Here is a 229,827-nt window from a genome sequence, read left to right on the forward strand (position 1 = left end):
CTGCAACTCACCCTCAGTTGCACACTGCTTTAGAGAGGCTCCAAAAAAGAACACTCAGTCAAATAACCAATCAAATGCTGATTAATGGTAAACAAGTATTTAAAGCATTTGTTGATTTCAACTATGATAAAGAATACTGTATTTACTGGAATCCAAGACTAGGTTTCCCCCAAGTTTTTTGATGTTGGAAATTGGGAGATCGCCTTAAATTTAGAGTTCTCTTCCTTTTGGGTAAATAAAGGTTTAACCTGTACTTAATTTGTATTTTTTAAAGGGGGTCATCTTAAATTCAGAGTCGTCTTCTATTCGGGTAAATACAGTATAATATGCTAGGCGGAAATATGACTCATTTAGGAAGCTCTAAAGATTATTCCCTGTCCAGAAAGCTTTAGAGAGGGTAAAAGGAAAAACTGCAGTGAGCCTGCCATTTGTCCACAGCAAAAGGAATGGACTTGGTGGGGTTCCTGAGACTCCCGGACACTTGGGACCCAGCTATCACTCCCCACTTGTTGCTTCTAAGAATTGGACTCCCCACAAGCCGAGCGCCTCGAAGCTCTCAGCCTCTGGACTGGCCTGCTATGACATCTTGCAGCCCTAAGAGCAACTGATACAAATGGGGTCTTCCAAGACCCTTACCTCACCCAGGCTGTTCCATGCAAAATTATTCCATGCATGATCCACCCCCTACCTCAGAAGGATGCACACTATTTTTTTCCACTCCAGGCAGTTCTGCTGCCTGTGAAAGAGAAAAAGCTGATGGGGAGATTTGTATCCATCACACCCAAGCATGTAGTATTTCTCCTGGCTTGTATACGCTGCTTTTGTCGTCCTGTCTGCTTCAAGGCACTGCTTCTGTTCTGGAAACGTCTTTTCTATTCTATCACCACACAGGGCCTTCCATCTGGTCATCTCCTTCCTTTCCTTGAAATGTCTCATCCAGACATTCCTAGCCCACCAAAAGAGTCACTTTCTCTGCTGTAATTTCCACCTTAAACCAATCCCACCCTCCCCGCTCCATTCCCCCTAGTGATTTTTTTTAATCAAGGCCAATCTGCAAAATATATGTTCATCACCAGGCAAGACAGGCCCTTGAAGGCTGCAACCTGCAGGTAGCATTGTTGGTGAAATTTGGAAATGATCATCCACACAATTTGGGAGAGCTTGGAGTCAAAAGTCAAGAGTACCACTTGTGAACGGTGATCTTGCCTGGAATTGAAATAGCAGAAGATTCTTGAGTAATAATTAGAAAGGTTTAAAATGCACCTCTTCTTCTTCTTTTACCTGTCATACAAGGAAAATTCTTGTCAGTAGCCAACATGACCCACAGTCTTCTGATGAGAGAAGGAGATCCATGGAGGGCTGTGGATCACATACAAACATAGGAAGCCGCCTTATACCAAGTCAGACCATTGGTCCATCTAGCTCAGTATCATCTTCAGTGACTGGCAGCGGCTCTCCAAAGTCACAGGCGGAAGTCTCTTCCAGTCCTACCTGGAGATGCCAGGGAGTGGACCTTGGACCAACTGCATCCAAGCAATCAGATGCTCTTCTGCTGGGCTATGGGCCCATCCCCTAAGCTGAATCTCCTACTGCACTCATATGTAGTATCCCATCCAAATGCAAACCAAGGTGGACTCTCCTTAGCAAAGGAGACTATTCATGCTGACTACCCCAAGACCAGCTCTCCTCTCCAATATGCACTCTCAGCTTTCCTGCACTGAAGACTGCTTTGCTCAATGGACCAGGTGTGGAGGAGGATGGGGAGCCATTTTTGTCTTTCAGTGTGTATAAAAGCCTTTCAGTGTGTATAAATCTGTGCCACTCCCCGCCACCCCGCACCCTGTGCTATATAAAGCCGCCTTGAGTGCAGGGGTACCGAATGCTAGAGGAGAGCTGGGGAGGACTGCTGGTCTTGTGGTAGCAAGCATGAATTGTACCCTTTGCTAAGCAGGGTCTACTCTGGTTTGCATTTAAATGAGAGACATGTATGCACTGTAAAATATTATTCCCCTTATGGGATGGGGCTGCTCTGGGAAGAGCACCTGCATGCTTTCATACAGAAGGTTCCAAGTTCCCTCCCTGGCAGGATCTCCAAGATAGAGCTGAGAGAGATTCCTGCCTGCAACCTTGGAGAAGCCGCTGCCCGTCTGGGTAGACAATACTGAGCTAGGTGGACCAATGATCCGTCTTGGTATAAGGCAGATTCCTATATCCCTAGATCCACTGTCCTCCACAGCGCTCCTTCTGTCATCAGAGGGTTGTGGGCCACTGGTGCCACTAACATCTTGCTGGTTTTTAAAAATAACAAAGAGATTGCTGGCCAAAACGTTATGGTCATACGAACATAGGAAGCTGCCATATACAGAGCCCGACCAATGGCCCATCTAGCTCAGTACTGCCCACACAGACTGGCAGTGGCTTCTCTAAGGTCCCTCTCAGCCATATCCGGAGATGCCAGAGAGGGAACTTGGAATCGTCTGCTTGCAAGCCTGCAGATACTCTTCCCCGGAGCTACAGCCCCATCCCCTAAGGGGGATATCTTACAGCACTCCCATGTAGTCTCCCATTCAAATGCAAACCAGGGCAGACCCTGCTTAGCAAAAGGGACAGTTCATGCTTGCTACCCCAAGACCAGCTCTCCTCCCAGTGCAAAATGACACTGCAGTAGTGCCACAGAGGAACCTTGATTCTGCTAGGCTGGGAGCCCACTCTACCCACTTGTGTTTCCATTTCAGCCGCTGCAACAGGGCAAGGAATAAGCCAGCACCATCACGGAACTAACACGACCTTCACTTGTGCAAGAGCAGTTAGCGGTCCAGGCTGCCTTTGTGCAAGAAAAGTTGTGCAGTTGTGCAGCTTGTGCATTATGGACACAACACAGCTAAGATATCTTCGTGTGCAAATCCCTGGCTTCTGCCAGCATAACACTGCTCTGCATGTTAGCCAGCATGTTCACTAGGGCTGGTGTGTATCCCTGTGCACTTCTAGGGAGAGAGAGCTGATCTTGCGGTAGCAAACATGAATTGTCCCTTTGCTAAGCAGGGTCTGCCCTGATCTGCATTTGAATAGGAGACAACATGTGAACACTGTAAGATATGGGACCACTTTGAGAAGAGTGGTCCATTAATCTATATATATATATATATTTCTCCTAGGTGTGCCTTCCAAAATGCGTCCCGGCAGCTCAGCTGATTAGCTGGGCTGCAGAGGCGCCTGATTGGCTGGCGCACCCAGGAGAGAGGACAATTGGCCGGCGGGCCTGGCCGCGACGGGTGGTGCGAAGGGGCGAGGCGAGGAGGAGGACAGGCTGAGGAGGCGGCAGCGTGGCGGGCCCCAATACTGGGGTGGGGGAGAGGTGGCCGGCCCCCAAAGAGGCCGGCCACAAAGACTGGCAAGTGGCTCTCGGCAGGCAGTGGAGGCAGCTCTCGGAGGCCACTGGCGGCGGCGGCGGCACTCGGCCCCGCTGGAGATGGTGGGGGGGGAGGTAGCTGGCCCCAAAGAGCAAACAGGGCCGCTGGCGGCCTGGCCTGGCAGCGACGGGTTGGGCGAGGAGGAGGACCGGGCGAGGAGACGGCAGCGGGCCTCGATACTGGGGGTGGGCGGCTGGCTGCAAAGACTGGGAAGTGGTTCTCTGCGGCTGCCGAGGCGGCTCTCGGGCCCGACAGGCGGCGGCACTCGGCCCCGCCGGAGACTGGGGGGTGAGAGGTAGCCAGCCCCAAGGGGGTAGCCAGCCCCCTTGGCGGTGGGCCAAGCCGCGGCACTGGCGGGAGAATTGGCTAGCCGGGCAGCTGCAGGCCCGGCGCGGCTAAAGTAATGGGCCAGGCAGTGGGTTTGGCCTGGCCGCTGAGGCGAGGAGGCAGCGGGCCCGGATGCCAGGTGGCGCCTGGCCGCGGCGGTGGCACTCGGCCGGGCCGGAGACTGGGGCGGGGGGTGAGAGGCGGCGGATCCGGCCCAGCACGGAGGCAAGGCGAAGAGGCAGCGGCAGCCCAGCCGGAGACTGCAGCGCGCAGTGGCGGGGGGGGGAGGCTGCCAGCCCAAAAAAACGCACAGATGCTCTGTGCGGAGGTCGGCTTGTCTATGGAATTCTTTGCCATGGGATGTGGTGATGGACACCAGCTTGGATGGCTTTAAAAGGGGGTTAGACAGGTTCATGGTAGACAGGTCTATCAAGGGCTACTAGTCTGGTGGCTGTGGGCCATCTCCAGCCTCAGAGGCACGATGCCTCTCAATACCAGTTGCAGGGGAGCAACAGCAGGAGAAAGGGCATGCACATACTTCTTGCCTGTGGGCTCCCTAGAGGCATCTGGTGGGCCACTGTGTGAAACAGGATGCTGGACTAGATGGACCTTGGTGGGCCTGATCCAGCAGGGCTGTTCTTATGTTCTTAAGAGCATCTGCACGTTCCAAGTTCCTTCCCTGGCATCCCCGAGATAGGGGTGGGAGAGACTCCCACATGTAACCTTGGAGAAGCCACTGCGAGTCATGTAGACAATACTGAGCTAGATGGACCAATGGTCTGACTCAGTCTAAAGCAGCTCCCTATATCATGCATGACCTTTTAAAGGAGAAGAAGAAAAGAAAAAGAAACTGAGCACTGAAATTGATTAAGGGTCCCCTTGATTGTCTGTTTCACTGGAGACTCCTGTTCAGACATTATGCTGCACACCCATACAAGTGTACTTGACTACAGATCTGCGCCCAGGTACCGTTATTCACACATCATGTTGAACACAGGTACAGCAGTACATTTCCTATCTGTATCCTGCATATCAAGGAGCCGGTGTCCAGGTTCACTTTAAAAATGAACACAAACACAGACATTTGCACAAAAACCATGCACAAGCGTACAGGCAATCTGCACACCTGTACAACATCATGTCCAGGGGCAGATTATGTTCTTTGCCACCGGTAGGCAGACAAAAATTTGCTCTCCCAGCAGAAAGCGTCCTCCTTCCCTTTGCAAGTAAATGGGAGGGGTAGTTAAATCTATTTTTTAACCTTTAAAACTGCCCCCGCACAGCAGCAGTGTGTCGTGCAGCCCCCCCGCCCGCCTCCCAAATGATGCCGGTGCAGCGGGTGCATGTGGGATGGCAATGGCATTGCTGGTGGAGAGAGAGGCAGTACCTCCTAACCTAAGCCCACCTGCCTCCCCAATGACAGAGATGCCCCATTTCTGGCCTGGGTTAAAAATATGGCCTTGCCACAGATGAAGACGGAGGCAGAATTGCCCATAGCGTCTAGCAGTTGGTAGCTAACGAACCCGCTTCTAGACAGAAAGAAAAGGCTGGCATCTGAAAAAGGCAGTCCTGGGTAACCTCTTGTTTGGGGATAACATTTTTGGTCTTGGACTACCACTCCCATCATTCCCCGTCTTCGGCCACTGTGGCCAGGAATTATGGGAGTTGTATTCCAAAAACAAGAAGAAGCGGAGAAAGGCCATTCCCAAATGCGTACAACTTTCGCGGGGGGGTGGAGGGTGGGGAGATGGTGCGGGCAGGGCTTGAAATGCTCTGGAGATGACAGCGTCTGCTCCGTTTCCGAAGGCACAAAGCCCCGCGCTCTTCCTCTGCCTCCATTGAAGCTGCCTTCACGCAGCCTTCGTTTTGCGCAGCAGCAGGGACAAAGGGGCAACGCCGCTGTTCCCGGAGAGGGGGGGGGGGCTCTGCCAACTGCGCTCCCCACAGGACAGCCAGAGGGGTCCTCAGCCGGGCCTGCGCTGTCTTCTGCTTGCCCCCCAGTCAGTGGCCCCAAGCAACTCCAGCTGCTCCTCCCCCCCCCTTCTCCCGCCCCCCCTTCTTTGCACCTTTGATGTCTTGAGTCCTCCTGCCACAGAGGTCATTCCCCAGCATCCAAGAGATCACGGAGAATACATAGAGACATAGACTTCCGGTTCCCGCTTACACCCCGTGTCCAGTGCGGGTAAAAGAGCAGTTCCTGCCCCTCAAAGGACGGTATTCAAGTGGGAACCGGGAGTCAGAGCTGAGTGTCTTTTCACGATCTCTTGAGCATGAGGGAAGTAGCTCCTCTTTTCGTCATCACCATAATCAATTTTCTTACGGCCATTGGCCAGCAGAGATAGGAGTAACAAATATACTCAACACAACGATTAATAAACAATGCTGTAACACAATAAAACTCCTGCCTCACATTGCATGGTGCTCAAACGGGATCCGGGAGGCAGACTAGATGTCTCCCCCCCCCCCCCCAATCTTTTTGGTGCTGGAGTTTCGAGGAAGAGGAATTGCCGCCTGATGTGGGCGGGCAGCCTGGGAGGGAAAGAGAGGAAGGTGCGAATGAATGGATGGAAGCTGTGCCAGGTGGGCAGGGGGGTGAGTGGAAGAGGGCCGGAGGGAGCAGCTGCTGCTTGGGAACAGTTCCTAGGCAAGGGCGGAGAAGGGAGAAGCCTTTCGATTCCCCCCCACCCCCAACCGTAGATCAGGTCGGGCTTCTTCAGGCGCTTTCCTGGCGCCGATGCCTGCCCTAAGTGGCTCTTTCCATTGCTGCTGCTGCAGGATCCTTCTGGTTTTGATTCTGCTGCCTAAAAGGGTGCATAGATTTGTCTGTACTTCATTTGTAGGTATTCAGTTCTTGAATGTATTCATTGCCTTCCACAGTGTCCCAAAGGGATCTACGGAAAAAGCTACTAATAAAAATAAAGACAGGTAAGATTGAACACAGGGGAACAATTAAAAATGCCCCTGAGCCATTAGGCAGCCCTCCCCTCCTGCAAATAACAATAACAACAACAACCCGCTACTCCCTCTCTCACTTCCTTCCTCCCTGACTCATTGGCAAGCTGATTGGAGTGTGTGTGGAGTAGGGTTGCCAGCACTGCCTGAATATGAGACACAAGGCAGGCGGTGCAGGCAGGATCACCCCAGGGCAATCAGAAGTCTGATTAGCCATGCACTTGTCAAAACTGTTGGAAGTTAAAGGACTTTGCGCTGTCTCTTTGCCTCAGACAGTGGAGGACAGACTAGTAAGTCAGAGGGCTAGAGGGTCAAGACATTTGCCATCACTTCTCCACTGCTCTGATGCTATCCCTTTGAAATGTAGATTGCTAATCTCAGGGACTTCCTTCCTCTCTTTCTTCCTACCTGGCTGCCTACCTTGCAACATGGCAAGCTTCTCTCCCTGCACCATATGTGCAGAGAGGATGCAGAATCCATCTGCATCCAGCTAGATAGATAGATTAGAGATCCTAACTCCTCACTTTCCTATCTAGAATGGAGTTCCTTAATAAATGCCTTTTATATTGATTTGAAACTATGAATTGGCTCCAAGTTACTTTACTCTCAGCACACACGCACGCTTAACTAATCCGCTGTGAATATCAGAATGACCTTTGTCTTATTTCTGACTATATCAGAAGGAGACTTGATTTTCCTTTTTAGGGTTCGTCTTCTTATTTACAAACTTTAATTTACTCCCACCATCAAAGGACATTTTTCAGGGTGAGACACAATGTACTGCCATCTGCAGTGCTTTCTGGGAGATATTTGAAGCTCCCCGAAGAGTGACAGACGTTGTTCTTGTGGTCTGGGGGATGTTGAAAATGTACATGTTCTATTGAGTTGCTTATTCTACAAGGACATACGACAGACTCTATTAACTCCAATTGTACTATCCAATCTTGTCCAATCTTTACCTGGTCGTTCAGAAGAATTTTATGTTGCTTTTTTGCTTGCAGACAAAATCTCCTCTATTACGTATAAGGTGGCTAAGTTTTGCTCTATTGCTATTAGGACTCGACAGCAACTAACTTCCTGTCTTGTCTTTTAGATTCTTGGTTCAGTTAGGATGTTGGATAACAGCTATTTTTATACCCAAATAGGACTTGTTCTCCTTTTGATTATTACCATTGTTATTTTCTGTATTTTTTTATCTGTACTTTTCTGTAAAGTTTTAAATTGCATTTGCTGATCTTTGATCATTGATAGTAATAAACTAAACAAACTAAATGCTTTTCCTGTTGATCTATAACTCTGTGAAGCTAGGCACCCTTGCCTTGAGTCAGGGGTCTCCAGGTTAAATTTTACATTCTGAAATACAACACTGTGAATGTAAAGTCTAGAAAGGGAGGGAAGAGAGAGCCTAGGCTGGAAAGTAGTGACTGTGAGCAAACGCAGTTACACAGTCTCCCATCCAGGGGCGTATCTAGGGTGGGGCAGGCAGGGCACGTGCCCCGGGCGCCACTTGAAGGGGGTGCCAATTCTTAAAATTAATTTAAAAAAAAAAAAAAAGCCTGCCAAAAACAAAATGGCCACCGCGCATGCTCAAATGGCCTCTGTGAGGCCCTAGGGCATACCAGGCCTCACAGAGGCCACTTGAGCATGCATGGTGGCCATTTTATTTTCAGCTGCCATTTCTTTAAAAAATAAATAATTTTTTTAAAATGGCCACTCATGCTCAAATGGTCCTTGTGAGGTCCTAGAGGCCAGCAGGGGGGACCTTTGCAGACCCCCAGCCACGGCCGTTAGGAAGCCCCCCGAAGGGGCTACAGGTAATTATTTTTTTTAAAAAAAATATATATATATACAAGTCACTGTACACATATTCAGATATGTGACTTGTATGTGACCTTCAGCCTTGTATTTTTCAGCTGATATTATGGTAAAGTTATCTGAAAGATGGGTGTCAGATGTTTGGACAGGGGGCAAAATTTCAATGCTTGCCCTAGGCGCTATTTTCCCTAGATACGCCTCTGCTCCCGTCCACTGAAGTAGTGAATATACAGGATTCTTCACAATAGGCCTTAACCCAGGCCACTCTCTGAAGTCTCCTGAGGAAGGCCTTCTGCCTCTGAGTCCTCTCAGAATTATTTCACAATGTATGTTCACATAAAAAAAAGTCACCAGTACAGCAACAAGCTATTGAAATAACATAATTATTAGATTTAGAACCCCACCTAAAACAACCATCAGGTGGAAACCCCTCATATCTACATAGGAAGCTACCATATACCGAGTCAAACCATTGGTCTATCTACTTCAGTATTGTCTTCGCAGACTGGGAGCGGTTTCTCCAAGGTTGCAGGCAGGAATCTCTCTCAGCCCTATCTTGGAGAAGCCAGGGAGGGAACTTAGAACCTTCTGCTCTTCCCAGAGCGGCTTCATCCCCTGAGGGGAATATCTTACAGTGCTCACACTTCTAGTCTCCCATTCATATGCAACCAGGGCAGACCCTGCTTAGCTAAGGGGACTGAAAATGTATTAGCTGATCGGTGGGACATGTGGGGGGACAGGAGGAGGGAAGAGCATGGGCAGTGTGTCCATTTAAAGGATTTAAAATCACTTTTCCCTCCAATGTCCAACTGACAGTTTTGCAAAAACAAAAGTGAAACCAGAGAAACACAACTGAACCTTATACAGAGACCGGCTATCATACAAAACATTTTTACAAGGGAGAAGGGGTTTGTACCTCGTTCCTTCACAGTGAGTTCCCCCCAAATGCTACCACAGAAGGTTAGATGGGAACAAATGATTAGACTGTGGATTGAAAGATGGGACAAAGACTGAAGTGACATCCAGATGACCTTTGGGGGTTACACTTCTATATGTTATGTTCTAAAGACAATTAGGGGACTTTTTTGTTGGGAAATAAAATAAAATTGGATTATTTAAACCAATAGTTACATTTTCCATCTTCTAGATTGCCATCTGGCTCCATAAGAGGGAAACCGTCTGCCATGTTATCATTCCTGTGGCACCTACCCAGTAGAGGAGGCTTAAGAGTGAGAGAGGCTCTTCTCACAAGCAGCCTTGCCCAGGTTAGGGCAGCCTAGCCGGGCCTAGCATGCTCATGTGGAGCACCAGGATCTCCGTGGATCCCGGGGCCTTCACCCAGCCTAACCTGGCTCTTAAGCCCACCTCTTAGCCAAGGTTAAGGGAGCAAGCACTCCCTTAACCCGGCTGCCTGGCATGTATGTCTCCTCGGACTCCCCGGAGCCCAAGGGGACACAGAGAGAGGTGCCTAGAGCGTCCATCTGATGGGGGAATCTCCCAAGGCACCGCCATTGTCACGCAGTGCCTTGTGGGATATGCAGAGGTCAGGAAAACGAGCCCCGGCCTCTGTTGCTCCATGCTCCTGGGAGCAGTAGCGGATAGTCATCCATACTGCTCCCAGCAGCATGCACCATATGGGCACACAGCTTGCACACCACAGGGGCAAAGAGGGCATACCATCCTTCCCCCCAACCCTTCCTGCCTTTCCTCCAACTGGCCTGCATGCGTGTGCAGTTGTGCGAATAGCCCCATAAAGCACTAAATCACGGAATATATAGCTATCACGGGCGTAACTATAATTGGGCAAGGGGAAACAGTTGTCTCGGGGCCCGCTGCCTCCAGGGGCCCCCTGGAGACATTGCACTTGACTTCCCATTGCCTGCCCACCCAGCCCCAAGGCCCCTCAGCCAGTCCCCCTTGCCTTGTTCGCCCTCTCTCCTGCTTGCACTCCTGGCTGGCAATCCAATCAGCCTGCAGGCTGCTAGAGCTCCTTCTCTCTCCGCCTCTCAGCTGATCGGCGGGGCTTCCAGAGAGGCCTCTGTGTAGGCCTCACTGAAGCCTGAAGCTCTCCAGGCAGCAAGCAAGCAATGAAGGAAGGAAGCAGGCAGAGCGGCCTGCGCTGGCTGCCCTTATCCACCACAGTTCTCTGCGTACCCTCTGCCCAGCCCAGCCTTTGCCGGTAATGGAGGTCGAATGTGAATTCCTTTTTGTGGTTACACCCCCACCCCAGATATAGAGATCTGCTTGCCGTAGGGCTTTGATATGTGGAGGGGGGGAGACTGAGAAGGCTCTGAATATTTAATTTGAAACAAGTTGGAAAAATTGCTGGCTTTTTAAAAATAAAAAACACTGTCTAAAAAGTCCTATAAGTGACTTGTTTCATGGCAGAAAATTACAAAAACTTCTGGAACAAACAATATTATTTATTTATTTATTTATTTATTTATTTATTCATCCATTCATTTATAAATGCACTTACGTTCAAGCTGTTTTGCAACCCAGAAGGTCTGTGAAGCATGTGTTGTGCTTTTATTTTATTTCTCTTTAGAAATGCCAAGCTGGTTGTGTTGTGTTTAGAAAACCAAAGAAACTCCATTTTACTTAGAAAACCTCATCTGAACTTAAAGTAACCCCAGCCCAGCTCAGGGACATCACTGCCTCTCATGATCAACGTCATTATCTCTCTCCACTAAATTGTACCTATGAAACTTGGTTCTCACAAGGTTCTCACTGTTTTTCGCTGACAGTTAAGAAAACAGGATTTAACCAAATAAGGAGTAATCACCAGATGAACAATGAATCATTCACATGCATACTAGATACTTAGACCACCATTTTATTGCCACGTATACTGTGTCTAGGGTGTCAGCATCATTCAGATTGTTTGTATAAATGTAAGATGCACCTGTAACCAAACTGTAATCGGTTTGAGAGCGTGAGCCTATTGATTACCTATTGCTAAACTGCAGTAGCAATAAAGCCTCTAAATGATTCCCACTGAGTCTGTTTGATTGACTAAGGGGCGGACCCAGGGACGAACCATGTTCACATCAGTTGGACATCCCAAAACCTCACTCACACTATTTACACTGTATGTCATCAGTCAGTATGATTTTGTAATGATATGAAATGTTAAGGAAGCTCTGCACATGCTGATTTGCCCCCCAGCTCCGCACCCCACTAGGGACAACCCTGCTTCTGAGCACCTGCAGAGAGTGTCTCATCTATCTTAAAATTTTACCTTTTTCTCCTGAGGAACGGTGCTAATTCTTGCTCTTTTCTCTCTTTCTCCCCACCTATCTTCCTTGCTTCAGTGGGACTTACTGGTCTCCTATAGTGAGCAAAATATGCTGGGAGCACAAATTAGCTTGGTTTGCTTTACATCCCTGAGCATGTGCAATCCTATATGCACTTACCAGGGAAGGATCTCAGACACGGTTGAATGCAATGGAGTTGAATGCTTTCCTTGCTAGTAAGTCCTTTAGGTTTCAATTAAATGTACTTCCAGCTAAATGTGATTAGATTTGCTGCCTGAGGCTGCAATTCTCCACACACTTCAGGGTAAATCTGGTCAACATGTGAATGCAGCACCTCCATTCCAGAGGAGATGTGTGTTAAAGGGCTTTAAAAGCCCTGTGTGAAAAACCTTTACTAAATCAAACTTTACTGAATTTGTTCAGAATTCTGAGAAAACATACATAGGCTTACACTGCATGGTTGAAAGTCTCCTTTACTAATCTGGAGCAAGGGGCCCATTTTAATAATTAGTGTTTCTAGTGTGTGTTAAGCATTAAAAGTAGCACAAATATATAGTATTCAATGTATATCACTATATATTGTGAAGTGTGCATGTATGTATTCAGTGAAATGTATTTCCAGGCAGCATACTTAATTTGAAATATCAGACTTAAATCCTTGGAGGCCTGGGGTGTGGAGGCCCTGGACTTTGCGGGGGGGGGGGGTGGCATTTTAAAATCTCTTCTCTGGGCCCACTCCAACCTTGCTATGCCCCGATAGCTCTGTCGAATTAAACACAAGAGATAGCTACAGTGCATACAATCCTAGATGGGATAAGAGGTGTTTGCTCTAAAGGAAATGTTTCATAAATGCCAGGTGTTAGGAAGGGTTCTGTCCTGTGTGAACTCTTTGATGTCTTAAAGTTTCCCTTCAGGATGAAGCTCTTTCCACATTCCAGAAAGTTAAAAGGTTTCTCACCTGTGTGGATTTTTTGATGCCCACTAAGGTATTCATTGCAACTGAAGCTTTTTCCACACTCCAGACATTTATATGATTTCTCCCCTATGTGCACTCTTAAATGTTTAGTAACGTCTCCATTTTCATGGAACTGCTTTCCACACTACAGGCATTTAACTGGTTTCTCCCCCGTGTGGATTCTGTGATGGGTACTAAGGCCTGAACCTTGACTGAAGCTCTTTCAACACTCCAGGCATTCAAATGGTTTCTCTCCTGTGTGGATCCTGTGATGCTTAATAAGTTCGAAGCTCTCACTGTAGCGCTTTCCACATTCCAGGCATTAAAAAGGTTTCTCCCTTGCATGGATTCTGTTATGGTTCTTAAGCCCTGAGCTTTGTCTGAAGCTCTTCCCACACTCCAGGCACTTATATGGTTTCGTCCCAGTGTGGAGTCTTTGATGGACAGAAAGACCTGAACTTTGACTGAAGCTCTTTCCACACTCCAGGCATTTATATGGTTTCTCCCCTGTGTGGATTCTGTGATGGCTACTAAGGCCTGAGCTTTGACTGAAGCTCTTTCCACACTCTGGGCACTTATACGGTTTCTTCCCAGTGTGGAATCTTTGATGGGAAGAAAGGGCTGAGTTATGACTGAAGCTCTTTCCACACTCCGGGCATTTATATGGTTTCTCCCCTGTGTGCACTCTTAGATGTTTAGTAAGCTCTGAGCTTTCACTGAAGCTCTTTCCACACACCTGGCACTCAAATGGTTTGTCCCCTGTGTGGATTTTATAATGGGTACTAAGGTGTCCACTACGACTGAAGCTCTTTCCACACTCCAGACATTTATATGGTTTCTCTCCTGTGTGCACTCTTAAATGTTTAGTAAAGGCTCCACTTTCACGAAACTGCTTTCCACACTCCAGGCATTTAAGTGGTTTCTCCCCTGTGTGGATTCTATGATGGGTACTAAGGCCTGAACTTTGACTAAAGCTCTTGCCACACTCCAGGCATTTATATGGTTTCTCCCCTGTGTGCATTCTTTGATGGGTAGTAAGGTGATCACTACGACTAAAGCTCTTTCCACACTCCAGACACTTAAAAGGTTTTACCCCTGTGTGGATTCTTTGATGGGAAGTAAGGTCTGACTTCCAAAAGAAACTCTTTCCACACTCCAGGCATTCAAATCGTTTCTCTCCTGTGTGCACTCTTAGATGTTTACTAAGCTCTGAGCTTTCACTGTAGCTCTTTCCACACTCCAGACATTTAAAAGGTTTCACCCCTGTGTGCATTTTTTGATGGGAAGTAAAGTTTGACTTCCAAAAGAAACTCTTTCCACACTCCATGCATTTAAATGCTTTCTCCCCTGTGTGGATTCTTTGATGGGAAGAAAGGTGAGCATTCCGGCTGAAGCTCTTTCCACACAACGCACACTGATACAGTTTCCCCCTTGTGTGGATTTTTTGGTGGGTAGTGAGGGTGCCCTTTTGCGTGAAACTTTTTCCACACTCCTGGCATTTAAATGGTTTTTCTCCTGTGTGGATTCTTTGATGGGTAGTAAGGTGAGCACTACGACTAAAGCTCTTTCCACACTCCATACATTTAAATGGTTTCACCCCTGTGTGGATTCTTTGATGGAAAGTAAAGTTTGACTTCCAAAAGAAACTCTTTCCACACTCCAGGCATTTAAATGGTTTCTCCCCTGTGTGGATTCTTTGATGGGAAGAAAGGTAGGCATTCTGGCTGAAGCTCTTTCCACACAACACACATTGATACGGTTTCCCTCTTGTGTGGATTTTTTTATGGCTAGTGAGGGCGACCTTTTGAGTGAAGCTTTTTCCACACTCCTGGCATTTAAATGGTTTTTCTCCTGTGTGGATTCTTTCATGGATAATAAGGTGCGAATTGTGCATGAAACTCTTCCCACACACCTGGCATTTATATCTTTTCTCTCTGTTGTGGATTTTTCTATGAGCAATCAAGGTTGAACTGTTCTTGAAGCTTTTATCACAAACTGAACATGTATATGGCTTCTCTCCTGCATGAATTATTTGATGGGTCAAATGGTCTGAGCTCTGACTATAGGTCTTTCCACACTCCAAGCATTTGTGCAATGTGTGGATTTCAGGCTGTGTCTTAGCACTTGAGCTATTACTCAAGATCTTTGGCCATACAGGGCACTTTTTCTTTCTCTTTCTTTTCTTTTTTCCTGGTATAGTTGGGATGAAATGGGGATCTCCACTCCGAGAAGCATCCGATCCACCTATTGAAGTCTCCTTTTGGTTTCTGTCCAGCATATTTGATCCTTCTCCATTCACAGCATTCTCCCCTGTCTGTGAGATCAGCTGTGAATTCTCACTGAAGCTCTTCCCATGAGCTATGCATGAATTTGCCTTCTCCTCCATGTGTGTTCCACAGTGTGCACCAAGGCTTGATTTACAACTGAGTGTTTTCTCGCATGCAGAAGGTGCCTTCATTCCCTTTCCATTGCAAACTTCTTGTTGGGCTAGAATCCCTTGGAAATCCACTTGGTTTGGCTCCTACCTCCTTGGCCCCTCTTGATCCCCCAAATTGCTCTCCTTCCATCTCATGGCTGGTTTTTCCCAATTACGCCCTTTGTTTCCCCAGAGGATCTCCCATGTTCCAACCACCTGTTGAGATAAAGGGAGAACCCAGATTATTAGTGCAAAGGAGGACGTTAGTCCTTATTCTTGGTTTTTAAAATATATTTTAAAATTTGATTTCTAACTGATTTTTTTTTTTTTGCATTTTAAATTTGTATTGGCTTTTACAATTTCTAACTGATTTTTAAAGAGTTTTAAAATGGCTTTGTATTGTAATTTGTATTTTCTTTTTCCCTCTTTTGATCTGTTATGATTTAATGTGTTGTGTCCTTTTATTTCATGTTTTAATATTGTGTTGTGAGCAACCCAGAGAACAATTAAGATCAAAGAAGGTCACAGAGCAGCTTTTAAAATGACACCTGGGAGATTGCTGACAGGAACAAGGTGGTATCTGCTTCGGCCAGTAAAATCCCCTATGGTGTGAGGGTGAACATGTTTCGGATGAACCAGAAGGGGACAGAGTAGAGCCAGGAGTTGAGCAGTACGAAACACAGGACAGCTTGCCAAATAGGTCAAATGATGGGAAAGGGGATAGCACACACCAACACCAGGTGAGGGACCGGGCATATAGGTGTCTGTATACCAATGCCAGAAGCGTCTGAGCCAAGATGGGTGAGCTGGAGTACTTGGTTACTAATGAAAACATAGATATAGTGGGTGTAACAGAAACCTGGTGGGATGGTGAGAACCAGTGGGATGCGATTATTCCTGATATAAACTCTATAGAAGGGAGGATAGGGTTGGGGGAGGAGTGACGCTGTATATCAAAGAAGGGATAGACTCCAATAAGCTAGAAAACCTAGCTGGACCACAGTCCTCCACAGAATCATTATGGGTAACATTACAAGGACTGATAGGAAATGTGTTACTAGGGACAAGCTATCGCCCTCTGCATCAAAGCCCTGAGAGTGACCTGGAGTTGGAGAAACAAATAAGAGAGATGTCAAAGAGAGACAGGGCAGTAATAATGAGTGACTACCCACACATAGACTGGGTAAATTCACATTCAGATAATGACAGAGAGTCCTAATTTCTAGATGTGCTAAATGACTGTGCCTTAGAACTGTTAACTGCGGAACCAAACTTTGGATCTAATCCAAAGGACCTGGTGCAAGATGTCACAGTTGCAGAAACATTGGGTAGCAGTGACCATAGTGTGAGCCAATTAAGCATATATGTGACTGGAGAATTGTCAAGGAAGTCCAACACAGAAGAGCAAACTTCTCAAAAATGAGGGGCTGGTATGGAAGAAGTTGAAAGGGAAAGTCAGGAGTGTCAAATCACTCCAGGAAGCATGGAACTTATTTAAAAACACTGTGCTAGAAGCACAGTTGGAATATATACCAAGAAGGAGGAAAGGTATCACCAAGTCCAGGAGGATTCCAGTGTGGCTAACAAGTAGAGTCAGGGACGCTATAAAAGGGAAGAAAACTTCCTTCCGAAAATGGAAGTCCTGCCCAAATGAAGAGAACAGGAGGGAACAGAAACTCTCACAAAATAAATGCAAGGAGATAATAAGGGATGCAAGAGAGAGTTTGAGGAGCATATAGCTACAAGTGTCAAGGGGAATAACAAAAGCTTCTTTCAATATATCAGAAGTAGAAAACCTGCCAGGGAGGTGGTTGGCCCCTTAAATGATGAGGGTGTGAAAGGGATTATTAAGGAGGATAAGGAGATTGCAGAGAAGCTGAATGAGTTCTTTGCATCTGTCTTCATGGTGGAGGATACTGACAATATACCATCTCCAGAAATGATTTTTTCAGGTTTAGCCACTGAGGAACAGGGCTAATCTGAGGTGACAAGGGGAGATGTTCTAAACTGTCTTGAAAAGCTAAAAATTAACAAATTGCCAGGCTAGATGGAATCCACCCAAGAGTTCTGAAGGAATTCAAATGTGAAATAGCCAATCTCCTAGCAAAAATATATAACTTGTCCCTACAGACTCTGTACCAGAAGACTGGAAAGTAGCCAATGTGACTTCGATTTTCAAGAAGGAATCCAGGGGAGATCTGGGAAATTACAGGCTGGACAGCCGGGTAAATTGATGGAAAGCATATTTACGGACAAAATTGTTAAGCATATAGAAGAAAAGGCCTTGTTGAAGGAGAAACTGCATGGCTTCTGCAAGTCTTGCCTCACTAACCTTTTGGAGTTCCTTGAGTGTGTCAACAGTGTGTCAACAGCCATTTACACTTAGTTGGGATGGAGTTATTGGTAATGTGGAGATTGCAAGTCAAGCTGAGTGGGAACGTTTACTAAAATCTAACTGCAGTGCATTTCTGTTCTCTGGAATGTCAAGATTCCTTGCTCAGATGTTACTTGACAGACTGGTTGCTATGAACATCTCAGAATGTCAGTTAATGATATTTCCCGACCTTGTGCATGCATTGCCAACTGTTGTATGAGTGGCAAATCTAGATGCACATAAAAGTTTTTTACACCTGTCTCTAGAGATGCCAACTGAGACAGCGATCATTCTGAGCCTAATTGGAGTGCATTCCATTATAGTCAACCAGTGGTACTGTTTCCTGGAATTGAATGCAACAAGACTGCAAAGCTTGTGTGAGAATTTGATAAGAGGAGGAAAAACAACTGGACAGGCTATTCGTATTCTTCAGAGGAGTAAGACCGCAGTGGAGGAATTGCCCAAAGTGCAGCTGGATCATGCAGATTCTCCTGAAGCCAAGAAATAGGAAGAGGCAGAAAAAAGCCCTGTTGGACTAAGCCATTCTGTAATTCAGCCATCAGCTCTTAATACAGTTTTATATGGGCTGCCCAACTTGATGTTTACATATTGCACAACAGATTGCTTTATGTGAAATGGAAACTGGTTATAATGTGAAGTGATGATGTTTTTTTGTTGGAATTTGGTTTTAATGCTATTTTAAAATATTATTTAAAAAATTCTAAATTGTTGCAATGTGTTAATTTTTTCATTTTTGTCTTAACTAATGTTTTACTTTATTTTTATTCTGTTGTAAACCGCCCAGAGACGTAAGTTTTGGGCAGTATAAAAATGTTTTAATAAACAAACAAACAGGCATATGGATAAAGGTGATCTGGTTAACATAGTATACTTGGACTTCCAAAAGGTTTTCGACAAAGTTCCCCACCAAAGCTCTTGAGTAAACTTAGCAGTCATGGGATAGGGGACAGGTTCATGTGAGAATCGGTAACTGGTTAAGGACAGGAAACAGAAGGTAGAAATAAATGGACAGTTTTCACAATGGAGGTAGGTAGGAAGTGGGGTCCTCCAAGGATCAGTAATGGGACCAGTGCTCTTTAACTTGTTCATAAACTAGAAGTTGGGATGACCAGCGAAGTGGTCAAATTTGCAGATGACACTAATGTCTTTTGGGTAGTGAAATTCACAACAGATTGGGAGGAACTTTAAAAGATCTCTCCAAACTGGCGGTCTGGGCGACACAATGGCAAATGCGGTTCAGTGTAAGCAAGTGTAAAGTGGTGCACATTGGGGCAAAAAACACCAGCTTAACATATATGCTGATGAGGTCTGAGCTGTCAGTGACTGACCAGGAGAGAGATCTTGGGGTCATAGTGGACAGCTCATTGAAAGTGTTGTCTCAGTGTGTGGCAGCTGTAAAAAAAGGCTAACTCCATGCTAGGAATCATTAGGAAGGGGATTGAAAATAAAAATGCTAATATTATAATGCAGATCTGCGCCTAGGCACTGTTATTCACACATCATGTTGAACACAGGTACATAGGTACACTTCCTATCTGTAGCCTGCATATCAGGGAGCTGGTGTCCAGGTTCACTTTTAAAATGAACACAAGTGCAGACACTTGCACAAAAACATGCACAAGTGTACAGGCATCTGCACACCTGTACAACATCATGTCCAGGGGCAGATTATGCTCTTTGCCAAATATTTGTCGCCCCAGTGGCGAGGGTTCCCCTTCCCTTTGCAAGTAAATTGTTATGTTGTTTTTTAATTTGTTTTAGCTCTTTACTGTTTTAGTGGTGTGTTTTAATTGTAAACCGCCCTGAGCCATTTTGGAGCGGCGGTACACAAATGAAATAAATAAATAAATGGGCAGGGGGAGGGCGTTTAGTTAAATATATATTTTTAAAACTGCCACTGCACAGCAGCAGTGTATCGGAGAGAGCTCCTCCTGCAGCCCCCCGCCCGCCTCCCAAATGATTCCGGTGCAGCGGGTGCATGTGGGATGGCAATGGCATTGCTGGTGGAGAGAGAGGCAGTACCTCCTAACCTAAGCCCACCTGCCTCCCCAATGACAGAGATGCCCCATTTCTGGCCTGGGTTAAAAATATGGCCTTGCCACAGATGAAGACGGAGGCAGAATTGCCCATAGCGTCTAGCAGTTGGTAGCTAACGAACCCGCTTCTAGACAGAAAGAAAAGGCTGGCATCTGAAAAAGGCAGTCCTGGGTAACCTCTTGTTTGGGGATAACATTTTTGGTCTTGGACTACCACTCCCATCATTCCCCGTCTTCGGCCACTGTGGCCAGGAATTATGGGAGTTGTATTCCAAAAACAAGAAGAAGCGGAGAAAGGCCATTCCCAAATGCGTACAACTTTCGCGGGGGGGTGGAGGGTGGGGAGATGGTGCGGGCAGGGCTTGAAATGCTCTGGAGATGACAGCGTCTGCTCCGTTTCCGAAGACACAAATCCCCGCGCTCTCCCTCTGCCTCCATCCAAGCAGGCAGCCTTCGTTTTGCGCAGCAGCAGCCCCCGCCCCGCTTCCAGACAAAGGGGCAACGCCGCTGTTCCGGGTGGGGGGGCTCTGCCAACTGCGCTCCCCACAGGACAGCCAGAGGGGTCCTCAGCCGGGCCTGCGCTGTCTTCTGCTTGCCCCCCAGTCTATCAGTGGCCCCAAGCAACTCCAGCTTCCCCTCCCCGCCGCTCCTCCCGCGGCCCCCCCCCCCCGCGACCACTTCTTTGCACCTTTGATGTCTTGCGTCCTCCTGCCGCAGAGATCACTTCCCAGAGACATTCGCCGGCATCCAGGACAAGAGATCATAGAGAATACACAGAGACATAGACTTCCGGTTTCCTCTTGCACCCCGCCGTGTCCAAATGCGAGGCAGCAACAGGAGCATGAGGCTGAAAGAGCAGTTCCTCCCCCTCAATGGACGGTATTCGAGTGGGAACCGGGAGTCAAGAGCTGAGTGTCTTTTCACGCTCTCTTGAGCATGAGGGAAGTAGCCCCTCTTTTCATCACCCTCCTCCTGTCCTGTCCTGCCCCTCATTGCATGGTGCTCAAACAGGTGGTTTCGGGAGGCAGACTAGATGTCTTCCCCCCCCCCGCCCCCGCCCTCTTTTGTGCTGGAGTTTGGTGGGAGAGGAATTGCCGCCTGATGTGGGCCGGCCGGGAGGGGCAGAGGAGGAAGGAACGAATGAATGGATGGAAGCTGTGCCAGGTGGGCAGGAGGGTGAGTGGAAGAGGGCCGGAGGGAGCAGCTGCTGCTTGGGAACAGTTCCTAGGCAAGGGCGGAGAAGGGAGAAGCCCCTCGACGACTCCCCCGTAGATCAGGTCCGGCTTCTCCAGGCGCACTCCTGGCGCCGATGCCTGCCCTAAGTGGCTCTTTCCATCGCTGCTGCTGCAGGATCCTTCTGGTTTTTATTCTGCTGCCTAAAAGTGTGCATAGATTTGTCTGTACTTCATTTGTAGGCAGACGTGCACCGAGTTAATTTTGGAGCCTGGATCTAGAGGGCTTTGTAACCCTGCCTCCCCGCCCCCCTGCAAATTAAGCATCTTTTAAAAACCGCACTACCCAGGACAGACTAAAGAGGTGTGGAGGCCCAAGTCTGTCTGTGGAGCACCTATGTTTGTAGAGTAACAAAGAAAGCTGCCATATACTGAGTCCGACCATTGGTCCATCTATCACAGTGTTGTCTACACAGACTAGTACGGACTTCTCCAAGGTTGCAGGCAGGAATCTCTCTCAGCCCTATCTTGGAGATTTATGATAAAGGGTATTTATGAGAAATAAATAAATTTACTTTAAAAAAAAACAAACCTTTTATTATTTTTCAACAAAATAACAGAAATAAACAAGAAACAGTAAATAACAGAAAAGGAAGAGAAAGAAAATAAAACTAATTTACAATTACAATTAGCAGTTCTTAAAGTGCCTTTGAGTTGGTGTCGATTCCTGGCACCCACAGAGCCCTGTGGTTTTCTTTGGTAGAATACAGGAGGGGTTTACCATTGCCTCCTCCCGCACAGTGTGAGATGATGCCTTTCAACATCTTCCTGTATCACTGCTGCCTGATGTAGGTGTTTCTCACAGTCTGGGAAACCGATCAGTGGCTGGCATCTCATAATTACATATATCAGTTGGGAGGTCCAGCAGCCCTCTGTTCTCCACCTTCCAAAAAAAGACACCCACCCACACAAATCCACCCTTGCCAAGAATTATTAGGAAAAAAGAGAAAAAGAAAAAACACCAAAATAGCTACAGGTGAAACTCGGAAAATTAGAATATTGTGCAAAAGTCCATTAATTTCAGTAATGCAAATTAAAAGGTGAAACTGATATATGAGACAGACGCATTACATGCAAAGTGAGATAAGTCAAGCCTTAATTTGTTATAATTGTGATGATCATGGCGTACAGCTCATGAAAACCCCAAATCCACAATCCCAGAAAATTAGAATATTACATGGAACCAAGAAGATAAGGATTGTAGAATAGAACAATATCGGACCTCTGAAAAGTATACAGTGTACTGTGCTTGATTGGCCAGCAAACTCGCCTGACCTGACCCCATAGAGAATCTATGGGGCATTGCCAAGAGAAGGATGAGAGACATGAGACCAAACAATGCAGAATTGCTGAAGGCCGCTAATGAAGCATCCTGGTCTTCCATAATACATCATCAGTGCCACAGGCTGATAGCATCCATGCCACGCCGCATCGAGGCAGTAATTGCTGCAAAAGGGGCCCAAACCAAGTACTGAATACATATGCATGCTTATACTTTTCAGAGTCATCCAAGGTATAAATTGCCTGAATAGGGATGGGAGGGTGTCTTGTGGGTGGAGTCATCCAAGAGTCATCCAGAAGCTGAGTAGCAATGCATTTTTAAAAACAACAAAAGTCCCATGGTTTCACAAAGCAAAAGAGCATGTGTCCGGTGAAAAATTAAGATAATCCCTTACACACACACAGCCAGAAGTGAGTCAATTAGAAGGAGTCTGTGGGTCCATTTGCATTTGATAAGAAAAGGATTAGCAATTTGCAAGATGGCAATTGCTCCTGCAAGTTGGCAGAACAATTAGGGCTTCTTCTGTCAACTTTGTTGTTTCTTTTACACTATAATATCAACTTCAACCAGACTTCAGAGGGCCTCAGGCTCTGCCAGGAATCTTGTCCAGACCATAGGGGACTTCCTCTATAACGAGGGACTGTAGGGAATATTAGTGGGATGCCTATAATATAACTTGCATAGGAGGGAGAAAAGGGGCATGCTGAGAATGTTTTGTTTTTCACCATGACCATCTAGTTTTTCTGAAGCAATGACATGGGGTGGGGGGAGGCAGTGGCATGGGGCCCAGGGGCCCACCCTCTTTTCTTGTCCCAGGGCCCATTTCAACCTTGCTATACCGCGCTCTGAACAAAAATATAAAATGCTCAGTATACAATAAAACAAGAATAAATGCATCTGTAATATTTATTACAAACAATAAATATTGTCATTGTTATTTGTAATTACAAATATTAATATCAAGTAACATTGTAATTTGTTATTACAAGCAAATGAATCCTAGAACAAATCGATCCAGAATTTTCACTCGAGGCACAAATGACCAGGCTCAAACTATCATACTTCAGACACATTATGCGAAAACCCAGCTCCCTTGAGAAGTGCATAATGCTGGGGAAAGTTTAAGGAAAGAGAAGAGGATGACCAGCAGCAAAGTGGTTGGACTTGATCACGACAGCAGTGAATGCACCACTGAGAGACCTTAAAGGCCAAGATGAAGACAGATCATCCTGGAGAAAATCTATCTCTGTGGTCGCTAAGAGTCAACACCAACTTGACGGCACTTAATCAATCAATTAATATTTATTTATTTATTAAAACAAAAAGCATGTGATCCCAAGTGCTACTAGTGTGAAGGAGAGAGAGAGAGAGAGAGAGAGAGAGAGAGAAAGAAGGACCAGGCTGCTCTTTGGAGTCCAGAGCTCCAGTCTGAAGGGGTACAAGGAGTGGGGGAAAGGCCCCTTGGGTGACCCACTGCTGCTTCCTGGGGGGAACTTGACCAGGGGACATTCCTTTGAGAGCCTGGCTGAACTCTCCTGCAGAAGTCAAAGCAGGCTTTTCACTTCCCTTGCAGGACTTTAAGTTTCTGCACCCTTGAGATGGAGAACGGGTGGTGGTCTTTACCACGAGGACCCTACATTCTAAAATTTAACATTGTGAAAGTCTACAAAGGGAGGGAAGACAGAGGCTAGGCTAGAAAGTAGTGACTGTGAGCAAATGCAGTTATGTAGTCTCCTGTCTGATGTAGTAAATACAGTCATCTCTCACCAACCATTAGGGTTCCATTCTGGCAAAACCTCTCCATTGGCCAATTCGCAATTCGTGAGGCATTAAAGACTACTAGCTTAACCCGCGCAGCACATCTGCGCACTAGTACTTGATTGTTCCCCTCACCCCCTGCCACAGCCCCGCTCACCTCAGAGATCTCTCCACCCTCACTCCTGCTCCTCCTTCTCCATCCGGTTGCTTCAATTCCCATCACCCTTCTTGGTCCTTCCTTCATCCCTTTACTCCATCCCTCTCACCCCTCTTGGTCACCCTCACCCCTCTTGGTCTGCAGCGTTGCTGGTACCTGTTGGCCTCCATACTGCTCAGGCCACCATACTCCACCACATTTAGACAAAACCTTTCAATTTAATGCGTATGGTACTTGCTGAACAGCAAGTATTATATATTTGTTAATTTGCCCATGTAATAAATTATATGTAGGCCAAATGACTGGCCTATTGAAAATAAGAATACATGAACACAGGAGGACTTTTAAAGTTGGCAAAGGTGAAACAACATAAAACAAACACTTTCAAAATCACCACCATTTTACAGTAATGATCATTGACAAAGATGAATCACGTAAATATTTATAGAGTAGACAATTTCGGTCACCAGCATTCACAGCTATTGTTCTCCTGTTGCAGCTTCATAGCTATCTTATCGTGTGGAATACTGTGTTTTCAGCCAACACAACTGGACAAACCATTATTTATGAACATTTATCATTTGCTCTTCGGAGATATACAAAAATTGTTTTAAATTTATCAATATACACTGGTTGTTCACCACTATAATATTTTATTATATTGTGTGATAAAGCATTTCATAAGAATGAAAGATGTTGTAACGAAACATAACTAGTTTGATTGTAATATTTGCATTCCCATAGCAGTAGCGAGTTATTCCAATTTTTGCACTGTATCTCATTATACTTCTCCCCTTTCTAGTTGATTCTGCAAGTGCTGTGGGCCCAGGTTGTGAATCTTTGAAGCACCTAGAAGCAAGTCTAGTGGTCTGGTTTGCACAATCATTTGAATCTAGGTTTCATGTGGGTTTCTGATATTAGCATGACTGAGTAAACTGGTTTATGGCCCCCAATGAATCTGACATTGCTGCCTTGGTGGGCACACACAGTCACAATAAAGACAGTCGGCAAGCCACATTAAAGCTAGATTGGAATGGCTGTGTGAACTAGGCCAAATGGTTCAACTGATTTACTGCCAGATGACAGTCCATAAAATAGCAGACTTTAGATCTTGCTCAAAACAAATTTGGGACTTCCCCTACATCTTTCATCTACATGGACTATTAATTGGTTGGAACATTCTAAAAAACTGATACCCAACGTTCCTCAGGGTTGGCCCATCCGCACCATGGGAAATTGAAAAGACTATGCCCTTATAGTTTCTCTCACTTGTGGAATTTTTTTAAGGAGAAATGAGGTAGGGAAACTCTCAGCAAAACTTTCCACATTTCATTCATTAGTGTGGTTTCTCCCTGAATGGGTTTGGTGATGTGTGGTAAGGGTATCCTTCCGACTGAAGTTCTTCCCACACTCTGGGCATTTAAATGGTTTCTCCTCTGTGTGGATATTTTGATGAGAAGTAGGGATATGCATGGATGGGTTTAAGGAACGGGTGGTGCTGCTTTCCCCCCGCCGGCGCTGTCTCCAGAAACACTGGCATGGGGCTATTGTGTACCTCCTTGCAGCCCTGGTCAGTGTCATACCGTAAGTGGCTGGTGCGCATGTGCAACGTGTGCACGTGCACTGGCCACTTCCGGCATGACGCTGACCAGGGCTGCAAGAGGTATGCAGCAGCCCCATGCCAGCATTTTTGGAGACAGTGCCAGTGGGGGGGGGAGCAGGGTGGGGAGCACCCTCCCTGCCCCTTAAAAGGTAACCCCCCCACCTACAAACCAGTCCAAATCCCGGACCTCCAGACCAGTTTGGCAGTTTGTAAAAGGACTGCTGAACAGGTTCATGCACATCTCTAATGAGAAGTAAGGGCAGAGCTGTTTCTGAAGCTACCGTACTTCCACACTCCAGGCATTTCAGTGGTTTATCTCCTGTGTGGATTCTTTCTTGAGACGAAGGTGATGACTATGGCTGAAGCTCTTTCCATGCACCTGGCATTTATTTCATTTGTCACCTTTGTGGGTTTTTTGATGGGTAACCAGATCTGAATTATATCTGAAGCTTTTCCCACACTCTGAGCATGTATATGGTTTTTCCCCTGTGTGGATTCTTTGATGGCTAATAAGGCTTGACTTTCGAGTGAAGCTCTTCCCACACTCCAAGCATGTATATGGTTTCTCCCCTGTGTGGATTCTGTTATGCGTAGTAATCTGTGAACTTTGCTTGAACCTCTTTCCACACTCTTGGCACTCATATGGTTTCTCTCCTGTGTGAATTTTCTGATGTATGTTGAGGGTTGACTTCCGACTGAAGCTCTTTTCACACTCCAAGCACTTAAATGGTTTCTCTCCTGTATGCACTCGTAAATGTTTAATAAGATCTGAGCTGCCACTGAAGCTCTTTCCACATTCCAGGCATGGATATGGTTTCTCTCCTGTGTGGATTCTTTGATGGGAAGTAAGGGCTGAGCTCCGATTAAAGCTCTTTCCACAGTCCAGGCACAGAAATGGTTTCTCCCCTGTATGTATCCTGTGGTGGTTAATAAGTTGATCACGACGACCAAAGCTCTTTCCACACTCCTGGCATTTATATGGTTTCTGTCCTGTGTGGATTTTCCGATGGGTAGTGAGGATTGAACTGTTTATAAAGCTCTTTCCACACTCGTGGCAATTATATGGTTTCTCCCCCGTATGGATTTTACAGTGGGTAGTGAGGTGTGAGCTCCGCCTGAAGCTTTTTCCACACTCCAGGCACTGAAATGGTTTCTCTCCCGAGTGAATTCTATTATGAACAGTAAGGAGACTTTTGTGTGTAAAGCATTTCCCACATTCCTGGCATTTAAATAATTTCTCTCCTTTGTGGATTTTTTCATGTGAATTGAGGGTTGACCACTGAGCGAAGCTCTTTCCACACTCTGAACATTTAAATGGTTTCTCCCCTGTGTGGATTCTTTGATGGGCAGTAAGATATGCACCACGCTTAAAGCTCTTTCCGCATTCAAAGCATTGATATGGTGTTTCCCCTGTGTGTGTTTTTGTGTGTGTGGTGAGGTTGGAAAGCTGACTGAATCTTTTCCCACACTCTGAGCATGTGTACGGTTTCTCTCCTGTGTGAACCCTTCTATGACAAACAAGGTGTGCTCTGCAACTGAAGCTCTTCCCACATTCCAAACATTCAAATGGCTTCTCCCCAGTGTGCATTCTTTGATACCAAGTGAGGTTGGCCCTCTGCCTGAATCTTTTTCCACATCCAAGAAACTTAAAGGGTTTGCCTCCTCTGTGATTTCTCTGGTACAAAACAAGTGAATTTTTGTGAACAAATCTTTTCCCACATACCAAGCATTTGTACACTCTCTCCTCTGTGCAGATTCTTGGATGTGTCTTCAGGCTTAAACTACTACCGACAGTCTTTCCATGTGGAGAATGCTTTTTCTGTCTCTTTCCACTCCTTTCTTCTTCTACAGATGGGATGAGGAGGAAATCTCTACTCTGATGAGCACTGGACTCATCCTTCAAATTGCTGATTTGGATTCTGTCCTCAATATTTGATCTATTTTCACTCCCAACATTCTCCCTTGTCTGGGTACATTGATGGGAGATCGACTGTGAGTTCTTACCAGAGCTACTTTCATGCTCCAGACATGTATTTTGCTTCTCCTCCATTTGGGCTCTGCAGCATGTACTGAGGCTCAATTTACAACTGATTAGTTTCCCACTCACAGGCCTTTTCTTTGGCAATATCCTTGTTGGTCTGGAAATCTCTTTGGCTTGCCTCCTTCCTCCCTGATCCCTCTTGCTTCCACAGGCGTCTTCCTCCATTTCATGGTGGTTCACTTGTCCTGTCCTGGCTCTGCATAATTCTTCCCATGACCTGCTGGAATAAAGGGAGAATCCTGATGATGAGCACAGTTGAGAAATGTAGTCCCTGCTCAAGGACAGTTTCTCACCCCATTCCAGTCTGGTGCTTGGTCTGGTTATGGAATGGAGAGCATTTTGCTAAGCCTGATAAATTTCCAACAGTTGTCAAGGGGCATGGCTTCTTATTGATACTCTTACACCTATCAGCTTCTTTCCACATTGTGGACCATGAATAGAAACCTGGGATTTTATTCATGGTTTATCTGTGTGATCTTCCACTGAGTTACAGCCAGAAGCAGCTCAGTAACAAGGTATGGTCAGGTGACCACCTCTGGTGTAGATGCTCCAAGAGGTAGCAAGTGGGGTATGCCAACCCATCCTCTGACTAGCTGACGTATTCCTCTTCTCCATCATTGCACAGAGTGACTTTAAACTGAGAAAACAAGAAAGGAGCTTCTTCACTGAACACAGGAAGCTGTCATATACCGAGTCAGACCATTGATCTATCTAGCTCAGTATTGTCTTTGCAGACTGGCAGCGGCTTCTCCAAGGTTGCAGGCAGGACTCTCTCTCAGCCCTATCTTGGCAACGTACTGTATGCTTTGGTAGTTTGTTGGTTCAATAAAAAAAAATCTTGTCCTATTAAAAAAATAATAATCTTGTCCTATCTTGGAGATGCTGCCAGGGAGGGAACTTGGAACCTAGATGCTCTTCCCAGAGCAGCTCCATCCCCTGAGGGGAATATCTTACAGTGCTCACTCTTCTAGTCTCCCTTTCATATGCAACCAGGGCAGACCCTGCTTAGCTAAGGGGACAAGTCATACTTGCTACCACAAGACCAGCTCCATCTTCCTTCAGCTCCTCCTACCTGCTGCTGGAGCTACTTCTCTCTAGGACTGACCCATCCGCTAGGCAGACTAGGTGGTCGGCTAGGGTGCCAAATCTTGGGCATGAGAAGAAGTGGTCTTCAGGTGTTGTCCCTTTAAGAACTCAGGGACTTGGCAACTCTGCCCCCGCCACCTCCAGCTAGGGGCTCCTGTTACCTCACATGGACACCTTCTGACTGCCTGAGTCCACCCACTGCTGCTTGCCAGGACTTTTTTCTTCTTACCAAATTTCTATGTAAAGCCTTTAGAAGCCTACTTTGTAAGGTTATGGTGAGGAACCTTTTAATAGGTCTAACTGAACATTCAAGTCTTAAATTTCTGCTGAAAAGAAAAACGCCAGAGAAACAACAAAAACACAGTTTCTCCCGATCCAAAAGGATTGTTCCCAAAAAGGCTTCGAGGGGAATGCCAATTTAGTCTTTTACTACTGGCTGGCTCTTCCCAGCTTAGCACGGGTGCCCTGGTATCCCTTTGTTTCCTTGCCCCCATCCCTCCTCCTCTACCTGGCAAAGTTTCAAGTTTTTCACTATGCTGTCAACAGCTGAGCAGTTTCACTCAGCTAAATTCAGAAACCACAGAGAGAGAGAGAGAGAGAGGGAGAGAAGAGAGCTGGTCTTGTCCCCTTAGTTTATGTGAGTAAAGAACACACAGAGAGAGGAAAAGAACTCAAGACGAGTCCGCTAGAAGCAGTGGAAGTTGGCCTCTGACACACACAGGGGACAAGCTGTGATGATGAGGCTGGGCTTGCATGGGCTGGATGGGGGCGGGGAGAGAGGCCCAGTTCAGATGTCACAAGGAACCATAGGTCCAATTGACCCACAGTTCCACAGCCCCCCCCCCACTTTCAGAAGTTTGGGAGAGGGGCCTCTCTGCAGTCAGCGAGACTACAGAGAGGTGGGGGGAATTGCTGTGACAGGAGGTCACAGCAATTTCACAAAAAAGGTCACAAATTACCAGACAGAAGGTCAGCCTGCACAGCCAATTGGGCTGGAGTGAGGAAGGAGCTTCCTTGCTCAACTCCAGTTCCGTGAGGCCCAAACTGCAGTAACAGCATCCAGGTCTAACACTGGCACCACAGAACCGGAGGAAAGGGTGCCAAAATTCACTCCACTCTGACCGAAAGTTCAGAGTGGAGTTTGAGAAGGGAAACCACATGTACCTTTTCACTCTTAACTCCAGTTTCTGGAATTCGGACATGCAGTTTGGGAAACAGAGGGGGGAGGGAGGGAGGGAGGGAGGGAGAGAGAGAGTGTGTGTGTGTTACTCACTCCTCTTTACCATGCATGGTCAGGATGGGTTGGAAATTGCATTGTTTTGGTTGGAAATTGATAAAATTGTTAATATGACTATGCAATGATGTTTGGATGTCAAAGATGCTCATGTCCTTTTTGGATATGTCCCCAAAGTGTGGAGCTTATCTATATATATCAAGAACAATGGATTCTGAGAGCATGGGGGATTGCCAAAAGGGTTGTGATACAACATTGGAAGGACAAGTTTACTCCTGATAAAGGGTGGACTATGGATATGTGTTTCCTAGTACAATTTGAATAAGTCCCTCCCCCCCGCTGTGAAATGGAAAAGAGGAATTTGTTGCAATTTTGTCCTTTTTTAATGAATGATATTGATTTTGAAGATTATACTTTTAAAGGGGGCTTTAAAAACCCCTTTTTTGTTGTTCTCTCCATTTCTTTTTATGGTAATGAGATAAATATTATATTTTAAAATATGAAGATCAGGAGGGAGGGGTGTTGTGTGTGTATCTTTGTGTTTCTTTTTCTTTAAATTGTGATTACATATGAATTTGTTGTATTACTTATTATTTGAAATAAAGAATAATGTTTTTAAAGAAAGGACGGGGGCATGATGCAAGTGCCTCTTCCTTCCCTGGCTGTCAGGGGAACCACTGTCCACAGCCATGAGCCCCTCACTCGTGGACGGATTGGATTGTTCTGTAAGTTGCTCTGCTGAAAGTCCTTCGGGCTATACAAAGTGAAATGTTAAGTAAGACAAAGTCTTCACAAGCACACAGCCCCACACACATACCCATGTATATGTTGCCTGATATTGTAAGTTTTCTTTTACTCCCTTGGCTGCTAAGCACTCTGCTGACTGCTAGAGAGCCTAATGGAGGATGAAAGGTGAAATCAGTGTTTATCTCTGCTTAGATGTCTCACAATGTCTCACAATGCTTCTCTCGCCTCACTCCCTCTCTCCACTCAGCCCCCTTCCTTTTCGAAGTACAACAACCTGTATCAAGGCATGTGGAACCACCTAGGAGAGGTGGGCCAGCAGTCAGGAATAACACCACAGCAACACAAGGGGGAGATACAGATAGAGGTAGCAACTACTAGGAAGTGTTTGTTATTACAGCATAGAGTAGGAGCAAGAGCAGCTCAGATGGATGCTGAAGCGGACTTCTCATATAAAATGCTTTTGTTATGCACTCCTGCTTGATCCTTTAATGAATGCACTGCAAACCCCTCTTGAAACACCACCATCCCCAACCACAATGGCCAGGGCTGGGATTATGGGAATTGGAGCTTTCTGTCCAACTTCATCTGGCGGCCTAAGGTTGGGGAACCCCTGCATTATAGAATTCCATTTATAAATTTTTGCAAGCTACTCATATATACTTTTAAAATCAGCTTTATTATAAGAGAGGAGCCACGCTATCTCTGTAGCTTCCCTCTTTCCCTGGAGGGAGGGAGGAAGACCAGTGCAGTGGCGGCAGCAGCAGTGGCAGGATTGAGCACAGTGGGAAGAGATGAGCAAGCACACACCCCCTCTGGCATGCACAGCGCTGCCACATTGCCCCATGCTCTCTTTCTTGCTCCCCTCCTCCTGTCCCCCCCCCATGTTTTCTCTCCCCACCCTTGCCGCTGAGGCCAGGGCCACTGCCCCCTCCCTCCCCACTCTGTGTGCCACAGGCCCTCTCCGTGGCTGTGGCCCCTGCTGCAAAAACAATGAAGATCACTGCTTTATATTGTTCATTTAGGTTGCCAATGCCAAGTAAATACTCCTAAAAGTTCATTCTAGTCATCTTGTTTTTCTCCATACTGAAGCAGGAGGGCAAATCATGCTTTGCCCAGGGCACCAAAAAACTAGGGATGGCTGTAGCTACCTCTTTCCCATGACTGGCCAGAAAAGGTACTGATCAAGCTATCCTGTCTTCTTATTGTTTAGGGGCTTCCCTAAGGATTGCCCACCCACCTAACCTGAAGGAAAAATTCAAGGTCTGATTGCAACAGTCTATTCCCCCCCCCTTGGGGAAGTGAGTGATGCTTAGGAGAGGCCCCGAACAATCAGAAGACATGACAGCTTGAAAGGCACCTTTTCTGGCCAATCAGGAGGCTCAAGCAGCAGGGAGGAGGGGTTGAAGAAAGCTCCCTTCTCTTCAGAGGAAATGGCTCTCTTTTTCTTCCAATTAAGGTGCAAGATTTGCTTTTTAACAAGTACATTTGCTTGCTTCCCTCTTGCCCTTACTAACTTCCTGCCCAGTGGGTTTTCTTTTCTTTGGGTTTACATCCCTCCTCCCACTCTAGCCATTGGCATCTGGGGGTGGGGTCAAGAGGGGGCAGTTGTCCCTCTGGAGTGAGCCAGTTCCCACTGACTTCAGTGGGACATACTCCCAAGAAGGGGGGGGGGTTATTGGATTGCTGACTTTACCACCCCCACCCCTGAAAAAATCCTGCAGATGTCCTTGACTCTAGCTATCCCTTTTCCATTCTGTTTTCCAGTGGGGAAACTTTTATTGTCCAGTAAAAGTGAAGTAATGCTGCCTGATATAGTCTGGGAAACATACCAGCGGGGATTCGAACCGGCAGCCTCTTCCTCCGTAGGCAAGTTACTTCCCCACTGTGCTATTAGGTGGCTAAGGTTATATTAGACAACAAGAATATACTTTTACTAAAAATGATTAAAGAGAATCTTCCTGACTTAGTGAGTTAAATAATTAAAATTGAAGCGGTTTTTTTGTGAAGCGGTTTAAATCAAGTCACCCCTGGTTCCTAAACCACAGCAAAACATCCCACCATGCCCCTAAACAGATAGTTGCAGAACAGAGGTTTTTGGCACCCTAGACGAAGTATGATTTTGCCACCCGCTTCCTCCCCAATTCAATACAGCATGGAGAAATAGTATTCTGTTTATATATATTCCTTGCAACAATCAGACCTGAATGCACTTCAAACTTAAAAGAGTTTGAGTTTAACACCTACATTATTTGGAATGTAATATTAACGTGTTTCTGGACAATGACAGGGCTGTAAAAGATTTATATCAGTCTTTTAAGTATTTATAGTTTAGAAGTTTCACATTATAGGAATAAAGTGGCTGACAAAATAACTCCAGTTAGTGACTGGACAAGTACAGTTCAGTTTTTGTTAGAACAATTAAAGAGGAAATTATGTGGGGTAGCGCCAAAAATAGTATTTAGAAAATATTCTTTAGAACAGCGCTTCCCAACCTGGGTTCCTCCAGATGTTGCTGAACTGCAACTCCCATCACTCCAATTTATTGTGGCTGGGGATGATGGGAATTGTAGTTCAACAACATCTGGAGAAACCCGGGGTTGGGAACTACTGCTTTAGAATAACCAAAAGCAGCGACACCAACCAAGCTACAAAAGCCACTCAAGTGATTCAAGAAATACTGGATAAACTGGACCCAGTTCAAACAGGCTTTCGGGTGGGATATGGGGTTGAGACTACCTTGGTGGGTCTGACGGGTGATCTCCAATTAGCAACTGAAAGGGGGAGTGTGCCTCTTTTGGTCATCTTGGATCCAGTGCTCCCTCTAACAGGGATTCCCAGATATTGTTGACTACAACTCTCATAATCCCCAGTCAAAGCCCATTGCATGGGATGCTGGGAACTGTAGTGAACAACATCTGGGAGTCCCTGTTAGAGGGAACAGTGCTTGGCTCTCCCTGTGGCTTTCGATACCATCGGCCATGGTATCCTGCTGGAGCACCTAAGGGAGTTGGGAGTGGGAGACCCTGCTTTGCAGTTATTCCACTTCTACCTCTTATGGCAGATTCCAGATGGTGTCACATGGAGACTGTTGCTCTTCAAAGGGAGAGCTACTGCATGGTCCTACAGGGCTCCATTCTATCTCCAGTACTTTAAAAAAAATATTTATTTATTTATCAATCATATTTTTATACCGCCTGCTATGTAAATCTCTAGGCGGTGTACAAATCCCAACATTAAAATCACAGGTTAAAATACACAAAACACAATAAAAACAATATAAAACAAATTATTAAAATTCTAATTAAAAGCTTGCGGGGACAGGAAAGTCTTGAGGGTCTTCCTGAAAACAAAAAGAGAAGGAGATGGACTTAGTTCAGCAGGAAGCATATTCCAAAGCCCTGTGGCAGACACAGAAAAGGCCCGGTCCCGAGTTGCCAGCAGAGGAGCTGGTAGCAACCGCAACCGGTCCTCTCCAGAAGATCGTAAAAGGCAGGCAAGTTCATGACAGAGAAGGAGCTCTCTTAAATAGCCTGGTCCCAAGCCATTAAGGATTTTATAGATTAATAACCAGCACTTTGTATTTCAGGTAAATATACACGAAACCACTGAGAAAGACGAACAGGAGATTTGGTGCAGGGTGTTACCAAGTTACTGACTACCCCCAAATCTATTTCTCCATATCAGCTTCATCAGAAAATGGTTTTACTTCCCTAAATGCCTGCATGGAATTAATAACATACAGGCTGGATGAAGGAGAACAAACCAAAGTTGGATACAAACAAGACAGAAGTACTCATTGTGGGAGGTCGGAACTTAGGAAACGATTTAGAACTGCCTGTTCTTATCCCCCCGAAGAAAAACAACAACCAGATACATAATCTTGGAGTACTTCTGGATCCAAACTTCTCTCAAGTCGAGGCAGTGACCAGAAGTGCTTTTTAATCGGCTTAAGCTGATATGCCAGCTATGTCCATTTCTTGAGATAAACAACCTTAAAACAGTGGTGCATTTGCTGGGAACGTCCAGGCTACTGCAAGACATTCTCCATTGAGCTGCCTTTGTATGTAGTATGGAAACTGCAACTGGTGCTACCAGAAGAGACCACATTACTTTTATTTTAAAAGAACTACACTGGCTGCCAAGAAGTTTGTGGGCAAAAAGCCAGCCTGGTGTAGTGGTTAGAGTGCTAGACTAGGACTGGGGAGACCCAAGTTCAAATCCCCATTCAGCCATGATACTTGCTGGGTGACTGTGGGCCAGTCACTTCTCTCTCAGCCTAACCTACTTCACAGGGTTGTTGTGAGGAGAAACTGAAGTATGTAGTACACTGCTTTTGTCTCCTTGGAGGAAGAGCAGGATATAAAATGTGTAAATAAATAAATAAATACAAAGTGCTGGTTATTACCTATAAAGCCCTGAACAGCTTAGGTCTGAGTTATCTGAGAGAGCATTGCCTTCTTCATGAACCCTGCTACCTATTCAGATCATTGAGGGAGGTCCAGTTGCAATTACCACTGGCTCATTTGGTGGTGACCCAAAACTGGGTCTTCTCTAGGGTTGCCTCAGGGCTCTGGAACAACCTCCCAAATGAAATCAGAAGCTCCCCATCTGTGGCTGTTTTTAAGCAGCTCTTGAAAAGACACCTATTGCATCAGGCTTTTAGTTTATAAAGTTTTAATGATGTTATTTTAATCTGTTTTATATGAGATTAGGTTTTAATTGTTGAAGGGTTTTAACTGTAAGCTGCCCAGAGATTCTATATGGGGTCGTATATAAATGTGATAAATATATAAATTAGCTGGACAGAATGACAGAGGCACAGGGATGCAAGAACTATTGGGCCTCTTGTAGCTGGTTCAGCCTTGATCAGAATGAACTGACAAGATTCACAACACAAGCATCATAGCTCACCTTGCCAACACCTGAACATTGTCATAGTGACTCCCTCTATGTACCACACATCAGAATAAACTACTGGTGGAGCAACAGAGTCCTAGACTCCAAAACCAGGATGAAAACAAGTATTCATTTGCATTACAGGCAGGGAAAAGTATACAGGGCAATCTCTCATTACAGGGCAATCTCTCATAGCATAAGCCCACCCCCCACTTTAAGGTTTTTTAACAGCAGAAAGGAAAAATCCCAATTAGAGCAGTTTAGAATTATTATTATTATTACATTTTATATCCCACTCTTCCTCCAAGGAGCCCAGAGCGGTGTACTACATACTCAAGTTTCTCCTCACAACAACCCTGTGAAGAAGGTTAGGCTGAGAGAGAAGTGACTGGCCCAGAGTCACCCAGCAAGTACCATGGCTGAATGGGGATTTGAACTCGGGTCTCCCAGGTCCTAGACCAGCACTCTAACCACTACACCACATTCCAGATTTCTCCTCTCCACCACCCTCCCCCTACTACATACAATGAATAGTGAGCAAACATGGATTTTAAAAAATCTATGCTAAGGAATTTCTTTTCTGCGGGGCTTTTTATATGTTGTAGTCACTGATTTCCTTCCTCACACAAAGACATGCTGGGGGCGGTCTTGAAAGTTTGTGCTATCACAGCTTTGCAATATGCCTGCTGGCATCTTGTACTGTTTTTTGAAGATAACCCAGAGCATGGAAGAAGAGCATTAACCCAGGACTCATAGGAACATAGGATGCTGCCATATACTGAGTCAGACCACTGGTCTATCTAGCTCAGTATTGTCTTCACAGACTGGCAGCGGCTTCTCCAAGGTTGCAAGCAGGAATCTCTCTCAGCCCTATCTTGGAGAAGCCAGGAGGGAACTTGAAACTTTCTGCTCTTCCCAGAGCGGCTTCATCCCCGAGGGGAATATCTTATAGTGCTCACACATCAAGTCTCCCATTCAAATGCAACCAGGGCAGACCCTGCTTAGCTAAGGGGACAGGTCATGCTTGCTACCACAAGACCAGCTCTCCTCTCCAACTCCCCCCACCCCCCGTTTTTTTTTTTTTTAAACTAAGCCAGAACATACACATAAAGGGTGACTTCTAATCATTGTGTGAGGAATGGACCCCAACCCACCACCCACCCACCCACCGTTCGGGGCGGTGAATACACAGCGGCTTCCAAGCAGCAAGGGAAGAAGCACAACCACCACAGGCACCCACCAAGACAGAAAGAGACCCTTTTCATAATGCTTGGTTTACTTGAGGGGGGCAAGCCCAGCAGGCAGGTTCTCCCTCCACTCCAGCGGCTGAAAGGTTTCCTCCCGGCCTCTGCTGGGTCTCTCTCCCTCGGCTCTTCGCTTCAGCTGCTCCCTCCCAGGGGCACCAGAGGGGCAGGCCAGCCCTCGAGGCTGCAAACAAAGGCAGCTGCAAGCTCAGCGGCGGGGCGGCGATTCAAGCCCCGAGGAGGCTCTCCTGCCCCGCCGCCACCTCTTCCCACCTTTGCTTCCTTGCGTCCTGCTGCTGCCCTCCAGGGAAACTCCTCCCGGGGTCGGTTTTCCGGAAAGATTCGAAGGGAATGGCATACCGGGGGGAGACCCGCAGCTTAGACTTCCGGTTCCCGCTTGAACACACCACCGTCCAATGCGGCGGGGCAAAGGCATACGGGCGACAGAGCAGCAGCCGGGGGCAGCATCCTGAGGGCTGGCAAAGAAACAGCGCGCAAGACGCGGAACGCCTCGCAGCCTGCATCGGGTGGGGTGGGGTGGATCTTCTTTCCCCCCTGCCTCTTCCTTACCTCGTGAAACGGTGGCTGTCAGCGCCTGGCCTCTTCCTTCCTGGCGCTGCGGAAGCAGAGATCATGATCCTGGTGGTGGCGATGGGTGGGTAGGTGGGGCTCCATAGCGCGCAAGGCGGGGAGACGTGGAGGGGGGAGGAAAGGGCAAGCGCCAAACAGCAGAGGGGACCTATGTTCCCTGACCCTGTAACAGGGATGCCCAGATGTTGCCGACTACAACTCCCATCATTCCCAGCTGCAATGGCCTTTGGCTAGGGATTATGGGAGTTGCCGTTAGACATATGGGAATTCCTGTTTCAAGGAACACCCCCGGGGTCCACAGGGATGCTCAGCCTCAGCCCTCCAGCTGTTTTTGGACTACAACTCCCATAAGCCCCAACCACATTGGCCAATAGTTAGGGGAGTTGTAGGCCAACATCTGCAGGAGGGCCAAAGTTGAGCAGCCCTGAGACAAACAGATGAAGCATTGAATTAAGTGAGGCCATCCAAAGTATGGGTCTGTGTTTGAAATGATCAGATTCAAATCAATTCTTTTCATTCCAGGCAGTAAATACAATCTGTTAAAATCAGGGCCGGATTATGACATGCTGAGCCAGGAGTCTCTAAGCTTAGCAGGTCCTGTAGGATTGCCAAATACATATATTCTTCACACACACTTAACATAAAGGACAATGGAACTAGAAACTAGAAAGAATATTACAGTTTTATTTTTACTTGGCAAAGATGCAGCAAAAAACTAATCGTCTAACAAAAAATATCTTGCAAATTGCCCATTTGCATTAGAAATACCTTCAAATGAGAAAACATTATGTAAAACTTCAAATTTATCATTTTATGAATACGAATACGACAAATGTTTATATACTGCTTTTCAACAAAAGTCCCCAAAGTGGTTTACAAAGATATTATTAAATAAATAAAATGCCTCCCTGCCCCGCAAAGGGCTCACAATCTTAAAAAGAAACATAAGATAGACCCCAGCAACAGCCGCTGCTGGAGGGATACTGTGCTGGGAATGGATAGGGCCAGGTGCTCTCCCCCTGCTAAATAAAAAGAATCACCGCTTTTAAAAGGTGCCTTTTTGCTCTTTTAACAGGGGTTTTGTATTCAGAGGCCCCTCATAAAGTGAGGCCCTAAGCAACAGCTTACCTATCTTGTGCCTAAATCTGGTACATGTTAAAACATAAGCTCAGGATCAAAGTTATTTCAGTATTTGGGGTTTTTGCATTGACACAGGATGCAGTGGAATGTAACGTTTGCACGGTTATGCTAGAGCAGTGATGCACGTGTGCAAAAATGGTGCATATGGAGTTGTGTGACACATGCAGCTATTTTATAGAATGGCCACACTGTTGTGCAACTCTGCAGTTTTTGCACTTGTGCAACAGTGCTTTATTACAAATAACCGTCTTGCCTACTTTAACTGGTGCAGCAGGGAAATGCTCAACTAACAAGCAGAAGGTTGCCAGTTCGAATCCCCGCTGGTACTGTATCGGGCAGCAGCAATATAGGAAGATGCTGAAAGGCATCATCTCATACTCTGCGGGAGGAGGCAATGGTAAATCCTTCCTGTATTAAGAAAAACACAGGGCTCCGTGGGTGCCAGGAGTCAAAATCAACTTGACAGCACGCTTTACTTAGTTTTACTGCCTTGAATGAAGGTAGTTATCCCCAGGCTTCCATGTAGTGTATAACATTGTGTGGTATACTTTGGCTTGGTTGGCAGGAGAAGCCCAGTAAACTGAGTGGGGACCTCATCGAGTCCTTTGGGGTGGGGGCGATCAGCACCTCTGGAAAGTACTAGGGAGTAACCTTGAAGGGGCTTCTCCCCCTCTCTGCCTCCCTTGAGCTCCAGTTCAGACAGTGAAGAGGACCCTGGCTGATTTCTCTCTTTGACTCTCCCTCTCACTAGTGGCACTTCGAATCATCTGCTTTTCAGCTGGTTCTTTTCAGTTTTTAGCCTACTTTCCAGTAGGCTTATGAGATCACCCGACATTTTGTGTTTGTGTGTCCATTCGTGTGCCCCCCCCCCATCAACTTCACAACGCCTGGACCAATATGAACCCAATCAGGTACAGTTATAGGGACACCTCAGTGATGTAGCTTGTGATGATGTCATCCACCCCAAATCCAAGGTGGTGGATGCATAAACTTTTGAAGTGCAAGTGGGCTAACTTGTGAACCACCTAACTGATTTGAACCAAATTTGTTAGAGCTGTAGGTACACATAGAGATGCCCAAATGGTGTGGAGTGTGATGATGTCATCCACTCCAAGATGGCAGCTGTGTGAACATCTGAGGCACAAGTGGGCTAATCTGTGGACTGCCTAACCCATTTGAATCAAATTGGATACAATTGCAGTAAGTGACACACACAGACACCTCAATGGCATAGTTTGTGATGATGTCATCCACACTGACATGTAAATTAGTTTGCATCAGAAACTTATCTTTCTTTCCTGTGCTCTGCTTTTCCTTGATATTGTTCTATCAGTAATGCAACCAAGCTAAGAAACAAAAGACTATACCCAACTCTGCAACTAGGGCATTGCAAAAGTCTCTGTCTGTAAACTCTTAAAGTTTTCTTACATCTATGTTCTTTGCAACTGGGTAACCACGATTTTTAAAGTGTGCCACCCCAATATCAACTGAGGGTGCTTTCTGAAGTATTCTTGCAACTGCTGAGTGTTTCTTTTTGATTGATTGAGTGCCGTCAAGTCGGTGTCAACTCTTAGCGACCACATAGATAGATTCTCTCCAGGATGATCTGTCTTCAACTTGGCCTTTAAGGTCTCTCAGTGGTGCATTCATTGCTGTTGTAATCGAGTCCATGAACATTGCTGCTGGTCGTCTTCTTCTCTTTTCTTCAGCTTTTCCCAGCATTATGGACTTCTCAAGGGAGCTGGATCTTCGCATAATGTATCCAAAGTATGATAGTTTGAGCCTGGTCATTTGTGCCTCCAGTGAAAATTCTGGATTGATTTGTTCTATGATCCATTTGTTTGTTTTCCTGGCTGTCCATGATATCCTTAAAAGTCTTCTCCAGCACCAAAGTTCAAAAGCGTCATTACTTATCTATCTTGCTTATTCAAAGTCCAGCTTTTGCATCCATAGAGTGTCACGGCAAAAACTACTGTCCAAACAATTCTAATCTTTGTAGGTGTAGACACGTCACGTGCAAGAGCACCATTAACCTCGGCTAAAAGCCAGGGTTATTAGGGGGGTTAGTGGGGGGGGGGAGAGGAGGGGAGGGATCCGAGAGGATCCCACTGCTTCTCACGACCAGCCTAACCCTGCTTGGGGCAGCCAGGAAGGTTTAGGCTGGTCATGAGAAAAGCCTCATAGTTTCTCTCACTTGTGGAATTTTTGATGTGAAATGAGGCTTCTCCTGTCGGCAAAACCCGTTCCACACTCCTGACATTGATATGACTTCTTCTGTATGTGAATTCTGTAACGCGTAGTAAGGCTATCTTTCCGACTGAAGCTCCTCTCACACTTCAGACATTTAAATGGTTCTTATCTTGTGTGGATTCTTTGATGTGTAATAAGTTTAGACCTCTGAGTGAAGCTTTTTCCACACTCCTGGCATTTAAATGGTTTCTCTTCTGTGTGGATTCTACTATGGACAGAAAAGTTTGCACTATTTGTGAAGCTTTTTCCACATTCCATACATTTAAATGGTTTCTGTCCTGTATGGATTCTGTTATGGGTAGCAAGCTGTGTACTATCTCTGAAGCTTTTCCCACACTCTGTACATTTAAATGGTTTATCTCCTGTGTGTATTCTTTGGTGGGTACGAAGATGGTCATGACGACTGAAGCTCTTTCCACACACCTGGCATTTATGTGGTTTCTCACCTTTGTGGGTTTTCTGATGGGTAAAGAGGTGAGAATTGTGTCTGAAGCTTTTCCCACACTCTGAGCATTTATAAGGTTTCTCTCCTGTATGGATTCTTTCATGGTTTTTAAGGCCTGATCTATGGCTGAAACTTTTTCCACACTTCAGGCATGTATATGGTTTCTCCCCTGTGTGGATTCTGTTATGGCTGGAAAGTTGGGCATTGTGTATGAAACCCTTTCCACACTTCTGGCATGTATATAGTTTCTCTCCTTTGTGGATTTTTTGATGTTTGTTGAGGTTCGTTCGCCTACTGAAGCTCTTTCCACACTCCAAGCACTTAAATGGTTTCTCTCCTGTATGCACTCGTAGATGTTTAGTAAGATCTGAGCTGTCATGGAAGCTTTTTCCACACTCCAGGCATTGATATGGTTTCTCTCCTGTGTGGATTCTTTGATGGGAGGTAAGGGCTGAGCTCCGATTAAAGCTCTTTCCACACTCCTGGCAGTGAAATGGCTTCTCCCCTGTATGGATCCTTTGATGATTAGTGAGGTGTTCCCTATGACCAAAGCTTTTTCCACACTCCTGGCATTTATATGGTTTCTCTTCTCTGTGGATTTTCTGATGACTAGTAAGGGCTGAGTTGCTTATGAAGTTCTTCCCACATTCAAGGCAATTATATGGTTTCTCTCCTGTATGGATTCTGTGATGTTTTCTAAGGCTATCTTTCCAACTGAAGTTCTTACCACACTCCAGGCATTGAAATGGTTTCTCTCCTGTGTGAGTTATAATATGGGAAGAAAGGCATGTTTTATGCTTAAAGCATTTCCCACATTCCTCACATTTAAATAGTCTCTCTCCTTTGTGGATTTTTTCATGTGAATTGAGGTTTGACAACTGAGCGAAGCTCCTCCCACACTCCGAGCATTTAAATGGCTTCTCTCCTGTGTGGATTCTTTGATGGGTAACAAGCTGTGCACTACTTGTGAAGCTCTTCCCACACTCCATACATTTAAATGGTTTTTCTCCTGTGTGGATCTTATAATGGGAAGTAAGAGTAGACCTATGACAAAAGCTCTTTCCACACTCCTGGCATATAAATGGTTTCACCCCTGTGTGGGTTCTGTGATGTGAAGTAAGGATCCATTTCCTACTGAAGCTCTTCCCACATTCCATACATTTATAGGGTTTCTCTACTGTATGGATTCTAGTATGGGTAGCAAGGTGTAAACTACTTGTGAAGCTATTCCCACACTCTGTACATTTAAATGGTTTCTCTCTTGTGTGTATTCTTTGGTGGCTATGAAGATGGTCACTATGACTGAAGCGCTTTCCACACACCTGGCATTTATATGGTTTCTCCCCTGTGTGGATTCTTTGATGAGAAGTCAAGGCTGAGTGGTTGCTGAAGTTATTACTATCCTCCAGACATTTTAATGGTTTCTCCCTTGTGTGAATCCTTTCATGTTCCTTAAGGCTAGATTTAGCGAAAAAGCTCTTTCCACACTCCACACAGGCATGTGGCTTCTCCCCTGTATGGATTCTTTGATGTGAAGTAAGGGTTGAGCTCCGAGTGAAACTCTTCCCACACTCTGTGCATTTAAATGGTTTCTCCCCTGTGTGAATTCTTAGATGGGCAGTAAGACATGCACCATGCTTAAAGCTCTTTCCACACTCCAAGCATTTATATGGTCTTTCACCTGTGTGTGTTTTCTGGTGTTTAGTGAGGTTGGCTAGCTGACTGAAATTCTTTCCACACTCTGAGCATGTATACGGTTTCTCTCCTGTGTGAACCCTTTTATGGCAAATAAGATGTGCTTTAAAATGGAAGCTCTTTCCACATTCCAAGCATTTAAATGGCTTCTCCCCGGTGTGCATTCTTTGATGCCACACAAGGTTGGCCCTCTGTCTGAATCTTTTCCCACACTCCTGGCACTCTAAGCATTTCTCCCCTCTGTGGGTTCTCTGATGCACAGCAAGTGAATCTTTGGACGTGAATCTTTTCCCACACTCTAAACATTTGTACACTCTCTCCCCTTTGCATATGCTTGGATGTGTCTTAAGGCTTAAACTACTACTGACAGTCTTTCCCTGTACAGGATGCGTTTTCTGTCTCTTTCCGCTCCATTCTTCCGGTACGATTCGGATGAGGCGTATGACTGGGATGAGGCGGAACTCTGCACTCCTAGAAGCATCGGATTCATCCCTGCAAGTGTCCATTTGCTTTCTGTCCTCAATATTTGATCCATCTCCATGCCCAGCATTCTCCTCTTCCTCGGTACACTGATGGGAGAGCAGCTGTGAGCTCCGACTGAAGCTATTTCCATGCTCCAAAGATGTTTTTCTCTGCTCCTCCATTTTGGCCCTTCAGTGTGTACTGACACTTGCTTTACAACTGACTGGTTTCCCATTCATGGGTCTTTTCCTCCTTCGTTCCTTTTCTTTGGTGATCTTCTTGTTGGGCTGGAATTTCTTGGCAATCTCTTTGGCTCTCCTTCTGCCTCCCTAATCCCTCTTGAGTCTCTTTCTCCACTTCAGGGTGGTTCATTTCAATTGACAATCCACATAATCCTTCCCGCCAGCTGTTGGAATAGAGGGAGAATGCTGTTGATGCAGACTGTTGAGCTTGTTCTGCCCACTCCCAGAAGCCTCCCTGGTTGCAGCTGCATCTTCAGGCTTGGAGATTGCACTTTTGCTATGCACTCTTCCCCTCACCCTTCCAACACCCCCATATAGCCACAATCCAATTCCGCCAGCCGCCAGGGCTGCCCAGATTTGGTCGGAAATCAAGCTCTTGCCTCTTAGTGGGAAAGCAATGCAGCCAGCATTCCAACCAGTGAAGCTGAGGTAGCAAATCTGGGACTTACACCCGTTACCTCTAAGCTTCCCATCCCTAAAAAACCTCTTAACAAGGAGCCTCAAACCCTGTCGCTATATGCAGCAGTCAACGTAAAACAGTCAGAGGACAAATCCCCAATTGGGACTTGAGCACCCTACAAGAAGGGGACTCGGAAACTGAAGCTTTGCAGAAAATAGTCAAAGCAGATGGAAAAGATGAAGCTGAGCACCTCTCTGTCACTCTCATGGCACTGAGAGGTTCTAATGCAATACACGGGTATAGCCCACATGAAGTTATGACTGGACGCACCATGCGCACACCTGATTCATCGCAGCTAAAAGTCTGGAAGGGAGCCCTGCCTGTGCCAGAGGATGCAGTTCCTCCAGACAAAGTTCCCTCAGATAAAGCTGGAGCTGCCTTTTGCTTTTCTTGGTATCTATATTTGCCCGAATTTTTGTCAGTCAGATGTTATTTTTAGCCTTCATAATTAAGTTTTCTTTTAGGTTTGTAACAAGTTCTAAACACCCGTTGAGCATCTAGGCATGGGGGGTGACAGCAGTAAAGTCAAAGTTAGCTATGTTCCAGCAAATGGATCCAGAAAGAGATGGAGCGTCCAACTGGGAGACTACACCACCCCACAACGAGCTGGTTGCTTACTGCTGCTCCAGCAATGCCTGTGCCAGCCATAAGCAGAGGTGACCACCATGGAAGACCATTCCCCGCTCTCTAGGATCGACTTCGCTGTTGCTACGGGAACCCGGATGCCTGTGTGCTGGCTGTCGGTGACATCACCGCTCTGCCTGGCGGAGAAGATGAACTGTTCATGCCGCATCTCTAGAAGCCTGCCATTTTGCTCCAGTAAATGTGCCATTTTGTTCAGATGCTGCTAGCCAAGCAAGCACAACCACCTCAAGGAGTAGGCCTGGACTATTTGTTACTTAGCTGCCACTCCAGAAGACAGCCACAAGCCATTTTGTTTTTCCCCTTTTGGCAGCCCCTCATGAACAGCTTGTTGGACTATTTCCAAAACTGCCATGACAGTTGGAACCTTCTGCCACTAGAGCTCCCCGACCATGGACAATCAGTGTTACCTACCATTTTGTCTAGCTGACCAACCCCCATTTTCATCTATATATTTACATTACCTGTTTTTCCTGGCTGCATTGGCGATTTAGCTTTAGATTATTAGTAGCCAACCCCGCACAGATCATCTGTGCACTATTTGGGTCGGGGGCCCCCCATATCGGCATTTCCGGCTTTCTGGCTGGCCCGGCAGCTGGCGGGGCCATGGTCCCGTCCGCCGCCTGTTTTCTCCACCTGACTTGCCTCCAGCGTCCTCCTCCGCTTGGCCTCCACCACGCTCTTCAGGAGCCCACCACATCGCCACCGTGGCCAGCCCGAAACTGCCGCCGCCTCCCTACCGGAGCCAAGTGTGCTGCCTCCCTGCCCGTTCCCTCCTGCTGCCGCCTCCTGACTCCTTGGAGTGGCTGGGCCTGCTCCTGCCTCCTCAACGCCACCATTTCCCCCGGCAGCAGCCAACAGCCTCCTGCGAGCCTCTGCCACCCAGCCAATCAGGAGAGCCTCTGACGCCCAGCGAATCCGCATCCCCATGGGTACGAGGATTAATATAATAGATTGATTATTATCGATTAGTAGTTCATTGTTATGCCTGCATATTTTAACCCTATTTCTTAGCTTTAAAAATTGATTGCTTTGAGGTAACAAATATTGTTTAAAGTATAAGACTTACCACTTTTTGTTTGCTAGTTTTCATCCATGCCTGCATAGAATTTCTCTAAATATTAGTAATTATTAGAAGTGTTTTACTATTTGTTAGTTAACTCATATATTCCTTCAAACTCTGTTAGTAGATGGACCGCAATGTGATCTCCCAGTTTATGTTATACATGGGGACAAGTCACTTAGTTGGCCCCTAGATTTGGGCTGTCAGTAACACAAACTGCAAAAGAGATTAGCTTCACACCCCCTCCTTCTATGAGGGGGCCCCAGCTAAGCAGGCTTCAGAACTAGCTACTACAAGTGTCTGGCATTCAGCATCATTTCGGAATTGGAATGAAATCTAAACTCCCCTCATCCTCTGGCAAGAGAGATAACACCTGTTGCTAACGAAAAAATTAGGCCAGGAAGGGAAGTGACGTAATTTTGAAGAGGTGCCCATCAAAACTTTTGATAGAATTATTAGGAGAGTCAGTTCCAGCACAGGATACTCTTTTGACACACCTGCGTACTCTAGTTTTCATTACAATCAGCCTTGAACACAACAGGCGATTCACATACCTTATCACCCAGGAAGGGAAATCAGACACAATGCATTCCGAAAGAGCCTGCCTGGACTCCCCTATTCAGCAAAGCATCACAACAGCAAAGCGCCCTCAAGGCACCTTTTGAGATACAGTATAAGTATCAGGGATGTAGCTATAATTGAGCGAAAGGGTTCAAAGAACCCAGGCCCTCAGCTCCACCCATCCCTATTTTTTTCGTTATCTCACTCACTCTGAGGGCACACCAGAGAGAGGGGTGAACACAGGCCCCCTCTCCCCTAGCTATGCCCCTGATAAGTATCCATGACTCAGTGTGCTTCCTCCTGTATTATAACTGGGACTCCCAATGCGAAACATCTCAAGAGTTCCCTTGTGCCTCTCACTCGGGACCCCATCAGACTGCAACAAGAACTCCAGCAGACCACCTTGGTGTTCCCCTCTTCATTGGGGCTACCCGAGCTGATATCACTAGCTGCCTGGCCAATTCGCTGCCCTCACCCCAATGCTCAGCTTATTGTGCCTGGTTATAGATCAATCCCCTTGCCTATCTATCCAGCTGGCCTCACACTGGAACTTTCCTCGTGAGTAACCCCAATAACTCCTTCAACTCTCCTGCTTTGCACTTCAGCTCTCTGGATGGGCGCTAGTCTCCAGCTGCACAAGCCGAATCTTCCTGAGGACAGATGATATAGCCTCTTGCTCGGCTCCTTCAGGGCTCAATCTACCCCATTCTCTTATTTCTGAAACCTTGCCCCTCTATCGTAAAGTACCTCTCTCTAGCCCACCTGGGAATTTACACACAATCAGAAACTTTAAGCATAATGTACCAAGTAAGAGTCTGTTTTTTAAACACATTTGTATTGCTGTTACGTTAGGTCCACCTAGTAACTTAATCTATTGCTCTTTTAATTTCTCTGTCAATAAACTCCTTTTTGTTAATTAAAATCTCTCTCTCAAGCCAGTTTTCTTGAGTTCATACGCTTGCACAAATTAAGGCTGATTGGAACTGTCTCCCCTTTTGAGCTAAATTAAACACATTTGCCTGAACTGGGGGTGCCAATCAATCATCCCCGAGGCAGTTTCATCAACAATACTGTCAAGATGAGACTCTTTCAAGTAAGAGGTCAAACCTGCCAGGAACATATTTTAGCCCAATCAAAGCCTATTATCTCAAGTTTGAACATTAAACAGCACCAATACAGCTAAGACCTAACTTGCTAATAAACTATCTCCAAATACTGTGAACATCCAACAAAACCAGTTATGAAGATAGAAAGCCAGCAGGAGAGGGGGCACTTCCCAGTGTATTCCACATGTATGACTATTTGCTCCATGGGCAGAAGTCATGGGTGTGTGCTCGGTGCAAGGAGCTCCTGGCTCTCAGGGGACAAATTCGTTCCCTCAAGACCAAGGATGTGGATCTGGAGAAGCTCAGAGAGGCATGCAGACCAGACCTTCAGGGACGTGGTAGAGGCATCCCACTCCAAGGCTGATAGCTCCTCTGCTGTCAGACTAGATGGGCTTAGGGCCTGATCCAGCAGGGCTATTCTTATGTATGCAAGAATACAAAAGAGGTATATCCATGCAAATCCACACCAGCAGAAATATTTCAACACGCAACACAACACACTCCTGTCCCACACAGTCCAGAAGATCTGAGTGAGGACTGTGAAGCAAGGGACATGTGTTGTGCTTTTAGCTTTCCCCCTTACAAATGCACTATATGTCCAAGCTGGTTGGACATGTCCAAAACCCTCACTCACTCACTCACCCTTTCCTCAGTATTTTTTTTTTTTTGGCATCAGTCAGTATGATTGATGCAAAGAAAGATTGATGCCAAGAAAACAAGAAGGGAAGGAGAAGCTAGGTCTGCTAGGGCTGGGAATCTCCTAGGGTTGGATTGCTGGCTGGCTGGCAGTGTTTGTGTCTTTGCCAGAGGAGAAGCCTGAGAGGGGGATTCATTCATTTCAGGTGGGGGATCCAGCTTGTGGGAGGCCCCACATTCCTGAGCTGGGTCAATTTGGCTGCTGGTGTTGAATACAAGTCTCGGGACCAGAGGAGCTCTGCTAACAGATAATGAAGGAGTTTGCAGGAGGCAGAAAAAGCTGTGGGGAGACACACAAGGCAAGAATAAGGTGAGTACTACCCAACCTTTGTAATTTTCTTGGAGGACAAAACTAAAACCCATTAATTAGCTGACAACTGTACCCAGTACCTAGCTTCAAACCCCATATACTCTAAATATTATTATTATTATTATTATTATTATTATTATTATTATTATTATTATTAAAACTTTTATACCGCCCTTCCAAAAGGCTCAGGGCGGTTTACATTAAAACACCTTAAAATAGTCAATAAAATAGTCAAAATAAAAATAAAAATAGTCAATAAAACTAGTTATGAAGGTAGAATGCCAGCAGGGGAGGGGCTACTTCCTAGTGTATTACACAGAATGTTGCATGTATGACTATCTGCCTGAGGGGCAAAAGTTGTGGGTGTGCGCTTGGTGCAAAGAACTCTTAGGTCTCAGGGAACAAGTTCGTTCCCTTGAAGCCAAGGTGGCTGACCTGGAGAAGCTCAGGGAGGCAGAGAGGTGTATGGATAAGACCCTGAGGGATGTGGTAGAGGCATCCCACTCCCAGGTTGATGGTGCTTCTGCTGTCATGGAGAATGTGGGTCTCAGGGAAAGAGGACATTGGTCTGAGGAAGAGGGAAACACTCCCTTAGCAGGGACTCCTTCCTTGGGTGATGCACCCATATCCTTTCGCACAGAGGATACCCCTCCAGAGGGTGGGGGCCTCTTAGTAGTGGGTAATTCGATCATTAGGGGCATAGAGATATGGGACTGTGACCCGCGTGTAGGCCACATGGTTACTTGCCTGCCTGGTGTGAAGATTGCGGATATCACACTGCATCTAGGTAGGTTGTTGGGCAGTGTTGGGGAGGAGTCAGCTGTCGTGGTGCACGTTGGCACCAACGATGTTGGGAAATGAAGTTGGGAGGTCCTGGAAGCCAAATTTAGGCTGCTAGGTAGAATACTGAAGTCTAGGACCCCCAGGGTAGTGTTCACTGAAGTGCTACCTGTTTCACATGCAGGTATAGTGAGACAGGGGGAGCTGAGGGGTCTCAATGCATGGATGAGACGGTGGTCCCAGGAGGAGGTGTTTAGATTAGTTAGTCACTGGGATACGTTTTGGGGAAAGCAAAGCCTGTACAAAAGGGACGGGCTCCACTTGAGCCAAAATGGAACCAGACTGCTCGTGCAAAAAAATCAAGAAGGTCGCAGAGCAGCTTTTAAAATGATGCCTGGGGGATTGCTGGCAGGAAGAAGGTGGTATCTGCTTTGGCTGGCAAAATCCCCTAAGGTGTGAGGGTGAACATGTTTCGGATAAACCAGAAGGGGACAGAGTAGAGCCAGGAGTTGAGCAGAAGGAAACACAGAAAGAGATAGATTCCAATAAGCTAGAAAACCTAGGTGGACCAGAGTCCTACACAGAATCATGATGGGTAACATTACAAGGACTGAAAGGAAATGTGTTATTAGGGACATGCAATCGCCCTCCGGATCAAAGCCCTGAGAGTGACCTGGAGTTGGAGAAACAAATAAGAGAGATGTCAAGAGAGACAGGGCAGTAATAATGGGTGACTACCCACACACAGACTGGCTAAATTCACATTCAGGTAATGTCCAAATTCTAGTTGTGCTAAAAGACTGAGCCTTAGAAAAGTTAGTCAAATCACTCCAGAAAGTATGGAACTTATTTAAAACCACATTACTGGAAGCACAGTTGGAATATATACCAAGAAGGAGGAAAGGTACCACCAAGTTCAGGAAGATGCCAGTGTGGCTAACAAGTAGAGTAAGGGGAAGCTATAAAAGGGAAGAAGACTTCCTTCAGAAAATGGAAGTCCTGTCCAAATGAAGAGAATAGGAAGGAACAGAAACTCTGGCAAAAGAAATGCAAGGAGACAATAAGGGATGCAAAAAGAGACTGTGAGGAGCTAGCTAGAAGTGTCAAGGGGAATAACAAAAACTGCTTTAAATATATCAGTAGTAGAAAACCTGCCAGGGAGGCGGTTGGCCCCTTAAATGATGAGCGTGTGAAAGGGATTATTGAGGAGGATAAGGAGATTGCAGAGAAGCTGAATGAATTCTTTGCATCTGTCTTCACAGCGGAGGATACTAACCCTATACCCTCTCCAGAATTGAGTTTTTCAGGTTTAGCGGCTGAGGAACTGGGTGAATTTGAGGTGACAAAGGGAGATGTTCTAAACTGTCTTGAAAAGTGAAAAATTAACAAATCGCCAGGGCCAGATGGCATCCACTCTGAAGGAACTCAAATGTGAAATTGCCAAGCTCCTCGCAAAAATATATAACTTGTCCCTACAATCAGGCTCTGTACCAATGGACTGGAAAGTATCCAATGTGACTCCCATTTTCAAGAAGGGATCCAGGAGGGATCTGGGAAATTACAGGCCGGTCAGCTTAACTTTGGTGCCTGGTAAATTGATGGAAAGAATATTTAAGGACAAAATTGTTAAGCATATAGAACAGGCCTTGTTGAAGGAGAACCAGCATGGCTTCTGCAAGGGAAAGTCTTGCCTCACTAACCTTTTGGAGTTCTTTGAGAGTATCTGCAGGCATGTGGATAAAGGTGAACCGGTTGACATAGTATACTTGGACTTCCAAAAGGCTTTTGACAAAGTTCCCCACCAAAAGTTCTTGAGCAGGGGCGTAGCTATAATTGGGCGAACGGGTTCAAACAACCCGAGCCGTGCCCAATCAGGAGCCGCCATTTGCGGCCCTGACACGCCCCCCCCCGCGTCTGACGGGGGCGGTAGTTTTGCTCCCGAGCGGGGGCCACGCGGCCCCTTCGGGAGCTAAACAAAGGCTGGCGCTTTGTTCGCAACGTCAGCCAGGAGCAGCTCTTCCCTGCAAAGGCAGGGAAGAGTTGCTCCTGGCTGGCGCTGGGAACACAGCGCCAGCCTAACTAGCTCCTGCGTTCGCAACGCAGCCCAGAAGCGGCTCTTCCCTGCAGGGAAGAGCTGCTCCTGGGCTGTGCTGCGAATGTAGCACTAGCCTTTGTCTTACTGCCAAAGGGGCTGCACGGCCCCTTCAGCAGTTAAGCTGCTTCTCTCGCAAACGGAGCCTCAAGGCTCTATTCGGGAGCCAGACCACGCCCCCCGCGTCCGATGTCAGATGCGGGGGCATGGCTATCCCCTGCGTCTGACATCAGACGCAGGGGGCGGGGCTATCGGGGCACTCGCCGCAGCCGCACACGGGCCGCTGGCGGGCTAGCTACGCACCTGCTCTTGAGTAAACTTAGCAGTCATGGAATAGGAGACAGGTTCTTGTGTGGATTGGTAACTGGTTGAAGGACAGGAAACAGAGAGTAGGAATATATGGACAGTTTTCACAACGGAGGTGGGTAGGAAGTGGGGTCCCCCATGGATCAGTACTGGGACCAGTGCTCTTTAACTTGTTCATAAACGATCTAGAAGTCTGGGTGACCAGCAAAGTGGCCAAATTTGCAGATGACACTAAACTATTTTGGGTAGTGAAATCCACAATGGATTGTGAGGAACTTCCAAAAGATCTCTCCAAACTGGGGGACTAGGCAACAAAATTCTAATTTGAATTGAAATGTGCCCAGTTTAAGGGGGGTACAGATCGGCTCATGCCCGGTCCAGTTCTAATCTGGTTCGGATTCGAACAGGGCAAAACAGTTTTGTGCACATCCTTACTCTTCACTAACCGTGAAGTTCTGAACACAAGGCTTTGCTTTTGAGACAGTACTGAAATAGTGATGTGCAAGGATGGGTTCGCTGGGGGGGGGCAGTTTGTGATTCAGCACCGGGGGGGGGTGGCTCTTGAAAGGAGGGGAAAAATGCACGTACCCCTCCCATCGCTTTCCCCACGCCAGTGCTCCTTTTTTGAAAAGCATTTTGAAAAGCATTACCTCCCTGCCGCCCCTTCCCCCGTTCCTCAGCAAAAGGCTTCAGAATATTCGATTGCGCTTGCACACGGCACACAGGAGTTACGTGTGTGCGTCACGTGCATCAGGCATACGTGAGCAATCGCATATTCTGAAGCCTTTTGCCAAGGTACAAGGGGGAGGGGCGGCAGGGAGGTATGCTGCCGCCCCAAATGCTTTTCGAAAAAGGAGCATCGGCGGGGGGGGAGTGGCAGGAGGGGTAAGTGCACCCTCCCCCACCCTTAAAGAGCACCCCCTGCTATACTGGAACCCTATATTCCATTATATGGTATAATGTTACATTGTTGTTTCATTTTATAATTTAATTACAAACAATGCAATTCCTTTTTAAAATTTCGTTCGACATTCCATGATTGAGTCTCTGTGGTCACCAGAAGAGCAGCCTCCTGTTTGCCTGTGGCAGAGCATTTTTGAAAGACAACAGGCTGCTGCTCTTCTGGTGACCACAGAGACTCAATCCTGCAATTTTTTTTAAAAAAGGGATTACATTATTATTTTATGTTATAAATTAATTACAATGTAACATTATGCTACATTACTTGAATAATACAATACAAGGTTCCAGTATTGAAATTAGAAGTAAAAGTATCTCGTTATATCAGCACAGCTAAAAACTCAATAAAACCAAGGGGCAACTCGAAATTGTGCCATGCAAGGTAAAGCTTAGGAGTTTCTGGCAGATTTGTCTTCAGGGCAAGGGCACTGGCTACAAGGGGAGAGACCGAGCATGCTCTCTTCTTGCCCACTCTCCATTTTTGGGGGGGCAACATTTATATACCACTTTTCCTCCCAGGCGCTCAGAGCTGTGTACATGCTTATTTTAATCCTCACAACAACCCTGTGAGGCATTGTGAAGTAGGTTAGGCTGAGAGAGAAGTGACTGGACCAGAGTCACCCAGTGAGTTTCATTATTGAATGGGGATTAGAACTCCGGTCTTCCCAGTCCTAGTCCAACGTTCTAACCACTATGCTATGCTGGCTATGCACAGCACTTCACCGTTGCCTTTTGAGACACTCGTGCAGCCATTCCCTTTTTATGCCTCAGAGTTATTTCGGGGCAAAACAACACAAACAACATCTGAGTCTTTCCTGCAGAATTTAGATTTCCTTTCTTCGATAGTTTAAGAAAGTATTAGAATATCCTATAGGATTGGTGGGCAGAAAACAGAAAAGAGCTTCCTCTGGCGATACTGAGCATGCTCACACGGGCACCGGATAAGAAGCGGAGACAAATAGGAGGAACGCTTACTATACCGCCCCCGCCCCCGGTCCGTCCCGCGCTTCATTTGTTTCTAGCAGCCACAATGGCACCGCTGAGTTCTCGCTGCTTGCCCTGCACGAGGCGCACAACTTTCGGGCAGAGACCACCACTGGCCGGCTGCTCAACGTAACTTTCCTTGCAAGTGCTCCGCCGGCGGTCTGCTCGCTTCCTCCCTCCCCCTTCCTCCTCCTTTCCCGCCTCCATCTCGCAGCCCCGCCACTTCCACCCAGAGGCATCGCAGCTTCTTTGGGGAAGGGGTGTGTGTGTGTGTGTTGTGGTGGGGAGCTCTGCAAACTCTCCTCGGCCCCGGAAAAACACAGTCGCCCCTCCCTGCCTGCCGCCCCTGCCTTCTCGCAGCTTCTCCTCGTGCCCTGCTGACTGCCACCTCTTTTCACCTTTGCTTCCTTGCATCCTCCTCCTCCAGGGAAACTCCCGAAGGTCAGTTTCGAGAAAGATTCGAAGGGATGGGGGGAAAAGACCCGCAGCTTAGACTTCCGGTTCCCGCTTGAACAACACCGCCGTCCAATGCGGGGCAAAATCATAAAGGCGACAGAGCTGCAGGCGAATCATTAGCGCTGCCCCTACAGAGGGGCACACCTGCGCAGACATAGGGCGGGCTCAGCCAGAGCGCCATCATCTGTCAATCCCCGTCGTCACTGGCTGCATTCGGTGGGTCAGGATTAAGAGGGAATCGCTTGAATCTCCTTTCCCAACCTCACATTCCCTCCACTTCCCACGCTGCGTTGCCATGGGGGGTGGGGGGGTGGAGAGCGGCCGCAGAAACAGAGAGAAGATCCGCCTGCCTGGGACCACAGCAGTCCCTTGTTTAACTCGGGGTTTTATTCTACGCTGACTTCTCAAGTCGCCCAAACCCTTGAGCCCTTTTCCAGACTTTTTCTAGTTGAAAAGCACTGCAGCGAACAAGATTGATTGATTGATTTTATTTGTATACCGCCCTTCCAGAATGGCTCTCTCCAATATAAAGGGAGAGAGGAGGCACTGACATATTGGAGGCTTTTTAAAAAAAATCCTATGTAATGTAGGAGGAGCTACCTGTTGGTACAGCGGGAAAGTAACTTGCCTAGGGGGCAAGAGATTGCCGGTTTGAATCTCCACTGGTATGTTTCCCAGACTATGAGAAACATCTCTATCGGGCAGCAGCGATACAGGAAGATACTGAAAGGCATCATCTCCTACTGCGTGGGAGATGGCAAGGGTAAACCCACCCCCCACCCCTGTATTCTGCCAAGAAAACCACAGGGCTCTGTGGTTGCCAGCAGTCGACACCGACTCGGCACAACTTTACCTTTATGTAATGTCACGGCTGTATACCCGTCTAAGCATGCTTTTGACTACTCAAGTAGTTGGTCGAGAAACAACCATATAAAATCCTCAGTATACAATGAGCCGACAAGAAAAACAGAAGCAGCAATCGATCTTCAAAACCAAAAGAAGCAGCTGAGAAGCAGATGACCCAAAGCACCACGAGGGAGAGGGAGAGTCAGAGAGAGAAATCAGTCAGAGGGTCCCCTTCAGTGTCTGGGCTGCAGCTCCAGTCTCAAGGGATGCAGAGAGGGCAGGGAGGCCCTTCAAGGGGAACTCCCTCCTCGGTGCTCCCCAGGGGTGCTGATCTCCCCCAAGCACTTGACGAGGTCCTCCCTCAATTTTCCACACCTCCCCTGCCAACTACTCCAAAGTGCCTTTCTTCTCCCCCAGCAAAATTTAAGTGAGGAGTTGCTCTCAAGCTTCTCAGGTAGTGTGATCCGTGTCCCTTATCAGGGTTTTCTATCAAACAAAGAGCTGCCCAGAGATGTCACATGCAGTGTACCCTCTAATCTTTTCCATCTCTGTGCGGAATGAGTTTTGTTCTGGGTGGAAGTATCAAGGTCAATTCCTCAGGAACCACAAACTCCAGAATCTCTGAGCAACACACACAAGAGGTGAGATTGTTCTCTCTAAAAGATGACTTTATTAGTCTACAGGAACCAAGGTGGGAAGGGGAGCAGTTAGGCATTAGGAAAATAAAGCAAAAGTCATTTCTAACTCCTAACACATCTATATATTTGGCTGCCGAGAGGCAGGGGGCAGAAGTGACAGGCTGGTGAATGGCTGCTGGTGGGGGAGAAGCGGAGAGAAGCAGCGGCCGCTTTGCCAGGGGAGGACGAAATGGGGCTGAAGGGAGGGACACAAACTGGGGCTGAAAATGGGGCATTAAAAGAAGATGAGGGAGACAGGGAGAACTAGGGGCACAGATGCTCTGCACCAGTTCAGCTGCTAGTATATTGCTCTAAGGTGTACCTGTCGCTAATCCCATGTGTGGCAGCTCTCAGGACGAGTTCATGAGCGAACTGCAGGGAGGGGGAGAGAAATGGCCCGGGGGGTGGTTGAAAATGGCAGCAATGGTGGCGGTGGGAGGGGGGAGAAGGTGGTGGGTAGGGGAGGGAAAAGGTGGCAGGGGGAAGAAAATTGTGGTGGCGGGTAGACCAGGGAGAAAATGGCAGCAGGGTGTGGAGAAGAATGCTCGTTAGTCAAGCATTTCAATACATCAGTAGCATGTAAGAAATTCCACAGGGCTCTTATCACAAGATCCCAATGTTTCCAATTCTGGAAAGCCACCTCTTAGCTCAAACCAGAAAACCCTGTGTTCAAAGTCACACCTTTTAGACATATAACTTACGCTGTTCTACAGGTCCCTAGTGAGCAAGCCCCCAGATTCTTAGCTTTAGAACTCTTGAAGTACTTGGCTGGGGGGTGGGATTTTCCATGAGTCTGCTGCTTCTTCTTCCTCTTTCTCTCAGGATTTGTGGGTTTTAAGCAGGCCTTGGGAATTGGAGTAAGGCTTGCTCCACAGTTCTCACAGACAAGAGCTTTCCCCTCAGGAGCTGATAGTCTGAGCTCTTCTGACCTGGTCTCTCTCCATTTCTTCTAATACAGTTGTGCCATGTTTTAATGACTCTTACTGACATCTGTCACTTTTTCTTTCCCCGCTGTCTAAAAACCAGTGCATTTCAACATTTACGGGCCTTCTCCATTGCTGCCCCGAGGCTTTGGAACACACTTCCTGCTGAAATAAGAGCCTCCCCATCTCTTACAACTTTAAAAAGGGCAATCAAGACACATTTGTTCACCCAGGCTTTTAATTAGATACTGTTTTAATTGTGTTTTAATTGTTATTTAATGGTTTTAACTTTTTAAATGTTAATTGTTGAAATGTTTTAATCTTTTATCGCCTGTTTTTATTGTGTTGTAAACCGCCCAGATGTGGGACCTTTATTTACTCTAAGTCCTTTTAGCACTGCACCACCAACAACAAAGTAGCCCTAGGAAAACGGAAACAGACATCAGCTGGTTTTACTCACTCAAGGATCCATGTTTATTATAGCCAATTAAACAGCAAGCTAGCTTCTAACTCATACACACACACACACACACACACACTCACCTAGCCCCACTCCAAAGGTGATCAGTCTTTGAAAGGGGTGTTGGAAGGAGCGTAGAGGCCTCACTTGGGATGTTAGTGCTTCTCAGGGGTCTTCTGGTTTCCTGCCTGACTTATAAAGGGAAGTTTCCAGTCCAGTTCCGGTTGGTACATTTGCAGTCCACTTTCATCTCTGTGATTACAAGACGTACTCATCCTGTTTCGTTCAGCTCTTTCTCCTTACAACGTCACTGGCAGCCCCCCCCCCCCCGGTTCTCACCGATTCTTCAGGCCTTTGGCGTCTTTCCAAACATTGTCTGTGTTAGAAAGGGAGTGGGGGCTAGGGGCACTCTTCATGTTGCTCACTCATGCGTTCCTCCATACATACCGTTCGTAAGTACTACCTAAGCATTCCAATTTGTCAAGATCACATGGCTCATTGGGTTACAGAAGTGAGCTAGTACAAATTGATACATTGTTTAAGAGCTTGCGGTTCAGCCAGTTATTACAATATTGAACACTAATATATTGTTTCTTGTTTCTACATTTTATAACTTGCAAGTTAGCCAAGTACTTTATGCATCACTACTATCACAAGGCTAGCATAATTCTACACAGAGAACTTGCGTTTTGAGCTGTATAAAAGTGTGTTAGATAGATAGAAGCCATCCAGCAAGGGCACAGCCTCCATATTCCCTGTCCCCAAAGGGCTCATAATCGAAAAGGAAACTTAAGATAGACAACAGCAACAGTCCCTGGAGGGGTACTGTGCTGAGGGTGGCTAGGGCTCTTTGCTCTCCCTCTGCTAAAGAAAAAGAACCACCACTTTGAAAAGGTGCCTCTTTGCCCAGTTAGCAGGGACAAAGGAAAGTATCCTTGACTTAGAATACTCTCCTGAGTAAAGTATGCACTACAACCAAAGCTCTTTCCAGATTCCTAGTTTCTCCCTTCTGTGAATTTATTGGTGTAAGGGCGGAGTTCCAACAGGAGATTCTCTTCCACACTCAAGGCATGTATATGGTTTCCTCTCACTGCTTTGTAGATTCTTTAATAAGAAGTAAGCTTGCAACTGAAGCTCCTGGTGTTAGGAACCATTTGGGCCTCCCAATGGCCTCCTCTCTCCTTTGGCCCACAAGTAAAACGGAATCATCTTTGGACTATGGCTAGGAGCTCCAACAGGGCCTTCCAGGAAGTAGGTGAGCTGGAGAAAGGCTACTAAGGACACTGCTGAGGACACCTTCCTGAATGCTTGTATTGCTTCTGGGCCACCTGGCTTATCTCTTTGAAATGTGTATTGCCCTATTGAGAGGCTTACCACTTTTAAACCTTGCTGGCTTCCCTAGTGGAATTAGCATTAGAGAAATTTACCTACATCCAAAGACATGCCAGAGACGAAACCAAGAGGAACATTGCAACTTTTGCTCCTCCAGCCTGATGTGCAAGAGAACAACACCAGATATGTAAATTCGAGACATAATGCATGTCTTCTTGGAAAGAAAGGCAGGACATGTGCTGATGGATGACTTTTGAAATTCTGGACATGGTCTTGTCCCAAGATAGCCATAGAGAATATGAGGAATGAGACAGACTGAAATCACCACCTGATCAAAAGAGAGCTGCACACCACCACCTAGAAAGGGATTTTCACCCTAGTTTATAAGCCTTGCTGCTCCCTTAAATACAGATGAATGAATGACCACATGGAGAAAAACCCCATTGAAAAGAGGAGGCTGCTGGCATTCAAAAAGGTACGCCCACTGGGCACTGGATCCAAGGGAAGTGCTTCTGGCCACAGCCTAGCCACACAACCGCTGCCACCCTCCCTGGTATTGGATGAACACTGCCACAATATATAAGGAATCCTAGCTGGGCTGTGTGCCACTCCCAGGTCGGGTGTTGGACATGCTGCAGAGCATGTGCAGAGTGCCTGGGGTGTAACACTTGCATTTATTTGGTTTCTCACTTTGTGCTTACTGATGGCTAGAAAGGGCTGAGATGCATCTGAAACTCCTTCCACCATACATGCAGCCATTTGAATGGATTTCTGTGCAATATTTGATGGCCCATACGGGTTGCAGTAGGCATGAAGCTTGATCCACAGTTCCAGCAATCATATAATGGGTACAAATTTTCTTTTGCGGGGGGGAGGGGGCTCAAGCCCCTGCAGAATCCCCAGGGTGAGGGGGGGCTCTTCTGCCCCTGGGTTGCCGGTGCTAGACAGCATAGGCAGGGTCACGCGTTGACAAACCTGGTCAACTCCCCCACTCTTCTCTCGATTACAAGATCAGTTGTTGCAGCACATGACAGATCTCTCTGCTGCCTGATTCTCGGGGCCTTGTTCTTATTCACAAGGATTAGTTTGGTCCTTCACCTAATCCGGGGGGGGGAAACGGCTCATATCACGTGACTGGACTTTTGGAATGTTTAATTCCATACAGGCCGCTCTGCTGTGATCAGGCATGGTGGAGTACAATCAAAGGGGTGGTTCCTGGCCATTCCCAGTGGCAGCCCACCTAAAGGCCATGCAGAGAGAGCAGTGGGGGGTCCTGTGCTGCTGGGCAGGGTGGAGGGGGCACTGGCTGGCCCTCGCACTCAGCAACATCCCAGCAGTTGAGTAGGGTGGGGTGGTGGCCCTGGTGGCCGAAGGAACACCATGGTAGAGGGGGTGGCATATCTGCCCCCCCGCAAAAGGTTGGTTTTTAAAAAAAAATAAAATTTGCAGAGTAGAGACCAAAAATAGAGGTGGAGGGCTGAGATCCAAAAGCACAGCAAACCCCCACATCCCAAAAGCCTTATATCAACTGAGACCATTTGCCTTCCTAGCTCAGAATTGTCCACACTGACTGGAAAGCAGCTCTCCCAAGATTTCAGGCAGGAGTCTCTCCCAGGCTTACCTGGGGATGCTGCCAGGACCAGCCAAAGGATTACTGGTGCCCCAGGTGAAGCCCACCCCCACCCTCTTGAGTGCCCGCCACTCCTTTTGCCCAGGTGGATGCCCTGCCCCCTTTGCTCATTGTGTGGGATGCCTCCCAGCTGGCAGGGAGTCCCCATTGGCCACCCACTTGCTCTCTTTACTGCCTCAGCCAACCTGCTGCAGCACATTACAATGGCATCACCACACAAGGAGGCAAAGTCATTCTAACACGCTGTGGTGGGCAGGCAGCAGGAGGAGTGGGTGGATGTGGCAAGGAGAACAAGTGGGTGGGCGGCTGACAGAGATGAGGAGCGTCTGCTTAGTCACTTGCCTGCCCATTCGCTCTGACCATGAGTGGTGTGTGCACCCGCCAGTTCAGTGTGTGTGACCCAGGATGTTGGCGCCCTAGCCAAACGCCTAGTTCACTTAGCAGATGGACCGGCCCTGTATCCTGCCAAGGATTGAACCTGGAATCTTCTGCATGCAGGTTCTCTGCCACTGGCCGCCTTCTCAGCTATGTTCCCTTCCCCGAAGGGGAACATCTTATAGTGCCCACATGTAGCCACCCATCCAAATGCAAACCAAGGCATACTCTGCTTAGCAAATCAAAGACTCTGCTTAAAACATTAAATGAAATTAGCTGTTTTAGTTACAATGTGATCCCACCTTGTAATTCTCAGCAGTTTTGCTGCAACAGTGAATGAGGAAGCAATTTTTTAAAAAAAAACCCAGGCATTATTTACGCAATGCAAATTTGTAATTCACTTCTTTCTTTAAAAAAACCACACAAACCAAACAGTAATGGTCAGTGAAAAACACAATTAGAGCAACTGCTTTAGACACAGAGTCCGAAACTATGGATTGTCTAACCAGAAATATCTCATAAATTTCACAGTTCTCCTGCTTGAATCAGATCCCTTTAGGATGATGTTGAGATGTTTACTCCCATCAGCTGAAATAGTTAATATATAGGATTCTTCATAATAGGCCTTAACCCACACTGCTTTCTGTATTCTCCTGCGGAAAGCCTCCTAACTGTTCCACAATTATGCTCATTTAAAAAGAGTAATGACTACAGTAACAAGCTATTGAAACAACAAAATAATTATTAGATCAATAACCATATGTAAAACAGCAATCAGGTTCAAAGGCCTCATATTGGAAAGAGTTAATGTCTTGGCTTATCAATAGGCTGTTCTCTGGCTCCTCCTAAGGAAATGGATGATAATACAAAAAGAACCCCAAATAAGATAAAAATGTTTATCGGTTCTTAAACATCAATCTCACTCATAGACTCTAATCATTGGCACTATTAAAATCTACAAATTCGCATACATAAAAATATCTTCTTTAATCAAAACTATACTTGTAAATTTGGTCTTTTAATTGTAATAGAGAGAATCTGTCTATGTGGTCACTAAGAGTTGACACCAACATGATGGCACTTAATCAATCAATTGTAATGTAAATAAAAAGTCCAAACGGATGTTTCTTATGAGACGACAAGTTGGGGTCGTGACAAAATTGTCCTTCTTGAAACTCCATAAATATTTCTTTAAAACATCTCCGAGTTGATTATAAATTTATCTTGATATTCCATCCAAACAATTTTGAATATGCAATGTTCTGCTTCTATATAGTTTAAAATAAAGAAAACATTCATCTTGCTGTTAAGGTTTTAACTAATCTGTCCATCTTAGGAAAACCATCTGCTCTGAATCCACTCTTAATCTTGCTAAGAAAAAAACGTTTTTCTTTCTGAGGAAAGCCTTGTGCTCAATGCACCTTTTAAGTATATGTAACATATGTAACATAGACTGAGTTTTACACGTGCCTAGTGGGCAAGCACCCAATTCTTAGGTTTGTAACTTTAAAAGGAGCTGGGGGTGGAGATCCGGGAGTCATGACCCTGCCTCCTTCTCTCCCTCCCTCCCTCAGGACTTGTGGGTCTTCACTGGGCCTTGGGAATCGGAGGAAGGGCGGCTCAACAGCTCTCTCAGACCAGAGCTTGCCCCTCAGGAGCCGACAGTGTCAGCTGCTCCTCTGGCCTGAGCTGTCTATTTCTCTTAATAAAACAATGCTATGTTCTAATGACCCTTACTGGTGTCTTATCACTTTCTTTACCTGCTGTCTAGAAATTAAGAGGCTTCAACAAAGGTCACAGCCCCTCTGAACATATAGAGAGTACATTTCTCCCCTTTAAGCTGTAGGCTTCTGCTTAATCTCTTCCATGATGTAAGAGCATCCTTAACCACGGCTAAAAGCTAGGGTTTGGGGGGGGGGTTAGGTGGGAGGGGAGCGGAGGCATCCCTAAGATCTCACGACCAACCTATCCTTGCTTGGGGCACCCCAGGCAGGTTTAGGCTGGTCATGAGAAAAGCCTCATAGTTCATCTCACTTGTGGATTTTTTGATGTGAAATGAGGTTGCTCTTGTCAGCAAAACCCGTTCCACACTCCTGACATTTAAATGGTTTTTCTCCTGTGTGGCTTCTTTGGTGTCTATTAAGGTTAGATTTCTGAGTGAAGCTTTTCCCACACTCCTGGCATTTAAATGGCTTCTCTCCTGTGTGGATTCTTCCATGGGCGGTAAAATTTGCATTACTTGTGAAGCACTTTCCACACTCCATACATTTAAATGGTTTCTCTCCTGTATGGATTCTAGTATGTATAGCAAGCTGTGGACTATCTCTGAAGCTTTTCCCACACTCTGTACATTTAAATGGTTTTTCTCCAGTGTGTATTTTTTGGTGGGTATGAAGATGGTGACTACGACTGAAGCTCTTTCCACACACCTGGCATTTATGTGGTTTCTCACCTTTGTGAGTTTTCTGATGGATAAACAGGTGAGAATTGTGTCTGAAGCTTTTTCCACACTCTGAGCATGTATAGGGTTTCTCTCCAGTATGGATTCTTTCATGGTATTTAAGGGCTGAGCTTTGGCGGAAGTTTTTCCCACAGTTCAGGCATGGATATGGTTTCTCCCCTGTGTGGATTCTGTTATGGATGGAAAGTTGGGCATTGTGTATGAAACCCTTCCCACACTCCTGGCATGTATATAGTTTCTCTCCTGTGTGGATTTTTTGATGTACATTGAGGTACGTTCGCCTACTGAAGCTCTTTCCGCACTCCAAGCACTTAAATGGTTTCTCTCCTGTATGCACTCGTAGATGTTTAGTAAGATCTGAGCTGTCATGGAAGCTCTTTCCACACTCCAGGCATTGATATGGTTTCTCTCCTGTGTGGATTCTTTGATGGGAGGTAAGGGCTGAGCTCCGATTAAAGCTCTTTCCACACTCCTGGCAGTGAAATGGCTTCTCCCCTGTATGGATCCTTTGATGATTAGTAAGGTGTTCCCTACGACCAAAGCTCTTTCCACACTCCTGGCATTTATATGGTTTCTCTCCTCTGTGGATTTTCTGATGATTAGTAAGGGCTGAGTTGCTTATGAAGCTCTTCCCACACTCAAGGCAATTATATGGTTTCTCTCCTGTATGGATTCTGTGATGTTTTTTAAGGCTATCTTTCCGACTGAAGCTCTTACCACACTCCAGGCATTGAAATGGTTTCTCTCCTGTGTGGGTTATAATATGGGAAGAAAGGTGTCTTTTAAGCCTGAAGCTTTTCCCACATTCCTCACATTTAAGTAGTCTCTCTCCTTTGTGGATTTTTTCATGTGAATTGAGGGTTGACGACTGAGCGAAGCTCTTCCCACACTCCGAGCATTTATAGGGCTTCTCTCCTGTGTGGATTCTTTGATGAGAAATAAGGATTGAGCTGCCTCTGAAGCTCTTCCCACACTCAATACATTTAAATGGTTTTTCTCCTGTGTGGATTCTTTGGTGGGTACGAAGATAGACATGACGACTGAAGCTCTTTCTACACTCCAGACATTTTAATGGCTTCTCCCTTGTGTGAATCCTTTCATGTTTCCCAAGGCTAGATTTATCACAAAAGCTCTTTCCACACTCCACACAGGCATGTGGCTTCTCCCCTGTATGGATTCTTTGATGTGAAGTAAGTTTTGAGCTCCGAGTGAAACTCTTTGCACACTCTGAGCATGTATATGGTTTCTCTCCTGTGTGAACCATTTTATGGCAAATAAGGTGTGCTTTAAAATGGAATCTCTTCCCACACTCTGAGCATTTAAATGGCTTCTCTCCTGTGTGGATTCTTTGATGGGTAGAAAGCTGTGTACCTCTTGTGAAGCTCTTCCCACACTCCATACATTTAAATGGTTTATCTCCTGTATGAATTCTATTATGGGTAGCAAGGTGTGAACTAGTTGTGAAGCTTTTTCCACACTCTGTACATTTAAATGGTTTCTCTCCTGTGTGTATTCTTTGGTGGGTACGAAGGTGGTCACTACGACTGAAGCTCTTTCCACACTCCTGGCATTTAAATGGTTTCACCCCTGTGTGGATTCTTTGATGAGAAGTCAAGGCTGAGAGGTGTCTGAAGCTCTTTCCACATTTCCGACATTTTAATGGCTTCTCCCTTGTGTGAATCCTTTCATGTTCCTTAAGGCTAGATTTAGTGAAAAAGCTCTTTCCACACTCCACACAAGCATGTGGCTTCTCCCCTGTATGGATTCTTTGATGTGAAGTAAGGGTTGAGCTCTGAGTGAAACTCTTCCCACACCCTGTGCATTTAAATGGTTTCTCCCCTGTGTGAATTCTTTGATGGGCAGTAAGACATGCACCATGCTTAAAGCTCTTTCCACACTCCAAGCATTTATATGGTCTTTCACTTGAGTGTGTTCTTTGGTGTGTGGTTAGGTTGGATAGCTGACTGAAATTCTTTCCACACTCTGAACATGTATATGGTTTCTCTCCTGTGTGAACCCTTTTATGGCAAATTAGGTGTGCTTTAAAATGGAAGCTCTTTCCACATTCCAAGCATTTAAATGGCTTCTCCCCGGTGTGCATTCTTTGATGCCACACAAGGTTGGCCCTCTGTCTGAATCTTTTCCCACACTCCTGGCACTTTAAGCGTTTCTCCCCTCTGTGGGTTCTCTGGTGCACAGTAAATGAATCTATGGATGTGAATCTTTTCCCACACTCCAAACATTTGTACACTCTCTCCCCTGTGCATATGCTTGGATCTGTCTTAAGGCTTGAACTACTACTGACAGTCTCTCCCTGTAGAGGATGCGTTTTCTGTCTCTTTCCACTCCATTCTTCCGGTACGATTCGGATGAGGCGTATGATTGGGATGAGGCGGAACTCTCCACTCTGACAAGCATCAGATTCATCCCTGCAAGTGTCCATTTGCTTTCTGTTCTCAATATTTGATCCATCTCCATCTCCAGCATTCTCCTCTTCCTCGGTACACTGATGGGAGAGCAACTGTGAGCTCCAACTGAAGCTATTTCCATGCTCCAGAAATGTATTTCGCTGCTCCTCCATTTGGGCTCTGCAGTGTGTATTGAGGCTTGCTTTACAGCTGTCTGGTTTCCCATTCACAGGCCTTTCCCCCCTTTATTCCTTTTCTTTGGTGATATTCTTGTTGGGCTGGAATTTCTTGGCAATCTCTTTGGCTTTCCTCCTGCCTCCCTGAGCCTGATCCTTCTTGAGTCTCTTTCTCCACTTCAGGGTGGTTCATTTCAATTGACAGTTGTCTGGTTCCACATAATCCTTACCACCACCTGTTGGAATAGAGGAAGAATGCTGATGATGCAGACTGTTAACAGCTGAGCTTATTCTGCCAGCTCCAAGAAGCCTCCCTGGTTGCAGCTGCATCTCCAGGCTTGGAGATTGCACTTTTGCTATGCACTCTTCCCCTCACCCTTCTAACACCCCCATACAGCCACAGTCCAATTCCGCCAGCCGATAGGGCTGTCCGGATTTGGTGGGAAACCGAGCTCTTTCCTCCTAGAGGGAAAGCAATGCAGCCGGCATTCCAACCGGCGAAGCTGCGGTAGTAAATCCGGGACTTACAGCTGTGAACTCTAATCTTCCCATCCCTAAAAAACCTCTTAACGAGGATCATCACGCCCCATCACTACACGCAGCAGTCAACGTAAGACACTCAGAGGAGGACCAGTCCCCACTCTTGGCTAGAGCACCCTAAGAAGGGGACTCAGATATTGAAGCTTTGCAGAAAATAGTCAAAGCAGATGGAAAAGATTGGGATGAGTGCCTCCATGTAATTCTCACGGCACTGAGAGGTTCTAAAGCAATACACAGGTATAGCCCAGTTTAAGTGATGATTGGATTCACCATGCACATGCCTCATTCATCGCAGCTAAAAGTCTGGAAAGAAGCCCACCTGATCCAGCGGATGCAGTTCCTCCAGACAAAGCCTGAACTGCATTTTGGTTTTCTTGGTATCTATATTTGCCCGCATTTTTGTCAGTCAGATGTTATTTTTAGCCTTTAAGTTTTCTTTTAGGCTGGTAACAAGTTCTAAGCACCTGTTGAGCATCTAGGCAAGGGGGGGTGACAGTAGTAAAGTCAAAGTTAACTATGTTTCAGCAAACGGATCTGGAAAGAGATGGAGTGCCCAACTGGGAGAAGACACCACCCCACAACGAGCCGGTTGCTAACCGCTGCTCCGGCAATGCCTGTGCCAGCCGTAAGCAGAGGTGACCATCATGGAAGACCATTCCCCGCTCTCTGGGATCGACTTCACTGTTCTCACGGGAACCTGTATGCCTGTGTGCTGGCTGTCGGTGACATCACTGCTCTGCCTGGTGGAGAAGATGAACTGTGCAGGCCGCATCTCTGGAAACCTGCTGTTTTGATGTGCCATTTTGTTCGCATGCTGCTAGCCAAGCAAGCACAACTACCTCAAGGAGTAGGCATGGACTATTTGTTACTTAGCTGCCACTCCAGAAGACAGCCACAAGCCATTTTGTTTTTCCCCTTTTGGCAGCCCCTCATGAACAGCTTGTTGGACTATTTCCAAAACTGCCATGACAGTTGGAACCTTCTGCCACTAGAGCTCCCCGACCATTCTGCTCTTCCCAGAGCGGCTTCATCCCCTGAGGGGAATATCTTACAGTACTCACACATTGTCTACCTTCAAATGAAACCAGGGTGGACCCGGTTTAGCAAAGGGGAGAATTCAAGCTTGCTACCACGGGACCAAACAGCAACCGAACCCACAAGTTGCCTGCTGGTCTATGAGCAAAAAGAAGCAACAAGCTTGTATTTCTCTCCTAAAAAAAAAAAGACATCAAGCAAGGGAACATAGCAAAGAAATAAAAATGTATCAACAAATCACCAAGAAAACAAGAGGGTTAGGAGAAACAAAGTCTATTAGGGCTGGAGATTTTCTAGGGTTCCTTTTCTGACTGAGTAGAAGTGTTTGTGTCTTTGACCGAAGAGTAGCCTGAGCGGGGGATTCACTCCAGGTGAGTGCCTGCCTCAGCCTGTGGGAGGGGTCACATTCCTGAGCACAGTCAGTTTGTCTGCTGGTCTTGAATACAAGGGTGAAAGCCTGACAACATAGTGAGCAGGGATAGCAAACAAGGCATTGGAGTTTTGTGGGAGCTTAGTGGCGAGTATGTGGGGGAGCCTAAAACAAATCTACCTGATCACAAGGAGCCCAGTGGGAAGAGAAGGCAAGTACTATTCCCTCCTCCTTATTCTTGATAAAGGAAGTTTGAACATTAAACAGCACCAATACAGCTAAGACCTAACCTGCTAATAAACTATCTCCAAATACTGTGAACATCCAACAAAACCAGTTATGAAGATAGAAAGCCAGCAGGAGAGGGGGCACTTCCCAGTGTATTCCACATGTATGACTATTTGCTCCATGGGCAGAAGTCATGGGTGTGTGCTCAGTGCAAGGAGCTCCTGGCTCTCAGGGGACAAATTCGTTCCCTCAAGACCAAGGATGTGGATCTGGAGAAGCTCAGAGAGGCATGCAGACCAGACCTTCAGGGACGTGGTAGAGGCATCCCACTCCAAGGCTGATAGCTCCTCTGCTGTCAGACTAGATGGGCTTAGGGCCTGATCCAGCAGGGCTATTCTTATGTATGCAAGAATACAAAAGAGGTATATCCATGCAAATCCACACCAGCAGAAATATTTCAACACGAAACACAACACACTCCTGTCCCACACAGTCCAGAAGATCTGAGTGAGGACTATGAAGCAAGGGACATGTGTTGTGCTTTTAGCTTTCCCCCTTACAAATGCACTATATGTCCAAGCTGGTTGGACATGTCCAAAACCCTCACTCACTCACCCTTTCATCAGTTGGTTTTTTTGTTTTTGTTTTTTTGCATTAGTCAGTGTGGTGCCCAGGACCTGGTTCAAGATGCCAGAGTTGCAGAACCATTGGGTAGCAGTGACCATAGTGTGATCCAATTCAGCATATATGCGAGTGTAGAATTGTCAAGGTAGTTTAACACAGATGCATTGGACTTCAGAAGAGGAAACCTCTCAAAAATGAGGAGACTGGTAAGAAGGAAGTTGAAAGGGAAAGTCAGGAGGGTCAAATCACTCCAGAAAGTATGGAACTTTCTGGAACTTTAAAACTACAGTGCTAGAAGCACAGTTGATATATATACCAAGGAGGAGGAAAGGTACCACCAAGTCCAGGAGGATGCCAGCATGGCTAACAAGTAGAGTCAGGGAAGGGAAGAAGGGAAGAAGACTTCCTTCAGAAAATGGAAGTCCTGCCCAAATGAAGAGAACAGGAAGGAACAGAAACTCTGGCAAAAGAAATGCAAGGAGACAATAAGGGATGCAAAAAGAGACTGTGAGGAGCTAGCTAGAAGTGTCAAGGGGAATAACAAAAACTGCTTTAAATATATCAGAAGTAGAAAACCTGCCAGGGAGGCAGTTGGCCCCTTAAATGATGAGGGTGTGAAAGGGATTATTAAGGAGGATAAGGAGATTGCAGAGAAGATGAATGAATTCTTTGCATCTGTCTTCACATCGGAGGATACTAACCATATACCCTCTCCAGAATTGAGTTTTTCAGGTTTAGCAGCTGAGGAACTGGGTGAATTTATGGTGACAAGGAAAGATGTTCTAAACTGTCTTGAAAAATGAAAAATTAACAAATCGCCAGGGCCAGATGGCATCCACTCAAGAATTCTGAAGGAACTCAAATGTGAAATTGCCAAGCTCCTCGCAAAAATATATAACTTGTCCCTACAATCAGACTCTGTACCAATGGACTGGAAAGTATCCAATGTGACTCCCATTTTCAAGAAGGGATCCAGGAGGGATCTGGGAAATTACAGGCTGGTCAGCTTAACTTTGGTGTCTGGTATATTGATGGAAAGCATACTTAAGGACAAAATTGTTAAGCATATAGACCAGGCCTTGTTGAAGGAGAACCAGCATGGCTTCTGCAAGGGAAAGTCTTGCCTCACTAACCTTTTGGAGTTCTTTGAGAGTATCTGCAGGCATGTGGATAAAGGTGAACTGGTTGATATAGTATACTTGGACTTCCAAAAAGCTTTTGACAAAGTTCCCCACCAAAAGCTCTTGAATAAACTTAGCAGTCATGGAATAGGACAGGTCCTTATGTGGATTGGTAAATGGATGAAGGACAGGAAACAGAGAGTAGGATAAATGGACAGTTTTCACAATGGAGGTAGGTAGGAAGTGGGGTCCCCCAGGGATCATTACTGGGACCAGTGCTCTTTAACTTGTTCATAAATGATCTAGAAGTTGGGGTGACCAGAAAAGTGGCCAAATTTGCAGATGACACTAAACTATTTCAGGTAGTGAAATCCACAACAGATTGTGAGGAACTCCAAAAAGATCTCTCCAAACTGGAGAACTAGGCAACAAAATGACAAATGCAATTCAGTGTAAGCCAGTGTAACGTGATGCACATTTGGGCAAAAGACACCAACTTCAAGTATATGCTGATGGGATCTGAGCTGTCAGTGACTGACCAGGAGAGAGATCTTGGGGTTGTGGTGGACAGCTCATTGAAAATGTGTGGCAGCTGTGAAAAAAGCTAATTCCATACTAGGAATCATTAGGATGGGCGTTGAAAATAAAAATGCTAATATTATGATGCCCTTATACAAATCTATGGTGTGTCCACATCTGGAGTACTGCATACAGCTTTGGCCACGGTATCTTAAGAAGGATATTGCAGAACTGGGAAAGGTGCAGAAGAGGGCAACGAAAATGATCAGGGGCCTAGAGCACCTCCTTTATGAAGCTAGGCTGCAACATCTGGGGCTCTTTACCTTGGAAAAGAGGTTAATAAGGAGAGACATGATCGAAGTGTATAAAATTATGCAGGAGTGGAAAGGGTAGAAAGAGAGAAATTTTTCTCCCTCTCTCACAACACTAGAACCAGGGGTAACCCCATGATTTTGAAGGCTGGGAAGTATAGGACCGAGAAGTGGAAGTACTTTTTCACACAGCGCATATTTAATCTATGGAATTCCTTGCCATGGGATGTGGTGATGGCCACCAGCTTGGATGGCTTTAAAAAGGGGCTTAGACAGATTCATGGTGGACAGGTCTATCAATGGCTACTAGTCTGATGGTTGTTGGCCATCTACAGCCTCAGAGGCAGGATGCCTCTCAATGCCAGTTTCAGGGGAGCAACAGCAGGAGAGAGGGCATACACATACCTCTTGCCTGTGGGCTCCCCAGAGGCATCTGGTGGGCCACTGTGTGAAACAGGATGCTGGACTAGATGGGCCTTGTGCCTGATCCAGCAGGGCTGTTCTTATGATCCTGTCATCAAATGAAATGTAAAGGAGGCCCCACAGATGTTGGTTCACCCCCAGCCCAGCACCCCACTAGGGACTACCCTGCCCACCGCAGTAGTGTAGCAAGGTTGGCGTGGACCTGGGGGTGAGATTTTTAAAAGGGGCCCTTTGCTGCCTTCCTCTCTTTCTCCTGGCCCCCATGTCTAACCTCATTTTCAGAAAAAGAGAGAGACTTCAGGAAACCTGTGCATGAGCTCAGCCTACACACCCCTGAAAACTCAAACAGTAAATAAATTGCCCCGTAAGAAAGGTCCTCCAGGCTCCTGATCATCTTGGTTTCTCTCTTCCATACCTTTTCCAGTTCTACAATATCCTTTTAAGATATGGTGCAATGTCCTTTTAAGAAATGCATGCAGTGCTCCAAATGTGGCTGCACCACAGTTCTGTAGATGGGCATAACAACATGAGGATTCTTATTTTCAATCCCCTTCCTAATGACCCCATGCATGGAATCTGCCTTTTTCACAGCTGCCACACATTGAGTAGACGGTTTCAACAAGCTGTCCACCACGACCCCAAGATCTCTCTCCTAGACAGCTTGCAAGTGATTGCATGTGAACCCAGCAGAACTTCTTTGAAATAACTTTAATTATTAGAGGTCTGGTTATTAATGTCAGAAACATTTAGTAACCAAGCTTCGCTTTCTTGGCTTTGGCTAACAGGGAAAGTCTGAAAATGTTTCGTCCATCAGGATCATTTATTTATTAAATGTTTGATTTATATTCTGCCCTTCCAAAATTGTCTCAGGGCAAAAATGGCTCTGGATCGTGGGTAAGCATGATCAAGTGTGTAACTTTGCTAATGCAAAGCTGCAGTTACCTTATAGGCAGGTGAAGAGTTGAACAGGGCCAAAAAGGCTCAAAATGGCCGAGCCCAGGGAGAAGCCTGGAGAGGGGGAGCCTCCAGAGACACCCCCCCATGGCCGCCACAGCCACTGCCAAGAGTGGGTACTTCTTTTTTACATCTACTTTAACACCCCCGCCACCCATGAACCGGTTCTAATTTGAATTGAACTGTGCCCAGTTTAAGGGGGTGCAGATCTGCTCATGCCCGGTCCAGTTCGAATCTGGTTCAGATTCAAACAGGGCAAAACAGTTTTGTGCACATCCTTACTCTTCACTAACCCTGAAGTTCTGTACACAGGCTTCACTTTTGAGACAGGACTGAAATAGTGATGTGCAAGGATGGGTTTGCTGGCGGGGGGCAGTTCGTGATTCAGCACTGGGCGGGGGGGTTCTTGAAAGGCAGGGGAGAGTGCACTTACCCCTCCCATCACTTTCCCCACGCCGGCGCTCCTTTTTGGAAAAGCATTTGGCGTGGCGGCATTCCTCCCTGCTGCCCCTTCCCCCGTTCCTCAGCAAAAGGCTTCAGAATGTGCGATTGCGCATGTGTCACAGTGCACATATGTCAGATGTGCATGCACACGACATATGTGAGCAATCGCACATTCTGAAGCCTTTTGCTGAGGAATGGGGGAAGGGGCAGCAGGGAGGCATCCTGCCGCCCCAAATGCTTTCCAAAAAAGGAGCGACAGCGGGGGGGGGAAGTGGCGAGGGGGTAAGTGCACCCTCCGCCACCCTTAAAGAGCCCCCCCTAATTAAATTAAATTTTTAGTTTAAATTAAATTGCATTAAAACAATGCAATTCCTTTTTAAAATTTCGTTTGACATTTCATGATTAAGTCTCTGTGGTCACCAGAAGGGCAGCCTCCTGTTTGTCTGTGGCAGAACATTTTTGAGAGCCAAACAGGCTGCTGCTCTTCCAGTGACCACAGAGACTCAATCCTGCAATTTCAAAAAAAGGGATTACATTATTTCATTTTATAAATTAATTACCATGTAACATTATGCTACATTACTTGAATAATACAATACAAGGTTCCAGTATTGAAATTAGAAGTAAAAGTATCTCGTTATATCAGCACAGCTAAAAACTCAAGAAAACCAAGGGGCAACTCGAAATTGTGCCATGCAAGGTAGAGCTTAGGAGTTTCTAGCAAATTTGTCTTCAGGGCAAGGGCACTGGCTACAAGGGGAGAGACTGAGCATGCTCTCTTCTTGCCCGCTCTCTCCAGGCAATTTTTTTTTTGGGGGGGGGCAACATTTATATCCCGCTTTTCCTCCAAGGAGCTCAGAGGGGTGTACATGCTTATTTTTATCCTCACAACAACCCTGTAAGGTAAGTTAGGCTGTGAGAGAAGTGACTGGCCCAGAGTCACCCAGTGAGTTTCACTGTTGAATGGCCAAACCTCGGGTCTTCCTGATACACTAGTGAAGCCATTCCCTTTTTATGCCTCAGAGTTATTTCGGGGCAAAACAACACAGATGATGAATTTAGATTGCCTTTCTTCGCTAGTTTAAGAAGGTCTTAGATTATCCTGAAGGATTGGAGAGCAGAAAACAGAAAGGAAGGGCGCTTCCTCTGACGCTACTGAGCATGCTCCCAACCTTTTGAGCATGCTGGCCACAGGCACAGGAAAGGAGGCGGAGATAAATAGGAGGGACGCTGGCTCAGTGGGACTACACCGCCCGGGTCCGTCGGACTCCGTCCATCGCTGTTCATTTCTAGCAGCCAGAACGGCAATGCTGGGTTCTCGCAGCCTGCACGAGGCCCCCACACTTTCGGGCACAGACCCCTGGCCGGCTGCTTAGTGTCCCTTTCCTTGCAAGTGCTCCGCCGGCGGTCTGCTCGCTTCCTCCCTCCCTCCCTCCTCCTTTCCCGCCTCCATCTCGCAGCCCCGCCACTTCCACCCAGAGGGATTGCACCGTCTTTGGGGGAGGGGTTTGTGTGGGTGTGTGTTGTGGAGGGGGAGCTCTGGAAACTCTCCTCGGCCCAGGAAACGCACGGTCCCCCCTCCCTGCCTGCCGCCCCTGCCTTCTCAAGGCTTCTCCTCCTGCCCTACCGCCACCTCTTTTCACCTTTGCTTCCAAGGCATCCTCCTCCTCCAGGGAAACTCCCGAAGGTCAGTTTCGAGAAAGATTCGCCGGCATCGAAGCGATTTGGGGGATGACCCGCGGCTCAAACTTCCGGTTCCCGCTTGACCACCACCCTCCAAAGCAGGGCATAATCATAAAGGCGACAGAGCTGCAGGCGCTCATTAGGGCTGGCCTTATAGAGGGGCACAGCCGCGCAGACATAGGGCGGATCAGCCAGAGCGCCATCATCTGTCAACCCCCGTCGTCACTGGCTGCATCTGGTGGGTGAGCGCAGCTCAAGATTAAGAGGGAATCGTTTGAATCTCCTTTTCCAACCTCAAGTTCCCTCCCCTTCCCGCACTGTGTTGCCATGGGGGAGGGGTGGGGTGGCGTCAGGGGCTTAGCACGGTTGGAGTGGGCCCAGAGACAAGATTTTAAAATGCGCCCCCCCCCCCAAGCTCAGCTCATGAAATAAAGAAATCGTCAATGAGGCTGAATAGTGGTAACAAAAAGGATGGATAGATAGATAGATAGATAGATCCTATGTGCCACAATAGAACATCATCCTAAATTATTTTTTTTAAAGTTTCTGTCAATTGTGGACCATGCAAGTCATTTAATGGTACTAGAGAAAGACATGCTGTTCTGGTAGCTCCAGGTCTTCACACTCACATCAGTTTTGGAGGATGAATACAACTGAAGGAAGCCCGGGGCAGGTGCGCGGCTGGGGGAGTCAGTCATGTGACTTGCCTCTGCGGGGGGGGGGCCAAGGCAGTGGGTCCCCAGACAACTGCCTCCCCTTATCCTACTATAGTTATGCCCCTGGGTGGGGTGGAGAGCGGCAGCAGAAACGGAGAGGATCTGCCAGCCTGAGACCCCAGGAGTCCGTTGTTTAAATCAGGGTTTATTCTACGCTGACTTTTCAAGTCTTCCCTTGAGCCCTTATCCAGACTTTTTCTAGTTGAAAAGAAAGGCAATGCAGCAAACAATATAAAGGGAGAGAGGAGGCACTGACATATTGGAGACTTAAAAAAAAATCCTATGTAATGTAGGAGCCACCTAATGTCACAGCAGGGAATCAGCCATGATATTTGCTGGGTGACTCTGGTCAGTCACTTCTCTCTCAGCCTACCCTACTTCACAGGGTTGTTGTGAGGAGAACACTTAAGTATGTAGTACACTGCTTTTGTCTCCTTGGAGGAAGAGCGGGATACAAATGTAAATACATAATAATAAATAATAGGGAGCAAGAGGTTGCTAGTTTGAATCCCCACGCTGGTATGTTTCCCAGACTATGGGAAACATCTATATTGGGCAGCAGCGATATAGGAAGATACTGAAAGGCATCATCTCCTACTGTGCGGGAGATGAGCTGTGCACGCGTTAAGCAGTATCTGGCTTTCCAGATCACGGAGTTCAGACATCCATTTTAGGATCCGATGCTCATCCTCCAAATGGAAGCCTGACAGATCAAAAGGAGTACGCACCCACTCCGTGACAGTAATACTATCAAAGGCAGTATGTGTGGTGGTCACCTACTGGCCACTGATGAACCTTGTCCAATTACAAAAGTTTAAATACATCAGTAAAGGTAAATCCTGGCGGCCACAGGGCCCTGTTGTTTTCTTTGGTAGAATACAGGAGGGTGTTTACCGTTGCCTCTTTCTGCACAGTATGAGATGATGCCTTTTGGCAACCACCTGCTTGTTAGTCAAGCATTTCAATACATCAGTAGCATGTAAAAAATTCCACAGGGCTCTTATCACAAGGTCCCAATGTTTGCAATTCTGGAAGGCCACCTCTTAGTTCAAACCAGAAAACCCTGTGTTCAAAATCACACCTTTTAAAGATATATAACTTACACTATTCTACAGGTCCCTAGTGAGCAAGCCCCCAGATTCTTAGCTTTAGAACTCCTGAAGTGCTTGGTTGGGGGGTGGGATTCCCCATGAGTCTGCTTCTTCTTCCTCCTCTTCCTCTCAGGATTTGTGGGTTTTAAGCAGGCCTTGGGAATTGGAGTAAGGCTTGCCCCACAGTTCTCACAGACCAGAGCTTTTCCCTCAGGAGCTGATAGTGTGAGCTCTTCTGTCCTGGTCTCTCTCCATTTTTTCTAATAAAGTTGTGGCACGTTTTAATGACTTTTACTGATACTGATGTCTATCATTTTTTATTTCCTTGCTGTCTAAAAAGCAGTACATTTCAAAAGGCATCCACCGAGGGCACAGCCTCCATGTTCCCTGTCCCCAAAGGGCTCACAATCAAAAAGGAAACCTAAGATAGACACCAGCAACAGTGCCTGGAGGCGTACTGTGCTGAGGGTGGATAGGGCTCTTTGCTCTCCCTCTGCTAAAGAAAAAGAACCACCACTTCGAAAAGGTGCCTCTTTGCCCAGTTGGCAGGGGCAAAGGAAAGTATCCTTGACTTAGAATACTCTCCTGAGTAAAGTATGCACTACAACCAAAGCTCTTTCCAGATTCCTAGTTTCTCCCTTCTGTGAATTTATTGGTGTAAGGGCGGAGTTCCAACAGGAGATTCTCTTCCACACTCAAGGCATGTATATGGTTTCCTCTCACTGCTTTGTAGATTCTTTAATAAGTAGTAAGCTTGCAACTGAAGCTCCTGGTGTTAGGAACCATTTGGGCCTCCCAATGGCCTCCTCTCTCCTTCAGCCCACAAGTAAAACGGAATCATCTTTGGACTATGGCTAGGAGCTCCAACAGGACCTTCCAGGAAGTGGGTGAGCTGGAGATAGGCTACTAGCTAAGGACTCTACTGAGAACACCTTCCTGAATGCTTGTTTTGCTTCCAGCCACCTTGCTGGGTTCCCTAGCTGAATTAGCATTAGAGAAATGTAACTTCATCCACCTTCCTCCTTAGGGGAGGGCTATTTAAGCAGGTGACCCGCTTAAGAACCACCGGGCTCGCAGCCGAGCCCGGTGGTTCTCACGATGGTAGGAAATCGGGTTAGCAGAGGCTAGTCCGATTTTCTACCATCATGTGAATAGCCTCTTTAAATGTTATTCTACTAAAAGACAACCACAGGGCTCTGTGGCTGCCAGGAGTAGAAACCGACTCGATGGCACACTTTACCTTTAAAAGACATGCCAGAGAGGAAATGAAAAGGATCATTGCAACTTTTGCTCTTCCAGCCTGATATGCAGAAGAATAACACCGGATAGTGTGAGCAATGGCAGGGAACATTCTCTGCTTTGAGAAAGAACTGTAAATTTGAGACATAATGCATGTCTTCTCAGAAAGAAAGGCAGGCCATGTGCCGATGGATGGCTTTTGAAATTCTGGAGATGGTCTTGTCCCACAATAGCCGTGGAGAACATGAGGAATGTGACAGAAATGGACTGCAATCACCAGCTGATCAGAAGAGAGCTGCACACCACCACCTAGAACTGGATTTCCATCCTAGTTTAGCAGCTTTGCTGCTCCCTTAAATACAGATGAATGAATGACCACATGGAGCGACCACAAGGAGAAGAACTCCATTAAAAAGAGGAGGCTGCTGGCATTCAAAAAGGTACGCCCACTGGGCAATGGACCCAAGAAAAGGGCTTCCAGCCACAGTCGAGCCACACAACTGCTGCCACCCTCCCTGGTATTGGATGAACACTGCCAGAATTTTCTTTCCTCTGCCTCCCCTGCTCCCATCCTGTTGAATAGGAATAGCCACCCACCCCCATCCAATTTCTCACCAGCCAGCCTACTTGCTTATCATGTTTATATTTCCATTCCCCTTTTCAGTAAAAGAATCAGATGAACTTGTGGGGGGGGGGGCGGCATTCTGGTGGCTTTCTCCATAGCTAATACAAATAAGGATCCTAGCAGGACTGTGTGCCAGACTCCCAGGCCGTGTGTTGGGCATGCTGGAGGGCATGTGCAGAGTGCCTGGGGTGTAACACATGCATTTATTTGGTTTCCCTCTTCTTAGTGCTTAGTGATGGCAAAAACGGCTGAGCTGCAGCTGAAGCTCCTTCCACCATGCATGCAGCCATTTCAATGGATTTCTGTGCAATATTTGATGGGCCATACAGGTTGCAGTAGGCATGAAGCTTGATTCACAGTTCCAGCAATCACATAATGGGTGCAAATTTCCTTTTTTGGGGGGGGAAGGGGCTCAAGACACTGCAGAATCCCCAGGGTGGGTGGGGGCTCTTCTGCCCCCGGGTTGCCAGTGCCAGACAGCACAGGCACCTTGACGGACCCCTTGACGGACCTGGCCAACTCCCCAACTCTTCTCTCGATTGCAAGATCAGTTGGAGCACATGACAGGTCTCTCTGTTGCCTGATTCTTGGGGCCTTATTTATTTATTTATATTTATTTATCAAATTTGTACACCGCCCCAAACTTTCATCTTTGGGAAGTTTACAATAATATAAAGCCAGTTAAAAACATATACAAAAACTTATAAACAACTTAACAATTTTTTAAAATAACCAGAAATTAAAACCCCAAAATATTAGGAAGCTGAGAAAGCTTGGGCAAAAAGATGGGTTTTCAGGTGTTTTTTGAAAATTGCCAGAGATGGGGAGGATCGTATCTCAGCAGGGAGCGCATTCCACAATCTTGGGGCAATGACCGAGAAGGCCCGTCTCTGTGTAGCCACCAAACGAGTTGGCGGTAACTGGAGACGGACCTCCTCAGATGACCTCAATGGGCAGTGGGGCTTGTAGTGAAGAAGTTCTCTTAAATACCCAGGGCCTTAGCCCTTTAAGGCTTTGTAAGTTATAACTAGCACTCTGTATTCTGTCTGGTAACCTATTGGCAGCCAGTGTAACTCCATCAGTAAAGGAGTAACATGGTCTCTCCGAGATGACCCAGGGACCAACCTGGCTGCCGCATTCTGAACCAACTGAAGTTTCTGCACTACGTACAAAGGCAGCCCCACGTAGAGCACGTTACAAAAGTCAAGTCTGGAGGTTACCAACAGATGTACCACTATTTTTAGGCCCATCTGAGCCATTTTAGGCCCCCTAAGCCATTTTGGAAGGGCGGTATATAAATCAAATAAATAAATAAAATAATCTCGAGAAATGGGCGCAGCTGGCGTATCAGCCGGAGCTGATAGAAAGCACCCCTGGCCACCGCCTCAACCTGAGAAACCAGGGAGAGGTGTGAATCCAGAAGTACTCCCAGACTGCGAATCTGTTCCTTTTAGGGAAGTGTGACCCCATCTAGAACAGGAAGATCAAAATCGTCTCTAGAGTTCTGACCCCGCACAGTAAGTACCTCCATCTTATCTGGATTCAGTTTCTGTTTATTCTCCCTCATCCAGCCCATTACTGCTTCCAGGCAGGCATGTGGAGGAGGATATGAAAGCTCCTGAAGAAGCTGACATGGAGAAGTAGATCTGGGTGTCATCAGCGTACTGGTAACATCCAGCTCCAAATCCCCTGATGATCTCTCCCAGCAGTTTCATGTAGATGTTAAAAAGCATTGGAGAAAGTATGGAGCCTTGAAGGACACCATACTTAAGCTCAGATTTTGAAGAGCAACAGTCTCCAATCGACACCATCTGGAATCTATCTGAGAGGTAGGAGCAGAACCACTGTAAAACAGTGCCTCCCACCCCCAACACACTCGGACATTCCAGAAGGATACTATGGTTGATAGTATCGAAAGCTGTTGAGAGATCCAAAAGGACCAACAGAGTCACACTTCCTCTGTCAATTCCCAATTGGAGATCATCCATCAGGCCAACCAGGGCAGTCTCCACCCCATAGCCCACCCGAAAACCAGTTTGAAATGGGTCTAGATAATCAGTTTCCTCCAAGACCGCCTGGAGCTGAGAGGCCACCACCCTCTCAATTACCTTGGCCAGCCATGGGAGGTTGGAAACAGGCCTATAATTGCTCGATTCTGAGGGGTCTAATGCAGGCTTCTTTAGAAGAGGTCTAATGATTACCTCCTTAAGACAAGGAGGCAACCTGCCCTCCCCCAGAGAAGCATTTATGATTTCTACCAGGCCTCCCACAACAGCCTCCCTGCTCGATAGAACAAGCCATGTTGGACAAGGGTCAAGAGAACAAGTGGTAGGCCTCACCGCTCCAAGCAGCTTGTCCATATCCTCAGAGGTCATAGACTGAAACCGATCCAGTCAAATCACATAATAGGAGTTGTTGGGCACCTCCAGCTCAGATATCAAATTAATTGTGGAGTCTCCATCTAGGTCGGCCTGAATCCGAGAGATTTTATCTGTGAAAAACTCTTTAAACACATCACAGTGGGTAACTGATGACTCCAAATTCTGGTTGGGGGGGGCAGATACTAGTCCCCTCACAACCCTGAACAACTCCGCTGGACGTGAACTCGCAGAGGCAATACGGACAGAAAAGAACCGCCTCTTTGCTGCAAGTTTTGCCTGAGCATAGATCTTTAGATGTGCTCCATGTCACAATCTGTCAGATTCGAGTCGAGTCTTCCTCCACCTGCGCTCCAGTCGCCTACCTTGCTGCTTCAGCGGTGGTGTGGTGTCCCTGGTGGCCGATGGAACGCCATGGTAGAGGGGGTGGCAAATCTCCCCCCCAAAAAAGGTCTTTTAAAAAATTTACAGAGGGGAGACCAAAAACAGAGGTGGAGGGCTGAGATCCAAAAGCACAGTAAACCCCCACTTCCCAAAGGCCTTATATCAAATGAGACCATTTGCCTTCCTAGCTCAGAATTGTCCACACTGACTGGCAGCAGCTCTCCAAGATTTCAGGCAGGCAGGCAGTCCCCACTGGCCACCCACTTGCTCTTAAGCCAACCTGATGTAGCACAATATAATGGCATTCTAACACGCTGTGGTGGGCAGGAAGCAGCAGTGGGTGGATGTGGCAAGGAGAACAAGTGGGTGGGCGAGTGACAGAGATGAGGAGCGTCTGCTTAGTCACTCGCCTGCCCATTCGCTCTGACCATGAGAGGTGTGGGCACCCGCCAGTTCAGTGTGTGTGACCCAGGATGTTGGTGCCCTAGACGACCACCTAGTTTGCTTAGCAGATGGACCGGCCCTGTATCCTGCCAAGGATTGAACCTGGAACCTTCTGCATGCAGATTCTCTGCCACTGGCCTTCTTCTCAGTTATGTTCCTTTCCCCAAAGGGGAATATCTTACCGTGCCCACATGTAGCCACCCTTCCAAATGCAAACCAAGGGACACCCTGCTTAGCAAATCAAAGACTCTGCTTTAAACATTAAATGAAATTAGCTGTTTTAGTTACAGTGACAATGTGAGCCCACCTTGTAATTCTCAGCAGTTTTGCTGCAACAGTGAATGAGGAAGCAATTTTTTAAAAACGGGCATTATTTACACAATGCAAATTTGTAATTCACTTCTTTCTTTAAAAAAAAACCACAAAAACCAAACAGTAATGGTCTGTGAAAAACACAATTAGAGCTACTGCTCTAATTAGACAGAGTCCGAAACTAAGGATTGTCTTCTCAGAAATATCTAATAAATCTCGCAGTTCTCCTGCTTGAATCAGATCCCTTCAGGATGATGTTGAGATGTTTATTCCCATCAGCTGAAACAGTTAATATATAGGATTCTTCACAATAGGCCTTAATCCAGGCTGCTCTCTGTATTCTCCTGAGGAAAGCCTTCTACCTCTGAATTGTTTCACAATAAATGTTCATTTAAGAAGAGTAATAACTACAGTAACAAGCTATTGAAACAACAAAATAATTATTAGATAGATAACCATATGTAAAACAGCAATCAGGTTCAAAGGCCTCATATTGGAAAGAGTTAATGTATTGGCTTATCAATAGTCTGTTCTCTGGTTCCTCCTAAAGAGATGGCTGATGATACAAAAAGAACCCCAAATAAGATAAAAATCTTGATATACAAATCTTAAAAAATTAAGTACCTTATTTAATCAAACCTGCACAATAAGTTGTAAAGCATAGTTGGTTCTTAAACATCAATCTCACTCATAGACTATAATCATTGGCGCTGTTAAAATCTGTACAAATATGCATACATAAAAAAATATTTTTAAATCAAAACTATACTCGTAAATTTGGTCTTTTAATTGTAATAGAGAGAATCTGTCTATGTGGTCACTAAGAGTTGACACCAACATGATGGCACTTAATCAATCAATCGAGACTACAAGTTGGTGTCATGACAATCAATGAGATATCCTTCTTGAAACTCCATAAATATTTCTTTAAAACATCTCCATGTTGATTATAAGTTTCTCTTGATATTCCATCCAAACAATTTTGAATATGCAATGTTCTGCTTCTATATAGTTTAAAATAAAGACATCGTTCCTCTTGCTGTTAAGGTTTTTACTAATCATTCCTCCTAAGGAAAACCTTCTGCTCTGAATCTTGCTAAGAAAAAACTTTTTTCTTCCTGAGGAAAGCCTTGTGTTCAAATGCAACTTTTGAATAATAATTGTATTTATTATTATTATTATTATTTCTTGTTCACACAGTCAGACAGGTGTTATTGACTGGTTTGTTAAGTTTTATCCAGACATCGAGTCCTTCCCAAGGACCTGGGATGGCTGGATTTTATTGTCAATGTTGTTGCTGTTGTTATAGATATCGTCGCAGAATATAGGCTGTTCCCAGTAAAGCTGCTTTTTGTAATTGGCTGATGGTGCTTTCTGTGGCCCCTATGGTGTTGAGGTGCTCTTCAAGGTCTTTTGGAACTGCACCCAGGGCGCCAATTACCACTGGGATTATTTTGGTTTTTTTCTGCCACAGCCTTTCAATTTCAATTAGGAATGTGCACGGACTGGTTTGGAGGCCATTCTACTGGCCTCCAGATCGGTCTGGACATGGGCGGTTCGGGGTTCAGAAGGGTAGGGTGGGGGGATCCATTAAGGGCGGGGGGGGGGCTTTACTTAACCCTCCCGTGCTTTCCACCTTTGGCGCCGTAATTATTGTAAAAATCCCGGCGGCAGGATCCCTCGCCGCCCACTTCAATCAACGACGATGGCTCCTCCGTGGTAAAAAAATCGGGTGGCAGGATACTTCCCTGCCGCCCCCTTGAAGACCCTGCTGCTGCCGCCCCCTTGAAGCCCCCTGCCGCCCCCTTAAATCTCGCCCCGGACCCGACCGCTCGCTCTCTAGAAACGGGCGGGCGGCAGGGGGATGTCCTCCCGCCCCCTTCCCTGCCGTCTGCAAAAGTCTTTAGGAAGCCTTCTGCGTGTGCATTTGTAGTCGGAAGTCCCATAATATTTTTGCATCTTCATTTTCTTCAACTTTTTCAATTTTATGGTCCCACCCATTTTTGGCTACAGGTAGCTTGTATTTTTTGCAGATGTTCCACTGTATCATCCCTGCTACCTTGTCATGCCTTTGTTTGTAGTCAGTCTGTGTGACGTTTTACAACAGCTGATGAGGTGGTCCACTGTTGCATCTGCTTCTTTACAAAGGCGGCACTTGCTGTTTGTTGAGGATTTTTGGACTTTTGCTCTTATTGCATTTGTTCTTAGTGCCTGTTCTTGTGCAGCCAGTATTAAACCCTCTGTTTCTTTCTTCAAGTTGCCATTCTTAAGCCATTGCCAGGTCTTGGTGATGTCTGATTTTCCACTTATATTGTGCAAGTATTATTATTATTATTATTATTTACATTTATATCCCGCTCTTCCTCCAAGGATCTCAGAGTGGTGTACTACATACTTAGGTTTCTCCTCACAACCCTGTGAAGTAGGTTAGGCTGAGAGAGAAGCGACTGGCCCAGGGTCAGCCAGGTAGTATCATGGCTGAACGGGGATTTGAACTCGAGTCTCCCTGGTCCTAGTCCAGCACTCTAACCACTACACCACGCTGGCTCTCGTATATGTAACATATACTGAGTTTTACAGGTGCCTAGTGGGCAAGCACCCAATTCTTAGGTTTGTAACTTTAAAAGGAGCTGGGGGTGGAGATCCCGAAGTCATGACCCTGCCTCCTTCCCTCCCTCCCTCCCTCAGGACTTGTGGGTCTTCCCTGGGCCTTGGGAATTGGAGGAAGGGCGGCTCAACCACTATCTCAGACCAGAGCTTGCCCCTCAGGGCTGACAGTATCAGCTGCTCCTCTGGCCTGAGCTCTCCATTTCTCTTAATAAAGCAATGCCATGTTTTAATGACCCTTACTGGTGCCTGTCACTTTTTCTTTCCCTGCTATCTAGAAATTTAGAGCCTTCAACAAGGGGCACAGCCCGTCTGAACATATACAGAGTCCATTTCTCCCCTTTAAGCTGTAGGCTTCTGCTTAATCTCTTCCGTGATGTATTCTTTACAAAGCAGGAGAAAAGGAATTATTTGCACTCTTGTTTTAAATAGACTAGCAGGTTACATTAAAGTATTTTCACATTGTTTCTCACTCACATTTTTAAAAGGATACCCCCGTTATCCCCCCCCCCAACAAAGTGATTTCTCGGGGGTTGTTCAATTGTTCCCCTTTCATTCAGAAGCAAGTCCCATGGAGTTCAATAGCAATTACTCCCTTGTAATGAATTGGACACCAGGCATGAAGTGCCCAGCATCCGGTTATCCTGAGTGCTCAGCCACATGCTATCGGGAAGTTCCCAAGAAGGGCAGCCAAGGAAATCTCACACACACGATTCCCAAGCACTGCCCACACGCTAGTATTATGGTGGAGGCTGCCCTGGAACATGTAGACTGCTATAATGGTGTTATTTTATAGGAGTGTTGTTTTTGGTGTTTTGTATTTTATGGGCCTATTGTGTTTGTTTTTTAAACTTTTTATTAGATTTGTATTTTTATATTCCAATTCAATATTTTTATTGTGCGCATTGTTTTATAGTCTTGTTTTAAATGTTTGTAAACCGCCTTGAGATGGTTTTAATGAAGGGCAATATAAAAATTTAACAATAAATACATTAAATGGAGGTTAAAAATCAGAGCCAAGGTCCCTGCTGTGTGGTTCTTAGGACCTTGTTCTTGTTCTCAGAGATTAGTTTTGTCCTTCACCTAATTCGGGAAGAAGACCATCCATATCACATGGCCGACGTCTGGAAGGTTCACTACAGGTGGCTCTGCAGTGGTCAGGCCTGGTGGAGTGGGCAACTAAGTGGAGTGGGCCTTCATTCCCAGTGCCAACCCAGATGCTGGGCATGGTGGAGGGAATGGTGGGGAGCCCTTGTGCTGCTGAGCATGGTGGAGGGGGTACCAACTGGCCCTCACACCCAGCGACATCCTAGCAGATGAGTGGGGGGGGAGGGCTCATGCCAATGGAAACCCACTTCTTGGACATAGTGGAGGAGGTGGGAAGTGGCCATCTTTCAGCAGCAATCCAGTTGACGGGCTCAGTGGAGGAGGTGATGGAGATGTCCCAGGAGCGGCAGCTGGGTAGCCTGCCCCAAAAGTATGGCTTATCCACCCCAACAAAAACCCTCCGTGGTGAAATCAAAAATAGAGGTTGAGGGGTGAGATACTAATGCCCAGTCAATCCCGGCTACATGCAGTGTCAAGGCTGCTGTAAGAATAGGGACTGAAGAAGGGAAAGTAATGTGGAAATAAAGCAAGTACGGGGGGCAAGAACACACCAACTATATCAAGGACGTCCTGCTGATTAATGGCTTCAAAAAATGGAAGAGGGTGTGGATCGCTTTAGAGAGCATGAAAAGGGTTAATTATCAAAATGTGCAGGAGGGGAGGCTGTGGGCATGAGCCAAGCCCTGTGGGCCCAAGCCCTAGATCACTGAAGTACCTTGAAGCACGCCCCAGTGGCCTGATCTGCACAATCATTTGAATCTAGAGTTAGCATGGGTCCCTGAAATCAGCATGATTGTGTGAAGCCATGCCAAGGTAGTTTATGGCCCCCAATGAATCTGAGAATGCCTCCTTGGCGTGGGTTCACACATTCACACTAAAAGAAGTAGCCCACATTAAAGCTGGATAGGAATGATTGTGTGAACCGGGCAAAACGGTTCAACTGATATACTGCCAGGTTAAGGCCGTAAATGGTCAGTCTACCGTGCACCCACATGGACAACCCTGCTCTGTGCAGCTCCGTGAAGCACAGAGCAGGGCTGAGGAATCCTAGAGCCACAACTTCTTGTTCCAGCCTCCAGGCATCCTTCAATGCAAGGCCGGGCACGCACATTGCATCGGGGATTTCCGCCCCCTCCAAAGGGTGTTCTATACACGGGTTTCTGTGATTCCTTGGGCTGCAAGAAACCTGAGGAGTCACGTGATTCCTTTTAGCCAGGTAAAGGGTACAGGAGCACCCTTAACCTCAGCAAAAAGCCAGGGTTATTAGTGGGATTATGTGGGAGGGGAGCGGAGGGATCCGTCAGGATGCCACTGCTTCTCACGACTAGCCTATCCCTGCTTGGGGCAGCCCAGTCAGGTTAAGGCTGGTCATGAGAAAAGCCTCATACTTTATCTGACTTGTGGAGTTTTTGATGTGAAATGAGGCTTCTCCTGTCTGCAAAACCCATTCCACACTCCTGACATTTAAATGGTTTTTCTCCTGTGTGGTTTCTTCTGTGTCTAATAAGGTTAGCTCTCTGAGTGAAGCTTTTCCCACACTCCTGGCATTTAAATGGCTTCTCTCCTGTGTGGATTCTTTGATGGGTAGCAAGCTGTGTACCACTTCTGAAGCTCTTGCCACACTCCATACATTTAAATGGTTTCTCTCCTGTATGGATTCTATTATGGGTAGCAAGGTGTGTACTACTTGAGAAGCTTTTCCCACACTCTGTACATTTAAATGGTTTCTCTCCTGTGTGTATTCTTTGGTGGGTACGAAGATGGTCACTACGACTGAAGCTCTTTCCACACACCTGGCATTTATGTGGTTTCTCACCTTTGTGGGTCTTCTGATGGGTAAAGAGATCTGAACTACATCTGAAACTTTTTCCACACTCTGAACATGTATAGGGCTTCTCTCCTGTATGGATTCTTTCATGGTTTTTAAGGGCTGAGCTATGGCTGAAGCTTTTCCCACAATTCAGGCATGTATATGGTTTCTCCCCTGTGTGGATTCTGTTATGGCTGGAAAGTTGGGCCTTGTTTATGAAACCTTTTCCACACTCCTGGCACGTATATAGCTTTTCTCCTTTGTGGATTTTTTGATGTATGTTGAGGGCTGCCTTCTGAGTAAAACTCTTTCCGCACTCCAAGCACTTAAATGGCTTCTCTCCTGTATGCACTCGTAGATGTTTAGTAAGATCTGAGCTGTCATGGAAGCTCTTTCCACACTCCAGGCATTGATATGCTTTCTCTCCTGTGTGGATTCTTTGATGGGAGGAAAGGGCTGAGCTCCGATTAAAGCTTTTTCCACACTGCTGGCACTGAAATGGCTTCTCCCCTGTATGGATCCTTTGATGATTAGTAAGGTGTTCCCTACGACCAAAGCTCTTTCCACATTCCTGGCATTTATATGGTTTCTCTCCTCTGTGGATTTTCTGATGATTAGTAAGGGCTGAGTTGCTTATGAAGCTCTTCCCACACTCAAGGCAATTATATGGTTTCTCTCCTGTATGGATTCTGTGATGTTTTTTAAGGCTATCTTTCCGACTGAAGCTCTTACCACACTCCAGGCATTGAAATGGTTTCTCTCCCGTGTGGGTTATAATATGGGAAGAAAGGTGTCTTTTATGTGGGAAGCATTTCCCACATTCCTCGCATTTAAACAGTCTCTCTCCTTTGTGGGTTTTTTCATGTGAATTGAGGGTTGACCACTGAGTGAAGCTCTTTCCACACTCTGAGCATTTAAATGGCTTCTCTCCTGTGTGGATTCTTTGATGAGAAGTAAGGATTGAGCTGCCACTGAAGCTCTTCCCACACTCCATACATTTAAATGGTTTTTCTCCTGTGTGGATCTTATAATGGGTAGTAAGAGCAGAACTCTGACTAAAGCTCTTTCCACACTCCTGGCATTGAAATGGTTTCTCTCCTGTGTGGGTTCTATTATGGACAGAAAGGCATGTTTTATGCTTAAAGCTTTTTCCACATTCCTCACATTTAAATAGTCGTTCTCCTTTGTGGATTTTTTCATGTGAATTGAGGGCTGACCACTCCGTGAAGTTCTTCCCACACTCTGAGCATTTAAATGGCTTCTCTCCTGTGTGGATTCTTTGATGGGTAGAAAGCTGTGTACCTCTTGTGAAGCTCTTTCCACACTCCATACATTTAAAAGGTTTCTCTCCTGTATGGATTCTTTGGTGGGTACGAAGATGGTCACTACGACTGAAGCTCTTTCCACACACCTGGCATTTAAATGGCTTCACTCCTGTGTGGATTCTTTGATGAGAAGTCAAGGCTGAGAGGTGTCTGAAGCTCTTTCCACACTTCAGACATTTTAATGGCTTCTCCCTTGTATGAATCCTTTCATGTTCCTTAAGGCTAGATTTAGTGAAAAAGCTCTTTCCACACTCCACACAGGCATGTGGCTTCTCCCCTGTATGGATTCTTTGATGTGAAGTAAGAGTTGAGCTCTGAGTGAAACTCTTCCCACACTCTGTGCATTTAAATAGTTTCTCACCTGTGTGAATTCTTAGATGGGTAGTAAGATGTGCACCATGCTTAAAGCTCTTTCCGCACTCCAAGCATTTATATGGTCTTTCACTTGAGTGTGTTCTTTGGTGTGTGGTTAGGTTGGATAGCTGACTGAAATTCTTTCCCCACCCTGAGCATGTATACGGTTTCTCTCCTGTGTGAACCCTTTTATGGCAAATTAGGTGTGCTTTAAAATGGAAGCTCTTTCCACATTCCAAGCATTTAAATGGCTTCTCCCCGGTGTGCATTCTTTGATGCCACACAAGGTTGGCCCTCTGTCTGAATCTTTTCCCACACTCCCGGCACTTTAAGCGTTTCTCCCCTCTGTGGGTTCTCTGGTGCACAGCAAGTGAATCTTTGGACGTGAATCTTTTCCCACACTCTAAACATTTGTACACTCTCTCCCCTGTGCATATGCTTGGATCTGTCTTAAGGCTTGAACTACTACTGACAGTCTCTCCCTGTAGAGGATGCTTTTTCTGTCTCTTTCCACTCCATTCTTCCAGTACGATTCGGATGAGGCGTATGATTGGGATGAGGCGGAACTCTCCACTCTGACAAGCATCAGATTCATCCCTGCAAGTGTCCATTTGCTTTCTGTCCTCAATATTTGATCCATCTCCATGTCCAGCATTCTCCTCTTCCTTGGTACACTGATGGGAGAGCAACTGTGAGCTCCGACTGAAGCTATTTCCATGCTCCAGAAATGTATTTCGCTGCTCCTCCATTTGGGCTCTGCAGTGTGTATTGAGGCTTGCTTTACAGCTGTCTGGTTTCCCATTCACGGGCCTTTCCCCCCTTTATTCCTTTTCTTTGGTGATCTTCTTGTTGGGCTGGAATTTCTTGGCAATCTCTTTGGCTTTCCTCCTGCCTCCCTGAGCCTGATCCTTCTTGAGTCTTTTTCTCCACTTCCGGGTGGTTCATTTCAATTGACAGTTGTCTGGTTCCACATAATCCTTCCCGCCACCTGTAGGAATAGAGGGAGAATGCTGATGATGCAGACTGTTAACAGCTGAGCTTGTTCTACCCACTCCCAGAAGCCTCCCTGGTTGCAGCTGCATCTCCAGGCTTGGAGGTTGCACTTTTGCTATGCACTCTTCCCCTCACCCTTCTAACACCCCCATACAGTCACAGTCCAATTCCACCAGCCGCTCGGGCTACTCGGATTTGGTGGGAAATCGAGCTACCCCATTCTGGAGTTTCACGAAGACTCCTACAATGCGCAAGAAGCTACCATAATTACCCTCTTTGGAAACCCCCACGCTATAGCCAGTGCCCCAGCCGTTTTACCCCTACACAGTTAATCAATCAAACTCCCCTTAACCCAGAAGCAGAAGAGTTTGTGCCTTCACAGCTGCTTCTTGCCTCCATAAAACCCCCTCTAACAGCCGAACCACAAGTTGTGGCTAACATTAGCTATGATCAGTGGGAAAGACCTGATCTAGATGCTGAAGTAATATAGTCTGGGAAACATACCAGCGGGGATTTGAACCGGCAACCTCAGGCTTTCTAGGCAAGTCATTACCCTGCTAAAGTAAGGGACCCTGAAAACCTAGCCCCACTCCTCCTTGATACAGGAGCTGTCTTGAATGTCCTGGTTCCCGCCTTGACGTCTGGTGGCAAGCCCATCTCACGCTCTGTGAAGCTTCGTGGCTACGGAAGCAAGTTTCAGAGACCCCCCCATCATCAAAGATGTCCCCCTCCCACTTTCAGAGTTGCAGTGTGCCTTAGAATGCGCAGCTCAGGATGGCAGTGGGAAAGGAATTTTGGAAATTCCCTTCCTTCCTGCCCAAATGCTCACAATTGACCTGGCCAACTGTGGCAAGGAAGAGATCTCCCTTGTCATTTCTGCCATACACAGGTGCACAGCCCTTAAAGCGGTCACTCCCCTCTCCCTCCCAGAAGCAGCCACAGATCCCTGGCAGCAAGCTGTGCCACCGGTCTTGGCCAAGAGTAGAACTGAAGTTGTCCCAATAAAAGGAAATGTCCTAAATTGAAGGCCTTGATCCAGCCCCGAAAGACAGTATAGGTGCCCCCAAACTGTGGAGGCATCCCTTCAAACCTCCATTTCACATTTTAAAAAACAAATAGTTCTGGTGCATGTACAGAGTGCCAGCAATGCCATCACGTGGCCAAAATGAATACAGCGTTGTCAAGGTCCCCAGAAAAAAGCCCTGAAGGCAGGCTTTCAACCTGGTTTTCCGATGGCTCATGCTCCCCTGAACGGAGGGAGGTCCGAACAGGGTTTGGTGCAGTGAGAGTAACTGACAGCCACATCCTTCAGGGATCTGCCCCGCCCTCACCCTGCACAAGCGGCAGAGGTACAGGCAATGATAGCCATTTTAGAGTTTGAACCCCTGGATGCCCCTATAGCAATATACCCTGAATCAGGCTGGACTGCTAGAAGAGCCACAAGGTGGCTTCCGATCTGGCTAAGTCACGAAACGGAAGCCTCAGACCCCACTCTGGACTTGAGCACCCTACAAGAAGGGGACTCGGAAACTGAAGCTTTGCAGAAAATAGCCAAAGCAGATGGAAAAGATGGTGATGAGCTCCTCCCTCTCTCTCTCAGGGCACTGAGAGGTTCTAACGCAATACATGGGTATAGCCCACATGAAGTGATGAGTGGACGCATCATGCACATGCCCGAATCATCGCAGCTGAAAGTCTGGAAGGGAGCCCCCCCTGTTCCAGAGGAGGCAGTTCCTCCGGACAAAGTTCCCTCAGATAAAGCCTGAGCTGCCCTTTGGTTTTCTTGGTACTTATATTTGCCCGCATCTTTGTCAGTCAGATGTTATTTTTAGCCTTCACAATTAAGTTTTCTTTTAAGCTGGTAAAAAGTTCTAAGCACCTGTTGAGCATCTAGGCATGGGGGGTGACAGAAGAAAAGTCAGAGTTAGTTATGTTACAGCAAACGGATCCGGAAAGAGATGGAGTGCCCAACTGGGAGACGACACCGCCCCACAACTAGCCGGTTGCTAACTGCTGCTCCGGCAATGCCTGTGCCGGCCGTAAGTGGAGGTGACCACGGCGGAAGACCATTCCCGCTCTCTAGGATCGACTTCGCTGTTGTCACGGGAACCCGGAGGCCTGTGTGCTGGCTGTCTCCTGCTTTGCACTTCACCTCCCCGGATGGACGCTAGTATCTTATCTTGAGGACAGATTATATAGCTTCATGCCTGGCTCCTTCAGGGCTGAATCTACCCCTTTCTCTTATTTCTGAAACCTTGCCCCACTATCTTAAAGTACCTCTCTCTAGCCCGCCTGGGAATTTACACACAATCCGGACCTTTAAGCTAAACATGCCTGATAAGAGTCTGTTTTTAAAACATATTTGTATTGCTTTCACATTAGGTCCACCTAATAACTTAATCTATTGCTCTCTATTTCTCTGTCAATAAACTCCTTTTTGTTAATTAAAACCTCTCCCTCAAGCCAGTTTTCTTGAGTTCATATGCTTGCACAAATTAAGGCTGATTGGAACTGTCTCCCCTTTTGAGCTAAATTAAACACATTGGCCCAAACTGGGGCTGCCAATCAATCATCCCCGAGGCAGTTTCAGCAACATTACTGTCAAGATGAGACTCTTTCAAGTCAGAGGTCAAACCTGCCAGGAACCTATTTTAGCCCAATCAGACCCGATTATCTCACCCGCCATTAATACTGTAAGAATACCGGTGTATGATTTGGACAAAATAAGCCCTGCCAGACTCACCTCCATCCCCAGTCCCTGAAGCCTGCCTGCCCACCACCAGAGCACTGAGGTCAAACCCTCTGCCTTGCCCTGCCGGAAGCCCTGAGAACATGTCCCTTCCTCACAGCCAGCAAGGGAAGGTCTGGGATTTCCCTTTTTCATTGCCCCCGCCTTGTAGGGCAGGGTGAAAGGGCTCCCTATAGCTGCCTTGAAGTGAATTGGACAAATGGTAGAGTTTGAATCCCCCCCCCCGACTCCCCGCGCCCGACAAGGCATTTAATAAGTCCTATAAGTGGCTTGTTTCATGGCAGAAAATTTCAAATCCTCTGGAAGTGAAATCCTCACCCCAACCCCATCCGACCATCACTCCACCCCCATGTGGAGGAATTTGCCCTCTGCCTTCATAAAAAAGAGTAAAGGACCCACACAGTCCAGAAGATCTGAGTGAGAACTGTGAAGCAAGGGGCATGTGTTGTGCTTTTAACTTTTCCCCTTACAAAGGCATTCTATGTCCAAGCTGCTTTGTCCAAAAACCTCACTCACTCACTTTTCCCTCAGTATGTCATCTGTCAGTATGATTCTGTAATCAAATGAGAAGTTAAGGAGGCCCCACACATGCCGATTCGCCCCCAGCCCCGCTAGGGATGGCCCTACCCACTGCAGTGGTGTAGTGGAGGAGAGCTGGTCTTGTGGTAGCAAGCATGACCTGTCCCCTTAGCTAAGCAGGGTCTGCCCTGGTTGCATATGAATGGGAGACTAGAAGTGTGAGCACTGCAAGATATTCCTTCAGGGGATGGAGCCGCTCTGGGAAGAGCAGAAGGTTTCAAGTTCCCTCCCTGGAAGCATCTCCAAGATAGGGCTGAGAGAGATTCCTGCCTGCAACCTTGGAGAAGCCACTGCCAGTCTGTGAAGACAATCCTGAGCTAGATAGACCAATGGTCTGACTCAGTATATGGCAGCTTCCTATGTTCTCCTATGTAGCAAGGTTGGAGTGGGTCCGGGGGTGAGATTTTTTAAACAGGCCCCTCACTGCCTTCCTCTCCTTCTCCTGCCCCCTATGCCTAACCTCATTTTCTTCAAGCAAAGCTTTTGAGCACCACTGTAAGCTTTTGGTTTACGCTCCTTTCCACCACTAGCTAGTGTAAGGGAAAGCCTTGTCTGTGACTTAATGAATACCCAAACAGGCACCATATCAGCTGAAATTCTGTGCCCAGTAAACATAAGCATTGCTAGACTCTTCACGAGACTCAGCAGCGTATGGATCTGCAGACAGCATACACTCTAAACATTACGGCGCCAGAGCGGGAAAGCGGCGGGAGGGGTAAGTAAACCCTCCCGCCGCTCTTAAAGCTACCCCCCACCCCCAAACCGAACCACCAAGGTCCGGACCGGTCCGGAGGCCTTTACAATGGCCTCCGGACTGGTCCGGGCCCATCCCTAGTGCAGATGCATTCAGAGTAGGTCCTTCCTGATTCAACGTGAGCAGGATCTAAAATTAACTGAGCAGACATCAAAAAACATGTGAGTGCGCCCACACGGGCATGCCTTAGAGGGAACACTAGTGCATGTTGTTGTTGTTGTTATTACTACTACTACATTTTATATCCTGCTCTTCCTCCAAGGAGCCCAGAGCAGTGTCCTACATACTTAGGTTTCTCCTCACAACAACCCTGTGAAGTAGGTTAGGCTGAGAGAGAAGTGACTGGCCCAGAGTCACCCAGCAAGTCTCATGGCTGAATGGGGATTTGAACTCAGGTCTCCCCGGTCCTAGTCCAGCACTCTAGCCACTACCCCACACTGGCTCAGTGCAGGATTGGGCTTTCAATCTGCAAGGCTTACCAGGACTGGAAAAGAGAAGTTAATACAGGTTTTAAGAAGCCCACTCCATTCTGGGCCATATCTCCCAGCCTGACCTACTTATTCTCTTTAACCTTACTTATCACTCAGCCCAACCTACCTCACAGGGACGTTGTGAGGATAAACATAGCCATGACCCCCGGTCTGGGCTCCGTGGAGGAAGAATGGGATATAAATGTAAAAATAAAATAAATACCATGAACATAAAGAGAAAATTAAATTGCACATAAACATACTGGAGGAAGCGCTGTATGGGTAACCAACCAAACAAACCACGAGGCCAGAAATGTTTCTCCCCCCACCTCCGCAAAACGTTTACTATTTGTGGGAATCTTACAGCTCATACTCAAAACAGAAATTTCCGGACTTTAGGAACATCGAAAGCTGCTTTCTTCTGAGTCAGACCAACGGTCCATCTAGCTCATATTGCAGGCAGGAGTCTCTCTCGGCCCAATCTGGAGATACCAGGGAGGGCACCTGGGACCTCCTGCATGCAGATGCTCTTCCTAGAGCGGCCCCATCCCCTACCTAAGACAGGGTGGGCAAACCTGGCCCTCCAGCGGTTGCTGAACTACATCTTCCATCATCCCCAGAAACTCCCATGAATCCCCCCCAGGAGTTGGAAGGATGGAGCTGCTCTGGGAAGAGCACCTGCAGGCTTGCATGCAGAGGGTTCCAAGTTCCCTCCCTGGCATCTCCAGCTAAGGTTGGGAGAAACTCAGGCAAAGGATGATGGGAGTTGTAGTCCAACAACAGCTGGAGGGCCAGGTTTGCTCCTCACTGCCCTTACAGTGCTCACATGTAATTTCCCGTTCAAATGCAAAACAGGGCAGTCCTTGCTTAGCAAATGGGACATTGCATGTTTGCTACCACAAAACCAGCTGCTCAACTTAATTGATAGGAAGCTGAAAACAGCAAGTCTCAAAGATTGCACTGGAACAAAACAACCACCAAAAAACCTCCAAGCAGTATAAAGGTAAAGGTGAAAGTGTGCAGTTGCGTCGGTGTCGACACCTGGCGACCAGAGCCCTGCGGTTGTCTTTTAGAACTTAAGAACAGCCCTGCTGGATCAGGCCCAAGAAGGCCCATCTAGTCTAGCATCCTGTTTTGCACAGTGGCCCACCAGATGCCACTGGAAGCCACAGGCAGGAGTTGAGGGCATGCCCTCTCTCCTGCTGTTACTTCCCTGCAACTGGTACTCAGAGGCATCCTGCCTTTGAGGCTGGAGATGGCCTTTAGTCTTCCAACTAGTAACCGTTGATAGACCTCTACTCCGTGAAGTCATCCAAACCCCTCTTAAAGCCATCCAGGTTGTTGGCTGTCACCACATCTTGTGGCAGAGAATTCCACAAGTTGATTATGCATTGTGTGAAAAAGTACTTCCGTTTGCTGGTCCTAAATTTCCTGGCAATCAATTACATGGGATGACCCCTGGTTCTAGCGTTATGGGAGAGGGAGAAGAATTTCTCTCTATCCACTTTCTCCACTCCATGCATGATTTTATAGACCTCTATCATGTCTCCCTGCAGTCATCTTTTTGTCTAAATTAAATAGCCCCAGGTGTTGTAGCCTTACCTCATAATAAAGGTGCTCTAGGCCCCTGATAATCTTGGTTAGTTCTACTATGTCCTTTTTTCAGTTCTACAATGTCCTTTTTTAGAAGTGGTGACCAGAATTATACGCAGGATTCCAGGTATGGACGCACCATAAGGACACTGTATATTGTATGTATAAGCTATATTGTATGTATAAGGGCATTATAATATTAGCAGTTTGAAATAGCTTTAGCTGTCAGAGGTCTGGTTATTAACGTCAGTAACATTTAGTAATCACCCTTTGCTTTCTTGACATTAGCTAACAGGGAATGTCAGAAAATATTTCATCCTCCAGGATCATTTATTTATTTATTTGATTTATATTCCGCCCTTCCAAAAATGGCTCAGGCAAAAATAGCTCAGGATGATGGGTAAGCATTTTCAAGTGTGCAAAGGTGCTAATGCAAAGCTGCATCTGTCAAGTTACTTTATGGGCAGGTGAGGAGTTGTCGTTATGTAGGAGAACAGCCAAGGGAGTACTTTTGATCTTGACTTGGTCACTCAAATGTGCACGGCCGCATGCGCAGCGGCCTAAACAAAATGGCCTATTGCACGTGCAAACAGGGCCAAAAAGCCCCCAAAAGGACCGGCCCTTGGAGACTCGGTGGGGAGGGGGAGCCGCGGGAGACCAACCCCCATGGCTGCCACAGCCACTGCCAACAGTGGGTAATTCATTTTTTAAATGTACTTTAGCCCCCACCACCCTTGAACCAGGCCCAAACCCATTCTAATCGGTGCAGAACCAATCATGCCCGGTCCAGGTGGAATCTGGTTCGGATTAGAATAGGGCAACACCGTTTTGTGCACATCCTTACTCTTCACTAACTGTGAAGTTCTGAACACACGGCGTTGCTTTTGGAACAATACTGGAACCCTGTTACACTGTTGTTTCATTTCATAATTTAATTCCGAACAATGAAATTCCTTTTAAAATTTCGTTTGAAATTGTATAATTCCGTCTCTGTGGTCACCAGAAGAGCACCCTGTAGTTTGTCTGTGGCAGAACATTTTTGAGAGACAACTGGATGCTGCACTTCCGGTGACCACAGAGACTCAATCCTGCAATTTCCAAAAAAAAGAAAAAGAAAAAAAAGAGAGAGAGAGAGGAATTATATTGTTATTTCATTTTTAAAATTAATAACATTTATACTACATTACTTGAATAATGCAATACAAGGTTCCAGTACTGAAATGAGAAGTTAAAATATCTGGTTATATTAACCCAGCTAGAAACTCAATAAAACCAAGGAGCAACTCGAAATTGTGCCATGCACGGTCAAGCTTAGGCGTTTCTGGCAGATTTGTCTTCTGGGCAAGGGCACTGGCTACAAGGGGAGAGACTGAGCATGCTCTCTTCTTGCCCGCTCTCCAGGCATTTCACGGCACTTCACACAGTTGCCTTTTGAGACTCTAGTGTAGCCATTCCCTTTTTATGTCTCAGGGCTATTTCGGGGCAAAACAACACATGCAACATCTGAGTCTTTCCTGCAGAATTTAGATTTCCTTTCTTCGATAGTTTAAGAAAGTATTAAGAATATCCTATAGGATTGGTGGGCAGAAAACAGAAAGGAGCTTCCTCTGGCGATACTGAGCATGCGCCACACCTTTTGCGTATATTCCCAGGCTCAGGAAAGGAGGAGGCCGACTCGGCGCGGCGGAGACAAATGAGAGTGACGCCCCGGGACCAGCCCTGTTTATTTCTAGCAGCCAGAATGGCGCCTCTGAGTCCTCGCAGCCTGCACGAGGCGCACAACTTTCGGGCACAGAGCCCTGGCCGGCTTCGCAGTGTTCCTTTCCTTGCAAATGCTCCGCCGTCCGCTCGCTTCTTCCCTCCCGCCTCCATCTCGCAGCCCCGCCACTTCCACCCAGCATATGCCTCGCTGCTTCCGTCTGTGTGTGCGCGCGGGGGGGGGGCGCTGTGCAAACTCTCCTCGGCCCGAGTCGCCCCTCCCTGGCCCAGCCGGCTGCTGCCTGCCATCCCTGCCTTCCCACCGCTTCTCGTCCGCCCCGCCGCCATCTCTTTTCACCTTTGCTCCCTCGCGCCCTCCAAGTGGGAAACTCCCGAGATCGTTTGGAGAAAGATTCGCCGGCATCGAAGAGATCTGGGGGAAGACCCGCCGCTCCGGCTTCCGATGCCTTCTTGAACACCGCCGGCGTCCAGTGCGGGGCCCAAGCACAGAGGCGACAGATTGGCAGCCGACGTGTCCTTAGGGCTGGCCCTGCTGCAGAGGGGCACATGCGGCACAGACTGACATAGGGCAGGGCCCAGAGCGCCCTCCTCAGTCACCACCCCCTCACGGGCTGCCTCCGGTGCTTTGCCCAGCACAAGACGAAGCGGGAGGGAATCGCTTGACTCTCCCCTTCTCCCGCCCCCGCAGCAGCCTCCCCGGACCCGCCCCCCTCCTGGTGTGTCTGTCTAGATTCGCCCCGGTCTCCCTTCCTCTCCTTCTTCTGTGTAGCTGGACGGGAAGGAAGGGGTCGCAGGCAACAAGGGGGGGGCATCTCCATGCGGGGCGGGGAGGGAGAGAGAGACAGGCTCATCCCGGGGAAGGCAGGAAGGGCAGCAGAGGCAAGTCTGTCCCCGCTCAGAGCAACACAACTTGCACACCAAAGCACAGAGCTGATCAGGTCTGATGACGTCTCATTTATCAAGCCCTCCCTTGAGGACTTCTGTTGAAAAGCGGCGTATAAGTAGTCGTGAAGCCACATAAGCAATCTGCCTGGAGAGCAGGAGGCTCTTGGTTCGAATTCCGCTGGTGTGTTTCCCAGAATATGGGGGGTGTGTGTGTGTGTGTGTGTTAGAAGGAATTTCCCGCCTCTATATACCTTGTTCGTTCCCCTGGTTTGGTCATTCACCAGACACCAGTATCAGTGTTTCAAGCTTTTCTTGAGAGTTTGCAAACGGCTCTTGGGTGTGGCTGTGCTGAGATCGGTGGGCAGCATCCTTCTATACTAAGCAGTGAACATGATGGTAAACCCTTCCTGTATTCTACCCAAGACAACCACAGGGCTCTGTGGGCGCCAGGAGTCGAAATCCACCTGACAGCACACCAGGGGCGTAAGGAGGCTGGAGTGGGCCCAGAGACAAAATTTTAAAATGGGCCCCTCTCTGATACACACACTCACTTCACATTTGACTTGCCTTTGGGGGCCCCCTCGAGCCTCTTGCCTGTTGTGTTGCTTTTTCAAGGAGACCCCCAGACTTAACTGTTTAAATCCATTCTGTGCGTAGTTTGCTTCCGCCACTTCCCAAGGACCACAAATAATCCCAAATTAAACCGCTCTTTGCACAGGCCTTCCTTCCCACCCTCTTGACGGGCGGGCTTTTCAGGGCTTGGGTTGAGCGAGACCAGGGAACGGAAAGTGTGCCTGATGAAATAAAGTGTGTGGGGAGAAGTCCGCCTTTGAGCGCGTGCCGCAGAAGAGTGCTCGTTGACCCACCTGAGCTGAAGAGAGAAGCTGCACGAGTCGAGCTCCCTGCCTGCACCTCTTCGGTTCGCTTAGAAGTGAAGTGAACCAGCGCCACTTTTCCTTGCTCTGCCGCCTCTATGGCTGGGGTCTGCAGCAGGCTAAAGATCCGGCAGCCACGTGGCTGCTGCGGTGCCCACACTCTCTCTCCCCCCCCCCCGCCTTTGGCCAGTGGAGAAGGGGCCGGCCAGGCAGGACTGGGAAAGTGGGCTGAGCGGGAGGGTCTCTGGTTCTAGCTGACTGCTCTGAGTGCACTGCATCCCATTAGCGAAGCTGCGCTCTCCTGGACGACCAGCAGCGGAGGAGCTTGCTGGCTGAGTCCCCAGCTTGGCGCTGCCTGCACGTCACTGTCTGGCTATGGGGGCGACTTGAGCTTGCAATCAAAGAGGCTGGCTACAAAACAGCGCCACGGGCAGGTCGGGTGCTTAGGTGACGCAACCGGCATTTCTCCGCACCGGCCTAAAGCCGTGCACGTGGGAGCTCCCTGAGACAAATTGCAATCAACAACAAAGAGTGTTAATTAGCACTAATGAGGAGCTTTCCCAAAGCTTGTCATCAGGAACTTCTGTCCTGCAGCGTGTGAAAGAGGCAAGCTCGGCGCTTTGGATTTGGAAGCTGTCCGGCTTTCGCTCGAAACGTCACAGCGGAGGCATAGTGCAAAAAAAAAAAAAAAAAAAAAAAAAGAAGGGAGGCTAATCTCCCCTCCCTGATGGGTGCAAGAAACCCACAAGCAACCCGAACGGCTTCCAGAGCGCTAACCCCATGGCAGGAAATACGGCGCTCCCCGGAGCCGGAACAAAGGCAGATTTTTTTAAAAAAGTTTAATACACTCATTCAAGGAAGCTAGGGCCAGCGCTGGGTGGGGGAGGCACGTGACATGTCTCTCGGGTGCCCCCTAAGCTGGGGGGCCCCGAGACAACTGCCTCCCCTTGCCTGATCATAGTTACGCGCCTGCGGCACACTTAACCCAGGGGTAATGTTAGTGGAACGGGCTCAGAAGGGCAAATGGAGTCAAACGAAGCCCTGTGCAGTCATGAGGCTCTAAGTCTGTACAGATGTCTGCACACCTGTACATCATTTAATGCGATTGACTGTAACTCCATTCATTTAAAGAGTGGACCTGGGCACAGGCCAGGAGAGCTGGGCTTGTCACCTTTGCTAAGCGGGGCCCACCCTGGTTTCCATTTGAAGGGGAGTCTGCATGGGTGGACACTGTTCCCTCCTAATGGCGCAGCAGTGAAATGACTTGCCTAGCAAGGCAGAGGTGGCTGGCTTGAATCCCTGCTGGTATATTTCCCAGACTATGGGAAACACCTATTTTGGGCAATGGAGGCAATGGTAAACCCCTCCTGTATTCTGCCAAAGACAACACAGGGCTCTGTTGACGCCAGGAGTCGACACCGACTCAGTTTCTCCTCTGCATGGTTTTTTTTTAGTGCCTTAGTAAACTATAACTCCCCCACTCCCCCGCAGTCCAGCTATGCTGCATCGTGGCGGGGTGTGTGTGTGTGTGTGATCCTGGGAGGAATGAGCGAAGTACGCTGGGAGATATACTCCCAGTAGGGTCACCCAAAGTGTGATGGTCATTCCAGCTGCCCAGCTAAAGCAAGCAGGAACCTATTTTGGGCAGCAGCGATATAGGAAGGTGCTGGAGGCAGATGATCAGTTCAGTGACAATGACAAAGGCATCAACTCACACAGCGCGGGAGAAGGCAATCGTAAACCACTCCTGTATTTTACCAAGAAAACCACATGGATAGACAAAAAGGAATGATTGTCGATGTAGTGCCGGATGATGCGCCCCTCAGGTCAGATGTTACTCAACATGCCACTGAGGAAGAACGGAGGATCTCTCAGAGTACCGGTGGTGTTTATGACGCAGTTAGACTAAAGGAACAAAACATATCCTAGGTAGTATATATACCGTGTATAAGAGTCTATTCACACACACAACTTTCAAGAAACATGGATAAAATAAACATATATAATGAAACACACAATTACTAAAGAAAATGTCTGTGTTCTAGACCCCAAAAAGTATGGCTGAAGGTCAATTTGCCCTTAGTCCTTGTACATGTAGATATATAAAGTCCTTCCAGATTTTCTCTCTTACTAGTTCTTGTTCAAGTTGTTGCTCCTTATCCAAATATTACTCAAAGTTCTTCCAGATCTTTTTTCTTGCAAGTTCTTCTTCCAGGGGTAGCCCCTTGTACAAATGTTGCTCCTTCTAGTTGTTGCTCCTTGTCCAAATATTACCCAACTGGTATCCTAGGTAATTTTTACCTGTTTCTTCCTGCTTGAGCAGGACTTCATCAGGAAAAGTGAGCTAAATACACAACAACACATGTATCATTTTAACAAAAAAGTACCTTCAACCAATTATGTTAATTCAAAAGGTTAGAAATTTTTAGTAATTACTCACATTTATTTCTTCCAAAGTGACTCTGCACTTACCAGTGGTTTCTAAATTAGAAATCCTACTGGATACCAAGTTGTACTGGCTTCAAATGGTACAGATAAAGCTTAATATATCCTACAACATCTGCCAGATGTTTTCACACCCCTTTGATCACAAGGGATGTGCTTCGTTATCCAATCTCATGTCTAAATGACCAATTCTATTTACGTGCGCATGTGAAGAAACAGCAATGCTAAACTTTAAAAGAAGCTGTGGGCCTTTTATCCTATTTAAATTCTTAATTATCCAAATATAATATGGAACCAAAACATAGATAATATAAAAGCTTGTCAAAAATATGTGATAATCCCATTCTCCAACAGGAGAGATATTACTCTTTTAAAGGGGATATCCATCAATCTTGTGTCAATGTTAAATCTCACCCCACTAAACCCCTATCCACATCCAAATCTCTAAATAGCGCCAGGACAATCAAAGGAATGATTGTCAATGTAGTGCCGGATGATGGGCCCCTCAGGTCAGATGGAACTCAACATGCTACTGAGGAAGAGCTGAGGATCTCTCAGAGTACCGGTGGTGTTTCTGACGCAGTTAGACTAAAGCCTTTTGGACGTCTAGCAGCTGATGTTGCCGTGCGGGAAAAGAAAATCCGAAGCTGCAAAGACAGAATTACAATGGGAACGTAAAACGTAAGCAGCATGAATATGGGAAAGCTCGACACAGTGAAAGATGAAATGAATCGACTACAGATTGACCTCTTGGGCAGGAGTGAATTAAAATGGACTAGAAGGGGATACTTTGAGTCAGAAAATCATACCGTTTACTACTCAGGACATGAAAACCAAAGGAGGAACGGTGTTGCTTTCATATTCAGGAAGGATATAGCAATGACAGTACTTGGGTACAATGCGGTCAGTGACCTACTAATATCAATTAGATTTCATGGACAACCCTTTAACATGACAGTTCCTCAAGTCTATGCCCTAACAACTGGTGCAGAAGAAGAGGATGTTGATGAGTTTTATGTTCAAGACCAGTCTGAAATTGACAGAACATCCAAGCAAGACCTGATGCTGGTGGTTGGAGACTGGAATGCCAAGGTTGGAAAAGGTAAGGAGGAAAACACAGTCAGACTGTATGGCCTAGGAAACAGAAACAAAGCAGAAAGACTTATTAATTTCTGCCAAGCCAATGATCTCTTCGTTGCTAACACAGTTTTCAAACAACCAAAGCAGCGCCTATACACATGGACATCACCAGATGGGAGTATATAGAAATCAAATTGATTCCATTATGGGTACAAGGAGGTGGAAGAGCTGAATTATAAAAGCAAAGACATGGCTGGGGGCTGATTGTGGACCCGATCACGAAGTGCTCGATTGCAAGTTCCAAGTAAAGCTAAAGCGGAAAAACAAAGCTATCCAGTTTCCACGATATGATTCTTGAGAATCATAGCCATCATTTACAAGAAGAACATCAGGCACCGCTTTCAAGTTCTGAACCTCATTGATAGGGAACCAGAGGAACTGTGGAATGAAATCAAAGAAGTTGTTAAGGATGAATGTGTAAAGAGACTGCCAAAGACCAAGAAACAGAAGAAAGCAAAATAGATGTCAGAACAGACGGTGGAAATTGCCCAGAAGAGGAGAGAAGCCAAAGTTAAGAAAGATAAAGACCTCAGGAAGGAACTTAATAGGGAATTTCAGAAAGCTGCTAGAAGAGACAAAGAGCAATACTACAATGACATCTGTAAAGACCTTGAGGATGGAAATAGACACGGAAAAAGGCGGCAAGTTTTCTAAAAGGTCTCTGAACTCAGAGGGAGGTTCCAACCTTGAATTAGTATGTTAAGGGATGCCAAAGGATAAATAGTAACTGACTCAGAGAAGATCAATCAGAGATGGAAGGAGTATAGTGAAAATCTGTACAGCAAGGACATCAACTTCCAAGATACTCTAGAAGATATTCCCTACTTGCAAGAACCTCTAGTACGGGAAGATGAAGTTAGATCAGCACTCCAGTCATTACCAAGTCGCGAGGCTACAGAAATTGATGGAAATATGGCAGGCAACAGAAGAAGAAGTAATCAAAGCTCTAACCCAAATATGCCAGCAGATTTGGAGAACGACATAGTGGCCAACAGATTGGAAGACCTCAGTCTACATACCCATACCAAAGAAAGGAGACTGAACAGATTGTGCACACCATTGCACAATATCCTTAATTTCACATGCTAGCAAAATAATGCTCAGGATCATCCAACACAGATTAGAGCCCTGCGTGGGAGGGGAAGTGCCAGATGTTCAATCTGGTTTCAGAAAAGGCCAAGGAACAAGAGACATAATTGCTGATGCATGCTGGATAATTGAGAAAGCCAAAGAATACCAGAAAGAAGTCAATATGTGCTTTAATGACTACAGAAAATCCTTCGATTGCGTCAATCATGTCAAGTTGTGGAATATCCTCAGGAAAATGGGCATCCAAATAAGGATTCCTAGCAGGACTGTGTGCCAGACTCCCTGGCCGTGTGTTGGGCATGCTGCAGAGCATGCGCAGAGTGCCTGGGGTGTAACACATGGATTTATTTGGTTTCCCTCTTCTTAGTGCTTAGTGATGGCAAAAACGGCTGAGCTGTAGCTGAAGCTCCTTCCACCATGCATGCAGCCATTTGAATGGATTTCTGTGCAATATTTGATGGCCCATACGGGTTGCACTAGGCATCAAGCTTGATCCACAGTTCCAGCAATCATATAATGGGTGCAAAATTTCTTTTTGGGGGTGGGGAGGGGGCTCAAGCCACTGCAGAATCCCCAGTGTGTGTGGGGGCTCTTCTGCTCCCAGGTTGCCAGTGCCAGACATTATAGGCAGAGTCACCTGGTCAACTCCCCCACTCTTCTCTTGATTACAAGATCAGTTGCAGAACATGACAGATCTCTCTGCTGCCTGATTCTCGGGGCCTTGTTCTTGTCCACAAGGATTAGTTTGGTCCTTCACCTAATCCGGGAAGAAAACGGCTCATATCACGTGGCTGGACATTTGGAATGTTTACTTCCATGCAGGCCACACTGCAGTAATCAGGCATGGTGGAGTGGCATCAAAGGGGTGGTTCCTGGCCATTCCCGGTGGCAACCCACCTAATGACCATGCAGAGAGAGCAGTGGGGGGTCGTGTGCTGCTGGGCAGGGTGGAGGGGGCACTGGCTGGCCCTCACGCTCAGCGACATCCCAGCAGTTGAGTAGGGTGGGGTGGTGGCCCTGGTGGCCGAAGGAACGCCGTGGTAGAGGGGGTGGCAAATCTGCCCCCTCCCAAAGGTCTTTTAAAAAAATTACAGAGGGGAGACCAAAAACAGAGGTGGAGGGCTGAGATCCAAAAGCACAGTAAACCCCCACTTCCCAAAGGCCTTATATCAACTGAGAACATTTGCCCTCCTAGCTCAGAATTGTCCACACTGACTGGAAAGCAGCTCTCCCAAGATTTCAGGCAGGAGTCTCTTCCAGTCTTACCTGGGGATGCTGCCAGGACCAGCCAAAGGATTACTGGTGCCCCAGGTGAAGCCCACCCCCACCCTCTTGAGTGCCCGCCACTCCTTTTGCCCAGGTGGATGCCCCGCCCCCTATGCTCATTGTGTGGGATGCCTCGGAGCTGGCAGGGAGTCCCCATTGGCCACCCACTTGCTCTCTTTACTGCCTCAGCCAACCTGCTGCAGCACATTACAATGGCATCACCACACAAGGAGGCAAAGTCATTCTAACACGCTGTGGTGGGCAGGCAGCAGGAGCAGTGGGTGGATGTGGCAAGGAGAACAAGTGGGTGGGCGGCTGACAGAGATGAGGAGCGTCTGCTTAGTCACTTGCCTGCCCATTCGCTCTGACCATGAGTGGTGTGTGCACCCGCCAGTTCGGTGTGTGTGACCCAGGATGTTGGCGCCCTAGCCAAACGCCTAGTTCACTTAGCAGATGGACCGGCCCTGTATCCTGCCAAGGATTGAACCTGGAACCTTCTGGATGCAGGTTCTCTGCCACTGGCCTTCTTCTCAGCTATGTTCCTTTCCCCGAAGGGGAATATCTTACCGTACCCACATGTAGCCGCCCTTCCAAATGTAAACCAAGGGACACCCTGCTTAGCAGATCAAAGACTCTGCTTTAAACATTAAATGTTTAAATTCTCAGCAGTTTTGCTGCAACAGTGAATGAGGAAGCAATTTTTTTAAAAAAACAGGCATTATTTACACAATGCAAATTTGTAATTCACTTCTTTCGTTTAAAAAAGCACACAAACCAAACAGTAATGGTCAGTGAAAAACACAATTAGAGCTACTGCTTTAGACACACAGTCCGAAACTATGGATTGTCTAACCAGAAATATCTCATAAATTTCACAGTTCTCCTGCTTGAATCAGATCCCTTCAGGATGATATTGAGATGTTTACTCCCATCAGCTGAAATAGTTAATCTATAGGATTCTTCACAATAGGCCTTAATCCAGGCTGCTCTCTGTATTCTCCTGAGGAAAGCCTTCTACCTCTGAATTGTTTCACAATAAATGTTCATTTAAGAAGAGTAATAACTACAGTAACAAGCTATTGAAACAACAAAATAATTATTAGCTAGATAACCATATGTAAAACAACAATCAGGTTCAAAGGCCTCATATTGGAAAGAGTTAATGTATTGGCTTATCAATAGGCTGTTCTCTGGCTCCTCCTAAATAAATGGTTGATAATACAAAAATAACCCAAAATAAGATAAAAATCTTGATATACAAATCTTGAAAAATAAAGTACCTTATTTAATCAAACTTGCACAATACGTTGTATAGCATCATCGGTTCCTAAATATCAATCTCACTCATAGACTATAATCATTGGCACTATTAAAATCTGTACAAATACGCATACATAAAAATATCTTCTTTAATCAAAACTATACTTGTAAATGTGGTCTTGTAATTGTAATAGAGAGAATCTGTCTATGTGGTCGCTAAGAGTTGACACCAACATGATGGCACTTAATCAATCAATCAATTGTAATGTAAATAAAAAGTCCAAACGGATGTTTCTTACGAGACTACAAGTTGGTGTCATAACAATCAGTGAATATTTCTTTGAAACATATAAATATTTATATATCAGTAAATATTTCTTTGAAACATATTGTTGATTATACATTTCTCTTGATAATCCATTCAAACAATTTTGAATATTATTATAATTATTTTATTTTTACATTTTATATCCCGCTCTTCCTCCAAGGAGCCCAGAGCAGTGTACTACATTCTTAGGTTTCTCCTCACAACCACCCTGTGAAGTAGGTTAGGCTGAGAGAGAAGTGACTGGCCCAGAGTCACCCAGCAGGTATCATGGCTGAATGGGGATTTCAGCTTGGGTCTCCCCGGTCCTAGGACAGCACTCTAACCACTACACCACGCTGGCAATGTTCTGGTTCTATATAGTTTAAAATAAAGACATCATTCCTCTTGCTGTTAAGGTTTTAACTAATCAGTCCTCCTAAGGAAAACCATCTGCTCTGAATCCGCTCTGAATCTTGCTAAGAAAAAACTCTTTTCTTCCTGAGGAAAGCCTTGTGCTCAAAAGCACCTTTAAAGCTATATGTAACATAGACTGAGTTTTACAGGTGCCTAGTGGGCAAGCAGGCACCCAATTCTTACATTTGTAACTCTTAAAGGAGCTGGGGGTGGAGTTCCTAGAGTCAAGACCCTACTTCCTTCTCTCCCTCCGTCCCTCCCTCAGGACTTGTGGGTCTTCTCTAGGCCTTGGGAATCGGAGGAAGGGCTGTTCAACAGCTCTCTCAGACCAGAGCTTGCCCCTCCGGAGCTGACAGTGTCAGCTGCTCCTCTGGCCTGAGCTCTCTATTGCTCTTAATAAAGCAACGCCATGTTTTAATGACCCTTACTGGTGCCTGCTGTCACTTTTTTTTCCCCTGCTGTCTAGAAATTAAGAGGCTTCAACAAAGGACACAGCCCCTCTGAACATATACAGTGTCCATTTCTCCCCTTTAATCTGTAGGCTTCTGCTGAATCTCTTCTGTGATGTATTCTTTACAAAGCAGGAGGAAAAGGGGTTGCTGGCATTCTTGTTTTAAATAGACTAGCAGGTTTACATTAAAGGATTTTCACATTGTTTCTCACTCGCATTTTAAAAAGGATTTCCCCATTATCCCCTCCGCCCAACAAAGTGATTTCTCGGGGGTTGTTCAATTGTTCCCCTTTCATTCAGAAGCAAGTCCCATGGAGTTCAATGGCAATTACTCCCTTGTAATGAATTGGACACCAGGCATGAAGTGCCCAGCATCCGGTTATCCTGAGTGCTCAGCCACATGCTATCGGGAAGTTCCCAAGAAGGGCAGCCAAGGAAATCTCACACACACGATTCCCAAGCACTGCCCACACGCTAGTATTATGGTGGAGGCTGCCCTGGAACATGTAGACTGCTATAATGGTGTTATTTTATAGGAGTGTTGTTTTTGGTGTTTTGTATTTTATGGGCCTATTGTGTTTGTTTTTTAAACTTTTTATTAGATTTGTATTTTTATATTCCAATTCAATATTTTTATTGTGCGCATTGTTTTATAGTCTTGTTTTAAATGTTTGTAAACCGCCTTGAGATGGTTTTAATGAAGGGCAATATAAAAATTTAACAATAAATACATTAAATGGAGGTTAAAAATCAGAGCCAAGGTCCCTGCTGTGTGGTTCTTAGGGCCTTGTTCTTGTTCTCAGAGATTAGTTTTGTCCTTCACCTAATTCGGGAAGAAGACCATCCATATCACATGGCCGACATCTGGAAGGTTCACTACAGGTGGCTCTGCAGTGGTCAGGCCTGGTGGAGTGGGCAACTAAGTGGAGTGGGCCTTCATTCCCAGTGCCAACCCAGATGCTGGGCATGGTGGAGGGAATGGTGGGGAGCCCTTGTGCTGCTGAGCATGGTGGAGGGGGTACCAACTGGCCCTCACACCCAGCGACATCCTAGCAGATGAGTGGGGGGGGGAGGGCTCATGCCAATGGAAACCCACTTCTTGGACATAGTGGAGGAGGTGGGAAGTGGCCATCTTTCAGCAGCAATCCAGTTGACGGGCTCAGCGGAGGAGGTGATGGAGATGTCCCAGGAGCGGCAGCTGGGTAGCCTGCCCCCAAAGTATGGCTTATCCGCCCCAACAAAAACCCTCCGTGGTGAAACCAAAAATAGAGGTTGAGGGGTGAGATACTAATGCCCAGTCAATCCCGGCTACATGCAGTGTCAAGGCTGCTGTAAGAATAGGGACTGAAGAAGGGAAAGTAATGTGGAAATAAAGCAAGTACGGGGGGCAAGAACACACCAACTATATCAAGGACGTCCTGCTGATTAATGGCTTCAAAAAATGGAAGAGGGTGTGGATTGCTTTAGAGAGCATGAAAAGGGTTAATTATCAAAATGTACAGGAGGGGAGGCTGTGGGCATGAGCCAAGCCCTGTGGGCCCAAGCCCTAGATCACTGAAGTACCTTGAAGCACGCCCCAGTGGCCTGATCCGCACAATCATTTGAATCTAGAGTTAGCATGGGTCCCTGAAATCAGCATGATTGTGTGAAGCCATGCCAAGGTAGTTTATGGCCCCCAATGAATCTGAGAATGCCTCCTTGGCGTGGGTTCACACATTCACACTAAAAGAAGTAGCCCACATTAAAGCTGGATAGGAATGATTGTGTGAACCGGGCAAAACGGTTCAACTGATATACTGCCAGGTTAAGGCCGTAAATGGTCAGTCTACCGTGCACCCACATGGACAACCCTGCTCTGTGCAGCTCCGTGAAGCACAGAGCAGGGCTGAGGAATCCTAGAGCCACAACTTCTTGTTCCAGCCTCCAGGCATCCTTCAATGCAAGGCCGGGCACGCACATTGCATCGGGGATTTCCGCCCCCTCCAAAGGGTGTTCTATACACGGGTTTCTGTGATTCCTTGGGCTGCAAGAAACCTGAGGAGTCACGTGATTCCTTTTAGCCAGGTAAAGGGTACAGGAGCACCCTTAACCTCAGCAAAAAGCCAGGGTTATTAGTGGGATTATGTGGGAGGGGAGCGGAGGGATCCGTCAGGATGCCACTGCTTCTCACGACTAGCCTATCCCTGCTTGGGGCAGCCCAGTCAGGTTAAGGCTGGTCATGAGAAAAGCCTCATACTTTATCTGACTTGTGGAGTTTTTGATGTGAAATGAGGCTTCTCCTGTCTGCAAAACCCATTCCACACTCCTGACATTTAAATGGTTTTTCTCCTGTGTGGTTTCTTCGGTGTGTAATAAGGTTAGCTCTCTGAGTGAAGCTTTTCCCACACTCCTGGCATTTAAATGGCTTCTCTCCTGTGTGGATTCTTTGATGGGTAGCAAGCTGTGTACCACTTCTGAAGCTCTTGCCACACTCCATACATTTAAATGGTTTCTCTCCTGTATGGATTCTATTATGGGTAGCAAGGTGTGTACTACTTGAGAAGCTTTTCCCACACTCTGTACATTTAAATGGTTTCTCTCCTGTGTGTATTCTTTGGTGGGTACGAAGATGGTCACTACGACTGAAGCTCTTTCCACACACCTGGCATTTATGTGGTTTCTCACCTTTGTGGGTCTTCTGATGGGTAAAGAGATCTGAACTACATCTGAAACTTTTTCCACACTCTGAACATGTATAGGGCTTCTCTCCTGTATGGATTCTTTCATGGTTTTTAAGGGCTGAGCTATGGCTGAAGCTTTTCCCACAATTCAGGCATGTATATGGTTTCTCCCCTGTGTGGATTCTGTTATGGCTGGAAAGTTGGGCCTTGTTTATGAAACCTTTTCCACACTCCTGGCACATATATAGCTTTTCTCCTTTGTGGATTTTTTGATGTATGTTGAGGGCTGCCTTCTGAGTAAAACTCTTTCCGCACTCCAAGCACTTAAATGGCTTCTCTCCTGTATGCACTCGTAGATGTTTAGTAAGATCTGAGCTGTCATGGAAGCTCTTTCCACACTCCAGGCATTGATATGCTTTCTCTCCTGTGTGGATTCTTTGATGGGAGGAAAGGGCTGAGCTCCGATTAAAGCTTTTTCCACACTGCTGGCACTGAAATGGCTTCTCCCCTGTATGGATCCTTTGATGATTAGTAAGGTGTTCCCTACGACCAAAGCTCTTTCCACATTCCTGGCATTTATATGGTTTCTCTCCTCTGTGGATTTTCTGATGATTAGTAAGGGCTGAGTTGCTTATGAAGCTCTTACCACACTCAAGGCAATTATACGGTTTCTCTCCTGTATGGATTCTGTGATGTTTTCTAAGGCTATCTTTCCGACTGAAGCTCTTACCACACTCCAGGCATTGAAATGGTTTCTCTCCTGTATGGGTTATAATATGGGAAGAAAGGTGTCTTTTATGTGGGAAGCATTTCCCACATTCCTCGCATTTAAACAGTCTCTCTCCTTTGTGGGTTTTTTCATGTGAATTGAGGGTTGACCACTGAGTGAAGCTCTTTCCACACTCTGAGCATTTAAATGGCTTCTCTCCTGTGTGGATTCTTTGATGAGAAGTAAGGATTGAGCTGCCACTGAAGCTCTTCCCACACTCCATACATTTAAATGGTTTTTCTCCTGTGTGGATCTTATAATGGGTAGTAAGAGCAGAACTCTGACTAAAGCTCTTTCCACACTCCTGGCATTGAAATGGTTTCTCTCCTGTGTGGGTTCTATTATGGACAGAAAGGCATGTTTTATGCTTAAAGCTTTTTCCACATTCCTCACATTTAAATAGTCGTTCTCCTTTGTGGATTTTTTCATGTGAATTGAGGGTTGACCACTCCGTGAAGTTCTTCCCACACTCCAAGCATTTAAATGGCTTCTCTCCTGTGTGGATTCTTTGATGGGTAGAAAGCTGTGTACCTCTTGTGAAGCTCTTTCCACACTCCATACATTTAAAAGGTTTCTCTCCTGTATGGATTCTTTGGTGGGTACGAAGATGGTCACTACGACTGAAGCTCTTTCCACACACCTGGCATTTAAATGGCTTCACTCCTGTGTGGATTCTTTGATGAGAAGTCAAGGCTGAGAGGTGTCTGAAGCTCTTTCCACACTTCAGACATTTTAATGGCTTCTCCCTTGTATGAATCCTTTCATGTTCCTTAAGGCTAGATTTAGTGAAAAAGCTCTTTCCACACTCCACACAAGCATGTGGCTTCTCCCCTGTATGGATTCTTTGATGTGAAGTAAAAGTTGAGCTCTGAGTGAAACTCTTCCCACACTCTGTGCATTTAAATAGTTTCTCACCTGTGTGAATTCTTAGATGGGTAGTAAGATGTGCACCATGCTTAAAGCTCTTTCCGCACTCCAAGCATTTATATGGTCTTTCACTTGAGTGTGTTCTTTGGTGTGTGGTTAGGTTGGATAGCTGACTGAAATTCTTTCCACACTCTGAGCATGTATACGGTTTCTCTCCTGTGTGAACCCTTTTATGGCAAATTAGGTGTGCTTTAAAATGGAAGCTCTTTCCACATTCCAAGCATTTAAATGGCTTCTCCCCGGTGTGCATTCTTTGATGCCACACAAGGTTGGCCCTCTGTCTGAATCTTTTCCCACACTCCCGGCACTTTAAGCGTTTCTCCCCTCTGTGGGTTCTCTGGTGCACAGCAAGTGAATCTTTGGACGTGAATCTTTTCCCACACTCTAAACATTTGTACACTCTCTCCCCTGTGCATATGCTTGGATCTGTCTTAAGGCTTGAACTGCTACTGGCAGTCTTTCCCTGTAGAGGATGCTTTTTCTGTCTCTTTCCACTCCATTCTTCCGGTACGATTCGGATGAGGCGTATGATTGGGATGAGGCGGAACTCTCCACTCTGACAAGCATCAGATTCATCCCTGCAAGTGTCCATTTGCTTTCTGTCCTCAATATTTGATCCATCTCCATGTCCAGCATTCTCCTCTTCCTCGGTACACTGATGGGAGAGCAACTGTGAGCTCCGACTGAAGCTATTTCCATGCTCCAGAAATGTATTTCGCTGCTCCTCCATTTGGGCTCTGCAGTGTGTATTGAGGCTTGCTTTACAGCTGTCTGGTTTCCCATTCACGGGCCTTTCCCCCCTTTATTCCTTTTCTTTGGTGATCTTCTTGTTGGGCTGGAATTTCTTGGCAATCTCTTTGGCTTTCCTCCTGCCTCCCTGAGCCTGATCCTTCTTGAGTCTTTTTCTCCACTTCCGGGTGGTTCATTTCAATTGACAGTTGTCTGGTTCCACATAATCCTTCCCGCCACCTGTAGGAATAGAGGGAGAATGCTGATGATGCAGACTGTTAACAGCTGAGCTTGTTCTACCCACTCCCAGAAGCCTCCCTGGTTGCAGCTGCATCTCCAGGCTTGGAGGTTGCACTTTTGCTATGCACTCTTCCCCTCACCCTTCTAACACCCCCATACAGTCACAGTCCAATTCCACCAGCTGCTAGGGCTACTCGGATTTGGTGGGAAATCGAGCTACCCCATTCTGGAGTTTCATGAAGACTCCTACAATGCGCAAGAAGCTACCATAATTACCCTCTTTGGAAACCCCCACGCTATAGCCAGTGCCCCAGCCGTTTTACCCCTACACAGTTAATCAATCAAACTCCCCTTAACCCAGAAGCAGAAGAGTTTGTGCCTTCACAGCTGCTTCTTGCCTCCATAAAACCCTCTCTAACAGCCGAACCACAAGTTGTGGCTAACATTAGCTATGATCAATGGGAAAGACCTGATCTAGATGCTGAAGTAATATAGTCTGGGAAACATACCAGCGGGGATTTGAACCGGCAACCTCAGGCTTTCTAGGCAAGTCATTACCCTGCTAAAGTAAGGGACCCTGAAAACCTAGCCCCACTCCTCCTTGATACAGGAGCTGTCTTGAATGTCCTGGTTCCCGCCTGGACGTCTGGTGGCAAGCCCATCTCACGCTCTGTGAAGCTTCGTGGCTACGGAAGCAAGTTTCAGAGACCCCCCATCATCAAAGATGTCCCCCTCCCACTTTCAGAGTTGCAGTGTGCCTTAGAATGCGCAGCTCAGGATGGCAGTAGGAAAGGAATTTTGGAAATTCCCTTCCTTCATGCCCAAATGCTCACAATTGACCTGGCCAACTGTGGCAAGGAAGAGATCTCCCTTGTCATTTCTGCCATACACAGGTGCACAGCCCTTAAAGCGGTCACTCCCCTCTCCCTCCCAGAAGCAGCCACAGATCCCTGGCAGCAAGCTGTGCCACCGGTCTTGGCCAAGAGTAGAACTGAAGTTGTCTCAATAAAAGGAAATGTCCTAAATTGAAGGCCTTGATCCAGCCCCGAAAGACAGTATAGGTGCCCCCAAACTGTGGAGGCATCCCTTCAAACCTCCATTTCACATTTTAAAAAACAAATAGTTCTGGTGCATGTACAGAGTGCCAGCAATGCCATCACGTGGCCAAAATGAATACAGCGTTGTCAAGGTCCCCAGAAAAAAGCCCTTAAGGCAGGCTTTCAACCTGGTTTTCCGATGGCTCATGCTCCCCTGAACGGAGGGAGGTCCGAACAGGGTTTGGTGCAGTGAGAGTAACTGACAGCCACATCCTTCAGGGATCTGCCCCGCCCTCACCCTGTACAAGCGGCAGAGGCACAGGCAATGATAGCCATTTTAGAGTTTGAACCCCTGGATGCCCCTATAGCAATATACACTGAATCAGGCTGGACTGCTAGAAGAGCCACAAGGTGGCTTCCGATCTGGCTAAGTCACGAAACGGAAGCCTCAGACCCCATTCTGGACTTGAGCACCCTACAAGAAGGGGACTCGGAAACTGAAGCTTTGCAGAAAATAGCCAAAGCAGATGGAAAAGATGGGGAAGAGCTCCTCCCTCTCTCTCTCATGGCACTGAGAGGTTCTAACGCAATACACAGGTATAGCCCATGTGAAGTGATGACTGGACGCACCATGCACATGCCCGATTCATCGCAGCTGAAAGTCTGGAAGGGAGCCCCCCCTGTTCCAGAGGAGGCAGTTCCTCCGGACAAAGTTTCCTCAGATAAAGCCTGAGCTGCCTTTTGGTTTTCTTGGTACCTATATGTGCCCGCATCTTTGTCAGTCAGATGTTATTTTTAGCCTTCACAATTAAGTTTTCTTTTAGGCTGGTAAAAAGTTCTAAGCACCTGTTGAGCATCTAGGCATGGGGGGTGACAGAAGAAAAGTCAGAGTTAGTTATGTTACAGCAAACGGATCCGGAAAGAGATGGAGTGCCCAACTGGGAGACGACACCGCCCCACAACTAGCCGGTTGCTAACTGCTGCTCCGGCAATGCCTGTGCCGGCCGTAAGTGGAGGTGACCATGGCGGAAGATCATTCCCGCTCTCTAGGATCGACTTTGCTGTTGTCACGGGAACCCAGAGGCCTGTGTGCTGGCTGTCTCTCGCTTTGAAATTCACCTCCCCGGATGGACGCTAGTATCTTCGTGAGGACAGATTATATAGCTTCATGCCTGGCTCCTTCAGGGCTGAATCTACCCCTTTCTCTTATTTCTGAAACCTTGCCCCACTATCTTAAAGGACCTCTCTCTAGCCCGCCTGGGAATTTACACACAATCCGGACCTTTAAGCTAAACGTGCCTGATAAGAGTCTGTTTTTAAAACATATTTGTATTGCTTTCACATTAGGTCCACCTAATAACTTAATCTATTGCTCTCTATTTCTCTGTCAATAAACTCCTTTTTGTTAATTAAAACCTCTCCCTCAAGCCAGTTTTCTTGAGTTCATACGCATGCACAAATTAAGGCTGATTGGAACTGTCTCCCCTTTTAAGCTAAATTCCCCACATTCGCCCGAACTGGGGGTGTCGACCAATCATCCCCAAGGCAGTTTCAGCAACATTACTGTCAAGATGAGACTCTTTCAAGTCAGAGGTCAAACTTGCCAGGAAACTATTTTAGCCCAATCAAAGCCAATTATCTCACCCGCCATTAATACTGTAAGAATACCGGTGTATGATTTGGACAAAATAAGCCCTGCCAGACTCACCTCCGTCCCCAGTCCCTCCTGCCTGCCCACCACCAGAGCACTGAGCGGTGGGGGCACCCTCTGCCTTGCCCTGCCGGAAGCCCTGAGAACATGTGCCTTCCTCACAGCCAGCAAGGGAAGGTCTGGGATTTCCCTTTTTCATTGCCCCCGCCTTGTAGGGCAGGGTGAAAGGGCTCCCTATATCTGCCTTGAAGTGAATTGGACAAATGGTAGAGTTTGAATCCCCCCCCCGACTCCCCGCGCCCGTCAAGGCATTTAATAAGTCCTATAAGTGGCTTGTTTCATGGCAGAAAATTTCAAATCCTCTGGAAGTGAAATCCTTGCCCCAACCCCATCCGACCATCACTCCACCCCCATGTGGAGGAATTTGCCCTCTGCCTTCATAAAAAAGAGTAAAGGACCCACACAGTCCAGAAGATCTGAGTGAGAACTGTGAAGCAAGGGGCATGTGTTGTGCTTTTAACTTTTCCCCTTACAAAGGCATTCTATGTCCAAGCTGCTTTGTCCAAAAACCTCACTCACTCACCTTTCCCTCAGTATGTCATCTGTCAGTATGATTCTGTAATCAAATGAGAAGTTAAGGAGGCCCCACACATGCCGATTCGCCCCCAGCCCTGCTAGGGATGGCCCTACCCACTGCAGTGGTGTAGTGGAGGAGAGCTGGTCTTGTGGTAGCAAGCATGACCTGTCCCCTTAGCTAAGCAGGGTCTGCCCTGGTTGCATATGAATGGGAGACTAGAAGTGTGAGCACTGCAAGATATTCCCCTCAGGGGATGGAGCCGCTCTGGGAAGAGCAGAAGAAGGTTTCAAGTTCCCTCCCTGGAAGCATCTCCAAGATAGGGCTGAGAGAGATTCCTGCCTGCAACCTTGGAGAAGCCACTGCTAGTCTGTGAAGACAATACTGAGCTAGATAGACCAATGGTCTGACTCAGTATATGGCAGCTTCCTATGTTCTGCTATGTAGCAAGGTTGGAGTGGGTCCGGGGGTGAGATTTTTAAAAGAGGCCCCTCACTGCCTTCCTCTCCTTCTCCTGCCCCCTATGCCTAACCTCATTTTCTTCAAGCAAAGCTTTTGAGCACCACTGTAAGCTTTTGGTTTACGCTCCTTTCCACCACTAGCTAGTGTAAGGGAAAGCCTTGTCTGTGACTTAATGAATACCCAAACAGGCACCATATCAGCTGAAATTCTGTGCCCAGTAAACATAAGCATTGCTAGACTCTTCACGAGACTCAGCAGCGTATGGATATGCAGACAGCATGCACTCCATCATCTACTCCCCACTGAATTCAGCAGACCCAAAAGTAAGTAACATGAGAAAAATACACACAGGGGTTCTGGAAATCCTCTCTCATTTTTTGCATCTGTATGAGGAATGAGATTTGTTCTGGGCGGCAGTATCAAGGCAGTGCGTGTGCAGATTAGGGGTGTGCACGGAACCGCCACACTGCGGTCCGGCACTGGGGTGGGGGGTAGCTTTAAGAGCGGCGGGAGGGTTTACTTACCCCTCCTCATGCACGCGCGCAAAGGACTACCGGGAAGTTTGCAGAGCAGCAGCGGGGAAGGGGCAGCAGGGAGGTATCCTGCCGCCCCAATTACTCTGAACATTACGGCGCCAGAGCGGGAAAGCGGCGGGAGGGGTAAGTAAACCCTCCCGCCGCTCTTAAAGCTACCCCCACCCCCAAACCGAACCACCAAGGTCCAGACCGGTCCGGAGGCCTTTACAATGGCCTCCGGACTGGTCCGGGCCCATCCCTAGTGCAGATGCATTCAGAGTAGGTCCTTCCTGATTCAACATGAGCAGGATCTAAAATTAACTGAGCAGACATCAAAAAACATGTGAGTGCGCCCACACGGGCATGCCTTAGAGGGAACACTGGTGCATGTTGTTGTTGTTGTTACTACTACTACATTTTATATCCTGCTCTTCCTCCAAGGAGCCCAGAGCGGTGTCCTACATACTTAGGTTTCTCCTCACAACAACCCTGTGAAGTAGGTTAGGCTGAGAGAGAAGTGACTGGCCCAGAGTCACCCAGCAAGTCTCATGGCTGAATGGGGATTTGAACTCGGGTCTCCCCGGTCCTAGTCCAGCACTCTAGCCACTACCCCACACTGGCTCAGTGCAGGATTGGGCTTTCAATCTGCAAGGCTTACCAGGACTGGAAAAGAGACGTTAATACAGGTTTTAAGAAGCCCACTCCATTCTGGGCCATATCTCCCAGCCTGACCTACTTATTCTCCTTAACCTTACTTATCACTCAGCCCAACCTACCTCACAGGGACGTTGTGAGGATAAACATAGCCATGACCCCCGGTCTGGGCTCCGTGGAGGAAGAATGGGATATAAATGTAAAAATAAAATAAATACCATGAACATAAAGAGAAAATTAAATTGCACATAAACATACTGGAGGAAGCGCTGTATGGGTAGCCAAACAAACAAACCACGAGGCCAGAAATGTTTCTCCCCCCACCTCCTCAAAACGTTTACTATTTGTGGGAATCTTACAGCTCATACTCAAAACAGAGATTTCCGGACTTTAGGAACATCGGAAGCTGCTTTCTTCTGAGTCAGACCAACGGTCCATCTAGCTCATATTACAGGCAGGAGTCTCCCTCGGCCCAATCTGGAGATACCAGGGAGGGCACCTGGGGCCTCCTGCATGCAGATGCTCTTCCTAGAGCGGCCCCATCCCCTACCTAAGACAGGGTGGACAAACCTGGCCCTCCAGCGGTTGCTGAACTACATCTTCCATCATCCCCAGGAACTCCCATGAATCCCCCCCAGGAGTTGGAAGGATGGAGCTGCTCTGGGAAGAGCACCTGCAGGCTTGCATGCAGAGGGTTCCAAGTTCCCTCCCTGGCATCTCCAGGTAAGGTTGGGAGAAACTCAGGCAAAGGATGATGGGAGTTGTAGTCCAACAACAGCTGGAAGGCCAGGTTTGCTCCTCACTGCCCTTACAGTGCTCACATGTAATTTCCCGTTCAAATGCAAAACAGGGCAGTCCTTGCTTAGCAAATGGGACATTGCATGTTTGCTACCACAAAACCAGCTGCTCAACTTAATTGATAGGAAGCTGAAAACAGCAAGTCTCAAAGATTGCACTGGAACAAAACAACCACCAAAAAACCTCCAAGCAGTATAAAGGTAAAGGTGAAAGTGTGCAGTTGTGTCGGTGTCGACACCTGGCGACCACAGAGCCCTGCGGTTGTCTTTTAGAACTTAAGAACAGCCCTGCTGGATCAGGCCCAAGAAGGCCCATCTAGTCTAGCATCCTGTTTTGCACAGTGGCCCACCAGATGCCACTGGTAGCCACAGGCAGGAGTTGAGGGCATGCCCTCTCTCCTGCTGTTACTCCCCTGCAACTGGTACTCAGAGGCATCCTGCCTTTGAGGCTGAAGATGGCCTTTAGTCTTCCAACTAGTAGCCGTTGATAGACCTCTACTCCGTGAAGTCATCCAAACCCCTCTTAAAGCCATCCAGGTTGTTGGCTGTCACCACATCTTGTGGCAGAGAATTCCACAAGTTGATTATGCATTGTGTGAAAAAGTACTTCCGTTTGCTGGTCCTAAATTTCCTGGCAATCAATTACATGGGATGACCCCTGGTTCTAGCGTTATGGGAGAGGGAGAAGAATTTCTCTCTATCCACTTTCTCCACTCCATGCATGATTTTATAGACCTCTATCATGTCTCCCTGCAGTCATCTTTTTGTCTAAATTAAATAGCCCCAGGTGTTGTAGCCTTACCTCATAATAAAGGTGCGCTTAGGCCCTTGATAATCTTGGTTAGTTCTACTATGTCCTTTTTTCAGTTCTACAATGTCCTTTTTTAGAAGTGGTGACCAGAATTATACGCAGGATTCCAGGTATGGACGCACCATAAGGACACTGTATATTGTATGTATAAGCTATATTGTATGTATAAGGGCATTATAATATTAGCAGTTTGAAATAGCTTTAGCTGTCAGAGGTCTGGTTATTAACGTCAGTAACATTTAGTAATCACCCTTCGCTTTCTTGACATTAGCTAACAGGGAATGTCAGAAAATATTTCATCCTCCAGGATCATTTATTTATTTATTTGATTTATATTCCGCCCTTCCAAAAATGGCTCAGGCAAAAATAGCTCAGGATGATGGGTAAGCATTATCAAGTGTGCAAAGGTGCTAATGCAAAGCTGCATCTGTCAAGTTACTTTATGGGCAGGTGAGGAGTTGTCGGTATGTAGGAGAACAGCCAAGGGAGTACTTTTGATCTTGACTTGGTCACTCAAATGTGCACGGCCGCATGTGCAGCGGCCTAAACAAAATGGCCTATTGCATGTGCAAACAGGGCCAAAAAGCCCCCAAAAGGACCGGCCCTTGGAGACTCAGTGGGGAGGGGGAGCCGCGGGAGACCAACCCCCATGGCTGCCACAGCCACTGCCAACAGTGGGTAATTCATTTTTAAAATGTACTTTAGCCCCCACCACCCTTGAACCAGGCCCAAACCCATTCTAATCGGTGCAGAACCAATCATGCCCGGTCCAGGTGGAATCTGGTTCGGATTAGAATAGGGCAACACCGTTTTGTGCACATCCTTACTCTTCACTAACTGTGAAGTTCTGAACACACGGCGTTGCTTTTGGAACAATACTGGAACCCTGTTACACTGTTGTTTCATTTCATAATTTAATTCCGAACAATGAAATTCCTTTTAAAATTTCGTTTGAAATTGTATAATTCCGTCTCTGTGGTCACCAGAAGAGCACCCTGTAGTTTGTCTGTGGCAGAACATTTTTGAGAGACAACAGGATGCTGCACTTTTGGTGACCACAGAGACTCAATCCTGCAATTTCAAAAAAAAAAAAAAGAGAGAGAGAGAGAGGAATTATATTATTTCATTTTTTAAATTAATAACATTATACTACATTACTTGAATAATGCAATACAAGGTTCCAGTACTGAAATGAGAAGTTAAAATATCTGGTTATATTAACCCAGCTAGAAACTCAATAAAACCAAGGAGCAACTCGAAATTGTGCCATGCACGGTCAAGCTTAGGCGTTTCTGGCAGATTTGTCTTCTGGGCAAGGGCACTGGCTACAAGGGGAGAGACTGAGCATGCTCTCTTCTTGCCCGCTCTCCAGGCATTTCACGGCACTTCACACAGTTGCCTTTTGAGACTCTAGTGTAGCCATTCCCTTTTTATGTCTCAGGGCTATTTCGGGGCAAAACAACACATGCAACATCTGAGTCTTTCCTGCAAAATTCAGAGTTCCTTTCTTCCTGTAATAGGATTGGTGGGCAGAAAACAGAAAGGAGCTTCCTCTGGCGATACTGAGCATGCGCCACACCTTTTGAACCTACTCCCAGGCTCAGGAAAGGAGGAGGCCGACTCGGCGCGGCGGAGACAAATGAGAGTGACGCCCCGGGACCAGCCCTGTTCATTTCTAGCAGCCAGAATGGCGCCTCTGAGTCCTCGCAGCCTGCACGAGGCGCACAACTTTCGGGCACAGAGCCCTGGCCGGCTTCGCAGTGTTCCTTTCCTTGCAAATGCTCCGCCGTCCGCTCGCTTCTTCCCTTCCGCCTCCATCTCGCAGCCCCGCCACTTCCACCCAGCATATGCCTCGCTGCTTCCGTCTGTGTGTGCGCGCGGGGGGGGGCGCTGTGCAAACTCTCCTCGGCCCGAGTCGCCCCTCCCTGGCCCAGCCGGCTGCTGCCTGCCATCCCTGCCTTCCCACCGCTTCTCGTCCGCCCCGCCGCCATCTCTTTTCACCTTTGCTCCCTCGCGCCCTCCAAGTGGGAAACTCCCGAGGTCAGTTTCGAGAAAGATTCGCCGGCATCGAAGAGATCTGGGGGAAGACCCGCCGCTCCGGCTTCCGATGCCTTCTTGAACACCGCCGGCGTCCAGTGCGGGGCCCAAGCACAGAGGCGACAGATTGGCAGCCGACGTGTCCTTAGGGCTGGCCCTGCTGCAGAGGGGCACATGCGGCACAGACTGACATAGGGCAGGGCCCAGAGCGCCCTCCTCAGTCACCACCCCCTCACGGGCTGCCTCCGGTGCTTTGCCCAGCACAAGACGAAGCGGGAGGGAATCGCTTGACTCTCCCCTTCTCCCGCCCCCGCAGCAGCCTCCCCGGACCCGCCCCCCTCCTGGTGTGTCTGTCTAGATTCGCCCCGGTCTCCCTTCCTCTCCTTCTTCTGTGTAGCTGGACGGGAAGGAAGGGGTCGCAGGCAACAAGGGGGGGGCATCTCCATGCGGGGCGGGGAGGGAGAGAGAGACAGGCTCATCCCGGGGAAGGCAGGAAGGGCAGCAGAGGCAAGTCTGTCCCCGCTCAGAGCAACACAACTTGCACACCAAAGCACAGAGCTGATCAGGTCTGATGACGTCTCATTTATCAAGCCCTCCCTTGAGGACTTCTGTTGAAAAGCGGCGTATAAGTAGTCGTGAAGCCACATAAGCAATCTGCCTGGAGAGCAGGAGGCTCTTGGTTCGAATTCCGCTGGTGTGTTTCCCAGAATATGGGGTGTGTGTGTGTGTGTGTGTGTGTGTGTTAGAAGGAATTTCCCGCCTCTATATACCTTGTTCGTTCCCCTGGTTTGGTCATTCACCAGACACCAGTATCAGTGTTTCAAGCTTTTCTTGAGAGTTTGCAAACGGCTCTTGGGTGTGGCTGTGCTGAGATCGGTGGGCAGCATCCTTCTATACTAAGCAGTGAACATGATGGTAAACCCTTCCTGTATTCTACCCAAGACAACCACAGGGCTCTGTGGGCGCCAGGAGTCGAAATCCACCTGACAGCACACCAGGGGCGTAAGGAGGCTGGAGTGGGCCCAGAGACAAAATTTTAAAATGGGCCCCTCTCTGATACACACACTCACTTCACATTTGACTTGCCTTTGGGGGCCCCCTCGAGCCTCTTGCCTGTTGTGTTGCTTTTTCAAGGAGACCCCCAGACTTAACTGTTTAAATCCATTCTGTGCGTAGTTTGCTTCCGCCACTTCCCAAGGACCACAAATAATCCCAAATTAAACCGCTCTTTGCACAGGCCTTCCTTCCCACCCTCTTGACGGGCGGGCTTTTCAGGGCTTGGGTTGAGCGAGACCAGGGAACGGAAAGTGTGCCTGATGAAATAAAGTGTGTGGGGAGAAGTCCGCCTTTGAGCGCGTGCCGCAGAAGAGTGCTCGTTGACTGTCTGGCTATGGGGGCGACTTGAGCTTGCAATCAAAGAGGCTGGCTACAAAACAGCGCCGCGGGCAGGTCGGGTGCTTAGGTGACGCAACCGGCATTTCTCTGCACCGGCCTAAAGCCGTGCACGTGGGAGCTCCCCGAGACAAGTTGCAATCAACAACAAAGAGTGTTAATTAGCACTAATGAGGAGCTTTCCCAAAGCTTGTCATCAGGAACTTCTGTCCTGCAGCGTGTGAAAGAGGCAAGCTCGGCGCTTTGGATTTGGAAGCTGTCCGGCTTTCGCTCGAAACGTCGCAGCGGAGGCATAGTGCAAAAAAAAAAAAGAAGAAGAAGAAGAAGGGAGGCTAATCTCCCCTCCCTGATGGGTGCAAGAAACCCACAAGCAACCCGAATAGCTTCCAGAGCGCTAACCCCATGGCAGGAAATACGGCGCTCCCCGGAGCCGGAACAAAGGCAGATTTTTTTTTAAAAAGTTTAATACACTCATTCAAGGAAGCTAGGGCCAGCGCTGGGTGGGGGGGGGGGCACGTGACATGTCTCTCAGGTGCCCCCTAAGCTGGGGGCCCGCGAGACAACTGCCTCCCCTTGCCTGATCATAGTTACGCGCCTGCGGCACACTTAACCCAGGGGTAATGTTAGTGGAACGGGCTCAGAAGGGCAAATGGAGTCAAACAAGCCCTGTGCAGTCATGAGGCTCTAAGTCTGTACAGATGTCTGCACACCTGTACATCATTTAATGCGATTGACTGTAACTCCATTCATTTAAAGAGGGGACCTGGGCACAGGCCAGGAGAGCTGGGCTTGTCACCTTTGCTAAGCGGGGCCCACCCTGGTTTGCATTTGAAGGGGAGTCTGCATGGGTGGACACTGTTCCCTCCTAATGGCGCAGCAGTGAAATGACTTGCCTAGCAAGCCAGAGGTGGCTGGCTCGAATCCCTGCTGGTATATTTCCAAGACTATGGGAAACACCTATTTTGGGCAATGGAGGCAATGGTAAACCCCTCCTGTATTCTGCCAAAGACAACACAGGGCTCTGTTGACGCCAGGAGTCGACACCGACTCAGTTTCTCCTCTGCATGATTTTTTTTTAGTGCCTTAGTAAACTATAACTCCCCCACTGTCCAGCTATGCTGCATCGTGGCGGGGTGTGTGTGTGTGTGATCCTGGGAGGAATGAGCGAAGTACGCTGGGAGATATACTCCCAGTAGGGTCACCCAAAGTGTGATGGTCATTCCAGCTGCCCAGCTAAAGCAAGCAGGAACCTATGTTGGGCAGCAGCGATATAGGAAGGTGCTGGAGGCAGATGATCAGTTCAGTGACAATGACAAAGGCATCAACTCACACAGCGTGGGAGAAGGCAATCGTAAACCACTCCTGTATTTTACCAAGAAAACCACATGGATAGACAAAAAGGAATGATTGTCGATGTAGTGCCGGATGATGCGCCCCTCAGGTCAGATGTTACTCAACATGCCACTGAGGAAGAACGGAGGATCTCTCAGAGTACCGGTGGTGTTTATGACGCAGTTAGACTAAAGGAACAAAACATATACTAGGTAGTATATATACCGTGTATAAGAGTCTATTCACACACACAACTTTCAAGAAACATGGATAAAATAAACATATATAATGAAACACACAATTACTAAAGAAAATGTCTGTGTTCTAGACCCCAAAAAGTATGGCCGAAGGTCAATTTGCCCTTAGTCCTTGTACATGTAGATATATAAAGTCCTTCCAGATCTTTTCTCTTACTAGTTCTTGTTCAAGTTGTTGCTCCTTATCCAAATATTACTCAAAGTTCTTCCAGATCTTTTTTCTTGCAAGTTCTTCTTCCAGGGGTAGCCCCTTGTACAAATGTTGCTCCTTCTAGTTGTTGCTCCTTGTCCAAATATTACCCAACTGGTATCCTAGGTAATTTTTACCTGTTTCTTCCTGCTTGAGCAGGACTTCATCAGGAGAAGTGAGCTAAATACACAACAACACATGTATCATTTTAACAAAAAAGTACCTTCAACCAATTATGTTAATTCAAAAGGTTAGAAATTTTTAGTAATTACTCACATTTATTTCTTCCAAAGTGACTCTGCACTTACCAGTGGTTTCTAAATTAGAAATCCTACTGGATACCAAGTTGTACTGGCTTCAAATGGTACAGATAAGGCTTAATATATCCTACAACATCTGCCAGATGTTTTCACACCCCTTTGATCACAAGGGATGTGCTTCATTATCCAATCTCATGTCTAAATGACCAATTCTATTTACGTGCACATGTGAAGAAACAGCAATGCTAAACTTTAAAAGAAGCTGTGGGCCTTTTATCCTATTTAAATTCTTAATTATCCAAATCTAATATGGAACCAAAACATAGATAATATAAAAGCTTGTAAAAAATATGTGATAATCCCATTCTCCAACAGGAGAGATATTACTCTTTTAAAGGGGATATCCATCAATCTTGTGTCAATGTTAAATCTCACCCCACTAAACCCCTATCCACATCCAAATCTCTAAATAGCGCCAGGACAATCAAAGGAATGATTGTCAATGTAGTGCCGGATGATGGGCCCCTCAGGTCGGATGGAACTCAACATGCTACTGAGGAAGAGCTGAGGATCTCTCAGAGTACCGGTGGTGTTTCTGACGCAGTTAGACTAAAGTCTTTTGGACGTCTAGCAGCTGATGTTGCCGTGCGGGAAAAGAAAATCCGAAGCTGCAAAGACAGAATTACAATGGGAACGTAAAACGTAAGCAGCATGAATATGGGAAAGCTCGACACAGTGAAAGATGAAATGAATCGACTACAGATTGACCTCTTGGGCAGGAGTGAATTAAAATGGACTAGAAGGGGATACTTTGAGTCAGAAAATCATACCGTTTACTACTCAGGACATGAAAACCAAAGGAGGAACGGTGTTGCTTTCATATTCAGGAAGGATATAGCAATGACAGTACTTGGGTACAATGCGGTCAGTGACCTACTAATATCAATTAGATTTCATGGACAACCCTTTAACATGACAGTTCCTCAAGTCTATGCCCTAACAACTGGTGCAGAAGAAGAGGATGTTGATGAGTTTTATGTTCAAGACCAGTCTGAAATTGACAGAACATCCAAGCAAGACCTGATGCTGGTGGTTGGAGACTGGAATGCCAAGGTTGGAAAAGGTAAGGAGGAAAACACAGTCAGACTGTATGGCCTAGGAAACAGAAACAAAGCAGAAAGACTTATTAATTTCTGCCAAGCCAATGATCTCTTCGTTGCTAACACAGTTTTCAAACAACCAAAGCAGCGCCTATACACATGGACATCACCAGATGGGAGTATATAGAAATCAAATTGATTCCATTATGGGTACAAGGAGGTGGAAGAGCTGAATTATAAAAGCAAAGACATGGCTGGGGGCTGATTGTGGACCCGATCACGAAGTGCTCGATTGCAAGTTCCAAGTAAAGCTAAAGCGGAAAAACAAAGCTATCCAGTTTCCACGATATGATTCTTGAGAATCATAGCCATCATTTACAAGAAGAACATCAGGCACCGCTTTCAAGTTCTGAACCTCATTGATAGGGAACCAGAGGAACTGTGGAATGAAATCAAAGAAGTTGTTAAGGATGAATGTGTAAAGAGACTGCCAAAGACCAAGAAACAGAAGAAAGCAAAATAGATGTCAGAACAGACGGTGGAAATTGCCCAGAAGAGGAGAGAAGCCAAAGTTAAGAAAGATAAAGACCTCAGGAAGGAACTTAATAGGGAATTTCAGAAAGCTGCTAGAAGAGACAAAGAGCAATACTACAATGACATCTGTAAAGACCTTGAGGATGGAAATAGACACGGAAAAAGGCGGCAAGTTTTCTAAAAGGTCTCTGAACTCAGAGGGAGGTTCCAACCTTGAATTAGTATGTTAAGGGATGCCAAAGGATAAATAGTAACTGACTCAGAGAAGATCAATCAGAGATGGAAGGAGTATAGTGAAAATCTGTACAGCAAGGACATCAACTTCCAAGATACTCTAGAAGATATTCCCTACTTGCAAGAACCTCTAGTACGGGAAGATGAAGTTAGATCAGCACTCCAGTCATTACCAAGTCGCGAGGCTACAGAAATTGATGGAAATATGGCAGGCAACAGAAGAAGAAGTAATCAAAGCTCTAACCCAAATATGCCAGCAGATTTGGAGAACGACATAGTGGCCAACAGATTGGAAGACCTCAGTCTACATACCCATACCAAAGAAAGGAGACTGAACAGATTGTGCACACCATTGCACAATATCCTTAATTTCACATGCTAGCAAAATAATGCTCAGGATCATCCAACACAGATTAGAGCCCTGCGTGGGAGGGGAAGTGCCAGATGTTCAATCTGGTTTCAGAAAAGGCCAAGGAACAAGAGACATAATTGCTGATGCATGCTGGATAATTGAGAAAGCCAAAGAATACCAGAAAGAAGTCAATATGTGCTTTAATGACTACAGAAAATCCTTCGATTGCGTCAATCATGTCAAGTTGTGGAATATCCTCAGGAAAATGGGCATCCAAATAAGGATTCCTAGCAGGACTGTGTGCCAGACTCCCTGGCCGTGTGTTGGGCATGCTGCAGAGCATGCGCAGAGTGCCTGGGGTGTAACACATGGATTTATTTGGTTTCCCTCTTCTTAGTGCTTAGTGATGGCAAAAACGGCTGAGCTGTAGCTGAAGCTCCTTCCACCATGCATGCAGCCATTTGAATGGATTTCTGTGCAATATTTGATGGCCCATACGGGTTGCACTAGGCATCAAGCTTGATCCACAGTTCCAGCAATCATATAATGGGTGCAAAATTTCTTTTTGGGGGTGGGGAGGGGGCTCAAGCCACTGCAGAATCCCCAGTGTGTGTGGGGGCTCTTCTGCTCCCAGGTTGCCAGTGCCAGACATTATAGGCAGAGTCACCTGGTCAACTCCCCCACTCTTCTCTTGATTACAAGATCAGTTGCAGAACATGACAGATCTCTCTGCTGCCTGATTCTCGGGGCCTTGTTCTTGTCCACAAGGATTAGTTTGGTCCTTCACCTAATCCGGGAAGAAAACGGCTCATATCACGTGGCTGGACATTTGGAATGTTTACTTCCATGCAGGCCACACTGCAGTAATCAGGCATGGTGGAGTGGCATCAAAGGGGTGGTTCCTGGCCATTCCCGGTGGCAACCCACCTAATGACCATGCAGAGAGAGCAGTGGGGGCCCCTGTGCTGCTGGGCAGGGTGGAGGGGGCACTGGCTGGCCCTCACGCTCAGCGACATCCCAGCAGTTGAGTAGGGTGGGGTGGTGGCCCTGGTGGCCGAAGGAACGCCGTGGTAGAGGGGGTGGCAAATCTGCCCCCTCCCAAAGGTCTTTTAAAAAATTTACAGAGGGGAGACCAAAAACAGAGGTGGAGGGCTGAGATCCAAAAGCACAGTAAACCCCCACTTCCCAAAGGCCTTATATCAATTGAGACCATTTGCCTTCCTAGCTCAGAATTGTCCACACTGACTGGAAAGCAGCTCTCCCAAGATTTCAGGCAGGAGTCTCTCCCAGGCTTACCTGGGGATGCTGCCAGGACCAGCCAAAGGATTACTGGTGCCCCAGGTGAAGCCCACCCCCACCCTCTTGAGTGCCCGCCACTCCTTTTGCCCAGGTGGATGTCCCGCCCCCTTTGCTCATTGAGGGGGATGCCTCCCAGCTGGCAGGGAGTCCCCATTGGCCACCCACTTGCTCTCTTTACTGCCTCAGCCAACCTGCTGCAGCACATTACAATGGCATCACCACACAAGGAGGCAAAGTCATTCTAACACGCTGTGGTGGGCAGGCAGCAGGAGCAGTGGGTGGATGTGGCAAGGAGAACAAGTGGGTGGGCGGCTGACAGAGATGAGGAGCGTCTGCTTAGTCGCTCGCCTGCCCATTCGCTCTGACCATGAGTGGTGTGTGCACCCGCCAGTTCGGTGTGTGTGACCCAGGATGTTGGCGCCCTAGCCAAACGCCTAGTTCGCTTAGCAGATGGACCGGCCCTGTATCCTGCCAAGGATTGAACCTGGAACCTTCTGGATGCAGGTTCTCTGCCACTGGCCTTCTTCTCAGCTATGTTCCTTTCCCCGAAGGGGAATATCTTACCGTACCCACATGTAGCCGCCCTTCCAAATGTAAACCAAGGGACACCCTGCTTAGCAGATCAAAGACTCTGCTTTAAACATTAAATGTTTAAATTCTCAGCAGTTTTGCTGCAACAGTGAATGAGGAAGCAATTTTTTTTAAAAAAAGGCATTATTTACACAATGCAAATTTGTAATTCACTTCTTTCGTTTAAAAAAGCACACAAACCAAACAGTAATGGTCAGTGAAAAACACAATTAGAGCTACTGCTTTAGACACACAGTCCGAAACTATGGATTGTCTAACCAGAAATATCTCATAAATTTCACAGTTCTCCTGCTTGAATCAGATCCCTTCAGGATGATGTTGAGATGTTTACTCCCATCAGCTGAAATAGTTAATCTATAGGATTCTTCACAATAGGCCTTAATCCAGGCTGCTCTCTGTATTCTCCTGAGGAAAGCCTTCTACCTCTGAATTGTTTCACAATAAATGTTCATTTAAGAAGAGTAATAACTACAGTAACAAGCTATTGAAACAACAAAATAATTATTAGCTAGATAACCATATGTAAAACAACAATCAGGTTCAAAGGCCTCATATTGGAAAGAGTTAATGTATTGGCTTATCAATAGGCTGTTCTCTGGCTCCTCCTAAATAAATGGTTGATAATACAAAAATAACCCAAAATAAGATAAAAATCTTGATATACAAATCTTGAAAAATAAAGTACCTTATTTAATCAAACTTGCACAATACGTTGTATAGCATCATCGGTTCCTAAATATCAATCTCACTCATAGACTATAATCATTGGCACTATTAAAATCTGTACAAATACGCATACATAAAAATATCTTCTTTAATCAAAACTATACTTGTAAATGTGGTCTTGTAATTGTAATAGAGAGAATCTGTCTATGTGGTCGCTAAGAGTTGACACCAACATGATGGCACTTAATCAATCAATCAATTGTAATGTAAATAAAAAGTCCAAACGGATGTTTCTTACGAGACTACAAGTTGGTGTCATAACAATCAGTGAATATTTCTTTGAAACATATAAATATTTATATATCAGTAAATATTTCTTTGAAACATATTGTTGATTATACATTTCTCTTGATAATCCATTCAAACAATTTTGAATATTATTATAATTATTTTATTTTTACATTTTATATCCCGCTCTTCCTCCAAGGAGCCCAGAGCAGTGTACTACATTCTTAGGTTTCTCCTCACAACCACCCTGTGAAGTAGGTTAGGCTGAGAGAGAAGTGACTGGCCCAGAGTCACCCAGCAGGTATCATGGCTGAATGGGGATTTCAGCTTGGGTCTCCCCGGTCCTAGGACAGCACTCTAACCACTACACCACGCTGGCAATGTTCTGGTTCTATATAGTTTAAAATAAAGACATCATTCCTCTTGCTGTTAAGGTTTTAACTAATCAGTCCTCCTAAGGAAAACCATCTGCTCTGAATCCGCTCTGAATCTTGCTAAGAAAAAACTCTTTTCTTCCTGAGGAAAGCCTTGTGCTCAAAAGCACCTTTAAAGCTATATGTAACATAGACTGAGTTTTACAGGTGCCTAGTGGGCAAGCAGGCACCCAATTCTTACATTTGTAACTCTTAAAGGAGCTGGGGGTGGAGTTCCTAGAGTCAAGACCCTACTTCCTTCTCTCCCTCCGTCCCTCCCTCAGGACTTGTGGGTCTTCTCTAGGCCTTGGGAATCGGAGGAAGGGCTGTTCAACAGCTCTCTCAGACCAGAGCTTGCCCCTCCGGAGCTGACAGTGTCAGCTGCTCCTCTGGCCTGAGCTCTCTATTGCTCTTAATAAAGCAACGCCATGTTTTAATGACCCTTACTGGTGCCTGCTGTCACTTTTTTTTCCCCTGCTGTCTAGAAATTAAGAGGCTTCAACAAAGGACACAGCCCCTCTGAACATATACAGTGTCCATTTCTCCCCTTTAATCTGTAGGCTTCTGCTGAATCTCTTCTGTGATGTATTCTTTACAAAGCAGGAGGAAAAGGGGTTGCTGGCATTCTTGTTTTAAATAGACTAGCAGGTTTACATTAAAGGATTTTCACATTGTTTCTCACTCGCATTTTAAAAAGGATTTCCCCATTATCCCCTCCGCCCAACAAAGTGATTTCTCGGGGGGTTGTTCAATTGTTCCCCTTTCATTCAGAAGCAAGTCCCATGGAGTTCAATGGCAATTACTCCCTTGTAATGAATTGGACACCAGGCATGAAGTGCCCAGCATCCGGTTATCCTGAGTGCTCAGCCACATGCTATCGGGAAGTTCCCAAGAAGGGCAGCCAAGGAAATCTCACACACACGATTCCCAAGCACTGCCCACACGCTAGTATTATGGTGGAGGCTGCCCTGGAACATGTAGACTGCTATAATGGTGTTATTTTATAGGAGTGTTGTTTTTGGTGTTTTGTATTTTATGGGCCTATTGTGTTTGTTTTTTAAACTTTTTATTAGATTTGTATTTTTATATTCCAATTCAATATTTTTATTGTGCACATTGTTTTATAGTCTTGTTTTAAATGTTTGTAAACCGCCTTGAGATGGTTTTAATGAAGGGCAATATAAAAATTTAACAATAAATACATTAAATGGAGGTTAAAAATCAGAGCCAAGGTCCCTGCTGTGTGGTTCTTAGGGCCTTGTTCTTGTTCTCAGAGATTAGTTTTGTCCTTCACCTAATTCGGGAAGAAGACCATCCATATCACATGGCCGACGTCTGGAAGGTTCACTACAGGTGGCTCTGCAGTGGTCAGGCCTGGTGGAGTGGGCAACTAAGTGGAGTGGGCCTTCATTCCCAGTGCCAACCCAGATGCTGGGCATGGTGGAGGGAATGGTGGGGAGCCCTTGTGCTGCTGAGCATGGTGGAGGGGGTACCAACTGGCCCTCACACCCAGCGACATCCTAGCAGATGAGTGGGGGGGGGAGGGCTCATGCCAATGGAAACCCACTTCTTGGACATAGTGGAGGAGGTGGGAAGTGGCCATCTTTCAGCAGCAATCCAGTTGACGGGCTCAGCGGAGGAGGTGATGGAGATGTCCCAGGAGCGGCAGCTGGGTAGCCTGCCCCAAAAGTATGGCTTATCCACCCCAACAAAAACCCTCCGTGGTGAAACCAAAAATAGAGGTTGAGGGGTGAGATACTAATGCCCAGTCAATCCCGGCTACATGCAGTGTCAAGGCTGCTGTAAGAATAGGGACTGAAGAAGGGAAAGTAATGTGGAAATAAAGCAAGTACAGGGGGCAAGAACACACCAACTATATCAAGGACGTCCTGCTGATTAATGGCTTCAAAAAATGGAAGAGGGTGTGGATTGCTTTAGAGAGCATGAAAAGGGTTAATTATCAAAATGTGCAGGAGGGGAGGCTGTGGGCATGAGCCAAGCCCTGTGGGCCCAAGCCCTAGATCACTGAAGTACCTTGAAGCACGCCCCAGTGGCCTGATCCGCACAATCATTTGAATCTAGAGTTAGCATGGGCCCCTGAAATCAGCATGATTGTGTGAAGCCATGCCAAGGTAGTTTATGGCCCCCAATGAATCTGAGAATGCCTCCTTGGCGTGGGTTCACACATTCACACTAAAAGAAGTAGCCCACATTAAAGCTGGATAGGAACGATTGTGTGAACCGGGCAAAACGGTTCAACTGATATACTGCAAGGTTAAGGCCGTAAATGGACAGTATACCGTGCACCCACATGGACAACCCTGCTCTGTGCAGCTCCGTGAAGCACAGAGCAGGGCTGAGGAATCCTAGAGCCACAACTTCTTGTTCCAGCCTCCAGGCATCCTTCAATGCAAGGCCGGGCACGCACATTGCATCGGGGATTTCCGCCCCTTCCAAAGGGTGTTCTATACACGGGTTTCTGTGATTCCTTGGGCTGCAAGAAACCTGAGGAGTCACGTGATTCCTTTTAGCCAGGTAAAGGGTACAGGAGCACCCTTAACCTCAGCAAAAAGCCAAGGTTATTAGTGGGATTATGTGGGAGGGGAGCGGAGGGATCCGTCAGGATGCCACTGCTTCTCACGACTAGCCTATCCCTGCTTGGGGCAGCCCAGTCAGGTTAAGGCTGGTCATGAGAAAAGCCTCATACTTTATCTGACTTGTGGAGTTTTTGATGTGAAATGAGGCTTCTCCTGTCTGCAAAACCCATTCCACACTCCTGACATTTAAATGGTTTTTCTCCTGTGTGGTTTCTTCGGTGTGTAATAAGGTTAGCTCTCTGAGTGAAGCTTTTCCCACACTCCTGGCATTTAAATGGCTTCTCTCCTGTGTGGATTCTACTATGGACTGTAAAACTTGCACTACATGTGAAGCTCTTCCCACACTCCATACATTTAAATGGTTTCTCTCCTGTATGGATTCTATTATGGGTAGCAAGGTGTGCACTACTTGAGAAGCTTTTCCCACACTCTGTACATTTAAATGGTTTCTCTCCTGTGTGTATTCTTTGGTGGGTACGAAGATGGTCACTACGACTGAAGCTCTTTCCACAAACCTGGCATTTATGTGGTTTCTCACCTTTGTGAGTTTTCTGATGGATAAACAGGTGAGAATTGTGTCCGAAGCTTTTTCCACACTCTGAGCATGTATAGGGTTTCTCTCCTGTATGGATTCTTTCATGGTTTTTAAGGGCTGAGCTTTGGCGGAAGCTTTTCCCACACTTCAGGCATATATAAGGTTTTTCCCCTGTGTGGATTCTGTTATGGCTGGAAAGTTGGGCCTTGTTTATGAAACCCTTTCCACACTCCTGGCATGTATATAATTTCTCTCCTTTGTGGATTTTTTGATGTTTGTTGAGGGCTGACTTCTGAGTAAAACTCTTTCCGCACTCCAAGCACTTAAATGGCTTCTCTCCTGTATGCACTCGTAGATGTTTAGTAAGATCTGAGCTGTCATGGAAGCTCTTTCCACACTCCAGGCATCGATATGGTTTCTCTCCTGTGTGGATTCTTTGATGGGAGGTAAGGGCTGAGCTCCGATTAAAGCTCTTTCCACACTGCAGGCACTGAAATGGCTTCTCCCCTGTATGGATCCTTTGATGATTAGTAAGGTGTTCCCTACGACCAAAGCTCTTTCCACATTCCTGGCATTTATATGGTTTCTCTCCTCTGTGGATTTTCTGATGATTAGTAAGGGCAGAGTTGCTTATGAAGCTCTTCCCACACTCAAGGCAATTATACGGTTTCTCTCCTGTATGGATTCTGTGATGTTTTCTAAGGCTATCTTTCCAACTGAAGCTCTTACCACACTCCAGGCATTGAAATGGTTTCTCTCCTGTATGGGTTATAATATGGGAAGAAAGGTGTCTTTTATGTGGGAAGCATTTCCCACATTCCTCGCATTTAAACAGTCTCTCTCCTTTGTGGGTTTTTTCATGTGAATTGAGGGTTGACCACTGAGTGAAGCTCTTTCCACACTCTGAGCATTTATAGGGCTTCTCTCCTGTGTGGATTCTTTGATGAGAAATAAGGATTGAGCTGCCTCTGAAGCTCTTCCCACACTCCATACATTTAAATGCTTTCTCTCCTGTGTGGATTCTTTGGTGGGTACGAAGAAGGTCATGACGACTTAAGCTCTTTCTACACTCCAGACATTTTGATGGCTTCTCCCTTGTGTGAATCCTTTCATGTTTCCCAAGGCTAGATTTATCGCAAAAGCTCTTTCCACACTCCACACAGGCATGTGGCTTCTCCCCTGTATGGATTCTTTGATGTGAAGTAAGTTTTGAGCTCCGAGTGAAACTCTTTCCACACTCTGAACATGTATACGGTTTCTCTCCTGTGTGAACCCTTTTATGGCAAATAAGGTGTGCTTTAAAATGGAAGCTCTTTCCACATTCCAAGCATTTAAATGGCTTCTCCCCGGTATGCATTCTTTGATGCCACACAAGGTTGGCCCTCTGTCTGAATCTTTTCCCACAGTCCCGGCACTTTAAGCGTTTCTCCCCTCTGTGGGTTCTCTGGTGCACAGTAAATGAATCTATGGATGTGAATATTTTCCCACACTCCAAACATTTGTATACTCTCTCCCCTGTGCATATGCTTGGATCTGTCTTAAGGCTTGAACTGCTACTGGCAGTCTTTCCCTGTAGAGGATGCTTTTTCTGTCTCTTTCCACTCCATTCTTCCGGTACGATTCGGATGAGGCGTATGATTGGGATGAGGCGGAACTCTCCACTCCTAGAAACATCGGATTCATCCCTGCAAGTGTCCATTTGCTTTCTGTTCTCAATATTTGATCCATCTCCATGTCCAGCATTCTCCTCTTCCTTGGTACACTGATGGGAGAGCAACTGTGAGCTCCGACTGAAGCTATTTCCATGCTCCAGAAATGTATTTCGCTGCTCCTCCATTTGGGCTCTGCAGTGTGTATTGAGGCTTGCTTTACAGCTGTCTGGTTTCCCATTCACGGGCCTTTCCCCCCTTTATTCCTTTTCTTTGGTGATCTTCTTGTTGGGCTGGAATTTCTTGGCAATCTCTTTGGCTTTCCTCCTCCCTCCCTGAGCCTGATCCTTCTTGAGTCTCTTTCTCCACTTCCGGGTGGTTCATTTCAATTGACAGTTGTCTGGTTCCACATAATCCTTCCCGCCACCTGTTGGAATAGAGGGAGAATGCTGATGATGCAGACTGTTAACAGCTGAGCTTGTTCTACCCACTCCCAGAAGCCTCCCGGGTTGCAGCTGCATCTCCAGGCTTGGAGGTTGCACTTTTGCTATGCACTCTTCCCCTCACCCTTCTAACACCCCCATACAGTCACAGTCCAATTCCACCAGCCGCTCGGGCTACCTGGATTTGGTGGGAAATCGAGCTACCCCATTCTGGAGTTTCATGAAGACTCCTACAATGCGCAAGAAGCTACCATAATTACCCTCTTTGGAAACCCCCACGCTATAGCCAGTGCCCCAGCTGTTTTACCCCTACACAGTTAATCAATCAAACTCCCCTTAACCCAGAAGCAGAAGAGTTTGTGCCTTGACAGCTGCTTCTTGCCTCCATAAAACCCCCTCTAACAGCCGAACCACAAGTTGTGGCTAACATTAGCTATGATCAGTGGGAAAGACCTGATCTAGATGCTGAAGTAATATAGTCTGGGAAACATACCAGCGGGGATTTGAACCGGCAACCTCAGGCTTTCTAGGCAAGTCATTACCCTGCTAAAGTAAGGGACCCTGAAAACCTAGCCCCACTCCTCCTTGGTACAGGAGCTGTCTTGAATGTCCTGGTTCCCGCCTGGACATCTGGTGGCAAGCCCATTTCACGCTCTGTGAAGCTTTGTGGCTACGGAAGCAAGTTTCAGAGACCCCCCATCATCAAAGATGTCCCCCTCCCACTTTCACAGTTGCAGTGTGCCTTAGAATGCACAGCTCAGGATGGCAGTGGGAAAGGAATTTTGGAAATTCCCTTCCTTCATGCCCAAATGCTCACAATTGACCTGGCCAACAGTCTTTTGTGGCAAGGAAGAGATCTCCCTTGTCATTTCTGCCATACACAGGTGCACAGCCCTTAAAGCGGTCACTCCCCTCTCCCTCCCAGAAGCAGCCACAGATCCCTGGCAGCAAGCTGTGCCACCGGTCTTGGCCAAGAGTAGAACTGAAGTTGTCTCAATAAAAGGAAATGTCCTAAATTGAAGGCCTTAATCCAGCCCCACAAAGACAGTATAGGTGCCCCCAAACTGTGGAGGCATCCCTTCAAACCTCCATTTCACATTTTAAAAAACAAATAGTTCTGGTGCATGTACAGAGTGCCAGCAATGCCATCACGTGGCCAAAATGAATACAGCGTGGTCAAGGCCCCCAGAAAAAAGCCCTGAAGGCAGGCTTTCAACCTGGTTTTCCGATGGCTCATGCTCCCATGAACGGAGGGAGGTCCGAACAGGGTTTGGTGCAGTGAGAGTAACTGACAGCCACATCCTTCAGGGATCTGCCCCGCCCTCACCCTGTACAAGCGGCAGAGGCACAGGCAATGATAGCCATTTTAGAGTTTGAACCCCTGGATGCCCCTATAGCAATATACATTGAATCAGGCTGGACTGCTAGAACAGCCACAAGGTGGCTTCCAATCTGGCTATGTCACGAAACGGAAGCCTCACCTTTCAAATAAGAGGTCAAACCTGCCGGAAGCCCTGAGAACATGTGTCTTCCTCACAGCCAGCAAGGGAAGGTATGGGATTTCCCTTTTCCATTGCCCCTGCCTTGTAGGGCAGGGTGAAAGGGCTACCTATATCTGCCTTGACGTGAATTGGACAAATGGTTGAGTTAGAATCCACCCACCCAAAATAATTTAAAAAGTCCTATAAGTGGCTTGTTTCGTGGGAGAAAATTTCAAAAACTTTTGTTTGTGAAATCCCCCCCCCATCACTCCACCCTCATGTGGAGGAATTTGCCCTCTGCCTTCATAAAAAAGAGTAAAGGACCCACACAGTCCAGAAGATCTGAGTGAGAACTGTGAAGCAAGGGGCATGTGTTGTGCTTTTAACTTTACCCCTTACAAAGGCACTCTATGTCCAAGCTGCTTTGTCCAAAAACCTCACTCACTCACTCTTTCCTCAGTATGTCATCTGTCAGTATGATTCTGTAATCAAATGAGAAGTTAAGGAGGCCCCACACATGCCGATTCGTCCCCAAGCCCGCTAGGGATGGCCCTGCCCACTGCAGTGGTGTAGTGGAGGAGAGCTGGTCCTGTGGTAGTAAGCATGACCTGTCCCCTTAGCTAACCAGGGTCTGCCCTGGTTGCATATGAATGGGAGACTAGAAGTGTGAGCACTGTAAGATATTCCCCTCAGGGGATGGAGCCGCTCTGGGAAGAGCAGAAGGTTTCAGGTTCCCTCCCTGGCTTCTCCAAGATAGGGCTGAGAGAGATTCCTGCCTGCAACCTTGGAGAAGCCGCTGCCAATCTGTGAAGACAATACTGAGCTAGATAGACCAATGGTCTGACTCTGTATATGTCAGCTTCCTATGTTCTCCTGTGTAGCAAGGTTGGAGTGGGTCTGGGGGTGAGTTTTTTAAACAGGCCCCTCACTGCCTTTCTCTCCTTCTCCTGCCCCCCATGTCTAGACTCATTTTCTTCAAGCAAAGCTTTTGAGCTCCACTGTAAGCTTTTGGTTTACGCTCCTTTCCACCACTAGCTAGTGTAAGGGAAAGCCTTGTCTGTGACTTAATGAATACCCAAACAGGCACCATATCAGCTGAAATTCTGTGCCCAGTAAACATAAGCATTGCTAGACTCTTCACGAGACTCAGCAGCGTATGGATATGCAGACAGCATACACTCCATCATCTACTCCCCACTGAGTTCAGCAGAGCCCAAAGTAACATGCGAAAAATACACACAGCAGTTCTGGAAATTCCAGTGTTCAAAAAAACTAACCCTGCAACTATGCCCATTCAAGTGCATTCAATACGATTTATTTCTGAGTGCACATCAATGTTCTCTCTCATTTTTTTCATCTGTATGAGGAATGAGATTTGTTCTGGGCAGGAGTATCAAGGAAGTGCGTGTGCAGATGCATTCAGAGTAGGGCCTTCCTGATTCAACGTGAGCAGGATCTAAAATTAACCAAGTGGACATCAAAAAACATGTGAGCGCGCCCACATGGGCATGTCTTACAGGGAACACTGGTGCTTGTTGTTATTAATTATTATTATTATTACATTTCATATCCCGCTCTTTCTCCAAAGAGCCCAGAGCGGTGTACTACATATTTAGGTTTCTCCTCACAACCACCCTGTGAAGTAGGTTAGGCTGAGAGAGAAGTGACTGGCCCAGAGTCACCCAGCAGGTATCATGGCTGAATGGGGATTTCAGCTTGGGTCTCCCCGGTCCTAGGACAGCACTCTAGCCACTACACCACGCTGGCAATGTTCTGGTTCTATATAGTTTAAAATAAAGACGTTGAAAGTCTCCCTCGGCCCAATCTGGAGATACCAGGGAGGGCACCTGGAACCTCCTGCATGCAGATGCTCTTCCTAGAGCGGCCCCATCCCCTACCTAAGATAGGGTGGGCAAACCTGGCCCTCCAGCGGTTGTTGAACTACGTCTTCCATCATCCCCAGAAACTCCCATGAATACCCCCCCCCCAGGAGTTGGAGGGATGGAGCTGCTCTGGGAAGAGCACCTGCAGGCTTGCATTCAGAGGGTTCCAGGTTCCCTCCCTGGCATCTCCAGGTAAGGTTGGGAGAAACTCAGGCAAAGGATGATGGGAGTTGTAGTCCAACAACAGATGGAGGGCCAGGTTTGCTCCCCACTGCCCTTACACTGCTCACATGTAATTTCTCATTCAAATGCAAAACAGGGCATTCCTTGCTTAGCAAATGGGACATTGCATGTTTGCTACCACAAGACCAGCTGCTCAACTTAATTGATAGGAAGCCAAAAACAAGAAGTCTCAAAGATTGCACTGGAACAAAACAACCACCAAAAAACCTCCAAGCAGTATAAAGGTAAAGGTGAAAGTGTGTAGTTGCGTCGGTGTCGACACCTGGCGACCACAGAGTCCTGCGGTTGTCTTTTAGAACTTAAGAACAGCCCTGCTGGATCAGGCCCAAGAAGGCCCATCTAGTCCAGCATCCTGTTTTGCACAGTAGCCCACCCGATGCCGCTGGAAGCCATAGGCAGGAGTTGAGGGCATGCCCTCTCTCCTGCTGTTACTCCCCTGCAACTGGTACTCAGAGGCATCCTGCCTTTGAGGCTGGAGATGGCCTTTAGTCTTCTAACTAGTAGCCGTTGATAGACCTCTACTCCGTGAAGTCATCCAAACCCCTCTTAAAGCCATCCAGGTTGTTGGCTGTCACCACATCTCGTGGCAGAGAATTCCACAAGTTGATTATGCATTGTGTGAAAAAGTACTTCCGTTTGCTGGTCCTAAATTTCCTGGCAGTCAATTACATGGGATGACCCCTGGTTCTAGTGTTATGTGAGAGGGAGAAGAATTTCTCTCTATCCACTTTCTCCACTCCATGCATGATTTTGCATACCTCTATCATGTCTCCCCGCAGTCGTCTTTTTTCTAAACTAAATAGCCCCTGGTGTTGTAGCCTTGCCTCATACGGAAGGTGCTCTAGGCCCCTGATCATCTTGGTTAGCCTCTTTTCCAGTTCTACTATGTCCTTTTAAGATGTGGTGATCAGAATTATACGCAGGATTCCAGGTATGGCCGCACCATAAGGACACTGTATATTGTATGTATAAGCTCCATTGTATGTATAAGGGCATTATAATATTAGCAGTTTGAAATAGCTTTAGCTGTCAGAGGTCTCATTATTAACGTCAGAAACATTTAGTAATCACCCTTTGCTTTCTTGACATTAGCTAACAGGGAATGTCAGAAAATATTTCATCCTCCAGGATCATTTATTTATTTATTTGATTTATATTCTGCCCTTCCAAAAATGGTTCAGGGCAAAAATGGCTCAGGATGATGGGTAAGCATTATCAAGTGTGCAAAGGTGCTAGTGCAAAGCTGCATCTGTCAGGTTACTTTATGGGCAGGTGAGGAGTTGTCATTATGTAGGAGAACAGCCAAGGCAGTACTTTTGATCTTGACTTGGTCACTCAAATGTGCACGGCCGCATGCGCAGCGGCCTAAACAAAATGGCCCATCGCACGTGCAAACAGGGCCAAAAACCCCTAAAATGGACCGGCCCTTGGAGACTCAGTGGGGAGGGGGAACCGGCAGCGACCCCGCCCATGGCTGCCACAGCCACTGCCAACAGTGGGTAATTTAGTTTTTAAATGTACTTTAGGCCCCACCACCCTTGAACCAGGCCCAAACCCATTCTAATCGATGCAGAATTGACCATGCCCGGTCCTATTCGAATCTGGTTCGGATTAGAATAGGGCAACACCGTTTTGTGCACATCTTTACTCTTCACTAACTGTGAAGTTCTGGACACAGGGCTTTGCTTTTGGGACAATACTGGAACCCTATATTCCGTAATATGATGTAATGTTACATTGTTGTTTCATTTCATAATTTAATTCCAAACAATGCAATTCCTTTAAAAATTTCGTTTGAAATTGCATAATTCCGTCTCTGTGGTCACCAGAAGAGCAGCCTCCTCTTTGTCTGTGGCAGCACATTTTTGAGAGACAACTGGATGCTGCACTTCCGGTGACCACAGAGACTCAATCCTGCAATTTCAAAAAAAGAAAAAAAAGGAATTGCATTGTTATTTCATTTTATAAATTGATAATATCATACTACATTACTTGAATAATGCAATACAAGGTTCTAGTACTGAAATGAGAAGTTAAAATAGTTGGTTATATTAACACAGCTAGACATGCAATAAAACTAAGGAGCAACTCGAAATTGTGCTATGCACGGTAAAGCATAGGAGTTTCTGGCAGATTCTTCTTCATGGCAAGGGCACTGGCTACAAGGGGAGAGACTGAGCATGCTCTCTTTTTGCCCGCTCTCCAGGCATTTCATTTTCACAGCACTTCACACAGTTGCCTTTTGAGACACTCGTGTAGCCATTCCCTTTTTATGTCTCAGGGCTATTTCGGGGCAAAACAACACATGCAACATCTGAGTCTTTCCTGCAAAATTCAGAGTTCTTTTCTTCGACAGTTTAAGAAAGTATTAGAATATCCTGTGTGGGCAGAAAACAGAAAGGAGCTGCCTCTGGCGATACTGAGCATGCGCCACACCTTTTGAACATACTCCCGGGCTCAGGAAAGGAGGAGGCCGACTCGGCGCGGCGGAGACAAATGAGAGTGACGCCCCGGGACCAGCCCTGTTCATTCCTAGCAGCCAAAATGGCGCCTCTGAGTCCTCGCAGCCTGCACGAGGCGCACAACTTTCGGGCACAGAGCCCTGGCCGGCTTCGCAGTGTTCCTTTCCTTGCAAATGCTCCGCCGTCCGCTCGCTTCTTCCCTCCCGCCTCCATCTCGCAGCCCCGCCACTTCCACCCAGCATATGCCTCGCTGCTTCCGTCTGTGTGTGCGCGCGGGGGGGGGGGCGCTGTGCAAACTCTCCTCGGCCCGAGTCGCCCCTCCCTGGCCCAGCCGGCTGCTGCCTGCCATCCCTGCCTTCCCACCGCTTCTCGTCCGCCCCGCCGCCATCTCTTTTCACCTTTGCTCCCTCGCGCCCTCCAAGTGGGAAACTCCCGAGGTCAGTTTCGAGAAAGATTCGCCGGCATCGAAGAGATCTGGGGGAAGACCCGCCGCTCCGGCTTCCGATGCCTTCTTGAACACCGCCGGCGTCCAGTGCGGGGCCCAAGCACAGAGGCGACAGATTGGCAGCCGACGTGTCCTTAGGGCTGGCCCTGCTGCAGAGGGGCACATGCGGCACAGACTGACATAGGGCAGGGCCCAGAGCGCCCTCCTCAGTCACCACCCCCTCACGGGCTGCCTCCGGTGCTTTGCCCAGCACAAGACGAAGCGGGAGGGAATCGCTTGACTCTCCCCTTCTCCCGCCCCCGCAGCAGCCTCCCCGGACCCGCCCCCCTCCTGGTGTGTCTGTCTAGATTCGCCCCGGTCTCCCTTCCTCTCCTTCTTCTGTGTAGCTGGACGGGAAGGAAGGGGTCGCAGGCAACAAGGGGGGGGGCGCATCTCCATGCGGGGCGGGGGAGGGAGAGAGAGACAGGCTCATCCCGGGGAAGGCAGGAAGGGCAGCAGAGGCAAGTCTGTCCCCGCTCAGAGCAACACAACTTGCACACCAAAGCACAGAGCTGATCAGGTCTCAATATTCTCAATATTTTCCCCAGAACAGCTACTGGAGATAATCACAATTAATCATCATCATTAAAACAAAAATGATTAAAGTCATAATATTCATTTATTAAAGTGCTTTTGTTAATAGGACATCCGGTGTAATGTTAGTGGAACCGGCTCAGTCGCCAAATGGGGTCAAACGAAGCCCTATGCGAGCGGCTGCAAGTCTGTACAGACGTCTGCACACCTGTTCATGGTTTTATGTGAATGACTGAACCTGCATTCATTTAAAAGGTGAACCTGGAGTACAGAGAGAAGAAGTGTGCTACTGTTCCTGGGAGGAACAGCATGGGAAGAGGCTGGGCTTGTCACCTTTGCTAAGTGTGGTCTACCCTGGTTTGCATTTGAAGGGGAGTCTACATGTGGCATGAATTACTCCATTTTGTATGCTAAAGCCATTTTGTGTTGCAGCCTTTTTCTCTCTTCTAAATTACCCTCACAGCATGCAAGGGACATATTTAGTAACAAAAGCACAAAGAGTGGAAAATAACAAGTTAGAGACGGCCAAGGCCAGGAGCTTGTATGCATGTGTACCCTTTAGATAGAGGAACTTGACTAATCAAGCTGAACTAGCTGGCTTGCTTTGAGGAAACATCTGTAATCTGCTTGAAAACAAGTGATCTACGCATGTACGGAAAGGTATTACCAAATATGTATAACCAAATGCAGTTTGTGTGTAATTTCTTTTGATGCTTATTATTGGCTGAATGTTGATGCCAAAGGGAGGAGAGAAATATTTATAAACTCTTGCTAGTCTGTTAGAGGGCGCGTTCCTGGATCTTTGCCATGAGGCACCAGGGCCGTCCTCAGCGATGAGAAAATAAAACTTGCTTCTTTCACTATCCGAGTCAGTGGTCATTTGGTCATCTGGTCAGTTGGTCAGGTAACATACATGTGTGGACACTGTTCCCTCCTTATGTCGCAGCAGTGAAATGTCTTGCCTAGCAAGCCAGAGGTTGCTGGTTCAAATCCCTGCTGGTATGTTTCCAATCCCAGTCTATGGGAAACACCTATATTGGGCAGCAGCGATATAGGGAGATGACGAAAGTCATCATCTCATACTGCAGGACAGGAGGCGGCAATGGTAAATCCCTCCTGTATTCTGCCAAAGAAAACCACAGGGCTCTGTGGTCGCCAGGAGTCAACACCGACTCGGTTTCTCCTTTGCGTGGTTTTTCTTTTTTCTTTTTATGCTCTAGTAAACTAGTAAAATAACAAATATTTACAACAAATATTTATATACTGCTTTTCAACAAAGGTTTACGTAGAGAAATAATCCAAAAATAATTTGGATCCCTGTCCCCAAATGGTTCACAGTCTAAAAAGAAACCTAAGATAGACACCAGCAACAGTCCCTGGAGGGGTACTGTGCTGAGGGTGGATAGGGCTCTTTGCTCCCCCTCAGCCCTGCAAAACATGTTTGGTTTCCCCCCCAATGACACAACAGACTGAGCCTTTTTTGACACAGAAGTGGAGTGAGGGGAAAATCTTCACCTGTTGAATGTGTGTCTGCAGCATAGCTCTTAAAAGCACAGTAGCTGGGCCAAGAAGAAGAGAAAGGCGACTCAGCTAAGGACTATTCACACATATTTGTTGGATGGACAATCTGGTCATAGTGTATGACCTTAATTATTACGTACAAATGCACTCGTTGCACACTGTTTGCATGTACAACAGTATGCCCAGTATCTGTACCCCACAGCTGGGGTCCACGGGGGTGCATTTGAAGAGTTCCCCTCTCATTATACTGAACCCCCCCTCACAAACCCAATGACCCATATATCTCCCCAAATATAGTCTTTCCTCTCCCCTCAAAAAAGTTCAGTGAGGAGTTGTTCCTTGAGCTTTTTCTTGGTCTTCTCTGCCTCCTCCTCCGTAGCTGTGCTCCCGCTTCTGCAAGCCACCCACCCTCCGAACCTGGTAGGCCTCGCTTGCCTTCCTTCCAGCCTCTGACCTCTGCCCATGGCCCCTCCGCCCCTCTGGCTGTGCTTCCCACCCACGCCCACTCAGCATACACACGCACACCCCTGATCACCCCCACCCGGCCACTCCAAGACCCCAACCCCCAGCACAACAAGAGAACTCAGTACAGCACCACCCATACCCTAGACCTTTCCTCTAGTCTCTTGTTGTACAGGAAGTATTGTCTGCAGTTGCACTCTGCACATGCTCAAGAGCACTTCCATTGATTCATGTTTTATAAGTTCCAAGGCTAGGCTCTGGTTGAAAACATACATGCTCAGGGACACTTCATGGATCCCACAGCTGAACCAGTTCTGCTGCCCAAACTGGTGGTCCTTCACCACTGGGTCATAAGGTGATTAAGAAATTTTCCCTACTTCAAGAGCATCTTTGAGGTGTAGAAACATAGTCTCCCATTCAAATGCAAACCAGGGTGTATCTGGCTTAGCAAAAGGAAAAATCATCCTTGCTACCACATACTTCCCTGAAGCAGCTTTAGCTCCCTTTCCATCCATCATTCCTTCCGTCCATTTTATTTATTAAGAAATTTTAATTTAACATAGGAGAATCCATTGATCCAAATTAATTTCCATAGCAGTTGGGATTCATTGCAACTTTCATCATAGCATATCAATCAAGATTCCCTCACTTTCAGGCCAGATTTAGCATCAGGGTCTTAACTCCCCCCGCCCACCACACACACACTTTAAAAGAATTTTTAATAAAACACCAAAGAACCCACTTGCTTCTCCAGATTAATTCCAAGTTTCATATTCTTCTTATTATTATTATTATTGTCGTTATTGTTATTGTTATTATTTATTACATTTATAAACCACCCCATCCAGAGGCTCTGGGCAGTGTACAACAGTTTCTAAAAGACATAAAAACCCACAATGGAAAACATAGTGCTAAAAACAATATAAAACAATCAAAACCATTTAAAATACTTTTAGAAAACAACAACACTTCATAGGCAGGATTCCCTGCAAATTTAATTGGGCAAAAGCTTTTTCACAGCAAGGAAAAGCCCACCAAATTAATCCAGATGGTCTACATATCTCAGTCGGAGGCTCTGCATTGAGAGATGCAGGACTTCATTCAATCACTCTCTTAGAATACAGTATGTGCTCCCTCTTCCCTTTGTATGAGAGGGGAGGAATTATACTATGTCCACTCCTGGCACAGAACAAGCCAGGACCTCTCATGACAGCTGAACTGAGCGATCCTGGTGTGTATTCTAGTCAGAGTTTCAACATAAATCAGAATTGGGAGCTTGTAGCAAGCCAGAGGTTGCCAGTTTGAATCCCCACTGGTATATTTCCCAGACTATGGGAAACACCGATATCAGGCAGCAGCGATATGGGAAGATACTGAAACGTACCATCTCATACTGCACGGGAGGAGGCAATGGTAAACCTTTCCTGTATTCTACCAAAGAAAAACCACAGGGCTCTGTGGTCACCAGGAGTCAACACCGACTCAACGGCACACTTTACCTTTACCCAACGAGTGAAAAACTTGAGAATACAAAGGATGAAAATTCTGGGGGTAATGGCTTGTGTGAGGGAAGTTTGCTCTGGCTTGCCAGACCCGCTGTCCATGAACTGATCTGTTGTCTTATTCCAAGGTATGGGGTTACTACAGAGACAAGACACACATTACAGACAGCTCATCCTAAAAATGCTGTCCTTCACTGGGCGGGGTGGGTGGGTGCAAATTTTCTTAGGCCCTCAGCCAATATGAGAGAGTTGAATGAATATCCTCTGAATGAGGTTAAAAGGGATTTAGAAAATATTTCCAAGTCTGAGGTGAAGTCAGTATGTGTGGTAAATATATCCCTCATGAGGAAATATTTCTGAGTTGCCCACCCAGAGGCACCCCTCTTGTCAAGGAGTGTTCACTGATGCACAATTATCTGGGTAAAGGGTGGGTGGTGGTCATCTCTGATAACCAAAACACTCCCTCCCTCCCACCCTCTCTCTCTCTTATATATATTTGTGTGTGTGTGTTTGTGTATACATAAGAAACAAAACCTTATCCAACTTTCTTCAGCCATTCTGTCACAAGGCCCTCTTCCCTTTCAACTTCAAATCCTCAGTGAAGCCACATCCTTCCTGCCACGGCCCCCTCCCCAATTCCAAGCCCTAGCTAAGGTTGTTTCTCCCAGCAATTATGACTTTTCCTTTCCTTACACAAAAATTGTGCTGTCTTTTTTTGTAGCCGATACATTCACCCTGAGCAGTTTGAATGTGTGTGTATATTCTGTGTCATGCATTGGATCAGATCAGTCAATCCATGCATTGAATCAGATCAGTCAAAAGTTGCAGGAAGCAGGCAATCCATATATTTAGTCTAGTCTGTATAAAATATGTCTGTTAAGACAACACAAATGAATATTGCCATTCAGGTTGGGCAACCAGGAATTTAAAGCAGGAAGAGCTGTGCTACAGGTCATTGCAAAACAGCTGCAGTTAATGTGTAGAACTGAACACAAGTCAGCACTGAATGTCCTCATTTCCTTTAAAAGCCATCGTATTTTCAGTTCCAGTTATGTTTGGAACACTTCTGATCTACGCAAATGCTTCAGAAAATCAGCTGAAAAACGATACCTTTGTCCAGTCAAAGATAAATTCTTCCAAATGAAGGCCACACAGTCAGCAGTAGAGAAGATTCATTCATTCATTCATTCATTTGATTTATATACCACCCTTCCAATGGTGGCTCAGGGCGATTTACATTAGATTAGGTTTGTGTGATGAACAAGAGCCCACACCAGGTAGTAGAACAAACACTCTGAATGGTTGGCAGGAGCTCTTGAGCAGCACGGATGAGTGGCAGTGATGTCAGTGTGGACCCCTTCTGGTGTCCCCTGTGGAAACTGGTAAAGAAAAGACCCCCAAAAGGCCTTGGCTTGACCTGACTGAGATATGTACATGCCAGAGGGAGTGGGAGGGGGGAGCAAAAGGAGTGAGGAAGGATGTCTTCATTCATTCATTCATTCATTCATTCGATTTCTATACCACCCTTCCCAAAATGGCTCAGGGCAGTTTACACAGAGAAATAACAAACAAATAAACAAACAAGATGGATCCCTGTCCCCAAAGGGCTCACAATATAAAAAGAAACATAGATCAACACCATCAACACTCACTGGGGGTACTGTGCTGGGGGTGGATAGGGCCAGTTACTCTCCCCCTGCTAAATAAAGAGAATCACCACATTAAAAGGTGCCTCTTTGCCAAGTTAGCAGGGTCTTGAATGGAAGCTATTGCTTAAGAGGCTGAAAACCACAAGGCAACAGACGGAAATATGTTTTTTGCTTAGCACATGTCTTTATGGGCATTAGCTTGTCTTGCTACTTCTGCTTTACAAATATATAACATGAACGTTTGGCCTGATTCCACTTGTAAGGGGAACAAGCGCAGAGTATGAGTGATGATGTGTACCTATGTAACCAAGCGCGGCTTGAAGGTATATAATCTATGTGCATGAAGTGCTTGTCTTTTGCCTTGAGCTGAATAGCTGCATACAGCTGCCCCTAGGCCTTTGGCTTAGAAAAGTGAGGGTGTGCAGCAATAGTCTCCTGGTCCTTTTTGGCTGAAAAGCTAAAACAATAAAGGCCTGTCAGTAGTACCCAAAAAGAGGAAGTGAAGGGTTGTTTCTTCAACATCCCTCAAGCACCATCAGGACACAACTGTGGAGAAATCAAATAAATAAAGCAAGCAAGCAAAACCAGGAGAGTGTAAAGTTTATGTCAAACATGGTGAAAACTGTGTGTGTGTGTGTGTGTGTGTGTGGTGGGCTTAGAATCACAGAACTGGAGGAGGCTCATATGTCATGGAATCCATCCCCTCAGCTGAGACTGAGCCATAAAGTCACAATCTACAAGAAATCAAGCAACATCCTTAAGAGCAGATACATTTCTGAGGAGGTGCCTGCAGACACATGTGCACCTAGGTAATTTTGGAGCCTGGACCTAAAGGCCTTTTGCCGCCCCCACCCCCACCGCCACAAGATATAGCAATAGCACTTACATTTATATACCGCTCTATAGCTGGAAGCTCTCTAAGCGGTTTACGATGATTTAGCATATTGCCCCCCAACATTCTGGGTACTCATTTTACTGACCTCGGAAGGATGGAAGGCTGAGTCAGCCTTGAGCCCCTGGTCAGGATTGAACTTGTAACCTTCTGGTTACAGGGCGGCAGTTTTACCACTGCACCACCAGGGGCTCCTGATATGGTCTAGGAGAGACCATATTACTCTTGTATTGAAGGAGTTACACTGGCTGCCAATATGTTTCCGGGCAAAATACAAGGTGTTGGTCATAACCTATAAAGTCCTAAACAGTTTGGGCCCTGGGTATTTAAGAGAACGTCTTCCACGTCATGAATCCCACCGCCCATTGAGATAATCAGGAGAGGTCCTTCTGCATTTGCCACCGGCTCGTATTGTGGCTGCTCAGGGACGGGCCTTCTCTGTTGCTGCCCCGAGGCTTTGGAATGCGCCCCCTGGTGAAATAAGAGCCTCCCCATCTCAGACAATTTTTAAAAAGTCTTTGAAGCAGTGTGCCCCTTGCGTAGTGCAAATGTAGTCTATGCCACTTAACACCTACTAACTGGGCAAAGAGGGACCTTTTACCGTGGTGATTCTCTTTATTTAGCAGAGGGAGAGTAACTGGCCCTGTCCACCCCCAGCACAGTACTTCCAGTGACTGTTGCTAGTGTGTGTCTTATGTTTCTTTTTAGATTGTGTGCCCTTTGGGGACAGGGAGCCATCTTATTTGTTTGTTATTTCTCTTTGTAAACCGCCCTGAGCCATTTTTGGAAGGGCGGTATAGAAATCAAATTAATAATAATAATGATGATGATGATGATGATGTTGGCATTTTTCGTATATTTTTTTTGGATAAGCGATGTTTCTTCCAGTAACTTTGCTGTCTTCAGCCCTGGTTGCTCAACTGAAGATCCTGAGTCCTGTGGCCCACTTGCCACCAGATGTCCAGGGACTCCAGCACCTGGCACGGTCCTTGTTGACCTGGGCGACGACCGATCCGGTATAGATTTATTAAAGTTACGTCTCACCATATTGTTGATGGTCAGCAAAAACATTCAGTTATTTATTTTAAAAAAAGCAATGAGCATGTGGAGTATACAGTTAACAATCAATGGCGAGACACTTGGACAGGTTAGCATTAGAAGAGGCATTTTCCAAGGGGACTCACTATCCCCTCTGTTGTTTGTAATCGCCATGACCCCACTTTCACAAATACTAAACAAAACAGGCCTCGGATACCAAACATCTAAAACATCCAGTAAAATCAACCATCTGCTGTACATGGACGATCTGAAGTTGTATGGAAAGTCCCAGTCAGAAATCAAATCACTGCTAAACACTGTCCATATATTCAGTAGCGATATAGCAATGGAGTTTGGACTAGACAAGTGTGCCGCATTAATAATGAACAGAGGGAAAATAACAAAAACAGAAGTGCCCAATGGAAGCAAGATCAAGAACCTGGAAGAGAAAGAACCTTACAAATACTTGGGCATTCTCCAGGCTGATAACATCACACACACTGAAGTTAAAAGAAAAATTGGAAGTGAATACATCAGGAGAGTTAGAAAAATCCTCAGGTCCAAACTCAATGGCGGGAACACCATACAGGCCATAAACACCTGGGCTATACCTGTTATCAGATACACTGCAGGAATAATAGACTGGACCCAGGCAGAGCTAGAGACGCTAGATCGTAAGACCAGGAAAATAATGACCATCAATCATGCTTTGCACCCCTGCAGTGATGTCGATAGGCTATACCTTCCTCGCAGCTCAGGTGGAAGAGGAATGCTGCAAGTCCATCAAACAGTAGAGGAGGAGAAAAGAGGCCTTGAGAATATATCAAGGACAGTGAAGAAGATGCACTTCAAATGGTCAAGAACGAGGAACTATTCAACACCAATGAAACAAAGCAGACCTACAAGAAAGAACAAGTCAAGAACCGAGCAGAAAAATGGAGAAATAAGCCACTGCATGGTCAATATTTGCACAATATAAGTGGAAAATCAGACACCACCAAGACCTGGCAATTGCTTAAGAATGGAAACTTGAAGAAAGAAACAGAGGGTTTAATACTGGCTGCACAAGAACAGGCACTAAGAACAAATGCAATAAGAGCAAAAGTAAAAAAATCCACCACAAACAGCAAGTGCCGCCTTTGTAAAGAAGCAGATGAAACAGTGGACCACCTAATCAGCTGTTGTCAAAAGATCGCACAGACTGACTACAAACAAAGGCATGACAAAGTAGCAGGGATGATACACTGGAACATCTGAAAAAATACAAGCTACCTGTAGCCAAAAATGGGTGGGACCATAAAATTGAAAAAGTTGAAGAAAATGAAGATGTAAAAATATTATGGGACTTCCGACTACAAACAGACAAACATCTGCCACACAATACACCAGATATAACTGTAGTCGAGAAGAAAGAAAAACAAGTCAAAATAATCGACATAGCAATACTGGGGGATAGCAGAATAGAAGAAAAAGAAATAAAAAAAATCACCAAATACAAAGATCTACAAATTGAAATTGAAAGGCTGTGGCAGAAAAAGACCAAAATAATCCCAGTGGTAATTGGCGCCCTGGGTGCAGTTCCAAAAGACCTTGAAGAGCACCTCAACACCATAGGGGCCACAGAAATCACCATCAGCCAATTACAAAAAGCAGCTTTACTGGGAACAGCCTATATTCTGCGACGATAACAATTGACAATAAAATTCTGGCATCCCAGGTCCTTGGGAAGGACTCGATGTCTGGATAAAACAAACCACTCAATAACACCTGTCTGACTGTGTAAACAAGAAATAATAATAATAATGTTGATGATGATGCATCTGTTCACCCAGGCTTTTAACTGATTCTGTTTTGATTGTTTATAATGTTGTTTTTAGAATATTGTTTTTTAAAAATTAAATTGTTGTGTTTTAAATTTCTTGTTTTTGTTTTTAACTAATGTTTTACTTTAGTTTTTATCTAGTACTTGTAAACTGCCCAGAGATGTGGGTTTTGGGCAATATAAAAATATGTTAAACAAACAAACAAACAAGATAAGATAAACCTCACCCCCCTGCACACACACCATTTCACACACAGTATTTTAAACACCACAATTTAAAACACAGTATTTTCCCATGACAATACCCTCAAGGAAAGGAATATGCTCAGCCCACTGACCTGCAGATACCACATTTTGCATTGACAATCCTGCTACTTACATTAGCTGAATGCACTGCCCTTTACACCAGAAGATGCAGTACAGGAGAAGGAAGGAGTAAAAAGGGAGATGGGAGAGGAGAGGAGAGGAGAGGAGAGGAATGGAAGTGAGGAAACCAAGGAAAGATAGAAAAGAGAAAAGGAAAGAAGACTGAGTAAGGGCAGGTGGGAAAGAACAATGTTAGAAGCATGAAGGGTGCTTATGAAATAAGGCACTTCAAGCAGGTCTTCAACTCTAGTGATGATAGTAACTCCATGGGTTACAGGGAGTAAATAGGGTAGCACTAAATTTCAGGATACCAGCTGCCTCTGGCAGCAAACACAGATAACCCCGGTGATCCATGAGTGGTTCACTTACTGGTGTAGCTGATCCCAGCCCCCAGCAGGATGGAAACCAGGACCCGCACAATGCCTCCCACAATGAGCCCCATGAGCACAGAGGCTGGAATGGGAGGCAAGAGCAATATGATTAAAGGGAAAGCAGATTTCCCAAATCCGCTTCTGTTATGGGAGAAGACCTGTAAGTGAATGACAATTACAGGCACCCATGAAGTTAACCATGTCAGGTAGGGAGTCAGCCAATGGGACAATACCTACTTCCCATTATCATCTGGGTTAACTGAGTTATTAGAATCAGAAGAGACCATGGAGAACATGCTTGGTTGGAGGTTGGGGCTCAATCCCTCTCTAGTTGTGAAATTGATGCAGATCAGGGCCTTCTTTGCAGTGGCCCCAATGCAGAAAAATTCTTTCTCCAAGGAGATACATCAAAACATTCCAGGTTTCCAGAAGAGCTTGTGAAGCCATTCTAATTTTAAAAGCCTTTTGTGATGTCATGCCATGTTTTTGTTGTTGCATTCTTACATAGTCCATACACAGCAATACAAACTTGGGATTTCAGCCATGCCTTTGCCAAGATGGCCTTCTGGTCATGTTCCATTAGCACCCACATCCTTCCCACCACCTGCTTTCAGTGCGGGGGCCACTACCTGCTTTGCACTGACAGCACACACAAGAGTCTACTGGGTGTTGTCATTCTAGCCTGTGATGCTGTAGTGAGGGGCCTTTTCTCCAAGTCCCTTCTGTGTCCCCAAGTGAAAATCCACCTCTCACAATCCATCACCATCAAAGGAGCCATTCCTGCCTTTGCAGTCTCTCACCATCCTCCTTCCAGGCCAAGTCCAGAGGCTTCAGAAGGCCAACATATTGCACATGGTACAAGTAGCGGTTCTTATCTTTGATATCATTCTCAGTTCTGAGAGACATGTGGAAGGTACCATCTGAATTGGAGAGCACATCCCCAGGGAGCGTTTCCTGCACCCAGACCTCCCCATCCTTCCTCCAGGTGGCATAAATCTCCTTGGGGTAGAATCCATGCGCCATGCAGATGAGGGTTTCCAAGCCATTGTAGTTCACCTTGTGTGCCACTCTTACCATTGGGGGTTCTGCAAAAATGCCAACATCAGTGTTGTAGGAGTGTCTCTCCTGTGCTGGCAAGAAGGGCACTTTAAGTGTAGGCCATACGCCTCTCCCACTCTTGATCCATAGCTACAGTATTCAGAACGTGCTGTCTCTAAACATCAAGATTTTGTTTCTCTCCCATGGCCAATGAATTTGTCTTCTCTCTCATGTAAAGATATCTAAGCTAATGGCAATAATCACATCTTCTGGCAGTGAATTCCATCAATAAATTTGCTAGGGTTATGGATTGTGTCAGATCAGACAGGCATGTCAGATCCGATATGTTCTCTGCCGGGCACTCTTGGAATGAGTTCCACAATGGCAAGAGGGATCTCAGGCAGTTGCAGCTCTGACACAATGTCCTGAATCGATGTCCTGCTGTCATTGCAGAACTCAGTCAGAGTTCTGACATGACTGTCAGGCTTTATCCCTTACTGCCTTTTCCCCATCCCCTTCCTTTACCTGGGTGGATGCAGGAAACAGCTGGCATAAGGATATGATATGATATGATATGATATGATATGATATGATATATGATAAATATTTATATACCCCACCGCACGTTAAGGTCATCTGAGGAGGTCTGTCTCCAGTTACCACCGGTATGTCTGGTGGCGACTCAGAGGCGGCCTTCTCTGTAGCTGCTCCTGGGCTGTGGAATGCGCTTCCTGCGGAAATCCATAATTTGAACTCTTTATTGACCTTCAGGAGAGCCCTTAAGACTTACCTGTTTGGCCTGGCCTTCCAGAGTTTTTAAATAGTTGTAAGGGTTTTTTTTTTTAATGTACTGGGTTTTGGGGGAGTTTTAAATTATTTTTTAACTGATTGTTTTATGATATTTTAAATTTTTTGTTTTTATTGTTGACTGATTTTAACTGTTTTTGTTTTGCTTGTAAACCGCCCTGAGCCAAATTAGGAAGGGCGGTATAAAAATTCAATAAATAAAAGAAAAAATAAATAAATACCGCTTTTCAAAAACTGCTTTCCCAAAGCAGTTTACATAGACATAAATAATTTTAACAAATGGCTCCCTGTCCCCAAAGGGCTCACAATCTAAAAAAGAAATATAAGACAGACACCAGCAACAGCCGCTGGAGGGATGCTGTGTTGGAGATGGATGATGACTTCTTCATTCCTTCCAGAATACTGCAGCCATCCATAGCTTCTGGTTTAAAAGGTACCTTTCCCCCTTTAAGCTACATGTAGGTCCCCTCCAGATACAGTGGATTGTAGGAACTGAAGTTCTTTTAAGGGATGTAGCCACAGCTAATAGTGCAGCAGGGAAGTAACTTGCCTAGGGAGCAAGAGGTTGCTGGTTTGAATCTCCGCTGGTATGTTGGGAAACACCTATATCGGGCAGCAGCGATATAGGAAGATGCTGAAAGGCATCATCTCATATTGCGTGGGAGATGGCAATGGTAAACCCCTCCTGTACTCTACCAAAGACAACCACAGGGCTCTGTAGGTTCCAGGAGTTGACACTGACTGATGGCACAACTTTAGCCACAGTTGCATCCCTTAAAAGAACTACACAACCACAATCCCTTGCACCTGAGGGGGTCTACATGGAGCTTAAAGAAGAAAAGGGGTGACATTTAAACCAGAACTTGCAGCAGAAGGCAAAACGTCATTTACCATGAAGCCAAACAAATCCATTTTTTAATTCTTCAAGATCTAACAAACTGGCTGGTTTGTTAGTTCTAGAATTCCATCTCTTGTCTGGAAGCAGTATTCCCCTACACTTATTCATCCACATCAGGATCATAATCCCTAACTATTGGCCACTGTAGCTGGTGATCAGAAGTGTAGCTAGGGGAGAGGGGGCCTGTGTCCACCCCTCTCCTCAGCGGCCCCTTGGAGTAAGGGAGATAATGAAGAAAAGAGGGAGGGGTGGAGCTGGGGGCCCCTCAGGAGCTGGGGCCCCTGGGTTCTTTGAACCCATCCACTCAATTATAGCTACACTCCTGCAGGGGATGATGGGAGTTATAATCCAAAAACAGCTGGAGGCTTCATATTCTGGGCTTCAACAAGAAAGTACCAAAGCAGTTTATATAATAAAACTGTGATCAGTTAAAATGAGCTAAAACATTCTTGATGCTCAATTTTTCACTGCAGTTTCATCCATTTTTCCCCTTGAGGAGGACTTGGACTACAACTTCCATCATCCCTAATTATTGATTATGGTTACTGTGATTAGGGATATTGGGAGGAGGTAGGACCGGCACTGGAAGTCCTGTGAGAGGTTCTCCCGGAGCCTGGGAGAGGTTCCAGTTGAAACCCCCTAGAAGAGCACTCTCAGTCTGAGCCTCCTGAGGAGCCAGCATCTCCCATACACTGTCAGATCGCGGTATCTCCATGCCAGTGCTGGCAACAGACTAGAGAAGATAGAGAAGAGGACGACTGCCAGACTACTGCAGGCCAGAAGGCTGCTCCTATAAGGCTTCCACTGTCCGTGTAGAGAAGCGGAGCCCAGGAAGGGGAACCTGAGCTAAGAGCTATTTAAGGGCTCAGTCTATCAAGCTGTCAGATCAACTTATCCCATGGAGCTGTCCATGGTGCTGAAATCTGCCTAGACTCATGAGCTCCTGTCATAGGAACATAGGAAACTGCCATATACTGAGTCAGACCATTGGTCTATCTAGCTCAGTATTGTCTTCACAGACTGGCAGTGGCTTCTCCAAGGTTGCAGGCAGGAATCTCTCTCAGCCCTATCTTGGAGAAGCCAGGGAGGGAACTTGGAACCTTCTGCTCTACCCAGAGCGGCTTCATCCCCTGAGGGGAATATCTTGCAGTGCTCACACATCAAGGCTCCCATTCAGATGTAACCAGGGCAGACCCTGCTTAGCTATGGGGACAAGTCATGCCTGCTACCACAAGACAAGCTCTCCTCTCCTGTGGGATGGGATGGGATGGGACAGGAAATCAAGGGCTCCTGCTCTAAGAACTTGCAGTAGAAGAATTTGGGTATCAGCAATGTAAAATGACATCTCTTTAGTTCTCCTGTTATTATTATTATTACATTTTATATCCCACTCTTCCTCCAAGGAGCGCAGAGCGGTGTACTACATACTCGAGTTTCTCTTTCACAACAACCCTGTGAAGTAGGTTAGGCTGAGAGAGAAGTGACTGGCCCAGAGTCACCCAGCAAGTCTCATGGCTGAATGGGGATTTGAACTCGGGTCTCCCCGGTCCTAGTCCAGCACTCTAACCACTACACCACGCTGGCTCTCATGGTGTTCCTGTTCTCTCCTGTTCCTATTGTTGCCTTGCCAGGTCTGTAATGGCCACAAGTGAATAGCCCCTACAAGACAGTATTGGGCTTGCAGGAGATGCAAGGGCTTCTTATTTTATTTTATTTTATTTTATTTTATTATTTTATTTTACTTTTATTTCACATTTATTTATTTATTTATTTGATTGATTGATTGATATATCGCCCCTCCAAAAAATGGCTCAGGGCGGTTTACAACAAATAAAAACAAACAATGAAAATCAAACCTAAATCAATTAAACAATTAAAACCATCCATACACTAAACAGCATTAAAATCATTTAAAACCAGCATTAAAATTTTAACCATCATGGGGAGGCTCTTATGGAGCGCATTCCAAAATCCAGGGGTAGCAACGGAGAAGGCCTGTTCCTGAGGAGCTACCAAAAGAGTTGGTGGCAACTGCAGGCAAACTTCTCTAGTCTAGATGATCTTAACAGGCGGAGGGACTCATGGTGAAGCTGTTCTCTCAAATACCCAGGCCTAAGCTGTTTAGGGCTTTATAGGTAATAACCTGCACCTTGTATTTTGCCTGGAAATGTATCAGCAGCCACTGTAGTTCTTCCAACATAGAATCACACATCTCCCCTAGATGCCCCAGAGACCAACCTGGCTGCCTCATTCTGGACCAACTGCAGTTTCCAGACTACGTACAAAGGCAGCCGCTCATAGAGCGCATTGCAGTAATCCAACCTAGAGGTTACCAGCATATGTACCACCATTTTGAGGTCGTTCATCTCAAGAAACGGACACAGCTGACGTATCAGCCGAAGCTGATAAAAAGCACCTCTGGCCACCACCTCAACCTGGGACACCAAGGAAAGGTTTGGATCAAGAAGCACTTCCAGACTGTGTACCTGTTCTTCCGGGGGAGTGTGATCCCATCCAGAACTGGCAAATCAATATCATCTCCCGAGTTCCGACCCTACACAATAAGTACTTCTGTCTTATCTGGATTCAGTTTTATATCCCTCATCCAGCCCATCACTGGCTCCAGGCAGACATTTAGGGAGGTTATGCCTTCTCCCAATGAAGCTGACATAGAGAAATAGATTTGGGTGTCATCAGCATATTGATAACACCCTGCGCCAAATCTCCTGAAGATCTCTCCCAATGGTTTCATGTAGATGTTAAACAACATCAGAGACAATATGGAGCCCTGTGGGACACCATATCAAAGTTCAGTTAATGAAGAACAACAGTCTCCAAGAGACAACATCTGGAATCTGCCTGTAAGGTAGGAGCAGAACCACTGCAAAGCAGTGACTCCCACCCCCTATCCCCTCAGACGTTCCAGAAGGATACTATGGTTAATAATATCGAAAGCTGCCGAGAGATCCAAGAGGACCAACAGAGTCATACTCCCTCTGTCAATTCCCAATCGGAGATCATCCATCAGGCCGACCAAGGCAGTCTCCACCCCATAGCCCACCTGAAAGTCAGTTTGAGGAGTCTCTCTCCGCCCTGTCTTGGAGATGCCAGGGAGGGAACTTAAAGCAGCTCCATCCTCTAATGGGAATACCTTACAGTGCTCACACTTCTAGTCTCCCATTCATATGCAACCAGGGTGGACCCTGCTTAGCTAAAGGGACAAGTCATGCTTGCTACCACAAGACCAGCTCAAGTGGGAGACTTGATGTGTGAGGACTGCAAGATATTCCCCTAAGGGGATGAAGCCGCTCTGGGAAGAGCAGAAGGTTTCAGGTTCCCTCCCTGGCTTCTCCAAGATAGGAAAAGATTTATTTATTTTTTAATAGGAGAAGATTTTTTTATTGAACCAACAAACTACCAAAGCATACAGTACTTTGCCAAAGCACAATTATATACAAAGTGTTTGTTTGTACATGATATATCTACAAAGATTTACACACAAGGATTTGGAAACCCACAAGGTTATGAGGTATATGCAGGTAGTACTGTAACTCGGGGGTGGGGGATTTCAAGGCACATCAGGTAATTGGGGGGGGTGTTATGTCCGACGTCCATTTCCACAATTTGTCCCATTGCTGTTTAGAAGAGATACACTTGTCTCTTTGCACATAACCATACAAACTTTTCCCGAAGAGATTTACTGTCTCATCTGTGTGAACCTCTTGGTCGCGTCTTCCCTCCCTATTCCTATGCAGGAGCATTGCAGAAATGACATACAGGTTTACTAACCTGATTACAAGAAGGGGAACGTTCCAGTTCCTTAGTATGAGGGCACCCGTTCTGTCCTGTTTCCTTGAAGGTTTCTTTCTGGGACCTCGAAAGGAGGTTCTATCGCTCAAACCCGAGGTTAGTTCTTCCCAAGTCTGTTTTTCCAAATCAGGCCACTCTAACAGCTTGCTTACTCCCTGCCACATTCTTTTGGCTACCACACACTCTTTTAAGAAATGTGAGTGGGTTTCCCTGAATGTTTTACCTAGCTCACTAGCTTTCTGTTTGCAGGTGATTTTAGGGCACTCTTGCTGGTCCTCTGGGAGCCATGGCTTAGCCGCATTAAGTGGTAGTACTTGATGGTATAAGTGCCACCTTGTTTCCCATAAATGGAAAGGGACTTTTTTCTCCTTAAAGAGAGTGATAGGGTGATCGGGTTGCAACAAGTACTGTGGAGTGCGGTGTTTGTAGCGTTTACGTTCTAAATAGAACGTTTACGTTCTAAGTGGGTTTTAAGAAACCCACTTCTAGAATCTCTCCATAAATTGTTTTCCTTAGCTGCTTAACTGAGGAGGATCCTTTGAATAGATCTGGTTCAACCTTCCTTTTTAAAAGTGTGAATAACAAACCTCTCAAGTAGTCTGGGTGTTCTCTTTTTAATACTTGTGTGATATTACCATTGAAAGATCCTTTCCCCCACCATGCTATGCCCCATGCTGACTTGCGCCAACGCAGAGCGAAAAGCAAGACCCAGGTTTTTTGCAGGAGGTTGGACATATTATGGACATTCACGAAAATCCAGTTTCCAAAATTGTAGGACATGAATTCAGTTACAAAATAGGGTTGCAGAGCAGGTAGGGCTAGGCCTGCCCACTCAACCTCCTTAAATGCTACCGCACAGGCCAAAGGGAAGGACGCTGTGTACCATACTAGATGGAAGACCTGGCTTTCAACTCTCCGAAGGAGATCGAGCGGGGGAGGATAGACTACCGCCAGGTTATGCACCGGGGGTATCAGTTACGTCCAGATGTAAACCGCTTTCTGGTACATGGCGAGGCTCCATTTTAGATAGGGCTGAGAGAGATTCCTGCCTGCAACCTTGGAGAAGTCGCTGCCAGTCTGTGAAGACAATACTGAGCTAGATGGACCTATGGTCTGACTCAGTATATGGCAGCTTCCTATGTTCCTGTGAGTCATTCTTGCTGCTAGAGCTGTGATTGACCCTCTCTTCATGAGTCTGTGTTACACTAGCTCTCAGCAAAGAACACAGAAGCAGCTTCCTAAGACAACATGTTTCCGAAAGCTGGGTCTGACTTCTGCATCCACAAGATAAGAGCTGTGGATTGAAAACATGAACATTGAACACAACCGCCTAGAGACTTCGGTAGTGGGTGGTATACAAATATGCTAAATGAATAAATAAAATAAATACATTGCAGTGCACATATACATACCACAGAGGGGAAACACTGCATAAGGGGAAAGCAGATACAGCAGCTTCTGTGAGATATCTCCATGAAACCCCTGTTCATGAACATGATAAATACGGGGTGGTGGTGGTATGGTTTTTAGCAAATTTCCAGATTGTTTCGGCAGAATCTAAGGGTGCTTTCCCTTAAAAACCCCAAACATATTTCTACACCACCTTTCAGGACCAGGTTCCCACAAGGCAGCTTACAAAAACTGAAAGCTAACAACAAGAAGATATAGCTGCTAGCTAGATAAAACCAGAGTTTAAAAAAAAAAAATTCAAGGGAAGCCTTGCAAAATAGGCATGCTTCAAAAGCTGCAAGAGTGAATGTGGTGGGTAGGCATCTGAAGAACTTCTCAGAGAGCCTCCCAATTATTGTAAGGCATCACTCTTGAAAATGCACTACTTCCGTCTCTGTATGCCCTGCTGTGCTTAGCAGCCTCGGCTGTGCCAGGTGGCCAAGCGCAAGCCACAACTGTGTGAGGGCGGCCACACAGCTGTGTGAGCATCACACAGCCCGCCCAATCTGCTCCAGGTGTGGTGAGGCCGGCTACCGAGCCAACAGCCACTTCTGCCGGGCCATACCAGCATCGGCGCTGTGTGAGGACTAGGGCACACGTGACAGCGCCACATCAGAAAGGCTTCCGCCAGCAGTCCGCGTGACCCGCGAGAGAGGAGAGCAGGGTGAGCAACCAGGAGGCAGCAGGAGCAACCCAACTCTCTGAATGTTTTAGATTTTTAAATAGCTGGTTTTAAGAGGGTGTTTTATTTTGGTCTTCTTGTGTATATTTTTGTGGACCGCCTAAAGCCTTTGGAATCAGGCTGTATATACTATTAAACAAACAAATATTATTTATTTATTTAATCTATAATATAATAATAATTAATAATATTAATAAGTCACCATCAGCCGATTACAAAAAGCAGCTTTACTGGGAACAGCCTATATTCTGCGACAATATCTATAATAATAACAGCAACAACATTGATAATAAAATCCAGCCATCCCAGGTCCTTGGGAAGGACTTGATGTCTGGATAAAACAAACAGTCAATAACACCTGTCTGACTGTGTAAACAAACAACAACAATAATTATTAATAAGGGTGGGGTTTCCAGCAGTCCAGAGTCTGGGATGCAGGATGCCACTGACTCTCCTGCTAGAGGCTCCAGAGCTCCTGGTCCCCCCCGCCCCACCTCCGCCACACACACACACGCCCAGAGTACCAGTGAGAGAGAAAACCAGCCCCAGAAAACAACAGGTAAACTGACTCTGCATGCTGTTTATCCATTTGCGGAGTAGGCGAGCAGAAATGCTTCTGCTAATGCATATCAGCATAAATATGCTTGCTCTACATCCCTATATTCTTGAGAGTTCAGTTGCTATTTGGGCTCCAAGAACCCCTGTGTTAAATACTGCGCGTGTCACAGAGTGCATGAGTAGGCAGATGATACTTAGCTTGCAGTGGCAGGGGCAAAACTAACAGAGGTGTCTGTACACCTTATTGGATACTGGAGCATTTGGACTAGTGCGGTCAAGTCTGTGGAACTTTTCTAAAACTATTCCCCACTTGACAAAGACTAAGAGCAAAATGGAGGTCACCAGGTCACCATTGTGGATTTGTGGACTTGTTTGAAATAGATCATATTACTTTCCACACAATGGATTTCAGTATATGTTTATTGCAATACATTTAGTTTTATCAATGTGATTTCAAATTGTCATCTTTGGTTGAATTTTTGTTCTATCTCAGATTGAGAGTATCTTTGATTATAAAATTTATACTAAATTATTACATAATTTATTACATTCTCTTCATTATATGCTTTATTACTAATTATTAGTAATTTATTTCATTCTCTAATTTATTACATTCTAATAAATTGATTGATTACATTCTAATTTATTACATTCTAATTTGTTACATTCTCTTCATTATATGCTTTTTACATAATATGGGGGGAAACTTATTGTTTTTAAAGCATGTATGCATTATTTTTCTTTGGTCTAAAGCGATCCAACACACCCTTCCAGTTTTTGAGACCATTCATCACCAGGACATCCTTGTTATATCTGGCATGTCTTGAGCAGGGCTATTGCTTAGGGTCCAAGAGTAGGACTGAGTCCAGGGTTGCCATATTCTGGCTTTCCAAATCCTGGTGCTTGATTTGCATATTGGCTTGAAAATAATTTTTGAGCAGAATAGTGACTGAACATTTTGCTCCATGACTCCACTTCTACAAGGGCTAGGGCTTAACTCCCCCACTGCCCCACTTTTTTTTTTAATGAAAGCTGAAATCAGGGTAATCTGGGTGAGCTAAGCCATGTGGGTGAGATGCTTAAAAACTGGATGAAACCCGAAATTCCAGGGGGGATGGCAACTCTGATCAGTACATGCATTATTTTCAAACTTCCCTCCTCTTTGCCATCACTTCTACTGGTGACTTTGCCATCACAAGAAATCTGAGGGGGTGGGGGAGGGATTACTTTGCATTTTAAGCTCCCTCCTCAACTTTTCTTCTTTTGCTCCTCCTACATTGGCTTTGGCCCTGCACCATTTCTTTAAACAGAGGCTTGCCATTACCACCATCCCTCCCAACCTTCTCCCCCTCCCCACTGAACCTAGGAGCTGGACACCAGGGCTGCCCACTGGCCCCATAACTGAATGAACCAGGTGCCAATGCTAGTCTTCCTTGTTCCTTCCCCAGAGGAAAGTCTTGATGGAGATTGTTATGTATTCCACTCAGGTGGGAGCTAACACACTGGCAGGCCAGGCCACATAGTTCCACCATGATGGTCTGCACAGGGCCTGGGGGAACAGGTGTCCATTCCCCCAACCCCATGAAAACCCCATGTGCTTCCAATTTCCTTTCTTTTGGGAGGAGCGTGGGAGCAGGGGACTGCTGTTAAGACACACGAGAGAGGACAAGTATCCCACTCTGCCTCAGCAAGGATGGTTTTTTCATCTCAAATCCAAACTCTCTCTCTCTCTCTCTCTCTCTATCTCACAGACTCACAAACCTTTGGTTTAAGATTTCAAATAGTGACATGTTGGGGAAGTGGGAGACCTGAGAATATCAGAAGCCACAGGGGAGAGAGGGGGAGGAAACAAAGAGGGAAATCCAGGCTCAAAGGCTCGTAGCCACCCTTCCTAGACCCCAGGCTGATAATGCAAGAGAAGCAGCACAGCCAAGGGGGAGCAGTTCAGGGGCAAAGGAGAGACTGGACACCAGCTGCTTTAGGGAAATGGTTTAGTAGCACGCCCTGGACTGAGCCAGAGAGACCACAGTCCCAAGGCTGAAGGTCCAAGCCCAGGCCAGGGTAGGCTTCCATTTCACCGACGAGGCAGATTCCTTCATCACGACTGAGAACTAAGGCTGAGAACTGGTCCCCTCTGGGCCTAGCAGAAGAGAGGCTGCCCCTCCCTGCCCAAGAGTGCTACAAGTAATACAAGCAAGTAATACAGGGACCTCTTGGTGATGCCCCAATAATCAGGGCAGTATGGAAGCCAAGATGGCTGGAGGGAGGGGAGTGGAAAAAGAGCCATGGCATCTGATCCCTCCTAGTGGTGGCAGCAGCCGTGGCAGTGGAGATGGAGTGCTGCAGGACCCCCATCTGTGCAGTCACAGCGTAGCAGGAAGGAGGCAGCGCCCATGGTAGAAGGAGGCCGCCTGATGGACCCAGCCCTAGAAGGGCTTCTGCGTAATGAAGCGCTCAAACATGGCGAAGGCTGCGTCTGGCTTGTCCATGGGCACCATGTGGCCTGATCCCTGCAGGAAGAACACACAGAGGGTCAAGAACACACAGAGGGTCAAGGTGGGCAGAAGGCCAAGCACCTTCCTGGCCAACAGACACGGGCCATTTGCACCTGCAGCAGCCTGCCTGCTTGCTTGCTTGCTTGCTTTATTTATTTATTAGATTTTTATACTGCCCCAAACCAAAGTCTTGGGGCGGTTCACAATAATAAAACAATACAAATAAATACAACATTAAAATCAATTAAAACTCCCCAAAGCTGCCTAAAACAATTTACAATTTTTTAAAAAATTACAAAAGCTAAAAGGCCTGGTTAAAAAAAATGAGTCTTCAAGGATCTTTGAAAAACCGCTAGAGATGGGGAGAGTCTTATGTCAGTGGGACGCGCATTCCAAAGTCTTGGAACGACAACTGAGAAGGCCAGTCCCTGAGTGGCCACCAAACGACTTGAAGGTAGCCACAGACGGGCCTCTCCTGACGAACGCAGTGGGCGATGGCGATCGTGCAGAAGAAGAAGATGCTCTCTTCGAAGGGCCACTCCTGGAACCACTTCGGGAGCAAGATGCGTCCACATCCCAGTTGCAAGGGAGCAACAGCAGGAGAGAGGGCACACCCTCACCTCTTGCCTGTGGGCTTCCCAGAGGCATCTGGTGGGACACTGCGAGAAACAGGGATGCTGGACGAGATAAGCCTTGGCTCTGATCCAGCAGGGCTGTTCGTATGTTCAGTAGGTGGAAGATCAGGCCTCCAACAACAAGCTAAAAAGGCATCTCCAGCCCAGCCTGCTGGCCCTCAGCCAGGGTGGCTTGGGGGGCTACCTCAGGAGATAGCCAGCTCCTGCTTCCGCGACCTTAGCAGCTGATGTATGCTGCCTCTGAAAATGGAGGTTCTGTTTATCCATCTTCACAAAGAGCTGTTGATAAGATGGCTTTAAAAAACAAATACTAAATGCATGCTCGTGCACATCCATGATATCAAAGGCACTGGAGCTTTCCCAGGTAGGTGGCTTTACTGTGGCAGGAAGTGCCAAAATTTAAGCTGTTTGGAGCACTGCATTAAAGTGCTACTTTTTTAGGACACATAGAGTGGCGCAGCGGGGAAATACTTGGCTAACAAGCAGAAGGTTGCCGATTAGAATCCCCGCTGGTACTATATTGGCAGCAGCGATATAGGAAGATGCTGAAAGGCATCAGCTCATACTGTACCGGAGAAGGCAATAGTAAACCCCTCCTGCTTTCTACCAAAGAAAACCACAGGGCTCTGTGGGCGCCAGGAGTTGAAATCGACTTGACAGCACACTTTACCTTTAATGCACAATAACTGAATAAACAGCGGGAACATAGAAACCTGCCATATACTGAGTCAGACCATTGGTCCATCTAGCCCAGAATTGTCTTCACAGACTGGCAGTGGCTTCTCCAAGGTTGCAGACATGAATCTTTCTCAGCCCTATCTTGGAGAAGCCAGGGAGGGAGCTTGGAAGCTTCTGCTCTTCCCAGAGTGGCTCCATCCCCTAGGTAAGGGGAATATCTTCCAGTGCTCACACTTCTGGTCTCCCATTCATATGCAACCAGGGTGGACCCTGCTTAGCTAAGGGGACAAGTCATACTTGCTACCACAAGACCAGCTCACCTCTCCACTCAAAAGTGGAACAATGCATGGCACCTTCTGTCGCTGTCCTGACACCGTTGTAAATGATCCCCTTGTATGAACCACCCCCCATCCCCAGCCTAGGTGTAGAGAAGCTGCATTCAATTGCCATTTGGGAAAAGTTCTAAGGACGTCAGAGTCGAGACACCCCAGGTCTTTACACCACCTTCAGCTTCTACCATGTCCAGTCACCTTGTTTCTGGAGCCAGAGCCCAAGTCACCACAGAGGAAGGGAGTGGTTGATTCCTGGCAAGAGCTGGCACTCTGGACTGAACCCCCCTTTATTCCCGGATATGTACAGTGAGGGAAATAAGTATTTGATCCCCTGCTGATTTTGTCCGTTTGCCCTCTGACACAGAAATGACCAGGCTATAATTGGAATGGTAGGTTTATTGTAGCTGTGAGAGACAGAATAACAACAAACAAACCCTCAAAAGCCCAGTGCCCAAAAGTCAGCGATGGATTTGCATTGTAGTGAGGGAAATAAGTATTCGATCCCTTCACAAAAGATGTCTTAGTACTTGGTGGCAAAACCCTTGTTGGCAATCACAGAGGTCAGAAGTTTCTTGTAGTTGGCCACCAGGTTTGCACACAACCCAGGAGGGATGTTGTCCCACTCCTCTTTGCAGATCCTCTCCAAGTCAGAAAGGTTTCGAGGCTGATGTTTGGCAACCCGAACCTTCAGCTCCCTCTACAGATTTTCTATGGGATTAAGGTCTGGAGACTGGCTGGGCCACTCCAGGACCTTCATGTGCTTCTTCTTGAGCCACTCCTTTGTTGCCTTGGCTGTGTGTTTTGGGTCATTGTCATGCTGGAATACCCATCCACGACCCATTCTCAATGCCCTGGCTGAGGGAAGGAGGTGCTCACCCAAGATCTGACGGTACATGGTCCCGTCCATCGTCCCTTCGATGCGGTGAAGGTGTCCTGTCCCCTTAGCAGAAAAACACCCCCAAAGCATAATGTGTCCACCTCCATGTTTGACGGTGGGGATGGTGTTCTTGGGCTCATAGGCAGCATCCCTCCTCCTCCACACACGGCGAGTTGAGTTGATGCCAAAGAGCTCGATTTTGGTCTCATCTGACCACAACACTTTCGCCCAGTTCTCCTCTGGATCATTCAGATGTGCATTGGCAAACTGCAGACGGGCCTGTACATGTGCTGCCTTGAGCAGGGGGACCTTGCGGGCACTGAAAGATTTCAGTCCTTCACGGCGTAGTGTGTTACCAATTGTTTTCTTGGTGACTATGGTTCCAGCTGCCCTGAGATCATTGACAAGTTCCCCCCATGTAGTTCTGGGCTGCTTTGTCACCGTTCTCATGATCATTGCAACTCCACGAGGTGAGATCTTGCATGGAGCCCCAGACCGAGGGAGATTGACAGTTATTTTGTGTTTCTTCCATTTGCGAGTTATCGTGCCAACTGTAGTCACCTTCTCACCAAGCTGCTTGGCGATAGTCTTGTAGCCCAGTCCAGCCTTGTGCAGGTCTACAGCCTTGTCCCTGACATCCTTTGACAGCTCTTTGGTCTTGGGCATGGTGGTGAGTTTGGAAGCTGAGTGATTGCTTGCTTCTATGGACAGGTGTCTTTTATACAGGTACTGTAACAAGCTGGGATTAGGAGCACTCCCTTACAGAGGGTGTTCCTCATCTCAGCTCGTTACCTGCATATAGTGAAAAGACACCTGGGAGCCTAAAATCTTGCTGGTTGATAGGGGATCGAATACTTATTTCCCTCACTACAATGCAAATCCATCGCTGACTTTTGGGCACTGGGCTTTTGAGGGTTTGTTTGTTGTTATTCTGTCTCTCACAGCTACAATAAACCTACCATTCCAATTATAGCCTGGTCATTTCTGTGTCAGAGGGCAAACGGACAAAATCAGCAGGGGATCAAATACTTATTTCCCTCACTGTATCATAAGAGGTATTCAGGGCTGCCCTCTCTCATAACGAGGGTGGGGAGCATGGAGAACGAGTCTGAGTTGCATCTCTGGGAAACCAACTTGCAAAGAAAAGGAAGCAGCAGGGTAAAGCTTAGTTTTAGCTTTTTGTCCCCCCACCCAAATCCATCGAGCCTCACCTCTTTATATTGACAAGTAAGTGGAACCTCCATCTTTAGAAGCAGTATACCTCAAGGAGTCTCAACCTATGGCCATTGTGGCAGGGGAGAATGGGAGTTGCAGTCCAGCATCATCTGTGACTGCAAGGCTGAGGACTCCTGACTTAAGGCACTTCTGCCCCCACTGGACCCTGCTGCTCTCCTGCTCCCCCGCCATTACCTTGACAGTGAGAAAGGCAATATTGGTGAACTCCTTCACAAAGCCTCCAATCTGTTTCTCTCCATTCTCCTCAATGTAAGTCCAGGGTCGTTGGGGCCCTTTCACCTGCCGGCAGAGACAGACAGCGCTTCTTTTAGATGGAGCATGTGCCTTACCTGAGCTTCCAGAGGGCCCCCACCCAGCTGTTGCCAACAGGACAAAATGGAGTTCACTGTGCCAACGTTAAATTTCTGCGCTCAATTTAAGGAAAAGTGAATCTGGGAAAGGAAAGGAGAAAGTGCACACAGGGTGGGTAACCTGGACCTCTAGTGACATTTTAGCCTCGCAGAGCCAGCCGTTTTGGAGTGAATACAGAAAACGTTCCTCCCCCCACAACTACAGAAGTCACCTCCAGATGCCACAGTTTTCTGGGAAGACAGGCTCAAGAGCAACGAACAGGGGCCTCCCTGGTTTGCCCGCAGTCAGGACAAGAGCTAACCCATCATCAAGAGGATCCAGTCCCTTGCCAAGGAGTGAACTGTCTCTAGAGGCCTGTGAGTGGCCCACAACTGGAACCTGACCAAGGTTTCCGTAGGAGCAGCAGCAGGACGCTAAGCCTAAACAGGGGCGGCTCCCCCATGAGGCCAGGGGAGGCAATGACCTCAGGCACCCTGTCCTCAGTCACCTCCATGCCTTCTTTCCCCCCTGCTGACCCCATCCCCTGCCTTCTTGCTTGCTGCTGGCTTTAGCTGCTAGGGTACATGTATGCCGCTGCCATGGCTGGCACGGCCCACAAGGCCATGTGGAGCATGCCTCCAGCAGCAGCAGCTGGCCTCTCCATTGCCGCCAAGCCAGCAGCCTCTCTCTCCTCCTTGGGTGGCCCCTTCCAGCAACCAACTTGGATGGAGGTCTGTGGCTGGAGGGAAGAGGCAGCCCGAGAGAGAGGAAGAGAGTGGATGGTGCTTAGCAGAGGGAGAGGCCAGCTCCACACTACCTTGCATGCTCTGCAAACAGTGAGAAGTGGAGATGGCGGCATGCAGGTGAGCAGTTGCCATTGGCAAAGGGGAAGATGCCAGTGTCTGGACCGGCAAGGCAGGGGGTGGCACAGGTGCCGGCTCTCGCCTGGAGGGAGATCAGGGCGGCTTGTTGCCATTCACTTTGAGCAGCAAAGGCAGTGAGTCAGTGCCCTACCTGGAGATAATGGAACAGCAAAAAAAAAGAAACAAAAATTTGAGGGGTTTGCCAAGTCAAAGCTGTACCCTACCTACACTAAAAAAAAAAAAAAAAAATAGAACAAGATATATTCATTTAACTCCTCAATAATAATAAAAATTACCAGAAAGTATAACATACTATTAAAACCATTTTAAAAATACAATTGTTCCAAATGTAACCAACTCCCATGTAACATTAGTAATATAGAGTAAAACTTAGTAATATAAGTAATATAGTAATACAGAGCTAAACTTCAAAGGCCCCCACATACTAAAAGTCTTTCGCAATCCTTGTAGAGGTCTACTAACATGAAGTTTGAGACCAGCTGCTCAAAGTACAAGAACAGCGGCGTTATGCTTACATGTATATGTTTTTTAAATTTTTAATTAGGTTTGTATTTTTATATTCCAAAGTAATATTTTTTTATTGTGTAACTGTTTTATATTGTTTTAAATGTTTTGTAAACCAGGGAGAGAGAGGAGTCAATGGATAATCCCAATTTTCAGATGTCTACTTTTGGAACAATTGTTATTGAAATGAATATTTCTTATGTCATTTGTTGTTTTTAGCGAAGATAGAGTTTTGTTTGGGTACGGTAGTGAAAAGGCATCAAGAATGTCTGGCTCTTTTGCATGGCTTTGTCAGAAGACCCGCGCTAGGGGCATCCTTAAGAGCAGTACAGGTAAAAGGTTTGCCATCTTCATTGAGACTACAGGACTTGGAAGGCCCACGTGTGGCAAAGGGCAGGCCCAGGGAGACCCCGAACGCCCCCAGCCCTGCCAGATCCCAGCAGACCTCCGAAGCTGAGCCCACCTGCCGGTGCAAGGAGTCCACAAACCACTCGTCCCCCAGGAAGTTGCAGGCCATATCTACGTCCCCGTTGTACACCAAGATGCGGTATTTCTGTAGGAAAACTGGACAGAGTTAGTAGGGCACCAAGGAAGAGCCCAGCCGAGTCTCCCTCAGTGGGGGAGAAGGCAGGCGTTCTGGCAGGATTCTGGGATCCCAGTCGGGTCCCCAGAAGGATGCTGGGTGATGAGGAGAACCAGACCCACCTGGGTGCTGAGCAGCTTCAGGTACTGATCTCTCATCGTCGAGTAGATGCGCTTGTATTCACGGTTCACGGCAGAGCTGCAGAGAGTGGGGGGCAAGCAGTGTCAGCTGGGGGGTAAGAAGAGCCCAATCTAAAGCCCCGTCCCTCCAGCCTGGCCCTCTTACCTGCACACCCGCCACTCCGGAGCATCCTCAGCAATGTGCAGGGCCTGGCGCACCCGTCTGTCATTCAGGAAGGTGGTGGGTGCCGTGGTGTTGAAGCAGGGGATCTCCAGCCACACTCTGTTCTCGGCAGCCAGCAGCCTGAGCAGCTTCTGGGGACACAGAGATGCTGTGAGTGTTTTACCGGTCTCTTAATGGAACATAGGAAGCTGCCATATACTGAGTCAGACCATTGGTCTATCTAGCTCAGTATTGTCTTCACAGACTGGCAGCAGCTTCTCCAAGGTTGCAGGCAGGAATCTCTCTCAGCCCATCCCCTAGTTACAGTACTGCTGGCATATACTTTATAACCCTGTGGGTTTCCAAATCCTTGTGTGTAAATCTTTGTAGACATATGATGTACAAACAACCACTTTGTATATAATTATGCTTTGGTAGTTTGTTGGTTCAATAAAAAAAAAATCTTGTCCTATCTTGGAGATGCTGCTAGGGAGGGAACGGGAAACCTTCTGCTCTTCCTAGAGTGGCTCCATCCCCTGAGGGGAAGAATTTGCAGTGCTCACACTTCTAGTCTCCCATTCATAGGCAACCAGGGTGGACCCTGCTTAGCTAAGGGGACAAGTCATGCTTGCTACCACAAGACCATGCTCTTAAGGGATTGCAGGGGCTGCAGAACTTGAGCTTCTGTGTGGTTTTTGGTTTAGACAGACTGACAATATGCAGAGGTGCATCTAGGTAATTTTGGAGCCTGGACCTAAAGCTCTTTGGAGGCCCCTCCCCACCCCACTACAAGTTAAACATCATTTTTTTTAACAAGGAGGTCCTTGAGGGCACAAACCACACTACCCAAGACAGACTAAAGATCTGCTGGATCAGGCCCAAGGCCCATCTAGTCCAGCATCCCGTTTTGCACAGTGGCCCACCAGATGCCGCTGGAAGCCATGGGCAGGAGTTGCGGGCATGACCTCTCTCTCCTGCAGTGACTCCCCTGCAACTGGTACTCAGAGGCATCCTGCCTTTGAGGCTGGAGGTGGCCTATAGCCCTCCGACTAGTAGCCGATGATAGACCTCTCCTCCATGAAGTTATCCAAACCCCTCTTAAAGCCATCCAGGTTGCTGGCTGTCACCACATCTTGTGGCAGAGAATTCCACAAGTGGATTATGCGTTGTGTGAAAAAGTACTTCCATTTGTTGGTCCTAGATTTCCTGGCAATCAGTTTCATGGGATGACTCCTGGTTCTAGTGTTATGGGAGAGGGCCTCCACAGCCCCTGGGGCCCCCCAAATCCTCTTTAGTCTGTCTCGGGTGATGTGGTCCCCCGGCGGAGTGTGATGGTGCTTAATTTGCAGGGTGGGGGGCAGCTCCAAAGGCCTTTAGGTCCAGGCTCCAAAATTACCTAGGTGCCCCTCTGCAGATGGTTAGCAATCCAATGCTTTATCCCAACTGCCCAGGTTCACCTCAAAGAGCCCTCCTCTTGCCCACAGAGAAGGGCTAGGTTGGGGACTTCTGAAGCTCCCTGTAAGCCTACAGCAGGGCAGCTTTAAGAGGCAACTCTGAGCAACTGTGATGGGGAAAGAGAAGGGGCTGCTCTCAGGACATCAAAAAATGGTAGCAGTTCTGCCCTTGCTAAAAGCAGCTCTGCCCTTGCTCCATCTCCTCGTCTCGCAGAAAAGAAGGGATTACACCAGGCCAGCAGGGACTATTGTACTGGCCCCCAGGTATCCTGCAGCAACATAGGAGCTGGAAACTGCCTTACAGTGCCATTCTATGCATGTTGTCTTAGAAATATGTTCCATGGTGTACCCAGTAAGGCTCACGCCCGTGTGAGCATGCCTAAAATTGCAGCCTGAAAGCAACGACAATCTAGGGAGAGGAGAGGACTTGGCATTTGTTTGGGGCTGGCGTGCACTCCAGGGGTCCCACTGATTGAGCAGCGACAGGACCGATTTTCTGGCCACCATCCTTGGTTAAAACTATGAGTCCATTGACAGGGGGAATAGATCCACAAGTAACTAATAATATTGTTAATTTGAATGTAATAATGTGCTAAAAATTGACCTCGGCCCCTGCACGCCAAGCTGAGGATGGTTCCGGTCCACTAGGGCATTTGAATTGGATTACATCATGGGAACAACACTATTGCCCAGGAAGTTGTGGGGCGGTGATCCTCACCTGCTTCCTCCAAGAATTGAGACGCGGCTGCCTGATGAAATTGTTGCCTTGGTCATAGGTAACCAGCACCCCATTTTGGTACCTAGGAGCCAAAGCAAAGTCCTCAGTTGAACCCCGCTTGACACATGTTGCTCCTCCCCACACAGACCCCAACAGTGATGCTTTAGATGCAATCCCTTTTCACCACTGGCTGGGTCTAGAGTTGCCATGTCCTCCAGAATTTAGGGGAGCCCCTGGATTTTGGCTCCTCCTCCCAGTTGCTAAATTCCACTCAGATTTACACAGATTTCAAATGCACTGCCCAGATTGCCCGGATTTTACTCTGGATCCAATCACATGGGAGGGCAGAGAAGGAGAGGGAAGTATACAAACCTGTCAAATAAATAAATAAATAATATGCAAATTAGTTGCCACCTAACTTACATAATATGCAGATTAGGCCACCCAGATTTGGGAAGCTTAAATATGGCAATCCTAACTGGGACCCCCCGCCAAGCTGCCAGCCACCACCCAGCAGCTCAAATCTAGAAAATTTCACTGATACCCATGGGGAAGAATTTGAGTCCACCCCTTATTTAGCAGAGAAATCCATTCTGATGAGAACATAGCTCACAGAGGAGATCTGGAGACAGTTGTGGGCCCCTGCTAACTGAGCAAAGGGACACCTTTTTAAAGTGGCGATTCTCTGATATTTAGCAGGGGGAGAGCAACTGGCCCTATCCAACCCCAGCACAGTATCCCTCCAGTGGCTGTTGCAGGTAGTATCTACCTTATGGGTCTTTTAAAGTTGTGAGCCCTTTAGGGACAGGTGTCTATCTTTATGTATTATTTATTTTTCTATGTAAACAGTGTTGAGAACTTTGGTTGAAGAGCAGTATATAAATATTCATAGTAGTGAGCAGCTGTCATACCTATAAGCTCCGGGCATTCCACCATCGCAAGGGGCATAGAGGTTGTAGATGTTCAGACCCGACTCATCCACAATGTGGTTCACATCCTCCACCTGCAAGGAGCCACAGACAAGGTGCTGGGAGCCAGCCAGCCAGCTTAGTCCAGGGCCTGGGGCAGTCTCAAGGGTGGTGGGGCAGATGTGGCTTCCCTTTTATGACTGAGCTCAGGCCACCCCCCAGGCAGGGTCTCCAGCTCATTCAAGCCCATCCGCGAGGCTGGTCTGGAGAGGGGAGCACGCACGGAAAAGGGGGTGCCCAGCAGCGCCCGTCCCCCACTCACAGCAAGAGTGCATTTCGTGTTCTCGTAGCTAAAAAAGTTACACTTCCCATCCGAGCAGCAGTAGGTCTGCAAGTCCCTCCAGAGCCTGCAAAGAGAAGATCAGGCAGCCCTGCTTCGCCTTTTCAAAGAGGGGGCCTCCCCTCCGCACCCGTCCATTCATAAAGGTAGCACATTTGCTCCCTTTTCAGGTATGGGACCAGCACTGCCCCTCCCAAAAGCAGACACTGGAGACGCCTCTCTCACCTGCTCCCCAGGAGACCGTGGTAGTATGCAAAGTAAACCAGGGAGTTGTCGTTGTTCTCATAGCTGGAGAGCCCATTCCCCACGGCGACCCCCTGGAAGACAGACACAGTACGGCAGGCCTGCTCAACCTAGGCCACCCCCCCCGCTGTTTTTGGACTGCAACTCCCATAATCCCCAGCCACAGTGGCCAATAGCCAGGGATTATGGGAGTTGTAGGCCAGCATCTGCAGGAGGGCTGAAGTTGAGCTGCCCAGTAGTACAGCCAGCTCAGCAAGGCAGGCCCCGCCTCACACAAATGGGTCTTAGGTCAGAGGCAGAACATGGGCTTTGCACGCAGAAGAGACCAGGCTCACTCCCTGGCGGCATCTCCAAGGAGGCTGGGAGAGACTCCTGCTTGAAACCTTGCTTGGAGAGCCGCTGCCAGTGGCTAGATGGGCCAATGGTAAAAGGCAAAGTGTGCCGTCAAGTCGATTTCGACTCCTGGCGCCCACAGAGCCCTGTGGTTTTCTTTGGTAGAATACAGGAGGGGTTTACCATTGCCTCCTCCCGCACAGTATGGGATGATGCCTTTCAGCATCTTCCTATATCACTGCTGCCCGATATACTTCCAGCGGGGATTCAAACCGGGAACCTTCTGCTTGTTAGGTCCGACTCTGTATAAAGCAGCTCCCTCTGCACAGTGCCTCTCCCACCCCGGCCAGGAAAAGAGGGTCAACAGGTGGGGATCCTGTCAGTGTTCCCTCTAACAGGGATTCCCTAATGTTGTTGACTACAACTCCCAGGATCCCCAGCTGCAATGGCCTTTGGCTAGGGATAATGGGAGTTGTAGTCAACCATATCTGGGAATCCCAGTGTTACAGTGAACACTGGATCCCATCCTCTTCAGCAGAGGCAAGGAAAGGAGAGTGATGGAGAATGTAGTCCAAGGGTAGTCCAACTGGCCCAAGGTCACCCTGTGAGTTTCAGGGCTGAGTGGGGATTGGAACCCGTGGTTCCTGAGCACCAGCCACAAGGCAAGTTTGTCCTAAGGAGCCAAGGGGGTCCCAAAGGAGGCACAAAGGAGGACCCATGGTCTGACTCAGTATACGGCAGCTTCCTATGTTCCTATGCTCTCCACAGCCCACTTGCACTTCCTGCTCTGAAGACTGCTCCTGCCTTCAGCTGGAAGAAGCCAACAGATGGGAAACCCCCAATTTCAGGCCCTGTTGGGTCTCAGGGGTCATTGCGACCATACTACTTTGGAGATGCCTACATGGCATCATAACGATCAGCAGCAACCTGTTTGCACCATGGCCTCACTGTCCCACCCAGGCAGCCCCCGCCCGCAAGACAGACCACCACCCTGGCCAGGTGACAAAGCAGACGCTTCCCCTGCCCTCATCTTAGAGAAAAGCCCCTCCCTGCCCCCCCCACACCTTCAAGTTAAGGCTGGAGTCCTTCATCACCCACTGGGCCAGTGTAGGAATGTAGATCCCTGCATAACTCTCCCCGGTGAGGTAGAGGTCCCTGCTGCTGTACTCCGGGAAGAGGCGCAAGAACTCCTTCAAGGCCAGGTAGTTCACACGGGCCACCTGGAAGGAGAGAGAGAAAGGAAGGTGTGGCTAGCCAGCTGGGCGGGAGGTGGAGGGAGCAGGACCTCTAGAAACCAACCACTACCACCACCCTCAAAGACAGGATGCCTCTGAGTACCAGTTGCAGGGGAGTAACAGCAGGAGAGAGGCCATGCCCTCAACTCCTGCACGTGGCTTCCAGCGGCATCTGGGGGGCCACTGTGCAAAACAGGATGCTGGACTAGATGGGCCTTCTTGGGCCTGATCCAGCAGAGCTGTTCTTATGTTCTTATGGGGGCCTCAATAGCACTCAGAGGCGTATCTAGGGAAAAGAGCACCTAGAGCAAGCACTGAAATTGTGCCCCATGTCCAAACATCTGAAACCCATCTTTCAGATAACTTTACCATAATATCAACTGAAAAATACAAGTCTGAAGGTCACATACAAGTCACATATCTGAATATGTGTACAGTGACATATATATATATATATATATATATATATATATATATATATATATATAAATTACCTGTAGCCCCTTTGGGGGGCTTCCTAAAGGCCATGAGGGGGAGATACCCCCTCCCCCCGCTGGCCTCTAGGGCCTCACGGGGACCATTTGAGCATGTGCGGTGGTCATTTTTTACAATAATTCTTTTTTTAAAAACTGGCCGTTGAAAACAAAATGGCCACCATGCATGCTCAAATGGCCTCTGGCATGGCCTGGCATGGCCTAGGGCCTCACAGAGGGCCTGGCATGGCCTAGGGCCTCACAGAGGGCATTTGAGCATGTGCGGTGGCCATTTTGTTTTTGGCAGCCATTTTTTGTTAAAAATTAATTTTAAAAATGGCGCCCCCCTTCAAGTGGCACCCAGGGCATGTGCCCTGCCTGCCCTACCCTAGATACACCCCTGACAGCACTCCACACACCTCTGTGTCATTTGTCCGGTAGTCCTTGCTGTCTGAAGTGGAGTAGCCAACTCCAATAGGGGAGTCCAGATACAGGATGTGGGCAAGCTGCAGAGAAAAGACCAAGTCACTCCATGGGCTAGCAGCACCTCCCTGCTCCCTGAGCAGTGAGCACTGAGGGCTCAGCCCTTTCAGCGGTCTTGAGGCGCCACTATTTGATGCCACTGCCTTTCAGTGCCGGGCTCCGAGTTCTGGTTTCCAGCCAGCAATTGTGCTTTATTTCTTTTCATTTCTTTTATTATTTATTATTTACATTCATACCCCACTCTTCCTCCAAGGAGCTCAGAGCGTTGTACATGGTTATTTTTATCTTCACAACAACCCTGTGAGGTAGGTTAGGCTGTGAGAGACATGACTGGCCTGGAGTCACCCAGTGAGTTTCATGGTTGAATGGGGATTTGAACTCGGGTCTTCCCGGTCTTAGTCCAACACTCTAACCACTATGCTATGCTGGTGGGGGAGAGAGGGAGGGCCCACCTTATTCCAGGCATAATTGTTGTATTTCAGGGTGGTTCCATCAGGTTGAATCTAAAAATTGTAAAAGGAGTTGTTGTTACCGGGAATCAGGGTAGGAGAGTCAAGGCACAAGAGGAGGGAACTTCTCCCAGGTGAGAGATTAGCTCTGCTTGGCCAGATGAGCCTGATGAGAACAGGGGCTGAAGGGGTCTTTGCACAGCCAGCCCTGCCCTATGAATTTGTATGAATGGGCACCCAGGCTGATTTCTACTATCTGTTACCACCTGATGAGGTCACTACAGTGAGAGGAAAGTTGGTCTTTTGGTAGCAAGCATGACATGTCCCCTTTGCTAACTCAGCAAAGAGGTACCTTTTACTGTGGTGATTCTCTTTATTTAGCAGGGGGAGAGTAACTGGCCCTGTCCACCCCCAGCACAGTACTTCCAGTGACTGTTGCTGGTGTATGTCCTATGTTTCTTTTTAGAATGTGAGCCCTTTGGGGACAGGGATCCATCTTATTTGTTTGTTATTTCTCTATATAAACCGCCCTGAGCCATTTTTGGAAGGGCGGTATAGAAATCGAATTATTATTATTTCTTGTTTACACAGTCAGACAGGTGTTATTGACTGGTTTGTTTTATCCAGACATCGAGTCCTTCCCAAGGACCTGGGATGCCAGAATTTTATTGTCAACTGTTATAGATATCGTCGCAGAATATAGGCTGTTCCCAGTAAAGCTGCTTTTTGTAATTGGCTGATGGTGATTTCTGTGGCCCCGATGGTGTTGAGGTGCTCTTCAAGGTCTTTTGGAATTGCACCCAGGGCGCCAATTACCACTGGGATGATTTTGGTCTTCTTCTGCCACAGCCTTTCAATTTCAATTTGTAGATCTTTGTATTTGGTGATTTTTTCTATTTCTTTTTCTTCTATTCTGCTATCCCCTGGTATTGCTATGTCGATTATTTTCACTTGTTTTTCTTTCTTCTCGAATTAAGAAATCGAATTAGAAATCAAATTTATTATTATTATTATTATTATTATTATTATTATTATTATTATTATCTAAGCAGGGTCCGCCCTGGTTGCATATGAATGGGAGACTTGATGTGTGAGCACTGTAAGATATTCCCATCAGGGGATGGAGGCGCTCTGGGAAGAGCAGAAGGCTTCCAAATTCTCTCCCTGGCATCTCCAAGATATGACTGAGAGAGACTCCTGCTGGCAACCTTGGAGAAGTCGCTGCTAGACTGTGTAGAACAGGGATTCTCAACGCTGGGTCTCCAGAAGGTTTTGGACTTCAACTCCCATAATCCCCAACCAAAGGCCACTGGGACTGGGGATTATGGGAGTTGAAGTCCCAAAACATCTGGGACCCAACGTTGAGAATCCCTGGTGTAGACAATACTGAGCCTGATGGACCAATGGTCTGACTCAGTATATGGCAGCTTCCTATGTTCCTATGTACAGTCAGTTTCCAACTGGAGCTATTTGCTAGGGGACTTTCCAGGTGGCACCTTGAAATTGCTTCACTAAGTATAGGCTTGCTGTGTCCATTCATTGGCATGATCTGGGTTTTGGCACCGTCTTGCGAGGGGAACAGCAGGGCCCCATTAGCACAGCTGCAGCTGTTTCGGATCTCATCTCAAAGTTTCAGGCTTAACATGTGTGTCAATAGGAGCTGGTTTTCTGAGTTTTGAGAACAGCTTGCTGGGATTCGTCAAAAGTAAATGATTTAGTTCAACGGGATTTGAACGAAATCACTTAGTTCTTAGGATTGCAGCTGTAGAAGTGTGGCTTGCTTTTAGAGGTGTGTGTGTGTGTGTGTGTGGGTGGGTGTGTGTGAATCCTTTTTTTTTTTGCAAGAGTTGGCTGCCCTTGCACAAATTCATGTGGGGGGGGGGAAGGAGATGAGGGGAAAGCTGTCATTCACCTCCCCCATCTCTTCTCTCTCAGGGAAGTGCCCTGTGTGGAAACCCAGGTTGCTTCCTCTTCCTTTCTCTCTCTCTCCCCCCTAAGCGAGGGAGGAAGTGGTGTAAACTCCAAACACTAAACCAGCTAGCTATCTAAGTCTAGTCACCATCCCCAAATTTAGACGTACTCTGACGCTCGCCTGTCTTAATGCGCATCCATCTGCTGTCATGGAGGGAAGATTTAAAGGTACCCCTTTTTCTGCTTGACTTTGCCCTTGCGGGTCTGGTCAAGTGGAGACAATTGCGCATGCCATACTTTATTGTAACTTTTATAGGGACACCCGCTTAAGATTAGTGTCCCCTTTGTTGCAACGTTTTCCCGGGCACTTGGATGACTTCTATTTGAAGTACTTATTGTCCAGTTCTGATGACAACCTAATCATCAAAATGGCAAGGTATTGTCATATCATTTGCACCATCCGCTCAGGTTTTCAATAATGTTCTGTTCTTTTCTTTCCTTCCCCTGTGATTCCTGTTTCATGATTGCAATGGAGGGTGCTCTGCTCAATAAGGTTTTCAGTCAGACCTATTTGGAGTTCACCACAACTGCCTTAATTTTAACTTGTCACTATTGTGTTATAATCTGTCCGTTTTATTATGCTGAGTTTCTTTTTTTGTATGTAAGTATGTATGTTTTAACTATGCACTGGTCTATGACCGCAATAAAGGACTGACTGACTGACTCAGTCCCTACAAGGCGAGGAGTTAAACAAGGGTGCCTGCTTGCCCTGTTACTATTTAACTACTATATCAACTCAGTAGTTCAATGCCTTGATAAAAAAGAGTTCCACCCGCCTAAACTAGCACATAGGCATGTCTCACTTCTTCTATATGCTGATGACATGGTTATTCTTTCACAGTCTGTGATAGGGCTAAGAAGAGGAGGAAAAGCTGTTGATAAACTACCAAAAGAAGAAAATAATGACCTTTGCCAGGAGGGTTAAAGACAATGGCTGGTACATCAATGGTAACAAAATTGCCCAGGTCCATTGTTTTAACTATCTAGGAATAGCTTTTCACTCTTCAGGCCAAAGAGATGTTCACCTAGACTATGTTTCACAAGTAGTGCAAAGGAGTGTCTCCGCCATCATGTCTTACTATTATACCAAGGGAGGGCGATATGTTCCAGCGGCTTTGAAACTATTTGAGGCAAAAGTAGCTGCACAGCTGCTATATGGTGCTCAATTGGGCCCTTACTCCAACCTTACCTGGATAGAGACAATACAATCTAAGTTTCTAAGATCAGTTATGCAAGCCCCAAAATGTGTCTCCAATACAGCATTAAGACTGGAATTGGGAGTCATGCGAGTGGAAACCCGAGTGTGGACTATTGCCATTAACTACTGGTTGAAGGTGGTATTCTCACCAATGGGCCTGGCCCCACTGATGCTTGAAGACAGTTTTCAGACGCAGTGGAAGTCAACTGTTAAAGAAAAGCTCATCACTTGTGGCTTTCCCCCTGAAGTGCTGCAATCCATGGGCCATGAGCAAGCAAAAAAAGGCAGTTAAACAAAGAATATTGGACATGGGATGGCAACAGGAGTTAAGCAAGACCCCCAAATGACTTAAATTATGGAGACATGCCTTTAGCACCAAGCCAGCTGTTTACTGTCAAGCTCTAATCGTTTCCAAATATTGCAGAGCATTTGTGTTGGCCCGCTTTGATGTGTTGCCCTCAGCAGTGCTATATGGCAGATATGGTAGGACTCTGAACGCTACTGCCCCTGTAGTACTCAGGCCATAGAGGATGTGGGTCATGTTTTATTATATTGTAACTTTTACAGGGATTCATGTGAATCATTAATTTTACCTGTGATTAAGGATCTACCAGGCAGAGGAGATGAAGCACATGTTTTATTTCTTTTATCAGATCATCAAGCCCACGTTACCCATAATGTGGCTAAATTTTGTTTAATAGCAGTGAATATACGACAACAACTAATGACCCCTGTAGTGGAATAATTTATCATGCTACTGTATATTCGTAAAGCTATGCTGTTGTTATACTGTATGTGTATCACACTGAGTTTTTTCTTCATGCTTCTGTACTGGTCAAAGACCGCAATAAAGTTTATCTATCTATCTATCCAAAGCAGCTAACTCTACCTGGCTTCAATACATTAGGCCTAGCTGTCGGATTTTACCCCACCCACTGACCTCCTCCCATGCAGTCTGGAAAGCACCTGCGCAGTCTGGAAGTCAACAGGCTGTGATCACTTTGGGATCAGACGCTCCACCTATCGAGAGAGGCCAGGAGCACCTAGCAAGCCGCTGCCACAGCCGTGTGGGGTGTCACCTCACAAACGCGGGGGAGTTATTCGCACAGGGCTTTATGCTGCGGGGTAAGTGTTGAGCGAAGCCACTTTGAATTACACTCACGGCATTGAGGGAAGCAGCCCCTCCCCTCTGCTCTTGGTTTTTATTTATTTATTTATTTACTTACTTACTTACTTACTCGATTGATATATCGCCCTTCCAAAAATGGCTCTGGGCAGTTCTTGTTTTTGCAAGTTCACATGGCATGCCTCCATGTTTTCCTTCTAGCCAATGTTGGGGGGGGGTTGCGGTGGGGAGAGAGAGCTTTCAAAAAAGCTATACCTGCATTTCTAAAGAGAGTATCCCTCTTTCTGCTAATGATTCTATGACAGTGCCTCAGTGCCTCTCCCTATTTTCTCTGGCGTTTTCAGGAAAAGTAGCTTAAAACCAGCATTTAAATAACCGGGAAATACCTTGAGATAAGCTAGAATTTGCAAGACAAAGCCCGATTTGTGTGTGGAGTGGGCCGAAGGATCTCGAAGGGACTTCGAGGTACGTTTGGCTGGTGTGTTAATGCATACTCTCTCTTCTGAAGGAGATTTGGGGTAGAAGCAGAGGTGTAGATACGGGAGAGGGGGCCTGTGTTCACTCCTCTTTCTGGCAGCCCCCCAGAGTGAGGGAGATAATGAAGAAAGTTATGGAGTGGTGGAGCTGGGGGCCTGGGTTCTTTGAACCCTTTCGCTCAGTTATATGAACATAGGAACATAGGAAGCTGCCACATACTGAGCCAGACCATTGGTCTATCTATCTCAGTATTGTCTTCACAGACCGGCAGCGGCTTCTCCCAGGTTGCAGGCAGGAATCTCTCTCAGCCCTATCTTGGAGATGCTGCCTGGGAGGGAACTTGGAACCTTCTGCTCTTCCCAAAGCGGCTCCATCCCCTGAGGGGAATATCTTACAGTGCTCACCCTTCTAGTCTCCCTTTCACATGCAACCAGGGCAGATGCTGCTTAGCTAAGGGGCCAAGTCATACCTGCTACCACCAGACCAGCTCTCTTCTCCTACTTATAGATACACCCCTGGGTAGAAGCCCTGTCTGTAAAGCCTCCAGGGGAGCTCCTCCAGCTGCACTGGCATCTGCTGGATGACCCCCACCCCACCCAAAACTGCTCCCCCCACATCAGAGCTTGTGCAACAAGGAGCTCTCACCGGGATTCCGACAGCGCTCTAGGCCAGAGGAGCCCACACACCCTGGGACCCACTACCGACTCTCCCTCGCACACCCACACGAGGCCCAGGCTCTGCCAGCTCCAGAGGGGCCGGCCCAGTGGGACTGTGTGTGGTGGGGCACTCCTCCTCACCGTGAAGGGGCCATGCTCCATCAGAAGGCCCATCATGGAGCTGCAGCCGGGCCCCCCGTTCAGCCACAGCACCAGGGGCTTGTCGGCAGGGCTGTTCTGAGCCTCCACAAACCTGCAGGGAGCCAGAGAGAGGGAGGGTGAGCGTCCCATCCCATCCAAGGCAGGGACAGTGGATCTCCTCAACCCCATGGAGGAGCTGCAGCCACTTGCTCCCCCACCCCACCCACCCCCGCCAGGGCGAGCAGCCCCTCCAAGGACAGCCCAAGCAGATCTATAGCCAGCCTAAAAGCCTTTGGAGGGGGGAGGGAATCACAAGAGTGCGGAGAGACATTATGTGGCAATGGCTGAAGAGCCAAGGTTGACCCCGCTTCAGAGCATCAGCCATGTCACTGTATATTCTGTACGGCGTACAATCTCTCTCTCTCTCTTTATTTTTACATTTATATCCCACTTTTCCAAGTGAGATATAAATGTAAAAATACATGGTACATGGTTCTGTTTATCCTCACAACAACCCTGTGAGGTAGGTTAAGCTGAGAGATACATTATTATTATTATTATTATTATTTACATTTATATCCCACTCTTCCTCTAAGGACCCCAGAGCGGTGTACTACATACTTGAGTTTCTCCTCACAACAACCCTGTGAAGTAGGTTAGGCTGAGAGAGAAGTGACTGGCCTAGAGTCACCCAGCTAGTATCATGGCTGAATGGGGATTTGAACTCCGGTCTCCCCGGTCCTAGTCCAGCACTCTAACCACTACACCACAGCTGGCTCATAACTGGCCCAGAGTCAGAAACAATGAGTTTTATGGCTGAATAGGGATTCGAACTTGGGTCTTCCCGGTCCTAGTCCAACACTCTAACTACTATGCCATGCTGGCTCTATGGCTCTGCTATGCTTGCATGTCAGGACAAAGATTACACTAATGAACTGGGGGAGGGAACCATTTACTGTTTACTGACAGTCGTTTTCCAATATTTAAATACATACAGGTGAAACTCAGAAAATTAGAATATCGTGCAAAAGTCCATTAATTTCAGTAATGCAAATTAAAAGGTGAAGCTGATATATGAGACAGACGCATTACATGCAAAGCGATATAAGTCAAGCCTTAATTTGTTATAATTGTGATGATCGTACAGCTCATGAAAACCCCAAATCCACAATCTCAGAAAATTAGAATATTACATGGAACCAAGAAGACAAGGATTGAAGAATAGAACAATATCGGACCTCTGAAAAGTATACAGTGTACTGTGCTTGATTGGCCAGCAAACTCACCTGACCTGACCCCATAGAGAATCTATGGGGCATTGCCAAGAGAAGGATGAGAGACATGAGACCAAACAACGCAGAATTGCTGAAGGCCGCTATTGAAGCATCCTGGTCTTCCATAATACCTCATCAGTGCGACAGGCTGATAGCATCCATGCCACGCCGCATTGAGGCAGTAATTGCTGCAAAAGGGGCCCAAAATAAGTACTGAATACATATGCATGCTTATACTTTTCAGAGGTCCGATATTGTTCTATTCTTCAATCCTTGTCTTCTTGGTTCCATGTAATATTCTAATTTTCTGAGATTGTAGATTTGGGGTTTTCATGAGCTGTACGCCATGATCATCACAATTATAACAAATTAAGGCTTGACTTATCTCGCTTTGCATGTAATGCGTCTGTCTCATATATCAGTTTCACCTTTTAATTTGCATTACTGAAATTAATGGACTTTTGCACGATATTCTAATTTTCCGAGTTTCACCTGTATAAATAAATTAAAAAACCACCCACCTCCTTTCATGCCTATAGATATATCATCCAGCTTTAACCAAAAGCAACAGGCAAAGAACCCCACTGAACTGAACCAGTATTTAAAGCTAAAATTTCGACTCCTGGCGCCCACAGAGCCCTGTGGTTTTCTTTGGTAGAATACAGGAGGGGTTTGCCGTTGCCTCCTCCCGCACAGTATGAGATGATGCCTTTCAGCATCTTCCTATATCTCTGCTGCCCGATATAGTACCCACTTTCTGCTTGTTTACTGACCGCCATTCTCCAATATTTAAATACATATATAAAGCCTGTCTCTCCTTGACTTGACTCTGCCAGCAGCAGCAGCTTTCCAGAGAGCCTTGGGCTGCCCGCTAGGGGCCCCAAGAGAGGCAACCTCTCTCCCAGCACTATGGGTGAAGGTGGGGGGCGCCCGCCTACCAGTAGTGCAGATGCTTGTCCCCATCGACGTCCAAGTAGCCCGAGTACTGCTTGAAAGACGGCTGCTTGTCCAGCCCAGGCAGGTAGCGGATCTCGTGCATCTTAGGGGCTGCTCCCACCCCGGCAGCAGCCACCGCCAGCAGCAGCAGCAACAGTAGAGAAGGGCCCATCTGCAGGGAAGAAGGAAGCCAGAACCAGCTCAGAGCTCGGGAAGAAAGGCAAATCCTGTGGCGGCGACCAGGGTCGGCCAGCCCCACTGGGCCCGGGCGGGCAGCAGCAAGCAGAGAGGCGGCAGTGGCAAGGAGAGCGGCTTGACTGGCCTGTTCGGGACCCTGCGGTGACCAGCAGCCGCGCCCTTGGTCTCCGCCGCGCTCGCCTCCCTTCCTCGCTGCAGGCAGCGCTCTAACTTCCCCCTCTCCGGCGATTGGGAAAGGGGCCGTTGACAAATCCGGCCAGGGTCACCTGATGAAGGGGACAATTTCTAGGTGGAGGCAGGGAGGGGCCAGGGGGTGCAGCTGTCCCGCCTCGTTTCGAACCCAGGATACCGGGTACGACGCTGCCGCTCATCCAGCAGCTCCTCGGCGACAGCGAGCGAGACCGACCCAGCCATGAGTCCGTCCGTTCCGCAGGAGTCACACAGCCCCCCTTGCAGCTCAGCGGTCCCACGCCAGCCAGCGCCCGCGCGTAAAGGCGTTTGGCCGCTGGCTAACAGCCCTGGGGCTTGACTCCATGGCCCGCGATTCTGCAGCGCAGGTGGGGGAGCATCGGGATTGCGGAGTGGGAAGAGACGCTTGCCTTGGCTGGAGCGGCAGAACCCAAGTGCTTGATTGTAGCGCGCAGAAGAGAACCCCAAAGGACCCAAGTCCTTTCCTAAAGCGTCTCTCTGCTCGGAATCTTTTGCCCCACGCGTGCCGGGAGACTCCTTCGCCAGGGGCTATCTGTGGAAGAATTTGAATATGAAGAAAAAGATAAGCAGGTACAGGAATATATTATCAACTCTTAAAGAACGAGAATACAAATTTAAGACAAACACAATCTACCATGGACTATCTTAGCACAGGTCACAAGGCACAATTTAAAAAAAAAGTACCACATTTACAAAAGTACCACATATACAAAATAGAAACTAGAGCAGCAAGTTCTACACATCAGCATCCCAAAAAGTATCACCATAAGTTTCTCACACGGGGCTTTTAACTCGCATCTCTAGAATGGAGGGGGTGCATCAGCTAGATTTACCCTGAAGTCCCTGCAAGTTATCAAGGAGCAGTTCACACACAATTCGGGTTTTTCACTGTGCAGTGTAGCCCGGTTTATATCTGGGGTAAAAAAAAATCTACGATTTTGCGCTGGTTCTTTGGGACAACTTCAATTTTGCAGTAAAGCCTCCTAGTAAACTCTCAGTCAAGCCTGCTGTTTGTAGAAATCCCAGCTTCCCCAGACAGCAGGCTTTACTCCACGTTTGAAGCTGCCCCAAAAAAGGACGCAAAAAGTGATTTTTTTACCCCAATATAAATTGGGCTGCATTCCCCTAATTGCAAAACCCTAATTGTGTGTGAAGGGCTCCCTGATAGCTCTCTGAGACTTGGGGGTAAATCTGGCCAAAAGGTGAATGCACCCCCTCCATTCCGGAGGATGTGGGCTAAAAGCCTGGTGTGGAAAACTTAAGAGGGGTGTAGTACTGCGAATTATGGATATTTTGAATTTGCCTAAGAAACCAACACAAAAAGTGGATTGTTTTTACCCTGGACATAAGTCGGGCTAAGCTCCAATGAGCAATGAAAAACCTGAATCTGTGTGGAGTGACCCCAATAGCTCACAAGGGACTTCAACTTAAAACTGGATGATATGTGAACCCACACTTGCCCTTTGGTGGTTAAGCAAAGTAAAATTGCCTTCTGGGAATGTTCCTGGACAGCTCAGGAATGCGTCTGGCGATGATCTCAACTCAAGTCCTGTGACCTTCTCATAAGAAGAGATAAGCACAAAAATGTGGAATGAGGGGGAAATGCCTTTTCTGAAAGCTGCTTTGTAATTACTTTGTTCTCATGGAATGGGAAAGTGTCTTTGCAAAAAGAGTGAGACAGAACTCAGGTTTGCACTGGTCAAGAAATGGTTAATAGAGTTTGCAAGTGTGGAATGGAAAATTCCTTGCTGAGTTACTTATCTGCCAAGGACAGACAGGGTGGGGGAAGAGGGTACGGGTGTTGCAAACTTCATTAGCATAGGCATCGAATGATCGGCTTATTCCAAACTGCCCTGCTTCTTAGAATGTGAAAGAATCTTCTCTTAACTTGCTTATCTCTTTTCTGTAAAACCGGAATTCAGAGCAAAGTCCAGCCCTGAGGCAAACACATGTGTTAATGAAATGAACTAATTGGTTCTTGGGCCAAATGTTAACGCCCAGATGTGTAACAATGCCAAGGTTTAAAACCCCAAAAACCGGGGGATTCGGGGCGTCTTTCCTGGTAGGCCACGAGGCACAGGAAAGAGCCACCAGCGCTGGTTTTGGTTCAATAAATGGTGACTATTGCTTCCTTCAATCATCCTTGTCTGTCTGGTTTGTGGTAACTGGGGTCTCCCAGGTAACATAAACTGGTGCCGTTCAAGCTCGGATGGTCTGCTGGTGATTTACCTGCCCATCGGTGGCTACTTGGGGGTCCCTTTCTCACGTCGTGGGAGAGCAACCCTTCGGCGCCACTTCTCCCATTGTAAGAAGGAAGGTTTTGACCCCCGGCGGCGTGAGACCCAGACTCCCAAGTCCACCGAAGACGGGCGCGGAACGAGGCACACCAACGCAAGGGGTCCGGACAGGTGAAGTATTGGGAGTCCCGGGACGGGTAGGAGACCAAGGGAATAGCCCACCCTAGGTCAAGAGCCGCTGTGGGCAGAGGGCACTGCCTAAAAGCAGGACAGGCTCTGGGAGGAGGAACAAGGGAGGAGTTGGTGTGAATGTGTGCAGTTTGAAAGTTTGGTGAGTGCAGAGGGGGACCCCAAAGGGGGAAACCCACCCCGAGTGTGGCCCTGCACTGGCAGAGGCGGGACTCCTGAGTACGTTTTCTGTCCCGGCGACGGGAGGAGAGCGGAAACTGGAGGTGCGAAGTGTGAATTTGTCTGTCTAAAATCCTTTTGTGCCTCACTGCGTGGATCCCTTACCCGCAGTCCGTTCCCCCCCCCCACTTGTCTGTTTGTTCAGAGTGTAAGAGAGCACGCCTCTGGGAAAACAATGGGAGGGGAAGGGTCGATGCTGAAGAGCTTCAAGCCAGGCTTGGGGGGGGCTCTGAGGGACTACAGGTTACATAGTCCCGAGAGCCAGAGGCCCAAGCCTGCCAGGACCGTGTGAAGCACTTGGGGTTCCGTATCCCCAAGGCCAGTGGGAATTAGGAACACGGTAGGAAGGAGGCAGTTTGCTCTCTCCCCCAACTCAGAAATCAGGAAGGCAGGATCATTTTGATCCTGGCCCACTGAAGATGTTAGGAATCCAGAAGGCGTGGAACATAGGTACCAGGTTGGTCCCTGAGACCAGGCTCAGGAGCTGTTGCAAGCAACAGGCAACCCCCTGAGTAGCCATGAGGGCAGAGGCCCAGGCAAGCAGGCTGGGACCATTTGCCCAGCAGAGATGGAGGTAAATCTCAAGAGGAGAAGTGCAAGTTGCAGGAGATTGGCACACATTCACTTGGAAAGGTGCAGAGAGGTAGAGATGTTTCAGGAGGTTTATTTGGTGCATGTGATGTAAAGGCTGGTTAATTGTTGAAAGGCAGATGGAAAGAGGCTGGTTTAAGGGAAGGAAAAGGAAAAGTGTGAAGTACTGAAGGTTTGGCATGTTGTTTGGAGTTGCTTGTTGTGAAGCCAGGAAGGTAATGTTTGGGTGGTTGTAGGACAAGGAGGGACAGACAGAAGGTGGAGAAGCAGGGTTGTAGGAGAGCAGAGAAGGAAAGCAGCAGACAGGGGAGAGGAGATAGAAAGGAAGTGGAAGGCGTGGTGGGACGGGAAACCGGAGGCCACCAAAGTCCTGATAGCGCAGGACGAAGCCGGGAGCCTTCCAGTAGGCTTGGGCAGAGAATGCCCAAGGAAAGGCTCATGGCCAGAGACAAAAGTTTAACTTTTGGCGGCCACCACTTCAGAAGGCATGGGTAAGTTGAGCAGGAGAAGGAACAGGTCAGGATAGAGAGGAGGGTCACAGGGAAGGAAAGGAGTGCCCCACGAGAAACCGGAAACTCCTGCCTGGGAGGTCGGTGGTCACAACAAGTCTGGCAGAAGGATGCCACAGGGACAGGTGTTGGAAGACCACCATCACAGGGGCCCCCGAGAGGCAGGAGCCAGGAGACTTTGTCAGCCTGGCCTCCCCAAGGAGGGCGAGGACAAACCGGTTACCATCAGCACAAGGGGCCAGAAGATGAGACACAGTAAGGAGATCTTCTGCCTGCCCAAGGTTGTTTGGTGTACCCAGCAAGTGGCTGTTATGCACTGCAGGGGCTACCAAAGGGGGGATGGCAGGAAGGCACAAGGCAACAGGAGGGCTGACCAGGCAGCCCAAAGAGTGGCTGAGGGTCTGCAAGCAGATCCAGCCCGACAGGGGATCCTGTTGTCCAAACTCACAGATCTCTGGGACTCACAGCACACAGAACACCCAGAGGATGAAACCAGGATGGCTGAGTCACCAGCCAGGGACCAGGGCTGGTCCTTTCAGCCAGACAGCAGGCAGGCAATGCCCAGAGGGTTGGGACACACTTTGGTAGAACACTACCATCAGTCCACCCACAGGGGAAGAAATGGCCCCGCAAGGCTACTGCAGGAATCCCTACATGTCTGCAACATGTCTACTTAGGGGAAAAAAGCTTGTGCACGTTACGTGACATGTGCCAGGATAGGAGCCCGTTATGCTCCTTGGGGCTCAGGTAGTAGAGGCAGGCCTAATTGAGTATATCCAAATTGACTTACTGATTTCCCGGGGCAGGGACAGTTCACCAAGTCCCTGCACCTGCTCACACCAACACGGGGTGTTGACAAAAGGGAAGTTTTCAACGGAATGAAAAGAATGTTGATTTATAGACCATTTTGCTAGTGACTGTGTTTTCTTGGGGTTTCTTTGTTCCGCTTGACTGGTTAACTTGCTCATGGGTTAAGCCCTAAACAGACTTAAATGTTATATCACAGTTTATTTTGTTTAAATGCATTTTGAAATATGTAGCTGTTTATTTTGTAGTGTTTTTAAAATGATATTTAAAATGTGAACTTCCCTGTTTTCCATCAAAAATGTTTGTTTAAATGTTAACTGTGACTGATGCTAATTTCAGGGGAGCTGTGGGTGTGTATATGTGTGTATGTTTCTATGGGTGTCCAGAGATGCTTCTGTGAAGATTCTGTTCCTGAGAACTTTATTTCTGTTCAGTTCTGTTTCTATTAGGCTTTGTGTGAAATTCCACGTTTTGATAAAATGCAGAGGGTATTCTGCCTTTCTGCCTATTTGTTTTGCTGATGGGTGTTTTTTTTGTCATATATGTGAGAGTGTTTTGGTAATTTGCTATATAGAGGCTGGGTTGTATATATATGCTGAAGAAAGGGCGAGTTCTGTCCACTCCATTCTCCCAAATGTCTGATTGTGTGTGTCCTTGTCATTCAGATGCAATTGTTTTTGCCAAATGTGATTTTATACTGTAGTATTGGCTTATGGTGATTTCCTTATTACAAACTTGTAATACTTTCTTGAGCTAAAGGGAGCTTGGAGAAAAGTTCTGTATTAATGTATACTTTTAATTTTCTTTACATTTTCTGTATGGCCTATGGCTGTAATGAAATTGCTTGACTAAAAAGAGGGGGCTCTTAGATTCCTCTAACTCTGTTTCAGTTGTTTTTGTATAGACTGTACATGGAAAAGTGTTTCCAACATGCAAATGCTAAATTATGACTGGAGTGTAGTCTCCTCACTCCCAATATTGAGTGAAAAGGAAGATCTCTGAACAGCAACTTGTCATTGTGGGTAAGAAGGAAAAGAGATTTTAAGTCAGATAGTCAAATGCAGTTATTGTTTTATATTTTTGTAATATGTATGAAATGTTTCTGCTAATTGATTTTGCTGTAAACTATTATCAATGGGTCTGAGGCTTCAAAATTTATAAATTCGTCCCACCGCCAGCCCTGCTTTGCCTTCACAGCAGCTGGATCTTGAAATTCCAGATCCCAGACATGAGATTTGGTGAAAGGAATTTTGTTTTGCCACTCCTGCAAGTGGAAGGGAGTTCCACAAGACTGGTTTGCATGTTATCTGGAAAACCTCCCAGTTTAATAGGAATCAAGTTTGTGTGTTGTCGTACAATCCGTACCCTGTTTTCACAGCTCCTGACTAGAGATTGGATAATGACTGTGTTTATCACAGGCTTCACTCCTTGGCGAAACTATGGACATTTTTCTTGATGATATCTTTTAACTAGGAAGCCTGTTTGTTTCATGAGACACTGGACCTCACGTAAGGGGTTTTGATCCTGTTTCAATAGGTATAGTATTTTTCTTGGGGGGCAAGGACTGTTTCTTTTATAGGTTTTTCTGAGGATATTGTTGCCCTACCAAGCTTGCTAGTGATGAGGCTGAAGATGGAGAGCTGGAACACTACCTACACGTGGCTTAGATGGGGGCAGTTAAAATCCCAAAGGCCAGATGTCACTGACGAATCATGAAGTCAGATACACTGGATGGAGATTGATTGCCCTGACAGAAGTCTGTAAGTATGTAGGCAGCCAACGTAGTGGTTAGAGTGGTAGACTAGGACCAGGGAGACCTGAGTCTGAATCCTCATTCGACCACACTGCTGGGTGACACTGGGCCAGCTATTTAAACGGCCTGGCCTGCTTCGAAGGGTTGTTGTGAAAGAGCAGACTTATGCAGTACACCGCTCTGGACTTTTTGGAGAAACAGCTGGATATTCGAGCACTGGAGCTTATGTTGTGGCCTCTCGAGAGACAAGACTGTTTGACCTGTCGGATTTTAATGCCTTTACAGTCAACGAACCCACAAGGGGGTATGGATGTGAACATTATTATTTTCTCTTTTTGATTTTCATTGTTTTTGCCTCCTGCTCAGGATTGCTCATCAGGTGAAGTAAATGAAGACATTATCTTCTGTTTTGGACTTCGGGGGGAGAAAAGAGGGCAAGCAGGAAAACAAGAACATAAATTGGAAAGAAAATGCCAAAAGATCAAATTGAAAATAGCCTCAGGTTTATTTATTGTATTGGGCTACTCAGGAACTCAGTTTCAGCATGTTGTCCCTACCCAGGGGAGGGAAATTGGTAAAACATGCATCTGTCTTTTATTTCTAGCATAAGCAGGATTGCCTTGAACTGTCTCTCCCGAGAGGGATGTCTTTCTATTACAGACCAAAGCAGTGGTCAAGTGAAAGGAAGGGGAGCCTTCAGAGGATCGGCAGTGTGACAGACTGGGACTTATGGAATTGGCTCACTGGATCTAAACTGGTTGAAATCTGCGTTTATGATCTTTCCTATTGTTGTGTTAATACTGCTACTGTTGCCCTGCATAATACTATGTATAACCAGTGCTTTGCAATCCACTATCTCAGCGATAGTAAGAAAAGAAACTGCCCCCCATATAATGGCTATGTACCTCAGGAAGAGAAGCCATAAAATGGCTTCTAAGGGGGGAAATGTGGAATGAGGGGGAAATGCCTTTTCTGAAAGCTGCTTTGTAATTACTTTGTTCTCATGGAATGGGAAAGTGTCTTTGCAAAAAGAGTGAGACAGAACTCAGGTTTGCACTGGTCAAGAAATGGTTAATAGAGTTTGCAAGTGTGGAATGGAAAATTCCTTGCTGAGTTACTTATCTGCCAAGGACAGACAGGGTGGGGGAAGAGGGTACGGGTGTTGCAAACTTCATTAGCATAGGCATCGAATGATCGGCTTATTCCAAACTGCCCTGCTTCTTAGAATGTGAAAGAATCTTCTCTTAATTTGCTTATCTCTTTTCTGTAAAACCGGAATTCAGAGCAAAGTCCAGCCCTGAGGCAAACACATGTGTTAATGAAATGAACTAATTGGTTCTTGGGCCAAATGTTAACGCCCAGATGTGTAACAATGCCAAGGTTTAAAACCCCAAAAACCGGGGGATTCGGGGCGTCTTTCCTGGTAGGCCACGAGGCACAGGAAAGAGCCACCAGCGCTGGTTTTGGTTCAATAAATGGTGACTATTGCTTCCTTCAATCATCCTTGTCTGTCTGGTTTGTGGTAACTGGGGTCTCCCAGGTAACAACAATGCCTAGATGAGTTGTGGGTAGTGGTTCAAATGCTTTCTAGAGAGAACCAGGTAATCCTGGGGGTTTATTACAAGATATTCCAGGGCTCCAAGTGGCTTTTAAAGGCAATCTCACATATATTAAAAAGATGTTGGTTACAAGTTATTTTCCTCTAAGGGCTACACTGCCACAGCACACTTTTCATGGGGGTGCCATTTCCAGTAAGCACACAGCCAGGCGGTTATGGTAGATGCACCCACAAAATAGATTTTTCACCTAGCAGTGTAATCAAAGGAAATACTTTTTTGAAGCAGTAGTGCAAATGTGGACTATGCCAGTCTATGCCCATTAATCCCTACTAACTGGGCAAAGAGGCACCTTTTAAACACAGTGATTCTCTTTATTTAGTAGGGGGGAAAGTAAATGGCCCTATCCACCCCCAGCACAGTACCTCCAGTGACTGCTGCTGGTGCCTATCTTCTTTCTGGATTGTGAGCCCTTTGGGGACAGGGAGTCATCTTACTTATTTATTTATTATTTCTCTATAGAAACCGCTTTGGAAACTTTTGTTGAAAAGCAGTATCTAAATATAAAGCAGTTGTTGTTGTTAATGCCTGTAAAGGTAAAGTGTGCCATCAAGTCAGTACTGACTCCTGGCGACCACACGGCCATGTGGTTGTCTTTGGTAGAATACAGGAGGGGTTTACCGTTGCCTCCTCCCTCACAGCATGAGATGATGCCTTTCAGCATCTTCCTATCTTACTGCTGCCTGATATAGGTGTTTCCCATAGTCTGGGATACATATCAGTGGGGATTTGAACTGGCAACCTCTGGCTTGGTAGTCAAGTCATTTCCCCCGCTGTGCCATTAGGTGGCTGTTAATGCCTCTGCAAAAGTTATATTTTGGGAAGACTTCCAGAGCACTAAAAAAATAAATTGAGGAACATGTGAGTTACAATCCAATCCAATCTTTATTACGGTCATAGACCAGAGTACAAAAACACAAACAAGAACAGATACAGAAAAACAGAAAACAAAAGAACAAATATATCAAGAACAAACATTTAAAAACCTGAACAGATTTTACAAATTATATAACAGTACCTGGCCATTCTATTAATAACATTCTCATCAGGATTGGCTAATAAAAACTTCATATAAAAATAATCGGGATGCCCTATAAGAGCAGTCAGCAAAGGGGAAATTAATCCTAAATGGGCATCCTCTGAGTTACATCAGAAATAAAAGAGTGAGTTCACCGCTGGCCAGAATAGATAAATTGTGGACGATGCAAGTCATTTAATGGTACTAGAGAAAGACATGCTGTTATTGGGCCAAGGAGCAGGGGCATAGCTATAATTGAGCGAATGGGTTCAAAGAACCTGGGGCTCCAAGCTCTTGAGCCCCCCCCCCACTCCACCCCTCCCTGTTTGCTTCATTATCTCCCTCACTTAGAGGGGCCACCGGGGAGAGGGGTGAACACGGGCCCCCTCTCCCCTAGCTACTCCCCTGTCAAGGAGAGCTACTTTGGAGAAAAGAAATAAGATGGGTCTACAAACTTCAGAGCCCTGCTCTGCTGGAGTGTCTTAACAGAGGCTCACAGTTTGGTCCATTGTTGTTATGATCCGTTCAGGGCACTTTCATTGAAGTTTACCTTTGTTGAGAAACGGCCTTGCTGTTTCACACAAGGACTGTGTTTTGCTGATAGCCCCTGGGACAGCTGGGAGTGGTTTTATTTTCCTGTTTTGAAGGTTTGTTTGTTGGTGGTTCCTTGAACTAGCTGAGGCCACACACATGCTAGCTTTTTTTCCATATAATCATCCTTGATATTTTGCAATACCCCAGGATTTCGTAATGCCCCCAGGATTTCGTAATGCCCCCAGGATTTCGTAATGCCCCCAGGATTTTGTATTACCCCCAGGATTTTGTAATGCCCCCAGGATTTCGTAATGCCCCCAGGATTTCCAGGTGCTTCTCTGGACAGCATGTGTCAGCTGAGTGAAAGTCATGTGAGTGGATGTCAACCCGCGGCACACCTTGGCATGGCTGTGCTTCTCTCTTCCTACAGGGTGGTCATCCCTGTTACACAGCCAGGCCTGTCTATAGAATGGTGCTTGGCCTCAGGCGCGGAGCCTGACTGCCAGCGGCCCATGTGCGGCTGCGGCGGAGGCCACGCTCACCCTGCCCCCTGCGTCTGATGTCAGATGTGTGGGGAGTGGTCTGGCTCCAAACGGAGCCCAGCAGCTCCGTTCGGGAGTTGGGAGACAGGCCGGTGCTGCATTCGCAGCCCCTTTGGGAGTTAGACTTGTGCTGGCCCTGCATTCACAGTGCAGCCAGGAGTGGCTCTTCCCTGCCTTAAAAGCAGGGAGGAACCGTTCCTGAGCATGCCACGAACGCAGCAGCCATTTAACTCCCAAACAGGGGCCGTGTGGCCCCCACTCGGGTTGGGAGTGAAACCAGCAGCCCCGCATCTGACGTCAGACAAGGGGGCCATGTGGGGGCCGTGAGGTGTGGTTCTTGATTGGGCACGGCCCGCGTTCTTTGAACCCGTTGGCCCACGGTGGCACCGCCCCTGCTTGGCCTAAAAGCCACTAACAGGACATGGCTGGAGAACATTGCCAGAAGAGTCCCACAGAGTTTCTGAGTGGTCAAAGTGACAGCTTCTTTTTGGGGTGCTGATGTGCTGAGAACTCCTAATTGGTTTTTTTTTTTTTTTAAGAAGTTAATGTGATGCTTTTTTATTTATTTATTGTGGCTTAGCTCTGCCTGTGCTAAGATAGTCTATGGTGGTGGTTTTGTGTTTATCTTAAATTTGTGTTCACTGTGCGTGCTTTTCGTTTTTATATACATTTATATACAAACATGCTGAGCATTTCACAGCCCCTGAAGGCATCTACTGAAAATTTGTTGAGCATAACAACAAAAAACAAGCACATCTCTGCTTTGATAATCACTTGTTTGCGTTTCTTCTCAGGGTGCTGCTCTTCCCGCTGTGTCACCCCCCCACCGCTTCAGCAGGGCTTCTTCAGGGATGGCCCTAGGGCTTTGGCTAGGGTCCAAGTTGTCAGACACCTGATATAGGTCCTTCTCCTGTGCGAACCTGCAGCCAAGTAGCAGTGTGCGCGGTTTTGGTCTGGCCTCATTGGCCAGACCGCCGGACCGGTCTGGAGGTTCGGAGTCCCCCCCGGTCCGGAGGGGGGGGGACTGTGACTTTAAGCGGGGGGGTGGTAGTACTTACCCACCCCCGCCGCGCTTCCCCCTCCGGCGCTGTTCCTTGTTAAAATCTTTTTGGGGCGACAGAGCTCCGCTCTGCCGCCCCTGCCCCCGTCGTCGCTTGCAAGGCTGTTAGAAAGACGAGCGCTAGTGGTGCGCATGCGCTCTGCGCAGCGCGCGCGCTCGTCTCTGACGCTGTGGCGCGTGCGCGCTGCGCAGAGCGCATGCGCGCCACTAGCGCTCGTCTTTCTAACAGCCTTGCAAGCGACGACGGGGGCAGGGGCGGCAGAGCGGAGCTCTGTCGCCCCAAGAAGATTTTAACAAGGAACAGCGCCGGAGGGGGAAGCGCGGCGGGGGTGGGTAAGTACTACCACCCCCCCGCTTAAAGTCACAGTCCCCCCCCCTCCGGACCGGGGGGGACTCCGAACCTTGCACACCCCTACAGCCAAGACTCCCCTCTCCACTCCATGAGGCTAGGAGGCCACCAGGCACCAGAGAGCTTGCTTGCACATTTGCCACTAGAGGGGGCAACTATGCATTTTGACGTCCTTGTTGTCCTGCTCCAAGGAGAAGGAGTATGCAACTTAGTTTCAAGTCTTTGCTTTGCCACTGACTCACTGGCTGGCCTTAGGCAAGTCACACTCTCTTGGACTTGGTCTCACGTGTGAAATGGGATAATTCATCACTTTTCTCATGGGTCTAGTACGAGGGTGACTGAGGCACCTCTGACAGGAAAAGCTCGACATCTGGGGCTTTTTGGTTTAGAAAAAAGGTGACTACGGGGAGTCAAGATAGAGGTCTATAGAATTATACATGGTGTGGAGAGAGAGACATTTTCTTCTTCTCTCATAGCAATAGAACCAGGGGTCATTCCATGAAACTGATTGCCAGAAAATTTAAGACCAACAAAAGGAAGTACTTTTCCATACAAACTGTGGGATTCTCTGCCATGGGATGTGGAGATGGCCACCAGTTTGAAGGATGCCTTAAAGGGGGCTTTTATTCTTAGAGGAACATAGGAAGCTGCCATATACTGAGTCAGACTATTGGTCTATCTAGCTTGGTGTCGTCTTCACAGACTGGCAGTGGCTTCTCCAAGGTTGCAGGCAGGCATCTTTCTCAGCCCTAGCGAGACCTTCCCGGGAGGGAGAAGGAGGGAGAGTGATGGGATAGCCAAACCACCTGTCCACTCAGAACCGCATTCTGAGTTTAAGGTAAAATTTGTAGCTCATGCTGATGATGTTACATTACTGTTATCGAATGAAAATGAAATCCCTGTAATACTAAACCTCTTCTGGGAATATGGCAAGATCTCGGGCTCAGAATTAAATGCTGACAAAAGCGTATTTGTTAAAATGTACCCCAGATGCCAGCAACTCTTGTGCCTACCCATCTCTGAATGTAAAAGCGAAGGGGCCCCAGAGTCCAAACTGAAGTGGGTAGATACAGTAAACATTTTGGGGATTGAATATGGGATTAAGGAAAAAGCCTGGGGGGGGGGGAATTGGACAGACTGGGAAGAAAAAGTAATGCTTAAAATCACCATGTGGAAAAAATGGAGCCTTGCCATGTACCAGAAAGCGGTTTACATCCGGACTTACCTGATACCCCCGGTGCATAACCTGGCGGTAGTCTATCCTCCCCTGCTCGATCTCCTTTGGAGAGTTGAAAGCCAGATCTTCCGTCTAGTATGGCACACAGCATCTTTCCCTTTGGCCCGTGCGGTAGCATTTAAGGAGGTTGAGTGGGGAGGCCTAGCCCTACCTGCTCCGCAACCCTATTTTGTAACTGAATTCATGTCCTACAATTTTGGAAACTGGATTTTCGTGAATGTCCATGATATGTCCAACCTCCTGCAAAAAACCTGGGTCTCGCTTTTCGCTCTACATTGGTGCAAGTCAGCATGGGGCATAGCATGGTGGGGGAAAGGATCTTTCATTGGCAATATCACACAAGTATTAAAAAGAGAACACCCAGACTACTTGAGAGATTTGTTATTCACACTTAAAAAATGGAAGGTTGAACCGGATCTATTTAAAGGATCCTCCTCAATTAAGCAGCTAAGGAAAACAATTTATGGAGAGATTCTAGAAGTGGGTTTCTTAAAACCTGATTTAGAATGTAAATGCTACAAACACCGCACTTCACAGTACTTGTTGCAACCCGATCACCCTATCGCTCTCTTTAAAGAGAAAAAAGTCCCTTTCCATTTATGGGAAACAAGGTGGCGCTTATACCATCAAGTACTACCGCTTAATGCGGCTAAGCCATGGCTCCCAGAGGACCAGCAAGAGTGCCCTAAAATCACCTGCAAACAGAAAGCTAGTGAGCTAGGCAAAACATTCAGGGAAACCCACTCACATTTCTTAAAAGAGTGTGTGGTAGCCAAAAGAGTGTGGCAGGGAGTTAGCAAGCTGTTAGAGTGGCCTGATTTGGAAAAACAGACTTGGGAAGAACTAACCTCGGGTTTGAGCAATAGAACCTCCTTTCGAGGTCCCAGAAAGAAACCTTCAAGGAAATGGGACGGAACGGGTGCCCCCATACTAGGGAATTGGAATGTTCCCCTTCTCGTAATCAGGTTAGTAAACTTGTATGTCATTTATGCAATGCTCGTGCAGAGGAATAGGGAGGGAAGACGCGACCAAGAGGTTCACGCAGATGAGACAGTAAATCTCTTCTGGAAAAGTTTGTATGGTTATGTGCAAAAAGATAAGAGTATCTCTTCCAAACTGCAATGGGACAAATTGTGGAAATGGGCGTCGGACGTAAACCCCCCCCCCCATTACCTGATGTGCCTTGTAATCCCCCACCGCCTAGTTACAGTACTACCTGCATATACTTCATAACTTGTGTGTTTCCAAATTCTTGTGTGTAAATCTTTGTAGATATATCATGTACAAACAACCACTTTGTATATAATTGTGCTTTGGCAAAGTACTGTATGCTTTGGTAGTTTGTTGGTTCAATAAAAAAATCTTGTCCTATAAAAAATAAAATAAAATCTTGTCCTATTGGAAATGCTAGAGAGGGAACTTGAGACCTTGATGCTCTTCCTAGAGTGGCTCCATCCCCTGAGGGGAATATCTCGCAGTGCTCACACATCAAGTCTCCCATTCATATGCAACCAGGGCAGACCCTGCAAGTAGCTAAGGGGACAAGTCATGCTCGCTACCACAAGACCAGCTTTCCTCTCTTAACAGGTCTATCCAGGGCTACTAGTCTTGATGGCAGTAGGCTAGGCTACCTCCAAGCTCAGAGGCAGGATGCCTCTAAATATCAGTTGCAGGGAGCAACAGCAGGAGAGAGGGTAAGGCCTCAGCTCTTGTCTGTGGGCTTCCCAGAGGCACCTGGTGGAACACGATGCTGAACTAGTAGATGGACCTTCCACCTGATCCAGCTGGGCTGTTATGTTCTAGATGGGATCTCAGGCTGTATCCAGGGTGGTTATTCCCCCATTTTTATGAAAATCTAAAGTCCAGCACTTACTGTGTTCCATAGTTGACCTAGAGTGGAACTAGACAGCATGGTTGGATCTCCCCTCCCAGCCTTCCTGGGGTATTGGCTCCCATCTGCCAGGCATATCTCATTCTACCCCCACCCACACCCATTGAGACCTTTCTCTGCATCTTTCACCTGGGATTGGAGTCATGGGGCGTGGGGGGGGCACTATGAAGGGAAATGAATCTTTCCCCCTGAAAGGACCTTTCCCTTTCCCTCTCCATCAACTGCTCTGGAGAGGGAGAGTGGTTATTATTTTCTTCTCCTTTTTTTTTTTGGAGGGGGCAGGTCATGCCCCTCTCTCCCTGCACTCACCCTTGCTCTGGTTGTAGTAAGGAGCATTTCCAGACAGTGGGCTTAAATGTGGGAGAGGGGTATCCTAGAGTGAATCTATTCACCAACCAAAACAGAAAAAACCCCACACCAAAAATGGATTAAAAAAAAAAAAAATCTCAGACATAAATTGGGCTAAGCTCCAATGCACAATGAAAAACCCAAATCATGTATCCCTGATAGCTCGCAGGGACTTCAACTGAAAGCTGGATAGATGAAAGCTGGATAGATTAGATGAAAGCTGGATAGATGGAGAGTAACTGGCCCTATCCACTCCCAGCATCCAGTGACTGTTGCTGGTGTGTGTCTTATGTTTCTTTTTAGAATGTGAGCCCTTTGGGGACAGGGAGCCATCTTATTTGTTTGTTATCTCTCTTTGTAAACCGCCCTGAGCCATTTTTGGAAGGGCGGTATAGAAATCGAATTAATGATGATGATGATGATGATGATGATGCACCATGAGCTCACTGTTTGTTGGTATATTGGGAAACAGTCCCTTGGTAGGCAGTGGGACAGTTACCCCTAGATTTAGCCACTGCAAAAGAGCCAAATTGAAAGGGAGCTGGCCTCATGCCTTCCCCATGCTGGGATACCTGAGTAGACTCCCAAAGTTAACTTGCAACAGTTAACTCTGTGTTCAAGGTCTATTTGCATGATTGGCCCTCCTTTGGTTTACCTCCCCGCAACAGGTGGCTCAAAGGAGCTAAAAGCCAATTATCTCAGCAAGGAAGTCAGAGAAGGCTCCATGAATGCGCATTCCCTCCTTATCACAAGAAGGCTGGAAAATGCTGATTAGTTCACTAGGTGTTTCTGACCTAAAAGAATTCCCGTGTTTGCACGTCAGCCGCTCTATTTGCATCATTCTATTCACCCATTATGTTGTAGTGCAGCACAGCAGACACAAACAACGGGATCTTTTGAGATTTCCCGGAATAACCTTAGTCAAGAAAAAAGGTTGATTGGAATGTTGCCCCTGGACATGCTCTTGGGTATACCAAATCCCAATTCCATGATCCAGTCTGCTCCTTTGTGACCCACACATACCTTGGAGTTACCAGCAGCTTGGGCAATCTGTTTCTCACACATCATCACACCAGGCTGTGTCCAGCTTTTCGTGCCAATTTCCAGATTGGTTCTCTGTCCAAACCTGATCTGCCCAGTCTTCTTCACCAACAGAGGAAGCTGGTTCCATGGAGGAGGCCCTCTCATGGATTCACTTCTGTCATCTAACCCATCCAGCCTTCTCACCACTTCTTCTGACCGAGCTATCCCTGAGGAATGAAGTCCCTTGGTTGTTCAGGCAGCCCTGAGGTTTCTGCACCAGTAGAAGCTCAGGAAATATGAATGTTTGTTTGCTCCTCGCTGGGCCCATCTTTATCCCTGCTCCTTTTTCTTAAATCCAACTGCCTCCTTCTCTAAGCCTCTTTCTCTAGCCCACCTAGGAATTCGTACAATTAGGACTTAAGCTAAAAACTCCTCTTTGCAGTTGAACGTACCTTTAATAGGATTGTATTAACCACACATTTCTTTCCGCTTTACACCTCCCTTCAATGAACCCTTCTTTTGATTTTTGAAACTTCAACCTTGCCTCAGTCCAGTTATTTCCTGGGTGCACAACTTTGTGTAAATTAAATTTGATGTGGAACTGTCCTACCCAGAGGTAATTTCCCCACACAAAGCCCAAACACATTTTTGGGGGTGTTTACCAATCACCCTGGGGCAGTTCCATTCACAGTGGTGAGCAGGGTATATACGGTTCCCCACAACCTTCTATATGGAAATAATGTGATGCTCTTGCTATTCCAACCATTTATTACCATGTTTCCTGTCCTAGAAATATAGGAGGCTGCCATCTCCAATCTCCCTTGGTTGGGCAAGGTGATTGAAAGGGTGGTGGCCGACCAGCTCCAGGCAGTCTTGGAGGAAACTTATTATCTAGACCCATTTCAAACTGGCTTTAGGGCTGGCTATGGGGTTGAGACAGCCTTGGTCGGCCTGATGGATGACCTTTACCGGAAAATCGACAGAGGGAGTGTGACTCTGTTGGTTCTTCTGGATCTCTCAGCTGCGTTCGATACCATCAACCATGGTATCCTTCTGGGTCACCTGGGGGAGTTGGGGATAGCGGGCACTGCTTTGCAGTGGTTCCACTCCTATCTCTTGGGTAGATCTCATATGGTGGAGCTTGGTGACAGTTGCTCCTCAAAACGGGAGCTGATATATGGAGTCCTCCCAGGGCTCCATTCTGTCACCAATGCTTTTTAATATCTACATGAAACTGCAGGGTGAGGTCATCAGGAAATTTGGTGATGGATGTTATCAGTATGCTGATGACACTCAGATCTACTTCTCCTTTTCATCTTCAGGAAATGGCACTCATTCTCTAAATGCCTGCCTACAGACAGTAATGGGCTGGATGAGGGATAACAAATTGAAGCTGAATCCAAGCAAGATGGAGGTGCTCATCATGGGGGCTCAGAATCTGAGGGGTGAGTTAGATCTTCCTGTACTGGATGGGATTACACTCCCCCAGAAGGAGCAGGTGCGCAGCCGGGGAGTACTCCTGAACCCAGGTCTCACCCGAGTACCTTAGGTGGAGGCCATGGCCAGGAGTGCTTTCTATCAGCTTCGGCTGATTCAATAGCTGCACCCATTCCTTTAAGAGGATGACCTCAAAACAGTGGTGCATCACCTTTTAACCTCCCGGCTTGACTATTGCAATGCGCTCTACATGGGGCTGCCTTTGTACGTAGTCCAGAAACGTCAGTTAGTCCAGAATGCAGCAGCCAGATTGGTCTCTGGGGCAACCCGGAGAGACCATATTATTCCTGTTTTGAAAAAGTTACATTGGCTGCCAATATGTTTCCGGGCAAAATACAAAGTGCTGGTTATTACCTTCAAAGCCCTGAATGGCTTAGGTCCGAGTTATCTTAGAGAGCGCCTTCTGCATGATCCCCACCATACGTTAAGGTCATCTGAGGAGCTCCGTCTCCAGTTATCACCAGTTTGTCTGGTGGTGACTTAGAGGTGGGCCTTCTCTGTAGCTGCTCCTGGGCTGTGGAATGCGCTCCCTGCAGAAATCCGTAATTCAAGTTCATTACTGTCCTTTTGGAGAGCCCTTAAAACCTGGGCCTTCCAGGGTTTTAAATGGTTGAAAATTTGTTTTAAAATTGTTTAAAATGTTTGCCCTGGTTTTCCAGGGTTTTTTAGCTGTTGAATTGTTTAGTTGGTTCTATTCCATTTTTATAGTTTTGATTTTAAATGTTAAATGGGTTTAATTGTGTTTACCTAGTTGTAAACTGCCTTGAGCCACTTTGGAAGGGCAGTATATCAATCAATCAATCAATCAAATAAATAGTGAGTCAGACCCTTGATCCAGCTAGCTCAGTATTGGCTGCACTGACTGGCAGCAACTCTCCATAGTTTTAGGCAGGAGTCTTTCCCAGCCCTTCTTCAAGATGCTGCCAGGGACTGAACCTGGGAAAGTCAGCAATGCATGCGAGTCCTATGGCAGACTGCAAGCATGCAATGCCTATGGTGAACATCCTAAAATGTGTGACAGGGAATGCCCGCTGAAATGCACTGGTTCCTTCCAAATGGCCATGGAATGCATTGAATTTCTGAATGGCCAATGGCTATTTCAATAAATAAATACATAAATTCTGAGGCCAAAAATCAGTTATGAAATGTATTTTGCCCATGGGAACTTACTTTCAGGAGCAATAAAAACCTGAGCTTTTGCATGTTAATTCTTCCCAGGCTGTTGTGCCCCAGGGCAGTTTTCACACTCTGTATATGCTCAGACTACAGTTGATCAAAATACAGTTCACAATTTACCCCAGTATCTGAACCTAGATGTAGCACATGACCATCGAGACTAGTAGCTATTGATCTTCCAAAGATTTGTCTAAGTCCCTTTTAAAGATCATTAAAGTTTATCTCATGACAAAAAACCCATCAACAACCACCATGTTCCACCACATCCACTTGCTTGGATGGCTTTAAAAGGGGGTTAGACAAATCCAAGGAGCGGTCTATCCATGGCTACTAGTCTGGTGGTGGCTATGGGCCACCTCCAACCTCACTATACCAATTGCAAGGGAGCAACAGCAAGAGAGGGGGGCATGCCCTCACCTCATGCCTATGGGCTCCCCAGCGGCATCTGGTGGGCCACTGTGCGGAACAGGATGCTGGACTAAAAGGGCCTCCTCGGGCCTGATCCAGCAGGGCTGTTCTCATGTTCATCTGAGTGCGAATGTTGCACTGCACAAGGAGGCACTTCAGATGCAGCTGGACCTGAGGAGGCACCATGACTGGAGGGAGGAGGATGAATCAAAGCATCAAAGAGGACTGCATTTTTGCTGCCCTCTGTTCATCCCTCCCTCCCCCTCTCCCTCCTGTTTAGGTTCCAGATCTGCTCAAACCAAACAGCCCTGGAATCTCTGGCAGTGAGTGCTGGTGGCTAGGCTTAGTGTGGATCCCTGCAAGTGGCTTATGGGGGCACCGGTGGTGGGGAGTCCCTCCCACTTGCCCGGGGCTCACCCCCTCTGTTGCCCTTCTCCAGCTAATCCAGCTGCAAGGCCCGCTGAAGATGCTGCTCCAGAGGACTATCGTGCCCCTCATTCATGGTAAGCGCTGCTTCTGGAGCAGGGCAGGAGGGCACAGCTCGCCAATTGCTTAAGCCTAGTTCTGCAGGGTCAAAGCCATCACAACTGCATCACGGCAGAGATGCCGGGCTACCTGCCTCTTCTGAAACATCCAATTGTAGGGAAGAGGAGATTCCAATACTCCTAATCACAACAAGAGCAGAACCAGGACCCATTAAGAGTTTCTTGAGACAGACATTTAAAGTCCAAAAGCTTGCACAAGTTTATTTAAGAAGTTACATACTTGGGTAGAAAAGCCGGTGTCCCTGAGCTTTCTATGTTTTCATAGTGCAAGAACAGAACGAAGGAAAAATGCATCAAACAGCCGGGAAGAGGAGAGGGAGTCCTGAGAGTATCAATCTACCAGTCAGAAGCCAGAGTAGAGAGAGTAAGAGAACAAGGGGGGGGGGGGACAAAGAGGAAGAGGCTTGCTTAGTATCTCTGTTCTGGGATAGAAAGTGCCAAGAGTCAGTGCTCCTGGAGCTGTATATGGCCAACACCAATGAGCCTGGGAGGGGGAAGTGGCTGCAATGGGCTGGGAGCTGAAGGAAAGGTCTCTGCACATGCTCAGAAGGATCTCCTTTGAAGGCTGGATCCAGCATCGAGCCCCCCACCCCTAGGACCCCTCCCCTGTTCTCCTCCTGCAGAGAGGAGCCAGAAGGGTGTCCACATTCCACTCCCAGCAGGCACGGACTTCACGAAGGAAGTGCTCACCAACCAGCTGGGAAGCAGACTGAATGCTTCTATTTCTCTTAGGGGAGCCTGGGGGTGGGTGGGCTGGGCTGTCAGACTGCCGTGGCAGAGAGACCTCACTCCACCCTGCGGGGCTGCCTGACCCTAGATGCTGCTCTACCCTTCTCCAAAGCCCTGGGAGAGATCACTGAGAAATGCCACCCACCCACCCGCCCGTCCCTTTGCGCACCTGTTCTGATCAGTGATTCTAATCAATTGTGATTGAACCACTAGGAGACATTTGGTTTGGGCAGTATGTAAATGCACCAAATAAATACTGTATGCATCGGCGGGGTTCATTATGGCTCCCAGAGGCGTAGGAAGCAGCTGCAGGTCAAGCTCCTGCTGGTGGCCTCCGCTCCTGTGTTGCTCTGTGCGCGCGCATGCGCAGCGGAGAAACAGCCCTTAATACCGCAACAGCTCTCCTCCCCCTGGATCGGCTTTCGGACGAGCTTCAGCCAGTGCCCAGTGCTCAACTACCCCCCAACCTTGCTCTGTGGCCTGGGGGCTGCCAGCAGTCCAGGGATGGGTTAAGGCATGCTGGCTGCACAAATGGCCCAAACCAAAAAAGGTAGGACGGGAGACAAGAGGCAATTCCTTCCAGCAACAGCTGTCTGCCTCTGCTTCCCCCTACAAGCTGCACTGAGGGGAGCAAGGGAACTATGGGTGGGCCTACGGAAAAGGGGCAGAGAGAGGCTTGTAGCCACCCTTGCTAGACCCCAGGCTGATAATACAGGAGAAGCGTAACAGTCAAGGGGGAACAGCTCAGGTTCAAAGGAGAGACGGGACACAGTTGCTTTAGGGCAGGGCTACTCAACTTTGGCCCTCCTGCAGTTGCTGGCCTACAACTCCCATAATCCCTGGCTATTGGCCACTGTGGCTGGGGATTATGGGAGTTGTAGTCCAAAAATAGCTGGGGGGGGCCTAGGTTGAGCAGGCCTACTTTAGGGAAATGCTTTTGTAGCACACCCTGGAGTGGGCCAAAGAGACCACAGTCCCAAGGCTGAAGGTCCAAGCCCAGGCCAGGGTGGGCTTCCATTTCACCTACAAGGCAGATTAATCCTGAGGCAGATTGACCCCGTTTCACCTACGAGGCAGAGGAGAGCTGGTCTTGTGGCAGCAAGCATGACTTGTCCCATTAAGCTAAGCAGGGTCCACCCTGGTTGCATATGAATGGGAGACTTGATGTGTGAGCACTGTAAGATATTCCCCTCAGGGGATGGAGCCGCTCTGGGAAGAGCATCTAGGTTTCAAGTTCCCTCCAAGAAAGAGCTGAGAGAGCTTCCTGCCTGCAGCCTTGGAGAAGCCGCTGCCAGTCTGTGAAGACAATGCTGAGCTAGATAGACCAGTGGTCTGACTCAGTATATGGCAGCTTCCTATGTTCATCATGACTGAGAACTGAGGCTGAGAACTGGCCCCCTCAGGCAGGCTCCCCTCCCTGCCCAAGAGCAGTGCAAGTAATACAGGGGCCGACACCCCAATGATCAGAGCAGTGTGGAGGCACAGACTGGCTGCAGGGTGGGAGACTTAGAAAGAGTCATTGCATCACTCTGGCTGCCCCATCCCTGGAGGCAGCAGTGGCGGCAGCGGCGGCGGCAGGAGATGGAGCTCTTCAGGATCCCATCTGTGCAGTCACAGCGTAGCAGGAGGGAGGCAGCGCCCATGGTAGAAGGAGGCCGCCTGCTGGCCCTGGCCCTAGAAGGGCTTCTGATGGATGAAGCGCTCAAACATGTTGTAGGTTGCGCAGGGCTTGTCCGCGGCCGCCATGTGGCCAGCACCCTGCAGAAAGGACACACAGAGGGTCAAAGCGCTTCCACCTCCAGAGGCGGCCAGCAGAAGGCCAAGCACCTCCCTGGCCAACAGGGACTCATTTCCACCAGCAGCAGGTTTAGAAGGAACCATTTAAGAAGCAGTGTGTGTGTGTGTGTGTGTGTGTGTGTGTGTGTGGTCAAAGGACTGGCTGGAATTCGCTTCCTGCAAGTCCATCATGCTGGGGAAAGTTGAAGGCCAGAGAAGAAGAGGACAACCAGCAGCAAGGTGGGTGGACTCAATGACGACAGCAATGAATGCACCACTGAGAGACTTCAAAGGCCAAGTTGAAGACAGATCATCCTGGAGAGAATCTATCTACAGTATGTGGTTGCTAAGAGTCGACACCGACTTGACGGCACTTGATCAATCAATCAATCAATCAATCAATCAAATCAGGCTAAGAAGGCACTCCCTGGCACTCAGCCAAGGCTCTTTGAGGGCTTCCCCAGGAGATAGCCTGGTTCTGCTGCACAACCCTAGCAGCTGATGCATGCTGCCTCTGAAGATGGAGGTTCTGTTCACCCATCCTAAGAAAGTACTATTGATGGATGGCTTTAAAAAACAGAAAAACGAAAGAATTGCTGGTGTCCGTCAGCGAGGCTGCTCACACGAGCAGCACTAACCAGGCTTGGGTAGCTCTCCCTGGGTGGGCCCGATCCCACGAAGCGCTGGGTTCGAGGCCGATCCCTTACCTCGCTGGGTAGCCCAGGAATTTAACCGGAACGTTATGCCAGCATAGCACCATGGTTAGAGTGTTGGACTAGGACCGGAAAGGCCTGAGTTCAAATCCCCATTCAAGCATGAAACTCACTGGGTGACTTTGGGCCAGTCATGCCTCTCTCAGCCTATCCCACCTCACAGGGTTGTTGCAAGGATAAAAATAACCATGTACTCCTCGGAGGAAGAGTGGGATATAAATGCAAATGAATAGATAGATAGATAGATAGATAGATAAAATTTCACCCAGGTACTTCATGGGGAATCCCTCAATGCACTGCACTCGTCTAGAGGCTGGAATGCATTTTCCCAGCCTCCCGAACACTGTGTGGCTCACAGCAACACTGGCCGTGCTCCCCTGCGTCCCCCCTGCCTGACCTCCCCAGCCCAGCAAAAGGTCGTATGAACAACCTTACCCCTGTCGTAGGCACAGTAGCCTTCCCAGGTGGGCGAGGGCTTTACTATGGCTTCAAGTGCCTTAACCTAAGCCACCTTTTAAGGACGCAGTTACAGCAAATTGTCAGGGGGAAAGTCAAATAATGTCATTGCCATACGAGTTGCCCTTTCTGGTGCCTTCCTGACATCACTGTAAATAGTTCCCTCATGTGAACCCTCCCCCTCCACCAGGAAAGTCAGCGTTGAACCACCCCACCGGCCCCGTCCAGTCACCTTGTTTCTGGAGCCAGAGCCCAAGCCACTGCAGGAGAAGGAAGAGTAGCTCACTCCTGGCAAGAGCTGGAGCTGAGCCCGCTCGCCGAATTCCAGGACACGCATCATAAGCCGCTGCCTAATGCCTTCTAATGCAGGACATGGGTCAGAAGCTGGGGGGCGTGTGCAGGCGTGTGGAGAAAGAGTCCTTTCTCCGGGAAACCAACTTGCAAAGCCAAGAAAGCAGCAAGCAGGGTGAAGCAGAGTTTTAGCCTTTTGTTTTTTAAAGCCGTCTATCAACAGCTCTTTAAGATGAGAGGTAAACAGAACCTCCATCTTTAGAAGCTGTATACCTCATGGGTTTTCAAATTTTGGGCACAGAGGGATAATGGGAGTTGTAGTCCAGCATCCTGGAGAGAATCTATCTATGTGGCTGCTAAGAGTCGACACTGACTTGACGGCACTTAATCAATCAATCAATCAATCAATCAATCAATCAATCAGTCCAGCATCATCTGAGGATGAAAGGCTGATGAGGATGAGAGCTGGTCTTGTGGTAGCAAGCATGGCTTGTCCGCTTAGCTAAGCAGGGTCTGCCCTGGCTGCATGTGAATGGGAGACTACATGTGTGAGCACTGCAAGATATTCCCCTCAGGGGATGGAGCCGCTCTGGGAAGAGCATCTAGGTTTCAAGTTCCCTCCCTGGCTTCTCCAAGATAGGGCTGAGAGAGATTCCTGCCTGCAACCTTGGAGAGGCCGCGGCCAGTCTGTGTAGACAATACTGAGCTAGATGGACCTATGGTCTGACTCAGTATATGGCAGCTTCCTATGTACCCCCTATGTTGGGGACTCCTGTCTTAAGGCATTCTGCCCCCACTGGACCCTACCCCTCTCCTGCTGCCCCAGCATTACCTTGACTGTGAGGAAAGCAATGTTGGTGGTGAACTCCTGCACAAAGCCTCCAATCTGTTTTTGTCCATTCTCCTCAATGTAAGTCCAGGGTCGTTGGGGCCCTTTCTCCTGCCACAGAGACAGACAGCAGTTCTTTAGATGGAGCATGTGCCTTACCTGAGCTTCCAGAGGGCCCCCACCCAGCTGTTGCCAACAGGACAAAATGGAGTTCACTGTGCCAACGTTAAATTTCTGCGCTCAATTTAAGGAAAAGTGAATCTGGGAAAGGAAAGGAGAAAGTGCACACAGGGTGGGTAACCTGGACTTCTAGTGACATTTTACCCTAGCAGATCCAGCAGTTTTGAAGTAAATACAGGGAAGGCTCCTCCCCCCACAGCTGCAGAAGTCACCCCCAGATGCCAAGGTTTCCTGGGAAGACTCGCTCAAGAGCAACAGGGCTCTTGAGGCTCCTCTGCAGCCAGGGACTGTTTAAAACCATTTGGGTTCAAAAGACTGTAAATGATGCGCAAAAGCACCCCAAATAAAAACCTTAATAAACAAATCTCAAATAATGAAGTATCCCATTTAATAAAGCCTGCAGGATAAATTGTAACCATACATCGGTCTCATTCATAATCCATAATAACTGACACTATTAAAATCCTTAAAGGTAACCACACATTAACAAGATCTCTTTTTATCAAAAGTGTATAGATTCAGTCCTATAATAATAATCATATTTAAAAATCCAAATGGATATTTGTTCTTCTCCGTTTCCCAGTCAGTGTGATGTCTTTAATAAAACATTCTTAAATATCCCCTTAAAATCTGTAAGAGCTGTTCCAAAAAGATGACTAGTAGTTCTTTGCAATAAGCCAGACACATTTAGGCTATTACCAAGCCTTCTCCAGTGGCATTCATACAAAAAAATCTTCACTATTCCTCCATATAGTCTTTTCAGTTAATGAATATAAATATAGATAAAATCCACTATAAAAGAGGCTCTCAAAAATATACTCCCAGTATAATACTATTACCCATATAATCCATGTATAATATCATCATCAAATACTCTCTAGAGACTCTCACATATTACTACACCCTTTGGAATTTGAAACCACTAAGCCAATCAACTGTTCATCAGATATTACCTAGTATCAACAAAGGTTAAAACTCAGTATATGGATCTCAAATATTACTTATATACATTCCTCTTGTAGTTACTATCCCCTGCCTCACACATATATTCCCAATGGGGGTTCTTACTCACTGTGAATATTCCCCTGCCAAGGGGTCAGCCATCTCCAGAGGCCTGTGGCGGCCCACAACTGGGACCTGACCAAGCTTTCAGCAGGAGCAGCAGCAAGACACTAAGCCTGAACAGGGGCGGCTCCCCCATGAGGCCAGGTGAGCACAGGCGTAACCAGCAGGGGCAGGCAGGGCACGTGCCCTGGGCACCACTTGAGGGGGGGTGCAAACTGCCACTGACTGCCCCCCCGGCGCCGCCCCCCACAATTTTAGCTTGCCTTGATGCTGCTTGGTGTGGCGCCACGCTGCTGCCTCTCAACCAGCCAGCCTGCTCCTCATTGGCCGGCCGGCTGGTCCCTCCTCCTGGCTGGCACTCCCCTCCCCCGTGCTTGTGCAGGGCAGGCGAGATATCTCTCTCTCTCTCTCTCTCACGTCACACACGTGTTCTGCGGCTGCATACTCTGCTGAGTACTTGCCGGGCCTGGCTCTTCTCTCTTTAGTTCGGGCTGCAGTGTGTGTGTCTGTGTGTGGAGGTTGGAGGATCATCATCACATTCACAACAATAAAAAGTGTGCATGCATCATCCAGGTGTGTTTGTGTGTGTGTGTTTTAATTATTATTTTTAATTAAATTTACTGGAGCGGGGGGTCGGAGGGTGGGGGTCGGGGAGGGTTGAGGTCAGAGAATGGGGATCTCAGCGGGGGGGGGGGTCCCGGGGGTGGCGGGGCGGTGGCTGACCTCCCTCCCACCCTGAGTTGAGGCGGCACTGCTCAATGAGCTGGTTGGTTCTTCTTGTCTTGTCTTGGGGCTCTCAGGGGGTGCGTTTATCTCTCGACTCGGGGGGTGGTGGCTGGGTGGGGGGTGACCTCCCCACCCCGACAGTACTTGGGACTGGACTGGGAGGAGTGAGGCAGGCAGCGGCGGTGGCAGCGGACAGCAGCGAGGGGAAGAGAGAGAGCCCTTAAGTTTTCCCTCCCCTCCTCGAGAAGAAGAAGAGCTGCTGAAGCCGGGCTAGGCTGCTGGGGTGGGGACGTGCCATGACCTCGGGGGGGGGGGGGTAGGGAGGTTGCGTAGATTCCAGGCAGTGGGCTGGGTGCAGGCAGGCAGCGGCGAAAAGCTCCCCTTGAGTCTGCTGCCCACACTGCTGCGCTGCCCAAGAGCGAGGGAGCCGCGCTGTGGCCCGCAGCCCCTGGTGCCTCAGGCTGGCCTGCCCACCTGGTAGTAGCTGCTGCCGTCTCCGACTCCTCACGTGCCCAAGTCCTGGCTCCTCCCCAGTATGGCGGCGGCCAGCCAGGGCCTGCTGCTTGAGGGGGCGCAATGCTAGCTTGCCTGCTGCTGCGCTGCTGGGTGGGCTGGGAACGGAGGGAGCTTCTCCGCTGGGCCCGTCCACCCCATGATCCACCATCAAGGTTCCCGGCCCGGGTCCTGCCAGCGGGCAAGGCAGCCGCGGCTCCCACACTCGGGCACTTGAGGGGACATTCTCGCTGCTGCCTGCTCCTGGCCTGCCGCCTGGCATCTGCCCAGCCTCCCTCCCCCCACACACAGGTCCTGTGCGGCGCATGGCACATCCCCAGACCCTCCATTAATTATCAGAGGGGGCGTGGGGGGGCGCAATTTCAGTGCTTGCCCTATGTGTCATTTCCCCTAGTTACAGCCCTGCAGGGAAGGCAATGGTCTCAGGCAGCAAGTCCTCAGCCACTTCCGTGGTTTCTTTCCCCCCTGCTGACCCCATCCCCTGCCTTCCTGCTTGCCTTAGCTCCTGGGGTACATGTGTGCCACTGGCCCACAAGGCCATGTGGAGCATGCCTCCAGTAGCAGCAGCTGGCCTCTCCATTGCCACCAAGCCAACAGCCTCTCTCTCCTCCTTGGGCGGCCCCTTCCAGCAACCAACTTGGATGGAGACAAAGTGGGCAGGTCTGTGGCTGGAGGGAAGAGGCAGCCCGAGAGAGAGGAAGAGAGCGGATGGTGCTTAGCAGAGGGAGAGGCCAGCTCCACACGACCTTGCATGCTCTGCAAACAGCGAGGTGGGGCAGCATGCAGGCGCCCCAGCAGCTAAGGCCAGTGGCAAGGGGGAAGGCAGGCGATGGGGTCAGCAAGCAGAAAAGAAAGCATGGAGGTGGCTGAGGACTGGCTGCCCGAGACCGCGGCTTCCCCTGGCCTCATGGGGGAGCCGCCCCTTCCTGCCCATTGGCAAGGGGGAAGAACCCAGTGCCTGGGCCAGCGAGGCAGGGGGTGGCACGGGCGCTGGCTCCTGCATGGGGGTAGAGCCGGGCAACTTGTTGCCATTCGCCTCGAGCAGCAAACGTCCGCGAGTCAGTGCCCTGCTAACAGAGCAAAGAGGCACTTTGGGAAGCAATGAAAGCAGGGGGAGAGCAACTGGCCCTATCCAACCCCAGCCTAGCATCCCTCCAGTAGTCGCTGCTGGTGTCTACATCTTTATTTAATCACCTATTTTATTTATTATTCTATTTAAAACCGTTTTGAGAAGGTGTGTTGAAAAGCGGCATATAAATATTTGCAGTGGTAGTGCCCAGCCTGGAGGTAGTGAAAAGCCATCAGGTATGTACTCGTGTGGCTCTGCTGGAAGACACCCCCCCTCCCCACTCAGGGAGTCCTTATTAAGCAGTAGAAGCAAGAGGTTTGCCACCTCCGTACGGGCTACAGGACTGGGAAGGCCCATGCGTGGCTGGGGGCAGACCCAGGGAGACCCACCACACCCGCAGCCCGGCCTGGTCCCCAAGAGAACTCCGAAGCTGAGCCCACCTGCTGGCCCAAGCAGTCCACAAACCACTTGTTCCCCAGGAAGTTGCAGACTATATCCACATCCCCGTTGTACACCAAGATGCGGTATCTCTGCAAGAGAATCAGGTCGTTAGTGGGGCACCCAGGAAGAGGCCAGCCAGGTCTCCCTCAGTGGGGAAGAAGGCAGGCCTTCTGGCAGGATTCTGGGGTCCAAGCTGAGTAAAAAAGGAACAAAGAGGGGCAAATTATGATTTGGTGTCAAGAATTCAAAGAAAGGGTGATGGGGGGGGGGATTTCCCAAAGGTGCTCAAAAATCATTAATAAATAACTTAAATAATTAATAATATTGCCTGATGCATTTCGAGCCTGTGATCTTCTTCAAAGGCAACTCAAGTAATTAATGTGAATCCAAGAATCTTCTGCTTACTTATCCGTTCTCATAGCTCTCTGGGGATAATACCCCCACACCGTGAATAAACTATCACTAATAATTTACCAGCACCTTTGGGAATTGCCCCACTTTCTTCGGTTTTGACATAACCAAGACCCCAGAAGGACGCTTGGGGGTGAGGAGAGCAGACTCACGTTGGCACTGAGCAGCAGCTTCATGTACTGATCTTTCACAGTCGGGTAGAGTTTTGTGTAGTTCCCAAACAACTCAAAGCTGCAGAGGGTGGAGGGCAAGCAGGGTCAGCTGGGTTAGAGAGTGCCCAACCCAAAGCCAAGTCCCACCAGCCCCGCCCTCTCACTTGCATATCTTCCAGGCTGGGGCACTCTCGACAATGTGCAGGGCCTTGCGGACTAGGTTGCTATTCATGTAGGTGGAGAGGGCTGTGATGCTGAGGCAGGAAATCTTCAGCTCCTCACTCGGCTCGGCAGGCAGTGGTTCAGGCAGCGTCTGTGGAGACAAAGGGTTGCTATGAGTGCTTCGCTGGTCTCTTACTGCTCCTAAGGGATTTGGGGGGCTTCAGGACTTTAGCTTTTGTGTGGCTTTTTGGCAGCTTCATTTAGACAGACTGACAACATGCGGACACAGAAAAGACTGAGCAGGGGCAGGAAAAGGGGATACACAGACTAGGATGCTTTTCACACTCAGCTTTTAGTTCGCATCTCCTCCGGAATGGAGGTGCCCATTCACATATTGGCCAAATTTACCCTGAAGTCCCTGTGAGCTATCAGGGAGCACTTCACCCACAATTCGGTTTTTTAAATTGCATGTTAGAGTATAGCCTTCCATTTTGGAAGGGCGGTATATAAATCAAATAAACAAACAAACAAACAAAACAATAAAATAGCCTGATTTATATTCAGGGTAAAAAAATCCACTTTTTGTGTTGTTTTTTGGGGGGCAACTTCAAAATCACAGTAAAGCCTCGTGGTAAATCCTGCTGTCTGGGAAAGCTCCTGGAAACCCCAGGAGGTGGTGAGAAATCCAGCTCTTTATCCCTTCCCTGTTACTCTGAAGCTTCTGGCTGGCAAGCTGTGTGGGGGGAACGTCAGCAGGAAGATTGGTCCAGGACAGGCACTCTCCGGGATAAGGACCACCCACCCAGGTCACCCCCGCAGCCAGCTCTATACAGCCCAAAGAGAAGGACTTGGTTGGCCACTAGCGGGGGACTTTCTGAAGCTCCCTGTAGGCCCGCAATGCATCTTTAAGAGGCAATTGTGGTGAGAGAGGGAGGGAGGGGGAGAGGGAGGGAGAGAAGGGGGAGCTCTCAGGACAATCATAAAGAGTCCAAAGCCCTTTGCAGCTCTGCCCACTGCGAAGACCCCCAGCCCCTGCTCCATCCCATTGTCTCTCAAAAGGAAGGGCTTGCACCAGGGGGAACAACACTCTTCCCCAGGAGATGAGAAGTTGGAAGGTGCTCCTCACCTGCTTCCCAGAATTGCGAAGTGGCCGCCTGATGAATTCATCATAGCTAACCAGCTCCCCACTTTCGTACCTGAGAGTCAAAGCAAAGTCCTCAGTTGAACCCCCTTGACAGATGTTGCTCCCCAGCCCCCCAGCCCCCAACAGTGATACTTTCAATGGAGTCCCTTTTCACCACTGACTGAAACCCCAGCCGCCAGCCAGGTATACTGTACTTATAACTTCCGGGCACTCCACCATCACAAGAGGCATAGATGTTGTAGACGTTCAGACCCAGCTCATTCACAATGAAGTACGCGTTTTCCACCTGCAAGGAGCCACAGAAAAGATGCTGGGAGCCAGCCAGCCAGCTTAGTCCAGGGCCTGGAGCAGTCTCAAGGGTGGGGCTGATGTGGCTCCCCTTTATGACTGAGCCCAGGCCGCCCCCCCAGGCAGGGTCTCCAGCTCATTCAAGAGGCTGGTCTGGGGAGGGGAGCACGGAAAGGGGGTGCCCAGCAGTGCCTGTCCCCCACTCACAGCAGTAATGCAGTTTGCGTTTCTGTTGTTATAGAAGTTGCACTTCCCACAACAGCAGCAGTATTTCTGCAAGTCACTCCAGAGCCTGCAAAGAGAAGATCAGCCAGCTGTGCTTCGCCTTCCCCCTCTGCAGAAAGAGGAGGCCTCCCCACTGCTCACCTCCCGTCCATTCACAAGGCAGCGCACCCACTCCCCTTCCAGGTGTGGGACCAGCAGTGCCCCTCTTGAGAGCCCCCACCCAAGCCCCCACTCACCTGCTCCCCAGGAGGCCGTGGTAGTATGCAAAGTAAACCCGGGAGTTTATGTCAGTCTCATGGCTGGTGTCTCCATTCCCCACGATGATCCCCTGGAAGACACACACAGTACAGCAGGCCTGCTCAACTTAGCCCCCCCCCCCAGCTGCTTTTGGACTGCAACTCCCATCATCCCCAGCCACAGTGGCCAATAGCCAGGGATTATGGGAGTTGTAGGCCAGCATCTGCAGGAGGGCCGAAGTTGAGCAGCCCAGCAGTACAGCCAGCTCAGCATGGCAGGCCTTGCCTCACACAAATGGGCCGTAGCTCAGAAGCAGAACATCGGCTTTGCACGCAGAAGAGACCAGGCTCACTCCCTGGCGGCATCTCCAAGGAAGGCTGGGAGAGACTCCTGCCTGAAACCTTGCTTGGAGAGCCGCTGCCACTTACGGAGCTCGATGGGCCAATGGTCTAACTCTGCATGAGGCAGCTTCCTATGCACAGTGCCTCTCCCACCCAGTGGCGGACTTAAGGAGGGGCAAAACGGGCACACCTACGGCAACAAAAATTTTGCCGCCCCTCTCTGGGGGTGGCGGTGGCTGCAGCGAGGGTGGTGGGGTGAGGGGAAAATTCCCCCAGATTACCTTTAAAATGCCACTGCGCAGCGGGATAGGGTGGCTGCAGCAGGGAGGGAGGTGGTGGGGTAAGAGAAAAGTTCCGCCTTTTAGCAACGCCCGCTGTGCAGCAGGATGGGGAGGCAAGGGCGGCAAGAGAGAGGTCAGAGGTGTAGCTAGGGGAGAGGGGGCCTGGGTTCACCCCTCTCCCCAGAGGCCGCTCAGAGAGAGGGAAATAAAGAAGAAAATAGGGAGGGGTGGTTGCTGAGTGTTGGAAGTTAGAGGACTTTGCGCTGTCTCTTTGCCTCAGACAGTGGAGGACAGATTAGTAAGTCAGAGGGCTAGAGAGTCAAGACATTGGTCACCCCTTCTCCACTGCTCTGATGCTATCCCTTTGAAATGTAGATTGCTACTCTTAGGGATTCAACTTCCTCCTTCATTCACTCTCTTCCTACCTGCCCGCCTACCTTGCTACATGGCAAGCCTCTCTCCCTGCACCATATGTGCAGAGAGGATGCAGAATCCATCTGCATCCAGCTAGATAGATAGATTAGAGATCCTAACTCCTCACTTTCCTATCTAGAATGGAGTTCCTTAATAAATGCCTTATATATTGATTTGAAACTATGAATTGGCTCCAAGTTACTTTACTCTCAGCACACACGCATGCCTAACTAATCCGCTGTGTTGTGCCTCTGTGCACTCTGCTACAATGAGAAAGGAATTCTCTCACCACAGAGAATTTCCAACACTGGGGGCCCCGGGTTCTTTGAGTCCATCTGCTCAATTATAGCTACACTCCTGAGAGAGATCCTTCCAGCTCCCCTCTTCCCTCCGAAATGACTGCACGCCCCCATCTTCAGTCCATGATGGGCCTTTCTCCATGATGGGCCTTTCTCCGCATGTGGAGCAAGGCCCATAACGGACTGTGGATGGGGGCATGCAGTCATTTTGGAGGGAAGAGGGGAGCTGGAAGTCGCTTTCGCCACCCTCTCCACCCCATGCAACTGGCCCAAGGTCACCCTGTGAGTTTCACAGCTGGGTGGGGATTGGAACCCCTGTCTTCCGAATCCGAGGTGGAGCCCAACCACAGCACCAGCTCAGTAGTGTCTTGTCCTAAGGAGCCAAGAGGATGCTAAAGAGCCAGCGTGGTGTAGTGGTTAGAGTGCTGGACTAGGACCGGGGAGACCCAAGTTCAAATCCCCATTCAGCCATGAAACTAGCGGGGTGACTCTGGGCCAGTCACTTCTCTCTCAGCCTAACCTACTTCACAGGGTTGTTGTGAAAGTGAAACTCAGGTATGTAGGACACCGCTCTGGGCTCCTTGGAGGAAGAGCGGGATATAAATGTAAAAATAAATATAATAATAATAATAATAATAATAATAATAATAATAATAATAATAGAGGAGGTGCGGCTGCCTCTGCTTCTCGGGAGCGCCTTGGGCCGTTCCTTTCTCTTTCACCCCACCTGAGAACCATGATGCTGCCTACAGGCTGGCCATTTGCCAGGCAGAGCCGCACAGTTAACTGGACTGCTCTACTGGACGAACAGCCGGCCGACAGGCAGCACAGCTCTCGGGTGGGACAGGAGCCAAACGAGCAACCTGAGCTGCCCCCTCTGGTGAGGCTCCTCCTGCCCCACTCCAGCTCCTTTGAATGAGTGGCTAATGGGCCACCCTTAGCCACACAGGCCATCTTCAATAGGAAGCTCACAGGCTATTGCTGGAGGATTATGTTCTGTTTCTCCGGAATGGCTCTGCAAAGTGCTCTATGCAAGGAGCGACTGCCACATCTTGCGCCAGCCAGCACATTCCCTGCATGGATGCCCTTAGGCACAACTTTGTATGTCCTGAATGTGCTGCCAGGAAACCTCTCTGGACGCCCTCAAGCACTAGGGAGAGCGGGGTGGGGGCGGGGGAGGCAATGCCTGTGTCTTCTCTCCACAGCCCACTTCCATTTCCTGCTCCGAAGATTGTCTTCTTTCAGTTTGGAGAGGAGAGCTGGCCTTGTGGTAGCAAGCATGACTTGTCCCCTTAGCTAAGCAGGGTCCACCCTGGTTGCATATGCATGGGAGACCTGATGTGTGAGCACTGCAAGATATTCCGCTCAGGGGATGGAGCCACTCTAGTAGGGGTGTGTCCGAACCGGTCTGGAAGCCATTGTAAAGGCCTCCGGACTTTCCAGACCGGTTCGGATCTGGCTGGTCCGGGTCCGGGTGGGTGGGTTCCTTTAAGGGTGGGGAGGGTTTACTTACCCCCCCGCCACTTGCCCCCGTCCAGCGCGCGTATTTAATGTAATAATTGGGGCAGCAGGATACTTCCCTGCTGCCCCTTGTCCCTCTGCAATGCCCCAGCTTTGACTCACAGTTTTGAAAATAAATTACTGCTGCCCAGTGCCAATAATGAAGTTGAAGAAGAAGCCGGCTTCCACTTCGGCGCCTCTCCGCCCAGCGGCTCCCCCAGGAGCCGCCGCCGCCTCCCAGCAGCCTCTGAGAGCGGCTCTGCCATGGAGGACGTGCCGCGGCGCCCTTCACTTCCGGCTACCATGCGACTTTCCCCCACATACAGAGTGGCTGCATTCTGCCACTCTGTATGCGGGGGAAGTTGCATGGAAGCCGGAAGTGATGTAACCCTCACTTCCGGCTTCCATGCGACTTCCCCCGCATACAGAGTGGCAGAATGCAGCCACTCTGTATGTGGGGGAAAGTCGCATGGTAGCCGGAAGTGAGGGTTGCCGCGGCGCGTCCTCCATGGCAGAGCGGCTCTCAGTGGCTGCTGGGAGGCGGCGGCGGCTCCTGGGGGAGCCGCTGGGCGGAGAGGCGCCGAAGTGGAGGCCGGCTTCTTCTTCAACTTCATTATTGGCACTGGGCAGCAGTAATTTATTTTCAAAACTGTGAGTCAAAGCTGGGGCATTGCAGAGGGACAAGGGGCAGCAGGGAAGTATCCTGCTGCCCCAATTATTACATTAAATACGCGCGCTGGACGGGGGCAAGTGGTGGGGGGGTAAGTAAACCTTCCCCGCCCTTAAAGGAACCCACCCCACAGTGCCGGACCGCAGCTCTGCGGTTCCGTGCACACCCCTACACTCTAGGAAGAGCAGAAGGTTCCAAGTTCCCTCCCTGGCAGCATCTCCAAGATAGGGCTGAGTGAGATTCCTGCCTGCAAGCTTGGAGAAGCTGCTGCCAGTCTGTGAAGACAATACTGAGCTAGATAGACCAATGGTCTGACTCAGTATATGGCAGCTTCCTATGTTCCTATGTTCCAGTCAGAAGAAGCCAACAGATGAGAAATCCCCATTTCAGGCCCTGTTGAATCTCAGGGGTTCTTGTGACTATACCACATTGCGGTGTGTGTGTGTGTGTGTGTGTGTCCTTTGCCTACAGTTGCCGTACACCCACTGACTGAGGGCAGGCTCTATGCCAGGAGCCTGGCATTGCACCATGATCAGCAGGAGTCTGGTTGCACAGTGGCTCCACTATCCCCACCCAGGCAGCCCCCACAAGACAGACCACCACCCCGGCAAGGTTCCAAAGCAGACACCCTCCCCTGCCCTCGTCCTAGAGGAAACCCCACCCCCATACCTTCAAGTGAAGGCTGGAGTCCTCCATGACCTTCTCGGCCAGTGTGGGAACGTAGATCCCTGCATAACTCTCCCCGCCGAGGTAGAGGTCGTTGGTTTGGTACTCCGGGAAGAGTTCTATGAACTTCTTTAAGGCCAGGTGGTTCACACGGGCCACCTGGCAGGAGAGAGAGAAAGGAAGGCATGGCAAGCCGGCTGAGTAAGGGGGCGGGTCCATTAGAAACCAACCACTACCACCACCACCCAGGGCCTCAACACTCTACACACCTCCGTGTCATTTGTCTTGATGTCCTTCTTGTTGTCTGAAGTGGAGTAGCCTACCCAGACAGGGGACTCCAGATACAGCATGTGGGCAAGCTGCAGAGAAAACACCAAGTCACTCCAGGGTGCTTTCCAGATTAGACCCTGCAACGGGGTCATGACGGATCTCTGAAGTGTGCTTCCGCACTTCCTGTGTTGTGACACCGCAGTCCCTACGCTGACAGCAGGGTGCCGTTCACATTTCCAATGCCTTGTTTCGGATTGAATTGCTGCAGTTTATTGCTATAACGTTGTATGTCCAGTGTAAAAAAAGTTACTGTATTTTCCAGTTGTTACTTTTCAGAAGACTGTTCCCCCTGCTGGGCACTTTCCAGATTACCAGCTCAACAGCAGCAAAATGCTTCAGTTCTCAGGCAAATCACATTCAAAATATAAATAGCGAAGCGCCCAGCAGGGGGAGCAGTCTCGTGAAAACTAACAGCCGGAAAATACAGCAACCTTTTTACGCTGGACATACATTATAGCAATAAATCACAGCAATTAAATCCAAAACAAGGCATCAGAAATGTGAACGGCACCCTGCTGTCAGCATAGGGACAGCAGGTGTCACAACCCAGAAAGCGTGGAAGCACACTTTGGAAATATGCCAGGACCCCATTGAAGGGTCTAATCTTGAAAGTGTCCTGGGCCAGCGGTGGCCCGTGAACGAACTGCTGGGTGGGGGGCGGGAGGCACCTTTAAGAGTTAACAAATTCGGTGCTTACCTCCGCTCCCGCCGCATCTGAACACTTTCCGGCAAAGCGGTGTGCTGCTCAGTAGCCCCTGGTGGGGGCTCGGCTCCATGGAAGCCAGCGGAGTGGCAGAGGTGATTCTCCACCGTAGGGGCTGCTGGGCGGCACACCACTTCGCCGGAAAGCGTTCAGGTGCGGCGGGAGCGGAGGTAAGCACCGAATTTGTTAACTCTTAAAGGTGCCTCCCCCCCCCCCAAGCAGTACGTTCACGGGCCGCCACTGTCCAGGGCACTTTGCTATTTAGGTTTTGAATGTGATTTGCCCGAACCGAAGCATTTTGCCACTGTTGAGTGGGTTACCTGGAAAGCGCCCAGGGGCCAGAAGCATCTCCCTTAGCAGTGGGCACTTGGTGCTCAGCCCTTTCAGCGAGCTTGAGCCATGCAAGTTGATGCCACCACTCGAAATTACATGCCTTTAAGTGCCAGATATTGTCTCCTGGTTTCCGTTCCGGCCAGCATTTGTGCCAAGCTAGCTTTACTGGTGGGGCAGGGAGGGAAGGAGGGAGGGCCTACCTTATTCCAGGAGTGCTTGTTGCATGTCAGGGTGGTTCCATCAGGCTGAACCTGAAAATGGGGGAAGGAGCTGTTGTTACTGCGACAGGAGAGTCAAAGCAAAAGGGGAGAGGACTTCTCCCAGGCGAGAGATTAGCCTTGCTTGGCCAGACAAATCTGCTGAGAACAGGGGCTGAAGGGGTCTGTGCACAGCCAGCCCTGCCCTACGAGGTGCTGGTCTGTCTGGTCCTCTGCAAGAATGGGCACCCAGACCGAATTCTAGTATCAGTTACCACCCAGTGAATCACTGCCATCACAGTTTCCAACTGAAGCTATTTGCCAGAGGAAACCAACAGGCAATTATCTGTGATCACTGACACTAGAGGGATCAGGCATTCCTGCTATCCAGAGAGCTCAGGAGCACCAAGCAAGCCACTGCAGCTGAGCATGGCCTCACAGATGCCAGAGGAGCTCCTCCAGCGGCAGCAGAACCACAGCTGGCATCTGCTGCCCCCACCAGTGGCTCCTCCAGATCAGAGCTGGCACAAAAGAAAGAACTGGTCTTGTGGTAGCAAGCATGACTTGTCCCCTTAGCTAAGCAGGGTCCGCCCTGGTTGCATATGGATGGGAGACTTGTGTGAGCACTGTAAGATATTCCTGTTAGGAGATGGAGCCGCTCTGGGAAGAGCAAGAAGGTTCCAAGTTCCCTCCCTGGCATCTTCAAGATAGGGCTGAGAGAGATTCCTGCCTGCAACCTTGGAGAAGCCTCTGCCAGACTGTGAAGACAATACTGAGCTAGATAGACCAATCGTCTGACTCAGTACATGGCAGCTTCCTATGTTCCTGTGTTCCTAAAACAAATTGGGGGGGGGGGGTGGTGGTTCCCAAAGGTGCTGATATATCATTAATACATAAGAACAAAACAACAGCCCTGCTGGATCAGGCCCAAGAAGGCCCATCTAATCCAGCATCCTGTTTCACACAGTGGCCCACCAGATGCTGCTGGAAGCCTACAGGCAGGAGTTGAGGGCATGCCCTCTCTCCTGTGGTTACTCCCCTGCAACTGGTACTCAGAGGCGTCCTGCCTTTGAGGCTGGAGGTGGCCTATAGCCCTCGGATGATAGATCTCTCCTCCAAGAAATTATCCAAACCGCTCTTAAAGGCATCCAGGTTGTTGGCTGTCACCACATCTTGTGGCAGAGAATTCCACAAGCTGATTATGCCATGTGTGAAAAAGTACTTCCGTTTGTTGGTCCTAGATTTCCTGGCAATCAGTTTCATGGGATGACCCCTGGTATAGTCAGTATTCAGTATTGCTTGCTGTGTTTCAAACACAAGATGCTCATCTTCAGAGGCACTTGAGTAATTAAAGTTAATCCAAATACCTTCTGCTTCCTCATCTGTTCTCATATCTCTTTGGGGATAGCAGGACCCTACACTGATAGGAAGTTGTGTCTTTTCCCTCAGAAGACAACTTTCTAAAATAAAAACTCATCTTTAGGGAGACTTGCAGATGATACTTTGACTTGAAAAGTGTCAGGCAATATTTTATTTCTTATTTATTTATTTATTTAACATATTTGTATACCGCCCCAAACGCAAGTCTCTGGGCGGTTCACCACAGAAGTAATATTGCATAGACGACGGATTAATAATTTGTGAACAACAGCCCCACTCCCTTCAGCTTTGACTTAGCACTGCGTGGTGTAGTAGTTAGAGTGCTGGACTAGAACCAGGGAGACCCGAGTTCAAATCCCCATTCAGCCATGAGACTTGCTGGGTGACTCTGAGCCAGTCACTTCTCTCTCAGCCTAACCTACTTCACATGGTTGTCGTGAGGAGAAACCTAAGTATGTAGTACACCGCTCTGGGCTCCTTGGAGGAACAGCGGGATAGAAAATGTAATAATAATAATAATAATAATTTTCCTGCCCGCTTCTTAGCCTTTTGAGGAACCAGGGAGCCGCCCTGAAATTCCCGATGGCCCTCTAGGGGAAGAGGAGCCCGCACGGACCTGGGGCCCAGCCAGACAGTGTGTGGGGCACTCCTCACCCTGAAGGGGCCGTTCCCCGTCAGAAGGCTCGCCATGGAGCTGCAGCCGGGCCCCCCGTTCAGCCACAGCACCAGGGGGGGCTTGTTGCCGGCGGTGTCCTCGGCTTCGACAAACCTGCAACAAGCCCGCCAAGAAGAGGAAGGGTGAGCCCCGCCCCGTCGGAGGCAGACGCACGCAAGGCGGCCTCCTGCTCTCCTCTCCTCATCAGCCCCGCGGGGTAGGCGCAGCCATTTGCTCCCCGCCATGGGCCAGTCCAGAGCCCGCTGAGAGGCCGAGGCGACCCCGCCCAGCGCCAAAGAGGGGCGCCCGCCCGCCCGCCTACCAGTAGTGGATGTGCTTCTTGTCTCCATCGACCTCCAGGTAGCCCGAGTACTGCTTGAAGGGCGGCTGAGTAGCCAACCCCGGCAGGGCGTGGATCAGGTCGCCAGTAGGGGCTGCCCCCACTTCAGCAGCCGCAGCCGCCAACAGCACCAGCAGCCGCAGCAGAGAAGGGCGCATCTGCAGGCAAGAATGTAGCCGGAACCAACTCTCAGAGCCCGGGCAGGAAGGCAGAGACGCTGTGGCGGCAGCATCATCAGCTTCTGCGGGGGACCCGGGAGGGTCAGCCCCTCTGGGTAGGGCAGTCAGAGTCGGCGGCGTCAAGCGCAGTCTCAGGGAGAGCGGCTGGCTGGCTTGCCCCGCGCGGCCCCTTTGCGCTCCCCTCGCCTTGCCCGATTCACTTCCCCGCTGCAGGATGCGCTCCAGCCGCCCCCCCCACACACACACACACCGGCGGTGACTGGGAAAGTCGCAGGTATCTCCTGCTGCTCGTATGGCCCGGGAGGCCGGGAGTCATCGAATGACGGGGCCATGTCCCGGGGGGGAGGCAGGGAGGGGCCAGGGGGTGCAGCTGCGGTCCCCGCCTCGGGATTCGAACCCGGGATTCCGGGTGGGGCGCTGCCTGCCACTGAGCCAACAGCCCGGCTGCGACTGGGACGCTTTCCAGACGGCCAGCCCCTGCCCGCAGCCGAGCTCTTTCATTGGCATTGCCGGCAGCCCGCACAAGAGCTGGTGAGAACCTCCGCCAAGAGTCCGCCCGTTCCGCAGGAGTCACAGCCGCCTTTCTGCTCTGCGGGACCCATGCCGGCCAGACGCTGTCCATGAAGGCGCTTGGCCGTTCCCTAGCAGCCCTGGGCTTTGACTCCCTGGCACGCGTGGATGCTGCAGCCTGCAGCGATGGCGGGGAAGGAAGCAGCCGTGCTCTGAGCATCGGGATTGCTGGGTAGGAAGGGACGCTTGCCTTGGCAGGAGCGGCAGAACCCAAGTGCTTGTAGAGCAGAAGAGAAACCCAAAGGACCAAGTCCTTTCCCAAAGCGCCTCTCTGCTCGGATTCGTTTGCCCCACGCTTTTCGGGAGACTTCTTCACCAGGGGCTACCGCTGTGGAAGAACTAAAAAATTTTAAAAAGACGCGGAAACAAATGTAAGACAAACACAAAACCACCATAGACTATCTTAGCACAGGTACAACACAAGCCACAATAAAAAAGATTAAAAAGTATTCAATTCTTTACAAAATTCAGTTCTTTACAAACTAGAGCAGCAAGTTCTAAACACATCAGCACCCCCAAAAGGATCACCTGGACAGCTCAGAGACTCTTCTGGTGATGATCTCAAGTCATGTCCTTGGTTTTGGAGCCAAGCACCATTATATAGGCAGTCCTGGCTCTGTTACATGTGACCTTCCCATAGGAAGAGAGGAGCAGGATGACAAGATGAGTTGTGGGTTGATTTTTAAGCACGTAACAACTGCTTTCCAGAGAAGCACCAGGAAACCCTGGGGGTTATTAGAAGATATTCTGGGGTGCCAAGCAGTGTTCCCTCTAATAGTTTTCATGTGTGTGCAGAATGAGTTTTGTTATGGTTGGCAGAATCAAGGCAGTGTGCACGCATGTATATTTAGAGTGGGGCCTTCCTGATTCAATCTGAGCAAGATCTAAGATTAACTTGTGTGCACACATGTGCACACCTTACAGGGAACCCTGGTGCCAAATGAAACATATGATGCCTTTTAAGAAAACTCCACATATGAAAGAGATGTTGGTTACAATCCCCCCGCCCTTTGAGGACTGCACTGCCACAGCACACTTTTAATGGGGGTGCCATTTCCAATAAGCACACAGCCGGGTGTTGATGGTAGATGTGCCCACAAAATAGATTCTTCACCCATCAGTGTAATCAAAGAAATACTTCTTGGAATGATATTTCAGTAACAATATTGCACTACTTGCAATACAGTATTGAAGCAATATTGCACAGGGTTGTTGTGAGGAGAAACTCAGGTATGTAGTACACTGCTCTGCGCTCCTTGGAGGAAGAGTGGGATATAAATGTAAAAAATATAAATAAATAATAATTAAAAAAATACTTGCAGTAGTCCAGATATAGCCATGCAAATGTAGTCTGTGCTATTCAGTGCCTGTGAAAAAATTAGACATGGGGAAAAGGTTTTCCAGGCTGACACTAATTGCTCACAACTCAGCCAAGTTTGGTAACTGCATCTTTTATAAATGGATACAGCTGGATCATGTACTTGGTTAAGAACATAAGAACAGCCCTGCTGGATCAAGCCCAAGAAGGCCCATCTAGTCCAGCATCCTGTTTCACACAGTGGCCCACCAGATGCCGCTGGAAGCCACAGGCAGGAGTTGAGGGCCTAGCCTCTCTCCTGCCATTACTCCCCTGCAACTGGTACTCAGAGACATCCTGCCTTTGAGGCTGGAGGTGGCCTATAGCCCTCCGACTAGTAGCCAATGATAGACCTCTCCTCCATGAAGTTACCCAAGCCCCTCTTATTCCTTCAAGCATATAAGAGGAACTTTATTCAAACCTGAAAAGTGTTTTATTAATAGCATGTCTGCAAGTACTACTACTGCTACTACGAATAATTATATACCACTTTTCAACCAAAGTTCTCAAAGCGGTTTACATAGAAAAATAAATAATACATAAATAAGATGGTCCCCTGTCCCCAAAGGGCTCACAGTCTAAAAAGAAATATAAGGCAGATACCAGCAACAGCCACTGGAGGGATGCTGTGCTAGGGCTGGATAGGGTCAGTTTATTTTATTTTACTTTATTTATTGTTACATTTGTATACCTCCTTCCTCCTTCCATTAAAACAATCCCAAGGCAATTCACACAAAAATTAAAACTATAAAAATTGCACAATTAAAATATTAAGCTAGAATAGAAAAACATAGATCTGACTAAAAAGATTTAAAATGCCAGCACAATATAACAATTCAAAATACAAAGCAGCAGCAGTACAGACAATCATATAAAAGCCTGGGTAAAAAGCCAAGATTTCACAAGCTTTCTAAAAACTGTGATGGAGACCGTGGAGCAAATAGCCACCGGGCGAGCATTCCAGAGTCTGGGGGCATCAACAAAGAAGGCCCTGTCCCACATGCACAAAACCTGAGCCCCGCTCATTGTCGGCACCCAGAGCAGAGCCCCCTCAGATGACTTTGTCAAGCGGGCAGCAACCCTTGGGAGAAGGCAGACAATCAGATGCTCTCCTTCTGCTAAATACAAGAGAAACACTACTTTAAAAGGTGTCTCTTTGCTCAGTTAGTGGGGTGGGGGGCGGGGGTTAGAAAAGATGGCATAGCTATTACTATTTATTTTGCAAACTGAGCTGCAGAACTCAACTGGACAGAGAAATGAAATATATTTTGATTATATTCAAGAGCAAATCAAATTGAAGTGGCATCTCTGACTACAAACTAAAATATAGTAGTATTGAGCAACTAGGGCAGCAATTACTGCATTCAGAGTTCTGCCAAATAAAGGACAGTGCATATTGCAAACATATTAATTGCCATGCGTGAGTTATAATCTTTTGCTCTTTTAGGGGACAAAATGTGTCCGCATGTTCCCAGTCAATCAGGCAATGCTCCCCTTTTCCCGGTATGGATTGGTATGTAGTGAAATGTCCTTAAAAACAGTTCACAAAGTCAGCAAGAGTTCTTTCTTGCCTCCTCCTCCATTCAGGCTGAAAGTCAAGAAAGCTCTAGTATTGCTAGCAGCTCAAAGGAAGGAGCAAGAAAGAGATCCTGAAGGAATTATATGGGTAAACTGATATCCTGAATTTCTGCCAGCATATTTACTATAAAACATAGCATTTGGGGGAAGCATTCTGCCTTGTAGAGATGCATCAGGCAGCTGCCCGGAGACGTGGGTTTGGGTGGGGTATAAATTTAATAAATAACAACAACAAGAAAGAACAAGAAAGAACAACAACAATAATAAATACATCAGGGGCATCTCTAGGAAGTGATTGGGGAAGCTTCACCTGTTGAATTCCTGCCTGTATGCATCCCTCCCTAGCCCAATGTCTAGCTGAAAGACCAAGGCAAAGTGTGGGTGCATGGAACCTCATTTCTAAAGACAGCATTATATAGCAGACTGTACAAAGACTTTCTTCAAAGCTTAAAAGATATGAAAGTTAAGATGGGCCCCTTTTCTTTCAATTTCCATTTTTAAAAAGTGAAATTGTAAAGCATCTTAACTCTCATCTTAAACTGAAGGTTTTTGGATGACTGAATGAAAGCTATGCTTTGAGAATCTATTTTGAACTTTCAAACATATTTCCATTTTATGCATGTGTGTAATGATCAGCCACCACTCCCTCTAAAGAGTTAACTGGAAGTGAATCCTGTTTTGATTGACAGCCTGGTGAACTCCAGGGCTCAGTCAATCAGCACATCAGGTGGGTGGGACCAAGAGAGCTGTTGGCAGGAAGAAGAGAGTTTCTTTGTTAGAAGCTGCTTGGAGGTGCAGAGGAGGACATGCGGCCAAGCGGACTGGCTGCAGGAAAATGTTTCTGCAAGACCTGGGAAGCCAGGAGGGCAGGAAGCTTGAGTTCTCAACCAGAATTTGGTGAGTTCAAGAAAAGGAAGCCTGGGCTTTGGCATCAGGAAGTTAGTCTAGGGGAAAGTTTATTTAGTCAGACTTTGCGTAAGACTTTCGGATTCTTTTGTGTGCATTTTGTATATCCCTGATACTGTTCTATGATTGTTTACCTGTAAGCTTTTAAGTGCGCATTTGCATTTTCCTACATACCTGTTCTTTGCAACAGGGTAACCACGATTTTAAAATTGTGCCGCCCCAACATCACTCGGGGTGCTTTTTAAAGTATTTTTGTAAGCATTCTACTGAGTATTTTTACCTGCAACTAAAAGCTGAGAGAGCCTCAGATGGAAGCAGTCTGTAGCATTTGAATAAAACTTTTTCTTTTTGGTCTTTTCTTTTACAATTCTCTCTGAGTGGATTTTTAACTAAGAAGAAAGGGTGGGGCTGAAAGGGTTTTTTACTCTGGTGCAAACATGCCTCAGGCAGTCAATAGCTCTCTGTTTTCTCACCACGAGTAGGCTTGCAAGTGGAAGGCTTTTGTACTTTTCCAATAGCAAAAGAAAGAGAGTTTCCCCCTGGGATTCTACCCCAAGCCTGGGGTGGGGGGGATGTTTAAGCTCTGTCAATAAGGAGGTGGTGGTGGCACCCTTTAGAACCTACTGAAAATTACAGGAATGTTTTAGGAGAAGCCTTGTCAGGAAGCTCAGCCGGGATGATTCAGCGTTTTTCTTCCCTTCACATGAACTTGCTCTTAGACAAAGGCTTGAATCCACTACAATGTGTAAGGAAAATTCCATGCTAATATCAAGAGATATAGATAAAGCTGGAATCAGAAACTGAACTTTGTAACATGAACTTTGTAACATGATACTGAGCCACCTAATGGCGCAGCAGGGAAATGACTTAACTAGCAAACTAGAGGTTGCCACTGGTATGTTTCCCAGACTATGGGAAACACCTATATTGGTCAGCAGCAATATAAGAAGATGCTGAAAGGTATCATCTCATACTGTGTGGGAGATGGCAATGGTAAACCCCTCCTGTACTCTACCAAAGACAACCACGGGGCTCTGTGGTCACCAGGACACTGACTCGACGTCACACTTTACCTTTACCTAACATGATAATGATGGAAGATAGAATCAATGCTGGGTGAGCTGTTGTGTACTCGGGGGTGCTAGTCTTCACTCCAGGTCTGGACCTAGAGATTTTGCAGGCCCTAGGTGAAAGATTACTTTGGCGTCCCCTCCCCAGCCAAGAACTGCAAAGTATGCCCAGAAGCCAGGAGCCATGCACCCGCATATGGGGGTGGGGTTGGTGTGTGTGTGTGTGTGTGTAGGGAAAGTTCTTTCTCCTCTGCAGCTCTCAAGCCATGAGCCAATGTAGGCTGAGTGCTTACTTGGAAGTAAGTCTTATTGAGCTCACTGGGACTATTCCCCGCCCCCAAGTAAACATACATAGGATCAGTCTGCAGGGCTGTAACCCAAACATACATGCAAGCCCCCAGAAAGTCCCAAATAAACATATGTGATCTAGATATTAAAGTGAATGGGACTGCACCAGGTTAAAAGCCAAGGATTGCAAAGCATTGAGGCTC

The 229,827-nt window shown here is 47.5% G+C and overlaps 7 protein-coding genes across 14 annotated transcripts; all 7 read right to left on the reverse strand.

Annotated features, from left to right (window-relative positions):
• Positions 1-11,324: 11,324 nt before the first annotated feature.
• On the reverse strand, positions 11,325-20,565 carry LOC128342293 (zinc finger protein 883-like). Its single transcript, XM_053289445.1, has 2 exons — positions 20,252-20,565; positions 11,325-15,348 (listed from the first exon to the last, which is right to left on the reverse strand). Exon 2 carries the CDS (start codon positions 15,172-15,174, stop codon positions 13,039-13,041), a length of 2,136 nt encoding a protein of 711 aa, XP_053145420.1. The 5' UTR covers positions 15,175-15,348; positions 20,252-20,565; the 3' UTR covers positions 11,325-13,038.
• A 5,109-nt stretch (positions 20,566-25,674) lies between these two features.
• On the reverse strand, positions 25,675-54,129 carry LOC128343829 (zinc finger protein 721-like). Its single transcript, XM_053293266.1, is given in 4 exon segments — positions 25,675-27,856; positions 37,117-37,404; positions 40,769-43,832; positions 54,027-54,129. Coding segments are annotated over 3 exon segments (4,998 nt in total). The 5' UTR covers positions 43,609-43,832; positions 54,027-54,129; the 3' UTR covers positions 25,675-25,986.
• Positions 54,130-60,698: 6,569 nt separating this feature from the next.
• On the reverse strand, positions 60,699-73,837 carry LOC128342287 (zinc finger protein 850-like). Of its 2 annotated transcripts, none has more exons than XM_053289434.1 (2): positions 73,585-73,837; positions 60,699-65,608 (listed from the first exon to the last, which is right to left on the reverse strand). In XM_053289434.1, exon 2 carries the CDS (start codon positions 65,367-65,369, stop codon positions 62,358-62,360), a length of 3,012 nt encoding a protein of 1,003 aa, XP_053145409.1. In that variant the 5' UTR covers positions 65,370-65,608; positions 73,585-73,837; the 3' UTR covers positions 60,699-62,357. The 2 variants fall into 2 exon arrangements, with proteins under 2 accessions (XP_053145409.1, XP_053145412.1); XM_053289437.1 differs by lacking the exon at positions 73,585-73,837 and adding an exon at positions 69,303-69,387.
• A 6,917-nt stretch (positions 73,838-80,754) lies between these two features.
• Positions 80,755-98,801, reverse strand: LOC128342291 (zinc finger protein 91-like). Of its 2 annotated transcripts, none has more exons than XM_053289441.1 (2): positions 98,625-98,801; positions 80,755-89,004 (listed from the first exon to the last, which is right to left on the reverse strand). In XM_053289441.1, the coding sequence occupies exon 2, from the start codon at positions 88,763-88,765 to the stop codon at positions 85,910-85,912; it is 2,856 nt and encodes a 951-aa protein (XP_053145416.1). In that variant the 5' UTR covers positions 88,766-89,004; positions 98,625-98,801; the 3' UTR covers positions 80,755-85,909. The 2 variants fall into 2 exon arrangements, with proteins under 2 accessions (XP_053145416.1, XP_053145415.1); XM_053289440.1 differs by lacking the exon at positions 98,625-98,801 and adding an exon at positions 97,211-97,565.
• Positions 98,802-100,558: 1,757 nt separating this feature from the next.
• On the reverse strand, positions 100,559-141,823 carry LOC128342288 (zinc finger protein 91-like). Of its 2 annotated transcripts, XM_053289439.1 has the most exons (3): positions 141,468-141,823; positions 132,682-134,984; positions 100,559-111,638 (listed from the first exon to the last, which is right to left on the reverse strand). In XM_053289439.1, exons 2-3 carry the CDS (start codon positions 134,743-134,745, stop codon positions 109,236-109,238), a joined length of 4,467 nt encoding a protein of 1,488 aa, XP_053145414.1. In that variant the 5' UTR covers positions 134,746-134,984; positions 141,468-141,823; the 3' UTR covers positions 100,559-109,235. The 2 variants fall into 2 exon arrangements, with proteins under 2 accessions (XP_053145414.1, XP_053145413.1); XM_053289438.1 differs by lacking the exons at positions 132,682-134,984; positions 141,468-141,823 and adding an exon at positions 120,833-121,188 and having other exon boundaries at positions 100,559-112,330.
• Positions 141,824-160,521: 18,698 nt separating this feature from the next.
• On the reverse strand, positions 160,522-186,085 carry LOC128342306 (lysosomal protective protein-like). 5 transcript variants are annotated; one of them, XM_053289482.1, is made up of 16 exons: positions 185,950-186,085; positions 185,001-185,143; positions 184,206-184,375; positions 181,994-182,105; positions 176,428-176,478; positions 175,912-175,998; positions 174,849-175,004; positions 173,434-173,525; positions 173,191-173,275; positions 172,872-172,963; positions 171,961-172,042; positions 169,792-169,940; positions 169,629-169,704; positions 169,387-169,476; positions 167,380-167,484; positions 160,522-163,462 (listed from the first exon to the last, which is right to left on the reverse strand). In XM_053289482.1, exons 3-16 carry the CDS (start codon positions 184,373-184,375, stop codon positions 163,379-163,381), a joined length of 1,431 nt encoding a protein of 476 aa, XP_053145457.1. In that variant the 5' UTR covers positions 185,001-185,143; positions 185,950-186,085; the 3' UTR covers positions 160,522-163,378. The 5 variants fall into 5 exon arrangements, with proteins under 5 accessions (XP_053145457.1, XP_053145458.1, XP_053145459.1 ...); XM_053289483.1 differs by lacking the exon at positions 185,950-186,085 and adding an exon at positions 185,390-185,816; XM_053289484.1 differs by lacking the exon at positions 185,950-186,085 and adding an exon at positions 185,246-185,365.
• Positions 186,086-204,334: 18,249 nt separating this feature from the next.
• Positions 204,335-224,015, reverse strand: LOC128342328 (lysosomal protective protein-like). The gene is made up of 14 exons (XM_053289541.1): positions 223,659-224,015; positions 223,336-223,450; positions 221,305-221,355; positions 220,008-220,097; positions 219,742-219,897; positions 215,567-215,658; positions 215,313-215,397; positions 215,012-215,103; positions 214,800-214,869; positions 213,676-213,824; positions 213,512-213,590; positions 212,948-213,037; positions 208,958-209,065; positions 204,335-206,647 (listed from the first exon to the last, which is right to left on the reverse strand). Exons 1-14 carry the CDS (start codon positions 223,832-223,834, stop codon positions 206,564-206,566), a joined length of 1,437 nt encoding a protein of 478 aa, XP_053145516.1. The 5' UTR covers positions 223,835-224,015; the 3' UTR covers positions 204,335-206,563.
• Between the last annotated feature and the right edge of the window lie 5,812 nt (positions 224,016-229,827).

The sequence above is a fragment of the Hemicordylus capensis genome, chromosome 2 (genome assembly GCF_027244095.1).
Source record: "Hemicordylus capensis ecotype Gifberg chromosome 2, rHemCap1.1.pri, whole genome shotgun sequence".
In the NCBI taxonomy this organism is placed as follows: domain Eukaryota; kingdom Metazoa; phylum Chordata; class Lepidosauria; order Squamata; family Cordylidae; genus Hemicordylus; species Hemicordylus capensis.

Bases quoted from the DNA above. Each gene is read 5' to 3' on its own strand.
- LOC128342328 (XM_053289541.1), bottom strand. From the start codon at position 223,834: ATGCGCCCTTCTCTGCTGCGGCTGCTGGTGCTGTTGGCGGCTGCGGCT. The intron at 215,104-215,312 runs GTGAGTGGGGGA...GGCTCCTTGCAG, and splicing joins ACGCAAACTGCATTACTGCT to GTGGAAAACGCGTACTTCAT. The intron at 209,066-212,947 runs GTGGGCTCAGCT...TCTCTGTGGCAG, and splicing joins TGGACTGCTTGGGCCAGCAG to GAGAAAGGGCCCCAACGACC.
- LOC128342293 (XM_053289445.1), bottom strand. From the start codon at position 15,174: ATGAAGGCACCTTCTGCATGCGAGAAAACACTCAGTTGTAAATCAAGC.
- LOC128342306 (XM_053289481.1), bottom strand. From the start codon at position 184,772: ATGAGCGGCAGCGTCGTACCCGGTATCCTGGGTTCGAAACGAGGCGGG. The intron at 175,005-175,911 runs GTGTGTGGAGTG...CTCTCCTTCCAG, and splicing joins ACCGGACAAATGACACAGAG to GTGGCCCGTGTGAACTACCT. The intron at 169,705-169,791 runs GTAAGAGGGCCA...CACTCTCTGCAG, and splicing joins CCGGAGTGGCGGGTGTGCAG to CTCTGCCGTGAACCGTGAAT.
- LOC128342288 (XM_053289439.1), bottom strand. From the start codon at position 134,745: ATGGAGGAGCAGCGAAATACATTTCTGGAGCATGGAAATAGCTTCAGT. The intron at 111,639-132,681 runs GTCCATAGTAGA...AGATTCAGACAG, and splicing joins CATGTAGTGCAAGTTTTACA to AGGGCCAACCTTGTGTGGCA.
- LOC128342287 (XM_053289434.1), bottom strand. From the start codon at position 65,369: ATGGAGGAGCAGCGAAATACATTTCTGGAGCATGGAAATAGCTTCAGT.
- LOC128342291 (XM_053289441.1), bottom strand. From the start codon at position 88,765: ATGGAGGAGCAGCGAAATACATTTCTGGAGCATGGAAATAGCTTCAGT.